Raw genomic sequence first — 237,484 nt, forward strand, 5'->3', positions numbered from 1 at the left:
CAGACAACACAAACATTGGGGGAGTGGTAACTAGGGAAGAGAACAACTCACTGCTACAGAGCGATCTGGGTCACTTTTTAAGCTGGGTGCAAGGAAACACTGTGTTTGAATATAGCTAAATGTAAGTGCACACATCTAGAACATAAGAACGGCCCGACTGGGTCAGACCAAAGGTCCACCCAGCCCAGTATCCTGTCGGCCGACAGTGGCCAATGCCAGGTGCCCCAGAGGGAATGAACAGAGCAGGTAATCCTCAAGTGATCCATCCCCTGTCACCCATTCCCAGCTTCTGACAAACAGAGGCTAGGGATACCCTCCCTGCCCATCCTGGCTAACAGCAATTGATGGACCTACCCTCCATGGACTTACCTAGTTCTTTTTTTGAATCCTGTTATAGTCTTGGCCTTCACAACATCTCCTGGCAAGGAGTTCCACAGGTTGACTGTGTGTTGTGTATGTGCCCCGGGTGTGACTGTTGCTGGGATCCTGGGTCTGGTTCTGGTGTCCACAAGGCCAGAAGGATGCTGATAAATTGCAGAGGGCTCAGAGCAGAGGCCAGAGATGATCCTCTTAGGATCCAGGGCCCGCCCACTGCTAAAGGATCCCCCCTCCCAGCCTAAGGGGGGATCCACAGGACCTGGAAGCCAAGTGATTTCGGGGGACAACTAATAATATAACAGGAACAGGAGTGTGGCCAAAGGGTCAAGGAAAGGGTCGGAAACCTGCCTTGTCCTGACAGAGGCAAGGAGCGCAGTCTGGCTAACTCCCGCGCCAGCCGGGCCAGGGTGAGGGACCCCAGCCTGTCCCTGCAGCCCTGGGAACAAATCATGGGCGAGGGGCGGCGCCGGGTACCCGACCCTGGGGCTGGAGGCTGATGCTCGACGCCTCCAGCAGGATACGAGGCCCACGCTGTGGCCGGGGAGGGGAAGTAAGGGTGGGGCAGTGGCCAGAGGTGGCGGTGGGGTCTCCAGGCCGGGCTGGGGCTGCGGGCTGCGGGGAGGGCTCGGCGCTGCGCTGGGGCTGGCTGCGGGGTGGGCTCGGCGCTGCGCTGGGGCTGGCTGCGGGGAGGGCTCGGCGCTGCGCTGCGCTGGGGCAGACCGGGGAGCGCGCTGGGCCCGGCTGGGGATGCCGATACCCGGCCCCACCGAGCCGTGCGCGTCTCTGACGGCGATGGCGGCCGCCGCGACCCAGGCCCGGCGCGGTAACGATGAACCGGGAGCGGGGGAGCGAGCGAGCGGGGCTCGCAGGCGGGCCGGGCCGGGCCGGGCCGGGGGAGCCGCGGCAGGTCACCGCGGGGCCGGGCAGCGCCGGGAGCTGGGCTCGCAGCCGAGCTCCGGGAGGACGCTGCGGGGCTTCAACCCGCCACCCCCCGCGAGCCTGGCGGGCTCGGCTCGGCTCGGCTCGGCTCGCCCCCTGCCCGGCTCGCCGTGCAAACACGGGCCCCGCTTAAGGTGGGCTGGGCTGGGCTGGGCGCGGCCTGACCCCCGGCCGGGGCCCGGGCCCGGGCCCGCCGCCCGCGCTGGCCGCCGCCGGCGGGTTTGGGCCGCGGGCGCTGGAGGGGGGCAGCTTCCCGGGGGGGCGGCGGCAGCGGCCCCCGCGAGCCCCACGGGCCACCTTAAGGGGCTGTGTTGGCCCTGCCGGGTGGGAGGCTTCGGCGAGCCCACGGGGCTGTTCAAGTAGCCGGCCGGGCTAACAAGCGGCCCGGCTTGGCCCGGCCCGGCCCGGCCCCCGCCGGCAGCCGCAGCCAGCGCCCCTGCGTGGGCCGGGGTCCGGCTCCTGGCAGGCTGGGCCCGCAGCCCAGAGGGAGCAACTGCCTCCCTTCCCGTGGCGGGGAGGGACCCGGGGGAAGAGCAAAGGGAACAGGCCTGCCAGGCGCTGCTCTGGAGAAGTAGGGTGGCCCAGTGGCCGGGCACTCGGCTGGGATTGACCTTTCAGTTCAATTCCCTGCTCTACCCAAGGCCTTGCCTGGCTGGGGAAGTGGCCTGGGCCCAGACCCTGGAGGCAGGGAGATATTTTTGGAAACCAATGGAAGGCTCTGGGCCTCAGTTCCCATCTGTCAGTGTGGGGATGATGCCCAGCCTGACCTCCCCCGGGGGCATGAGGATCAGTGCGTTGGAGTCAGGAGGTGCCCAGGTATCCCGGCGATGAGGGCCATGGATTGTCCTTCAGTAGCATCTGTACAGGTCCAGAGTGGGACAAGCTCCAAGGCTGCTGTGAGCACCTCACGGCCACGACATAGCAAACATCTTCCTGACCCTGGGCGAATGCGCCTGACGGAACCTGCAGGCGACTCCATGGGCTCTCACGACCCAGAACTATCTCTGGGGCCCAGCTGCTTACAATTAGCCCTCGGGGCTCCCGACTGGGACTGTGTGGGAGTGAAAGTGAGCGCACAGGGGCTACACAGGGTGGGGAGGGGAGGCTTATTCTCCCCTGGTAGCCTGAGGGTCCTGGGAACTTTCACAAGTTCTGTACTTAGTAACTGACTGCTCGAAGATCCTCGCATGTGGACAGGGTAGATGCCATAGGCAGGGCCTGCTGTTCCATTTCCTTTTGCCAGCTAAAAGTCTGTCCCCTGACTTTCAGGTAAGCTGTGGCAATTACCTGGGGGAGGGGGGTAAATTATGTGCTCTGCCTTGGCAGGGGGACTGGTTGTACAGCCAAAACCAGGGCTGCTGTGTGTGTGCACAACTCCCATGCTGACATTGGGGCCAAAATAGCTCTGCTGGCCTCCAGCTCTTCTTTAAGGAGCTTTAATCGCTGTGGGCTGCCTCTGAGAATCCCTTAGGGCGTCTGCTCCTTGATAAGGAGATTCTGGATTTGCACAGTGCCCTGTACAACTCAGTTCTCCAACCCAAGACAGAAGTACCCACAGCCAAATTCACTTTTCCTGGCCTGCTTTAGGCCACAACAGCTGTGGTGAGCTCCCTGAAGCCTAGCTGCAGTAAGGTGTTAGCAGGTCACCGCCAATGGAAACTGCTAAACAGTGGGCCAGTGTAATCTCTGGTGTAACTCCATTAAGTTAAAGGAGTTACTCAAGGGCTGAATTAGCCCTGTGTTTTTCTTAATCTCTGGGTTACCTAGTCTCACTTGGTATTCTTTAAATTCACTGTGTGTGGGATGTTGCCAGGTGTTTTAATGAAGCAATTAACCATTTGCTTTCCAACTCACCCAGCCTGGCTGCCTTGTAGCAGGGAGGGGAGTTAAGATACTTGGACCAATCAAATCCCTCTTTGTGATTGTCCTTCCACATTCGGTCCACACAAACCTTATCTAACTCATTGCAGTGTGAATGGTAAGGCATTGTGGAGGGACCCTGCTGCTGTGCAGAGCCCAGGATACTGCTCCTAAAGCCAGGAAGCAAAAGGAGAGCATGCTAGCTGCAGGGCTCCAACAGGTGATGCATGGGAGGCGAGGGACAGTTTTCAGACAGCTGCATGTCATCTTCACAACTCTGGGCCCAGTAAGGATAATACCTGCTATGTGAAAAGAAAAGGAGTACTTGTGGCACCTTAGAGACTAACCAATTTATTTGAGCATGAGCTTTCGTGAGCTGTAGCTCACGAAAGCTCATGCTCAAATAAATTGGTTAGTCTCTAAGGTGCCACAAGTACTCCTTTTCTTTTTGCGAATACAGACTAACACAGCTGTTCCTCTGAAACCTGCTATGTGGCGCACCTTCTGGCTTAGGTGGTGTAGGGACAAGCCCTTCCCAAGCCCACTGCAGTGATTGGGGGATGTGCTAGAAGTTGCTCCTGTTCTGTAACACTAGAAGAAAAGGAGTACTTGTGGCATCTTAGTACTCCTTTTCTTTTTGTGAATACAGACTAACACGGCTGTTACTCTGAAACCTGTAACACTAGAGTTTGTCCTGAGGGGGAGAGCAAGACAAAGTCGCTTCCCAACCACACAACGCTCTCCTCTAAAGCAGCATTCCAAAATGCTGTGAAGCAATGTTTGCTTTGGGAAGGCCTGTAAGTTTCTCTGATGCATTCTCCTGCCCCAGGCTATTTGATTTGACCTGTCAGTGTTTTGTTTCCGTTATTGACAGTGATTGTGAAATCCATGTCTCCTTCCACTGCTCAGCTGTGAATATTCTAGACAAAGCAGGTGTGGATGTTATCTCTAAGCCTTACTAAGATCATGGCTGCTTCAACTGGAAATAGAACTGTGGCTTCCAAAAAACCCATTCCTCTTGTATATCTACAGCTCCTGATCTTATTCTCTTTGCCTAAGTGCAGCCAGAACTGCTCTTTCTCTCCTACCAATGGGACCCAGTATCTCCTGCCTCTGTTCTCTTCCATGGAGTTGTTTAGCCTGCTCCATCCATAGTGGTCAGCACTCTTCCTTCTTCCTCTCTGAATTCCAGTCACAGTTACTCTCCTAATTGTCAAAACTCTCACCGGGCATTTTCTTTTACGGACATAAAAAGCTGCTGCCAGAGGATCTCCATATTGCCCTGACTTGAGAGCTCGTTCCTGGACTGCGTCACATCGGGCCCTGCTCCTGTTGCACAGTGACTGCCCCTTCCGTATTCTCTACCTTCTTTCCTCTTTGTAAAGATAGCAGGGAATATCAGAGCAGCCAGACTGGGTCAGACCAAAGGTCCATCCCAGTGTCCTATCTGCCGACAGAGGCCAATGCCAGGTGCCCCAGAGGGAGTGAACAGAACAGGGAATCATCAAGTGATCCATCCCATCGCCCATTGCCAGGCTCTCTCTCTCCTGGTTATAGAAAGGTCTAGCCTATCAACTAGCAGGAAACTCCCCACCCCTAGTGCTGACAACTGTATATTGTAATTGTTTTATATGAAACCAGTGTTGGTGATATATGTAGGATGGAATAGGCCCTTTAGCTAGGTTTTCTACCTCCCCAACCAACTCTTTCTTCCCTAGATACATAATGTTTCTGTCTTATGCTGAAATTCTATCACAAGAAATAGATACTGTTGTCAGATCAGTGAGGGCACAGGGGTTGGGGGCCTATTACTTGTTTTTAATTCTTATTTCATCCTCCTACAGGCTTGACTTAGTCTTTAAAGGACAGGATGTTGCTTGACTTTATGGGGAAAAAGTCAACTTTCAGCCTTTATTTCTCACGTATCTGCCTTTTCTACCATGAAGGGTGTGGGGAGAAGGTGTTAAATCAGACATGTAGGGCTGGAAGGGGCCTCAGAAGGTCGTCTATACCATTCTGCCACCCCCGGGGCTGGCATGCAAAACTAAACATTAAATTACTACTGAGCAACCCATGGACGTTGGGACCAATGTGTAAAGTAGAGGCTAGTCTCAAAGGCACCTAGGCAGTGATATCAATAGCAAGAAACTAAACCACAGGCTGGCTCTCTTTTGTGTAAGGAATGACAGTCTCTTCCTGCGCCTGGCTTTCTCCGGTCCAGCCGGACGTTCGGGTTTTCCCATTGCAAAGCGCTATGTAACCGTTGGGTTAAAAGTGTTCCCGGGAAGCGGAGCCTGGGGCTGGCATGGGACGGGCTGAGGCTGTTGGCCTTGGCTCGGGGCCCGGCCTTCCCCCTGGCAGGGGCCAGCGCTTTCTCCAGGGCAGGGTGGTTGATGACCTGGCTGTGAGGGGCTGGGACAGGGTGCTGTGCAGCGCCATGCACCTGGCCAGGCCTGGCCCAAGGCTTGCAAGGGCCCGCCAGCCCCAGTGCGGTGCGGGGGGGGGTCTGGAATCTGCCCCACACTGGGCCGGGCCAAGGTGCCCCCGGGCGCTAGCAGCAGGCAGGGCGGAGCCTAGGGCCCCCGGCGCACGGCCCCTTTAAGGCGCAGGGCGGCTCCGGGCGCGGAGCTCTCGCGGGGCTTGGGGGCCGCGCTCTCGCGAGGCCGGGGCTGAGCGCTGATTGGCTGCGGGGGGTTGAATGTAAGATGGCGCCCAGGGAGCTGTGAGGGGGAAAGAGTCGGGCCGAGGCGGTGGCGGAGCGAGGCGGCGGCGGGGCCAGGGTGAGGCGGGGCCGGGCTGGGCCGAGCGGCGGCGGAGCGGGGTTTGCCGGGCCGGGGGACGTGGGCTGCGGCGGCTGGGCCGAGCGCGGCCTCCCCTCACGCGGGGGGAGGCGGCGGCGGCGGTGGTTCCGGGGGCGGCGCGGCCCCGACGGGGAGGCGCGGCCCCGACGAGTCCGGCGCGGGCCCGTTTGTTGTGTGGCGCTGCCGGGAGCGCGCGGCGACCCGAGACACCCTGTGCCCGCGCGAGGCCCGTTGGCCTCCCGTGAGAGGAGGGGCGCGCCCACGCGCGCCCACCCCTCCCCCAGCCGCGGGGCGGCCCCTTCCCGCGCCGCTGTTGCTGTCGGACACGCGCACGGGGCCGCTCGCTCCCGGCGGCGGGGGCGCGCTCGTCTCCTTGGGGCCTGGCTCGCCCGGCCCGGGCATGCTGGGGGGGCGGGGGCGGGACTGTCCCGTCCCGGGGGGCAGGGTGTTGCTCTGCCGGGCTGCGCCGAGCACGGCGCCGGCGGGGCTGGGGGCGAGAGCGGCGGGGGGCTGCGCGGGGGGCCTGCTGCCGCCGCCGCCGCGGCTTGCGCCGGGCCCCGCTGCGCAGGGACCCGCCCGCCCGGCCCGCGGCCCCGGAAAGAAGCCTGGCGAGCTGCAGCCGGGCCCGCCCGCGGGGTCTGGGGCCGGGGGTCAGCGGCGGGTCAGAGCGCCTGTCATTTCTCACTCCGCATCCCCGTTGTCAGCCGGTCTGGTCTGGAGACTACTTTGGCCTGCAAGTGGTGTATCGCCACCACGACCCGCTGCAGTGCGACCGGGTCAACTCTTGCTTTTAAGAAACTTCAAGATAAGAGATACAGTAGATCTTCAGATCAGGCCTGGTATAGTCAGAGCCTTGTAAAGATCCAAGTGCTAAGGCTCCTGAGTCCAGAAATCTCTACTTTAGAGACAAAGCAAGGGGCATAGTTGCTTATATGCAGTGAAAACTGTTCAAGATCAACCTTACTAAGCAATCTCCTGTCCTAGGGGACCCCTGCAAATTAATTGAGTACAATCTTGCTGCTCATTTATTGGAAAACCTCTCCAGTAAGCATCTGATGTGTCAGTCTCTTGAGTGGTCTCTTAAGAAAGTTTTGCTGTATTGCACAAAACCTTAGTATATTTTGTAAAGTGGATGAGTGGTTTAGTAAAGTACTAATTAAGTCTGTTTACAGTTGTGTTTATTAGCTCCAGCAAGAGGAGAAGATATTTTATATAACTAAATTAAGAAGGTTTAAAAAATCTTGAGGTGTAACCCACCATTTAACAGATATGTATGGAGTTTAGCCTTCTCTTCATTTAACAAAGTGACTTTTTTTTAAAAAAGTTTTTATCTCCTCAGAGAGCCTTAATTGGACTACTGGTCCCCAGCTCTGCCTAGTTACTCTGTTCTACCTTGAACACTTGTGAGGAGAAAGGAGCAAGAAAAGGCATCTGGACCTTATGGCAATGTTTTTTTTCCCCACTGCCTTGTTCTAAGTTTCAATAACTCCAGTGTCCATTAAAAGTTATGTAAGTTCCAGCACAGTTCTCTGTCTTAGAGAAGAACATTCTGTACTATGCAAAAGATGTACATGGAGAGCTTAATATGTGTTCTTAAGATCTGGAAGTAAAACGAACTGGTTAGGAATTGGGCATGTCTTGTAGTAATTAGTTAGGAATTCTCTATTAAGGGTGTAGCATTATTATGATAATATTCATTTTGTGTTTATTTCATTGTCTTTTAAAAATACAATTTAACTAAAAATAACCAAAAAACTGGGGATAGAAAGGGCTTCTTTGTTCTGTCTTCTCCAGAATGTTACAAGTCTAAGAGCTCAGGACAAGTGCAGCAGAAATACCTGCAACATGGTGACTGGTGAGTCCAGATAGTCCACCTGCTGCAAATCTGTGTGTACATTTTCAGTATCTTTAGTCTCTAAGTTTAATGAACTAACCACTTATGCTCATGAACTTGGACTATTTTTCAAATCCTATTTAGTGGAAAATGCAATTAAGCTGAAAAGGGAGGAATTATATCCATGTATCCAAGCAGTAACCTTTGCTGAACAGTTTAAAAATGCATTCTGCCAAGTTTTAGTAGTGATGAGTATTCACTTCATTTTGAAATGGACTGTACATAATGGATAAACTGAGTGCATAAACTGATCTATCCTGATATTTTAATAGCTAATGGTAAAGGTGTTGTCTGCCTGCCAGTACAAATTTGCGTACGTTCTAGTATAAATGTTTTTTTGCTGTTGAACGCAATACTAACTTTGCATAAAGAGAATTATATTGTGTGTGTGCTTGGAAACCTGTAGAAGTTTTTATTTTAAAAAATAAAAATATATTTGTTAATGCTGAGTAGTAAACATGCCTGTGGGGAGGTGGTATGTTAGGTAGTCAAAGGGAGAGGCTTAGTTCTTTTTGTGATTTTTTTTAAAATTTCAATGGAAAAAGAAGGCTTCAAAACATGTTACCTTCCTGAATCTATGGTCAGCACTAATAACTCTGCTGTTGCTCATACTTTTGCCAAGGGGCAGAAGAGTGAAACTAACAAGATCCTGATCAGTTTTACTGCAGTTCCATATTTCTGTAGATTGCCTTGAAATTGACAAGAATTTGGTAAGGTCAGTTTAGCTCAGCTGCTGATTAGAAAAACTGAGACTTGTTTTTAAATTCGCGATATAAATAAAAAGGGAGACTATAGGAATGGAGCACTAGAGATTCCAGTCTGCCTCTTTCCCAATCTCTCAGAACGTTGGGAGAGGTAGAATAGCAGAGACTCCCCAACACTTTGGTGCAAGGACCATCTTTGTTCTGCTTGTACAGTATCTAAGGTAAGGGGGTCCTGGTCCATGACTAATGCTCCTATGCACTCTGGATATATGTATATTAGATAATACTCTGAAGGTGCTTAGATACCACAGTGATAAATGCAATGTAAGAACTTAGTAGAACAGCTGTTAGGCTCTGGGATTGGGAGGGAGAGAAAAAGGAAAGCTTCCTTCCAGCAGACTGTAGGGGAAGTAAGAGTGGGCTTCTGATTTTAGGTGACTGCTAGTCTGAATCTAATTGAGAGATTGAACACCTGATTGAGGTCAAGAGACAGTAAGTAAGAATCCCAGCACTTGTTCTACTTCCCAGCTATTGGAAGTAGTGGATGGAAGCTTAGTTCTCAAGCCCCTAGACCTCAGTGGTGGTGGGTCTCTCCTACTAGTTACAGGCAGATTAAAAACTAAGATCTAGATTTCTGGGTTTTGCGTTTGTTTTTTTTTAAGCTCTGCCCCAGAGCAGTCAGCTGTATATGTGAAAACAGCTTCCAGCACAAGGATCAAGATTTTTCACAAGTAACTAGAAATTTTTTTGTGAGGGTCAGTTTTTGGGTGCCAACCTTGAGACATTTTAGAGGAGTCTTTCTCAAAAATGCTGAGCACCTGCCTTCTGAAAGTCAGGCCCATTGAATGCATTTCAAATTGGGCACCCAAAGTCACTATTCACATCTGAAAGTCTTAGTCAAAGTACTCGGGCCAAATCTCTGCAAACTTCAGTAGGCTTAAATTCCAGCCAAACACACACACACACTGGAAACTTAACAATTCTCTACTTCAAAGTATCATACTGGGTTTCTGTTTTCTTTCAGTAAGGTTTAATGCTCATTTTGGAATTTGTTGATGAAGGCTTGGTGGTCTACTGCAGCACTGAAAACATTAGCAAGACCAGGGTTTCTGTTGGTTTCAGCATAGGTGTAGATAGTGTCAAACTTTTTCTTCCTGAGAGAAGGTAAACCGTTGAAGATGTTTGGACTGTGTTCTTGGTGGCTTCTGGGGAAACTTGTCACTGAGTCAGCAGTGACATGAATAGCTTCATTAGTTGCATGTCACATGTAGAGCTGGTTAGAAATCTTGTCAAAGTGTAACTTCAGTGAAAGACAGTATTTTTTTCTGACTATCAGATAGTTGTATGGAAGCTTCTGTATGCTGTGTTATAAAACATTGTGGCCAAGGTACGGTGGCAAATGCAGCTATTCTGTATTAACACCCTTCTCTTAAATAAGTGAACAATGTAAGTTTGTACTTTTTATTTGTGTAAGCACAACCATATAGTTGTGTGTTCACTATAAATGCTTGGATTTTTCTACAGGAACCCATTGCAGAAACTTGTCACTTATTTTTAAGGTCCCATAAATTATGTTCTGCAAGAATTGCCTCGCACACATTCTCTGCCTTTGGGATCCATACCTCTTTGACCCATGTGCTAGTAGTGACTTGTATCTATGACCCTTCCTGCATGAAGTGTCATGGGTGTGGTGCTGCCTGACCAGGTCGGAGTGGGTTTCAGACCAACAATGGAAGTGATTTAGGGTCTGATCCAGCTCACATTGCTAGAACTCTGTTGCACTTAATGTTGACAGCCTATTACTAAACCTCCTTTTGATTGCACACTGCTTTAGAAATAACACTTTGGGCCACCTTGTTGAACGAATGTAGTCAGTCTCCTGTGACCAAATCAGTGCTGATATGTCGTACAGCTTTTTTTCTCATCTATTTTTTCTGTAGTCCCAATCACCATAATGTGTGTGTGTATATATAGTGTGATCTGTATGTGTCCCTTTCTCTTCTGTATACATAATTGGGCCCAGTCACCCAAAGTTCCCTATCCTGGTAATTGTGGCTGCAACCCCATATCTCCACACAGCATTGCATGACCGCATCAGTAGTGGTAAGGTTACCATCTAAATGTGTTTACCCTTTACCATGAGTTATTACTGCTCTGGAAACAAGAATACACTCACAGAAAAGGTGATAGTGAAATAGAAATACTTCTTGTATTTAAACAAGATGGATCAGCAATTCAAACAGTACCTGTGAGATAATACCCCAGATGTTAATCTTGTTCTTGGGTGATTCCTCATTTGTTTTTTTTCTCTTTGCTCTTACTTTCTCCCTGGTCTTGTTGGTTTCTTTTGCTCTGTTTCCCTTTCTTCACCTTACATGTATGTCCCTCCTACTATACTGTGCTTCATGCTGATTTCTTCCTCCTCCTATTTGGTAATAGGAGTGTGAGGCCTGCTGTTGCCCACTTTTTCAAGACCTCACAGCTTCTTTCCAGGTGCACCAGTCCCACTTAATAGAATCTTTGGATTCCAGTGTTCTGTCCTCTGTCCTTTTAAAGAAGTCTGAAAATTCTGCTTAGCAAAGTGAGAGAATAATCCCAGTCCTAATCCCAGTGTAAATGTAGAGATACAATCACTTCCTACTTCCTTTTCTCCTCCTTCCTGTTAGTTACCACAGAGTGTTGTTTTGCCTAATGGGTTATGATACTTGGTTCTGTCACCTCTGTAGCTATAGACCAATCCCATAGGCAATGGCATCTCAAATGTTCTTGATACTATATATAGTATTCCATGTTGTAAATGAACACATAAAATTCAATAAGGGTTAATTTAGCCTATTCAGGACTGCTCTGGCCTGAGACTGAGTGCATTACTATAAGTCATCAGCAGGAGACAACACTCTGGAGAGAGCTCTTTATACAAGGCAAGTAAGCCTGAAGGGTAGCAGTGTGCAGTTGTGACTCTTAACAAGGGATTAATTAAAGAAATGCTTGCTGCATAAAATGGCATGTAAAACTACAGCATTTGTCTCTTAAAGGCTTCCGGGTGTCCATGTTTGTCATGCAGAAATCCAGCGTGTGTAAGATATTAGCCACTGGCTTCATGTGTACCCTTGTACAATATAACTATGAAAGTTGTGAAACAACTATGAAAGTTGTGAAACTAGAGTCTTAACTTTCTCCTTTAAGGAATCCTAAGGACCTTGCAATATGAATAATTCTCTGGAGAACACCATTTCCTTTGAAGAATACATCCGTGTGAAAGCACGAACAATCCCTCAGCACAGGATGAAGGAGTTTCTTGACTCTCTTGCTTCCAAGGGACCTGAAGCTCTCCAGGAGTTCCAGCAGACAGCCACCACCACCATGGTATATCAACAAGGTGGAAACTGCATTTACACGGACAGCACAGAGGTGGCCGGATCTTTGCTTGAGCTTGCCTGTCCCGTTACAACCAGTGTCCAGCAACAAACGCAACAAGAGCAACAGATACAGGTTCAGCAGCCACAACAGGTCCAGGTAAACATCTGAATGATCATTTTGAATTTATGCATTAACTTGTAAATCAGTTACAATCAGGTGTCTATATTTGGGATGTGCAACATGCAGGTCAGAATGTAAAAAGTAGGAAAACTTTATAAACACTAGTCTGTGGACACCTAGCTCTCCATGTATCAGAAATTATTTAGTTTTCATATGAGAAGTTTGGTAGATAATGTCTCATGGCATTACTTCTGCAGAGCCCCACTATTGGAGGAGTTCCATTCCTAGCAATGAGGTGATGCCAACTTCCTGAGAAATAGTTAGCAGTTTTGGTGTGTGCGCATCTTCCTCAAACCCTAATTTCATAGGAAGTGGCTGTAAATACCCCATCCCCTCTAGTGGCCTGTTAATTTCTCTTTGCTTGCTGGAATAGTTATGGAAACAACCTCTCATTTTTCTGTTCTTTTCATAGAATAGTTCAGATAGGTGTAGGATACACCTGATAATTTTGGCTTAATTGTTGTTTTTGAGCTGTTTTGAAGTTTTGCTTTTGCGGTTTTGGGTTACCTTGTGCCTTGCCCAAGCTGCTAAGATCCATCTAAGAAAAGTGAGAGGCATTCTCCTTGCCCTGATATTTTCTTTTTCTTATGGACCTGAAAAGTGATTTTTGTGCCTTGGGTAGGACCACTCAAACCCAGGTTGAGATGTCTGTAAGGACTTCTCTGAAAGCCTGAGGAGAACTCTGACGCTTTCCTGGGGTATCCAGGATTGTGAGGGACCTCGCTAGCCCCTGCCCTTAGCATGAGGAAGCCTTGTCTGTGCCTGCCAAGGGTCAGCTCCCCAACAAGCACTCCACTCCAGACCTACTCAGCCTCTACTCCCTCTCCTAGGTTAGCAATAGGCACACTCCAACCCTTGAGTCTTCCAAGCCTCCCTCTGGAGTGACAAATCCCTGATGCATCAGTCACTCACTGAATTCACAGACCCACTGCTCCCAAAGAAACAATAGACACCAGCTTACCAGTTTCATTGTTCTGTTCAACACACAGCACTCGGATCTCTTTATAGTGCAAAGAAGTGAAAGTTTGTTTAATGAAGTATAGAGATTCAAGAAGTAGTAAGTCAGAGTATTGTAAACAAATGGTTATATATTCAATAAAATCATGATATGCCTTCTCAAGCCTAGATTTAGGTAACAAGATATACTGTCTTGTCTAATGAATTAGCTTACCTGGTCTTTGCAGAGTTTTCCAGCCAGGTTGGTTTTGACCCTCCTTGCATAGAATAGAACATGCTGACAGTTCATCTCTCCTCAGTGAAGGACGAAGGTTGCCTTTTTGCATCCAAAGGTATACCCCCAACAATCCATTGTCTTTACTTGTAAACAGGACCCCCCCCCCCCCGCTGGTATTTTTTTTCCTGCGTGCTGCTTTCTAGTTGATTTTACAATATCGATTAGTATTCGGCTCAGACTATAGATAGACCACCAGACAATAGGCATATGACCAGCCAGAGAGAGATGCGCATCTCCTCTTCCCTCCTACCTGACAGGAGAAAATTTATCACCATTTGGTGACTTGCCTTAACTTGAGTATCTTAAGAACATAATTTTCAGCACAGAAACATAACTTCTTGAATATTACCTGGAGATACATTTCACAATGACTGTTGATTCTCGGTAGAGTCCTTACATCCCACCCTCTGGTGAATTATTATGCCTATAAGTGACCCAGAGGATCCCTGTAAAACCCAATGAATCCCCTGGGTTCCCTCTGTCAGTTGGCATCAAGAGATCCCTGGGTCACAAGGACTATGCTGTGGACTCTGTCCCTGCAAACGGCTGATAGCCTGTGAGTTTAGGAGACCTTTCCTAAAATGGACCCCCTGGACACAAGTGGCATGGCCCCTGTGCCTCCCTTAGTGCAAAACCTCAATGCAAATCCCAGGCTAAAGGGGGCCATTCTCTTGTAAAGATATCCTGTAGGGAACCTTTGAACTGTTTACAGGATGTTTCCAGGGCCTGAAGCTGGGGTCAAGGAAAACCCCTCTTGTGTCTTTCGGAAACCACTGATACAGTGTGGAAGGAAGGAGGGACTCCAGCAAGGATCCTGTTGTTGACTCTAACCAGACACCATGGAAATGGCTTTCCAAGATCTTGATGGTCACAAGAAGGGTAGGATTGTCTTATGAATGGTCCTACTGACCCAGATACATACGGAAGGGCGACCACTGGTTCACCATGGCCAAAGCACCAATAGTCAATGCTCTTTGAAGGCTCTGGTGGAGGGAATGTCAACATTCGAAACCATCAGTGCTAAGCCTACTAATTCTATGTGGAGTCACTCTTGGCTCCTTTGTACCGCCTCCTCCTCAGATGTTGTCTGAACCCCTTTCTTCTGTGCTCTGAGTGACACCAGGGCCTTTCAGAACACAGTGGGCCAAACAGCATAGCTCTGGGGATTCCTTTGGCAGCTTTACCTAGAAAGTCAGACGCTGACATCTTGGAACTCCAGGAGAAAGTAGCCCTCCTATCAACAAAGATCTTCTGGAACCATAACCTTTCTACTTCCTTGATTTCTAGGGAGCTGCATTCTTTCTACTGGGTCCTAACAGAAGGGTTTGAATTATCCTTCCAGCATCCTCCCTCAGGATCACTTCTGGTTTTGGCTACAAGTGGAGTAGTGGTATTTACTTCTGGGGAAAGGACTATATGTCAGAACAGCTTATTCCTCTACAACAGTGACATTGAGTCTCTAACTGCTATCTTAACTGTTATGGCTCAGTATAGCTTTTTATAGTCTAGGATAACTATATATGGGCCCAGCTCATACCAAGGGCAAAAATCAGGAGGGCACTGAAATTCTTAAGACAATTCTGAGACATTTAAGCATTTTCTGAGGTGGTCTTACACATCCCAACACCGTTGCCAGGTCACCTACCGTGGTTGTGATTCTCATCCTCTTGGCAGCAAAGTTCAGCTCTTTCCATAGTTTGAACCTAAAATAATAGATTTTTCCCTCTTAAATAAACTGATCTCAAAATCTAAGAGAGATGCCATTTTGAGAAATAACGGCCACAAGATTCATGGCCAGATTGCTTGTATTGGGTCAAGTATCTCCCCACAGTCATCTTTAAACTGCTTTGGTTTGCTTATCAGAGTGTTTTGTCCCCATCAGAGCAAACAAAGGTCTTCATCCTATGCTGTCTCAGCAGCAGGTGGGCTGTGTCGAAGCAGCAGATTTGAGAGAGAGAGTGGGTGGGTGGGGAGGGAACCAGAATCCATGGTAAGATTCAGTTCCTTATCGTTACTCTTCTATCCCTCCCTTTAAGAACCATTAGTGCCAGACTCTTCATGGATGATGAGCTACTGCTCTTCATCCTGCTGGGGCCTGGGGATCCTGGAATGCTCTTTGGTTACAAGTTTCTTCAAAGCTCAAATCCCCTTCCCTTTCAGAAGAAACTGCTCCTGACCCTGTTGAAAATGAGTCATAGAAACTGACAGTCTCCCCAGAGGAAAGGCTTTGTTCCTCATGTTTCCTGATCCCCAAAATAAAGGGTGGCAGGTGCCCTGTATAAGACTTCAGCAAGTTGATCAGGGATCTAATGAAGATCAAATTCTGCATGATTTCTTTAAGGAACATAGTTCCTACACACATCCGTTGGTCTGGGGCCCTTTTACTTCGAAATATCTGCCTCCACTTCTTGAAAAGGCACAGGCAGTATCTCTGGTTCATGGTGGACAGTATAAGATGCTTCCCTTTGGACTGGTAGCATCCCCTAGTATGTTCATCTAGTGCTTGATGGTGGCTGCAGCTTATGTGCAGCATCAGGGTCTGCAGGCTTACTCATACTTGGACAACAGGCTCATAAGAGCACAGTCTTGTAGCAGGGGTAGTTCAGGCCCTGGGAGACTTGCACCCTTTTTTGTCTCTTGGGGTGAGAATAAACAGAGGAAGTCTACATTGGTCCCATCTCAGCAGCTAACCTTCATAGAGGCCATCTTAGTTTCTATAAGGGCTTTAGTGTTCCTGCCTCAGGGCAGGTTCCAAATTCTCCTCTTGGCAGTGGAACTATTCCGGTTCAGAACAGAAGGCCTAGTGAGATTGTCTGTAAGTGTTAGAACTGATGGCACTTGCTCCTTTTGTTCCGTCCTGTTCAAGGCTAATGGAGGTGACCCTTGCAAGGGTAGCTGAATTAGTTGTGCAAACCAAGTTTGCACAACTTAGGCACAATAGTAGTTCTCGAGGAAGGAGCTGATTTGTCAGCCTGCTGCTCAGAAAATGATAGCTCGAGTCCTTGGTCTGGGTCCAGGAGTATATCTAGGATCTGACTGTTGATGGTGTCTGAAGACCTAGAGAGTTGAGGCTCTACATAAATAGAGCTCTAAGCAGATATAATTTTGTTTCCATGCAAGGCTCTACGCACAAATTTGATGGAGCCAAGAATTCTGTGGCTAGTTCTGACTTTCTCCTACGCTTCTGGAGGCAACCAGTGCATAATGTCATACAACATGGTCACAGTGTACTATGTGAACAGATTCCAGGGAGCTTTGTTGCCTTTGTGTCAAGAGGTGATCCATCTGTGGAAAAGGTGCACTAGGACCAAAGGGACACCTCCCCTCTCCATTCATATGTGCCAGGTGCAGTCAGACAAAACTTTAGCCAATAACCTGAGTTGTCTGGCTGTCGCTCACCACATGTAAACTTGTTTGATAGCAGGTAGAGATCCATAATGTCTGTTAGTGTCTTCCATTGATGCTTAGGGAAAAGGGGTCCTTTATGCTTTCCTCAGTTTCCTTTCTTACCCAGATAGTGAGGAGGATCTGACCGAACAGAACCAAGGTGATTTTCATGGCAGTGGCTTGGGCATCAGCAGGCTTGGGTCTGACAGTCCGGGCCAGAGATCATCCATTTTTCTTGTCCTCTCCTGTCCCAGCGGAACAGAAAGTAGTTCATCCAGACCTTGCATCGGACCTGCTGAATTTCTAGATCGGGCTATGTTGTGCTTGCCTGTGGGGCATTCAAAGCAATTCTGTTAAAGTGCAGAAAGTATTAGGCTCTCAAATAAAACTGTTAACATTTGCTTAAGGCAGATGTTTTGATCCTGTTTCTTGTCGTGTTCCAGTTATTTTGCACGGTCTTTGTTGGTCATCAGGGCTCTCTGGGTACACTTAGGTCTACCAAGCTGCTAGTTCTGCTCTAACATGTGCCTATGAAAGAGGTCAACGTTATTGCTCCACCCCGAATTATTTTTTTTAAAGGGTCTTATCAGACTTCTACTCTCCCACCTGGAAGCCTACTAGTTCCCATCACTTGAATTTGTAACCAGCCTCATGGAAGGCCCCTTCAAATAATTGTTCTCTTGTGCCTCTCATTGTGTGGTCACCCTTTGCTTAAGGGAATTTTAATGGCCAATAGTATCAATCAGGAGGGTCTTGTGCATCAAGAACTGGCTTTGGGAAGGCAGTGCTTCTGTCCTGCTCATCTAGAAGGATTCCTCAGCCCGTTTTGCCCTGGAAGTCACTGGTAGCTGGTCTATCATAGTGGGAGTCTGTAGAGGTGATGTCATGCAGGAGAAAGGGGCTAATTAACAGTGACTTGTTTACAAATCTTGGCCACAGAGCTCTGCTCTAGAGACTAGTTCTAAATAGGGCTTCTGGAGGTAGAACAACTGAAAACATTAAAACACTCTAGAATAGTGAGCTTGAGGGAGAAACTACAGCTCAAAAACCTACGTCCGCATCGCCTTCCTTTGCAATGTGTGGGTGAGATTGTGGGTCATTTGCCAGGATTATCTGGGTATATCTCACTTAATCATTTCCCTGACATTTCCCGGGCCTTGTGCACTGGTGCGTCTCAGTCCTTCCTACTCTCTGCTTGTGGCATGTCGGAGTAGGCTCCTGTGGGGTGTAATACTTTTTTGTTGGATTTAGTGTGCAGGTGCTGAGTGGCGGTGGGGGCTTGTGCTACACAGGAGGTCAGACTAGATGATCTGATGGTTCCTTCTGGCCATAAACTCTTAATGACTTTGGCTAGGCATTCCACATCTTGTACACTGGGGGATCTGGAGGCTTCATGTTTTGGAGAGAAAGTTACTGTGGATAAGTAACTGTTTTTCCCCCTGCAGTGTAATTCCTTTTTTCTCCTTTCCCCACACCATCCCTCCTGAACACACAATAATAGTGGGAGAAGTTTTAGTTGTTGCTCTTGTTTACAGCCCATTTTAGTGTCAGAATGTCATTGTGAAATTGAGATCTTCCAGGTTTGTAAGATTCTTGACGCTCCTATGGCTTCAAAAACTGGGCTATTCAGTTACTGACCTCTAAAGTTCTGAAGCCTGAGGGTTATTTGCTCATGTTACTGCTGCAAAGGGACTGCTTTGATACAGTTGTATAGAAAAGGGTGAGGTAACTGCATCAACTGAGAAGCAGTGTGTGCTGCTCTGATGGCACATCTCCTTGTGGTTTTACTTTTGTCTACTCTTCTTCAGTCTTTTTCTCCTTTAGCTGCAGACACATCTTGTTCCACAATTTCAGACCCATTATAGAGACACGGTAAGTATACACAAAAAGAAAAGGAGTACTTTTCTTTTTGTGAGCTACACAAAAGCTTATGCTCAAATTTGTTAGTCTCTAAGGAGCCACAAGTACTCCTTTTCTTTTTGCGAATACAGACTAACACGGCTACTACTCTGAAACCAGTAAGTATACAGGGGATGGGAGGTGGAGAAAGAGGCAATTGAGAAGAAGCTGGAAAGACCTTAATCTTGTTGCTACAGAAGTGCATGATTCTAGAAAAGAATCGGCAAGGAATGCATTCCTCTTTTCACTAATTAGGTTTTGTGACTTGCTTCTTCCTACCTGAATATCTGCAGAGTAGTTCAGTCTGCTTTTTGAGATGTTCCTAATTTAAACCCCTATGGCTTTGAATCATTCCCAAAGCTTTGAAACCGTGATTTTGGTTAAAGAGTACTATGTAAATGGCGTCTCCTTACTCAGCAGATCTGTTCCCTGCAAATATTTGGAATCAGATCTATTGACTTCAGTGGCAAAAATAACCAAAGCAGCTCTGGGAGAGGGATCTGGGTTTTTATCTCATTTATGCATCAACAGAATGATTACATTCTAAATACAGGACCAAATTCTATCATTAGGCTCACCTGTGGAACTTGGAGGCAGTGATTTGGGATAGTCAAAATGGAAGACAATCTTTTGTGGCGGGATTTTCCTTGTTCATCAGCTTGACTTTCAGAACTCGGCTTGAGATTGCAGGGCTGTCAGTTAAACTTTGAGAGGCTGACTTATAGACTCCCCACTTGCTATAGGACTTGTTCACCCAGAGCTTGCTTTATTTTGTGATAGGTAATAAAATATTTCCTTTAAAGCAGTTGTATATCATCCTGTATATTTCCTGCTATTCAAGCACTGCTTAGAATAGAGCTTTAGTCTAACTGTCTGCTTCCAAGATCTTTTTAGACTTACACACACACACACACACTAAAAAGAGCATCTTTCCATATGTCCTAGGTGCCCATGACGCAATTTAAAAATATTATAGTATTTGACTCAGTGACTTAGGACTGTTTTTGAAGAACCATGTCTTATGTTGTTTTTATGTCCTGTTGTCTGAATGTTACTTTTACCCCCACACAGTGTGATAGGGAGCTTAGTGTGAAGGGATCTTGACAGTGGTGAAGATTCTCTGGAAGTCTGCAGAAACCACCATTTCTGCTTACTAGAACACTAGTCTTGCTATGTTGCTCTTGTCCTAGTGAAAGCCTGACTTGGCTTGTGGAGTCATCGGCCAGCTATTACATGCTAGAACTTATCTGTAGATAATTTTGGTCACTTTAGTTGGTCTCTTGATGCCAGTGGGCTTGGGATGCCCTGGCCTATAATGGCTCTATGCTGGGAACTCCTAGCATGGAAACTGCTGTTCCTATGCTACCTCCTGAGTACTAAAGCAGACAGTATTTCTCTGCAGGGCTTAGCCTGCAGGCTGACAGAGGCTTGAATGTATCTTTTTCTAAAGTCAGCCACAGAATTTGTTTGTCCTGTACAAAAAACACCACTTCATCCTTTTTTCCCCTAATATGTTGGCTTTTTCACAGCTCATAGCTGTTTCAAAGTTAAAGGCAGTGAGAGCCCAGCCTAGCAAGTTTGGATCTTGGGCAGGGAGGGGTACTCCTGGGGGAATTTGTCACTGTGCATGTGCAGAAATTGTCCCCCACAGATTTCTTTGCTTCCCCGCAGAAAAATTACTTTGATGGGGAAGCCACAAGAGCAGTCTTGCGACCCTCCCCAGCAGTATGTTTCTTGTGCCCATGGCAGCTGTCAGAGGTAAATCGCTGTGGGGCAGGACTGGGGAAGACCCGGCTGGTGGCTCCTACCCTGCATTGGGTTCAGCTGCTAGTCCTTGCTGGGCTGGATGGGACTTCCTCTTCTCCTGCACAGCATCCAGGGCTGTGTCAGACCCACCCCCAAATTTCTTCCCTCGGCTGTAGGAAGCTCTGCAAACTCTTCCCCCCAACCACTTCCTGCACCTATTGTGCCTCAGCTGCGGGGGGGGGGGGGGAATCACTGTAAACGGAGCTGCTCTCCATCTGCCCAGACCCTCCCGCCAAGCCGCCCCGTTCCCCCTGTACCTGGAGCACCCCAACGAGCCACCCAGATCCCCACCCTACCAAGGCCCAACCAGCTGCACTTGGATCCTCACCCCACTGAACCCCACTCCCCCAGCATCTGGATGCCCCCACTGAGCCCTCAATACTCAGACCCCCCTTCCGAGATCTCTCTGTGATCTCCCACCTCTGTGCAGCCAGTGGCCTGTGCTCCCAATGCCATGCTAGAGCCTCCATGTTTGTTTGACAAATAAAATTTGCAGAATTTTAAAATATTGTGCGCAGAATTTTTTAATTGGCACATAATTCCCTCAGGAGTAGAGAGTTTTGGGAATGCTTTGAAGTATGTGCCTTGCATTGCTCTCTAGCAACCCCTTCTAGATGACTTAAGGAATGGTGTTGGTTACACTAGCAGGGAGTGGGTTGCTACAATGTAGGGCTGTTGGAAGGAGAAAATATTGAAGATTTATTATGGGAGGGGGGGGAATGGTGATGGGAAATCAAAGTAGGAATAGCTTCAGTATCCCATTACTTAGTTCCTCACTCAGTATCTCAGTTCAGACTTTGTCACCAAAATGACAGATGTTGTTGACAGAAGTTGTGAAGAATTAGCAGCTCACTAAGTGTGATCCTTTACCTGTGTCATCCTACCTTCTTCCTGGATCTGCCTCTTGCATCTCTGGATATCTGGAATAATGGCTACACAAACATAGGAACGTGCTAGTATATTAGTAGTTAGGATTTAGCTCTTGAGGAGTAGCAGATTAGTGAGTGCAGGATCAAGGCCCGAGACAAAGCTAATGAAGCGCCTCCCTCCCCGCGCCCCTCCCCCAATGTCAGTAGGTATATAATCAGGCTCTAAAACAAGGGTTAAAATAGGAAAATGCAGGTGGCACTGCCCTGGCTGTTTCTAGGAATGGAGATGGCTTCTGCTTTGAAATAAACCAGTCTTGCCACATTTCTAGCTGCACTTTCCTACAGTTGGAGACTGCCTCTTGGTATGTAATAGGAAGCCTACTCCCCTCCAATGAAATAAGAAACAAAAGTAGTGCCTTCTCTTGGGGACTAGTAAGAGGTGCAGAGCATTGTGTACATTAAGGCAATGGAACAGACTTTATGATCTGAAAAAGCGAATATAAGGAAAGCAGTGGATACCCTGAGAACATGAAGCACAGAGCAAAATATCTTTTTAAATGCAAGGGACTTGTCAACCTGATCAGGCCCCGCTATGTGCATTGATATCTATCCAGCATTCTGGGAGTTTTTTCTAATGTCGTGCTGCCCTCTGCATACACCACTTCATTGTGTGGCGGTCTCTGAGAAACTGGAAGATTCTTGTCCTATCAGGTTTTCATTCACATTCTTGTTTTGTGTGAAGGTGTGAAAATAACATTGCTTTTTTGTTTGTTTTTTTATTCTATCTCTGCATCATTGATATCTGGACCGCTCTAAAAGGAGGGCTTATGTATAGTTAGTGTATTTTTAAGTAGCTGTGCAAAAATTAGTGCTGGGTGGTGGGGTTTTTTTGTCTAAGTATCTCTCACTTTGTGTTTTGAAAATCCCAGGCTAAAGAGCACCTGAATGACTTAGGAGCATAAGTCCCATTGAAAGTGCTTCTAAGACACTTAGATACTACCCAAATTTTTATCTCTGCCTCCTTTATATATGGACAATAAAGCTGAATATTGTACATGAGCTGAATATTGGTGAGTAAAGGAAAAGCAATCACAAGCTGTGAAACAATAGCTCATGTAAGACTTAATCTATTTCAGTTAACTGCCTGGTCAGATCATTCATTGACGTAGCTTTAACTTGTGGTGTTGGCAAGAGGCCAAATGATTCTTGTTACCTTGTAGGAAATTTTATATCAAATCCATATCTGCATTAGTGTGTTTCACACTGCTCTAGCCCTGCAGTAGGAACGCTTAAAGTTCGTTCTACTTCCTATGAGTAGAATCGGCTCTTCTCAACAGGGGGTGACTTGAAAAAATGGTTCTGTGAATGATGCCTCCTTGTCTACCTGCGTTTTCCATGGCATCTCTTAAGTTATTGCAAATGAATCCTTGAAACATTTTAATAAGACCTTTTGGAATTCTGAGCTTTTGGGGGAATGGGCTTTTTGGGTGAGGATCACTGTTTGGGTGCTACTGCAACACAACACAAAAGTGAGAAACAAAGTCCCAAGTCAGTGCTAGATCCCCATTTTGCAAATGACAGTCCATGCCCCAAAGAGCTTACAGGATAATTTTGAATCTGGTAGGTGAGGCAAATAAGAGGGAAGGATAAGGAAAATAAGAGCATGCAGTTACATAGCTTAGCTCTCAGTTCCAGATGGCTCCAGATTATCAAAGCTTTAAAATAAATTCGCTACCCCTGACTAATGTGTTCCATGGCCATCATTGGTTCCCTGATTTCTTCTAAACATCATAGAAGTGGGATTTGGGGGAGGAGAGAGTGGTGGCCTTGTAGATTAACTCACATGAGGAGTTCCATGCAGCCCCTTATGCCGGGAAAGAATCATGTGGATGTTTGTGGAACAAGCAGAGAAATGGCCATTCAAGGCTAGTATAATTGGTAGAGCAATGGGGAGGGTGCAGCATGGTAACAGGAGCAGATGCGTACGGAGGGGCGAAGTTGTAAAGAGCCTTGAAGATGAGGACAGGTTTTAATTTGGCGCAGTGCGGAGCCAGTAGAGGATTGGAAGTCAGGATGACATACTTTCATAAAAGTGTAGGGTTGGAAGGGACCTCGAGGTTGTCTAGTCCATCTGCCTCAGCAAGATGGGGACCAAGTAAACCTAGACCATCCTGGACACACGTTTGTCTAACCTTTTTGTTAAAAATCTCCAACAAGAGAGATTCCACAACCTTCCTTGGTAACCTGTTCCTGTACTTAAATGTCCTTATAGTTAGAAAATTTTTCCTACTATCTAATGAGTATCTATCGTGGCCAACGACAGGCCTGGAAGAGTATTTACAGCTGTTAAAATCAGAATAATTGAATCTTACATTCCTGTCAGTCGTGATACTGGCAAAAGAGGAGTTAGCATGTACTCTTTTGGGCTTCTTCCAGATACTATAGTAAATGTAATGTCATCAGTGTGTCTGTGTGAAGTTGCTTCTCCTCAACAAGGGATAGGTGTCTTAGTGCATAGGTGAACCTTGCAGTGATACCTTGGGGTAGTTTTGGCTCCATAACTTTAGGAGAAAGAGGAGGGTAGGATTCTTTTTTCCTAAACTAAAAATCAAGATTGTTCTTCGGGTGTAAATCTTCCTTTGCATTATTTCAGGGGTTGGCAGCCTTTCAGAAGTGGTGTGCCGAGTCTTCATTTATTCACTCTAATTTAAGGTTTCACATGCCAGTCATACATTTTAACGTTTTTAGAAGGTTTTCTATAAGTCTATAATATATAACTAAACTATTGTCATATGTAAAGTAAATAAGGTTTTAAAAATGTTTAAGAAGCTTCATTTAAATTTAAATTAAAATGCAGAGTCCCCTGGACTGGTGGCCAGGATCCGGGCAGTGTGAGTGCCACTGAAAATCAGCTCGCGTGCCGCAGGTTGCCTACCCCTACTTTGTTTCTAACCAAGACTATGCAATGTATTGTGTAAATGCCTGAGAACCTGAAAGTGAAATTGAGCATGTTCTTATTGTCTAAGCAGAGTTAAATGGAAATGACAAAAAGGTAACTAGACTCTCAAAATTCCTCCAGTTCTGAAAATCTGTGGCAAAGATTACTTAGTTAAGAAAACATCAAAAAGCCATTTTTACCCTATTAGCGTCCCTTTCATTTAAACCGCAATGTGTCCGAAGTCTGCAGTTCCTTCCAATGTGATACCCATTCATTAGTGCTACTCTTAGTCCCAAGGTTAGGTAAGTAGACCTCAGTTTTTATGTATAAACACTATACCATTCCTTTAAGAGAGTTATCCTAATTTACTTTAGTTAGTGCCCATTGTGTGTGTGAAGTGACATGATGGTTTTGGGGTACTGAGCGCGGCACAAAACCTATTGGACCTGTAGGTCCTCGTTCTTGAAGGACGAAGGACCTCGTTCTTGAAGCATCCTACAGATGGAGAGAGTTGTTAGTCAAATGTTTGTATTTTGTAGCAAGGTGAATATTAAAGAATGTTAACACAAGCATTATGATTAAGGCTATGTTTTAGTCATGGGTATTTTTAGTAAAAATCATGGACAGTAAACAAAAATTCACGGCCTGTGACTAAAACTTGGGGACCTGGGATTCCTGCTGGGGTGGCGCGTGGCCCAGGACCTCTGCTGGCTCTCTACCTGGCTCTGTGCCTCCCTTCTCTCCTCCTCTTCCTCCTCTCCCCACTCCCCCCGCACACAGCAGCAGTTGTGGGGTGGGGTGGGGCGGGGAACTTCGGCCAGTGGGAGCTGCAAAGCCAGTGCTCTGGGTGGAGGCATCGCACAGAGCTGTCTGGCCATGCCTCTGCCTAGCAGCTGAGCAAGGGGGATGTCGCCACTTCCAGGGAGCCCCCAGGTAAACACCACCCAGCGCCCTCTCATCCTATCCTGTGCCCCTTCCCCCTCTCACACCCAAATTCTACTGCGGGGGCACAGTGGCCCAAGACTGCCCCAGCAGTGGCCAGTGCCCCTGGTGTAGGGGCTGCCTGCCGCTATGGAGGTCACAGAAAATCACGGAATCCGTGACCTCTCTGATGTGTTTGCATCAGGCGTGACTTTATGTTGATTTGCTATGAGGTAGGCTGGATTTCTGATGGTGCACATTCTATCAATGCTGACAGTTCTGAAGGGTATTCTTCAGCTTCCTGGGATGCCTGATGTCTGTTTTCCCAAACAACTCCAGTCTATAAGTGGTATGTGATACAGTTTGTGAACTTCTTCCATTGAAAAGTGCAATGAATTGTGCTGAGGAAATCCAGCATTCACTCTGCCTTCCCTTTGTCAGATACCTTTGAGATCTCCTTGGGCAAGATGCTTCTCTATCTTTTCCTATACTTCCTCTAGGATCTTGTTGACCAGGATTATATAATAAATTAATACAAAACTGAGCACATCAGAGAGCTCTGGAATATAGAGCGTATTGTCTGTTCATGGTGTCACCATTGAACTAAAGTTCTTGTGTATGAGCATTAACTATTGAATCTTTGCTGTTACAGGTACAAGTCCAGGTCCAGCAGTCCCCGCAACAGGTCTCTGCCCAGCAGCTCTCTCCCCAGCTCACTGTCCACCAAGCCTCAGAGCAGCCAATACAGGTCCAAGTTCAGATCCAAGGCCAGGCACAGCAGCAGGCATCCCAGACAATACAGAGTCAGTCTCTTCAGAGCCCTAGCCCATCTCAGCTGCAAGCAGCTCAAATCCAGGTGCAGCATGTACAGACTGCCCAGCAGATCCAGGCCACTGAGATCCAGGAGGAGCACATACAGCACCAGCAGATCCAGGCCCAGCTTGTCTCTGGACAGGCCATTGCTGGTAGCCAGCAGATCCAGATCCAGACAGTTGGGGCACTGTCCCCTCCACCTTCTCAGCAAGGCTCACCACGGGAAGGCGAACGGCGGATCAGCACTGCTAGTGTCCTTCAGCCAGTGAAGAAGCGTAAAGTAGATATGCCTATTACTGTGTCATATGCTATTTCAGGGCAGCCAGTTGCCACAGTGTTGGCCATTCCTCAAGGCCAGCAGCAGAGTTATGTATCTTTAAGGCCGGACTTATTAACAGTGGACAGTGCTCACCTATACAGTGCCACTGGGACCATTACTAGCCCCACTGGAGAGACTTGGACCATCCCTGTTTACTCAGCTCAGCCACGTGGTGACCTTCAGCAGCAAAATATAACCCACATCGCCATCCCCCAGGAGGCCTACAATGCTGTCCACGTCAGTGGCTCGCCAACAACACTGGCTGCTGTGAAGCTGGAGGATGACAAGGATAAGATGGTGGGAGGTGCATCTGTAGTGAAAAACTCACAGGAGGAAGTGGTGCAAACTATCGCTAACTCACTCTTTCCAGCACAGTTCATGAATGGCAACATCCACATTCCAGTGGCAGTGCAGGCCGTGGCAGGGACATACCAGAATACAGCTCAGACGGTGCACATATGGGACCCGCAGCAGCAACAGCAGCCCACACCCCAAGAGCAGGGGCAGCAGCAGCAGCTCCAAGTGACTTGTTCTGTGAGTAAAACTGCTTCCGTTATGCCTGCCCTTGATTTTAATGACATGTTGATGGTGTGGGAAGAGAGATGCTGTCTGTCAGGTATCCTGTGCTTCATAGGATCCTTCTAAATATTACATGTGTGACACTGAGCATTTGACCAGTCCCCAGCTGTGCATTTGTGTCACGTCAGTCACTTTGGACAGGGGCATGATTATGGCAAGAATCAGAAGGTGAAACTGCTGTTCTGGCCTCTAGTGTAAATGAGGCAGTATACTTGTAGCAGGTATTCTTAATAGTTCAGTATTCTCCTGTGCTGAGTTAATGTTCTGAGCTGTTCTAGTTACTCTATTGGAATAGTTAGAGCCCCACCGCAGTGGAACTAATGTGATACACCAGACGCTAGCCACTTCACCAGTCACTTTGAATCACTCCGCTCAGAGTAGCGCAAGACACTTGACAGAGAGCTGAGGGTTTGATGGCTGGTCAGCTGATGAAACACATCTCACTGATGATCAGATGTACCAGTCTGTCTCTGCGCCATGCCCTGTTTCTAGTCAATGCCTGGTGTGCAGGAATACAGACGCCATATGAATGAGAACTGGAAACTAATTTAATTTAAACAGTGTCTTTTTTTAGAGTGCTTGGTGTACACAGTGGCCAAAAATATTGCTGTCTTTACAGGGAAATAGGGGAGCCTCAGAGCCGAACCTCTTGAAAAACATTTTTATGTTTTAGCTTTTTTAAATTTCATAAATCCTTTTGTATGTAAATGTCTGTTACTACACGCATACAGACAATGCCCGCTCTGAACATTGTGGTAGTCCACGAGAACAAGAAAGTGACTAGTATGTCACTAACTGAATTGCAAAACCCATGCCCAAAAATCCACCAGCATAAATGTTTTTAGAGAAGATTTTTAAAACTTAAGATGCTAGTAACAAAAGCAAGAAAGCAGCATTTAAAAAATAATTTAAACTTGACTGCAACCTTAATTCCATAATGCACGTGGTGGTGGGAATATCCCTTCCTTCTTGCTAGGTATCAGACTAATAGCCGTATGCCTCTGTGGTTTTCATAGGATGAAATCCAGGCTCTATTGAAGTAAATAGGAGTTTTTCCACTCACTGCAGTGAAGCTAGGATTTCACCCATAGGTTTTAAGGTCAGAAGGGATCATTTTAATTAATCTTTATCTGACATCCTGCATAACACAGGCCATAGAATTTCACCAAGTGATTCCTACATCAGTCCTATAACTTCTGGTTGAGGTAGAGTATCTTTTTAAAAGGATATCCAGTCTTGATTTAAAAGAACCCACCACATCTCTCAGTAAGTTCTAGTGGTTAATTACCCTCATTAAAACCTGCCTTATTTCTGGTCTAAATTTGTTTAGCTTCAGCTTCTAGCCATTGGATGTTCTGCCTTCATCTGCTAGATTACAGAGCCTCTGATATCCAGTCTCCCCCAGCCTCCCATGTAGTTACTTTAGACCGTGATCAAGTCACCTCTTAACCTTCTGTTGGAGAAACTAATAGGTTGAGCTGCTTTAGCCTCTCCCTGTAAGGTAGATTTTTCCAGATCTCTAGTCAGTCTTGTAGCTCTCTTCTGAACTCTGTCCTATTTGTTGACATCTTTTGGAAGTGTGAACCCAAGAACTGGAAGCAGTGTTTCAGTAATGGTCTGACTAACCCCTCCTACAGGAGTAATAACACCTCCCTACTTCTACTTTGCATTCCTCTGCATAGCGGTATAGCACACCTAATAGCAATGTTGGCTGTTTACTACTAATTGTACCTTCTTGGTCTGCTGGGGAGTAGTGTGTCCCCTCTAGTGCCAGGAATTTCTAGGCAAGTCAGAATTCAGTCTTCCATTTTAGAGGAAGGGTGATAAAGCTGCCAGGATGACTAAATCTCTGTCCTTTTGGGCCTGTCCTGAGGCCCACCTGTAGAGTTATCCGATTAGATTATTACTGGGAAGGAAAGGGTGGGTCCTTCTGAATGCCCTTTGCTGCTGTAGGAGTATCATGAGGAGTTTAACTTGCTACTGCTGTGGAATGAACTCCTCAGAACCCAGAGCTTTTCCCAGTACTTTGTACTCCCCATTCACCTGCTTCTGCAGCATTGATATGCCGCCCCCCGAACCGTCTAGCTGCTGGCTGGGCTGGTATGTTGTTCATGAGTAAGGAAAAATAGAAGCATGTCAATCAGTTCACTGCACTGGAAATTGCTTTTTACCCCAGCCTGATTGCCAGCCCTCAGACTGAGAGTGATTGTGAGGTACTCGCAGGAAGATAGCCAGTGCTCTTCTTCTGCTAGACTAAGTGGCAGTGAAAACTTTATCATTTCATGGGGAGCAAGGAGACAGCATTCAAGAAGTCGGTCTGCAAATGTGGAGGCCGTGCCTCGCCCCTGAGCTCTCTTTCCCCAAGACCGTTGTTTGTTTGTCAAGTTAAGCTTCATCCCTGTCTGCCCTGATGGTAAAAGCAGAGCCCCTTCAATTAAAGGACTTGGTCTCAGATTCTGCCCTAGCTCCACTTTCTGTAATATAGGTGCTGTTGTGTAAACAGCAGGTGATGCAGGAGAGCTGACACGGGGATGCACTCAGTCTGTCTAAAAACTCATATCTGAGATTATTACAGGGTTTGTGCCTTTAGCAGACTTGCTTTTCATTGATGGGTAATGCTGTGGATTTCTCCCTTGTAAACCTTGCATTGTATTCACCATAGTTCTGTGGAGCTTCACAAGAACGAGACTTCCAAAGGAAAGCACGTCCGCAAACATACTTTGAGTGATTTTTTTTTTTAATTTTTTTTTTTTTGGTGATACCAAATCAAGGAATTTATTATCTTAATTGTAGCAACTCTTCCAGTGCATGTGGCTCCCCTTTTAACTTGCCTTTTCCCTTCTCTGATGGGAGTGGATGTGAAAAGGGGGCCCTGTATTGGCTAAGAATCCCTCACTTGTAAATTTTCAAGGTAAATGAGATGAGAATACAGCCCTTAATCAAATGAACAATTAAAGCTTTGTCTGAATCCTATTAGCTTTCAGTTCAAGTAAATACAAAAGCTCTGTATGAGGAGGAGGAAGTGTAGAAGGGGATTAAGTGTATCCCTTCCTGTACTGCTTGTAAACAAGGGTCAACTTGCATAGGTGGTGCTGGATGAACAGGTTGGAGTGACTGACTGCACATAGGGCACCATGTTGTGAAATAATGTCTGCCGCTTGTGGTGACAAAGCTTTGACTCTGGGGCCCTATTGTCAAGGGAAGACTCCTCTTGCCGTGTTTTTGTTAAACTTCCCAATAGATGCTGTGATGTTTTCCAGAATACATGCATAGATTAGCAGCTAGTTTTTCTGTAGGTTGGAAGCAGTATCCTGAATTGTTAGTGAAATTGCCTGGCATTTTAGTATCAGTGATTTGAGTGTCACTAAATATGAAAAAACCTATTCATAAGGTAACAATATGCAATTCTGAGACACTTGGCAATTGACAGATGAAATGGAGATTTTCACATTATCTGCCTTTTTAAAGAGGGACCATATTAAAGGTGGTAGATATCCCTATGTAGATTGCATGGTGTCTCTGTTCTCTAGCTGCTCCTTCATGTAAATAGGTGAAACTGACACAAGCATCCTATTCTTTCAGGATAAGGATGGAGTAGGCTGTCAACAGGACACCACAATGTACCTGTATGTTCTAAGGTAGCTAGAGCCTGGCTTTTCTAGTGGTCTGTTGTGCACCTGGGATTATAACAGTGTTGCAACTGTTTTTGTGTGTTAATTGCTTCAGAATAAAGACAGGTTTCAGAGTAGCAGCCGTGTTAGTCTGTATCCGCAAAAAGAAGAGGACTACTGGCAACTGTAGAACATAGCTGGTAAAGTGGAGAGAAGATGCCCTTCTGATAGAATAGAACTGAAAAGTTTATTTTTTTTTTTTAAAAAAAGTGTTGCCACCTTGCTACTGTTTCCCACTAGAGGGCAGCCTTTCTCTCTCAAAGCTCCAAATACCTGGCTTCTGAGACCAATCCTCAGCATGCGCTGTTCTGCTGTTAACTCTACATCTAATACAATGGTTTTTGAAACACTGTTTATGCTAACTGTCCCCTGTCAACCAGGGAAAAAGTGATGAAGCTAAAAGGACCTGATAAATCAATAGATTCACCCATTCTGTTCATGAATAGAGGAAAAAATTACTCTGAGAGGATCTGTGTCCTGTAAAGTTCTTTACCTTTGGTGAAAATTATTTGCCTCTGTGTGCATGCGTAAGTAAAATATAAATGATCTTTATGATCTGGATGAATGGCTGGGAACACTTCTTCTGGAAAATTTTGCAATACTGGTTTAAACTACCCACATGGAATGGACTGGAGGCTTTTCAAAATACCTGCCTGAAGTGAAAATGAGCTGGTCTTGGGGATCAGAGAATATTTTGGGTTGTTCACGCATGATCACTGATATGACACTAAAGTCCTCCTTTTAGGTTTATATACCATGCCTGTCACTGAGATATGAGTGAGTTGCTAGTCATCATGGCAACATTCACTACTGGGAGTGAGGAGATGGTGCTCCAAGACAAGAAAAATGAGGCAAAGAAGAAATGTCCTGTTTTGGTTTCCTTGTTGCATCTCGAAGGAAACCTGACTAGAAGTGGTTTTCTTTCACAGGCTCAAACTGTTCAGGTAGCTGAAGTGGAGCCACAGCCACAGCCTCAGCCTTCACCTGAACTCTTGCTTCCGAACTCCCTGAAGCCAGAAGAAGGGCTCGACGTGTGGAAAAGCTGGGCACAGACCAAGAATGCAGAGCTGGAAAAGGAGTCTCAGAACAGGCTAGCCCCTATTGGCAGTAAGTGTCAGGGGAGGGGGTTATCTGGCATGGTATGTTTTACTCCAGGTTTTCACCACTAGAAGTTGGTTTCAAGTAGGGATCAGGTAGCAAATGAAACAAGACTACACTTGGTTCAGACTAGAGCTACCTATCTAGTTTTCCTAAGGTCCAAATCTCTCTCAACCCTTCCTTCTACCCTGATTTCAAGGATCATTTTCCTGTTCAGCAGAACCACTGCAATGTTCCATCTCTTTTGTTAGGAAAACTCTTCTGGTTTGAGTGGTGATTGTAGTTTGGGATCTCAAGTTCAATTTGTCACAGTGTAATGGTTAGGCTTGGCAGAATTGAACTTCTGTATCTATAAAACTTTAAAGGATAATATTGATTATTGTAAAGTGTTTTTCCCTAATTTTTATTTATTTTATTTATTTTAATATTTTTTTTAACTTTCACAGTTGTAAGAAATCCTGGGGGGCACAGCACAGTAATTATTTAATAACAGTAGTCATTGAGATTCAAAAAAATAACTTTTCAACCATTAAACACAAATTGTCAACATCATGTTAAAGCATACACAAATAATATCCTTAAATCAAACTCAAAGTATGAAATGCTGCTTACCTGTAAATTTCAATGATTATCAATGGAAATATTTTTCATTAGTTTGTCTGTGTACAGTGAAACCGACATTTACCAAATAAAAATCTAATCCTTCCAAGCCTAAGAATGGTTTCTTTGCCAGCTGCATCATGAAACGTTCCAAGAAGTATTTGTGTTCCATATTGAGCTACTAGCTCAGGAACGTAGTTTGGTGGCCGCAGATGGATGAGTTACAGGAACAAAATAGCCCCATACACCAGCTACTTAATGAATCAGCAAATGCTGTTATATTTTTTTTTCTGGCTTTCCCATTGCTGTAGGAAAAATGTTTCATTGTGGATAATATAGGAGATGATCTTCATGTAGAATGAGTGGTGCTGGTGTCAGTTTTCTCTAAATGTCTTTCTCTGCTTCCGAGTTGATTTATGGATGCTTAAGGTCTCCATTGCTCCCACTGTTGATCTTATGGTGGGGCATATGATGTGCTATGGGAGCTGTTCAGAAGTGGGGAGAGCATATTGGGAGGGAGGGGTGGACAGTAGTGAAATGGAAGATTATGCTTGAAAAATGGAGTCTGCTTTTTTTAAGCAAATTCATCATGACATTTTTGCTTTGCAGGACGCCAGCTGCTGAGATTCCAGGAAGATCTCATCTCCTCTGCTGTGGCTGAGTTGAATTATGGGCTATGCTTGATGACACGAGAAGCTCGCAATGGTGAAGGCGAACCATACGATCCAGATGTACTCTACTATATCTTCCTGTGTATTCAGAAGGTAGGATCTCTTATTTCTTTCTTCTTATTTTATGTAGGGTGCACGCAACAAAACTGCATATGCTGTGATCAGACAGTGTTTGTAGGTAGCTTTCTCTTTGTAAGACCTAGAATGATGGTGGCAGTTGCTATTAATTTCAAGCTCTCCAGCTTTGTTTTATATATGGAATAGTGAATGAATTTGGGAAACCTCTTCTGTGTTTGATGGAACATGCAACTTTAAGAGTGGACAGTTGGAGGGAGGATTTTTTAAAGGGATACCAGCATGCAATTAAAAACAAAATAGTTGCTATTAATGGAATGAAATAATGTGGTGAGAATTTAATGGGAAAGTTTTTCCAAGCAGAGTGTAATGCTCTAGACCTAGTCTGTCCTGCTTAAAATCAGTGTTTCAGCTTTGACTTGCCTGAACTGTGAATGGAGGCTTATTGCTTGGTATAGAGAAGAAAGAATCTGGGTTTGCAACAGTATTTTTCTTTTATTCAATAAAGTGAAAGGATATTTGTACCCTAAAGAAACAATCCCAGTGCATGCAGGGCAATAATTTAAATGTAAAATTTCAAATAAACTCATCCTTTTGTAAATAGCTGAGGGCCAGCCACCTTTGCTTTTAAGACTCTTCCTCTTTTTTGTTATCCACTCATGCAGCCGTAATTGATTGATTTTTGATTTTTTTCTGGTGCACTGTCATCAGTACAGGGGTATTTGTACTCTCCAAGGTGCACTCTGTGGAACCTCCCCAGCAAACGACGACTACAATAACACAGGAAATACATAAGCCTGACTAGTGCCTGGGCCTTGAGCCTGGGAGGGGGCTCATTCCATCCCAAAGAGAGAGGTCCTCTGCCGGAGTTTGCTTGATGCCATTATATCAGACTGTGTTGTGAATGTCTTTTTCAGTATCTCTTTGAAAACGGACGAGTAGATGACATTTTCTCAGATCTCTATTATATACGGTTTACCGAGTGGTTACATGAAGTTCTCAAGGATGTACAGCCCCGGGTCACCCCTCTTGGTAAGCACCTTTTCTCTGCTTTAGGAAGGGGCCTCTCACATGCTGGGGTAGGGGTGGGATTTGAGAGAGCTTTAAGCTTGCTGGTGTCGTCGTGTTTCTGAAAGCTGTGATTAGAACAGAGATGGGCAAACTACGGCCTGGGGGCCACATCCGGCCTTCCAGATGTTTTTAATCTGGCCCTTGAGCTCCCACTGGGAAGTGGAGTCTGGGGCTTGCCCCACTCCACATGGCTCCCGGAAGCAGCAGCATGTCTCCACTCTGGCTCCTACACGTAGGGGCAGCCAAGGGGCTTTGCATGCTGCCCCCACCCCAAGCGCCACCCCCAGAGCTCCCATTGGCCAGAAACCACAGCCAATGGGAGCTGCAGGGGCGGAGCCTGCATGCAGGGCAGCATGCAGAGCCACCTGGCTGTGCCTCTGCATAGAAGCTGGAGTAGGGACATGCTGCTGTTTCTGGGAGCAGCTTGAGGTAAGCGCCGCCCAGAGCCTGCCCCTGACCCCCTCCCATGCCCCAAACCCCTTGGTCCCAGCCTGGAGCGCCCTCCAAACCCCTTGGTCCCAGCCTGGAGCGCCCTCCAAACCCCTTGGTCCCAGCCTGGAGCGCCCTCCAAACCCCCAACTCCTCAGCCTTCCCCCCCCCGAACCCTAATCCCCAATTTTGGGAGCATTCATGGCCCACCATACAATTTCTATACACAGATATGGCCCTCAGTCCAAAAAGTTTGCCCACTCCTGAACTAGAAACTGATCTGAAGAAACACTTGAGCAGAGGAACATTCCTTAAGTTTCACTGAGCGGGGAGGGAAGTTCTCCAAAGCCTGCAATAAGTACAAATATTTTAGAGGGTTTTGTGCACCAGACTCCCATCCTGACTTCTTTTTTAAGGGTTTAGTTAGGCTTGACTCTGTGTACCATTTAACTTACTCTTTAAGGGGTTCTGAGAACTGGTTAATCTTTCGGATGTTGGGAGTGTGGGGTTGATGCCCCTTCTAAGGAATGCATGAGTTGTTGAGCAGAGATGGATTCATAAATGGCAGATGAAATTCGACGTTGATAAATACAAAATATTCACATTGGAAAACAGAATCCCAACTATACATATAAAATGATGGGGTCTAAATTGTTACCACTCGAGAGAGAGCTTGGAGTCATTGTGAATAGTTCTCTGAAAACATCCACTCAGTGTGCAGCGGCAGTCAAAAGCGAACAGAATGTTAGGAATCATTTAAGAAAGGGAGAGACAAGACAGAAAATACCATATTGCTGATATATAAATTCTTGATACGCCTGTGTCTTGAATACTGCATGCAGACGTGGTTGCCCCATCTCAAAAAATATATTGGAATTGGAAAATGTTCAGAAAAGGGTGACAGAAGTTATTAGAGGTAAGGAACAGCTTCCATATGAGGAGAGATTAATAAGATTCAGACTTTTCAGCTTGGAAAAGGAACAATTAAGGGGGGGATATGGTAGAGGTCTGTAAAATCATGACTGGTGTGGAGAAGGTAAATAAGGAAGTGTTATTTACTCCTTCTCATAACACAAGAACTAGGGGTCACCAAAGGAAATTAATAGGCGGCAGGTTTAAAACAAACACAAGAAAGTATTTCTTCATACAATGCACAGTCAACCTGTGGAACTCCTTGCCAGAGGATGTTGTGAAGGCCAAGACTATAACAGGGTTCAAAAAAGAACTAGGTAAGTTCATGGAAGATAAGTCCATCAATGGCTATTAGCCAGGATGGGCAGGGATGGTGTCCCTAAGCCTCTGTTTGTCAGAAGCTGGGAATGGGCAACGGGATGGATCACTTGATGATTACCTGTTCTGTTCATTCCCTCTGGGGCGCCTGGCATTGGCCATTGTCGGAAGACAGGATACTGAACTAGATGGACCTTTGGTTTGACCTAGTCTGGCCATTATTATGTTCTTATACTACCTCCTAGTGGCTTACCTCTGGTATTCATGAGGCAGGCGATCTGATCTGAATTGGCAATGCATTTTGCTTTGAGTGCCACTGATGAGAAACTAGAGCAGCTTCAAGTGATAAAACCAGAGATTTGCCCTAAGGCTTGGCTTGTTCTGAAGCTTAGTGGATTTTGGAATCTATTTGTGGGTGCTTTTAGGCAGAGCCTTGGAGATGTTGCAGCCAAAAACTTCTGAATATTATACCCTTCATTCAGAGTAGGGTTGGGGGGGGTGTGGGCTTCACTGTGTACATGGGAGTGTCAACTTGTTCATGCAAGGTCTGTTCCTTTATGCCGTTGCTGCAGTAGGGAAGATTACACCTATTCACATGAGAACTAAAGGATCACATTTTCAGGGAACAAATCTGTTTTTTCAGATTTTTATTCCTCTTGCTCTTAGTTTGGTCTGATCATCTGTCAATCCGTTTTACATTTGTGTTCAGATACGTCTGCTTAAGTAGTGTGGTGGATTTCAGATCCTCTTTTTCCCTCTGCCTGTTTGATTTATTCTTTATTCTCTGTGCCATTGCATGAGCTCTGGGGTTCATACTGTTTGTGGTGGTGCTGTGTATCTAAGTGTTTGGAGTGAAGAATTACTCTTCTGTACAAGGGAAAATCAAAAGAGTGGACACCTCCAAATAGTGTGTTTTGACTCTGTACGTTGACTGAGGATGCACATAAGGCCAACAGCTCAATTTGTTCCATTCCATCAGCTTGCTCACTCTTGCTGATTAAAGGTTGATATAAAAATGAGCAACTCTGAAATGGGAGAATTAATCTGTTTTCCCTTCCCCAAGGAATCTCTTTTTATAGTATGTATCCCTGAAAGTGCCTCTTGTGTTCATATTGTAACTTGGTCGGTGATGCTGACTTCTGATTGTTGCAGGTTATGTCCTCCCCAGCCATGTAACAGAAGAGATGCTGTGGGAGTGCAAGCAACTGGGAGCTCACTCCCCTTCCACCTTGCTCACTACGCTGATGTTTTTTAACACAAAGTAAGTATTTGGGGCAGTTGATTTAAAAGCCAAGGAACTTCCAGCATCCTTGAGAGGACTGACAGGAAACTGTATTGGACTAAGATGTGGCCATTGCTTTTTAATGGTTAGGGACATGGGAGCAAAAAGAAAAGGAGTACTTGTGGCACCTTAGAGACTAACCAATTTGAGCATAAGCTTTCGTGAGCTACAGCTCACTTCATCCGATGAAGTGAGCTGTAGCTCACGAAAGCTTATGCTCAAATAAATTGGTTAGTCTCTAAGGTGCCACAAGTACTCCTTTTCTTTTTGTGAATACAGACTAACACAGCTGTTACTCTGAAACCGGACATGGGAGCAAATCCCAGAGCAGTCCCTTTATACAAGAAATTACATGCAGTGAAACAAGGAAGTGAACTAACAAAGAGAAACCTGGACTTGCATCTGCCTTTTCTTGTGTTCTACTGCTCAGAATACCACCTGACTTTCAAATGCTGGTTTGAACCCTGGCTGGCTCATAGACAGTAAAGATCACCACTTCACTGTCAGATGAAAGGCTAAGTAAGGCTTTGTTTGCCCCATAAATGTCCTGTGTCCTCTTCTCGCTGCTCAGGTACTTCCTGTTGAAAACGGTAGACCAGCACATGAAGTTGGCCTTCTCCAAGGTCTTGAGGCAGACCAAGAAGAACCCTTCCAATCCCAAGGATAAGAGCACGAGTATCCGGTATCTGAAGGCACTTGGTATACACCAGACAGGCCAGAAAGGTAAAGTGTACATGAGAGGAGAAGCAAGCCTTCTTGAGAATGTCTGGGATTGACTGACCTGGTCTGTTTGTACTAGTTTTATGAAGAGCCTTGCAGGTGCCTTCAGGTGGGGTGCAAGAAATCAATGTTTTTGACAATAAGATCCTCCCCCAGTAGCTCAGTGATCAGAGATAAAGCGCATCTGTGTGTTCTGTGAGCACATGATGTCTTCTGACCTAGGCTTGAGTGGCTGTGAGGCACACAAGCCTCCCAGCAGACAGGTTGGGGATTGGTTTCCAGTCCAACTCTCCCAGGCAGAGGCACTGTTGCGATGCAGGGGTCTCTGAGCAAAGAGAGTACTAAGAGTGGAGCCTTGTTCTCTTCTCTCCATGAAAGCCCTTGACTCCTGGGAACGTTCATGGAGTTTAGAGGTAGAATATGGCCTGTTGACCCAGGCTTCCACTGGCTCAGGTACTGGCATTTCATTTAACCAGACTTCCTGCCTTTCAAAGGTTATAGCTAGATGGTGGGTTAATGAGTGGGTCTTGCTGATAAAGCAGATAGCCAAAAGCAATACCTGGAGGTTTCTGGCTGCTAACAAGTGAGCTGTGCTTTGGGGCAGCGATCTGAATCCTTTTACCTTTCCTGCAGCTGGTAACTCATGAGATATTGTAGGATGACATAGGATTTGAAAACATTGAGGCTGCTTGACATTGCTTATTTTATTATCTACTATTCTACTACAAACAGTTTCCTGTACTCAGTTTGACACACTGTGGTTTTCGGGGGGGGGTTGGTTTGCAGTTACAGATGACATGTATGCAGAGCAGACTGAGAATCCAGAGAACCCCCTGCGGTGCCCCATAAAGCTCTATGACTTCTACCTCTTCAAATGGTGAGATCTTCTGTCACATAGGGTTGCTCATCTTCCATAAATGTGGACCTAGACTGCATTTTATAGCTGCAGAAAGATAGCTAACTTTGTCTTCGGGACAGTATTTCTCTCTCCTTAATATCGGTACAGTTTGTGTGTATGTTAAATACATTAACTATATAAGGGACTCCTTCAATAGGGGGTGCGTGCCCATAATAGAGGGCAAACTTTGGTCCAAAGCTGCATTAAAAAAAAAATCACTAAAATCCTGTTCTGCTCAATATTTGAAGGGGCTAAATCATGAAGTGTGAATTGTCGTAAGTGTTGATCCCAGGGTTCACTTCTGACATTAGACATCAGAGCAGTTGAGCTTGTGCAGTGGCCCCTTAGCCCCCAGGTGCACTGATGGCACATGTGGTGGAAGTGCCCTCTGCTTTGGATGAGATATTGGCGAGGCCCAGGTGGCGGCAGCCGCAAAAATGGAAGTTTGTTCTGAATATTAGAGATGAGAGAGAGAGGTCTCTTAGTAGCTGCATTTGTATAGGCTTCCCTCCTTCATGGACGGCACCATAACTAGCTTACTGGGGTGAAAATGGAGTTTGAGAAGAAAACTGACTCTTAAAAGGCTAAATGGTAACCTTTGGTACCAAGTGAAAGGAGTTTAATCTTTCCTAGTGAATATAGGTCCACGTGATAGCTGGGGGGCCCCTTTATTGTTAACCTTGGCTTAGTCCAGTGGGTGAATGAGTCATTGAGACAGAGCTCCCCTCTTTCCCCAAGAGGAGGACTGTCTAGGGCTGGGTGGGACCCATTGGTAGGAGAAGCTTATCCTACCATTGCCCATAATTGTATCTGTCCTGCAAGTAAACTTCCATAGCTCTCCTAGTCTTGCACCTTTCATCAGCCCAGCATTCACTGTAAGGATTCTTAAAGCCCCAGAATGAATAGGATGATGTTACTTGTTCCAGGACATGTTACTAACCTGCCTGTTTCTGATTTTGTCCCCCCACCCCACCCCTTTCAGCCCCCAGAGTGTGAAAGGCCGGAATGATACATTTTACTTAACTCCGGAGCCGGTGGTAGCCCCTAACAGCCCGATCTGGTATTCCATCCAGCCAATCAGCAGAGAGCAGATGGAGCAGATGCTCACTCGGATCCTGGTGATACGAGAGATTCAGGAAGCTATTGCTGTAGCTAATGCCAGCACCATGCACTAAGGCATCCTTCCCAGCTCAGAAAGGGGTGGGGTGGGGCAGTGCGGTGGGGGGGATGACGAGCAACGATAAATTGTACAGACTTTTACACTAAAGGAGATGCCTACGTTTTGTTTTTTATTGGTGTAGTTATGAAGCCCTTTTAGGCTTCTTCTGTTTAAAAGAATCTAAAAGGAAAACCTACCCAATGTGTATCCTACCAAACACACTGAGCTGTTAGACCCATTGGAGGCTGCATTTCTCTGCCAGCTCAGAGCTGTTGAAACTGCTGGTTGACTTTGGTTTTTTATGATGTAGAAAACAGAACATGAGCTATGGGATTGGCCTGGATGGCTGGGGCCTCTGATGCCTCCTCAGAGCATGTGCAGCCTGGAGAGCGCAGAATGATGGATGGACCTGCTCAGCCAGCCAAGGAGAGGCAGGTGTCTCTCCTTTGTGCTCAGACATTAATTTGCTGTTGTCCTGGAAGGAGGAGGAGAGAGTGAACTGCAATTATGATTTCTAAAAAACAATTTCTATTCAGACCTTTAAGTGACATTTTTAGATGTTAAAAGTAAAAAAAAAAAACAAAACAAAAAACAAAAAAAAACTTTACCACACTCTTCTTTTTTTTGGCCTGACATTGAGGCCTTAAACCTTGAGGCTCCTGTGCCTGATGGAGTTCTTGTACCATACACTTGTGTATCATATAAAGATACCACCCTGTTTCTCTTATGTATTCTTACTCTAGTTGTTTATTAAGAATGACGAGCACGTCTTTTCAACATGCCATTGAACAGTGTGTCTTTATTTGGGGAAGAGCGCAAGAGCTGCAAGAGGGAGCATTTTAAAAAGATCAGTGTAATTGGGTTGTTCTCATCTCCCCCACATATGCTTTTCAGTGTGATTTCCCCTTGGACCCTTTTTCTCTTTCCCACACCTCCAAACTTTGAAGGTCTGAAGGAATTCACTCCTTTTAGGGTGTCCACGTCCTCCTTTAGTTTTGCACATTGTGTCAGCCTTTTTCTTCAGTGTAATAACTCACTGAGAGAAACCAGTTTGCTGATAGAACTTCAAGTGTCCAGCTAGGAATGTGGGATTTGCTATTGCACCAGATCAGCTTATTGGTCCATCCAGACGAGTGTCCTGTCTGCAGCAGAGGCCAGTATGTGGGGCTTCAGGCACAGGCAACCTCTCCCCCAGTCCCAAAGCACCTGACCGGTGGCTAGAGGGTTAGGGGAGAAAATGCTTTTCAGGCTGTATGGATGGCTGGCTCGCATATCGGTATTGTGGTTGTATAGTTTCAAGAGTTGTCACGGGTCATAATTCTTTTTTAAATCGGACCCATGGTGCCTGCCTCACTGCATCTTCAATGGCTGCTGTATTTTGACATCATAACGTTTCTGGTGGCTTCCAAAGAGAATAGATTGTCCGCTGTGCTCGAAATCAGAGCTCACTCTCTAGTGAGGCTTGAGGTTATTGAGCTACCAGCTTCTTGGACATGAGGAGGTGACGCTTCTTGAATCTGCCTTCCCCTCTTCTCCCTATATTGCAGTCCTGTAAATGGAAGCTCCTCCATTACTGTCCAAGAGTCTTAAGGCTTCCATTTGTTGCCCCCCTGTTTTACATTTGCAAGTAGGGTGTGTCATCCCTCTGATCTGTACATGTGCACCAGGGATAGAATATACACCTAAATCAGGACTGTCCATAATGTTACCTGCCCGTGTGCCCTCCTGTTTGATGTGCAGGTATGCCTGGTGAAGACTTCCGGTCCTAGCATGTGATACTTGAGCTTGATGGAAGTCTCCTTGCATCAAACAGTCAAAATACAGATATGCCTGAGAATATGAAAATGAGGAGAGATTTGCTCCTGAAGAGAACTTTTTAAAAGCATAATTTGGTAAGAAATGTTTGGGTAACTGCTGCAGGAAGACGTGCATCCCCTGTGCAGTGGGTTTGATGCTCCCTCTGTTCTTTACTGACATTAACACCCGGAGAGGTGATTTAAGCAAAGTCCACTGAGTTAGCTCAAGTCTCACCTCAACGACTGCCTGGTTGGTGGTAGTATCTGGCTGAAACACTAGTTCCCGTAGGGCAGAAAAAGAGACTGGGGACAGGTGGAGTGTAAAGCTGCCATCATACCCTCAGCTCAGTGCAGCAGTTGGGAGTATCCGCAGCACTTTTCCTCTGGCAGGGAGGTGTTGGTGTTGGTAACACTTCTTGGTTTGGCTACTATCAGGTGCTATAACCCTGTCACTGTGTTCCAATGCCTGCAGTATTCTCCAGGCTCCAGTTGATTATTTAAGGACATAGTTATGCGCTAGGTCGCTGTTGCTCTGTTCAAGGGAGTGGAGACATGCATGTTGTGCTAAGGGTGTCTGGGCCTGCATGGAGCTAATCTCTAGATCACTTGGGTAAACAGCTGTCCTGAATGTTGGATTTGAGAGGGGAGCATCCTGCCTTCTGCACAGAAAGCAAGTGACCTTGAGGAATAAGCATGTGCAGGCTAAACACCCATACTCAAGTCACTGTGCCCTGGAATGCCGCATAGGAAACAATCCAGCCTTCCCAGAGGTCGGAGTGTGCCCATCCACTGTTAGTTAAATCTGAGAGCAATATGAAAATGGAAGCTGACTGGCTATTCTTTCCTCTGCCAAGTACTAAGTGGATGGAATAGTTTGATATATGGCTTCACATAACATCTTTGTGTAAGTATAAACTTGCCAGAGCTTGAAACAATTTGGCAGACAGACGAGACCCAGCAATGGAGTAACAAGGGATGTTGCAGGTTAGGACTGAGTTGAGGTACACTGGCAGAGCTATGTGGTCAAGCTGTATGCCATGTTGCTTAAAAATATACCTGATTCTAATGTATTTGTTGCTGTTCACTTGCTACTGTAAAGAGCAAATGAATCAAAAAATGTACCTGGTGGAGAGTCAAGTAATTCTTTAGGATCTCCACTCAGCCTGGAGAAGCACAACTCACTGTAACAGTATCGGGAGTTTAGCAGGCACAGAGGGCCACATAAACCCCTAAATCTTTATTGGGTTTGCCCGAGCAAACAGACTGAGGATTTTCCATCCCTGTCCTCTCTTTGATTTCTCCTGTGTATGGAAGATGAAGGTGTTGACTTGAAAATGTACAGTGTTCTCTACTGTCTGGTATCAAAATGTCTTGTACCAGTTTCATTTCTTAGGAGACTATCCAATATACTGTGCTTTCAGATGACTCCACAGAAGTTGTTTTTCTTCTGCATAGCTGTATGAAACCATGTCTGCAGTATTTCTGGAGTTTAAACTCTGTACCCTCTGATAGTGAAGAGTGATCCAAACTTTCCTTTCTAGAAAGGTCACCCTAAGTCCTTATTTTTAAGGACTCCTGGAAGGAACTCTACCCAGACTAGGCAACAGTGCTCTGTTGGCCTAGGATCTTACCCAGGTCATTGGCAAATCTGCTCCTGGTTAAATGATGTAAAATAGCTCTTTTTAGCATGGTTTTCTGTATCCAGTTTGTTTCCACTCTCTGCTTGAGTTTCAGTGATGGACATTCCATTTAACACCTCTTGAGTACCAAACAACTTGCTGTTGTACATATTTAACCCAGAATTCACTCCCTTCCTTTGCCTTGTATGTGCAACTGATACAGGGTTAGCCTTGTCTGTTATATCTCAGCTTGGTTAGTTATTTAGTCTGAGGCACCCCTGCATTGTTTGTTTGTTTTTTTAATTGTTCTGTGCCCATCTTGTCTCCACAGAAAGTGTAGCAAGATTGAACGTGGCTGCTTTGTGAAGCTTCTTGTGTTCTAACCTCTGACCTCCATGTATTGTCCTCTCTCATGAAATTGCAATATAACTGCTCTCCTACAGGAAACTTAGTCTGTTACACAGACTTGGTGTCCACTGTGCCATCGTGTCCTTATTTCCTTTTTTGGAGGTGATGGTCACTACTGTAAAATTGGAATGACCAAAGTAGCGGAGGACAGCCTGTGGCAAACTATCATCCCCCGGCCCCTTGCTGCAGGGGGAGGGAAGATGATGACAATCTAAGTGTAACTTAATATAGTTCCTTCATATTTTTTTTTTTTTTTTTTTTTAATTTCTTGATTCCTAGACTCTTGTGTTTCTGGGAGGAGGTAGGCTCCTGTATGTCTGAAGCTGTTTCCCAAGCATGCTGCCTTGGCCTGATTCGTTGTGTGAGCTAAAACATCCATTTTAGGATCCAGAACCTGAAAGTGACCCTAAACAGGAGTCCTCCTTTGCACCAACCCTCACAGGGTGGAAATGAAAGGGATTGCTCTGACCTAGGAGAGAACAAGTCCATTTGCCCTGGTCAACGTGGAACTGCACAAAAGCTGTGTTCACCATCCCAAGTTCTCTATCTGTCGCTAAATAAAAGAAAGGTGACAGTGCCTGAGAAGAGCCCTTTCCTGTCTGTGTGGGCTGGAGGGTTTTCCTGTGAACGTTCTCACTACCCTTCTGTTTGCTGGACTGTCTTAGGGGTTGCATGATGGCTGCACACTAGGTGTAACCTGTTGAATAATGAAATGGTTAATCTTAATGTTCTGACTCTTACTTCACTGTTAAAATGGGATAGAAACTGCTACAGCCTGTGATGTGGCTGGGAGAAGGGCCCCACACATCCTGAGCTGCTAGGTTCCAACAGCAGCCTACAGAGAGATTGTTTTCCTTCCCCGGATATTTTGAGGAATGCTCCTTGCCCTGTCATTTCAGCCTGTTCCATTTCATTGGAGCCAATGCATAGAAAACATCCAAGCTACTGCTAGCCACACTAACAAGCATCTTCCTACCATAAGGAGCATCTCAAACCCTGTTCCAGGAAGGAATGATTATCGTACTGGGGGTGGGGGATATTAAGCTGCCAAAAGACATGTGATGCAATGGGTGTGGCACTCTGCCCACCGCTCCCTTCCTCCAGTGTGGCTCTGGCACAGCTCAGCACTGCAGTAGACATTTTGCACAGCAGCCACGTTTCCAGTTGCCTGCTTCCATCTGTTCTTGCTACTGAGTTAATCAGGAGGGGTACGGCAGGACTGAGCCCAGCATAAAGAGGGAATAAATTGGGTCTTGGCCTCTAATGAGGGAATGTAAGGAAATAACACATCCCCTACCGACCCTGTATCTCAGTAAGGCTGGTTCTAGTTGCAGCCCAGATCCTCTCTTGGTAATGGTGCAGCCTGCATGCCAGAAATGTCTTGTCCATCCTCCCCTGTTGAATCCTAGTCTGAACAGCATATGTCATTGCCATCCCGCAAAGTGACCTTCCAGCTCGCCAGTAGCTTTTGCCCCGTGAGTTACTCACACTGCAAATCATTTTAAAGAGATGAACTCAAATATTTTTTTAATTTAACTTTACTCTTATACCCTCTGATCTTTGTAATCCCCTTGGAAATGAAATGTCTTTCCCTGCAGCCTTTGTAGTCTGTTTGACAACCATTAAACCTTGCCTTGTGTTTCTAATGGAACAGAAGCTAACTTGCCTGTTTGTTTACTACTTTGTATTCTAGTATCACTGCTGAGGTTAACGTAAATGTGCCTTGCATTGGAATAGGGCAGCTGTACCACCATCGTCCTTTCCTTTAAAACAAAAAAAGACATTCTCACTTCTGCCACTCTTACAGTAGGCAACATTTACTGTTGGTAGAATGTGTCACGCTTTAAAAACAAAAAAAATACATGTCTGAATGCTCTTCTGCCTAAGTGCTCAGTAAGACCAGCTGGAACAACTGCCTTGATGTCACTACTCCAAGCCACTTTTGGTTTGTCAGTCAGGACATCAGTGAATTCCGTAAGTCTACATAGAACAGCTTTAGGTGAGAAATGACCAAGAAACTACACACAGATGTGTAAAATCACAACCAGGAATGTTATGAAACCCAAGGGCCATATTTCTCTTAACAGTTGCCACCCTACAACAAAAACTGAAAACTTCACATTGCATAACCAGAAACAATATTAACTCCATGGCTGAAGAAAAGGAGTTTAATTTTCCTTCTGTCTTGACTTAAATGATACCGTTCTTAGTACTACGTACAGCTAGCACAGAGTGTGCGGCCCCTGTTCAGGAAAATTGGGAATCGCTGAAGGAAAACTGCAGTGATCAACTTCTGCAGTGACTACAGCCTTCAGTTATAAGAGCAGCTTAACAAACCAGTCACTGAGACACCATGCAATACGCAGTATAACAGATGTGCTGCTGCCCTTAAGTGTCAGGTTATTGGAATAAAGTAAACTCCGCCACCCCCATGACAGGCTATTGGCTGTGAGAGCCCTGCTGCCAGAACTGCAGAATCCCACCCTGCTGTGCTGTCATCAAAAGAATCCTATCCAGTCCTAACTAGTTTGATGTGGTAGCAGAAGGAGTGGGACTTTTAAAATCCCCCAATGTCTTGAGCTTTCTTGAAAATCTGGCCCCAAGCGTGGCATCCCCTGTTTGATTTAAACTGAATAATATGAAACTTTTTTGTGATTGCATTATTTTTCATAAAGAAACAGTCCAAAAAGGTGCATGACTTAGTTGTATGTTTTCAAATACCCCGTCCTTCACAGGATCTCCAACAGAACTCTGCAATTTTACAAATCAGCACTGCAACATATGTTTGGGCGAGGGGCAACCATAACGAAATCGATAACCAACCTGAATGGGAGGCGAAGCAGTGAGGTGGAATGGAAGTCTGGTGGTGATTGAGCCATCTCAATGGATTTTATTTTTTTAAATCCAAATGTATCTAGAAATGGGGTCAAAATTTCTTCAGATTCATATAATTGCTATGTCAATAAGCTATTCTTTCTTCAGCTGCTAACTCATGCGGGTCTGAATACCACTTCAGAGGAGGGTGTACAATGGGATAATCTGCCCCCTACATTGGCTCTCATTCTTTTAAATCCTAGAGTATGAAGTTTAATATTCCTTCTAAAACCTATCCTAAGTAGACCTTATTTATATAAACGTCAGTCCCTTTTGGCATCTTCAGCTCTTGACCTCAACAGCTGTCTGTGGCAATAAGTTCGACAGCTTTTCAAACATTGTGTAACTGACACTGTTCCTTTTACCCAGTTTTTTCCCCACCTTTTTAATTGCATGTGCTCTTTTAAGGAATTCATGAGAGAATTTTCCTAGGCCCTTGATCATCCTGGTGACCAATCCTGCACACACAATCCAGCTGAGGCTGTGCTGTTGATTACATAATGGTGTATTCTCCACCTCATGCCTTAGGCATCCTAAAATCTTTGGGTTTTTCTAGCACAGATGCACAATGAGCTGTGTACTGTGATGTCCAGGTTCTTTTACTGTGTTGATACAGCTTACAGAGGTCTAAGTTAACTGTATGAGTAGTTTGTTTCCCACCTTCACTGTGCATTGCTTTGTAGTTATCTGCATTGACTTTCATTTGCCATCATGTTGCCCATTCACCAAGCTTGTTTAGGACTCACTGTAGTTCCTCACTCTTCTGTCCTAACCTAAATTACTTTGTCATCTGTAAATATTGCTACTTCATTAACCACCCCTTTCCAGATCATTAAGAACAAATGTTGAACAACATGGAACCTTGAGGCCCTGTGCTGTTAACCTTTTGCCAGGATGAATATTGACCATCTAAACTGTTTTCTGTTTCCTAGCCAGTTTTTGATCCATGACAATAGTTTGCCTCTCACTCCATGACTACTTCATAGTCTCTTGGGTGCAACTTCAGCAAAGGCGTTTTGGAAATCCTAATAAATTATGTAAACTGGTTCTCCCTTAGCCACTACAACATTGCATTCTGAGAGATTACTGAAACATCATTTTCCTTTGCAGAAATGTTGGTTAAATGCTCTCATGATGTTTTGTTCTTCTTTTAATTACATTGCAACGGATTTTTCCAGGCACACATGTAAAGTTCACTAGTCTCTTTCCCAGGATCACTGCTTAAGACTTTTAAAACAAAATAGTGGTACATTTGCTACTCTGTAACCCTCTGGAATAGTTGCCGGTTTTAATGACAGGTTTCAGAGGAGCAGCCGTGTTTAGTCTGTATCCGCAAAAAGAACAGGAGGACTTGTGGCACCTTAGAGACTAACCAATTTATTTGAGCATAAGCTTTTGTGAGCTACAGCTCACTTCATCGGATGCATACTGGGGAAAGTGTGGAAGATCTTTTTATACACACAAAGCATGAAAAAATATCTCCTCCCACCCCACTCTCCTGCTGGTAATAGCTTATCTAAAGTGACCACTCTCTAAGTCATTATGCAAGGTAACCTATTTCCCCTTGTTTTTTCCTACCCCCCCACCCCCCAGCCGTTTTTGTTAAACCCTGGATTTGTGCTGGAAATAGCCCACCTTGATTATCATACACATTGTAAGGAGAGTGGTCGCTTTAGATAAGCTATTACCAGCAGGAGAGTGGGGTGGGGGGAGGTATTTTTTCATGCTTTGTGTGTATAAAAAGATCTACACTTTCCACAGTATGCAGCCGATGAAGTGAGCTGTAGCTCACAAAAGCTTATGCTCAAATAAATTGGTTAGTCTCTAAGGGGCCAGAAGTACTCCTTTGGTTTTAATGACACTGCATATATTTTGTTAGCAGTTCAGCTATTTCATACCTAAGTTCCTTCCTAACTCTTGGATATACTGTCTGGGCCTGGTTACCTACTGCATTATCAATTTGCTTCAGCACCTCACCAGAGTCTCTGAGGGCACCTCTTTTCTATTACCAGAGAAGAGCTGGGCCCAGGCAGGGATTTCCCCAACATTTTCCAGCAGTGAAGAGGAAGGTAAGATAATTAAATTCTCAGTGGTTCCTACTGTCCTTCTCTGTCTACTTGCTCCCATTTTATCTCCAGTGCTTCAATGGACTTAACTATTCTTGGGCACTCTTCCTGTTCTGTTATAGTTACAAAAACAATGAGGAGTCCAGTGGCACCTTAAAGACTAACAGATTTATTTGGGCATAAGCTTTTGTGTGGGCATGAAAGCTTATGCCCCAATAAATCTGTTAAAGGTGCCCCTGGACAACTTGTTGGTTTTTGTGAATACAGACTAGCCTAGCTCCTCTTTCTTTCTAGTTAAAGAATCTCTCATTGGTTGTTGGGTTTTAAACCCTTAGCTGTTTGAGTTTTAAAATCTGTTTTGGCCCTTGTACTTTCCCCTTGATTGCCTGCTGTAATTTAACCCAGCGTTTCTCAAACGTGGCCACCAGGGGCTTCTCCTTGGGCCGCAGCCTCCGGGGCTGTGATGGCGGGGCACCCTGTTGCTCCTGGATGCCTCACCTGGGTGCTGGGTTCAGCTGCTGCTCCCAGGCCCAGCCATCTTCTCCCCTGTGGGGGAGCAGCCAGCCTGTGCATTCTCCACCTTCCCATGGGGCTCGGGCTTGGGGCGGGTGGTGGCAGGCTCTGCCTGTGGGACTTTAGGCTCTGGCCTCCCACTGCCCCCATTGCCATGGGCCAGGGCCGGCTCTACGGTTTTTGCCACCCCAAGCAGTGAAAAAAACCTGCTGCCACGGATGGCAAAAAGGAGGAGCTGCCCCCGACTTACCACCACGGGAACCCTGCTGCCCCTTCCTGGCGGCTGCCCCGAGCACCTGCTTCTGCCCCCCCCGGGCTCCGGGCACCACGGGTCTGCGCCGGCCCCTGTTCCCAGCAGCCTGACCAGCAAGAGACATGTCTCCGCTGGGGAGGGGCTGGGCTGGGTTTGGGGGTGACTAGGGGACTGGCTGGGGCCATGTCTGGAGAAGGGTCTGAGGCCAGTGACTAGGGCTGCTGGCTGGGGCTTGGCAGTGACAGGGTCGGGTTTGGGGCTAGTGACTAGGGCTGGTGACTGGGGCTGGGTTTGGGGAGTGACTGGGTCGGGTCTGGGGCTGGGTTTGGGGAGTGACTAGGGGAGTGGCTGGGGCCATGTCTGGGGAAGGGTCTGGGGCCAGTGCCTAGGGCTGGTGGCTGGGGCCGGGTTTGGGGAGTGAGTGGGTCGGGTCTGGGGCTGGGTTTGGGGAGTGACTAGGGGAGTGGCTGGGGCCATGTCTGGGGAAGGGTCTGGGGCCAGTGACTAGGGCTGGTGACTGGGGCCAGGTTTGGGGAGTGACTGGGTCGGGTCTGGGGCTGGGTTTGGGGAGTGACTAGGGGAGTGGCTGGGGCCAGTGACTAGGGCTGGTGGCTGGGGCTGGATTTGGGGAGTGACTGGGTCGGGTTTGGGGAGTGACTGGGTCGGGTCTGGGGCTGGGTTTGGGGAGTGACTAGGGGAGTGGCTGGGGCCATGTCTGGGGAAGGGTCTGGGGCCAGTGACTAGGGCTGGTGGCTGGGGCCGGGTTTGGGGAGTGAGTGGGTCGGGTCTGGGGCTGGGTTTGGGGAGTGACTAGGGGAGTGGCTGGGGCCATGTCTGGGGAAGGGTCTGGGGCCAGTGACTAGGGCTGGTGACTGGGGCCAGGTTTGGGGAGTGACTGGGTCGGGTTTGGGGAGTGACTAGGGGAGTGGCTGGGGCCAGTGACTAGGGCTGGTGGCTGGGGCTGGATTTGGGGAGTGACTGGGTCGGGTTTGGGGAGTGACTGGGTCGGGTCTGGGGCTGGGTTTGGGGAGTGACTAGGGGAGTGGCTGGGGCCATGTCTGGGGAAGGGTCTGGGGCCAGTGACTAGGGCTGGTGGCTGGGGCCGGGTTTGGGGAGTGACTGGGTCGGGTCTGGGGCTGGGTTGGGGGGTGACTAGGGGCCTGGCTGAGGCCAGTGACTGGGGCCGGGTTTGGGGGTGACTAGGGGCCAGTGACTGGGTCGGGTTTGGGGAGTGACTGGGTCGGGGCTGGGTTTGGGGAGTGACTAGGGGAGTGGCTGGGGCCATGTCTGGGGAAGGGTCTGGGGCCAGTGACTAGGGCTGGTGGCTGGGGCCGGATTTGGGGAGTGACTGGGTCGGGTCTGGGGCTGGGTTTGGGGAGTGACTAGGGGAGTGGCTGGGGCGGGGTTTGGGGAGTGACTGGGCCGGGTCTGGGGAGTGACTGGGTCGGGTCTGGGGCTGGGTTTGGGGAGTGACTAGGGGAGTGGCTGGGGCCATGTCTGGGGAAGGGTCTGGGGCCAGTGACTAGGGCTGGTGGCTGGGGCCGGGTTTGGGGAGTGACTGGGTCGGGTCTGGGGCTGGGTTTGGGGAGTGACTAGGGGAGTGGCTGGGGCCAGTGACTAGGGCTGGTGGCTGGGGCCGGGTTTGGGGAGTGACTGGGCCGGGTTTGGGGAGTGACTGGGCCGGGTTTGGGGAGTGACTGGGTCGGGTCTGGGGCTGGGTTTGGGGAGTGACTAGGGGAGTGGCTGGGGCCATGTCTGGGGAAGGGTCTGGGGCCAGTGACTAGGGCTGGTGGCTGGGGCCGGGTTTGGGGAGTGACTGGGTCGGGTCTGGGGCTGGGTTTGGGGAGTGACTAGGGGAGTGGCTGGGGCTGGATTTGGGGAGTGACTGGGTCGGGTTTGGGGAGTGACTGGGTCGGGTCTGGGGCTGGGTTTGGGGAGTGACTAGGGGAGTGGCTGGGGCCATGTCTGGGGAAGGGTCTGGGGCCAGTGACTAGGGCTGGTGGCTGGGGCCGGGTTTGGGGAGTGAGTGGGTCGGGTCTGGGGCTGGGTTTGGGGAGTGACTAGGGGAGTGGCTGGGGCCATGTCTGGGGAAGGGTCTGGGGCCAGTGACTAGGGCTGGTGACTGGGGCCAGGTTTGGGGAGTGACTGGGTCGGGTTTGGGGAGTGACTAGGGGAGTGGCTGGGGCCAGTGACTAGGGCTGGTGGCTGGGGCTGGATTTGGGGAGTGACTGGGTCGGGTTTGGGGAGTGACTGGGTCGGGTCTGGGGCTGGGTTGGGGGGTGACTAGGGGCCTGGCTGAGGCCAGTGACTGGGGCCGGGTTTGGGGGTGACTAGGGGCCAGTGACTGGGTCGGGTTTGGGGAGTGACTGGGTCGGGTCTGGGGCTGGGTTGGGGGGTGACTAGGGGCCTGGCTGGGGCCAGTGACTGGGGCCGGGGCCGGGTTTGGGGCCAGTGACTGGGGCCTGGCCTGCGGGAGTGTCTGGGGCAGTGGCTGGAGCTGGGGCTGGGGAGTGACTGGGTCGGGTCGGGTCTGGGGCTGGCGCGGGGGCTGAGGGCTGGGGCCCAGTGTGGGGCCGGGTGTGGGGAGTGACTGGGTCGGGTCGGGTCTGGGTCTGGGTTGGGGGGTGACTAGGGGCCGGGCTGAGGCCAGTGACTGGGGCCGGGCTGAGGCCAGTGACTGGGGCCGGGTTTGGGGAGTGACTAGGGCTGGTGGCTGGGGCCAGTGACTAGGGCTGGTGGCTGGGGCTGGATTTGGGGAGTGACTGGGGCCGGGTTTGGGGAGTGACTGGTCGGGTCGGGTCTGGGGCTGGGTTGGGGGGTGACTAGGGGCCTGGCTGAGGCCAGTGACTGGGGCCGGGTTTGGGGGTGACTAGGGGCCAGTGACTGGGTCGGGTTTGGGGAGTGACTGGGTCGGGTCGGGTCTGGGGCTGGGTTGGGGGGTGACTAGGGGCCGGGTTTGGGGCCAGTGACTGGGGCCGGGTTTGGGGCCAGTGACTGGGGCCGGGTTTGGGGCCAGTGACTGGGGCCTGGCCTGCGGGAGTGTCTGGGGCAGTGGCTGGAGCTGGGGCTGGGGAGTGACTGGGTTGGGTCGGGTCTGGGGCTGGCGCGGGGGCTGAGGGCTGGGGCCCAGTGTGGGGCCGGGTGTGGGGAGTGACTGGTCGGGTCGGGTCTGGGGCTGGGTTGGGGGGTGACTAGGGGCCTGGCTGAGGCCAGTGACTGGGGCCGGGTTTGGGGAGTGACTGGGGCCGGGTTTGGGGAGTGACTAGGGGAGTGGCTGGGGCCAGTGACTAAGGCTGGTGGCTGGGGCTGGATTTGGGGAGTGACTGGGCCGGGTTTGGGGAGTGACTGGGTCGGGGCTGGGTTTGGGGAGTGACTAGGGGAGTGGCTGGGGCCATGTCTGGGGAAGGGTCTGGGGCCAGTGACTAGGGCTGGTGGCTGGGGCCGGATTTGGGGAGTGACTGGGTCGGGTCTGGGGCTGGGTTTGGGGAGTGACTAGGGGAGTGGCTGGGGCCAGTGACTAGGGCTGGTGGCTGGGGCCAGTGACTAGGGCTGGTGGCTGGGGCCGGGTTTGGGGAGTGACTGGGCCGGGTCTGGGGCTGGGTTTGGGGAGTGACTAGGGGAGTGGCTGGGGCCATGTCTGGGGAAGGGTCTGGGGCCAGTGACTAGGGCTGGTGGCTGGGGCCGGGTTTGGGGAGTGACTGGGTCGGGTCTGGGGCTGGGTTTGGGGAGTGACTAGGGGAGTGGCTGGGGCCAGTGACTAGGGCTGGTGGCTGGGGCCGGGTTTGGGGAGTGACTGGGCCGGGTTTGGGGAGTGACTGGGTCGGGTCTGGGGCTGGGTTTGGGGAGTGACTAGGGGAGTGGCTGGGGCCATGTCTGGGGAAGGGTCTGGGGCCAGTGACTAGGGCTGGTGGCTGGGGCCGGGTTTGGGGAGTGACTGGGTCGGGTCTGGGGCTGGGTTTGGGGAGTGACTAGGGGAGTGGCTGGGGCCAGTGACTAAGGCTGGTGGCTGGGGCTGGATTTGGGGAGTGACTGGGTCGGGTTTGGGGAGTGACTGGGTCGGGTCTGGGGCTGGGTTTGGGGAGTGACTAGGGGAGTGGCTGGGGCCATGTCTGGGGAAGGGTCTGGGGCCAGTGACTAGGGCTGGTGGCTGGGGCCGGGTTTGGGGAGTGACTGGGTCGGGTCTGGGGCTGGGTTTGGGGAGTGACTAGGGGAGTGGCTGGGGCCAGTGACTAGGGCTGGTGGCTGGGGCTGGATTTGGGGAGTGACTGGGGCCGGGTTTGGGGGTGACTAGGGGCCAGTGACTGGGGCCGAGTTTGGGGAGTGACTGGGTCGGGTCTGGGGCTGGGTTTGGGGAGTGACTAGGGGAGTGGCTGGGGCCAGTGCCTAGGGCTGGTGGCTGGGGCCGGGTTTGGGGGTGACTAGGGGCCAGTGACTGGGGCCGGGTTTGGGGAGTGACTAGGGGCCAGTGACTGGGTCGGGTTTGGGGAGTGACTGGGTCGGGTCGGGTCTGGGTTTGGGGAGTGACTAGGGGAGTGGCTGGGGCCAGTGACTAAGGCTGGTGGCTGGGGCTGGATTTGGGGAGTGACTGGGCCGGGTTTGGGGAGTGACTGGGTCGGGGCTGGGTTTGGGGAGTGACTAGGGGAGTGGCTGGGGCCATGTCTGGGGAAGGGTCTGGGGCCAGTGACTAGGGCTGGTGGCTGGGGTCGGGTCTGGGGAGTGACTGGGTCGGGTCTGGGGAGTGACTGGGTCGGGTCTGGGGAGTGACTAGGGCTGGTGGCTGGGGCCGGGTTTGGGGAGTGACTGGGGCCGGGTTTGGGGGTGACTAGGGGCCAGTGACTGGGGTCGGGTTTGGGGAGTGACTGGGTCGGGTCGGGTCTGGGGCTGGGTTGGGGGGTGACTAGGGGCCTGGCTGGGGCCAGTGACTGGGGCCGGGGCCGGGTTTGGGGGTGACTAGGGGCCAGTGGCTGGGGCCGAGTTTGGGGAGTGACTGGGTCGGGTCTGGGGCTGGGTTTGGGGAGTGACTAGGGGAGTGGCTGGGGCCAGTGACTAGGGCTGGTGGCTGGGGCCGGGTTTGGGGAGTGACTGGGCCGGGTTTGGGGAGTGACTGGGTCGGGTCTGGGGCTGGGTTTGGGGAGTGACTGGGTCGGGTTTGGGGAGTGACTGGGCCGGGTTTGGGGAGTGACTGGGTCGGGTCTGGGGCTGGGTTTGGGGAGTGACTAGGGGAGTGGCTGGGGCCATGTCTGGGGAAGGGTCTGGGGCCAGTGACTGGGGCCGGGGCCGGGTTTGGGGGTGACTAGGGGCCAGTGGCTGGGGCCGGGTTTGGGGGTGACTAGGGGCCAGTGACTGGGTCGGGTTTGGGGAGTGACTAGGGGCCAGTGACTAGGGCTGGTGGCTGGGGCCGGGTTTGGGGGTGACTAGGGGCCAGTGGCTGGGGCCGGGTTTGGGGGTGACTAGGGGCCAGTGACTGGGTCGGGTCTGGGGCTGGCGCGGGGGCTGAGGGCTGTGGCCAGTGACTGGGGCCGGGTTTGGGGAGTGACTGGGTCGGGTCTGGGGCTGGGTTGTGGGGTGACTAGGGGCCTGGCTGGGGCCAGTGACTGGGGCCGGGGCCTGGCTGGGGCCAGTGACTGGGGCCCGGCCTGCGGGAGTGTCTGGGGCAGTGGCTGGAGCTGGGGCTGGGGAGTGACTGGGTCGGGTCGGGTCGGGGCTGGGGCTGGCGCGGGGGCTGAGGGCTGGGGCCCAGTGTGGGGCCGGGTGTGGGGCGGGGCCCACTGTGGGGCGTGGGGCGGAGTCTGGGGCCGGGCGTGGGGCGGGGCCTGGCAGCGGGGTTTCCTGACGCGCATTCAGGGGTCGGGGAAAGGGAGCGCGCCGGGGGGGGGCCGGGGCTGCTGTCCGCGCTCGGCTCCCGTAGGGGGCGTGGCTGGGGGCGGGGCCCGGGCCGCGCGCGGGTTTATCTCCGGGGCGCGCGGGGGGGGGCGGCTCTTTCTGGGCCACGCGGCGCAGCCGTTCGCCGAGCCGCCATGGCCGATTACCTCATCAGCGGCGGCACCGGCTACGTGCCCGACGACGGGCTGACGGCGCAGCAGCTCCTCAACTGCGGGGACGGGCTGACCTACAAGTGAGCCGGGGGGGGTGCCCGTGCCCGTGCCCGGGGGGGGGGTGCCCGTGCCCGTGCCCGGGGGGGGGTGCCCGTGCCCGTGCCCGGGGGGCTGGGGTCCCTGGGAGGTGCGGCCCGGGTGTGCCCCGCCTGTCGGGCGGTGGTTGCAGCGCCCCCCGGCGGACGCAGGCTGCGTTGTCCCGCTCGCGCGGCGCCGAGGGCCGGCGGGCGGCCCAGACTGTCCCCGTGCTGGGCCTGTGCCCGGGGCGACCTACGTGAGACTAGCCCCAGCCAGTGACCCTGCCCCTGTGTCGCATCCTCCTTTGCACCGCGGGCACCGCGCCCAGAGCTTCCGCAGGCTCCGCGCCCGCGGGCTTTGGCTTTTGGCGGGTCTCGAGAAGCCCCTCGGTGAGCGGAGCTGCCTAGTGTCCGAGCGCTTCTGAGCCTCCAGCCCCGGACGCCGGGGCAGGAACCCCCGAGTGCAGCGGGTGGTTTGTGTGACTCGGGGCATGGCCCCACGGGCGCTTCACGGCGCTGCATCTTTCTCGCTCAGGGTGTGAAACCCCCCCCCGAGCGCAGCAATTTGAGCGCTGTAAAGCGCCCCTGCGCTGGGAGCTGCACCCCTCCTGGAGGTGGGTTTCTAGAGCGCTGGGGGAGCTCGCTCCCAGCGCTGTGCCGACAACGCAAGCCATGTTAAAGCCCTGCCAGTGTAGTGTCTGGGGGCAGTTTCACTGAAATGCAGTTGATTTCGGTTTTTCTCTTTCCTTTCCCTCTTCTAGTGACTTCCTTATTCTTCCTGGCTATATTGACTTCACTGCAGACCAAGTGGTGAGTATAAAGGTGAAGTTTGCATTATCTGGAATTAATGACTACAAGCTGGCACTCCCTGACCCCAATTCTTTGCTAACAGGCTCTTCTTGTGTCTGCTTAAGGGGCCATTGTAGAAGGAGAAAACTCTTTTTATTTTTAATATCTTGGCTGCCCTTGGAGCTAAACTCTTGGAGATATTGGTGCCCCTTTGAAGATCATGGGAACCAAGAAAAGCACTTGTTGTAAAGCAGCGGTGTGTGGTATATGAAGCAAAAATCCATGCTGGTTTCCCTGGTTTACAGGCCCAGGTAGAATTGCTTTGGGATGAACTTGCATATCACCACAACAAACCTTTCCTTCTTTTAGGACCTGACTTCAGCTTTGACCAAAAAGATAACCTTAAAGACTCCCTTGGTTTCCTCTCCTATGGACACTGTGACAGAGGCCAGCATGGCCATTGCAATGGCGGTGAGTGCCCATGGACAAGAGCATTAGAAGGTGGAAGAAGTGAATCTTGTGAACTGAAGAATAACTTTTTAATACAGATTCCCAAGAGTGATGACATCATTGGTGTTAAACTTGGTTTAAAATGGACAGTTTAAAATAATGTGCTTCAGTGTTAAACAAGCTGTCCTGAACTAGGCTCACTATTGCCAGCTGCTGTTTTTTCAGATCTCCTTAAGCTGGTCTTGCTGTTAGTGGGTTGGATCTTATTTCTCTGTATTCTATTGGAGCTTTATCACGGTGTTCCCTTAACAGTCTAGCCTCTCAGTTGCTGTATTCCTATTCCGAACTCTGTAAGGAAAAACAAACAGTTTGATGTTAAATCATCTTAAAAGGAAATTGGAGCATGTTTCTGGCCTGAATATACTCGTTACATTGGTATCCCATAAGTAGCCAGGGGGGTGGCAGGCAAGTCATGTCTTTTGGATAAGGAAATCCTGGCATTTATACTATTCAGATTCTGTCTCTGAGCTCCCCATTAGCAGTGCAGTTTGCTCTGCTACAGTAGTAGTCTGCCGTCTGTACTTGGTTGTTGAATTCACCAAATAAAGTTGAGGGACCCTATTGTTGCAGTGACTTACTGCTGCCTCTGTGTGTTCTCAGCTCACAGGTGGGATTGGATTCATCCATCATAACTGCACACCGGAATTCCAGGCCAATGAAGTACGGAAAGTTAAGGTAAAGAACAACTGAAGCAGGAAACGGGGAGCTGCAGCAACTGGGCAAGTCACTAAATGTCCAAAGGGGTCTGGCTCCAGTTTGAGAACCATGAAGTAGGCTTCAGCAAAGGAGAACTGACAAGTAGTATTTCCCCTTGTACTCTAGTCTCTTAGAGCAGTGGCACTGGTCAGTGCAGGTGGACACATCAGCTCTTCTGTCTTGCCATATCCCACAACAGCTAGGGACACAAGAACCTGCTTACTGAGTGTGGGGGAATGTTGGCCAGGATGCTGGGGTTAAACTCCACCTGCCTATTTTGAAAAGTGTCAATGAATTTATCCCCACAGATGGGCAGAAAGGAGCTTGACTTGTTTGATGCAGCATCCTTGCTATTGCAGTCACTAACTCCAAATGCATATGTGCCACGGACTCCAGTGATATGCTCTGCCAGCTTGGGGAGGGTGACAGACCTTCACAGCTCTCTTATCATGAGGAATGCTAAATGCCCATCACATTACAGCTCAGTCTATCCATGTTGTTTACTTTGCTCTCTGAATGTGCTTGTTTCAGAAATATGAACAGGGATTTATCACCGATCCAGTGGTGCTGAGCCCCAAGGACAAAGTGAGAGATGTGTTTGAAGCAAAAGCCCGTCATGGATTCTGTGGCATTCCTATCACAGACAATGGAAAGATGGGGACTAAGCTGGTGGGGATCATCTCATCCCGAGACATTGACTTCCTGAAAGAGGAGGAGCACGACTTGCCCCTCAGTGAGGTTTGTTTGTTGAGGTCTTGCACTCCTGGTGGGACAGGGAGGGTTATGTTAGGAAGTGCTACTGCGTGTGGTGATGACGAAGACTCAGTGCTTGAATGAGGTTTGTGAACCAGCCCAGCAGGGACAGGGACCTGGCTCTTTGTTTTATTCCAGGTTTAAATTAGTCTTTCTGTTGCTTATTGCTCTGTGCCTATTACTAGCGTGTTCCAATGACTGCTGGCTCGGGTTTACCATTTGGCACAATCTGGCCATGATCCTTTTTGCTTCCTACAGCAGACATCAGGGTTGCAGGAATGTGGGGGGCCATGGGGCCTTGCATGGCCTTCTCACTGTTTGCCACAGGCCCGGCCCCTTCTATTCCCCCATGAGACCCCGTCACCGGGCCGGAAGCTGGAGCCAGGACCAGGTGAGAGTGGCCCAGACAGCTGTGGGGAGCTGCGGACCCTTCACTAGCCTGGGATAGGGGGGCCTGAGAGCCTCTGGGGAAGGGGCAGGACCTCATCCATCTGTCCCCCATACTTCTAGGAAGAATCCGTTGCCCCGGCAGACATTCACTATTGGCTGTAGCCATCATGTCTCTTCTGGTTCTGTATTGGCTACTGCTGCTCTCCTGTAGTGACCTGGCCGTTGGAAAGGTGACATCATTGTTTGAATGCACAGGCCAAAGCCTCCAAGCTCCTATTCACTGAATAGTGCTTTCAGGCTCCTGGTATAATCCCTTTGGCTGGGACTTGCACCATGCAGAATAACTCCTGGGCTCAGTAAAGTCATGCTTAGCATTTACACAGTGCTTCACAGAATCCTAGAATATCAGGGTTGGAAGGGACCTCAGGAGGTCATCTAGTCCAACCCCCTGCTCAAAGCAGGACCAATCCCCAACTAAATCATCCCAGCCAGGGCTTTGTCAAGCCTGACCTTAAAAATATCTAAGGAAGGAGATTCCACCACCTCCCTAGGTAACGCATTCCAGTGTTTCACCACCCTCCTAGTGAACAAGTTTTTCCTAATATCCAACCTAAATCTCCCCCACTGCAACTTTAGACTATTACTCCTTGTTCTGTCATCCGCTACCACTGAGAATAGTCTAGATCCATCCTCTTTGGAACCCCCTTTCAGGTAGTTGAAAGCAGCTATCAAATCCCCCCTCATTCTTCTCTTCCATAGACGGAACATCCCCAGTTTCCTCAGCCTCTCCTCATAAGTCATGTGTTCCAGTCCCCTAATCATTTTTGTTGCCCTCCACTGGACTCTTTCCAATTTTTCCACATCCTTCTTGTAGTGTGGGGCCCAAAACTGGACACAGTACTCCAGATGAGGCCTCACCAGTGTCAAATAGTGGGGAACGATCATGTCCCTCGATCTGCTGGCAATGCCCCTACGTATACATCCCAAAATATCATTGGCCTTCTTGGCAACAAGGGCACACTGTTGACTCATATCCAGCTTCTTGTCCACTGTCACCCCTAGGTCCTTTTCTACAGAACTGCTACCGAGCCATTCGGTCCCTAGTCTGTAGCGGTGCATTGGATTCTTCTGTCCTAAGTGCAGGACTTTGCACTTGTCCTTGTTGAACCTCATCAGATTTCTTTTGGCCCAATCCTCCAATTTGTCTAAATCCCTCTGTATCCTATCCCTACCCTCCAGCATATCTACCTGTCCTCCCAGTTTAGTGTCATCTGCAAACTTGCTGAGGGTGCAATCCACCCCATCCTCCAGATCATTTATGAAGATATTGAACAAAACCGGCCCGAGGACTGACCCTTGGGGCACTCCACTTGGCTGCCAACTAGACATGGAGCCATTGATCACTACCCGTTGAGCCCAACAATCTAGCCAGCTTTCTATCCACCTTACAGTCCATTCATCCAGCCCATACTTCTTTAACTTGCTGGCAAGAATACTGTGGGAGACCGTGTCCAAAGCTTTGCTAAAGTCAAGGAACAACACGTCCACTGCTTTCCCTTGATCCACAGAACCAGTTATCTCGTCATAGAAGGCAATTAGATTAGTCAGGCATGACTTGCCTTTGGTGAATCCATGCTGTCTGTTCCTGATCATTTTCCTCTCCTCTAAGTGCTTCAGAATTGATTCCTTGAGGACCTGCTCCATGATTTTTCCAGGGACGGAGGTGAGGCTGACTGGCCTGTAGTTCTCAGGATCCTCCTTCTTCCCTTTTTTAAAGATGGGCACTACATTAGCCTTTTTCCAGTCGTCCAGGACTTCCCCCCGATCGCCATGAGTTTTCAAAGATAATGGCCAATGGCTCTGCAATCACATCCACCAACTCCTTTAGCAGTCTCGGATGCATCGCATCCAGCCCCATGGACTTGTGCTCATCCAGCTTTTCTAAATAGTCCCGAACCACTTCTTTCTCCACAGATGGCTGGTCACCTCCTCCCCATGCTGTGCTGCCCAGTGCAGTAGTCTGGGAGCTGACCTTGTTTGTGAAGACAGAGTCAAAAAAAGCATTGAGTACATTAGCTTTTTCCACATCCTCTGTCACTAGGTTGCCTCCCTCATTCAGTAAGGGGCCCACACTTTCCTTGACTTTCTTCTTGTTGCTAACATACCTGAAGAAACCCTTCTTGTTACTCTTGACATCTCTTGCTAGCTGCAGCTCCAGGTGTGATTTGGCCTTCCTGATTTCACTCCTGCATGCCTGAGCAATATTTTTATACTCTTTCCTGGTCATTTGTCCAATCTTCCACTTCTTGTAAGCTTCTTTTTTGTGTTTAAGATCCGCAAGGATTTCACTGTGAAGCCAAGCTGGTCGCCTGCCATATTTACTGTTCTTTCTACATATCAGGATGGTTTGTCCCTGTAACCTCAATAAGGATTCTTTAAAATACAGCCAGCTCTCCTGGACTCCTTTCCCCCTCATGTTATTCTCCCAGGGGATCCTGCCCATCAGTTCCCTGAGGGAGTCAAAGTCTGCTTTTCTGAAGTCCAGGGTCCGTATTCTGCTGCTCTCCTTTCTTCCCTGTGTCAGGATCCTGAACTTGACCATCTCATGGTCACTGCCTCCCAGGTTCCCATCCACTTTAGCTTCCCCTAGTAATTCTTCCCGGTTTGTGAGCAGCAGATCAAGAAGAGCTCTGCCCCTAGTTGGTTCCTCTAGCACTTGCACCAGGAAATTGTCCCCTACACTTTCCAAAAACTTCCTGGATTGTCTGAGCACTGCTGTATTGCTCTCCCAGCAGATATCAGGGTGATTGAAGTCTCCCATGAGAACCAGGGCCTGCAATCTAGTAACTTCCGTGAGTTGCCGGAAGAAAGCCTCGTCCACCTCATGCCCCTGGTCCGGTGGTCTATAGCATACTCCCACCACGACATCACCCTTGTTGCTCACACTTCTAAACTTAATCCAGAGACACTCAGGTTTTTCTGCAGTTTCATACCGGAGCTCTGAGCAGTCGTACTGCTCTCTTACATACAGTGCTACTCCCCCACCTTTTCTGCCCTGCCTGTCCTTCCTGAACAGTTTATAACCATCCATGACAGTACTCCAGCCATGTGAGTTATCCCACCAAGTCTCTGTTATTTGCTTCATTAACAAACTTTCCTTTTCACAGTAACCTTTTCTCCCTCTTGCTCCCTCACATCAGCCTGCAGTGTGCACTCAGCTGTGTAAGCCTTCTGGTGCTAATTCTGTTGTTACTGGTACTGCAGTAGCTCTGTAATTGTAGCTCTTCGGTGTCATCAGATATAAGCATAGTTTTTAGTGCTTCTCGGCCAGTGCTTCCCTCCTGACTTAGGTCAGCATGAGCTAAAGATAGACCCAGCTTGACATTACACTCCTGTCCCAACTCCATTTTCAGTCTCCTGTTACTAGCCAAAGAGACGCTGACAGTGTCACTTCAGGACTGGTACCAAAGAGGCTTGTGTTTCTTCAGAGATGCTGAACTATTCAGAATATCAAACGGTTGTAATGGGTCAGACCAATGGTCCCTCTAGAACAGCACTCTGTCTCTGACATTGGCCAGTCGAGATTGTCGCCATATCTCCTGCTTAGGCCTTTTAGGCCTGGGCCACACTAGGTGGGGGGATTCAAACTAAGATATGCAACTTCCACTACGCTATTCGTGTAGCTGAAGTCTAAGTATCTTAGTTCGAGTTACCTAGCCGTCCTCATAGTGGCGAGTCGACCGCGGCGGCTCCCCCGTTGACTCCACCTTGGCAGGAGGAGTAAGCGGAGTACCGGTGTCGATTCGGGGATCCATCGATCACTACAAGCTGGCGGGTAGTGAAGACGTACCTTTAGCATCTACACTGCAGAACTGAAAGCCCCTTTCCTATTCTTGTTTGAAACATTGAATCCTATGTATGCAAGAGAGTTTATTTCCCTAGTGTTTTGGCCTCTCTGTAACAGCACTGGTTCTCATCCCACTTATGATTCAGCTCTAACGTCCTGCTCATTGCTCTCATAGGCTCTCTTCAAGTAATCAGTGTTGGGTGCTATTCCTCCTTCTCCTCCCCTTTCTGGAATTCCTTTCTGTGCAATCTGAGACCGAACAAACCAGCCCCCTGCACCCCAGTTTTGGGTGAGATGTTACTCCCCTGAACTCGGTGAGAAGAGAGCTGTCTGTCTTCAATATGTACCTTATGAGCCCTGTACAGATGCACACTGGTGCTGGTTTGTCAGAGTGGACACAGGCAGGCATGTTCATTTAGATTATGGCTGTCAAGCGATTAAAAAATTAATTGCGATTAATCGCGCTGTTAAATGGTATTCTGTTGTTTGTTTTAAATATTTTTGGATGTTTACCACATTTTCAGATATATTGATTTCAATTACAACACAGAATACAAAGTGCACAGTGCTCACTTTCTATTTATTTTCTATTACAAATATTTGCACTATAAACAAAAGAAATAGTATTTTTCAATTCACCTAGTACAAGTACTGTAGTGCAATCTCTTTATCGTGAAAGTTGAACATACAAATGTAGAATTATGTACAAAAATCCTGCCTTCAAAAATAAAACAGTGTAAAACTTTAGCGCCTACAAGTCCACTCAGTCCTACTTTTTAGTCAGCCAATCGCGCAGACAAACAAGGTTGGTTACAATTTGCAGGAGATAATGCTGCCTGCTTCTTGTTTACAATGTCACCTGAAAGTGAGAACAGGCGTTCGCATGGCACTTTTGTAGCCGGCATTGCAAGGTATTTACATGCCAGATATGCTAAACATTCGTATGCCCCTTCATGCTTTGGCCACCATTCCAGAGGACATGTGTCCATGCTGATGATGGGTTCTACTTGATAACGATCCAAAGCAGTGCGGACCAACACATGTTCATTTTCATCATCTGAGTCAGATGCCACCAGCAGAAGGTTGGTCTTCTTTTTTGGTGGTTTGAGTTCTGTAGCTTCCGCATCAGAGCGTTGCTCTTTTAAGACTTTAAAAGCATGCTCTACACCTCATCCCTCTTAGATTTTGGAAGGCACTTCAGTTTCTTAAACCTTGGATCAAGTGCTGTAGCTATTTTTAGAAATCTCACATCGGTACCTTCTTTGTGTTTTGTCAAATCTGCTGTGAAAGTGTTCTAAAAACGAACAGGTGCTGGGTCATCATCCAAGACTGCTATAACATGAAATATATGCAGAATACGAGTAAAACAGAACAGGAGACATACAATTCCCCTCCAAGGAGTACAGTTACAAATTTAATTGATGCATTATATTTTTAACAAGCATCATCAGCATGGAAGCATGAAGGGGCATACGAATGTTTAGCATATCTGGCATGTAAATACATTGCAATGCTGGCTACAAAAGTGCCATGCGAACGCCTGTTCTCACTTTCAGGTGACACTGTAAATAAAAAGCGGGCAGAATTATCTTCCATCAATGTAAACAAACTTGTTTGTCTTAGCGATTGGCAGAATAAGAAGTGGGACTGAGTGGACTTGTAGGCTCTAAAGTTTTACACTGTTTTGTTTTTTGAGTGCAGTTAAGTAACCCCCAAAAAATCTGCATTTGTAAATTACACTTTCACGATAAAGAGGTTGCACTACAGTACTTGTATGAGGTGAATTGAAAAATACTATTTCTTTCATTTATCATTTTTATGGTGCATGTATTTGTAATCAAAAATAATATCATGTGAGCACTGCACACTTTGTATTGTGTGTTATAATTGAAATCAATATTGAAAATGTAGAAAAACATCCAAAAATTTGCGATTAATCACGATTAAGTTTTTGGAGTTAGTTGCGTGAGTTAACTGTGATTAATTGACAGCCCTAATTTAGATGTGAACTCTTCCTCCCATCCCCTGCTCTTTTATTCTGCAGCATCAGGCACTCCCAAGCAGAGTCCTCCTAAAGCCAATGTGCTAGGGAGCACTGTCTGAAAACAAGCCCAGTGACTGGTGGAGTTTCTGCCAGGAACAGTAAGAGGCTGTGATTATATCAGGCAAATGAGTGCTGAAGTTAGGTTCCCTAACCTATTAAAAGTACTTTGGTCTGGACTGTGTAGCTATTGATGTGAGGGGAGTCTGTGCTGGTGAAATCCCAAGCAGAGGGTGAGAGGTTCTTCCTTCTCTCAGGGTGATCTCACTGGGTCGCCCGGCAGTATGGAGAGACAGCTGTGTGCTGGGCTTCATGTGGATTTGAGTGGACTGTTTGAGTGGGTATAGAGCGCTGCAGGCTGAGGATTTATTTCCATGGGCTGCTCCACGCTATTGTGTGCTCCCTCATCCCCCATTCCATATGTCACGTTTAGTTGGGACCCTCTGGCACCTAGCAAGTGGCCACTGAAGCATCTTTGCTTGGCAGCTTGTTTCTCCTGTCCTGGATCAGGTGGGAAGGAGCTCTCACTTGTGTGTGACTTTAAATTCTTTGCCCCCTTTTCTATCAGATTATGACAAAGCGGGATGATCTCGTTGTCGCCCCTGCAGGGGTAACATTAAAGGAAGCAAATGAAATTCTGCAGAGAAGCAAAAAAGGTACCGTGACTAGCTGTGTGTTGTGTGGGAGAGCTGTGTATGGCAGAGAGCAGGGGTAGGATGGGAGCACACACTCGTACGTGTATGTGGAAATGCTCTCATGCTCATCTCTCCACACATTCCATTCGTTTCTCAGTGCAAATGTTTTTCCCTACAATAAAAGATTATGATGCCAGGTGTCCCCATGAGGTGTTCCTTCCAAATCTCCTTGGGGAGAAGGGGATGGTAAGGACAGGACCGTCCTGGAGCCCCAAATGAGAGTGACAACCTGCCAAAAGATTAAAACCTTCACCTTCATCTGAGTCTGTTTAGAACTTCAGGGATTCCTGCCAGTCAAGGTGCTGAAAAGTTGTAAATGCCAAGAGCGCACTTGGCTGCAGGCTTTTAATTTTGTATCCAGTTTCTAGCGTCTGGTTTCAGAGGCTTATGAACAGCTCAGTTCCTTTGGGGGGGTCTGGAGTGACTCGAGTACAAGAGCCCTTTTTGAATTAAAGGCTACGTAGCACGATCAGGATCATAATACTGAACCCTTTCCCAGTCCTACTGACTTCTCATTCTGCCAGCTGGGATGAGAACCAGAGTCTGCTGGGTTTCAAAAGCAAACCCTGTTCTGGCTGCCAGTCATTCTTTGCATCTCTGGCATACAGTGTGAGCTGGGTTCCTTTAAGTAGGAACTCCTCCCCTGAGGGCCAGTCTGGTGTGACACCTATCTTGTGAGAGGCTCTGCAATGACGGTGTATTTATATTTATTTCAAGGTAAGCTGCCAATTGTTAATGAGGAGGATGAGCTGGTGGCTATAATCGCTCGCACAGATCTGAAGAAGAACCGTGATTACCCGCTGGCATCCAAAGATGCTAAGAAGCAACTGCTCTGTGGCGCTGCCATTGGGACCCACGAAGATGACAAATACCGTCTGGATCTCCTAGTGCAGTCTGGGGTGGATGTCGTTGTGTTGGTGAGCTCTAGGGCTTGGCTTCTGTTTTAGTCGAGTGGATTCAACACACCCTGAAAAGTTTTTGACTAGCATCCCTCTTCATAGCATAGCTTCATCATGGACTTTGTGATAGGCACATTGGCACAAGGTGGCCAAGCTTGGACCTGCGGGGCAGGAGGTAGACTCTAGTCTAAATGGCCGGTCTGTTCATGGTGGGGCATTATGATGGCATGTGTGTTGATCTAGATACTGGTCTGCTAGCATGTGGTGATTTGTGCAGCTAGCTATATTGAGTTCAGGCTAGATGGCTGTAATTACAAAGGTGCTCTGTTCGCTTGATGTCTGTCACTGACCATTGGACTAATGTACAGGCATGTGTTGGACTCCTGGTGTGAAATAACAGTGTTGTGTCCTTTAATTACCTGATAATTAAAAGAAATAACACAGAGGGACCAACATAGTACTCCTCAGCAGTCTGTCCTGTCAGCCCCATGTGTCTGATCATTTGGGCACAGGAGTTTGCACGTGCCCTTGCTGTTGATAGGTTAGTCTGAGAGCCCATCTATAAAGGAAATGGGAGATATTCATAGAGCATGGTTATACAGTGTTCTACCAGAGAACACTTGTTTAGCAGGCCGTGTTAGTTAGCTGGATTAGTCAGAATCACCTTCCCCCTCCCATTCTAATGAGGGGGGCCAGTGCACTTAATGTGGAGCCTCCATAAGCAGGGACTGCTCCTGCCACTGCCCTGGGAAAAAGGTGACTAACTTTCCCTGCCTCTTAAGGTGTGTCTTCACGACACAGGTAACTTGAGTTATAACCCATTTTACCCCTAACTTGACTCCTGTCCACATACAGAAATCTCTAGCTGGAATTAAGCAGTGCTTTAAGCTCAAGCTTGCTGTCTCATGAGGTGGATGGGGGAGGTGGCGCTCCAGGGATGCTGACTCTGGAGATAGTAATGCAGTGGGGATGTAACGGCTCCATTTATATCCCCTCGAGAGCTAATCCAATCGCTCTGTGCTACTAACGAGCTCTCTGTGTAACACTAGTGGTGTTTGTGGTGTGGCTGCTGTCAGGCCTGGCCTTAAAACCTAGCTTATCAGAGCTATGGTGTTCAGAGGGGTGAAAAATCTCACGCCTGAGTGCTGTAGCTTTGCTAACTTCCGTTAGTTCCAGGGAAGAATGTTGCCATTGCCCAGGGAGGTGGAGTTCCTATGGTGACAGAAAAACCCCTTCCATGGCTGTGGTCTGGTCTGGTCTACAGTAGACATGTAGGTCGGTTTAACTACGTGGCTCAGGGGTATGAAAAAATCCACACCCCTGAGTGGTGGTGGTGACCTGAGTCCCAACATAGACTGTGCTAGGTTGATGACAAAATTCTTCTGTCGACCGAGCTACTGCTCCTCAGGGAGGGAGAGAACCCCGCCTGTGAGCACCGGCTGTGTCTACGCTGACGTGCTGCAGCGTTTCAGGTGTCGCCGAGCCCTGTGTCTGCACGAACAGGGTTACGGCGGTACAGCGACGGCGCATGTAGGGTAGACGTGGCCTCGCCCAAGGCAGGCTAGTTCCGGCACAGTAACCAGAGCGCTCACCTGTCGTAACTGGAGAGGACTGTGCTGTGAAGGCACACCCAGAGTAAACTGAATGACAAAAACCAAACTGCATGCATGGGAGTTGGAAATAGTCTTCCTTGAGCATCTCAAGAGTCTCTTTGAATTCAGCATTCGATACTTTGGGGGGCCCGTCACCTGACAGTCGTCATCAAGTCTTTATCTTCACGACGCCTCTGAGGCCAGGCAGTGCTGCCATCCCAGTTCTGGGGCTGGGAGACAGGTATAGTGATGTTAAGTGACAATTTGTGGCAGAGCAGGAATTGAACCCTGGTCTCCTAGCCAAGGCCAGTGCTCTAACCATGGGACCATCCTTCCTCACTTGTGTAGACTGTAACATGGACATGTGCGTTTTTTGTGGGGGTGGGACAGGACCATTTGGAAGATGAGGAATAGACAGGTGGCTAGCTGCCATTCCAGTGCTAAGGGCTTGGACTGACCTCCCCACACCCTTTCTTTCAGGGAAATATTAGTGACCTCACTCAGGATGAGATTGGCAGCCCTCCTCTTGTCATGGGGTTCACAAGTTGAGGCCTCAAAATGCAAATAATTCTCTAAAGAATGCAGCTCTTAGATTTGAGAGGACTGGAATCTAGCCCTCAGTGTGAGCTGTTCTAGTCTCTGGGAGTGTTTGTGTCTGTCTGTCTTGTGAGATCTGCGTTCATTAGGCTGAAATGTCCTGTAAGATGGAAGTTTGTGGTGGTTTTTTCTTGTGGCTCATGTCTTCTGGGCCTTCTGAGCCTGGGCAGTGGGGTCTTTCAGTACTGAAGTGAATTAATCACCTGTTTGCAATGTGCTGAAGTCTCTGTGACTCTCTTAGGGCTGGATTTAAAATCCTTTATAGCTATTTTGGTTGATTTTTGTTTTTCTTTCTCTTCTAGGATTCCTCTCAGGGCAATTCCATTTTCCAGATCAACATGATCAAGTATATCAAGGAGAAATACCATAACCTACAGGTCATTGGAGGCAATGGTAATCTGCTAAATGGGATTTTAGCTTCTAGACTTTGACTGTTTTCAGTTGCAGTGAAAGATGTGTTGACCTGCTTTATATAAGCATCCCTGTCAGCTGTCCAGTTGGACTTTTGACCGATATCTCAGATGTATAGAATATGCTTCAGCACCTGAGGGACACTTCTTTTCCATTCTATATAAAAACTTTTCACTCAGGGTTAATGCCGTGTGTGCAATTCCCTGCAGTTAATTCTTTTGTTTCCAGCCTTGATCCTTTTCTCTCTGGGCTCTGTAACATTGGTTAGAAAGCTTTCTAGAATTTCAGGTGTCTGGTTCTTGGAGGACTCCTACTTTGTGTGGAAAATAAATGGAAACATCCATGTGAATCTGGCTGAGCAGAGTTTAACTCTTTTCCTCTTGTCTTTATCTGCGTTACCAAATGTGTTGCTAACGCACCATAGTGTCTGCTCCAGCCTTTTGTCCCCTGCATGGCCGTAAGCATGTCTCATGCTTCCTCTGCCATTGTACAATGCATTATAATGGCCTTACTAGTCTAGCTGCAACACTGAGTCCCATGCACCATTGGGATAGGTGGGAAGCACTTTAACATCCAGAACTTTGTGGATTCAGCAGCCAGTACAATGCCAGTGAAAAGGGCAGTAGAGAAGCATGGCCCTGGGAAATCGGCCAGACACGAACCATGTTGGGAGGGACCATGTTAGGCTAACCCCACCCCTACCCAGGCTCTGACATCCGGCTGATCCTCCCATCCCCATTGAGGGGGTGGCTGTGTAAGTGTGAAGCTGACCCCTGGTCCCTGCACACCAAGATGGTAGGGTTTGTTCCTAGAACAGTTGGACATCAAGGCCTGATTGTCACCCAGGTTCAGTGTGCACATGCCATGGCTGTGGTGACTGGTGCATGCACACACTTGTTGGTTGGTTGAGAACCAGCCCTTTGGTGCCGGATTGCTGTTGAGATTTTAAACTGACTTTGTGCGTGACCTGTTGTGTTACCATGCACACCGACACCATGGGCCTGCCTCCAAAAGGGAGCACTCTCCAACCCTAGATCACTGCGGGGCTGCGAAGCTGACTCGGGTGCTGTTTGTGGAAGCCATTTTGAGATGCCCGAGTGGAAGGTGCTGTGCAAGTGCAGAGGTCCCTTTCCCCGCCAACCCATCTCAGGGAGGAAGCACCTTTGCAGGAAGCTAGGGCAACTGGTTAGCTCCTAGCGGTGAAAGGAGACAATGTTCTCATTTTAAAACCTTCGTCTGTTTGCTTCAGTGGTGACAGCTGCTCAGGCAAAGAATCTGATCGATGCAGGGGTCGATGCTCTACGGGTCGGGATGGGCAGCGGCTCCATCTGCATCACACAAGAAGGTAAAGAAAATGTTTAATATCTTCTCAATAGCTAGAAGAACAAATATCTGCTAAACATCCACCTCATATCCAGAACCCACAATAAGTCCGTGGAGCCAGAGTCCTTGAGTTCTGGTGCTGTTGTGGTGGTGACTGTCTGCCGCAGGGCCTGTGTAACTGCGATAGGATTTTATAGCTGTGTAATGCCAAAGACATGCCATGGCTGGGTGTGGGAGCGTAAAAGTGCCACTCATCTGATCTCCACCTAAGTGAGCAGGGCAAAGGAGAGGGCATCAGGTACAGACATCGGGGGGCGTGGGTAGGGGTTTCCATTTGCCCAGCATAGCTAGGAGGGCAGCAGAGAGGATGGTGATAAAACTCCCAGGGTTGTTTTCGTGGCCCTGCCTGTGGCAGCTGCAGCTGACAGTAAGATCCTTGTGCGTTTAATGGAGAGTTGGTCTGCTGGATTGGTGCCAGTTCACAATTGCCCACCGAAGCTGAGGTTTTTGAATGCAGCTATTGCAGTTAGCAGGATCCCAGGGGAGCCTGTGCCAGGCAGGCCGTGTTTCTAGGGCATAGCTCTCTGGCTAGCTACTAGACTGAGTGGCTGGGCGTGTCCTGGAATGAAGACTAGTTTTAAAGCTGCAACTGGACATCACAGTTCCAAGTGCATCAAGTGAAACAAACAGAAGCAAGGGTGTGGATGCCATGTGAAGGGCCATCGCTGCTGCAGTCTGGCTGCAGAGCCCCTCTTGTGCTTCATCAGTTGCCTTTGCGGTAATGGACCTGAAACAAGCCGCTGACTAGTAAAAGCAGCCCTTTGCCGTACGCATGCAGGGTCTTCCTGCAGATTCCAGCAGCAGTACTTGGGGCCCTATGAGGACAGTCCCCTGTACAGAGGATCTGTGGTTTTGCTCTGCCTGTTAAGGGAGCACCTGCTGCTTGGAGACTGTCTCAGGTGTTGCACTGGAGAAACTGTCGTGTCTCTTTCGTGTAAGAATGTTTTATTCAAGAGCCGCCCTTACGCTACCCAATCCCCGGCTGCACCAGCAATTCCTGGTCTGGGCCAGGCCAGGCTCTGCTGGGAGCACAAACAGCACTTTCCTGCTTCTTTTCATTCTCCCTTTGGTGCTCTCACCCATGGAGAACTGGAGAAAATGATGGCAGATTCCAATGCTACAACGTGTTTAATACAGCCTGACTCTGGGAGCTCTGTCCCTATCTTGGCAGCAGTGGGATAGAGGGGGCTGCAGAGACAAAACATCTGTTCTTCACAGTGGGTGTTATGTGGCTGGTGTTTCAGGACCAGAGGTCTATCCAGCCTTAGCTTCCCAAACCTGTTAACCCTCTCAGTGCCAGGAAGGCCAGGAGGCAGGTTGAGGATCCAGTGTTTCAGCATCAGATGGATTACTCCCTGAAATGTCCTTGGAGTAGGGAGAGCACATGCCAAGTGCCATGATGTGCTCCCTGGACATGGCCTTCAGCTTAGCATCCTTCTCTGTGGATTGGACTAAGAGGGACCCTCGATGTCCGAGCTGTGGCTCAGTTATCCCAGGCTCGGCCTGGTAAAGTCACTCGTGGGGGCCTTTATTCTGCTGCTGCTGTTCGTTTCTAAATTGTATTTGTTTGTTTTGTTTAGCTGCTCCACAGATCCCTCCAGAACTAAAGTCCCACAGCCCCAAGTGCCCGTCTTCTGTCATGGGCACCTATAGTAAGTCACTTGCCCTATTGTCAACCTTAATTCTGTCTTGAAGCAAGACCCTGATTGGCTGCACATGGCCCCTCTGCTTGTTTGAGAATAAGTGGGTTGTAGATGCACTTGGGGTTTTGTGGCTTTGGGTACTGGTAGTTGACCCAAAAACTGATGCTGAGAAGTCTTTTGGATTTCTAAAGCAGGGTTCTGAATTGTCCTAATCAAGGCCACCTGGGCTCATCAGTGTCTTTAATCCAAACCCAATTTAAAAACCTGATTGAGCTTCCTCAGTGGTACTGCTGAGCCTCTAACTGGAAGGTGCGGCAGGTGGGAGGATGGTGCCTATGCAGAGCCTGCAAATCTGCTCTGGTCTCTTAATGATGGGAGAGGTTTCACCTTAGCTCAATTTTGCCTTGTGTGAACTAGCCATGCTGTGTGAATGTAACTTCAACAGGGACTTTCACCCTGTGGCAAACTTGGAAGGCACATCCCAGAACCATGCCCTTTGCCAATGATTCTGATCTGCGTGTGTGAGGAAGGGCTCTTCTCCCTCTCACCTTGCGAGCGCTACTTTTTGATGTTGTTACAGGATCAAGTAGGCGACCAAGATTAATCTTGGCATTTGCCCTGTTTGCTATTTGTGAAGCACTTCAAAGGGAAAGAAGTTTCTGTTTTGGATCCTGGGTTGTACCCACTAGCATGACCGTCCTCTCTTAGTGCCACCCCTTACAAGCCTTTGCTCCGAGTACAGGGGAAGTGTGTGTACATTTTGAACCCTGCTTTGGAAGCCTGCACCTCCTGTTTAAGTCTTGGCACTGGGAGCTGGGACAGCCAAATACAGTCCTGTGATGGTCCCATGTGCCCCGTGCCAAGAGGTGAATTATAAAGGGCTGGTCTCAGTGGTTACTTCTATAATATAGCTGCAGATTTCTGTTCTTGGGTAGAGAATAATGGGATCCAGAGGCTTGGGGCCCTGGGTTTCTTTGAAATCAGAGGCTTTTGCACAGAAGAGATGGTGCTGTCACAGGCTGCTGTAAAGGCACCCTCAGTCTCTTCTTCAGCAATGCAGTACCAAATGAGACCATCTCTTTAACACTAACAGCATTCACATTATTGCTAGCAGACGCTTCTTCCCGGCTGGCTGGGTCCAATTAATATTGACTCTTTCACGATCGTCACCTTGAATTCTCCTCTCAACCTGAGCTGCTGGTGCTGAGCACAGGGAGAAATACGTGTGAGCCAGTGCAAAAATTAGTTTGTAAAGACTCCCTCTTCTGGCAAAGCACCAGTCTACTAGGAGTTGTCACGCTTGATGCTGCTCCAAAGTGGCAGCCTGAAACCCTGCATCAAACATGATGTTTGCATCCTGAATTACTAATCTTGCATGTTCATAATCCCATCTGAACCATTGTGCTAACTGTGATTGGAGGAAAGGCCTCCTGGTGATTGTGTTGCTGGGGGAATCTGAGGGATGGGAAGGTTATTGTGGCATATTTGCATGCACTTGGCTGTTAAATGTACCCGAATACATGTCATTCAGTGGTTTCCCTTCTGGTGTTTCTTTGTACAGTCAAAAGCCTGAAGTTGCTAAAGCACTGGTAAATCTGAGACCAATCTGTATTTGTCCCCACTGATGGCTAAACGTTAGAGGCCCTGCTATGCTGTGGAAACTTACATTTCCAGCACCACATCAATCCGCCCTGTGTCTTTCCTTTTCTGTTGCATATAAACAAACTCTCTCCTTTTGGTCAGATGCCTCTTCCTGCCAGAGTCAGTCTGTCAGGAGGCTGACATCCCATCATTGTGATGATCAGCAGTGCTGGGAACACAGCAATCATATGGGGACTCACTGGGCTTGGGTTTCTTGGGTCTGGCTTCTTTCTGTGTCTTACTAGACCTCTGGCTGAACACTAGGTGGTGAGTGAATCAGCACCCTTAAGGACTGACCAGCTGGTGTCCATGATTTCACCAGGTCTCTTAGCTCATTCTGTAACCACTGCAAAAGCTTCTCTATGGCATTGGGGCAGCAGTTACTTCATAGCCCCCGTTCACCTGCCTTCAGAGACTTGGGGCCAGGGCTGCTTGATTTCGTGTGGTTTATTCCACGGGGAGAAGCAGACTGGGAGGTCTGTGTGTGACTGAAAGCTGAAGGGCCTTTAACCAAGGGGGACTGCTGCAGCACCTGGTACTTGACCGTTTACCCTTTCTCTTCCTTGATCTAGTCTTGGCCTGTGGCAGGCCCCAGGCCACAGCGGTGTACAAAGTGTCTGAATATGCCAGAAGATTTGGGGTCCCAGTGATTGCAGATGGAGGGATCCAAACCGTGGGACACATTGCCAAGGCCCTGGCACTAGGTGCTTCCACAGGTGAGGGGGAGTGAGGGGGAATGAGGGTTGGGTGGAGGCCGGGGGGAGCTTAGGGCATTCAGAGGGGTATCTCCTTTGTGGGTGATTTGCTTTTGCCGTTGGAATATCAACCCAATGAGTGAACTTCTTACTGACTGCAGACTACTTTGCAGTGCTCGCTTGGCAGTGTTACGGGAGCTTTGCAAGGGCAGTAGCATTGAAAAGCCCTGACCTTGTCAGCATCAGTGCCAACACCATCAGAGCAGGGCCAGGAGTGAGAGATTGCTGGTGTATTTACAGTTTGCATAGGGCACTGATCACACTACTCTAGTGCTCTGGGCAGGGAGAGACTGCCAGGACAGTGCAGCATTCTCCTAACAGGTGTGCTGGTGCCCCATAATCCTGAATTGCCAGATGCCCCATGCACTAGGCTTCTTCTAAGCAGAGTGCCAAACAAACCTGGCTGTGTCTTGGCTCCTTCGTGATCTAGGCCATTTTGCCCAGCGGTAGGAAAGACGGGCTAGGAAAGAGACTGAAATCTAGGACCTCTATGGTGGCATTCTCAGAAATGCTTCCAGTTCGATGTGCAGGGCCAGGTAGGCAGGCAGAGCTTCAGAGTCTCAATGCGTGGATGAGATGATGGTGTAGAGAGGAGGGGTTTAGATTTATTAGGAACTGGGGGAACTTTTGGGATGGGGGAGCCTGTACAGGAAGTATGGGCTCCACCTAAACCAAACTGGATCCAGCTGGCCAGCATTTCACATTAAAAAGGCTGCAGAGCAGTTTTTAAACTAAGAGATGGGGGGGGAAGCTGATAGCTGCAGAGGCGCACGTGGATCAGCCAGAGACTTCTCTTAGAAGAGAGTCTATTGAGAGAGATTCTCTAGGTTTTAGTTATGAGGAGGGGATGGAAGAGGATAAAGTATGGGCCAGATCAGATGAGAAACGTTCACATAAAGAATCTGACACATCAGAAAAACAGACAAACAGTGACAAGTTTTTAAAGTGCTTGTATACAAATGCTAGAAGTCTAAATAATAAGATGGGTGAACTGGAGTGCCTCGTGTTAAAGGAGGCTATTGATACAATAGGCATCACAGAAACCTGGCGGAGTGAGGACAATCAGTGGGACACAATCATTCCGGGGTACAAAATATATTGGAGGGACAGAAGAGGTTGTGCTGGGTGAGGGGGAGGGAAGAGTGGCACTATATGTGAAAGAAAATGTACAATCAAATGAAATAATCTTAAATGAATCCACAAGCTCCATAGAATCTCTGGATAGTAATCCCAGGCTCTGATAAGAATATAACAGTAGGGATCTGTTATCGACCACCTGACCAGGACAGTGATAGTGACGATGAAATGCTAAGGGAGATTAGAGAGGCTATCAAAATAAAGAACTCAATAATAGTGGGGGATTTCAATTCTCCCCATATGGACTGGGCACAGGGCACCTCAGGATGAAATGCAGAGACAACCTTTCTCGATCCTTTAAATGTCTGCTTCTTGGAGCAGCCGGTACAGGAACCCCCCAGGGGAGAGGCAACTCTCGATCTCGTCCTGAGTGGAGCACGGGATCTGGTCCAAGAGGGAACTATAACAGGACCGCTTGGAAATAGTGACCATAATATAACAACATTTAACATTCCTGTGGTGGGGCGATCACCTCAACAGCCCGACACTGTGACATTTCAGAAAGCAGAACTATGCAAAAATGAGCAGGCTAGTTAAACAGAAATTAAAAGGTACAGTGACTAGAGTGAAATCCCTGCACGCTGCATGGACACTTTTCAAAGACACCATAATAGAGACTCAACTTAAATGTATACCTCAAATTAAAAAACACAGTAAAAGAATTAAAAAAGAGCCACCAGGGCTTAACAACCATGTAAAAGAAGCAGTGAGAGATGAAAAAGGCATCTTTTAAAAAGTGGAAGTCAGATCCTAGTGAGGTAAATAGAAAGGAGCATAAACACTGCCAAATTAAATGTAAAAATATAAAAAGAAAAGCCAAAAAGGAGTTTGAAGAACAGCTAGCCAAAAACTCAAAAGGTAATAACACAATGTTTAAGTACACCAGAAGCAGGAAGCCTGCTAAACCACCAGTGGGGCCCCTGGATGATCGAGATACAAAAGGAACACTTAAAGACAATAAAGTCATTGCGGAGAAACTAAATGAATTCTTTGCTTCATGGCTGAGGATGTTAGGGAGATTCCCAAACCTGAGCCATCTTTTGTAGGTGACAAATCTAATAGTCACTGATTGAAGTGTCATTAGAGGAGGTTTTGGAATTAATTGAGAAACTTAACAGTAACAAGTCACCAGGTCCAGATGGCATTCACCCAAGAGTTCTGAAAGAACTCAAATGTGAAATTGTGGAACTATTAATTATGGTTTGTAACCTGTCCTTTAAATCAGCTACTGTACACAATGACTGGAAGATAGCTAATGTAATGCCAATATGTAAGAAGGGCTCTAGAGGTGATCCCAGCACTTACAGACCGGTAAGTCTAACATCAGTACCAGGCAAATTAATTGAAACAACAGTAAAGAATAAAATTGTCGGACACATAGAAGAACATAAATTGATGAGCAAAAGTCAGCATGGTTTCTGTAAAGGGAGATCGTGTCTTACTAATCTATTAGAGTTCTTTGAGGGGGTCAACAAACACGTGGACAAAGGGGATCCCTTCATTTCTATTTATTAATATCTTCATAAATGATCTGGAGGATGGTGTGGATTGCACTCTCAGCAAATTTGCGGATGATACTAAACTGGGAGGAGTGGTAGATACGCTGGAGGGCAGGGATAGGATACAGAGGGACCTAGACAAATTGAAGGATTGGGCCAAAAGAAATCTGATGAGGTTCAATAAGGATAAGTGCAGGGTCCTGCACTTAGGACGGAAGAACCCAATGCACAGCTACAGACTAGGGACCGAATGGCTAGGCAGCAGTTCTGCGGAAAAGGACCTAGGGGTGACAGTGGACGAGAAGCTGGATATGAGTCAGCAGTGTGCCCTTGTTGCCAAGAAGGCCAATGGCATTTTGGGATGTATAAGTAGGGGCATAGCGAGCAGATGGAGGGACGTGATCGTCCCCCTCTATTTGACACTGGTGAGGGCTCATCTGGAGTACTGTGTCCAGTTTTGGGCCCCACGCTACAAGAAGGATGTGGATAAATTGGAAAGAGTCCAGCGGAGGGCAACAAAAATGATTCAGGGGCTGGAACACATGACTTATGAGGAGAGGCTGAGGGAACTGGGATTGTTTAGTCTACGGAAGAGAAGAATGAGGGGGGATTTGATAGCTTTCAACTACCTGAGAGGTGGTTCCAGAGAGGATGGTTCTAGACTATTCTCAGTGATAGCAGATGACAGGACAAGGAATAATGGTCTCAAGTTGCAGTGGGGGAGGTTTAGGTTGGATATTAGGAAAAACTTTTTCACTAGGAGGGTGGTGAAACACTGGAATGCGTTGCCTAGGGAGGTGGTGGAATCTCCTTCCTTAGAAGTTTTTAAAGTCAGGCTTGACAAAGCCCTGGCTGGGATGATTTAATTGGGGATTGGTCCTGCTTTTGAGCAGGGAGTTGGACTAGATGACCTGAGGTCCCTTCCAACCCTGATATTCTATGATCCAGTGGACATAGTGTACTTAGATTTCACTGTTTGTTCAGATCACAGGGTCAGGCTGCCCCCCTCCTAAGATGCAGGCTCTGCCCCTCCCCTTCCCCCCAGTGGCTGAACAAAAGCCTTGCTCCAATGTAAGCTCACCTGCTGCATCTCCACAATGAGCATTGCACGTCCCGCTCCTGCTCCCTGAGCTGTCACTAATCTTCTCACTGACTTTAGTGATGATGGGCTCTCTCCTGGCTGCAACCACGGAAGCCCCTGGAGAGTACTTCTTCTCGGACGGAATTAGGTTGAAGAAATACCGGGGAATGGGATCATTGGATGCTATGGACAAGAACTTGGGCAGCCAGACTCGATACTTCAGGTAGGAGAGACCTGGCATGAGAGGCAATAGGTCCCTGAGTCTGAGAGATCACTGCCTTAGCCTGCCAGGTCTGGTTTGTTCCACGGGCCTTTTGTTTTCAACCATCCACAGTGAGACAGATAAAATTAAAGTGGCCCAGGGGGTCTCTGGTGCAGTGCAAGACAAAGGTTCTATCCACAAGTTCATCCCGTACCTGATCGCTGGGATCCAGCACTCCTGTCAGGATATCGGTGCCAAGAGTCTGACCCAAGTCAGGTAAGACACCTCCCCGTGTGTGCGCTCAACTAATCCTCAGTGCCTCCATGGAGCTCATCTTGTCATCCCTAAGCTAGTGTCTGGTATCTGGCTTCTTGCAGCTTGTAGTCAAGGCCCACCATGTCTCATAGACCCTGATCTCTGTGGCGCAACTGAGCTGGAGCCCCTTCTCTCCTCTCAGTCCCCAGTGGGCACACCCTGGAGGAGTTGTGCTGGGAGGGAGAGCACTGCCCTTTGCAGACTGCCCAGGCAGTCTTACTGAGGGAGGTGCTGGAGCTGGCTGCCTGGCTCTGCTCCTGCCAGAAATGGAGGGGAAAGGAGGCAAAGCCTTGCTCTTCCTGTGCTGCAGTTGGTGTGAAATCTCCTTGCCCCACTGCACAATACAGTCTCTCCCCAGTCCTGCAGCTCCTCATGGCACACTGAGGGCCAGAGGCCTTCTAGCTGCAGCCTGGGGGAGCCTGACCCCAATCTGCTTTCCCTTGGCAGAGCCATGATGTACTCAGGAGAACTGAAGTTTGAAAAGAGGACAACATCTGCCCAAGTGGAAGGAGGAGTTCACGGCCTCCATTCGTAAGTCCTGCCAGTGCAGCCCTTCACTGGGCTCTTGGTGGCTCCAAACACTGTTGGATGTGGCCCAGCACACGTCTAATGCTGTTGGCCTTGCCCTTGCTGTCCCTGTATGCAGTGGTACATGCTGCATCCCATTGGCTTGCAGTGAGCTGGGCTGTTTTTGGGGGGGATGGTTACTGGCTTCCCTGTTTGTAGCAGCCAGAGCTGTTCCATGATTGCACTGGCCTTGGATTCTCCTAACAGAGCAGATCTAATGCAATTGACTGTCCCAGCACAGAGGACCTCTGGTGTACTACTCCTGGGGCCACCAGGCCCAGCTCTGTATGTGTCCCCCCTCTGCTAGCAGGGGTCTGTGTGCTGGGCAGGGCAGGCCTAGAGTTAGAGGGGCCAGTGCCCATGGCTAACTATTTCCTGTCCGTTTAGATATGAGAAGCGCCTCTTCTGAAGGAGGGTCTGTGCCTGTACTCAGCACCTTGCTGCTCTGCAGCACTCAGCTGCCATGCACCTGAGCTGCTCCTTTCACAGAAGTGCCATTATCCTGCAAGCACCTGCTGCTTCCTGGGTTCAGCAGCTGTTCTCCTTCCCTGTGAAGACATCCGTCCAGGGCTCCCAATGCCATGGGGGCAGCAGGACTCAGGCCCTGGCCTGTGTTGGACATATGTTACAATAAAAGAAAAGAGGTGGGACTTGTCTGCCTGTCTCAGTTTCACCACCTCAGGCCTCCTTTCCCCAGGTTGCAGTCCCCGACTCCTGTCCCATGTGCTGTTTGAGGAGTGATGCTGTCACTCTCTCCCCTTAAGCTGGTTTTGTTGCTGGTCTCTGGATTTGCTCTTTTTTGTGAGAGCAACCATTGCCCCCATGTACTCCAGTCACAATTCCAGGCCCTGTCTGTCCTGTAAATCCCTGCTGCTCTCAGCCTGACCACCACAGCTTGCTCGAGTACCTCATGAGAGTTTTCTACTGCCAAGTGGAGGAACTTCTGTGGCAGATGCCCCTTCAAAACCCAGCTGAGCCACGATCCAGCTGCAGCCTGCTCAGAACCTCTCATGCTAGGCTGCCCAAAAGCAGAGTGGAAGGGGCAGGTCCTAATAAGGCAGCGGGTGGCAAGAGGAGTTTCAGCCCAGTTCAGGGCAGGTCCTGCCACTAGCATTCCTGGGCCCAGGGACAGAGAGGCTTTGAGTCAGGGCTACAGCCTGTTCCAGGAACAGTTCTGCACCAACATGGGGGTAGCTGCCCCTGCAGCCCTTATCTTCTTTTGCATAGTCCCTAGCAGCAAGCCCCCACCTGAGTGAGGGGCCAGGCCCAGCAGTTCAGACAGACACCCATGGCCCTGCACAGCTGGTCACAGTTTATTCTGAACCATTTTCTCCAGTAACAGTTCATGTTCTGTTTCCAGGCCCTGTCCCACCCCAGGTGTGGGTGGCGTTCCCAAGGGCCAGTATCATGTCCTGCCACAGGGGCTCAGCTGCTTCTACCTCAGGGCTCCAACAGCATGGGGGGGGATGAGGGCAGCTGCAGTTACCCGACCCTCACTTGTCAGGAAGTTGAACGTTGCACAAGCGTTAGGCTGTGAAAGAGAAGGCAAAGGCCCAGAAACCATCAATGACTAATGCACAGCCCTTGGCCATGTGGAACATTTACCCAAGCCCCTGTCTTCATGGAAGCAGGGGAGAAGAAGCCCACATACCCTGCCCTTAAGCCATGTTCTCATCTCTGCCCACCTACTCCCAGGCCTGCCTTTCACCACTAGACACGTGATCATTAGCCCAGGGTCTATGGTGCAGGGAACAGAGTTCCATGCCTGTCACTGCACCTGAGGGTTCAGCTCATGTTGGCAGGACTGCATCTCAAGCAAACAGCCACCAAGGCACAGATGCCCTGTCCCAGCATGTGCCCAGGCCCACAACCATTGCAGAGCTGTGCGCATGATCACAGGGATGCTGCCATTGCACAGTCCGGTGAAATGATGTGGTAGGGGGCCCAGTAACTGGGTCATGCTTCACACTCCCTGGCCCTGCAGGGTCACTGGTGGCCTCCACCCATCTAAGCAAGGGGCCAATGCATAGGGCAGGGCCTGGGGGAGGAGTGGTTACCTTCGCCTCGGAACATGCCCCTTGTTCTGGGCTTCCTGAACAGATATTCTGAGCTGCTGCAGACATCCCTGAGGTAGGGGCCTGGCAAGTCTGCTCAGCTTCACTCGTGTTCCCAGCATGTCCCCCCTACCGTGTCCTGCACCTCCACAGCGATTCCACATTCCCTCATGAACTTCAGGACGTCGGGCTCCAGCCGCTCCACCTTGTCCCCCATGCCCAGCACCAGGATTTCTAGTAGCAAGAGACAAGCCCAGGTGAGAGAGGCTGTGTTAGCCCCATGGCGAAACCCAGCCCTGCCCCTCGCCCGCCCCACATTGTGGTGGGTGCTCAGCACCTGCAGCTTCAGCCACAGCACACAACCAGTACAGCCATCCTGGCGCTGGCCAGTCCCTCCCCCAGCCACAGCCCCATCCGTCCATTCAGACTACAGTGGCCACAGCCTTGTAAGACACGGAGTAACCCCAGCCTGGCTGCCCCACTCCCGATGCTCATTGCTGGGCAGTGTCTGGGGAAGGGGAAGTTCTGCTTTGGCTCAGACAAGGGCAGGGTAGCAGGACATGTGCCAGCACATGCCATGGGCAGGTCAGAAGTGTGGCTTGGCCAGTGCAGCCCCTGCTCCTGGCTCACTCTGGGGACCAGCACACCCACCCAGTGCCCGGCTCGTCTCTGCGCCTCCAACCTACCTATTCTCGGCTCCAGCAGCCGGAACAGTACCAGGCTCTCCTCGGTGATGTCCTGGTAAGAGCCAACCTGAAGGAAAGAAAGGACACTCACAGACAAGACACCTCCCTGTGCACCTCTCCTGCTCACAATGCCACCTGGCTTGGAATGCAATCTGTGCCCTGCATGGGGGAGATGCCCCACTGAACCATCACGCCCACACTAGTCCAATAGCAACCTGCCCCTAGAGCTTGCTGCTGCCTTGACTGGGCAGGTTTCAACACACAGCCAGGGAGGTCCAGGTCAAATCACCTGCACACCCCCTTGGGGGCAGGGAAGAGTCAAAGTGACGGACATGTTCCCAACCAGGCCTAGCTCCCTGGGTCTCCCACACACCCACCCCCAGGACTGGACTGGCCACCTGGGCATGGGGAACTCCACTGCCCCAGGCCTAGGAGCTCAACACAGTGGGGAGTTGAAGGCCCAGGCCCTGTGGGGAGGGGGAGGACCCCTGGGGCACTCACATTCCACTGCAGGATGGCACGTGGGATGATGGCGCAGGGCCCCACCACCTTGTCCCCATTGATGGTGAAGCCCCGGCTGCTGTAGCTGTCTATGAACATCATGCTGGAGGATTCCCGCTCCAGCGCCTTCAGCGTTGTCTTCTGGTAAAGCTCGTCATCTGCAGGGGTGAGGCGGTGACCCCGGCGAGGCTGCCTGTCACAGGAAGGCTTGACTGAGACCCACCAGCCAAAAGCCCCAAGACTTCGCTTCCTCACCCGCAGTCCCCCTTGGGCAGAGACCTCCCCCCACTGTGCATGGTGGCTGGCTCCCCTACTGCCGTGAAGGGCCTCATAACCGCAGGGCTGACGAAGGCTCCCAGACAGCCTCTGAGTGGCCAGCTCAAGCCCCACCACGCAGGGGGGGAGGGACAGCTCAGTGGTTTGAGCATTGGCCTGCTAAACCCAGGCTTGTGAGTTCAATCCTCCATTTAGGGATCTGGGGCAAAAATTGGGGATTGGTCCTGCTTCCAGCAGGGGGTTGGACTAGATGACCTCCTGAGGTCCCTTCCAACCCTGATATTCTATGATTCTATGACTGAGTGCAGGAGCAGCAGCTGGGCCTGGGTAAGAGGGGCCATGGGCATTGCTGGCCAGCTCTGTCTTGCAGCTAGAGCACCGGCCAGCCTGGACCTGGCCTCATTCACCACAGTGGCCAGGCTCTGCTAGCTGCTGAGGACGGCCTCTCCCAGGCAGAGGGAGGTCAGGCCCGCGCTGGACCAAGGGAAATCCAGGGAGACGTGGTGCTGGGCCCCACGGGGCGCTCCCGACCTTACCAGTCCGGGGCTCTCCTGGCAGCTGCCAGCCTCCAGCTAGGAGCTAAGCCCCTGCGGCAGAGCATCCTCACAGAGGCCAGAGCCATCCTGCTGCAATGAGACGGAGAGAGGGGTCAGGGCAGAGCCGCGGGGCCGCAGCTGGCAACCCCAGCGCACCGAGAAACCACCAGCGCCAGCTGTGGGGAGAGCCCTGGGCTGAACCACGGAGCACTGTGGGGGTGGATGGAGGGGCACCGGCGGGAAGAGCCCAGGGCTGGGGTAGCAGGGGCTGTCGGTCGGGAGTGAGGGGCACCGGCGGGGGGAGCGGAGGGGGGGCTGCGGGTCGGGAGTGAGGGGCACCGGCGGGGGGAGCGGGGGGGGTCTGCGGGTCGGGAGTGAGGGGCACCGGCGGGGGGAGCGGGGGGGGGTCTGCGGGTCGGGAGTGAGGGGCACCGGCGGGGGGAGCGGGGGGGGGGTCTGCGGGTCGGGAGTGAGGGGCACCGGCGGGGGGAGCGGGGGGGGGTCTGCGGGTCGGGAGTGAGGGGCACCGGCGGGGGGAGCGGGGGGGGGGGCTGCGGGTCGGGAGTGAGGGGCACCGGCGGGGGAGGGACCCGGCTGCACGAGCCCCGCTTACGCGGCCTGCAGACGCTGCCGAGGAGCAGCGCGGCGGGAAGAGCGGCCGGCCGGGCCCTGCCGCCGCTCCCGCTGCTGCCCCCTGCTGCCCGGCGCTGGGAGCTCCCCGCAGGGCTCGGGAGCGCTTGGTGCTGCCCAGGGTCTGCCGGCCCCTGCGCCCCACTGCTCCGCGCCGGCCCCCAGCCCCACTGCTCCGCGCCGGCCCCACCTGCCCCCAGCCCCACTGCTCCGCACCAGCCCCACTGCTCCGCGCCGGCCCCCCGCCCCCAGCCCCACTGCTCCGCGCCGGCCCCCAGCCCCACTGCTCCGCACCTGCCCCCAGCCCCACTGCTCCGCGCCGGCCCCACCCGCCCCCAGCCCCACTGCTCCGCGCCGGCCCCACCTGCCCCCAGCCCCACTGCTCCGCACCAGCCCCACTGCTCCGCGCCGGCCCCCCGCCCCCAGCCCCACTGCTCCGCGCCGGCCCCCAGCCCCACTGCTCCGCACCTGCCCCCAGCCCCACTGCTCCGCGCCGGCCCCACCCGCCCCCAGCCCCACTGCTCCGCGCCGGCCCCACCTGCCCCCAGCCCCACTGCTCCGCACCAGCCCCACTGCTCCGCGCCGGCCCCCCGCCCCCAGCCCCACTGCTCCGCGCCGGCCCCCAGCCCCACTGCTCCGCACCTGCCCCCAGCCCCACTGCTCCGCGCCGGCCCCACCCGCCCCCAGCCCCACTGCTCCGCGCCGGCCCCCCGCCCCCAGCCCCACTGCTCCGCGCCGGCCCCACCTGCCCCCAGCCCCACTGCTCCGCGCCGGCCCCCAGCCCCACTGCTCCGCGCTGGCCCCACCTGCCCCCAGCCCCACTGCTCCGCGCCGGCCCCCAGCCCCACTGCTCCGCGCCGGCCCCACCTGCCCCCAGCCCCACTGCTCCGCACCAGCCCCACTGCTCCGCGCCGGCCCCCAGCCCCACTGCTCCGCGCCGGCCCCACCTGCCCCCAGCCCCACTGCTCCGCGCCGGCCCCACCTGCCCCCAGCCCCACTGCTCCGCACCAGCCCCACTGCTCCGCGCCGGCCCCACCTGCCCCCAGCCCCACTGCTCCGCGCCGGCCCCACCTGCCCCCAGCCCCACTGCTCCGCACCAGCCCCACTGCTCCGCGCCGGCCCCACCTGCCCCCAGCCCCACTGCTCCGCGCCGGCCCCCCGCCCCCAGCCCCACTGCTCCGCGCCGGCCCCACCTGCCCCCAGCCCCACTGCTCCGCGCCGGCCCCACCCGCCCCCAGCCCCACTGCTCCGCGCCGGCCCCACCTGCCCCCAGCCCCACTGCTCCGCGCCGGCCCCCAGCCCCACTGCTCCGCGCCGGCCCCACCTGCCCCCAGCCCCACTGCTCCGCGCCGGCCCCACCCGCCCCCAGCCCCACTGCTCCCCGCCTGCCCCCCGCCCCCAGCCTCACTGCTCCGCACCAGCCCCACTGCTCCGCGCCGGCCCCACCTGCCCCTAGCCCCACTGCTCCGCACCAGCCCCCAGCCCCACTGCTCCGCGCCGGCCCCACCTGCCCCCCGCCCCACTGCTCCGCGCCGGCCCCCCGCCCCCCGCCCCACTGCTCCGCACCAGCCCCCAGCCCCACTGCTCCGCGCCAGCCCCACCTGCCCCCAGCCCCACTGCTCCGCGCCGGCCCCCAGCCCCACTGCTCCGCGCCGGCCCCACCTGCCCCCAGCCCCACTGCTCCGCGCCGGCCCCCAGCCCCACTGCTCCGCGCCGGCCCCACCTGCCCCCAGCCCCACTGCTCCGCACCAGCCCCCAGCCCCACTGCTCCGCGCCGGCCCCACCTGCCCCCAGCCCCACTGCTCCGCGCCGGCCCCACCTGCCCCCGGCCCCACTGCTCCGCACCTGCCCCCAGCCCCACTGCTCCGCACCAGCCCCCAGCCCCACTGCTCCGCGCCGGCCCCCCGCCCCACTGCTCCGCACTAGCCCCCAGCCCCACTGCTCCGCGCCGGCCCCCCGCCCCCAGCCCCACTGCTCCGCACCAGCCCCCAGCCCCCAGCCCCACTGCTCCGCGCCGGCCCCACCTGCCCCCAGCCCCACTGCTCCGCACCAGCCCCCAGCCCCACTGCTCCGCGCCGGCCCCCCGCCCCACTGCTCCGCACTAGCCCCCAGCCCCACTGCTCCGCGCCGGCCCCCCGCCCCCAGCCCCACTGCTCCGCACCAGCCCCCAGCCCCCAGCCCCACTGCTCCGCGCCGGCCCCCCGCCCCACTGCTCCGCACTAGCCCCCAGCCCCACTGCTCCGCGCCGGCCCCCCGCCCCCAGCCCCACTGCTCCGCGCCGGCCCCACCTGCCCCCAGCCCCACTGCTCCGCACCAGCCCCCAGCCCCACTGCTCCGCGCCGGCCCCACCTGCTCCCAGCCCCACTGCTCCGCGCCTGCCCCCAGCCCCACTGCTCCGCACCAGCCCCCAGCCCCACTGCTCCGCGCCGCCCCCACCTGCCCCCAGCCCCACTGCTCCGCGCCGGCCCCCAGCCCCACTGCTCCGCGCCGGCCCCCCACCCCCAGCCCCACTGCTCCGCGCCGGCCCCACCTGCCCCCAGCCCCACTGCTCCGCACCAGCCCCCAGCCCCACTGCTCCGCGCTGGCCCCACCTGCCCCCAGCCCCACTGCTCCGCGCCGGCCCCCAGCCCCACTGCTCCGCGCCGGCCCCACCTGCCCCCAGCCCCACTGCTCCGCGCCGGCCCCCAGCCCCACTGCTCCGTGCCGGCCCCACCTGCCCCCAGCCCCACTGCTCCGCGCCGGCCCCCCGCCCCCAGCCCCACTGCTCCGCGCCGGCCCCCAGCCCCACTGCTCCGCGCCGGCCCCACCTGCCCCCAGCCCCACTGCTCCGCGCCTGCCCCAGCCCCACTGCTCCGCACCAGCCCCCAGCCCCACTGCTCCGCGCCGGCCCCACCTGCCCCCAGCCCCACTGCTCCGCGCCGGCCCCCAGCCCCACTGCTCCGCGCCGGCCCCACCTGCCCCCAGCCTCACTGCTCCGCGCCTGCCCCCCGCCCCCAGCCCCACTGCTCCGCACCAGCTCCCAGCCCCACTGCTCCGCGCCGGCCCCACCTGCCCCCAGCCCCACTGCTCCACGCCTGCCCCCCGCTCACAGCCCCACTGCTCTGCACCAGCCCCCAACCCCACTGCTCCGCGCCGGCCCCACCTGCCCCCAGCCCCACTGCTCCGCACCAGCCCCCAGCCCCACTGCTCCACGCCGGCCCCCCGCCCCCAGCCCCACTGCTCCGCGCCGCCCCCACCTGCCCCCAGCCCCACTGCTCCGCACAAGCCCCCAGCCCCACTACCCCACGGCTCCGCACCAGCCCCCAGCCCCACGGCTCCGCACCGGCCCCCAGCCCCACTGCTCCGCGCCGGCCCCCAGCCCCACTGCTCCGCGCCGGCCCCACCTGCCCCCAGCCCCAGTGCTCCGCGCCGGCCCCACCTGCCCCCAGCCCCACTGCTCCGCGCCGGCCCCCAGCCCCACTGCACCGCGCCGGCCCCACCTGCCCCCAGCCCCACTGCTCCGCACCAGCCCCCAGCCCCACTGCTCCACGCCGGCCCCACCTGCCCCCAGCCCCACTGCTCCGCGCCGGCCCCACCTGCCCCCAGCCCCACTGCTCTGCGCCGGCCCCCAGCCCCACTGCTCCGCGCCGGCCCCACCTGCCCCCAGCCCCACTGCTCCGCACCAGCCCCCAGCCCCACTGCTCCACGCCGGCCCCACCTGCCCCCAGCCCCACTGCTCCGCGCCGGCCCCACCTGCCCCCAGCCCCACTGCTCCGCGCCGGCCCCCCGCCCCCAGCCCCACTGCTCCGCGCCGGCCCCACCTGCCCCTAGCCCCACTGCTCCGCACCAGCCCCCAGCCCCACTGCTCCGCGCCGGCCCCACCTGCCCCCAGCCCCACCGCTCCGTGCCGGCCCCACCTGCCCCCAGCTCCACCGCTCCGCGCCGGCCCCACCTGCCCCCAGCCCCACTGCTCCGCGCCGGCCCCCCGCCCCCAGCCCCACTGCTCTGCACCGGCCCCCCAGCCCCACTGCTCCGCGCCGGCCCCACCCGCCCCCAGCCCCACTGCTCCGCGCTGGCCCCCCAGCCCCACTGCTCCGCGCCGGCCCCACCTGCCCCCAGCCCCACTGCTCCGTGCCGGCCCCCCGCCCCCAGCCCCACTGCTCCGTGCCGGCCCCCAGCCCCACTGCTCCGCGCCGGCCCCACCTGCCCCCAGCCCCACTGCTCCGCGCCGGCCCCCAGCCCCACTGCTCCGCGCCGGCCCCCCGCCCCCAGCCCCACTGCTCCGCACCAGCCCCCAGCCCCACTGCTCCACGCCGGCCCCACCTGCCCCCAGCCCCACTGCTCCGCGCCGGCCCCACCTGCCCCCAGCCCCACTGCTCCGCGCCGGCCCCCCGCCCCCAGCCCCACTGCTCCGCGCCGGCCCCACCTGCCCCTAGCCCCACTGCTCCGCACCAGCCCCCAGCCCCACTGCTCCGCGCCGGCCCCACCTGCCCCCAGCCCCACCGCTCCGTGCCGGCCCCACCTGCCCCCAGCTCCACCGCTCCGCGCCGGCCCCACCTGCCCCCAGCCCCACTGCTCCGCGCCGGCCCCCCGCCCCCAGCCCCACTGCTCTGCACCGGCCCCCCAGCCCCACTGCTCCGCGCCGGCCCCACCCGCCCCCAGCCCCACTGCTCCGCGCTGGCCCCCCAGCCCCACTGCTCCGCGCCGGCCCCACCTGCCCCCAGCCCCACTGCTCCGTGCCGGCCCCCCGCCCCCAGCCCCACTGCTCCGTGCCGGCCCCCAGCCCCACTGCTCCGCGCCGGCCCCACCTGCCCCCAGCCCCACTGCTCCGCGCCGGCCCCCAGCCCCACTGCTTCGCGCCGGCCCCCCGCCCCCAGCCCCACTGCTCTGCGCCAGCCCCACCTGCCCCCAGCCCCACTGCTCCGCGCCTGACCCCAGCCCCACTGCTCCGCGCCGGCCCCACCCGCCCCCAGCCCCACTGCTCCGCACCAGCCCCCAGCCCCCAGCCCCACTGCTCCGCGCCGGCTCCCCGCCCCCAGCCCCACTGCTCCGCGCCGGCCCCACCTGCCCCCAGCCCCACTGCTCCGCGCCGGCCCCCCGCCCCCAGACCCACTGCTCTGTTCCAGGCATCCCACTACCACTCTGCACATTCTCCCAGTCCCTTCATGGTGTGCTGGGGCGGGGGACCCCTATGCACTGGGGGGCTGTGGTGCTCCCCAAGCCCAGGCCAGGGTTGCTGTGGCATGGTCAGTCCCCTGCAGCCAAACGGCAGCATCAGGGCTGCTCAGACATGGGGCCTGCAGCCTTCCCTGCAAGCCCCCCAGGTGTCTGCTTGGCCAGAGTAGAGGAGGAGCCTGGAGTGGATTTCACTAGTCCTCCTACCCCGGGACCTGGCACTGCTTCCCCCACACCTGAGCCCTCACTAGGGTGGGGCTGAGCCAAGTGCCAGGGCTGCTGGAAAGCACCTGCCCCTGGGGACCAGGGGGCTTTTCCCAGGTGTCAATTAATGGACAATGAGTCTCTCAGCCTCAGCAGAGCAGTGCCGGCTTGTCCCCTCCCAGGGCGGTGCTGGCAGATGGTTGCACAGATCACTTACAAGCTAGCCTCGCAGTTGCCTGAGGGGAGATGGGCTGGGGGCTCAACGTTGGCCCCTGGCTAGTGCCCACCTGAGGGATGGTCAACTGAGGAGAGCCCTGGCACAGAGCATCACGGGTAAAGACAGCCAAAGCAGCTTTGGAGGAGGGCTGAGTGCTAGCCGGGACCTCTTGCACTGGAGAGGTGGGCTTTGCTGGCCCAGCTCCTGACCTCAGAGCCACTGCATGGGTGGGGCAGGCCCAGGACTTCTGCAGATTGGGTCATGGCTCCAGGAGCCGAGCTCCGAAAGGCAGGGGCCTTGCAGACAGTGCGGCCAGGCGCTGCTCACTGGGATGGCGACAGAACTCCAGGACATTCCAAACCAAAACTGGTTCCAAAGCCAGGCCAGGTTGCTCAATGACACCAATGCTGCCTTAGCACAGGGGCAGAGTTCGCCCTGATCACAGGCTGAACACGCTCCTTACTGAGGACAAAGAAAGGCTAATGGGGCCTGGCTGCAAACTGTTCTCTGGAAAGCCAACCTCCTCTCCTTACTGCACTACACACCTGCAAGCCTGTACAAATCCCCGCGGCTTCTCGCAAACAGGCCTGCACTGCCTGACTGCAGCATGGGCGCCCGTTAGCACTCTGCTGGAGGAGGGCATCACATTGGCTGAAACACGGTGTCCAGAAGGAGACCCCTGGGGTGTGGGTTTTGCGGGTGCTCAGCACAAGGCCCTGTGGGCTGTGGCTAGGCAGGCAGGATGTCCTTGTGGCTAAAACGCTCTGGGTTCAATGCTGTGCTCTGGCCCAGATTCTCTGTGCCTCACAGACACCCCCACCCCTCCAGAAGCAGCAAAGATATTTTCCCCTGCCTCCTGGGGACTGAGGGGCATCACCTGGGCTCTGTGGGGACAAAGAGGGGATTACAATTACCTCCATTACTCCCCTCCTCCCCCCAAGATGTCTGCAAGGGGCTTGCACTGGATCCAAGTAGCCTAGGGCTGCTTTGGGAAAGCAGGAAAGTGGCTGTGGGTGAAGCTGGGGGCAGACCCCCTCCCCACCAAACACCTGCAAGCTGGACCTGAGCCACTGCAGAAACCCAAGCCAGCTAATCCGCTTGGATTTCGGGCTCAGGTTTCCCTGCTTGTCCCTGTAAAACAGCAGCAGGGCTGGGCTGGGTCAGGTCCCATATGCCAGTTTCCGTCCCTCTCTGCCTGTCAGTGTTATTCAAGACGCCTCCCCTGACTTGTGCGGCTACACCCTGCCAGGGCGGAACCGCCTCTCCCAATGCCACAAGTTGCAATTAGCCAGCCCTGAAAGCTCAGCACAACTGGGGGCTCCGCACACCAGCTGCTTTCCCTGGCACCGTACACAAGCGGGCTCGGGGTATAGTTATTTCTAGGACTTTCCATGGCCTCATTGCTGGGGTAGCCTCCCAAAGGACATTTCTGCAAGTTCCCTGTGAGGCATGCAGTTCTCCCCCCATGTTACACAGAGGAGACCTGAGGGGCTGCACTATGAAGGGACCAGCACAAGGTTGCACAGGAAGCCTGGGGCAGAACTGGGGACTGAACGCAGACTTTGGGGGTCCCAGGCCAGTGCCCTAAATACAAGGATGCCCTCCTCTGACTCAGGCTTTGGCAGTGGTGCTGTCCCATTCTCCCCCTTCCCCTCGTTCCTCAGTGTTACACAGGGATGGATCCCCTGCATGGTGCAGGCCACCGAGCCTCACCCACCCCCTCCAGGGATCAACCCCAGCCTCTGGCTGAGTCACTGACATCCTCAAATCCAGATTTAAAACCTTTCAGTGAGACTCCACCACTGACATGAACTCAAAACAGCCAGTGCCCTGTGCCCCATGCTGCTGGGGAAGACGTAACTCCCCCAGGGTGTCTGCCAAGCTCACCCAGGGGAAAGTTCCTTCCTGACCCCAGACCTGGCGATTGGTTAGACCCTGAGCACATGGGCAAGACCCAGCAGCCAGCCACCTGGGAGAGAACTGTCTGCAGTAACCCAGAGCCCTCCCCAGCTCGTGTCCCATCTCCGGGCGTTGGGATATTTCCTGCTAGCAGTCGCAGAGCGGCTCCCTGCCATCATAGGCAGCCCCATCACACCATGCCCCTCCAGACACTTCTCAAGCTCAGGCTCGAAGCCAGTTAGGTTTTCTGCCCCCACTGCACCCCTCGGGGGCTGCTCCAGAACGTCACTCCTCTGATAGCTAGAAACCCTCTCCTAATTTCCAGTAGAGACTTTCGCTCAACTGCAATAACTCCTCTCCCTGCCTGGTGTTATCCCTCGCATGGATTGCTGGACAGCGAGCAGCTCTCCCCTCACCTGCGTTTGGTCAGGCTAAACAAGCCGAGATTCCCCTCTCATAAGGCAGGTTTTCCATTCCTCAGTTCATCCTAGTGGTCCTTCTCTGCACCCATTCCAGCTAGAAATCATCTTTTGTAAACATGGGAGACCAGAACTGCACCTAGCATTCCAGATGAGGTCTCCCCTGTGCCTTGTACAAGGTATTAACACTTCCCTGTCTCTGCTGGAAATACCTCACCTAGGACTGCATTAGCCTTTTTCATGGGTGCATCCCACTGGTGGCTCCTAGTTGTGGACAAGAATGGGAGCGAAGCCAGCCACAGAACATTCAGACAGCAGGAGTGGAGTGGACCACTGTGTCAGGTTCAGTGTAGAAGTCCCCCTAGATCCGTGTTCCCTGCTGACTCACCCTCCTGCCATCTCCACGTCTCCAGCCCAGCCTATGGCTCACTTTGCCTCTTGGGAACAAAGGCTCCTGATGGCCACATACACAGTACATGCACACTTCAGCTTCCCGACTGGCTAGGTAAGTGGGGCCCTGGCAGCTGCAAGAATGACCCAACCTCAAACCCTGAAGGCCCAGCGACTTGGTGACAGTGACCCTGGCCCACCGGACCCGGCAGCACGGGGGGGGGGAGGGCGGGGGGAGCTCTTGGGAAGGCACTTGGCGAGAGCATGGTGTACAATGGTTGTAGGTTCCCATGCGACCCTTGGTCATGGATCTCAGCAGTCCCATGGCAGAGTCTATCCCCCCAGGGGGTGGGGAGGCCGACATGGGAAGAGGCTTTCAGCTATGTGCAGAATCGTGGCAGCACAAATACTTGGCAATGACCATGGTGGGGTTAAAGGAACATAGAATCTCAGGGCTGGAAGGGACCTCAGGAGGTATCTAGTCCAAGCCCCTGCTCAAAGCAGGACCGATCCCAACTAAATCATCCCAGCCAGGGCTTTGTCAAGCCTGACCTTAAAAACCTCTAAGGAAGGAGATTCTACCACCTCCCTAGGCAACGCATTCCAGTGTTTCACCACCCTCCTAGTGAAAAAGTTTTTCCTAATATCCAACCTAAACCTCCCCCACTGCAACTTGAGACCATTCCTCTTCGTTCTGTCATCAGCTACCACTGAGAACAGTCTAGATCCATCCTCTTTGGAGCCCCCTTTCAGGTAGTTGAAAGCAGTTATCAAATCCCCCCTCATTCTTCTCTTCCACAGACTAAACAATCCCAGTTCCCTCAGCCTCTCCTCATAAGTCATGTGTTCCAGCCCCCAAATAATTTTTGTTGCCCTCCGCTGGATGCTTTCCCATTTTTCCACATCCTTCTTGTCTCAGCCCAGCTCCATTCCCAGACTGAACATAGGTTTTAGACTGGGTGTAACCCAGCTTGGCTCTGTTATCACCCAAGCTGAATGGTGCTGAGGCCAGCTGAAGGGCTGGGGAGACAGGCCCATGTGCTCCCTGGCCCACCCCAGCTGAGCTCCCAGCAAGGGGGCAGTGGGATCACACAACCTTCAGTTCATTTGGTTTGTAAACATCTGCGGCAGATGGAAATCCCCAGCCCTGGTCCTGGCTCAGGACCCAAAGCCTGGCACCTGACACAACTGTGCCAAAGCCACGGAAAGAGACACTGCCGCCAACAGCCCCTGCATGTGCCCTGAGGCAATGGCCAGGCACTGCAGAAAGGGTTGGGCTCTGTGCGAGGGGCAGGCACAGCCAGGGATGACCAGCCCCCAGCACAGACAGCAGGAGGGAGGCAGAGCGAGGGGCTGCCCTTCCCTGCCCTTGGGGGAGCCCGAGCCTGCACCCGGCCTCGCCAGGCAGCACAGGGCGAACAGGGCAGAGTAATAGCAAAAGTGAAACTGCTGCTGCTTGAAAAGGGGAAGTGAGTGTGTGTGTGGGAGGGGGGCTAGTCCATGATTGGCTGCCCTGGGCTTCCCGAGAGGGACTCGCCTTGGGCGTCTCTGCATAAAGCAGCCAGAGCTGGAGGGGCAGCCTGGCAAGCAGGGATGGGCACCGGCTGGAGAGGGAGGGAAGGAGCCCGCCTCCCCCCCCAGCCCTGCCTCTGCCTCTGGGCAGCCTGGGGCCACCCAAGCGGACTCCACGCTCAGCTGGCAGCCCTGGCTGCAGGCCTGCCCTGCCCTGCCCTGCCCTGCCAGGCTGCCTCCTGCCCCGCTGGGCTGCCTCCTGCCCCATGCAGCATTCTGTGGGGGGCTGGGGCGCAGCAGGGGAGCCTGGTGCCCAGAGGACCCCGCGCAGCCTCCAGTCCTACCCGGGGGGCTGGGGAAAGCTCCCGAACCTGGCACAGGCTGAGGACGGCTGCACAGGACAACACTCCCGCCCTCAGGACTGGCAGGTGAGAGGAGGGAGCTGGTGCCCTGGCTGGGAGAGCTGCACTTGACTGGCACAGCCGGGGGCTGGCATTTGACCCCTGACCCTGTCCAGCCACTTGCTGCGGTGCAGGTTTGAATCCCGCCCTGAGGATTTCCTATTTGCTCCCTGTGCCCCGGGGGTGTTCAGGGCTCCTGACTGAGCAACCGAGTGAGGGGTGGAGGAGCCGGACGCATCCCAAGTGCCCCTGGGCTGGCCCTGCCATGTGTCTGGGGGCAGGAGGAAGCTGTCAGCACCACAGCTGGGGTGTGGCCCATGGCGGGGAGCCCGGGCAAAATGGCGGAAATGAATCGGAGCGAGGAGCACGCAGGCTGCCCACCTACCTGTGCCCAGGTTGGGAAGCCAGTGCCCCCGGGCAAGGGGACGGGGGGCTTTGATTAACCTGCTACCCTGGCTCCCTGCACTGTGACCTGGTGCTCGGGGTCACAGTGCTGCACAGGGTTTGGCCTGGCCACGAGTCCGACCCTGGGGCCTCCCCTCCAACAGAAGCGTGTTTGCCTAGGCCAGGGCCCGGTGACAGGTTAATCCAGCCCCGGACACGGCAACCCCTCTAAAACCTTCTGGTGACCCACCGCTTGGGATACACGGAGCTAGGGGAGACACCACTAGCTTAGTCACTCCTCCCTTGGGCTGGAATTCCCCTGGGGAAGGTTCCCAGCCTAGCCCCACTTCTGACCCTTGGAACGGAGAGAGGGACCTGCTGAACACTTTACCAACGCAGGCACTTGCAGGGCTTAATTTGTGCCAGCTCAGAGCCCCGGCACCTCCAGGCTGGGCAGCTCAGAGCCCCGGCACCTCTGTGCCTGGCGTGTCCGTTACGAAAGTAAAAAAACGGCTTGAGCCCCAGCACCCCGCTAAGCGCTGGACACTTGTCTTTGTTGGGCATGCCCTGCTGAGACAGGCCAGAACTGGAGTAACCAGCAGCTCCCCACAGTTCCCCCCATTGGGAGAGGGTTCCCGCATGGCTGGCACTCCTGCCCCCCCCCCAGTGCCCCCTGCTGGGGGAGTCTGGGATCAGAGTAGCCAGGCTCTCCCCCCAGCTCTCCTGCCCCCATCCCGCCCACACCGTGAGCACCCTTGCAGCTAGTGCTGTGAACTTGTGCATGCTGCCGCGCCGTGCGCTTTCCTCTGTCGCTGCAAGCTGCAGCTAGCTCACATGAAAAGTGTGTCAAAGCTACTGTTGCTGGTCTGGATTCCCCTCTGCCCCACACACCACTGACTCTCCAGTTCCTGTTTCCCATCTCCTCAGCTCCCCACAAGCATTTCCTCCTTGCAGTTGCTCTGCCTGCCAAGAGCGCTCAGCCCCACCGTGGGGAAAGGCCCAGCCAGCAGAGAGCAGGGAGGGGGCTTCGAAGGCAGGTGACAGAGAGAGAACGCACAGCGGAGGGGACTGGCTCGAGGGGGCAAGGTTGCCTGGCCCTGTTGCACTGGGGCAGGCAGAGATGGGGCCCAGGTTACAGTGATGGTGTCTTAGTTATACAGCACTCCAGAGTTGCAAATAGGTGGCAGAGCCCCTGCTCCAAAGAGCCTGCAGCCGGACTGATGCCATTGGGGGATTAGATAGGGAGCGGTGTATGTGTGTTTAGCTGCCTCCCCATGTCCCACCTGTCCCACACACCCACCGTCCCTGGCCCAGTGTTCCTGGGGGCGGTGGGGGGGGGGGTTACAGGGAAGGGTCCTGGGAGGATCCAGTGACAGATGAATAACAATTAGGTATTTGCAATTTGACCCTCTGCGCTTTTCAGCCTGGCTGCACTGGGCTGGGGACGGGTGGCCCAAGCTGTAGGTACTTCAGCAGTGGGCCAGGGCACAACGCAGACTAAGGAGACAGGCTGCCTCGCTTCACCTAGCCGGGCAGGCCCTCCCCAGACCTTAGGGGCCAGGCAGCGCCAGCTTGTCAGGGGAGGGGGGTTTGCAGAGAAGCTCCACTAAGGAGGCAGCTTCTCTGTCTGGTGAGTGCCACCTAAGCAGGACTGGGAGTGGTGCCCTCTCCTGGCAGGGCTGAGGGAGTCCTGGGACACAGCAGGAAGCCAGGCAAGGACTGGTCTGTGCCGGAAGAGAAGCAGGACTGGGGGGATGCAATCTGGGCAGATGTGGCTCCTCAGTGCCTGTCTGCCCCGCCCCACTGAGCTTGCTAACATTTACACTAGAGCCTGCCGTCCCAGTGCGGTGAGGGGGAAGGGGGGTGGGCAGCACCAGGGGGCCTGGAGAGAGCTGAGGGGGAGGAGGGTGCAGAGAAGCGGGGGCATGGTGGCAGTGGTGCTGGCAGAGAGAATCTTGGGGTGTCTCTCCCTAGGTATTTGCACCATGCCTACATCTCCAGCCAACACCGTCACCCAAGTAATAACCCATGATTAGCATGGCCCCCAGCCACTCCGGGCAGAACCTACTGTCCTCCCCTGCATCCTTCACCCCAGCCACAGCGCCCAAGGACTGCGGGAGGGGATCCTGCTGGAACTGGCTCCATGGCACTCCGGGCTCCTGCTGACAGTGCGGCTGGTCGTGTACGTCCCAGGGCAGTTCTCACCCCCGACGCACTGGGATTGGCACTAGCATTGCCCATTGAAACCACGCTCCTGTCACTAAACCCAAGGGACTCGCCACTGACATCGAGCCGCATGGAGGCCAGCCAGAGTTCACAGGCCCGACTGTTCACAGGCCCCGAGGCTCGGACTCAGGCCCCTGGCATTCCACAGCCCCTGTCAGCGCCAACCCAGGCCTCCCACGACTATCAGAGGCAGCGCCGGAGCCTTCGGGGTGGCACAGACGGTCCAGGGCAGAGACGACTCCAAGCGCCATCTTTCCCAGAGCCAAGCCCTACCTTGTGCCAGCTTGTGGCTGACTCACTGCTGAGGAGTCCGGGCACTGGTCGCAGCTGACTTTGTGCCCCTTTTCAGAGCCTGCCCTGGAATTACCCTGGGCACGCGGGGGAGGGGGAGCAACTTCACTTCCTGCGCCTCCCTCCATGTGCAGCAGGGGACTCCCCCAGAGACCCGACTGAGGGCACAACGAGCTGGCTCCCCTTACTGAGTGGAGGGCCAGTGGCCTGCAGGCCAGAGCAGCGTGGGGCCATTGGGGCTGGTCACACCTTGCTAGCGACGGACTGTGAAACGTTCAGAGAGGCGCAGAAGAGAAGAGATGCCAGGTCAGGAATTCCTCTGGGCTCGTCACCCCCCTTTCCCTTTAACCCCCCTCACAGACCCTCCTTCTACCAGCGCTGGTGCTGCTCCCTGGGGCTGGCTGTGTGCTCAGCAACCGGCAGCTGAACCCTGACTCCCACTGCCCAGCTCAAACTGGCAGCCCTGGCTGCGTCTCCCCGCCCTGTGTGAGCCAGCCAGCCTGTGTGAGGTGCTGAGCACCCCTGGGCCCCCTCCCTCGCCATCAGCAGGAGCCACAGGTGCCTAAGCGAGGATGAAAGGACTGGGGGTGGGGATGGGGGGGCTGTCTCGGGTTTCCAGGCATTAAACAAGCCTCTCCTACAATGCCAGATGCTCCTTCCTTAGGAAAGGGCTGGACTACCCAACCAACCTCCAGGTGAGCTCTTTGTTCTCTGCTGTCTAGCTTTGCAGCTTCAGCCATCCTGTTCAGAGCCCCTCCTGTTGGGAGCAGGGCCAGGCCAGCAGCGCCGGTACCAGCCTCTTCTTGCCACCAACACACTGACTCCCCCACCAGAACCTCTTCCAGCACTGCACTGGCTGGCCTCTGCCCCATAGCCAGTGATTCTGCCCTGTTCTTTGTGGAGCCTCCTGCAGGGAGTGGAGCTGCTGCAAGATCCCTCTCCCCCCATTACAATTGTATCCCTACAGCTCCTTCCCTACGCCAGTCCCTTACAAACCATGCATGTGCTCACAGAGATTACTATACCCACCATCAGAATGCAGCCCCCTCTGGGGTGGAGCACAGAAACTCTCTAACAGCACCCAGCACCAGCTTAGCAGGGGGGAGTGAAGAAGAATCCCTTATCGAACAGAAAGGGCAAAAGGAATTTAGCAGAACATAATTACCCACATGCTGCTTTGGCCAGAACACACGCCAGGCGATCTTTAATAACCCTGCGTGGCCAGGCCCTTGGGCAGGTTTTACTGGAAAGAGGACACCTCCAGCAGCCCATGCCCCATAGGATCATGGTCACACACTGGGCTCACTAATGACTCCAAGGGATGAGCACCACTTTACATCACCACTTATTGCCACTCCCTGGATTTCTAAAACCCAGCGACTGACCCTGCGCAGAGAAGCTTAGCTTCTGAAGTCGTAGCAGATCACAGCTCCAGCAGTGAGTAGGGCGGCTCCGTTCCTCGGCCCCTCGGCTGGGATCAGAGGCTTCTCTGCTCCATGTACACAGTTTCTATGGCTAGTTTGCATGACGGTGATAGGTCTGCAGCATTAACTAACCATGCTCATGAGGCCTTGATTCTGGAGGAGTTCCTCTTCCTACAGTGATCTGCTGCGGGCTTGTAGACCCTGGGAAGAGGCTGCTTGGTGAGTTCAAGACAGTCTCAACGCTCCCTCATGTGGGTCCCGCTGTTGGCAGCTGTGGTAAGTGATTGTCCGCTCCTTGGTGTATCCCACGGACGGTTTGACTGTTTGCAGTGCTGTCGTAGCCGTGCTATTTTACATGGTGTTAGTCTGTTGCTCTACACCCACCCCAGGAATCTGAAGATGGACTTTTCTGCTGGGCCTGGTTCCTGGGGATTGTTGCACCAGATACCCACCTGCCCACTCGATAGCGTGACAGCGGGCAACGGAATCCCAAAAGCAGCTGTCTTCCTCTGAGCATCCCAGCTGCGGTTGGATTTCGTTACCTGCTCTCCTGCCCGGGCATCTGTCAGCCCATCCTGCACTGGGGCAACCTCACACCAAGGGCTCATAGCATCATATGCATTTTCAAGCTCTCTGCCAAGCCCCCGAGACACTGCTCCAAGGAACATTACTGACAGGTAGGTACTGACAGATAGCAAGTGTGAAAAATTGGGATGGGGATGGGGGGGTAATAGGAGCCTATATAAGAAAAAGCCCCAAATATCAGGACTGTCCCTATAAAATCGGGACATCTGGTCATGCTACTGGTAGGCACTGGGTCTTCCTGGGTTACAGAATGCAAGTCTCTTCCTTGTAATAATGGTTTGTTCTAATGGACTAGAAGTAACTCCTTCCCTTCACAGCCTCTGCAGGACTTTCTCGGAGCAAAGGGACCTTGGATGGTTTGCTGCTCTCTGTGTACTCCACAAGAGTCAGGCGAGTCTCAGGTAGTTACACAGACAGCTATTTGGCTGCTTTAAACAACGGGCCAAGAGTTGGTGGGATAGAGGCATAGGGGTGACAGGAACACAGACCACACAAGTTCCTGTAGTGAGTTAGGGTGAGAGCAACGGAACGCACCAAGACAGGGAGTGAGGCCTATGGCTTTACACAGTAACCTCTTGGATTGAGGGGAATTTGGTTCTTTCCGTCTTGCAACAAAAATCTCTGCACAGACAACTGGGGCCAACTGTTCAGGAGTGGGAGAGCTGGAATAGCAGGGGCTGCAGACCAGGGCTACGAGGCGGCGGCCCTGCTGGTCTGTGGGCTGGTATTGCTTCACAGCAGTAGAATGAGGGAGACTGGAATACCCCAGGTGGTGGGAGTCAGGAGTTTTAAACCCTGCTCTTTAACATGCCCAGGCTCCTTCTTGCTGTGGGGCCCCTGCGGCTCTGGGCAGCCACTCCCATGAATGAGCACAGCAAGGGCTGCCACTGTGGCTGCATGCCTTGTGCTGGGGAAGCAGAGACTCTCTGCAGGCGGGAGAAACAGGAAGTGAAGGCAGGGCCTGAACAAGCGAAAGAGAAACCTCCAGTCCCACCCAACGGTTACTGTAACAGGTGCTTGGCTGCAGACTGGTCTTCCAGCCAGGGAGCATCAAACAAAGCCAAGAGACCCCACTCCTGGGGAGGAGGGGACGGACAGACAGGCTGGCACTCAGCACTTTGCTGGGTAAAGTGGCCGGTTCCCCACCCTGAACTGGGACCTGCAGAGGACTCCACACAGGGCACACGCCCACCCAGGCACTGTGTTGCCTTGCCACTGTACTCAAAAGCCCCACCTCAAAGGACATGTGGTTTTGGGACCTACTGCAGCAGCCGTGCTGGGTGGGGCAAAGTGGGCACCCCACAAACTGAACCTAGTTGCAGTTCAAAGGCAGGTCCCAGAGTGCATCTGGGCATGCATGTGCAGGGGAGAGGCACAATACATCTCCCCACCCAGCAGGGCTCCCTTTGACATGAGTGAGGTCTGGTTCAATCAGGGAGGAGCTGGCCCCCAAACTCTGGCCCTGCTTCCTCACTGCAGGCACTGAACCAGCTGAGCAGCAGGAGGCTGAGTCCACAGGGCTCTCCTGCAGTCTCGTGCTCTAGCTATCTAAAGATAGCTGTGCATTTCCTGGGGGAAAACCACCAGAAGAGTCTCTGCAGAAGCGGCAGCCACTGGCTGCCGGCCACAATGTGGATGTGGCCACCTGCAGCAGGCCAGAGAGGACCCCAGCAGGAGGCTGAAGTCACAAGACACATGCACGTGCTTCCTGCTGCTGTGAGTGTAACTCAGGCTGGATGGAGGAGGGCTCTTCCCCAGCTCTGCGCCACAGGCTGGGCCTTGCACGCACTAGTGCTCAGAAAAGTGACGCAGCAGGAGGGATCCACCCAGCCCAGCACTGGGAGATAGAGAACTCCTGGCAGAGCCACAGGGGGATGTGGATGGGAAAAGCCCAGGGTCGTGTCTACAAGGACCTTCCCATTATCTACTGGAGAACGGACTGGCCTTGCCTGCTAGTGGGTGACTGCACTGTCTGTAGCAGCTCCTCTGTGCAGGTGGTGCACAGGTGCAAGTAACGTGGCACACCCCGAGGTCCCAAATCATGGGATGCCACAGGGCACAACTGGGCACAGGTGAGTCCAGACTCTGGAGAGCAAGCCCACAGTGCCTCTCCCCTGAGACATGGCATCAGCCTTGGGCAGGAGGGACACACCCAGAGCCAATTCCTCTTCCCCTAGCAGGAGGCTCCCTCCAGCCCGGGATGAAGAGTTTGGGCAGCACTTCACGATCCTGCTGCCCTTTCGGTTTCAAAGCTGCCTGAGCTCAGTCCCCAGATGCCCAAGGAAAGAGCTGAGGGCAGACGAAATGTTCCTAGACAGCCACTGAAGGGAAGGAGGTGCTCACAGGCACCCAGCGGGCTGGATCCAGGTTTGGGCTGGAAGCAGCAGTAGTCAAGAGGAATGGGAAACTAAGGCAAGGGAAGACCAGTGAGGACCTGAAGCTCCAACCAGAACCTCTAAGCTAGTGCCATGAGCAGGGCAGCAGTGAGATACAAGCAGGCAAGCCCACGGCAGCAATCTGGCATGCAGGGAGCAGCACAGCTGAGGGGCAAGCACAGAACACGTTTGCCTGAGATTCCTCGTCCCTTCTAAACGGGGCTGGTGGGGGGCGCTCACACGTTTGCCTGAGATTCCCCGTCCCTTCTAAACGGGGCTGGTGGGGGGCGCTCACACGTTTGCCTGAGATTCCCCGTCCCTTCTAAACAGGGCTGGTGGGGGGCGCTCACACGTTTGCCTGAGATTCCCCGTCCCTTCTAAACGGGGCTGGTGGGGGGCGCTCACACGTTTGCCTGAGATTCCTCGTCCCTTCTAAACGGGGCTGGTGGGGGGCGCTCTCTGCTCTCCACGCTCCAGGCGTAGGAACCAGGGTGACACTGGAGCCAGCCAGGACAGTGGGGGGCAGCATGGTCTTCCATGGAGAAGCAGCCACGTGGGTGATCTGAGCTGGAACATGACAGACTCTAGCGACCCTGCCACCATCCAGCCGCTGGAGAGAAACTGCTTTGGAATGACACGATCACTCCCGCTGAGCGAGCAGCCAGAGAGCCATCGGGAATGTCGTGTCCGTCCAAAGCTCTTTCGGCACCTCCTGGAGGAAGACTGAGTGCCGTTAGCCCAGCATGCGATCCAGAGGATCCCACCCTGCCTGAATGTAGCTCTGTGACTGAAGGCAGACTGCTCTCCCACTGACTCCCTCTCCTGGTCTGTGGCCTTCAGTCCACGTGTGCCTGCATCTGGAAGAGCTCTCAATACAATGTGCAAAATGACTTGATACGTGGCTCATCATTTTCCCCAGCCAACGTTACCTAGCGGGCAGAGGAGGCTGGGCGTAAGGACTCCTAGATTTGGTCTAGCAGTTGAACAGGGGATGTGGGCTCTATTCCAGCCCTTCCACTACTTTGTCTGGGCCTTCGTTTTGCTGCCTGTCCCATGGAGATGATACACCCCTCCCAGCCTCCCACAGGGCCATCAGTCTTCACTACTGACCCCCCGAAAGGGCCTGGATCCAGGCTGTGTTGGCCTGTTTTCCTAGTGCCCCCTCGCTTTGCTGTCTCAGCTGGAAGTGCCAAGTCTGGTTCCGAGTCAGTTCCCAAGTCCATGACAGCTCGCATGCCCTCACCACATACTGCATCATGGGAAAGTCAGCAGATCCGTGCACTGGGGGAGACCCTCAGGAGGTCCTGATCACCACATCCCAACAGCTCCAAGCCTCCTGCTGAGCCATGTGCCGCCAGCACCCTGACTCCCAATAATGCCTCGTCTCCTTTGTCTGCCCTACTGAGTCCCCTGAAGCTGGGCTGCTTGCTGGGGCTGGAGTGGTTCCTCCCTGCCTGCACTGCAGCCACTATGCCTTGGTACCCACAGAGTCAGGACAGAGCCAGCCCTCCTGAGGCAACCCCTGCCTGGCCTCCCAGCTGGCCAGGGGACAGCTGCTCCTGCGCACTCCCCAGGGCAGGGGAGCAGCCAAAGCAGGGTACTTTTGCTGGTGGACTTTGCTCCCTCCGCACTGAGCTCGCAGCACTGTGCACCCACCAGCACATCTCACCCAGGGGAAGCAACGATGGAAGCCCCAGTGCAGATGTCGTGCTGGAGTTTTCACCGCTGAGATGTTTAACCCTGCTCAGAGCAAGCCCAGACCACACAGCGGTTAGCACAGCGCCTCATCTGTACTAGAGCCTGAGCGTTGCCACTGCAAGGGTGGAAAATGTGCAGATCCAGCCTCTTGCCTTGTGACCGCTCTCTTCTGCCTCTCCTCTCTTCTCAGGTTGGACACGGCTGGGCCCGCAGGCTGGAGCTAGGCAGGAGCAGGGGAACACCCTGAGGCACACAGGTCTCTTCCTGTCACTGCAGACAGTCAGTAGTTGGTCTGGCGTGAGCAGGAATTCTCAGATCACCTCTTGGCTGTGAGTGGTGGTGCAGAGAGCAGTGCACCTTTGCTGCATGTCAAGCAAGGGAAGACGACATGGAGGGGACAGAGAGGTCTCTCCCATCTCTAACCGGTCTGTGGCTACAGGGGGATCCAGCATGGCCCAACCCCCAGGGCTGGCTACTGGCCAGACATGCTGTCTGACTGCAGAGCCCTCTTGGTGCTAGCCCTCCAGTGAACACCCCTTCATTCACATTTCTTGTTACTCACAAACCCAATGCGATCAGCTCTCCCTCATACTGCCCATGGGAAGCTGCGCTCCAAGGTGGGATCTTCCCTCCTTTTGCCCCACGTGCCCTCCATGGCTTACTGACCTTTGAGCATGGGTTTGGCCTAGCGTTAGCTTAGATGCCCTTTGAGGCAGGGAGCTCATCCTTCCACCCACCTGGTAGCACCAGGCCCACTGAGAGCACTATACACCTAACAACAGTATCTCCAGAGCAAACATGGAGCCCCAAAAGCGGACTGTCCAACATATCAAGGGGAGCCAGACTGCCAGCTCTCATAACAAGCAGCACTCACCAGGGCTGGGAAAGCAGGGCAGACCCCAGGCCTCAGCACACACTCTGTAGCTACCATCTGAGGGGATATGATAGAGGTCTGTAACATCATGAATGGTTTGGAGACAGTGAATAGGGAAGAGTTATTTACCCCTTCATATAACACAAGAACCAGGGGTCACCGATGAAATTGACAGGCAGCAGATTTAAACCAAACACAAGGCAGTACTTCTTCACACAACACACAGTCATCCTGTGGAACTCATTGCCAGGAGATGCTGTGAAGGCCAAAGTATAACTGGGTTCAAAAACTAATTAAATAAGTTCAGGGTAGATAGGTCAAGCCATGGCTATTAGCCAAGATACAACCCCACACTCTGGATGTGCCTAAGCCTCTGATTGCCAGATGTTGGGACTAGAAAACAGGGGATGGCTCACTTGATGATTGCCTGTTCTCTTGATTCTCATTGAAGCACCTGGCACTGGCTGCTGGCAGCAGACAGGATACTGGGCTAGATGGACCTTTGTTCTGACCCAGCATGGCCATTCATATGTTCTGTGGCCCAACGAATCTCCCCAAGTTTCTGCTGGGAAATATCCTGTTTGTGCATCAGCTACATGTCACCTAAGGAAAGAGAGCTCAATGGCACTTTGGGCACCCATATCAATGCCAACCACCAGTGCCATAGTGGCAGGGGAGACCAGGATGCAGGGAGAATGTGACAAAGAAGGCTAAGCTGACAGGCTTCAAATCCCCTTGGCCTGCCTCTAGATCCTGCTGCTGGAGGTCCTTGATTTGCTTTGGGCCTCTAGGCACTACTGTACCGCACAGCAGTCAGTCTGCTGTGGAGAAGAGTCGGACTAAGTGCAGCAGCTGTGGTCAATTCCAGCTTGGGTCGTGAAATCCCCCCTTCCTAAATTCCCATCTCATCTCCTCTGGGTTCTGCTGGTTTTCTGCAGTTTGCAAAAATACCAAGCTACTGCACAAACAGCATAGGGCCTAATAACGGTGACCCACCTTGGTGAAAAGAAAAGGAGTACTTGTGGCACCTTAGAGACTAACCAATTTATTTGAGCATGAGCTTTCGTGAGCGAAGTGAGCTGTAGCTCACAAAAGCTCATGCTCAAATAAACCACCTTGGTGAAGCACTTTGAGATCTATAGATTAAACAGCTACCAAAGTGCTAGGCATATTAACAATTGTTACAGGCAGCAGAGGACTAAGAGTTTTATTCCCTCTAGGACAGGGCAATATATGTCTTTCTTTGTCTAAAGATCCTCCACTGGGAAGCAATGGATAAAGTTCCTAGATAGTGACCCTTCTGCCCCCACGGGGCCTGCTCTGCCCACAGACTGTTAGCCCACAGGGAAGAGACATGGGGAGGAGGAGAATGAGGTAGGGGAAGGAAGTGGAAGAGGGGTAGAGGTTTTTTACCCACAAAAGCTTATGCCCAAATAAATCTGTTAGTCTTTAAGGTGCCACTGGATTCCCTGTTGTTTTTTTGGGGTAGGTGAGTGGCTCTAGTGGTTCCAATTTCTTTGGAAGCCACCTGTTGAGCAAATTCAGCCACTGACCATGGCCTTCAGTTGTGGGCTTCAACTGGCCTGAATTTTGGGCTGCCCAAGTTCCATCCCAGGACTGAATGAGTTCTGCTGAACAGGAATTGGGAGGTCAGACTAGCTGCTCACAATGCTCTAAGGCCTTCGGTTCTGTGACTATAAACAGGCCTTTGAAATGATGCCAGGAGGAACGTAGCGGTGAAGATCTAATGGAGAGTCTGACACACATTCTGATAGTTGTCTATCTCCTTTCCTGTCCTGCCTGATTAACGAGATGTGCTGGCTCTCCCCTGAGCAGCCTCCCTCTCCTCACCAGTACTCTCTGTGAGTTATTGCCCCCACCCATGAGAACAGGCCAGTGTAGAATATTAGTGATCTCAGAGAAGGGAACAGGCTTGTGAGTGTGTGGAAGGAGCTGGAGCAAGTTTCTCTTTGCAGACAAACTCCTTTATGGCTGAGAAAGAAATAGACCTAATGGAGTTTCAGTAATGGGTTTACTTGGCCAGCACATGGTCATGTCCTTCAGTGGGTCAAAGGCCCAAGCTGCAGAAGCCCACACTCAGATTTGTCAGGGTCACAACAGCTGTGTCTGTCCCCATAGCAGATGCTAGCAGGTTCCTCTTAGGTCAGCAACTTCAGCACCTGTTCAGTCACATTCAAGCCACCTACCTTCGCCCAAAAGTTAGACACACTATCAAGTTCCAGATTTCAACAAGCAGCATATTTCCTACCTATATTGCCACTAACCTCCGAGAGCCTGCTCCTGCGAGGTGCCAAATGTCCCGAACTCCCAACGACTTCAGGGCAGTTATTTGGTCTGTAAAAATGCTCAGCATCCTTTTGGGCGCCATAAATAATACATTAACCAGAAAAAAGCCCATTTCCTGGCCCCTGTGTTGCACAGGCTGATTGCATTCCTCTCAGCTGGACAAGGAAGCTGATTAGCCCCTTTCACTTTTGTTTCTGATCAGTTTCAAATTGTTTAATTTTCTGAGTTGTGAACACCACAAAATCCAAACAAATAACTGTCTGTTCTAGAGTCTACGAAATCTGTGACGAAAACATTTCAGCTGGTCTTTGGTGTCCTGGCATCTTCCTTTAACAAAACCTGCATGTGAGGCTTTTAAGGACTGATGACAATGAATGGATAGGATCCGACCAAATCAGACAGGGTAGACTTCAAGTGTGGCTGCTGCACCTTAGAACCCAACTATTGATAGTCCATTCGGTCAAGAGCAAGAAATGAAACAGACCTAACCCTGAACAACTGAGGTCTGTACAGGACAGTGTCTCCACATTCAGCAATCTGAGCTCAGTAACATTACAGCTCTGTCAAGGCGGGGAGGGGACACCAACATTCATGACATATCTGAAGGGAGCAGCACAGTCCCTCTCAGTAAGAGCCTGGCCTTCATGTCTTAATCCGTCAGCTCCTCAGAGAGACACACTGCCTGCCTGATGCTAATTCCAAGCGTTGTGTGTGTCCCCTAGGTGGAAAGAACACCGGGGCTATGAAAGGAGCCCCAACCCTCGGGGGACTGTGCTCCACAATCTCAGGCAGTACAAGCCCCGGCCTATTGTGGAAGAGCTGGCATCTTTTCAGTATTCCCATCCCCACATGTTCAAACAGCAGAAGCAGATTCCAACACATCACAAGATGGTTTTGAAAATCATATGGTTTTAACAAATGGGGCTTTTAATCTGCACCCTGGATTCTGAGCCTTTAGGGGCAAATTGCCTGCACTCAAATTGTGGGCAGGGCCGGATTAACCTTTTGTGGGCCCGGCACCAAAGTTATTTGTGGGCCCCTATGGGGGCAATGGAGCCTGGTGCAGGGAGGTTGGTCCCTGGAGCTAGGGGGTAGCTAGGGGAAATGTGGTATGGCATGGTGGGGGTGACCCCCTTCACCCAGCCCAGTGCGAGGGCACTGTTTTACAAACCGGCAGAAGCTGGCCTGCTCAGCCCTGTGCTGCCAGCATGCTCCTTCCCCTCGGGGGCAGGCCCACGCCATGCCACACAGCCCCGCTGCCCAACACCCTCCCGACTCTCTATACCCAGCGCCCCCCAGACCCACTATGCCCAGTGCCACTCCCTACCGACCTTCCCACCACAAATGCACAATGCCCTGTGCACCACTATCCCTGCCCAGCGCTTCCCCACCCACAGCCCCACCCTCCACACAGAACCCCCACTCCCTAGCACCTCAAACACAGATCTCCCCCACCCGCCACTGCCCAGTGTCCTTCTCCACAGCCCCACCACAAGTACACAGTGACCTATACAGACCCCCCCGCACTGCTCAGTGCCCCCCCAACAGACCCTCCCACTGCCTAGAACTCCAAAACACACAAACCTCCCACCTGCCCAGCACCACCCTACAGCTCCCCCCAGACACACTCCTCCACGCCCTGCCCCCCAAGCGCACTCATTGGCCCTGTGGAGCCAGTGCAGAGCAGGGATTCCCCCCTCCCAGCACAATGCTAGGGAGCAGGATAGCTGAAGCTTGGGAGTACAGAGCAGCCCCGTCCCACAGGACCTCACCCAGCCCTGCCCACCTGGCGCTGGTGCCCAGGTGAAGGTGACTTCCCCAGCCCGTGGGTTCTGCAGTGTGGCAGGGAGAGGTAGGTCCCGCCCCCAGGAGCCCGAAGCGGACAGTCAACCATCCCAGAGCGGCAGAGCCTAAGGGCTCCTCTCTATGGGGGGGAGGGGGGGAGAGACCCAGCCTGTGAGAGGGGGCCCGGGGCGGGGGGAGAGGAGCCAACAGCGCAGGGCGCAGTGCAAGTGGAATGGGCCAGGCTGGGTCCCCTTTTGAGCATGGGCTTGGCACCATGGTAAACCTGGTAGTGATTGCGTGAGAGCATTTCACATTCAAAATTCACACACACACACAAATACAGGCTTCCTATTGGCTGCTTGGAGGGGTTTCCATGTGCACTCTTCTGAGCCTGGGGAGAGGGACCAGCTAGGCTATTCTGCCCCCCTCCATCCCCCTCTCTTATCACTAGCCTGTCTCCTCTTCCCCAGTACGCTGGCCCTACGTTTTCCCCCTTTCCTTCGCAGTACCCTGCCTCTACATCTTCCCTCTACCCCTCATTCTCTGGCTTCTCCCCACATTTCACTGCAATCCCTCAGCCTCCCTCCTGCACCCCACATCTGATCCACCTGCCCCTCAATCTCCTTCCATGAACCATGGCTCCCCAAAAACACATTTCAGTCTTTCCCGTGCATCCCTATTCCTCTCTCTCCTACTCCCCACATGCCCCTGCACACTTCAATCTCTCTCAACCCCTGCACCTTCCTGCAGTCTACACTCCCAACTCCTCGGTTTCCTTAGGAGGCCCCTCGCCATGGCGTGGTAGCCGCCCAGCTAAAGACATTCTGTCTCCGGTTTAACTGGAAGCAATGAGATGGTGGCCGTGGCCATCTTCCCTTGGGGCAGCCTCACCTCTACATGCAAAGACTATAGGGAAATTGTGGTCATTTCAACTCAGGCCAACTTGGCTTCAACCCTCTTGAAAATTACAGATGGCAGCCATTTTGATTGGGGAAAATTCAGGAGTTTGACACTAGCACTCCTAAGATCATGGGCAGCTTAAAAACCCCATCAACTCATGATATTTGGTGACTGTGTTTGAAACAACTCACTGCATGAGTCTCTCTCATGTACACAACGGTGCCCTCCTCTCCAGCCTTCTCCAGCTCAGTCTGTTCAGCAGCCAGCAGCTGAAATTACTACTGTTTCCCACAGCTCGGCTGCTGTGCCCTTGAGTCCCACTGCTGGCTCCCTGCCTGTGCATGAAGATCAAGTTCACAGTCCTCATCTGAGGCTCTGCTTTGCCCTCAGCCCGTGCCCTCCCATAGCACTGAGGTTGTCTCACCGAGACCTTCCCCACACCATGTGCCCTCCCTCTCCCCCTGCAGACCCATGTCCTTGGGGGTCCTTCCCCTCGCTCAGCCCCCTCCCCAGGCTGTCTGACACTCCACCCTTGGCACAGGAGCAGGCCGGCTCTGTTGGGCACCGCTCACCCTGCGCCCCAGCCAGTTTGGGAGGTGGGTATCGGGCGACCAGGACACTGGGAGGGCTGGGAGCCAGCACTGAGGGGTGGGGTGGGGTGGGCACCAGGCCAGTGCTGGTGGGGGGATGGGCACAAAGCCAGTGCTGGGGTTGGGAAGGGCACCAGGCCAGCGCTGGTGGGGGTTGGGAGATCGGCATTAGGCCAGTGCTGGGGGTGGGAAGGGTGCCAGGCCAGCGCTCGTGGGGGTGGGAGGATGGGCACTAAGCCAGTGCTGGGGGTGGGAAGAGCGCCAGGCTAGCGTGGGTGGGGGTGGGAGGATGGGCACTAGGCCAGTGCTGGAGGATGGGAAGGGCACTAAGCCAGTGCTGGGGGTGGGAAGGACGCCAGGCCAGCGCTCGTGGGGGTGGGGGGATGGGCACTAGGCCAGGGCTGGGGGTGGGAAGGGCGCCAGGCCAGGGCTGGGAGCGGTGGGGGGATGGGAGCCAGGCCATGGCTGGGGGGCGGTGAGGGGATGGGAGCCAGGCCAGGGCTGGGGGTGGGAAGGGCGCCAGGCCAGGGCTGGGGGGGTAGGAGGGATGGGCACTAGGCCAGAGCTGGGGGATGGGGGGATGGGTGGCAGGCCAGGGCTTAGGGGAAGTGGGGGGATGGGCACTAGGCCAGAGCTGGGGGTTGGGAAGGGAGCCAGGGCAGGGCTGGGGGGCAGTGGAGGGATGGGCGCCAGGCCAGCGCGGGGGGGATGGGCGCCAGGCCAGGGCTGGGGGTGGGTGGGGAGATGGGCACTAGGCCAGGGCTGGGGGGGTGGGTGGGGAGATGGGCACTAGGCCAGGGCTGGGAGCGGTGGGGGGATGGGAGCCAGGCCATGGCTGGGGGGCGGTGGGGGGATGGGAGCCAGGCCAGGGCTGGGGGTGGGAAGGGCGCCAGGCCAGGGCTGGGGGGGTAGGGGGGATGGGCACTAGGCCAGAGCTGGGGGATGGGGGGATGGGCATTAGGCCAGAGCTGGGGGATGGGGGGATGGGTGGCAGGCCAGGGCTTAGGGGAAGTGGGGGGATGGGCACTAGGCCAGAGCTGGGGGTTGGGAAGGGAGCCAGGGCAGGGCTGGGGGGCAGTGGAGGGATGGGCGCCAGGCCAGCGCGGGGGGGATGGGCGCCAGGCCAGCGCGGGGGGGATGGGCGCCAGGCCAGCGCGGGGGGGATGGGCGCCAGGCCAGGGCTGGGGGTGGGTGGGGAGATGGGCACCAGGCCAGGGCTGGGGGTGGGTGGGGAGATGGGCACCAGGCCAGCGCTGGGGGTGGGTGGGGAGATGGGCACTAGGCCAGGGCTGGGGGTGGGTGGGGAGATGGGCACTAGGCCAGGGCTGGGGGGGTGGCTGGGGGGGAAGGGCACTAGGCCAGCGCTGGGGGGGTGGGTGGGCGGCAAGCCAGGGCTTGGGGGCGATGGGGGGATGGGCACTAGGCCAGAGCTGGGGGTCGCGAAAGGAGCCAGGCCAGGGCTGGGGAGCAGGGGGGGATGGGCGCCAGGCCAGTGGTGGGGGGGGGCATGGCGCCAGGAAGAGGGGGCGAGGCCCATGCCAGACGGTCCGGGAGGGGGCGGGGCCTCACAGCCGGGTCGGCTACCCCCAGACCTAACCTGGCCGCCGCCACAGGCTACGGGGAAGATGGCAACCGCCCTCTTCCGGCTACACCCAAGATGGCGTCCGCGGAACTTCCCGCCACACCTAAAATGGCCGCCGTCAACTGCCTCCACATCCAAGAAGGCCGCTCGACTGTGTGACGCAACTTCCGGTTAGACAAACAGGAAGTTGCTCAGTATCCGTTGCCCCCGAATCCCTGGCGGCGGGTTCCGGTTTCGGCAGCTGCCTCGGTCCCCATGGAGACGGGCGGGGGCCGGTTCGGGGTGTCGGAGACCCTGGGGGCCCTGAACGCGGCGCTGAAGAAGGAACTCGGCCCTCCCGCCTCCGTCTGGTTCAAGGAGAGCAGCGCCCGGAACCTGCGGACCCGCGACTTCCTGGCCCCCCAGGCCGCGCTGCGGGCTCTGTTCGCGGGGGGGCCGGTAGGCGGGGAGAGTGAAGGGGGAGGGGCTCAGGGCTGGCGGGGCCGGGAGAGGGAGGGGCCTGTGGGCGCGGGGCGGGGCCTAAGGCCACGCGGGGCGGGGCGGGGCGGGGCGGGGGAGGGGCAAGAGGTGCAGCCCCAGCAGCTGGGGGGATTCCTTGGGGCGAGGCCCCCTGCCCCTGTTGCAGGGCAGGGGGGCGGGCAGGGGGCACCTTGGCTGTGGTGTCTCATTCCCAGGCACCGCCCATGGGACGGAGCCGCTTTTACTCCTGGGAGCAGGCTGCGCCCAGCCCCTGAAAAACGTGCACTAAAAATTGAAACTTCTGCGCACAATATTTTAAAACTCTGGAAATTTTGTCTGTCAAAATCGCACGACATAATCATGCCAGTTTCAGTTATTTTGGTAATTTATTTCAAAATACTGGTCAGCAAGTATGTCTGTAACAATATAAGTTTCAGAGTAGCAGCCCTGTCAGTCTGTATTCGCAAAAAGAAAAGGAGGATTTGTGGCACCTTAGAGACTAACCAATTTATCTGAGCATGAGCTTTCGTGCATCCGATGAAGTGAGCTGCAGCTCACGAAAGCTCATGCTCAAATAAATTGGTTAGTCTCTAAGGTGCCACAAGTACTCCTTTTCTTTTTGTAACAATATAAGCACACACAAAAATTCACCACCCCCCCCGGAGAGTTAAAGAATCCCCTATGACTACCCAGTTCCAGTTCCTCTGCCCCCTTGCCACCCTGGAGCCCAGCTGTGGGGGCTAGATACCCAAAGCCCCTACCCCCAGATTGCACAGCTTCCTACATTCCCTCAGGACGTGCTGGGAACTGCAGCTGCCAGGAACCCTCGAGCTCCCTTTTTCTCTCCCCAGCAGCATCGACTATGTGCACGCTGGGCTTAGGGAGTCCAGTAGCGGCTCGCAGCACTGCAGCCCATTTCTGTGGGGGAAAAGGAAAGTCTGCATGCACAATGTTAATTTCTGAAAAATTCTACATTGCGCAGTGGTGCAGAATTCCCCCAGGCGTCCCCCTTGCACCACACTAGGGTCCTAGGCTCACAACTAGCCCCTACCACCATGGGCTGCAGTAACTGCCTGAAAGTTTATGAATCTAACCTAGACTGGTGAGATTCCAGCTAATTTCTGTCAGTAAGAGTGAGGAATTTGCAAGATGGCACACTGGTGTTAAAGAAAGTGTCTGTGAGAGGAGCTTTTCATGTGTCTGTCTTGTCTTCTTGCAGGTTCCCAAAGGTATCATAGAGGATGTGATTTCACTAAAATGCCCTGGAGTACCACCTCTCCAGAGCTGTCAGCAGACCCCACTGGGGCTGACTGTTCAGTTACAGAGACCTGCTGCCTTCCAGCAGGTCCTGAATTCTATTGGTGAGTTCACAAAGCCTTCCCAGGCAGCAAGTGGGCAGAGTATCATCCTGAACTGCACACCCCTCCGGGGCCGGAGAAGCCTGGACATGCTTAGCCTGAGCAATCTGAGAGCCATTCTAGTAACTGACCACTTGGCTGAAGTACTCAGAATACAGGGGTCAGTGGATTGAATTCTCCAGCTCTTTAAATGCTCTTCCTTGGATGTTGCACCGGCTCATGCATGGTGAATGGTGTTTGTATCTGATTCTAGGATGAATGTCCACCTGGTTCCTGCTGTGCCCGATGAAGGAATCCAGAAGTTTCTGCACCAGCTGAGAGTTGACTGGCCCTCAGAGCTGGAAACAGCATTCATTCCTGAGGATGTTTTGGCCTTGAAGCAAGTCCTCAGCCAGTGCCCTTATGCTACAGTCCCAGGGCTGGAGCCACGGCAGATGAGGCTGGCTGATGATGTAATATATAAAGTGCATTTGAAAAACTTCCTGGCGCAGCAGAGCTTGGAGGGCTATGACCCCAACCTAGATGTCTGTCTTGGTAAGCGTCACACGTTTAACATTTGCTATCTGACTGGGTGGGCACAAGGCTGCAGTTGGCTCTATTGTCATACAGAAAATATGGGGTGTTTGGGCTCAAATCCCCCCTTTCCACTCCCATTGCTCTTTCCTGGTTCCGGCGCACCAGCCTTTAGCAAGTCACAGCCCCACAGGACACTGACTGAGGCAGCAATGGCTGGGGTGGAGAAAGGGTGCAAAGAGCCTGTACCTCCCTTTCTGAGTCCTCTCCTCCTCCTTGGCAGTGACTGAGGAGAAGCTGCGGGTCCTGGCAGAGCTGCGGCAGATGGCCCTGCGCTGTGCGGTGAGTAACCCTGCTGCCTGTGGGTTTGTGCTGCTCTGGTAAACAGGGAACCCAGAGCGCCTGCCCTGCTCAATTCTGTGCTTGGTGGGAGTACATCTAACCAGGCTGCTGCTTTGCTGCAGGGCACGGGACCGGCAGGCTGCTGCAGGGTGGTGCATGTGGTGAGCTGTAAGGGCGAGTTCCAGCAGCAGCAGGTGGATTTGCTCTGGAGGATGTTGGACCTGGGACCTCACACAGCCTTGCAGGTGAGGCACGTCTCTGACTCCCCCATTGCTGCCTCCCATGGCAGCACCCAGCAGAGGGCAACGATGGGAAAGTGTTTTCTGCTGCTGTGTGAAGTTGTCTGGGTTGGGGGTAGGGGTGTCTGAGCATGGCTCCCTCTGATTTCCCCCAGGAAGAACTCATGGTGAAAGGAGACCGTATCTCCTTGAAAACCTTCCTTTTCCTCCTCTGTAGCCTCCCCCTGCCCTTCTGGCTGAGCACTACAGATAAGAAAGGTTTCAGAGTAACAGCCGTGTTAGTCTGTCTTCGCAAAAAGAAAAGGAGTAATTGTGGCACCTTAGAGACTAACCAATTTATTTGAGCATGAGCTGTAGCTCACGAAAGCTTATGCTCAAATAAATTGGTTCGTCTCTAAGGTGCCACAAGTCCTCCTTTTCTTTTTACAGATAAGAAAGGCAGTGTCCCTGCCCCTGAAGACCTTGATGCTAAGGTGATAGGGCATCGGGGGGAGGAGGGTAGACAAAACTGGAATCACTCACAGCATGGCTGGTTTCTTTTGACTGAATAAGCTGTGACATTACAACGGTCTGGGCGCATCCATTAAGAGCCGGGGCTCAGGTTGGTCTGTGGTGCCTATCACCCTGGGATCTAAGCACAGCTGAACGGCTGTGCTGTCTGGCATACTCCATATTTCACGCATCCCAGTACTGCCTGAACGGGCAAAGCCCTTGGTGAAGTGCAGAAGGTCAGGGAGCTGTTTGCCCCTCCTTTGTCCCAGGATTCACTCTCTCCTCCTCTCTCTCAGAAACACCTCGTCTGTGGGCCAGTGAAGGTCGCTAACTCCCCCTCTCCTGTGGGGGCACCCCAGTACTTCCAGTAAGTTGGCACTTAGCAAGGACTCTGCTGCAGCCGTTCAACCGAGCGCGTTTCCCTGCGTTCTGCTGAGGTGGCTGATAATCAGGGTGTTTTTTCCGTCTGTAAAAGTGCTGCCCAAGCTGCTGGCTCTGTAGAATATTCTGTGTTCTTCAGCCCAACTCCTCTGAGTGGCACGCAGCACCGTACAAAGGTGGCTAGGATGGACAAGGAGGAGGCTTAATCCAAGTTGCATAGCAAGCACTGGGAAGAGAACGCTGGTGTCCTGACTTCCAGTCTCCTCTTCAAGCCATTAGCCGTGCTTCCGGCAACCCTGATCTGCATAGCCCTGCAGGGCTACAGCTCATGTCCTGAGGAGCAGGCCCTGACTCTGCACTGTGGAGGGCTAGTGCTCTGCGGTGGGGTCACTGGTTAATGCTGTGGGAAATGGAAAGAGAGGGTAAGCCCTTCTTACAATGTCTGTCCTGCAAAGACACGGTGGGGAGGTGAGGACAGAAGCAGGCAGGCCTGATAGAACTAGGCTGGGATGTTGGTGCTGGATGGACAGCTCACTGCAGCATCTTTGAGGGGCAGGTCTGGGCATGGACAGTTGTGTGTCCAACCTGCTGTCTGCCCCCGTTTCTGCTCTGGCCAGAGATTCTGCCCATCCCTGCATCAGTGCCATCAGCCAGGGACCTGGGCAGGAAAGAAGTCTGCATCCTTAAGATTCTGATCAATGGCTTTCTGATTTCCTCAGCCATTGAAAGGCAAGAGAGGCCACTTGGAACTCCTCTCTTCTGCTTCCTGTGAGGGGCCCAGCTTGATGTGGTGCTCTAAAGGTCCAGCTGCCCTCACATCATGAATCAGCGTCCCATGTTACTGGTTCAGTAGCAGAGGGGTCCAGTCTCTGGTCAGGAACACAACAATTTCAGGGAGCTGGTTTCAGTTTGACGCTGTCCTTGCTGCATGGAGTTCTGCCCCAGGTTGTTGGGTTGCCACTCTGCCGCCCAAGAGAAACGAGACCTGGTCTCTTAGCCCAGCCTCTCTGGGCTGGCAGAGCTGGAGCCAAAACCCTGGCAGCCAGTGGGAGTGGGCAGAGATGTGACCAAGGGGGGATGCATTGCTACAAGTCAATAAGAGTGCCTCTTTCTGCTGGGTGGCTCTTTTGGACACTGTCTGATCCCCAGCTTTGTTGGGTGGGCATTGCCATTGTACTCAGATGGGCCAGGGCAGTGCCAAGTGCAGCTGAGAGCTGGCAAGGGGATGATAGCCCTGGGCTGTCTTGCATCACTGCATTTATTCCTCCCAGGCTCCGCAGGTGCCAGATGTACGAAGCCTCGGTCATGAAGTATGGAGACCTTGTTCAGGGTAAGGCTTCAAGCCTTTGCTTGGCCAGGGGATGCTTCCTCCTGCTCTTGTGCCTTCATTGACCCAAGGAGACCAGGCAGCCCCTGGAGCCTCCTCACCCGCAGGTTGCATTTGTGCAGGCAGCCTCTCACCAGGGCTAGCGTCACCTGCGGCTCCTCTTGCTGCACGTTAGCTGCTGTGTGTGTGAAGTCACAGGTGTGAGAGCCCAGCCTCTGGGAATTAGCTGCTGGAGGCTAGCATTGGTGGCTCTTCTCTCCCCAGCAGCACCTACACCATGCTGCCGCAGGCCTGCTTTTCCCAGAGGAGTTCAGAGCCCTTTGGTAGCACCCCCGCATCCAAGCCGCAAACATGGTCTGTGGATTTCAAGCAGATTTGCAGGGCCCTGACTTTCGGTTCTCCCAGTCCAGATCAGCAGGGACTGAAAGTCATTCCCACGATGGGTGTTCATCCGGTGAGGAGGCATCCAAACCACCATCACCAGGCTAATAGCTGGGGCCTCAGCAGAGACCAATCACTTCACAAGCAATGGCCAGCAAACTCCCTCTTGCCCCCGGGGCAGCCTCCTGGGCAGGGCTGAGGCATGCTGATGGGGAGCATGCCCAACCAGTGCCAGCATGGCGTGTGGAGAGAGGGGGAGCTGGCCCCCACAGCTGTACCCCAGCCTCCTGCACCTGCACAAAACTCACAAAGCCCACATTTCCCAGGTGGCGGCTGGGCTGCCCCCCAACATGCCCTCCTCTTCTGGCAAGAAGTGGACTGGGGCTGAGAGATATGTCCCAGCTATGACCATGTGCAGGCTTAGCGGGTGGCATGGCTGGTGGGCTCAGCCAGGCCCTTCCAGTTGTATGTTCTTTGCCACGTTTTCTGCGCAGATGACTCTTGGACTGAGATCATCAGCGTCTTGACATCAGCTGCCATCAGGTTTGAAATGCTGAGTACAGCCCATCAAAGTCAGGTAAGCGCACGAAGGAACCACGTTGCTTTTCCTTCCTGGTCATTAAGAGGCAATCCCTGTGTATTCTGGCCCCTGGGCCTTACAGGGACAGGGAGTGAGCAACATCCCACCGTATACAGCCTGCCAGCCAGCAAATGTGGGAAAAGACAGTCACTACGTTTCAGGGAAAGGACTCTGAGACATACAAGAACCTGGGAAGCCATGACCCTGAGAGACCTAGGAGATAGCACACAGCAAATTAGATAGGAGCTTCTAATGCGATATTGCAGTGGAACAAGCCATTCTGAGCTATAAACCCAGAGCAAGAAGTCGACAGCAAGTCTCTTGACAGTCAAGTGCAGCATCGGTTTTGGGTGTGGCTCTTGGCACCAGGAGGAGGGGAACAAATTAGAGGGAACTCGGAGACAGGTAACAGAAATGGGGCAGGAGAGGGTTCTGAGAAAAGGTTAGAGCTCGACAGTTCTCCCTTGGGCTCCCAAATGGCTAAGGAGCAGGCATTCGAAGGAGGTTGATGTGGGGAGGAAAAGGAATTGGTCAGGGTGTGACTACAAACAAAGGGATGAAATGAAGCAAAGGCAAATGGAGGTTGATGATCAGGAATCCTTTGCTAGCAGTGAGCTGTTAGACCATGCATTGGTCTCCCAAAAGCAGGGACAGGAGCCCTGTTACTTGGAACGTGTGAATGGACTGGGGAAATCTGAGGCAAATTTGCCCTGAGGAAGCATTTCCTAATGGTCTCCAGGCTGGGGCCTAGATACAACCTGGTACTTGCCCAACTCTCCTTCTTCCAAGAGAAGGCCAGGGTCAGATGCCACCAGGGGGAAGTGGTGCAAGGGCTCATGAGAATGGGGAGGAAGTAGGTATTGCTGGGCGGACCACTGAGGAAAAAGTGAGAGAGGAACGGAGCTGGTTTCCGCCTTCAGATTATCCTTGACCTGGAGGACAGCAGCATCTCCACAAAGGGAACGAAAAGTGGAGCCTTTGTGATGTACAACTGCGCTCGGCTTGCTACGCTCTTCAAAACTTACCAGCAAGCTGTGGAGCAAGGTGAGTGCCAGGACTGCCTGTCTGATCAGCTGCAGGCAGGACATTCCGCTCAGCTCGGGCCACTGCTGAGCAAGATTAGCCCCAGACTGATTCAGTGAGTGACCCCCTGGAAGCGACGGCAGCAATTGGCCAGGCTGGGCCTTACTGCTAGTCAGAGCCCTCCAGAGGTTCCAGGGGCTCAGGCTTTATGGACTCGTAGCCCTTGGTCTGACTGATCCAGAAGGCAGGGAAAATCCTTTGTGGATGGTCTTTGTGGACCTGCGACAAACTGTCTGACAAAGCCGCTCCAAGGGGTTGGGGTCCAGCAGCTCAGGCAAGCCCAGCCCACTCACCAAGCACAGCATTCAGGCCAACGGCCCCAGCATCACGGCAGGAAGGTGCAGGGGAGGTCTTCCCCCTGCAGCGGGCTGGAAACTGTGACAAAAGCAATGGATGATGTGACTGAGCCAGCTTCGATTGCTTGGAACGATCTTTTATGCTAGGTGTCTCCAGGTATCAAACCCCTGCCCATCTCTGAGCTGCTGCCAATCTCGGCTCTTCCCCAGATCTCTGCTGCCACAGGTGCGTAACCGGGCTCTGAACTTTTATTCCAGGTGCATACCCGGCCTTCCCCCCAGCATCAGAACTGAACTTCTCCCTGCTCAGAGAAGAGGTGAGTGGGCAAGGGCTGGGACCCATGGCTGGAGGGGCTGCCAATCAAGCTTATCCTTACTCTGCCCCACAGTCATTTCCTCCTGCACGCCCCCCTCGGAAAGGGCCCAGGCAGTTTAGCAGGAGCATGTGGGAGGGTCTGATCCATTGGGCCACTGGAATCTCAGACAGCCCAGAGTTCAGACTGGCTCCCAGGAGAACCATCACTGGGCCTGACAGCTGTCCTCCCCCGCCCTGGCTTCCAGTCCAGTGGGACTACCTGAGCTGGCCAAGGGGTGAGGGGAGAGAGCTCCGGAGGCTGCTGGGAGGTGACTGACATTTGTGTTCCTTCCATAGGGTGAATGGCTTTTGCTGTTCAACTACATCCTTCCCTTCCCAGAGACCCTGAGCCAGTCAGCACAACTGCCCCTCTCCAGCAAAGGGATTCGAATCACAGCCAGCACTGAGGCGGTGAGAGCAGTGAGGCTGGGTGCTGGGAGGATCTGCAGGCTCTTACCCCCCAATGAGGGCTCTGGCAAGCTGGCTTACTGGGGACAGAGCCCCAGGCGGGTGCGAGGGCTGCTCCTGGCTGGCACTAGCCTGGAGGTTTGCAGGTTGTCTGTGGAGCACTAGAGAGGGCTGCTTTGGTGCTATAGCCACCGTTCTTGAAGAGATTTGTTAGACAGCCAAGGCCTAGACGTCCCAGTTAGAACGGGGCCTGCTGAGCCCTGTAGAGTTACGTCTGATTTAACACAAGCTGCAAATTAGTTTGGCAAACAGGAGGTGCAGGGAGGAGTAAGCAAGTGAGCTTGGCTGCTGCTAAATAACCCTCTTCCAAACAGCTGCAGCCCTTGCTGCCGGCACAGCTGTGTGTTCGGCAGGAGGGGGGTTTGCGGGAGGAGAGCATGCTGTCCTTACACGTTAATTCGGGGCAGGAGGGGGGAAGAGGGACAGCGACTGCGATTACAGGGCAGCAGTGAGAGGGACAAATGGGTGTCCCAGGCTGACAGGCCTAGCAGTGTGGAGGGGCAGGGCCCTGCCGGTAAGGACAACGGTGGAGAACAGGGAGCTAGTTCCTCGTGTCTGCCTCCAGGGCATTGCCCCAGAGGGACTGTTCGAGAGGAGATAACCCCAGCAGTCTGACCAGCTGCCTCAACAGCATGGAGAGTGAATGATCCCAGGCAGAGGCAGGCTGGCCACAGGTTCAATGGAGGCAGCAGCATAAGCTGCCTTGCTGGGAGCAAGAGGAGCTCATGCTCTGTGGCCCACTCAGTCCGTGGCTTCTCTGCTGAGCTGGCCAGGCCCGGGGTGCTGTGCAGGTGTGGGTGACTGTGGGGCCCTGGCCACTGCTGTTACAGGCAGGGGGGGCTTGCTGCCTGTTCTGCAGGGCTTCTCCCAGATGTTTATACCACTGGCACTTCAAAGCAGTTGTGCAAGCCAGCCTCTAATTGTGGTTCTCTGCTGGGACTGAGCCCAGGCTGCTCCCTACAGCACCTCCTCTGGGGGCCGCTGCTGCTTTCCCATCCCTGGGCACCCAGCAGGTGTCAGCAGGAGCCCCGCGCGGGAGGAAACAAGCGTGGAGCTGCTAGCTGCAGCCCTGGCCGTAGGGGCAGAAGGCCTGGAAAGAGGTGCCCAGGACCGTGATGGGGTGATCGACTAGGCAGAGTGGGATGGGTGTCACTGTGCGACCACCTAGCAGGGAGTGTGCACATGGTCTCTGACTGCCCCCTGCGGGAAGGAAGGTCTCTAGCTGCTCTGCTTTGTGTGGCAGGTGTGCAAATTCCTGATTCACCTGAGCATGGACTTCAGCTCCTACTACAACCGCGTTCACATCTTGGGGGTAAGCAGGGACCCTCCTGGGAAACAGCCTGCCCTCCCTCCCACAGTAGCTGCTCTCTCCAGGGAGCCAGAGCAGCACCCTCCCCCTGCAGGCTTCAGGGCCCAACTGGCCATGCCCCTCTGTGGGAAGCTAATGGGATGGCAGTGTACCAACAGGGGTGCCCAGCTAGGAAAGCCTGGCTTGCTGGCTAGGGCACGCTTCCCCTGCCCAGCTCTCAGTGGCCTCAGCACCATGTGGCGAAGGGCACCCCATCCAGCAGGGGGGCTGAGAGCATGGAGAGGAAAGGAGGAAGGACTCTAGGAAGCCCTCCCTACACTGAGCAGGAGCTGCGGGGAGCCCTGCCCCTGGAGCGCAGGGAAGCAGCAGCCTCTGCTCTCACTTGCTGCCACCTCTCTTCCAGGAGCCGCTGCCTCATTTGTTCAGCCAGATGTTTGCTCGGCTACAGCTGATGAGAGGAGTGAGAGACGTGATCCACAGGGCCCTGGCTACCCTCCACCTACCTCCTCTCAGCCAGATCTGAGTCCTGCGGGCACCACACATTGGTGCCGAAAGGGTAGCACAGGGGGAGGGCAGAGTCTGGTCTGAAGCTGTTGTTCGGAGTTAAAGGGTTAACCCTGTTTTAGAGGGTGGGGGAGGGGTCCCCCCAGGTTTAGTTGCTATCTGGAGGGGCTGGTTCTTGTGGAACAGAAGGGGTTAAATGCCCTTCCCACCGCTAGTGCTGGGGAGGAGGCAGTGGCTCTGCTGGCACCTGGCCATGGGCTCTGCCTCCTAGCCACTGAAGCCAAACTTGCTGGCCTCCTGCCACAAACTGCCCAGGAGCAGGAGAGGCCGTGTCCCAGCCCGTCAGCCCCTCAGAATCTCCCTGCCTTGCCGTGAGCCCCCCGCCCCCAGGGGTGGAGTGGGGCACCCCAGCAGGCCAGGCCTCAGCCTTAGTTGTGTTGTAACAAGTGGTTTTTTGGCTGTTTTGCTCTGAACTCGCTGAGGTCCCCACTGGCCCCAGGGTCGCTTGCCCCTACCCCGAGGGGGCCAGCAGCCTTGGTGTTGGATCCAAATACAGATTGTTATGGAGCAAGTGCTGTTTTCTTGTTTAACTCCCCGCCATTCCAGTCCTGGGCCCCCAGCTCCACCTCGCCCCGCTCCAGACCCCCCGCCATTCCGCTCCTGGGCCCCCAGCTCCACCTCGCCCCGCTCCAGACCCCCCGCCATTCCGCTCCTGGGCCCCCAGCTCCACCTCGCCCCGCTCCAGACCCCCCGCCATTCCAGTCCTGGGCCCCCAGCTCCACCTCGCCCCGCTCCAGACCCCCCGCCATTCCAGTCCTGGGCCCCCAGCTCCACCTCGCCCCGCTCCAGACCCCCCGCCATTCCGCTCCTGGGCCCCCAGCTCCACCTGGCCCCGCTCCAGACCCCCCGCCATTCCGCTCCTGGGCCCCTAGCTCCACCTGGCCCCGCTCCAGACCCCCCGCCATTCCGCTCCTGGGCCCCTAGCTCCACCTCGCCCCGCTCCAGACCCCCCGCCATTCCGCTCCTGGGGCCCCAGCTCCACCTCGCCCCGCTCCAGACCCCCCGCCATTCCGCTCCTGGGGCCCCAGCTCCACCTCGCCCCGCTCCAGACCCCCCGCCATTCCGCTCCTGGGCCCCAGCTCCACCTCGCCCCGCTCCAGACCCCCCGCCATTCCGCTCCTGGGCCCCAGCTCCACCTCGCCCCGCTCCAGACCCCCCGCCATTCCGCTCCTGGGCCCCAGCTCCACCTCGCCCCGCTCCAGACCCCCCGCCATTCCAGTCCTGGGCCCCCAGCTCCACCTCGCCCCGCTCCAGACCCGGGCCCCCAGCTCCACCTCGCCCCGCTCCAGACCCCCCGCCATTCCAGTCCTGGGCCCGCAGCTCCACCTCGACCAGCTCCAGACCCCCCGCCATTCCAGTCCTGGGCCCCCAGCTCCACCTCGCCCTGCTCCAGACCCCCCGCCATTCCAGTCCTGGGCCCGCAGCTCCACCTCGACCAGCTCCAGACCCCCCGCCATTCCAGTCCTGGGCCCCCAGCTCCACCTCGACCAGCTCCAGACCCCCCGCCATTCCAGTCCTGGGCCCCCAGCTCCACCTCGCCCCGCTCCAGACCCCCCGCCATTCCAGTCCTGGGCCCGCAGCTCCACCTCGACCAGCTCCAGACCCCCCGCCATTCCAGTCCTGGGCCCCCAGCTCCACCTCGCCCCGCTCCAGACCCCCCGCCATTCCAGTCCTGGGCCCCCAGCTCCACCTCGCCCCGCTCCAGACCCCCCGCCATTCCAGTCCTGGGCCCCCAGCTCCACCTCGCCCCGCTCCAGACCCCCCGCCATTCCAGTCCTGGGCCCGCAGCTCCACCTCGACCAGCTCCAGACCCCCCGCCATTCCAGTCCTGGGCCCCCAGCTCCACCTCGCCCCGCTCCAGACCCCCCGCCATTCCAGTCCTGGGCCCGCAGCTCCACCTCGACCAGCTCCAGACCCCCCGCCATTCCAGCCCTGGGCCCCCAGCTCCACCTCGCCCCGCTCCAGACCCCCCGCCATTCCACGCCTGGGCCCCCAGCTCCACCTCGCCCCGCTCCAGACCCCCCGCCATTCCAGTCCTGGGCTCCCAGCTCCACCTCGGCCCAATCCAGACCCCCCGCCATTCCAGTCCTGGGCTCCCAGCTCCACCTCGGCCCAATCCAGACCCCCCGCCATTCCAGTCCTGGGCCCCCGGCTCCACCTCACCCCGCTCCAGACCCCCAGCCATTCCACTCCTGGGCCCCCGGCTCCACCTCGCCCCGCTCCAGACCCCCCGCCATTCCACTCCTGGGCCCCCAACTCCACCTGGCCCCGCTCCAGACCCCCAGCCATTCCAGCCCTGGGCCCCCAGCTCCACCTCGCCCCGCTCCAGACCCCCCGCCATTCCACGCCTGGGCCCCCAGCTCCACCTCGCCCCGCTCCAGACCCCCCGCCATTCCAGTCCTGGGCCCCCAGCTCCACCTCGCCCCGCTCCAGACCCCCCGCCATTCCACGCCTGGGACCCCAGCTCCACGTTGCCCCGCTCCAGACCCCCCGCCATTCCACTCCTGGCCCCCCAGCTCCACCTCGCCCCGCTCCAGACCCCCCACCATTCCAGTCCTGGGCTCCCAGCTCCACCTCGGCCCAATCCAGACCCCCCGCCATTCCAGTCCTGGGCCCCCGGCTCCACCTCACCCCGCTCCAGACCCCCAGCCATTCCACTCCTGGGCCCCCAGCTCCACCTCGCCCCGCTCCAGACCCCCCGCCATTCCACTCCTGGGCCCCCAACTCCACCTGGCCCCGCTCCAGACCCCCAGCCATTCCACTCCTGGGCCCCCAGCTCCACCTCGCCCCGCTCCAGACCCCCTGCCATTCCAGTTCTAAGCCTCCACCCACAGCTCTGCCTCAGGCCCATCCCCCATTGCCATGCCTGCACAGCTCTGCCCATGCTCCATAATCCCGCTAGTCCAGACCTGTCAGCCCAGCGCAGCCTGGCGGGCTCAGCAGCAACTGAGGCACGCTGTGGACCCAGCAGCGAGCGGAGACCCTGGGCTCTACATGCATCAGCTTGGCACTGGCTGGGCTGCCTCTACCGTGCCCCGACAGTACCAGCGTGAGAGAAAGAGAAGCTGCAGCTTTCCTGCCCCAAGGAACACAAGACTCCCCCAGTCAAACACTAGCCTGTGTAGCTCCCAGGGAGGTGCCCTGGCACTGAGACAACGCTGTACCTGGCCTGCCCAGCTGGTCCCCTGGCACCATCTTCCCTGTTTCTACCAGGCCCCTGGCTCCTCCCCAAGGATAGGGTCACGTCCATCTTCGGGGTGCAGCCTGGCCAGCTGGTGACTCCTGCTGTGGGCAGTGCTGACCCTCAGCCAACTGCACTGGTCACAGAGGACAGTGTGCCTGTTGCCTGCAGCCTCCGTGCCTGCCTAGGCTCCTCCAGGGGCTGTCCTTTGTTTTGCTCTCCTGAAGAGCCACCTCTGGAAGGTCACTCGGGCTCTGCCCTGTCTCCCTGGATGGTCAATGTCAGGCTAGTGTGCTGCGAGGGCACAGAGCAGCGCATGGGCCACCTCCCCCTGAGGTGCAGTGTCCCTCGTTCTGTGCTGCTCACTTCCCCTCAACTCACCCCACTTCACAGCCAGACCAGCAGCTCACCAGAGTGGACTGGCCCAAGGGCCACAGAGCTGTCCGTGCACAACAGCTGGGCTCCACCAAGGGGCCTGGCACAGCCTCTCCAAACTGCAATCCAGAGCTATGCAATATGCCTGGGGCACTCGGGGAGCAGGTAACCGCAGCCAGCCCAGGGTGCAGGGCCTGGAACTACTGAGCCCAAGCCGGAGAGGAGACAGCAGCACAAAGCATCTCCTTCAGCAAGTCCCAGCGCAAGCACGTTGGCCCCAAACCTCCCGGGCACGGGGAAACGTGCAGGCACCAGCCACCGGAGGAGCCTGGGGATGGGGAACAGAACTGCTCAGTGCAGTGGCGCTCAGGGGGTCTGCTGGGCCCTGCGCCCTGTTCGTGGGTTCCCCAGCAGCTGCCCATCTCAGCCTGGGGCTAGGATGTCTCCTTCATCCAGGCGGTGCTGTCAGGCGCTGACATGCCCTGACGCCCAGCAGTGGGACCCCTCCAAGGGCTCTGCAGTCAGGACATGCTGCCGGGCACAGGCAAGCCAGGCAGCCCCTGAACATCCACGGTCACCCCACATCCTGGAGCTGAGCAGCCAGCCAGCACACAACATGCCGAGTCTACGCAGGCAGGGGAAGAAGTGCAGCGGTGGGTACAGCAGGTCAGTGGGTGTCACAAAGCCTGGGTTCTGTTCTCAGCTCCGTGGGTCCCTGCTCATCACTCCCACACCATGTCTCAGTTTCCTATGTGGGACACCGGGATTGAGCTGACTTGCTCCAGCTCCCAAGCAGCGTGGGGCTTCATCAGCATGTCAAGGGCTTGGAGACCCCTGGGCTACGGGGCTCCAGAACAGCCAAGTGTTATTAGGGTCACTGGGGGGGGCCTGGGCAAGGCCCTGTTGGGTTCCCAGGCTGCTCTGCCCACAAGGAACTGCCAGCGTTTGAGATGCATCCTCGGCTGACATGCCAGCTCCCCTGGGACTAGGGCCAGGGTGAAGTGGCAGGATGGGGTGCCAGCTGGAGAGAGGGTTTAGAGGCCTGGTCCCCCTCTCCCAGCTGGGGACAATGGAAGCAGAGGGCTATGGAGGCTCTGCGGTTCCTGTGGCAAGCAGGCACCCCACCCCCCACCAAATAAGGCAGCTGTGGCCTTGCCATGTGCTCCCCTTTATTCCAAAGCCCTGGAGGAAGGGAGCTGCTGGGGACTCGCTCGGGCCATGCACCAGACAATCTCTAGGCCCTGCCCGCAGAGCACACAGCCATAGCCCCGCTCCTCGCTTCCCCAGCAATCCAACTCAGCCACATCTGCCACGTGGCAGAACCTGCTGCCTAGGAAGACGAGGCTGTCCTTGCGTAGATGCCAAAGCGTCAGGCGCTGGTCCACGGAGGCGGAGACCAGCAGGTCTGGCCGCAAGACCCTGAGTCCTGTCACATGGGCCGCATGGGCACATGGCCTTGAGAACGCCTCCAGCAGGAGAATGCGAGCCCCGGCACTGGCTCCAAGGGGCACTATGTGCCAAGGAAGGGAGGGGGACGGCTCAGTCAGGGCTGTATCCACAGCAATGAGACAGATGTGGATGGAGCCATCATCACTGCCACTGGCCACAAGGTATCGTCCTGCCGCTGTCTGCCGAACATGGAGGCTGTTCACGCCACAGCTGTGAGCCTGGACAGCCAGGGACGGGGCCCCCAGAGCTGAGAAAAGAAGAGCTCAATGACAACCAAGGGCACGCAGCAACAGACACCTCCGCTGCAAAGGAAAGTGGCTGCTGCCATGACTGCCTGGAGGTGTCCCTGGGAGGCAGTCCCAGGCACTAGCTGCAGAGAGCCCCAGGGGACACTTCCAGCAATCAGTGCAGTCAGGAAAGCTGGGGAAACACCTACCGAGGGGCCGCAGCTCTCCACTCGCCAACTCCAGGGCGGCTGCAGCATGCTCAATGGTGGCAGTTATGTCCCAGAATGCAATACTCCCATCAGTGGCAGCGCTGCACATGAAGTGTCTCCTGGGAAACCAAATACATTGGGGCAGGTTCCTGGCTGAACTAAGTCTAGATTCCTGGGCCCTGAGGTTCAGTGCACAAACCAGCTGCCCTGGGTGGCACGCAGTGGGGGAGTCTGCAGCGAGTCCAGTCCCTGCAGTGAGCAAACCCTTGGATCTAGGCTGCTCCGGTCTCCAGTGTTTAATCTGACCACAGAGCCATAGCACCCTGAGCAGTCACAGTGCGGCTGAGGCCTGCAGCTGTCCTAGCCCTGGATTGCTGGTGAGGGTAGGTTTGCCAGGCCAGCGCAATCTGCACACAAAGCATCCCTAGATCCCTGCAGGACGGAGTATATGGGACCACGTTGGCTCCTACCCGTGCAAGCTCTGCTAGGATTAATTCCCCAGTTCAGATGGGAGGTTTGGAGGCCAAGACCCGGGGCAAAACTATCCTGTGGGTGAGGGGTGCTGGTCAGAGGGGGCATGAGCCTCCCTGTACCCCTCCTCTTCGTCTGCTCTCCTCCAATCACAGCTGAAACCATCTCTCCCCATCTAACTGCAGGGATGTCCGATGCGGCACAGTGCAAACAGTGCTCACCTCCTGTCTCCCGCTACCCTGTGCGTAAACGTCTCCACTTTCAGGACGCAGCGCTGGTGGTGAAAAGACTCGGCCACAAGCAGCAGCTTCTGAGCAGGCTCCAGCATCAGGAAGATCCTGCAGTAGCAGCAAGGGGAAGGCAGTCAGGGCAAGGGAGCGGGGGTGCACAGATTTCACTGCAGCTCTGCCCGGGCGCCCATTCTCCTGCCCCTCTGTCTAGATTCAGGGTATGTTCTCCCAACTCAGAGAGGAGGGGAGCAGTTGGGGAAGGAGGAGCGCTTTCCAGCCCCTGCCTCCACACAGGAGGAGTTAGGAAGACCAGGGGATCAGCTGTTTTTGCATCTCTTCCTCCAGGGCTTTGCTCCCTCTCTGGATCACACTGCGTCTCCTTCCCCTGGCAAGCTGGAACAGCCCATTGGGGGAAAGCAGGTCTCTGGGATCAGAGCTGAGACTCCTCCTTACCGGACAGATCCATCACTGCAAGCGGCAGCCAAGAATAGGCAGGACTCATCAGTACCAGCCACAACTGCAATGGACATGTACCTGGAGCAAACACAGCAACCAGTCAGCCCATTGGCTAGTCTCCACAGGACAGGCAGATGGCCAATCCTGTGCCGGGGCACCACAGGGCAGCCCCACAGCTTGACTACAACCCCCAGCACAACACACTGCATAGCTCTCGCCTCTCAGAGGAGACAACAGTAGGGACTGATCCACACCCTAGTCCCTGCCTCCACACTGGGAGCAGCAGAGCCCTGCCCTGATCTGCAGACTGCGAGGCAGATCCCACCAGCCTGGCAATCTCCAGGTCGACCGGAGGTATGAGGGACATGGGGTGAGCTCTCTAGGACAGGAGGGCAAAGTCCCTTTTCAGCTGGGCCCTCAGCTATGTGACTGGGGTGGGGGAGAGAGGGGAGTAGGGCTCAGCTGTCCTGAAGCCTCAGCATCAGCAGAGCTCCTGCCTGGACTGAAGGGCTGAGGACTGCAGGGGTCTCAGGCTCTCTCTCCAGTGCCCTGGCAGGAACTAGCTCCCCATGTGGCCCCAGCCCACATCCCTGTTTCCTTGGGGAATGCCGGGGTGTTACCTGGTTTCCGGGTCCATCTTGATGACTCGGTGCTTGTTCCTCATGCGATCCCAGTGCTCGTCCAGCTGGTGGGAGGCCACGTGGACGACCTGGCAGGCCACGCCACTCCTGGCATCGTGGTCACAGCTGAGCAGGAGCCTGTAGCACTCTATCTCAGCCCTGCCCCCTGCAGAGAACAGGAGAGCAGACCAGGTGGCTGTCTCCTCCTGCCAACTGCCACTGGCCACGGCCAGAGCTCTCACGCTCGAGATGTGGTCGCTGATGGCTGCGAGTGGAGCCAATGAATAGGATGATTCGCTGATGGCAATCACATTGGCAGTCATGTCCTCACTGCTGGTCACAAGGATATCCACCGGGCAGCACCCGCGGGTCCTTATTGTGCCCACATGCCGCACGCATGTCAACTCCCGCCCATGCAGAGGCTCCCTCAGCAGGTGCTGCCTGCTGGGCCCGCCCCGGCTCTGGTAGACGAAGACGTCCCCAGACTTGATGTAAGCAAAGACCTCGGAAGCAAGCCAGCGGCCGTAACTCCACGAGCGGTGACCCCCGCCACATGGCACACAGTGCAGCTTCTCGTTGGTCCGGGAGCTCCACAGCACAAAGTGGCTTGCATGGAAGCCCAGCACCAGCAGGTTCCCACCAGGGGTGAAGTGCAGCTGTTCGATCCACTCCAGCCCTTTGCATGGCTTCAGCTTCCTGAGCACCTGCAGCTGCCGGTCCTGCACTCGCAGCTGGCGGTAGCAGCCGTCCCTGCCCGTGCTATAAACAAAGCCATCATGGCAGGTCACTGAGGTCACACCCAGCTTCCCATGAAGCCCAAAGAGCAGGGAAATGGGACCTTGAACGGGGCGGTTTCCTTCCCCCTGGGAAGAAACCAAACCTGGCTTGTCACCGGAGTCTTTACAGACCAAACCATGACCCACAGGGTCATCAGCAGCATCCCCTTGTCCTGGCACAGAACAGATGCTAAAGGCAGATCCCAGAGCAGTGCTGCAGGGAAACAGCAGCAGCGAGCCCCTGCGGTCACCACAGACCAAAAGCCCCTCCTCGGGCAAGAAGGCCACACTTGTATGCCACCTGTGCCTGCAGACTGGCAAGAGATAGCAACATTTCTCCACCACGGAAGCCACTCGTCCGGAGGAGCAGCATGAGACCTCCAGCCAGAGCAGAACACCCCCTAGGCCAGAGGCAAAGAGCACATGTTGGCTGGGATCCCCACGTGGGCATGCGGCCCAGCTCAGGCTGTGGACCTTCCCCTCATACAGCCTCTTCTCCTCACTTTCTGTGGGGCAGCAGAGGGGAAAGACTTTGACATGCCCCGTCAGATTGCCCATGGCACATAGCACGATGCCATTGGCTAGTTGCACAACTTCCAGGAGACAGTAGGACTGATAGTTTGCATCCTCCATGACCAAAGCCCAGCGTTTAGAGGCCAAGTTGTAGCTGTAGATGGCCCCCGCATCAGTCATCACGAGGAGCTGGCTTGCGTCTACCAGCTTTACGGCCTTGGGGGATCCATTCCTATGGGGCGGGCTGAAGTTTAGTTGCACAAGGCCATTCCCATTGGGTTCAGGTCCTCTAATGTGCCAGAGTCTAACCCCAGTGTCAGCCCCACCTGTGGCCACCCAGCCTCGTGCCTCATGGACAGCTACTGCCCTGATACTGCGCCCTTTGTGCCCTCTGAAGCTCTGAACAACCTCTCCATTGTAGTTCCACACAATGCAGGCAGCGTCCTCCCCGATGCTGATGAGATAGTCACTCAGCAGCCTGACAGACCACACCCTTGACTGGTGGCCATAACACACCAGGAGACAGCGCACTGGATCACGAGGTGCTTGCAGGTCCCCAACATCCCACACCCTAATGCTCCGGTCATCCGAGGCTGAGGCCAATATGCCTTTGCTCTTCAAGTAGCAGATGCTAAAGATGACTCCGTCGTGTCCACTGACCCTCCTCTGGGGTTTTATCCTTGCTTCTTCATTGCTCCCGTCAGCCACGCGCCAGACCACAAGCTGGTTAAAGACTGTGCCAGCCACTACCACCAGCTCATTCCAGCTGTCTCCAACCAGATAAGCAGAGTAGAGGATGCACTTCTCCTCGCAGTGCACCTCCCGCAGGGTCCTGTGACTGGCATAGTCATAGAGTGCCACAGAGTTATGGCCAAGGGCTAACCCAACGTGAGTGAGGGTCCCTGTGCTGCCTGCCAACCACTGCAGATCCCATATCCAGTCGTGCAGCTCACAGAGCTGGCAGAGTTCAGTTAGACTCACTTCCTTCCCTCGTGCACACAGCTCCAGGACAATGAGACCTTTGCCCCCAAAGACAGCCAGAGTCCTCTGCTCAGCTTCTGAGGAGGGACTCCTCCGCTCCTTGATCCCGTGGATACGATGGTTCCGAAGCACCCTCTGCCAATGGCTCCCCGCAGCTCCGCCGCCAGCATCCAGGCTGTACACAACCACGTTGGGTCCTTCACCTAACAGGCAGCAAGTGATCAGAGTTATCCCCCTTCCCAGCAGTGCCCTCCCTGGGCCGGCGCAGCACCCGCCACTGCACCGGGCGCCCCGTCCCTCCACAGCAGCAGTTGGTGCCGCAGCGAAGGCTGCACCGGAATGTCCCCTGGTTTGCCAGAGGCCTTTCTGTCTGTCGGCAGTCATGCGACAGAGGGGTCCCGCAGGCAGCAGCCGGCAGGAGACGCCTGGCATGGCGGAGGAGATGCAGGGCTGAACGTTCCCAGGAAGGGCCAGTGGATGAGCTGCACCCAGGGCGGGCGAGCACCAGACACGTGCTGACCAGCCCAACAGTGCAGCCCCGGGCTGACAGGCACCATGTGTGTGGCTCTGTGGTCGCCCCATTGGGATACCCAGGCCTGTCTCGCCCCGTCCAGCCCTCCACAGAGTACCCAGGCCCTCCCCCCTCGGGGTACACAGCCCCCCTCTCCCAGCTTATCCCCCCAAGGTATCCGCCCCCTTCGGCTTGCTCACTCCGCCCCCCTCCCAGGGTGGTACCCGACCCCCCTCCCCCGGCTCGCTCTCTCCTCTCTCCCCCCCGGGGTACCCGGCCCCCCCTCCCCCGGCTCGCTCTCTCCTCTCCCCCCCCCGGGGTACCCGGCCCCCCCCCCCGGGTACCCGGCCCCTCCCCGGGGTCGCTCTCTCCTCTCCCCCCCGCCGGGGTACCCGGCCCCCCCTCCCCCGGCTCGCTCTCTCCTCTCCCCCCCCCCGGGTACCCGGCCCCTCCCCGGGGTCGCTCTCTCCTCTCCCCCCCGCCGGGGTACCCGGTCCCCCCTCCCCCGGCTCGCTCTCTCCTCTCCCCCCCCGCCGGGGTACCCGGTCCCCCCTCCCCCGGCTCGCTCTCTCCTCTCCCCCCCCGCCGGGGTACCCGGTCCCCCCTCCCCCGGCTCGCTCTCTCCTCTCCCCCCCCGCCGGGGTACCCGGCCCCCTCTCCCCCGGCTCGCTCTCTCCTCTCCCCCCCCGCCGGGGTACCCGGCCCCCTCTCCCCCGGCTCGCTCTCTCCTCTCCCCCCCCGCCGGGGTACCCGGCCCCCTCTCCCCCGGCTCGCTCTCTCCTCTCCCCCCCCGCCGGGGTACCCGGCCCCCTCTCCCCCGGCTCGCTCTCTCCTCTCCCCCCCCGCCGGGGTACCCGGCCCCCTCTCCCCCGGCTCGCTCTCTCCTCTCCCCCCCCGCCGGGGTACCCGGCCCCCTCTCCCCCGGCTCGCTCTCTCCTCTCCCCCCCCGGGGTACCCGGCCCGCTCTCTCCTCTCCCCCCCCCGGGGTACCCGGCCCCCCTCCCCCGGCTCGCTCTCTCCTCTCCCCCCCCCGGGGTACCCGGCCCCCCCTCCCCCGGGGTCGCTCTCTCCTCTCCCCCCCCCGGGGTACCCGGCCCCCCCTCCCCCGGGGTCGCTCTCTCCTCTCCCCCCCCCGGGGTACCCGGCCCCCCCTCCCCCGGCTCGCTCTCTCCTCTCCCCCCCCCCGGGGTACCCGCCCCCCCCTCCCCCGGCTCGCTCTCTCCTCTCCCCCCCCCGGGGTACCCGGCCCCCCCTCCCCCGGGGTCGCTCTCTCCTCTCCCCCCCCCCGGGGTACCCGGCCCCCCCTCCCCCGGGGTCGCTCTCTCCTCTCCCCCCCCCGGGGTACCCGGCCCCCCCTCCCCCGGGGTCGCTCTCTCCTCTCCCCCCCCCCGGGGTACCCGCCCCCCCCCCCCCGGCTCGCTCTCTCCTCTCCCCCCCCCCGGGGTACCCGCCCCCCCCTCCCCGGGGTCGCTCTCTCCTCTCCCCCCCCCCGGGGTACCCGGCCCCCTCTCCCCCGGCTCGCTCTCTCCTCCCCCCCCCCGGGGTACCCGGCCCCCTCTCCCCCGGCTCGCTCTCTCCTCTCCCCCCCCCCGGGGTACCCGGCCCCCCCTCCCCCGGCTCGCTCTCTCCTCTCCCCCCCCCCGGGGTACCCGGCCCCCCCTCCCCCGGCCCCCCCCGGGGTACCCGGCCCCCCGGCTCGCTCTCTCCTCTCCCCCCCCCCGGGGTACCCGGCCCCCCCTCCCCCGGCCCCACCTGCCACGAGCCGGGCTCCCCCCACGAACCGCAGGGCCGTGACAGGCGCCCGCAGCAGGCGCGGCTCCATGGCGGGGGCTGCCCGGGGAGGCGCCCTGGCCCCGCGCGGCCCCTGGCGCGAGCCCCCAGGGCGGCCGGGCTCGGGGACCGGAAGATCAAGGCCCCGCCCACATGCCCACCCACCAATGGAGAGGCTCCTTACTGGCCCGCGAGGCGCTCCGCGTCCCGGTTCTCTAACGCTGCCCCCCATTGGCCGGCGGTCGCGAGGGCTGTTGCGTGCCCTAGTCCCAGCGTTCGCGGCGCCAAATCCGTGCACCTGGGCCCGCTGCCCACGTGGCCGGCCCCCCAGACCCCCCCCGGAACTGCCCAAGCTCCCGCTTCTCTCGTGCCGCCAGCCCCTGCGGGTCAGCTCGGGGCACGGGGCTGTGCAGCGCCGAGCACCCCGGGCCCAGGCACTCCTGCGGTAACAGCATTGATAGGTACATGTCATAGCCACCTGGGGCACTTCCAGTGGCCAGCGCTCTGTGAGCAGCCCAGTCCTGCCCCTGCAGCGTTTACCCAGTCAGGTGTGTCACACCGCAGTGCAGCATCGCCCCATGGCACCCCCTTGCGATGGGATGACACAAACAGGTGGCGGGGGTTCGGAAACCTCACGCGGCTGGGAAGGGTGGAGGTTTGCAGAAACCGGCAGCACCGAGAAACACATCCTCGGACTCTGGCATTAGTAGTTTTCAAAACTTTATCTTCAGGACAGGCAGCTTCTTTGCACATGAATACAATACAATAAATTAAATAAATATTAAATAAGGGATGAACAACTTATCAGGTGCACACGAGGACATGGAAAACAGAAAACCAAGTACAGACAATGGTCAGGCACTTGCACATGCAACTGACAGTGCCAAGTCACTCAAATGAGCTAAGAGTAGCAAAAAGATTGAATGCAGGCTTGAACTTGGCAGATCCAATAAAAAGTCATGCCCTCTGAAGAATACATAAAACGACAACATCACATCACCCTGTGAAGAAGGCATCTGAGCTACATCATCTTAAAAAAATAACATACAAAATCCTCCATTCTTAGATTAGTCTCTGCTGATAAAGTGGAAAGAACACAGGAAGGGGCAGCAACACCCCCAAAGTACACACCAAACCCCAGAATCCCTGTCAAGAACATACAGTTAGAAAGGGTCATTGAACATGACAGGTCATTGGAGTCTTGTTTCTATTCCCGCTATGGTTACTCTCTTCCAGAAGACCCTTTACAATACACTCCTGCTATCCAGCTACCTGCTCACTAAGTGGCAGCAGGTTTCAAGTGTGCACCTGGAAGAGAGCAGTAATGCAACACACTGTTAACCCTTTGCAGTGCCCCTGGTAGGAGATCCCCTACTGCAGGCTTGTTTCTGGATGCACCTTCTTATGAGACACAGAATGCTGATAGGGTCCCTCTTGGTCTCCTTGTCTGGGAGGGTTGCATGGTGACAACATGCATCACTAGCCTAGTGCATCTCATATTTCTACTTGAGTAACAGTATAATAACACAATAATAAGTATTAGCAACATACCCAGTTTCCTAGTGCTGGGGCTATAGGACAACCCCCATTCTTTGGGGCTAATGTTCTGCTGAACATTTCAAACTGCTCCCAAAACCCAGAGAGCAATAAAAGGGAATTAGATTTCATACCAACACTTCCTCCCTCCCCCGCCTTCTGTCATGGCTAATCTCCTTGCTAGGCAGGGTAACTTGCAGCAGGACTGTCCGCAGATTTCCCTGATGCAATAAGTTGTCTCTCACGAGCATGGCATGTAACCTAATACTATCACACTGAGACAGAGCTGTGATCATCAGTGCATCCACCTGGCCTTAGGCCTGAACACCAGGCACTGAAGTAGCACACTGAGCCCTCTCCTCAGTTCAGCAACCTTAAAATAAATAAATAAGCAAGCCAACCAACCAACCCACCCATCTCTCTCCTCGGCCACAACTCCAGCCACATCCTCAGCAGGTGGCTGCACATCCAACAGGCTCACTCAGCCCTAAGGGCTGCATGGACCTTCACTTGTTGACTTTCTGGATGTACTAGCAGTGAAGAAATCCCATCTCCAGAGCTTGCAGTCATGCATTCAGCACGTGCCCTATGCTGTGGCAAGACAGGGATCTGTTTCACTCCTCACTACATTTCAAATTGTTTCCCTCCCACAAAAAAACCACTGACTGAAATGTACAGCAGTTAGGGAAGAAAACGCTTCAAGCTGAGGCAAGCTGGGAGTGACCAACTCCTCAGCACGTGAGGATCAGATGATGATACACAGAGACGTCTATTGTTCAGTTGTCCGGAGAGAGGCACTGGTACTCATTCCCCCATGTGCTTCCAATTTGCTACAGACACATTGGCATATATACGTAGCTCCATGACTGGGGGGCAAATGAATCACTTGGCAGAAGGAACCTTCATGAAACAGCCAAAAACCTAGCAAGGCAACCACACAAATCACAGGGTTAGAGTGAAACTCTCCCCCCCTCCCCCAATTACCCCAGCCCTGCTGCTATTGCACATAAAAGCTTCCCTTCTCCCTGATAATCAGCACAACTTAAAAGCATTTCAGAACCACATCAACCCCCGAGAAGGATTCACCATTAGCATTATGCTGTAAGATCTCCATAGTCACACAGCTGCAACACTTCCCTTCCTCCTAATACAGAAGGAGTGACACCCTCTGCCCCCTAATCAGTCTCACATCATGGGACTGGAATTTAGGGAAGTGGCTTAATGCAGAAGCTCAGTGAACCCACTTCCCATGTTCCCTCCTGGATTATACAGCCTCCATACCAGAGGGCTCAGGCTTGGCTGACAGTGCTGCCAATTACTGGTCAGGAGAGCCGAGCTGATGCTCTCATGCTCTGGAGGGAGAAGGGACTAGCAGCAGGATGCTCTAGGGACAGAAACTGGCAGGTGCCAAGGAAACCCCTGTGGAGGCAGCTAAAGAGAGACTGAATCAATTTCAATGGGAAAAAAACAGAGACCTAGGATTAAGAGGGGTTGAAACCCTGCAGACCCACTGACAGCACCTTTCCCCTGCAGAAGGCCCTGCCTGGAGAGGCAAGAAGCCTCAGCAAGGCAGAGCTCACTGATACTTGGACCTCCCCCACAAAAAAAAACCCCCTGAAATAAAAATACATGTGTTATCAAAATCTTCCTCAACCTCTGTCTCATTAGCATGAGGCCTGCTTCCCAACATGCTTGTTACTGGATTGCTTTTCCCAGTCTGACCAACAGAGATGCAGGTTACAGCTGAGCCTGAGACTTCTGCAGGGATGTGTGTGGGGAGAGGGGGAACAGTAGAATACCAAATATAAATCAATATAAACTAAACTGGCAAGTGCAAAAAGGGTCCCACAGTGTTACTGAAGAGGCACCTCCAAGCCCAGCTGTGCTGGGACACTACAATTCCACATGCATGTTGCTGTAGGATTTATCTACAGTCCATTCATTCTGGGCCTCATCCCCCTCTTTGGCATAGTGAGCCATCTCCTGCTGGAATTGGAGCTGGCGCCTCTTATTGGGATCAACATTGATCCAGTTGTTGGCAATCCATTTGGTTCCTTGAGTGACGAGGCAGCCTCCGTGCAGGGAATATTCATCCAGGTCGCCAACCCAGCCTGCAGAAGGAAAATAAACCATAACTGTCAAGTTGGGAAGCATTGCACTCTACTGTACCTCACAACCCTGCAGTGTCTCTCTAGGGCAGTGGAGTGCAGACAAACATGTGGCCGAGGACTAACTTCTGGCCTGCACATATTGTTCTCCTGTTGACAAGTACAACTATCCAGCCCAAAAGGAGATGCCAGACCACGTCAGCTACTATGATTTTAGGACAGTGACTTGGTTTAAGGGAGAAATCCAGGGATTAGCTTTGCCATAGCTAGCTAACTAATCACTACCTATGGACTTAACATTGGTGGATGTGAAGAACAGTTTTCAAAGCAGGACAGAAATGACAGATGTTGCCAGTAGAAGGCAAAATCCCATGGCTGCTGGAAGGTAAAATCTGTATTTTAAATTAATTAATTCTATCATGTAAAAGAAACAACTGACTTTACAGCAGCTATGGCCAATCCCCAGCACTTTCCAACAGCACTGCTGATTCTCTCTGACCTACTCCGCATCAAACTCACATCAGCAGCTTTTCTTTGTATTCTGTTTGTTTGCTATTGAACAGAGCCACTGGGATCTCAATTACAGCACACTGAGGCTCTCTATAGTCTTGTGCAGTGGCTGGAGCCCAGACCTGTCCTTCAGTCTCCCCATGGCAATGGTGCCTCATTACCTTCTGCTGGGATTTCCTGTAGGTGAAATCACAGGCTGCTCACAAGGCAGCTGTAATCCCCTTTCCCTTCTCCACCACGATCTCAAAATCTAGTGTAGTGTGTGTCTCATGCGGCCACCAGGGGCTTTTCTTGGGGCCACAGCCTCCTGGGCTGTGATTGGGGGGGGAGAGGGGGACAAAGTAGCAGTCCCCCCCTATTGTTCCTGGATGCACTGCCTTGGCGTTGGTTGCTGGGACCCTGTGGAGAATCTGGGGAACAATGCTGGAGGATCAGGCAGCCAGTGAGTTCCCCACCTTTCCAGGGGCAGTGGGGTTCAGGCTTTAGGCTTCAGCCCTGGGGTGGTGAGGCAGAGGGGGGGCAGGCTCTGGCCACTGAGCTTGGGGCTCCAGCCCCCACCCCCCATTGCCTCTGGCCCCCAACACCTCCCCCAACACCCCCCCACCAATCCAGGGCTTAATTTGTCCCCAGGCTTGACAGGGCTGAGTAAGTCTGCTGTGAAAAGCGATACTTGTATGCTCGTTAATACCACTTTTCACAACAGACTTATTAGCTAGCAATAAATAAATGACAATGATTTGGATGTGTGCATGTGCATATTTATTTGTTTTTCCTAAAGCTAATTAAGTATTTTAGGAAAAAAAGTGAGAGCACGACCACCAGCAAGAGCAAAAAATGTGCCCTGAGAACTCCTGATCTAGTGTCCCAATACCCTGGGTTACATGCACCTGCAATTAGGAAGATTCAAGCATATCCCAACCCTCTGTTTAGTCTGACTAACAGACAATAGAAGACTAGTATAAAAAGGAGCAGGCATTTACCATATATGTTTTTGAAGTGTTAAGAAATTTTCATGCAGTGGATTCTAATAGGAATCAAGAGGTGCACAGGAAATCCACACACGCCACTCTAGTCCCAGTATTATGGACTAGATTTTTCAGACAGACGTGGTGCGCAGCACAAGCATACATTCAAGTGTCTGATTAGCTAATGCACTGACCACTATGTGTGTGCCATCATGGTAACGGCAGACACACTGACACAGAGCTAGACTCTCTGAAAACAATATCCTGTGACATAAGAACAGTGGTCCCCAGGATTAATGCCTCTGCACCAGTGTCAGCACCTCTGGCTCTTGGGACTGGTTTCCTTTGACTGGGCCAGCTCTGACTCATCATGGAGCTTTGGCTTTGACATAAGTGTAACACTAAGCTACGACATCAATGACTATAAACTTGAAGGAGGAGAATGCAAAAAGAGGAGTGACTGTCTCTCAGCAGTGCAAATAGCTACACCCCATACTTCATCCAATGGTCAACATGCAGGGGGCAAAGAGGTACTCTGGTTATCAGGAATGAGGAAACCTGTGCTGACCACAGGGAGTAGGGACACAACTGCAGGTATGATGATATGTCATGGGGAAACCTGATGTTGGAGCAGGAATGGATGGAGGGAGATTAACCTCACAGCAAAGTCCTGTGTAGGCTGTATTTTTCTCCCCACATCCAAGATCTGATGGCTCTCTCCCTTTCTATCACACTTGGGCAATCTGTATAACGCATCATGCCAAAAGGACACTCTTAGAACTGAAGCCCAGGTTCCAGGATGGGTTAGAGCTCACACAGCTGAAAGGAAAGCAGCTAGCAATGGCTGGTACAGCCAAGGTCTTAGTCTGCTAATTGGGGAAGTTTTCTAAAGAAGTTAGGAACCATTCTGGCTGTAAACACAGGAAGATTCAGCCCAGCTACTACCAAGGAGAATTCAGCAGTGCTCATCAGTTCCTGGCTGCTGTTCCTTGGCCATCCTTTCAGAATTCATGTGAAGAAATGCCCTGACCCACAACACAAACAGCGAGGCCCAAAGAAACAGGCTGCTGTCCTCCCAAATCCTCTCTCTTCCCCTCCCAACAGGCATAGTGCTGAGGGGGGACAGTACCTTCCCCATCTGACAGGTAGTTGTACCAGAAGACAGCAGTACCCTGCTGTGGCTTCACTTGCAGGTTGCCCTTATCACAATTTTTCCGCGTGTCTCGTAGATCAACATCATTCTGAATCAGAGACTGAGAAAAAGACACGAGAATAAACACTACCCCGCAAATAGGACTGGGATGAGGAGCCTCTGCCCCCCTCCATCATATCCCCCTTTATCAGACCCTCCATTAAAACAGCTCTGTTGCATTAGGCAGAACAGGAGGCTCCCCTCACATTTGCAGCAGCCAATTTAGGCAGTACAGAAGTCAGTGAGCTGCCCGCCCTCCCCACCCTGCCCCAGGTGCTCTGCCATCCTTCTGGCCACGTGAATAGTCTCCCGTTCCCTTTGTGCACCAGCTAGAGTGACAGCGAAGTGCATGCAATGAGGAGAGCTTTCATCCTCCTGTGAGGAAATCTGCCAAGATGCAAGAAGCAAAGCAGAACCGGTGCTAGGGCACTGGCTCACTCTCCCTGGGAGGCTCTCCAATGTCCCCCTGTTAGACACAGCCCTGTACTAGTCTCTTCCTTTTCGGCTTTGCCACATGCATTATCAGTTGGTTTAAAATGTTCTCTTTTCCCCTAATTAGAGAGTATAGCATGTGTAAACCCAAGCCGCAAATCCGCCTTTCCCCAACCACAAACAAACAAACTCGGGCCAGCAAAAACACAGACGGGGGCAGGTGGGGGAGAGGCTCCTTTACCATCTCTTCATAGGTTCTGTTATCAGCTATAGGGAAGATGGTCTCTCCTCCCCCCGTCACATTGTTCAGGTAGAACAGCACTGTCACATAGCTGTAAAACAGAGAGCACAGCTGCTTACAGGGTGCAACTGGAATAGTGAAGATACCCACAGGCTGTTGCACAAGCCCTTCCCTAAACTCCCTATCCCCACAACCAATGGGCTAGATTTGCTGGCATGTGCATAGGGGCTCAAGGATGTATTGCCTGGCCCAGAACCTGAATAGACTGTTCTCCAAGGAGAAGGCTAACAGGGACCATCTCATCTGCTCCTAATGGTGTGGCTAAAATGGAGGATTATCCCCACTATGGAGCACTGTTCTAGCCTCCAGTGGGGATGGGCCAACAGCTTCCTGGAGCCAGTCAGTGCCTCTCTTGTACTGGCCAGAGGGATAAAAAGGGTTAACCCCCTCAGTCTCATTTCAGTTGAGCAAGGTAGCAAGCAAACCCACAATCTATGTGCAGTAAAGTGAGCTGCCTTCAGCCCCACATCTCACACCCAGATCATTTTAGATAGGTCTCTTTTTAAATCTGATCCCAGACTGAGCCCGGTCACCAAGCTGGCTTGGTGTGAAGCTAACAGCTAAGTGCACAACTCACCGACAGGAGGTCTCAAAGGGAGCGCTCTCATTGGCGATCAGTTTGGTGTGGCTACAAGCTGTCTCTGGGAACACCGGCCCGCTGTCCACGTGAGCATGGTAGTGCCCTCCCTGGTCATATCGCACAACCTGCAGGGGCTCGCTGTGCTCCACAATCTCAGGAGGCAGACGGGTCAAGCGCATCACCCTGGGGAAGCAGAAATGCAGGTCAGGGAGAAGCAGAACAAACCAACCTCCATCCATAGAGGTGACAAAGCCCTGGCTGGGATGTTTAGTTGGGGTTGGTCTTGCTTTGAGCAGGGGGTTAGACTAGATGACCTGCTGAGGTCTCTTCCAACCCTAATCTTCTATGAATCCCACTATGCTCACCAGGAACGTGCACAGTGCTCTACAGATAGGGAGATGCTTCCTGCCTCAAAGAACCTATCTAAGAGGAGGAGCAAAGGAGAAGAGCTGCAGCAAGTGGGCCCAGTGATAACTAGTCAAGGCCTTGATAAGACAAATCGATGATTCTCAAGTGTATAAACTATCCCACGGCCTCTCTCCCTGATCTTATGAGTTGGGGACTTCACACAGGTGTTAGGGTAGAAGAGTCTCCAGGATGGATCTAAGTGCAGGGAAGCTGGTTCCTCCCTTTTGAATCCCTTCTGTAGGATCCAGCCTGCCTCACAGCCTGTCAGCTCCAGCACCCGGTTTCCCCATGGGATGTCATTCTCAGCTGAGATGCAGAGAGCATTTTAAATGGTTTAAAACGTTCTCCTTTCCCCTAGTTAGAGAGAATAGTGTGTGTAAACCCAACCCCCTCAACCCTGAGCAGAAGCCAGGAGCCTGAGGTAAAGGGAACGTGCCAATGCACGTTCAAAAGGTACCCTAGAGGGGGCTCTGCCTGAATGAATCAAACTGCATTAGAACAACACACAATGTGGCAATCAGCCAGGGGCAGAAGGTGACATTTGTCATTTAAGTCAATTGATAGGTCACCTCGTTGCAGTAGCAAAGGGCCTCATGCCAAGAAGAAAGGTCACCAGATACCCAAACCTGCTTATAAGACGACTGGAATGCATGTTTCTGCGAACAATTCAACGATGTTTACTCACTGCACAGTCAACATCAGCACAATACAGTTGGTGAAACGGACCAGTGACCAGCACCTCCCTGCTCTAAGGAACTCGGGAGTCCAGAGGACCAGCAGGTACCAGGTGTACTTTTATACCTGAGTTTCTTTGGAAACACTGTGCACAGCACCACACCTAGTGCATACAGAATAAGGGGACCCATTGCAGAACTGGACAGCCAGAACAATGGAGCAGAAAAGCCTAGTCAGTGTTAATCAGAAACTTCCTGGCTAAGCTGCTCTCACTCAGCAGGGCTGCCACTTGCTGGGAAAGATTCCTTTCTGTACATGTCCCTGGAGATCTCCAGGTGCCATGTCCTCCCCTTCCCAAGGGTCCTGCAAATGACCCTATAGAGTTCAGAGATCCTTAGCAAAGCAGAGGGACCACGATAGGACTGCATGGAAGGGCAGAAAGACTTAGTTATCAATAGCCTTATCACATTTCTCATCCATCCCTCTGCTTCCTGTTCTGCATCATCCCCAACAGGATTGAGGTGCATGGGAAGCGAGCAATGAGACCAGACCTTCGTGCTCTAGGATTTCTGTCCCCCTCAAGAACTTCCTACATCTCCAATCATCCCCAAAGCGAGCAGGAACCTCTCAGATACACTGTCTGTAAGAACCCAGAGTAGTTACCCCTTTGGGATAGGGGGAAGAGGACTCCAATGGTAGGCCAGGATCACAACATCTGTACAAGGATTATGTGGGCTCTGGCTTCTGAGAATCTCCAAATCCTACGAAAGATTTTAATAGCAGCCTTTGGAATAGTAAGCTTCCGCTTCAGCAGGGACACCCCAACACTGCCCAAATAAGGGCCACGCTGGCATTAAACCAGGAGCCCATGGGCTCCAGCTAACAGGCACAAAGCAAACAGCAGCTGCTGCCCCACTCTGGTCAAAGTGGCATATAACACACTGGGACCAGTTCTCTTTTTGGGACACACTGAAGAGGAAAAAAGAAAAGGAGTACTAGTGGCACCTTAGAGGCTAACCAATTTATTTGAGCATAAGCTTTCGTGAGCAAAGAGCCACTTTTAGGCCTCGAACCACACTTTAGCCACCCACTTGCTAGGCCAGGACTAATTCTCTCAAGCCCACTGAGGCCAAATGATCTGCCGGGAGATGGAAGTGACTTTCAGCTGCATCTGTAGTGAATGAGTGTCTCAGATTAGGGCTTGTCAGGAGGGCTGGGTTTGAGGTCTGTGCAGGGCTGAATCCAACCTCAATGGATGGACAAATGGGGCCAAACCTTCACAGCAAGGCATATCACTGGATGTATGCTCAATGGATTAAACTGGTTTAGCTAAACTGGAATAAAACTACATTTGTTAGCAGTCAGTTCTACTTGGGAGAGATCCAGGGAGATGTACAAGTAGTTAAAGTAAATGCACAGTAATTACTGGCAAATTAGCCAACCCTTGGAATAGGCAACAATTTCACCCGGTGAATGTTTCCATTAGTTATCCCATGTAACACTGAGTCTTTGTGATTCTATGAGGCTGCTCCCAGAAGCAAAGAGTTGCTGAAGGCTTCATTTCTGTCCACAGAACAATGCATTTGTAGATGAATTTCAAACCTTAATGGGAATCTCCCTCTTCGGTGTCAGCATTCAGTGATCCCTTCTTCCAAAGGCTCTTACCCCATGATGACTGAACAGACCACCACCACTTTGTGTTGTCCCGGGACCCCGGGCACAGCTGCTTTGCCTTATGTGTATACCGCCCCCACCATGAGTGCCCATTCAACCTTTCCCCGACACAATGGCAGTGCCTACACAGCATCCTTCCCCTGCCAGTGCCTTTACCTTTGTCGTATGGACCTCATGACCTGATGTGCCCCCTCACCCTGGTACAGCCACGTGTGTTGGCTGTTCCGCACCAGATCACTCATCTTCACTTTCTGCCTCCCCATGTACTTGTGGAAGTCACGAATGTTTAGCTGTTTAAACTCCTCCAAACTCAACACACCTATGAAAGAGAAGGAAAGCAGGCTGTCTTTTCAGCTTTCTGGTCCAGGTGCATATTTCCCTGGTAGTGTCCTGCCTTCAGGGACAGTTACCTACCGAAAGGCACCATAGGGTTTTACCCTTTGAAAGCACACCATTCCAAGGGCCTGCAACTGTGTCTGAGGGCTGCACTGGCAACTCACTGGTAGCCAGAGAGCCACATCTGAGAGGTGTTAAATAGGGAAGACTGCACTTGCTCTTGTCTTCACAGGTGCATCGCCGTATTAGAGACAACAGGTCCCAGCATGCAATATTCCGTCTTTATCTGGGCAGAGGCCATGCTGGGACCTCTAGGAATGCAACAGCCATGAGATGTAGAACTCTGGGGCTACATTTTGGTTACCCATATTTTCACTGTGAAGAGCTCTTAAAGAACACAAAGTAATCTACCAAAAAGAAATAAACAGCCCCTCCAGATTTGCCCTTTGAAATGCCTTAGCTAAAAGGCTGCACTGCCACTTGTTACTGGATGAATAAATGGACTCTGACTTGAAAACTCTGCAGAAGGACTCTGCCCACGTTTCAAACAAGAACGTATCTGCCAATTTTAAACAGTGAATGCAAAACAGTTTATAAACTGATTGTGAAGCTTTTCTGCATTTATGTAATTCAAAGACAAAGAGAAACATGAAAGGCAAATGCAACAGAGTATGTTATAGTTACTGTGAGAATGACAATAATCAAGAAATGAGATGTAAAAGGTGGCTTCCATTAAAACACAGACATTTTCTTCCACGGGTGTCCTGATATGCATGCCTGGACTCTCCACTGTAATGGTGATGTGTGAGCAGCAGAGGGCAGGATTATCTTTTTGTCTTTCCCAATTTATGGAAGATCCTGACATTTTCTATTTTAAGAAGAATCAGGTTTGGGGGTCTAGCCCCGTGTGTCATATGCTGGCAGTGTGGCAACCTCATAGACCAGCACAGCAATCAGCATGTAACCAGACAGTTCTGCACATCTAACTGTGGACTAGAAATGTTAGCCTCCAAAAGGAGGACCAAACACCCAAACCAGCTGCCCCTGAACATAAGAGAACTCCCTGTGCTGACAAGAAATTATGGTTCATAGCCACAGGTGGACATAGAACCCCACTGTCCCCTTTCCCAAGAGGGAAGAAGGGGGCTTGTCAGAGGGAAGGTTAGGACAGTTTCCCCAGATGCTGAACTATTAGCTGTCACCATTTCCAGCTGTCTGCACACACCCTTCTGTCCCAACCTCCCAGTCCTGCCCCTCCGCCCCGCCTTTAAGGACATAGTGCCACTTCCAGGTTGTGAACTGGCCTGCCCATTGTGCTGGTAGCAATGGAGGGGAGCAGGACTCTGGAAGTGAGGCCCTGCCAATGGCACAGAGCACGGCCCCGGGAATGGAACTGAAGCTTCTCATTTATTAAAGTTCAGACCGTTAGATAATCCTCCCTTTACCCAGCCAAGGACCTCATGAGCCAAGAGCACTGAGGCAAGCATGCTGACCGGATATTTAGCCAAATTTCCCATTCACCAAATGCTGCTCCCCAGCTCCAAAGCAGTTCCTCTGGGGCTGCTCAGAGAGCCAGGCGACTGGAAGTGAGTGTGCACAGACTGCATGTTTACTTAATTTGATTAGGAAATGGAGAGTCACTCAATTGACGGCACTCTAATTAGAGCAAGAGAGGTTAAACTGCATGCCTGGGACAGCGGGAGCTCTTGGGAGGCCAGGGGAAGGACGGGCGGAACTGGCTCTTGGAACATATTAAAACTCTGATGGCAAGAGAGAGGGAGAGAAGCACCAAGAGTTGACTGAGGAAACTGCCTTCATGTCCACTGACCCCGACACCCTTTCATCAGGAAGGGGAGCTAGTAGGGCAGCTCTCCAAATTTGTGAGCGGCAGGAAGGAGACATGACTCACCCCTGAACAGGTGGGAGTGTGGCAGCAGCATCTTACAGCTCTGGTAATTAAAGGGGCTGCAGGTCCCCAAGAACTAACTAAAGGGAAACAAAGCAGAGCTGCACCCAAAGGATTCTCCATTATGCAGTGGCACAAATTAAGGCATAGCTTACAGGCAGAGGCATGGGTTCTGTTTCCAGCTCTACAGGCAGCCTTTTGTGTGGGCTCAGGCAAATCACTTCTCCATTTGAAAGTAGGGTGTGTGTGTGAGAATAAAATCTACCTACTTCACAGGGGGGCTCTTAGGGTTGGTGGTGACTGGCAAAGAGAGAAAGTGGACTTTGTGCCTGGATTCTCCATTTTGGTATATATAAAGCAGGCTTTTTCCACAGATGAGGCTCTGGATCCAGCCTCACATTACAGCACTGGATCTGGTCTCCAATACGCTAGAGATAAAAGAGATTCTCAGAGGCTGTATTTCAAAGCCCCTCTCACCATTGCCATCAGGATCTGCCTTGACTGCCGTGTACATCTCCCGGATGCTCTGCGGGGTCATCCACCTGCCATTCCCTAAGCGGGTGTGGGTCAGCACCTGAAATTATGAATAAGATAGTCACATCCTGGGCAATGATTTGCTCCTCTGTAATGCTAATGAAACCCTATGGGCTGGTAGCTCTGAATCCTGAGAGAGCTTCTTTGAAGGACATCAGGTAGCAGGGCTCCAGTGCAACACCTGAGAAAGGGATTCAAATGGAAGCTATTTTGCAACCTTAGCTATAACAGTGTGACCAGCACCTGCTCTAACATTTCAATTTATGCCATCATAAAGCACAGCTGGGAGTAAGCCAGCCAACAGCCAAGCAAAGGCAGCACGTGTCTTCCTTTCCCTTGGAGGGACAGTCAGCTGAACAGCTACAGAGTTAATGTAGTTCACTTGTGCCATTTAAAGACTTTCATAGGGAATGGTTTAGAAAGAAATGTTTGCTCTGAGGAGGATCCAGGAATGAAACGCCTCAAAGAGCTAGAGACAGACTGACTCCAGGCTTTGGAGGAAGAAGGCCTGTTCTGCAGTCACACTATGATCAAGAGCAATACTCAGCAACTACATAGGAGCTTTTCAGCTACATACCTGAAGTTACTTCACAAAGGAGGGTAAGGGTCATTAGCCCCATTCTACACCTGGGGAAATGTGAAGCACATCCAGGGGAAATGACTTGCTTAGGGTCACACACTGAGTCAGAGGCACGACTGGGATCCAGGTTGTGACTCCCAATCCTGTGCTGTAACACAATGGCCATATTTATTCGGAGGCCTTCTCTGCACTTGCTTACCCTAGCGGACTCAGTAGCTTACACACAGATCTAGAATTCTAACCAGCGACTCTGCAGTGCCCTGCCCACCATGGGAAGGCACAGCTAGCTCAGCAGGCTTCACCAAGCAAAGCCCTGCCGGTGCCAGCTACAGCCCTGAAGATATGAAATAACACAAAACTGCACATTTTCTCTTATCTCTGCATAGTTCAGCCCATAGGAGCCCTTTACCCAGCTGATCAGAGCAGACATTTCCTAGCAACCCCCCAGCAGGATCACTGCTACTGAACGTTTCTCAGATTTATAAGACGTCTCCCTTCCATGCTGCAGTCCTGTAGAGACCTGACCTCCTCCAATGAAATAATGAAACGTTCTGTGCTGGGCTCCAGCCATGCCTTGGTACAATTAGCTATACAAGGATGAGCAACTTCACAACAGCCTCTCTTCTTAAGTCCCCATATCAAACCTCTCTAGGTTTCTCCCCACCTCTCTGAGCTGCAGCTGCCCATCCTGGTTGTGATCCAGCAGGTTGAAGATGTCCATTTGGCTGATTTCTATCATTTCCATGGCCTCCTCATAGTCTTCAGTAGGCAGGATCTGGCTTTTCTGCAGCCCTTTCAACTGAGCTAGGTGGATAATCAGCTTACACTCTTCTTCAGTCAGGAAATCTGGAATTTCTGCAGGAAAAAAAAAAAAAGGAAGTGGGAATGAAAGACCAAGGAAACTGTTGCAGTGAAATCCCTAACCTATAGCAGACAACAAAGAAAGGGGGAGAAAATTAGAAGCTTCCCAACAGATTTGGGGGAGGAGAAAGTTTAATATCCTTTCCTTCAATGCACCCCACTCATCCCCATGGAGCTTGATCCCAATGGGGCAGCACAGAGCACTAACCATTGGGCCGCTAGGGACTCTACTAAATACCTAGTTACAGGAAATTACTCTAGAGGAAGAGAACCCAGAGCCTTTGAGTTGGGCATGTTTGCAGTGCTGTCAGGCTTTCTTTGCCCCCATTTGGAGGGGAATCTGGCAGAGAACCAGGTGCTCTTCAGTGGAGCCTGGCTTGGAGAATCCACTGATGTGAAAGGCCTCTAACCTCACTCCCACACTCTCAGTGAGGTGGTCTCGGTTCCAAATTAAGATGCTTGATCTCTGAGCACAGAGTTATACCACAGGGGAAGAAGAGAGATTCCACTGACAGTCACAAAAATAAAGGGTAGGTGTATTACAGACTTTACAGAACCAAGACACTATATCTAACACATGTCCATTTTTAGCAACACAAAGCTAGCAGCTTATAGAGCCAATACCAAGATTATATACAATTTTCGAAGGAGAAAAGATCCATCTGTGATTATGTAGGCAGAAGAATTCCAGTCAAATGGAGTTTGGGGTTAACAATCTTGGTCAGTGAGATACTGGAGAGATCCCATAGGACACATCAGCTACACTCAAACCTCATTAGTACTGAAGATATTGTAGGAAGGGGGAAAAGCACATCTAGTCCAGTTTTGAAAGCTCAAATACCACTCTCCTGCTTTCTGAACTACCTCCCCATGAATTTTGGCAACTCTCTTGGCTAAGAACAGACCACAGTCCAATCAAGAAACACACTGAAAAGAAAAAAAATTAAGGTAATTGCTTCTGTTTAGAATGGAGGCTATCTGCTAAAATCCAGAGTGAGCAGGCGGCTTCTAATTCAGTACAGCTAGGTGTTAAGTCTGCAGAAAACAACACTGCTGCTCGCTTCCCAGGAAGCCCCCCCAAAAAACCACAATGTGTGTCCAGAACTCCCCTGGTAGGGAACATTTCCTGTGACAGGAGCACACAATCCTCTTCATAGAAATACTGCAGAGCTGCAACATCCACTTGCCACTTTCTAGTTAGTGGCGTAACACAAGTTAAGAACTGAGCAAACTGACAAGCAATACCCCCAATACTTTAAGTTCCCTAAACTGGACTGAAATAACATGACAATAAAGGTTTTGGAATTTAATTACCAGCTAGAGAAGGAACAACCTCTCCTAAATTACAGCAGCTGGATTTCATACCAAAATACAATTTATATTCACTAGAATGAGCTTTCTATGGCACAGACTGCTAGATGAAGTTTGTCAATCAAATGCTGGTAATCCTGTGTGTAAACAGTTTCCCAACTGGGGAGAAACCTCCCTGAAATGGTTAACTTCCGAACACAGGGCCATCCCACCCCACTGCCTGTTTAACAATGGATCAAGCTAAACAAATGGCTCCTAATTGACTTGGGGCAACACTTGATTGCTTTTCCACAAAAACAAAAGGGAGGAAAACACTGGCATTTTTAAAATAATGACTAATCCGGAGAAGAGAATGGGCCAGCATAATGGTGTTGAACAGAGAGCTCCAAGCCAGGGGGGGCCCAAGCTGTTCCACAGTGTGTGCCCCCATCAACACCTGCTGATCTCAGCCAAGCCCCCTACAAAAATCCAAACAATCAAGGCAAACACAAACTGTGGTATCAGAGCTCAGAGAGGGTTGCATTTAATGAGACTGGATTAGCAGAGAGGTGGCTTCATGCTATAAAAACCATCTCCCAGTCAGGAGCAAGTCCGTTCTCAGTGCACTGCACAAGGCAGAGAGGCTCACCTGCTCTCTGAACATTTTACAGCTACTGGTCCGAAGAAAGAATGAATGCAGCAAACTGCAGATTTCCTGCACTGAGCATGCAGTGGCTGTTGGCTGTCTTCATATGTCTGTTAAACTGGGGCTTCTCAGGAGTTTACGGGTACTTCTTGAGGAGCTCCTCCAGGTGTATGCTCATTCCAAGAAGCATGGCCTTATGCTACGACATTGGATATTCAGATATGCGCATCCCCAACCTGCTGGAACATGAGACTATGGCAGAGGTGATCCAGCAGTCTTCTAGTTGGCTTCCCTTGCTAGCCAGAGAGTGCCACCCAGATGCCAGGATCTTCCTCTGCTCACTCTTTGCACCTATCTGCTTGGACAGGTAAGGCATTTCAAATATGTTATTTCAACATGGTCTGTTGGATAAAGCTTCCTAATAGGAGAACAGTCTCCTGAGATGGGCTGGGAAACTCAATTGCTAAAGTCATTTAGAACTAGAATGGACAAAGCAGCAAAGTATTGTAAGGAAGAGTGTGGCATGGGCAGGGGGATGAATGAGATGACTCACTAGGGGTTTCCCCCCCTCTACCTGGGGGCATTTCTGAGGGGAAATAAAAATCCTGCCAGACAACTGAAATGTGTCCTTGGTTTTGAATTTAATTTGAAGATCAGTTGCCTTATAACTCACACACTTTTCTAACTGTAATTACTTCAGAAAACCCACTGGTGGTTTTCTACCTGCAGACCATGCTGGTCTTCACCCAATGCTCCAGCTTCTGTATAGTGTGCAAAAAACCCCCATCTTCTCTTCACTTCCACACAGAGGCTGGCCATCCCTGAAATATCAACACAGTAATTCGCTCCTCTCCTTGCCTCCCACCACCAGCAACCCTTGTATTCCTGCTTCTAAATTCTTTGCTCTCCTGTTCTAGGTGTTGGCCCCCTTTGTGTTTCTCCCCCTCCACTTGTCTCTCAGACATGGCACATGGGCTCATCTGGAGTCCAGTTTCTTGCACAGTTGCACACAGTGAATTTCCCCTGTGCTGCACACAGTAACTCCTCTCTCCTACTTCAGGTTTCCAGTAACTTTACCTATAAAGATCCTTGTCTCCCACTCCTCTTGTGCAGAACCAAATAATCCTGCTCCTGCGTCACTACCAGTAACCTCTCCTTACACAATACCCCCCCACACACACACACTCCAGCACCTAGGGGTTCTTACAAAGGACAAATCCTGGTTTTTGTGGTGGCTTGGCAACAAACTGCAGAGCAATTTAGGAGCTCCAGGGACCTGGTTAGAACAGAAACACAAGCAGCAGCTGCATCACTAGAGCAAGCACTTTCACCTTGGGAAGATGGGTGGCCGTGGCAACACCCTTCACAAGGAGAAGGGAACGGCTCTCGGCCCATAATTTCATCCTATTCTATTCTCTCCCATTTGTGTCAAACACTCAAACGTTTATTGTTTGGTTTCAAAATGTGCATATTCACAGCGTATGTCAAAACTGCTACAGCACTATTAACATGCAAACCTGTGGAGGCAAGGCCAATCCCAATTTAAAACACCGGTACAGACACTTTACTAATAGTTTCTGGAAAATCAGTACCAATTTTTGAGACAAAGAACTCCAATATTTCCTTCCTAGAGAAAACCTCTGGGACCGTAATTGTTGTATTCTGCCTCCTGCAAACTAAAGCTACTGTAGGGAATATGTATGTCATTCCAAGGTACAACATACTGCTGTTAATTTAGGAAGGCTGGTGGTTTGAGCTTGCTCTGGAACAGTTAACCCTTCACTTGTGCTTGCAGGGAAAAGCTCGAGACTCAGCACAGTCCCGTTTCTCTCACTAGGTTCATCTACCCCTGCCGCAGCCTCTGTGAAGCTGTTAGGAACAGCTGTGCTCCAATCATGGCTTGCTATGGCTACCCATGGCCTGAAATCCTGAACTGCAACAAGTTCCCTGCAGATCACAACTTATGCATTTCAACAATCACTGATGAAACCACTTCGAGCAGGAGAAGTAAGGCATTTTTCTAACCCACTTTGCCATAGATAACATTTAAAGGTGAACTGCAAAGCAAAAACAGGGGCCTGTGCCATGTTTGGGCTTTTCTTTTTAAAATGACCTCTTAATTCTGCTAGGCTTTTGTACAACAGAAATGCTGGTTTTGTGCACCAAGGAGAATTCTGTGGTGACTGGAGAACTGAGGAAATGAGACAAAACAGAGCAGCAGCTAGGAGGGGGAAGAATTTTTAGTCAGACTATTTAGAAGTCTGCGGTTTTATTTCTGTTAAAACCTGTTCAATTTCAATCACTATTTAACATTTTGGAGAAGGAGGACTTTGTTATAGATTTAATATGCCTGCCCCTCCAAGCAAGGCATGAGAGTTAATGCTACACACGCTCAGATAGCCTCAAGATCGTCCAGCAAAGCCAATGATGTTCAGCTCAATATTCCCAAAATTAAAGAAAAACCATTCAGGCCGCCTTTGTACATCAGAAAACAGCTAAAAAGGGCACAAGCTCCTCTCTTGGCCAGTGGGTGTGAAGCAACATTCAAACAGCTTTGAAGTAAAAATTTAAGGAGAAATCCTCCCCAGCACCACCCTTCCCATGTTGTGCTCCTTTAGCTGGGCTGCTGGTGTTACCAGCATTTCCAGAACAAGTGCATAACAAGACAGTTCTACCACACATCTGAAGAACCAATCTCACTCACTAAGGGTTGGCCCCTACTGTAGCTGCTGTTAGGTGACCACGAGTGTAAAGACTCATCTAGACATTCCACACACATTTGTTCCAGGCCACAGGGTTCATGGAGCGTCTACATTAGTACCGACAGTGGTGTCTGCGAACGTGACTTACGAGAAGACGTGAAGCTCTAGGCTAGACAAACTCCGCCTGCACGTTTAGCAGCGCTATACCCTGCTCTCCCTTCTGAATGACCCTCAGGCAGTTGAATTATTCGCTGGTGCTGGGCACCTGGGGCTGAAAACAGACTCTGGAAGACCCTGAGCAGAGCACAGAAGTGATGTGCTTTAATTTCAGAAGGGGGGAAAACAGCTAGATATGTCTGCCAAATAGACATCCATCCTTCCCAGCCCATGCAACAAACAGCATTTACATTGCCTTCAAAAGCAGCTGCCCACTGACTGACCCAGCCTAGCTTCCAGCTGGAAGCTAGGGTAAGTCTTCAGTACGCCCCCCCCCCCCCAAAAAAAAGTGTCCTTAACTCAGGTTAGCTACCTTGGACATGGCTTTTACCTCGGGTTAGCAGCTTGAGTTAAAGCCTCCAGGGGAGCCTGGGATTGAACTTGAGCACTAACCCCCTAACCCAGTTGGAAGCAGAGCTGCTGGGTCTTCATTGCTGTTTTAAGCCAAGTTAGCTAATGAGTTAAGAACGAACCTTTGCTTGTTTGTGGTGAACACATACCCTGAGATGCCATGAGCCGTGACAGAAGGGAATGGCAAAGCTGAGCATAAGCAAAGCACAGAGGAAAATAATGGATGAGTGGAGAAAACACCAAGGCAAACGCAGACAATGGTGGACACTGTCCGAACAAGTGGGGAGATGATTTTTCCTTCAGTAATTTCTCACTGCTGCTGCCACTGGTGTTAGGAGTGAGTGTTCCAACCACAGCACCCACCTACTCCAGCTCTGGGCAAGTGGCAGTAACACAGGGACGCGTGTAGGCAAAGATCCTATCATTTCCCTCCTTGACAGTCTACACACAAAGCCCAAGACGCGAATGAGTCAGAGGCTGCACTTCATCTCAACCCTCCAGTGAGCTGCTCCAGTTCAGAGGGGCAGCACACTGATGGTGGAAGCTGGCAGTGTCACTGTTGTTGCTGGGCCTGTTAGAGCACTTGAATCTCCCAGGCTCTCAATGGCACATCAAGGAGCTTTTGGAAAAGTTCAAGAAGAATGCTATAACTCGGTCTCTGTTGCAGCAGTGCCCCGAGCCAGCTGTAGGGACTGTGAGCTTGAGGAAGCCAGAACCACCAAGGAGATACTGGAAAACTTCTGTGCCAACGATTTCAGTGAGTACACATACCTTTTCTTCCCACCTCAGACGCTGCTTCCCCTCTGATAGCCAACCAAACAGCAGCATCCCCTGGAAGCCTCTTCTATTTGCTATAAGAAAGACTTGGAAAAGGTATGGCTCCAGCTTTACAGTTTTCATTCCTCACCTATGTGCTGAATGTCAAGTGTCCAAACTGCTCAGGGCTGCTCTGGCAACTTGCCCACAATTCACGGCTTGCACCAAGGCCAACATCTTGCATTATGCATTTTTGATTGGTTTTGGTTCTATTCCCCCATACGCTGCGAGAGCCAATCATGTGGTTCACTTTGGAGGCCAGAGTTCAAATCAGATTCCTATCAAGGCAGATACACTTGGTCATCTCCAGCCTACACACATCAAACCCCAACACAGTTATCCCAGCAATTCACTGTTTCTGCTCTGAGGCCAGAGACTGGAGCAGGTAGTGGGGTTGGGCCAAACAGCTTGCTTAACTTTTAATTTCCACAAAGTTCTACAGCATTCAGTCACATAATCTTCATGGCTAAATCCTGGACAACTTTGACAAGGATATTAGTGCTTGCAGCCCCTGCGCTGAGAGAAAGGCTAAGACTGGAACACCTAAGGGAGTGCAGAGCAGGATTGAGGTGCACTGGACAGATGCACAAGGCCATCTGCACAACCACTTTCTGCCCTGTGCCTCTGTCTATTCAGTGGCATTAACCTCCTTCATGAGCACTCATCCTTCCCCCTACTCAAAGGGGAGCGGAAGTGAAGAGAATAGTTACTGGCACTAGAAAGGCTGTAATCACAGATTTGGAGGATTACAAGTTGAGCACAACCTCCTCCGATTTGGCTGGGACATCACTGAGTCAGGGAAACATCTATGACACTTATTACATTCAAAATGGAAAAGTTCTGTATGTTGCCAGCAGAAGTGGGAGTGAGGTAGTTAACCACCAGCAGTAAAGAAATCCCAAAGGGAATGAACATAAATCAGGTGGGTAATAACAATAGGTAACTGTTTCATATTTGCTTCTTCCAGCTGTGAAAATTAGAATCTCCAGGAAGAACATGACCTCCACCATCTCTGCTTTTGACATGGATTCCAAGCTGGAGGTTTTGAAGCATGGCCCCCTCCTCCGGGCGGAAATCCACCCAAGACTGCAGCACTGGCTAGACCTAGATGCCACCTGTGTTCGCAATATCATGAGAGGTACACACACAGGAGTCTATGTCATCAGTGGAGAGGTGCAGAATGACAAGGTGGTCGTAAACAAGGCCTATGCATGGCACAAGAAGAACAGGAACCTGCAGCAGGCTGTGCGGCGATGGAAACACCACCGGTGCCGAGCATAGTCTGGCAGGAGATTTCAGAAATCTCTGCTCCACTCATAGGAAATTGCTCCCCTCCCTGTACCTAGAAAACGATCCATGACAACCAGGGCTTTGGGGATGTGGGTCGGTACAATGGCTATCTTTAAGTGGGATTCAGTGTAGTCAATAGCCAAGGTCTAGAGGCCATACTACAGAGCATTTCACTAAGGGATTGCTGTACAACATGTTAATTAATTAAGAGCTTAGGGAGTCACCTGTTGCTCCAAGAAATGGAAAGACACAAACATGCTGTGTTCTTCTTTATCTCCTACTGCACTGGAAACCCAGTTTCTAATAGATGTGGCAAGCTTGTGTAGTAGCAGGAATAAGTGAATTGAAGTCCTCAGCTTAGACTGGACAGGAGGAGATACCTAGTAGCTATTCTTGTCTGTTCCCTTCACACTGAAACGTGGTAGTAATTTCAGTCCTGTGGTTTGTCCCTGAAACACAGACTTTGCATAAGTGCAAGCTTGCTGTGGGCCCAGAGATATTACAAAGACATTTCCACACACAGATCACCTTGCTTGGTGAGACATGTGGCCAGCAGCTGTATTCACCACTTGCAACTACGCCACAGGGCTGCCTATGTAATGGATAAAGTTTTAAAGGAGACCTGCAAAGGAAAATGTTGGAATTCTGCCCTTTTTACTTTCTGCTAGGAAAAGGTCGCCCAAAAGGGTTAATTCACTAAGGGAATTAAAAAAAAAAAAAAATCAGTCTACCTAGGAAGACCCTGGTGACTGAAGAACTAGTGAAGTGAGGATTTCCCAAGAGTCAGGACAGAAAGCTGAACAACTGGGAGACTAAGGGATTTTTAGTCAGACTGTTTAAAAGTCTTTTTGGTAGCACCCACTTAATTCCAGTGACTAGCATGCATTTTGGAGAAAGGGTGTCTCTGTTCAAGATTCAATACACACCCCTTCAGTGATGTACAGTCTGAGACCATTTGAGAAGTCCCCTGTCAAAACCTGGGAAGATCAGACTCAATGATAAACAAAGCAGGGGGAAAAAAAACTTTAAATATATCCCTCCATGCCTTCTTTCTTTATCTAAAAGAGTCAAAAATAGCAACAGGAGCATTTTTCTAAAATCCTTTGCAGATCCCCTATATCAAAAGAAGCACTTACAGCAGTCATCTTCAAGGACAGGTATGGTTCTCCTGCTTTCCAGACAGGTGTTGCTTTTCCAGAATTCCTGGTGAAAGTAAATATGTATGGAGGTATTCCTAGACTAGAGCAAATACAGTAAACACAGGATTGAAATAGGGAAGCAAAGAAAAGCTTTGGGGGTAAATGGGTCTTCCTTGTACAGTGACAATTGACATGTTTACCTATAATGTGAGGTTTGTTTTGTTTCTTGATCATCAGTCATTTACTTTAACGATCATCCAGCATGCGGAGGGGAGATACATGGAACATTTGTTTGGAGAGAGGTGCATTACAGATACCATTGTCGGTCTAAGTGCTCTGAAAGTGTTTCATTAATTGGCAATCAGATTTTCTCTTTATCTCTGGCAGTACCTGAGGAGAGGCTTGCGGCCCCCCGCAGGACTTTCCTTGTTCAAATTCAGTTGGGGAAATTGGCCACATCCCGATATTTGTGCAAATTTAACTTCTGGACTACTGAGGCACAGAGTATTTTTATAGATTCATAGAGTCTAAGGACAGAAAGAAGGAACCACTGTGATCACCTAGTCTGACCTCCTGTATGACAAAGGCCACAGAATGTCACCAAAATAATTCCTAGAGCAGATCTCTTTGAAAAATATCCAACCTTAATTCAAAATTGCCAGTGATCCACCACACCCTTTGGTAAACTGTTCCAATGTTTAATGACCCTGACTACTGAAAATTTACACCATATTTTTAGTTTGAATTTGTCTAGCTTCATCTTCCATCCATTACACTGTGTTAGCTCTCTCTGCTGGACTGAAGAGCCCATTATTAAATATTCATTCCCTATAAGGCAGATTGTCTAATCCTTTAATTATTTTCACTGCTCTGCTATAAACCCTCTCCGATTTATCAGCATCCTTCTTGAATTGTGGACATCAGAACTAGACACAGCATTCAAGCAGCGGTCACATCAGTGTCAAATTCAGAGGTAAAATAACCTCTCTACTCCTACTTGAGATACCCCTCTTTACACATTAGCCCTTCTGACCACAGCATTGCACTGGGAACTCATGTTCAGCTGATTATCCACCATAACCCCCAAATCTTTTTTCAGCCTCCCATCCTGTAAACATGCCCTGCATTCTATGTTTCTCGATGTACACATTTACATTTTGTTATATTAAAACACACAGTTTGCTTGCACCCAGCTTACCAAGTGACCCAGATTGCTCTGTACTAGTGACCTGTCCTCTTCATTATTTACCACTCCCACAATTTTTGTGTCATCTGTAAATTTTATCAGTGATGATTTTATGTTTTCCTCCAGGACATTGATATAAATGTTAAATACTATAGGGCCAAGAACTGATGCCTCTGGGGCCCCACTAGAAAAACATCCACTCCACGATTCCCTGCTTACAATTACATGTTGAGAACTATCAGTTAAGCCAGTTTTTAATCCATTTAATGGGTGCCATATTAATTTTACATCATTCCAGTTCTTTAATCTAAATGTTGTGCAGTACCAAGTTGAACATCTAAAAAACACAGTGAGACCGCAAGCTTTTATTTCCCTGCCTCGGCTTACAAATTGGAGCCCAAACCATAGGGATCCTTGCAAGGTGGTCTCTTAAATGACAATTGCCTCAAAGCAGATTGCACTTTAAATTATCACAGAATCTATAAAGCTATAAAGACTGAAAAAGCCCTGTCTGGTGCTTGTTTGATACCAACAGGATTATTTCATTATTAGCGTTTCTCATAAAGAGGAAAACAAACACGGCAAGAACCTTTCCTAGTTCTATGAAATAATAAGCTTGGTTTCAATGGCAGATGAGATTCTATGTCATTTTTAAATGTTTAAGTATTAAAAAAACAAAAACAAAAAAAACCATTTCCCAGTAGTGCCCTTGCCACACTCCCAAACACAAAGCCGATGAAAAGTCTTTAACATGGCCTCCTTTGCCTGAAATCAATGTTGCACTGCACTTTCCCAAATGCATTCAGAAAATGTGGACTAGTCACTTCTATACTTGTCCTCAAACTCTGCAAAACATTTTGATAAATATAAAAGCCTTTGAATTAATTAACTTGAAAAGTCCTTTAGAGCTAGAGCCTCTCTGTTTTGTCTACACACAATGCTGATTTCTTATTGATGAAAGAGATGCTCATCATCAGATTGAAGTGTATCAACACAGTGGAGCTGTTCCAACTTCACTACATCAATTTTTAAACCAGTTTTGTTAACTTGAAACAACTTGTGGATAGAGAATACCTTAGTGGTCTTTTAAAGTCAACAAGGGGTCCTGGGAGGCTCAGTGGGGTGATAAGAGCTGTCTGTGAGCTGAAGTTCCTAAATAAGAACTCCTTATCAGAGGACAAAGCAGTACAAGCTGTATAAGGCCGTAAAGTGCTAGACATCAAGCACTGTTCCAGGAGCGATGCATTTCCGGATAACAGGATCAGAAAACAAGGCCTACCTCCAGAATCCAGAAGAGAGGTATTAAGCTGGATTAATAAAGTTGTGAGTCTACTATGCCATAAGTCTGTTTTTTTGTCAACTACAGCAACTTTCTTGAAGGCCAGGATCAGCTCTGTTAGGCAAATTAAATCAATAAGGGTAAGTAAGTTAGAACTGAGGCCCCAAGGGAAACTTAATTAGTAAAATCAAACTGACCCCTCATACCGCGTTTCCTGTGATTATATTGAGGCTTTTTGTGTGTGTTGACTTTTATAAGACACCAGTTCCAAACTTCAGTCTTTACACACTGCCAGAAGGAAAACTATTGTGGAATTTACAAGTTATGAATACTGTGTATTTAGGAATCAATGACAGAGCCGTGTGTGTTTCTTAAATATGCTCGTTGCATTAAAAGGATTTAAATAAGAAGCGTGTCTGGGTTTTTTCTGAGCTTTCACTTTGAATCAGGCAACATGAACCACAAGGATCCTTTTCTTCTTATTCATATCACACAACAATGGTGAAAGTGCCATAAAGAATTTAGTGTCCCTGTTTTGTTCATACCTATGCTGGAAACAGTTTCTCTCCACCTGGACAAACAAGAACTTGTACACAATTGTGCCAGTAAGAGTCATTCACACCTTTGCAATATACTAAACCAGGGATTGGCAATCTTTGGCATGCGGCCTGTCAGGGACAGTTTGTTTACCTGCAGCATCTGCAAGTTCAGCCGATGGCAGCTCCCGCTGGCCATGGTTCACTGTTCCAGGGCAATGGGGACTGCGGGAAGCAGCATGAGCTGGTTTGTACATTGATTCTCCAGAGATTAGGAGGTAAGAAGGCAAGTTGAGATAGTTGCCTTTTTTCTTAAATCAGTTTCCTACATTTTATGGAAATCAGATCAATTCACTTATTCTTCAAATTATACTAAAAAATAAAAACAAAAGAACTGGTAAGCAGCTCAAAAATTTGAACTGATTCTCTCTGCCTTAATAAGTAAATCTTAATAAAGATCTGAAAAATATGTCTGAATAATCCATTTCCTAAAGGCAGGAGAGAAGAGCTATACATTTTATAATGTCATTATCACTCACTTCCATATGCCCTGTGGGAGTAACCAGAAGAGCTACAATCAAAGCAGGATGGCAGAAATCCAGTTGCCAGTTTGCCTTTGGCAGCCTTCGGAATTCACACAGGCCTGTTTTTATTGCATTGGGCTGCTAACAATGTTAAAAGGGGATACATAAGCTATCACATTTATATACCATCTAAGAAAAAGCACATAAAAGGGAACAGTCATGCTCTGTCTCCTGGGGAACATCAACTAAGTAACAGATCTCAATTTTCTCTAACTCACGTGAGCAGAGACCCTTAATCTACTAGTCAGGTAGTAGTTACCAACCCCTTGATGCTTCAGAGATTTTGTCCTCACCGCAAAATTAACTCAAGTTATAACTCGAGTGTTGTGCCTAACTTGAGTCCTGTCCACACACACACACCCCAGCCTTTAACTTGCGTGCACTGGTGCTTTTAAGTCGCATTGGCTAGCCTGAGAGAAGATATAAGCTAAGCTTGTGTTAGTCCAATTCAGCAACTTGCTAAATGACCACCTTGCTTCTAATGCCGTCCCACAATTCCCCCAGCATGCCCAGAAAGGAATGAAAAGTTCTCACACAATTCACTGGGAAAGCATTTACACAGCATTTCATCTTACAGAAGTGCAAAGAACCATGGGCTGGGCACACAGAAGGGACACACACAGCAAGTGCAGTGGCAGTGTGCAAACAGCAACTCAAGTGTTATTTCACAGTATGATTGCTCTCACTGGAGCTAGGCTAACTAGAGAGCAGTAACTGGAGGGTAGATTACTGCAGAGTTAATTTGAGTTAAGACATACGCAATGAAAGGCACAAAACCTTCTACCATGGACAGTGGTTCTCACCCATAAGCCACCTCACTATTCCTTCTGAAGCTACCACTTAACATAAAGAATTCAGACATCATTTCACACCACATGAACAGCATCTACGAGGACACAAATATCAATGGGATTTCAGCCACCCTGTTAGCAGGTCTTGTGCGGGGCTGTGCGTCTTACCAAAGAGAAGCGGTTTCAAGCTGAGAGTTCTCATGAAATGGACTTTGTTAGGGACCAGCTCCACCTTTTGCTTATGGCCAACCTGGGGGACAAAACAGCAGGAATTAACAGCTTACATTCCAGGCACAAATTTTCAGTATTTTTCCCCCCCACTGTGCATCCAACAATCACTATGCCAAAAAAGCCTGCCTGCAATTTTGGACTGCATCTATACAGACACAGCAGGCAGCCAGGAGTCCCTTTCTATACAGTTCGTGTGCTACTGCATCTGGATGTCCGAATTCAATTCTGGGCCCCTCATCCCTGGGTCTGGGCAGGTTAGTTCTTGGTTTAAACTCAGCTGAAAGGAGTTAAAAATTCAGCTAAGGTGCAACTGAGATCAGTGGAGTGCCACCCATTTATAGCGAGACCCAATTTACCCCGAACTTGGTAAGAAATAAAGAGCAGTAATAAGAACACATCAGAGGAATGACCTGTACCCCTGAAAGGAGACTGAAAAGAGAATGGCACCAAGCTGGCAAAACTCCGAGCCCGCTACACTGTTTCTCGCTAAATCACCTCAGGCCAAACTTCAGCGAGCCGAGCCGATCTGTACCACGCCAGCGCAGCCGGAGGCGGGCCAGCCCGGGCCGCATTGTGTGTTGCCAAGTCCTCCCGCCCCGCACGCGGCTGAGCGGAGACCGGCTGCGAATCCCGGCGCCCAGGCTGTGCCGAGCTGGGCCAGCCCCCGGCACGGAGCGCCAGGCCGAGCGATGTCCCCCCTCACCGGGCCGGGCCGGGCCGGGCCGGCCCCCGGCAATACGGCCACGGCCAGCCCGCGCCAGCTCCTTGCCTTGATGCCCTCGCGGCGGGGCAGGGCGGCCCCGCGGGGGCCGGGCGCGGCGGGCGGCTCGCTGGGCGGCGGGGGCCCGGGGCCCGGGCCGTCCCCCGCGCTGAGGTGCACGAAGAGCAGCAGCCCCAGCACGTTGAGCACGTAGAGGTGCGCGAACACCATGAGCACCACGAAGTAGGGGCGGGAGCAGACTTGCCGGGGCCGCCCCGCTGGGGGCCCGGGCAGCTGGGGCCCCTCCGCCCGCGCCGCCGCCGCCGCCATCGCCCGGCCCCGCGAGCGCCCACCCAGTCACCCCGGCAACCGCCCGCAGCGGCTGGGACGGCAGCGTGATGTCGTCACCACGCACCGGGGATGCGAGGAGGGAGAACGTGCGTCGCAGCACAGGGGAGTCACGCTGAAGAGACTGGCCAATGGCCATCGCGACCGCACAGGGGCGGGGCTGGACGAACTGCGTGACGTCAGCGCGTCCCGGACACCTGGTCGAAAGGGAGGGCGGAGCCGCGCAGCAGGAGAGACGGCTCGGGCCCGAGAGCGGCCATCTTTGCTGAGGGTAGCCTGGCCTCAGGCCCACTGCGAACAGGGGAAGGCGGCGGCCATCTTTGCTGAGGGTAGCCTGGCCTCAGGCCCACTGCAAACAGGGGAAGGCGGCGGCCATCTTTGCTGAGGGTAGCCTGGCCTCAGGCCCACTGCGAACAGGGGAAGGCGGCGGCCATCTTTGCTGAGGGTAGCTTGGCCTCAGGCCCACTGCAAACAGGGGAAGGCGGCGGCCATCTTTGCTGAGGGTAGCCTGGCCTCAGGCCCACTGCGAACAGGGGAAGGCGGCGGCCATCTTTGCTGAGGGTAGCTTGGCCTCAGGCCCACTGCGAACAGGGGAAGGCGGCGGCCATCTTTGCTGAGGGTAGCCTGGCCTCAGGCCCACTGCAAACAGGGGAAGGGGACGGCCATCTTTGCTGAGGGTAGCTTGGCCTCAGGCCCACTGCAAACAGGGGAAGGCGGCGGCCATCTTTGCTGAGGGTAGCCTGGCCTCAGGCCCACTGCGAACAGGGGAAGGCGGTGGCCATCTTTGCTGAGGGTAGCTTGGCCTCAGGCCCACTGCGAACAGGGGAAGGGGACGGCCATCTGCCTTAGGGGGCCAGTTGACTGAGGGCACGGTGCCCCTTCAGCCCCATTGAGCATAGGGGGCAGGGCGGCTCTTTGCCCCGGCTCCCCGGGCGGGCGGTGCTCGGGGCAGGCCCGGCGCCGCGCGGTTGGTGGCCGGCCGGCCGTTGCCACCTTAGCAACGTTGTCGTTAGAGGTAGTGGCCGACACATCGCGCGGCTGTCACGGCGCAGCGGCTGTGGGGAGAGTCGTCCCGCTCCGCCCCGCTCCTCAGGCCCAGCCCGTGTGCCCCACACAGCGCCTGGGGGGCGCGCTGCCCCCGCTCGCGGCACCGAGACCGCGCCCGGAGCGGGGTTCGCGAGCCTGGGCTCGGGGCCGGCCGGCTGTTACCTCATGCGGCAGCGGCCCCAGGTCCGACCCCGCCTGCTGGCGGCCGGGCTCTGGTGGCCTCGCACCCGCTGGGAATGTAGGGCGGCCAGACGGCAAACGTGGAAAGTCAGGCCGGGGGGTGGGGGATAACAGGAGCCTCTATAAGAACAAAACCCCCAAATCGGGACTGTCCCTATAAAATCGGGACATCTGGCCACCCTGGCTCCCTGCTGCATTCTGTTAGGCAGCGGGCCAGTGTCATTACCCGCCAGCTGGGCATGTCCTCCGAAGGAATCGCATTCCAGGGCTTCTTGGGCCGAGGTCGCTATACGCTGCAGGCAAGGAAAAGGAGTGGTGGAGGCTAATGAAATACTGTGCTCAAGCCAGGCCCAGGCGGGAGAGCGCAGCGCGTTAGCCAGGGCTTGTTTTTACCCAAACCTCCTTTCTCGCTGCCTCGTAGCAGGTAGCGCACCCTGTCATGCAGAGAAAGACGGATGATGAAGTGGGTAGGGTGGGGGAGGCAGGTCAGCCGGCAAGGAGAGCTGCATGGATGGGAGGTAGGGTGGGATAAGACAGGACCATGTGCCCCAATGCCCCCTGCCTCTAGGGATGAAGCCCTCACGACAGGATCAAAGGTGGAATTAGCTGGATTTCAGTTCCCCTTTACTCCTTCCCCTGGCTTGGTCTGGGGTTAGCTGCCTAGCTGGTCAGAAATGAAACAGTGGAAGCAGAGAGAAGGGGTCTGGCTAACGGGTTTTTGTTTTTACATCTATTTTCTTTGCTCCCTGCAGCGCCGAGCTCAAGTCAGATGAATGCCCTCTCCCCCCAGCTCTGGGCTCTGCCTTTCACTAACCTGTTGGCTCAAATCTAGGCTGGCACGAAAGGGAGGCTCAGCTGAAGTGAACTAACCCCAGCCAACCTGGGCTGGCACCTACAGAGTGCCCTGCTCAAGGAGCAGAGGGCACCCTCCTGATGACAGCATACTGCTGTAGTTGTTTCTGCTGTGTAAGAGAATGTAGTAAGAAGAGCATGGAATGGATTTTATTAACACTATTGAGCTGCTTGTGAATGATTTTGTGGCTATAGGCGTGTGTGTGTGTGTGTATATATATATATAAAAAAAATTCTTAGTTGAATTCTGTGGAAATTTTGTTCAGTGACATTTTTGACTCCTTTTGAGTGCTTAAACAGTTACATCTAGCGACTTTTCAGGGTTTGTCTGGTGACTTCCTGCTTTGTGGAATTGAAAGCACTGTTGGTGAGCACTTGACAGCAGATGCAGGCCGCCCGGGCAGGGAGCGGGAAGACACAGGAGTTGCTCCTCAACAGGGAGTGAGCAGCTGGGTTGGTGTGGGGGGCACATTGACAACGCACGTTAACAGCTGTAAAGGGGTAACCCTCGGCCTTAGACTGCTGTCATTAAATGGCGGTCGGACTCCCCCTCACACTGCCACTCCTCGGTGATTTTAAATTAAAAAAATTTACACACACACATCCCAGTTCCATTGAACTGGGCATTCAAATAAGTAAAAATCTAAAAAACGCTCCCCCTCTTTCCCCTCCCATTTACAAACAAGGGCACTCAAATTCTGCCCAGTCGGCAAAGTGCTCAACAGCTCCAGCTGGCACAGCACAGAGCTGCAGCGTGAAAATTACCGACAAGTTATAGCCTGACCTGACTAGATTTCTGTCCAGAGCATGAAGGCCACCTGAACTGAGCATTTCCCAGAGGAGCTACAGGTTGGGTTCTTGGGCAGTTAAGCCTTTTGTCTCCCAAAACATGAACTATTTAAAACTAGACAAGCCTTCACTTCTATGTGCTTCATGTTGAATAGATATTTTAGAAATGCTTATTAGCGGCATCGACATCAAGCTTAGCAAGCTTGTATTTTTTTAAAAGTGACCTGGGATTTTCAGTTGTATTATAAGATTTTTTTTTTTTTTTAATTTCAACTTCAAGGAGTTTGATAGTTTTAGTGATCTGAATGAAGTCTGTTGTCTACTATATGACATAAGTTACCTGCAATAATAGTTCAATATAGCAAAACCTTTGGTAATGCTGAGTGTTAATAGTGTATGTTTGATTTTCAGAATATCTACTAATGAGACAAAAGATATTGGATATTCTTCATTTAGAGAAAGTCAGCAAAAAGGGGAATAAGATTACTGCATATTCTGAATACCCTTTTTTGACTTCTCCAATATGCAACAGTCCCATGCTTGTTACTTACAAGAGTTTGTCTAGAAGGTGACACTATCTTACCTAAATTGGACAGAAAATTCAGCATCGTATGTGTTTTCAGAAAACAGGAATTACATATACTAGGTGGCATGATTCTTTAGCAAATCTGTGCCTATTCTCTTCCTTCTTTATGCTAATATTTTAATACATCAAACCCAAAGCTGTGCTTTGACTTTTCACATTGCTTTATATGGTTTTTATGGCACTCTTCATCATCGCAGTCAAGAGCCTTAAAGTCCAGACTTTGTTTCTAAAATATCCTTTGCAGTAGGGTAGTATTTTCTCATTTTACAGATGGGAAATGGAGGCAGAGAGATGAAGTGATTTTGCCAAAGCGTCACAAAATCAATGGCACAGCCAGGAACAGAATCTCCCAAGTCCCTTAATCCCCAAACCTTCCTCCCTACCAACATTTTAGTACAACTGTAGCACTCAAATTATGATTTGTGCTGTTGGCTGCTTCATGTGATTCTAACAGTCCATGTCGCACTGCTCGAAACATTTAATTAAAAAAACATTGAAGTAGAGGGTTTTCACCTAAAAGCTGATGGAATAAAGACACTGCACACACACCTTTAAAATGATAAATTCACAATTTATTTCAAATAAACCACTCCACCGCTGGGAAGTATTTCAAGGGCATTTTCCTTTGCCCCTTCCCCTCCAATACCTATAAAGAAAGCTAAGAGGGGTGTCAGTTTCTTGGAGAAGACCTCGCCAACAGAACAAGGCAGCCAAGAAACAGCAACACTCTCCATAATACTAAAGCTCCCACAGCAGCAGCTACCTGAAATCCTGGAGAACAATCCAACTGAGCAGATGCAGGTGAGAAAAGGAGTCCCTAGAACAAGTCTCATTTAAAAATAAAGGTCTATTTATCACCTGCTTAAAAAGTCTAAAAGTTTGAATGTGAAATTATAGTACAGAAACCTCCTGCTGTTCCTGTCCCACATTGGTACAGTGAGCAATTCATGTGCGGAGCAGCAGTCATGCAGTTTATATTGTCAGTAGAAAACTTTGAATTGTCCGGGAAGCCTGATGACTGTTAGAGATCTGAGTCAGCCAGTGCATTAGCGTGAGCAAAGCTGAAATAAAGAGTATCAGATGCAAGGATGGAGAGAGAGAGGTCAGGCTGACCTAGGGATAGCAAGCAGCTGCAAAAAGAGGAAGGGACAAACACTGCAAAATTGCGATGTTATTGGTGCGGGGGAAAATTTGTATCTCTTTAGAGTTAATAACCTGATCCAACTTCTATTCTCAGGCCACCACAATGACTTGAAAGGGGCTGTGTTCACATAACGGAATTTGCCCCTTTATCTTTGATCTCAAGAACACTAATTTCTTTCCTATCAGTCACCCACCTCTCAAACAGCAGCAGCTTATCCTCTTCAGATGCCAGAATGAGCAGGAAATGGGGATCACTCCACAGTTTTAACTGTTCCTATACTACAGCACACAGATATTGCCCTGTTTGGGCTCACACTGCAAAGACACAATCCCGCCTTGTTTTCCCCACAGAGGGTGGAAGCAGGATCTGTTCATGGGAACCAGGAAATTCACAGCCTACTTCCTGGAAGAGTTTTGGAGAAACAAAATAAAGCTGTTGATGAAGCTTGAGTTTTGTGTAATTCCAAAGAGAGAGGTGGCTTTCAAAGCAGTCTGTATTTGTACAGATTTCTAAAGTGCTCATCACCAAGGTGTCTGAGCAGTCTGGACTGCGAGTCGGCTCTCAGGGCCATTTGGCAATTGGTTCTTGCCATCTGATCTACACTGCTCCAGGAATGAGGATGTTAAAACACTTTGTGTTTAAGCAAAATATGCTTATCCTGGTTCAGAGCTGAATGCTTATGTGATGTAAGTGAGCAGGGAGAAGAGGGCACCATCTGGCAGCAAAGCTGAGTATTTAGGGTTCGAAAAGATACTGCCCTATACCTCTCTGACAAACAGACCAAATTTCACCTGAATGCAGCTAGCTTAACTAGAACACCAGTTCATATCGTACATTAGTACGTTCCGCTTTACATCTTTAAAGCACTATATACACATTAACTCTGCACAGTGGGGTACACTATACAAACTCTGGCCACATGATTAGTTCATATAATAGTAACCCTCTCAAACTGATAGCCCTCTCTTTTCGCCCACCTTCACGTGGTTAAAACCTAGCACCCAGAAGTGGGTGCTAGAGTCATATGGTGCATGTCTCTCTTGGAACCAAGAGAGTAGCTCCATAGCATTGTGAGTTTATTTTGTCAAGCAGGAATTAGGAAGACTCCCAGTCAGTCTTTCATCCTGTCAAGTCAAAAAGGGTGAAAATAAGAGTATCCTAGTAAGGAATGTGTCAGGGCAGCATTCCTCATGAAAATGGCATGGAAGGGATTTCACTACTTTCACCCTAGAATTGGGGATTTGCTCGGATCAGGACACTCAACTACTCCATTTTTGCCTATGTATAGCAGATGCATGCACAAGTCCATGTGTTACACAGGCACCTGTACCTGGTACATCCACCATAGTAAAGTGTTTGCATTTAAGCCACTGGTTTGAAGGGACTCCCTTGTTAAGATGAATTGGGGAGGTCACTTAAAAAAACTGTTTCTATTTTGCATTAAACACACCCAGACAAAAGCTCTGAGAGTCCCGGACAATAATCAGACTGATGATAACCGTCCAGCAGCTTTAATATCAATATACACACACACACACACTACCTCCACCGGTCAGCTTTCTGTCTGGCTTGGTGCAGGCTCTGAGAGAGCAGTACAAGGTTAACTCTAGCACTTCTCTCTGAGTGCCCGTCTACATTGCCAAGACGCGTGTCAGGGATCACATTATGCATTACTGTTCCCCCTTGACTTGCAATGGGGTTTAGTCTTGCCTGGGTAAATGAGACCAAAGTAGTTCGATCATGTTATTACACGCCTTGGATGACTGGTCTTTACAAAGCTGTATGCATTGAAGTAACATGGCTTGTTCCGCTCTACCTAACAAGACCAAGCCTATTTAACACCGTTAGAACAACTGTTCTCACAGTCTCCCAAACACCATAGTTTTGGCAGCACAGAAAACCCCTAAAAACAAACTAAAGCAAAAATCCACATGGAAGACCTTAAATTCACTGAATGCAAAGATCTGAATTACTTCTAGGCATATCTCCTATATTAACCTGATCTCTGCCCTGTAACACCTCCATTTGCTTTGGTTCATGCAGCACAAACTACTGCTGAGAGAAGAGATGCCACACATAATTGTGCTGATATGCAGCCACCATTGATGCTGTAAGGTGCCAACACCGCAGCAGCGACCCTCTAACCTCCAGCCACTTTCCTCGTGCAGCCACAGGCCAGTGCTACAAAGCGCATGTTAGAGGAAAGGGAACTCTAGCTGGGTTATTTCATAACCCTCAGTGCATAAAAGAATTATGGGGCAGAAGCCCATTAAATTTACAAGCAGATTATTAAGGAAGAACACTCCACTGCCAATTTATTTTTAAAAAGGGTTGTGTGTTATTCTAGGGTTTGTTTGTATAATTGTACAACCGTTGAAAATTACATAAATTGTAATGATCTAATACTATTAACAGCCATTCAGAAAAATTCCCTCTCTCAAAAGCCATCTGGGGTAGGAGGAAACATCCCATGAAAGATGTCAATCTGAACTCCAGCCTCTAGCCTGGCAGAAACGAAAAGCAGAAAAATAAAAAACAGAACGGGACTAAGATGGGGCGTTTGCACATGTCTGTTTTGCAAGGGGAGGGGATGGTTTTGTCCTTGGCCGGGTTCTCCCACAGGCAGTGCTCATTTGTCACGATGCAGACACCGTCACCTTGCTTGCTGCTCTCACCCCTGCACCCCATCACCTCCTTCCGCCTTATGTGTCATGGAAGTCTTTAAGCAAGGTCCTCCTCCTCTGTTCTGCTATATGCATCTGATTCTCTAAATCCTGGAACAAAGAACAGCAAGGCAGAACCCCATTAATCTGAACTCCCCAGAGGAAAAGAAAAGGCACTTGTACGGTAGAGCGTGAGGACCATTCATGGCTTCTCAAGCAAATTCAGGACTGCAGGGACCCTTCCGATTTGACGGTGTGTAAAAGGACTGTCCCTCTGAACCCAATTCTCCTTACATTTCCCTTCTTAGAGGGTTTCTGATGCTCCCTCCCACCTCCGAAAAGCAAAAAAACCCCATACACCAGGGTAACTTCCCCTCCAGCAAAGGGCTGAATGCATCTTCCTTCAGAGCCTGTCAGCCCTGGTTCAGTCAGCCAGGAGTAAAGTTCTTCCCCACCCCCACCCCGCCACCCCCAACTAGGAAGCAAGCATCTGCAGGCCAAGGGAACAAAAGGTCAGACTCAAAGCTAATCTGATTGCCCTCATCTGCCTGCCAAGCTTGCCTGGGCCATTTTGTGTAGGTACTAAGCCACCTGTAAGTAAAGGGCTGCCCAGCAGACACAGGGGAACAGATAACTTACCCCTCTGTCATAGCTGTCTGCTCGCTCCACCTTCCAGGAAAGGTTTTCTATTTCAGCTTCCAACTGAGCCTGCTGGTATTCAAACTGATCAACAGTACAGACAATTAGAGAAACCAATCTACCCTGAGCAGCTTTATGCCACCAAACTGGTGTGGTGAAAGGAAGCACACACACCTAGGGTCCTTCCTCTCCGCAACAGGTTTGGTGGAGCAAATCTCTGGAACACTTGGGAAAACAATGAGCACTAGAATGTGGCATGTCCAGTGACTTCAAAGTCCTAAGGAAGATGGATTTTTGTACATTCAACTTTTAATTATTCAAGCATTAGGATACAAGGAGGAAACTGACACCACCAACTGGTGTTTGCAGTCTGGTGAATCTCCATCCCACTTAGGGGCTGGAAACGCAGTTTCTGCCCTGTACACACCTTCATGTAAAACAAGGGCTGAGTACTATGGTGTTACCAAAAGGGAAACTTTACCCCAGAAACCCCATCTCAAAACCACTTAGTTTAAGTCACGTGTTGGGCCTACCAAAGCGGCCCCCTTGATAGTAAAGCGATGTAAGCAACTGAGCAGCTGGGTTGGTTTATAATTAACGGGGGCTTCAGTCAGACGTGGAAAGAGTAAGGTTCATTTATTTGTCTTGCCCTGACTACAAACTTGGGAAAGAAGGACCAAAACAGAAGTCAGCAAACGTCTAGCTGAAGGTTATGTCTACACTGTGATCAAAGGTGTGTCTGCTGCACAGGTAGACAAACCCCAAGCTAGATTTGATCTCACTATCTCAAATACTAGCAGCAAAGCAAAACTCAAGTCAAACAATAGCGTGTAGAGCCTCAGATGTTGGCTTGCCAGCCAGCCCGCCCTAGGGCAGCGTGCCCTGGCTAGCGCTCTACCACTTGCACTGAGGTTTACTTCCTCCTTTTTGATACAGTTTCCTGAAAGGTTAACCTGTTGATGTGACTCTCCCATCTCCCAGGACATAGGAGCCAGTAGTAACCAACTCAGATTCCAGATACATGTGCTTGCTTATGATGTGAATTCTTATGGAGAAAAATTGCTTGACAACTAGTTTGTCATTCACACTGCAGTATTATTCTATAGTAAAGTCTGTAAAAACAGGGACGTCTCTGGAATGACACCCAGCAAGAACTTTGCTATTAAATCTGAGGGGGAGCAGAAGGAGGAGGGTTTTGAGCTGATTATGAAGTTTGAGGATACGTGAGGTTCAACGTCACATATATGTAATTACACGGATTTATTATAAACACACAAACTCTGGGACTGAGGAGACAAATCTAGGTGTCTGCTTAGCTCACTATGCTCCCTAGCTAGATGCCAAGAAGTCTCAGCAAACACCTTACCAATTTCTTCCTGGGGCCAGACTCCATGTAGTAGGCGTATGGATATGTGTACTGCAGGGTGTAACGACACTACAACAGAAGAGGAAAAGAGTTTTAGATCTGGATGTTGTTAGCACAGATTATTTCTATGACTAATATAGGGACACAGGAGTTGCTAGACCAGTCCAGTATAGCAGAGGCCATTACCAGATGCTTCTGAGGAAGGTGCAGGAAACACGTGTTAGGACTAATTATGGAATAACCTGCTCAAAAAGGCATCCTCCTGCTAACCTCAGGCAGTTAGTGTCTGATTCAGGGCATAACATCCCTTACAGATCTAATCTCTGAATTGCCTCCCTCTTCAGTGTGCTACTCAGATGGAAGTGTTTTGGTGTGTAGGCTCTCTCCTGTGGACTGAAAGAGCCAAAAATGCCCACCTTTGCAAGCAGCTTTGCAGCATTCTGCAGGTACTGCCAGTCTATCCATGTTCCCAGGTTGTTCATCACCCTTTCCTGGATCTTCTCCTGAATTCGCTGGTATGTCTGTGCCTCTAACTGCAAGCTTTTATTGTGGTTCTCCCACTGCAAAAGTAGAAGAAAAAGGGCATGAGATCAAAGTGCTGCTACCTACAGATAGACGCTCCAGCAAACAGGAAGTAAGATGGGGCTGGAGTCCAGCAGGATAGCATATGCTGTGGGCAGGACCACAGCAAGGCAGCACCCACTAGTTGCAAGCCCATGGAGGTTACACTGTAAGAGGCAGGTGAGAGCAGGGAGCAAACCCAGCCCCTCTGTAGAAATGCCCTATGGTCACATCAGCATCTTGTGAGCAACTAGAAGGAGTAAAATAATGGGTATTTCCCCACTTAAGAGGTCTCTGCCAAGAGAGTTAGATTAACTTTTAACATGGGCTTACTGAAAACTGACACATCTGCGCTATGAAACATCATTGTAAAACTTGGCCATTTCCCAGAGTCCCTTGATCTGGAAAGCCAAGATTATTAATTTATTATTATTTTAAGACTAGATTAATGCTATGATAAGCAGCTGTTGATATCTGAATGAGGAAACGAGTGCATGCTGACCTCACAGAAAAGTGGCAACCTTGGATCTACAGTGTTTTCTTCTAGAGAAGCTGCATTAGACCTGTGCAGTTTGACCAGTCCTATTCATGCCTGCTGCAGGGAAAGAGGAGCTGTGACGGTTAGTGACAGATTCCAAAAGCCTTTCTTTAAACATGTCTTGACATGAAATCCCCTTAAAATTTCATTAAACCCCATGATGGAGTTTTAATTGAAACACCCGAGATTAGTTTCTTCTTGGTCCCTACAAATTCATGCCATAAGGAGCTTTGGAACTTCCCTGGTCCTGCGAGGAAATGGTTGCAGCGATATTGCATGAGTGCAGGGACTGGACGAGATGATCTCTCGAGGTCCCTTCGAGTCCTATGATTCTAGGATACCTATCTGCCATAGCATAGCAGCTTCTTGTAGAGGGACACTATTTTGTATTGTTTGTATCATTGTAGCACCTAGGAGCCCTACTCGTTGATGAGAATCCCATTGTACTAGCTGCTGTGAAAGAACAGAAGAATGCAGGCAATACTGATTTTCTGCAGCATCAGGAAACTTAAGCAATCTCACATGGTTTGCTTCAATGGAGAAGCAAAGTTAACAGCTTGGCTGGGATTTGTTGGGCAGAATTTTGAGTCTGAAGGAACAAAGCCAGGACCTAAACTGGGACTCCAGAAGCTACTTCATCTGTACAGAATCCTCTGTGCAGTTTCTTACACCAACATTGCTGGCAATGACCTTTGCACCCGGCAGGGACATTAAAAGGCTACAGCAGCTCTGGCCAAAGAGATGTGTCCTACCCGCTCAAAATAGAACAAGTACTTCTTAAGGGCCTCCCTGGCCTGTGCTTGCTGACTCTGGTTTACAATATCAGGATTCTCTTTGTACCGACTGCATTCGTAGTACTCGCTACCGTGGGTCTTCCAGTCCCCCAGACACATCCAGCAGAAGTCTGCAGAGAACAAGGCACAATCACTGTGATGCATAGAAAAAATGAGTTTCCAGAAACCAAGTTACAGAGAAACAGCCCCTCTGTCTCAGGGGTTTCCTTTAGCCAAGCAGCATGTAAAGTTTATTTGTGCCATTTTGCCCAGGGGGAAAACAGAATACAGCTTGTGGGCCAAATATAACCCCGTCTTGGGGGTCTGTATCTAAATATGGAGATGCAGCTTGTGAGGTATCACTTCCAGCGTGTTAGAGACACTGCTTGGATCCACACGGAGTGTTGGAAACTGGGACATGCAATCTGCGCAGGCTGCACCTCAGTTACAGAAGAGGGCAGCTGCAGCTCTCTGATTATTGGCAAGTTGCCAGCATGGGTCTCTGATGGATTAGATTTGAAGGATCCTAATCTGATCAAGCAGTGAACAAATCCACACAGACAATCCACTTCCAATTCTCACGGGTGCGCAGTGGGTGGTGTTGGTGGCCTGTGATACACAGGTCAGACTCGATGATCTGAGGGTCCCTTCTCGCCTTAAATTGTGTGACTCTAAGACACCTATCCATATCCAGTGGTTTAGGAAATGGCGTCAGATGAGAAGTCACTGAGGGCAAGCCTACACTTGAAACGCTGGATTAGCACTACTGTGCTGCTGTAGCACGCAAGTGAAAACACTCCTACGTTGAAGGGAGAGAGCTCTCCCGTTGACCTAGTTAATCCACCTCTGCAAGAGGCGGTAGCTATCACTGGGAGAAGCCCTCCCGCTGACACAGCGCTGTCTACACAAAGGGTTAGGCTGGTATAACTATGTTGCGCGGGGTGTGGATTTCTCACATCCGAGCCCCGTACCTATACGGATACAAGTTGGCAGCGTAGTCCCGGCTTGAGGGAGAGGACGTAGGTAAAAGAGCCAAGGAGAAAAAGTAGAGCAACAACTAAACCCACAAAACAGACCTGCCTGGTTTTAGAGGTGGGATACTTGTAGTGTTCTGTCAGGAAGGAGAAAAGATGGGGGTTAAACAGTTGCTGTACAAATTGCTTCTGAAAGGCTTACCTTTCCCATTCAGTTTGGTTGAAATCTGCTAATTTCACCGAAGGGGTAGCCTGCTCTCTTTCCAGTTTCAATCACTGTGGTATCTAGGAACTTGTTGCTCACCTACTCCTGATACCACAGCATCCCACCGAGTCACTACCATTCCTGCTGATCTTCTAGCAGCAAAGGAAGTGAACTGGGATGGGCAGATTTTAAATGTTTTCTGAGGGGGGTTATCTTCCTTAGCCTCCCTACTGGCTGATAGCTGCAACATGGGAGCCCCAGCAGCAGGTAGTCTCACCCACTTCTTTGGGATAAGAGAAATTTACCATCCCACAAAAACCATTTGCTCTGCATTCCTGATATTTTACAGGGCTTTGATAAGGGTTGAAGACAACCAGGCTGCTTCTTGCTTGGGAATGGACTGAGGAGCAGTCTAGCGGATAAGGTTATAGAGATCAGCAACAGACCTACACTTGCTTTTTTGGTTTGGTCTATGTAGGGGCTAATTCTGTCCATCAGTGAACATAAAGTAAGGCTAATTTGACATAAAGGCTCAGAGTTCCATTACAATGCAAGTGGTTTCACCTGGTGGTACAGAAATCCATGTACAAAACAAGAACTACATCAGGAAACCTTTTAAACACCAGAGCACATTTCTGAGGAGCATCAATCTTATGACAGAAAGGGAGCTGAAGACCTTTTTACAGCGTTAAATCTAAATGCCACCGAAGCATCAGAAACCAGTTAAAAACATAGAAAGTGAAACAACAACCCTCTATCACCAAGTCAGATGTGTAATTAGAATCCTCTTCATATTTGTACTGGGAGAAATGGTTAACTGGCTATTTAGGACAACAAAATTGACTACCGGGGTAATAAAGGAATATTCCGCTTCCCCAACAGATTTCAGATACTGCTACTTACCGTGCTTGCATTTAGAGCATTGCTGAAAAAGAAGGAAAGATGAGACATTAGCAATCTGCAAAAGGACAGAAAGGTTTCAGCTAAAGACAAGGAAGATCTGAAGTATTCAGGGGATTGCTCACCATGTGATTGCAGCCTCCATTCTTTTCAATACAGATATTGCACTTGGGACACTGGGAAAAACAAAAGCATTAATTAGATCCAGCTGGTCTGTAATATTCCTTAAGAACATAATGCCAGCTCCATTATTCCACATATGCTATTCCTGTCAAACCCATTTTAAAATGGGATGAAGGGGGGATGGATGGATGGCTCAGGGCATCAACAACAGATCAGTGGTTTGAGATAACAGTTCCAAGGAATAAGGTCATTATTCTTAGCGTTACCACTTGTGAACCAAAGTTCAGTCTCAATAGTTACCATTAACAGGCTGGTCAGGTTTAGCAATTCAACCAGTTTACATAGAAAGACAGTACTGGCCATAGTGACTCAGACCACAGGACCATCTAGCTTTGTATGCTGCCTTCAGTAGTAGCCGATTGGTAACTGCTTCAGAGGAAGTACAAAGCCATCATACACCTGCCTGACTACACAGTGCTTTACCTAGGTTTCTTTGTTCCACAGGTAATCAGTTGATATTCTGCACAATTTGACTGCTATTATATTTTCGTGGTTTGCATAGCTATAGGAAGTAATCCAGCTTTGCCAATTTGAATCTGAAGACACCAAATCATATCACAGTCAAGAATTGCCATGACCAGTCTGGATATATTGGGGTCTCTGACCTAGAAACTAAGGACACTGAATTCATAACCATTTCCCTGAACCATAAAGTTCTAAATTAAATCCAGCTACAATGAATTCCAAAGGTTCACCTCACGCTGCATAAATAGCTCCTTTTCTTGAGTCTAAATCTGTTGCCTTTAAATTAATCACGTGCTCAGAAAACCTAAGTTATGGACAAAGACCTTTAAGTCATGGAGTCCCTTTGGCTCCCCCAGCCAGAACAGTACTAGGCCTTACAATAGGCATATTCCTTTTCACACTGCCCTGCATAGCTATGCAGACTTAAACTGCATCCCCCACTTCAGGCTAGATAACCCTACGACTTTTGCTTATAACGCCTCATCCTACAAATGGAAACTGACGCTCTAGAGCTTTTCATTCTCCGAAATCCATGGTTAGAACCAAAGCTATACACTGTTACAAATGGGGATGGGCTATATTATCTACCCTTCGTGTATCCAAGCATTCTCCTTTAAAAAAAAAAATTTAACTGCAGCTGTACACCAGACAAGTGCTTGAGCCAACCACCGTGCTGCTTCTCTGCCATTAGAGGGCAACATACCCAGCTGCAGATTAATGCTTGCAATGAATTTAGCAGAATGAAGACTAGGGTATAGAGGGAGCACTTCGGTAACCAGCTCTACACACAGGTGGGTTTCCCAGTTTAAAGTGTATTTGCAGTAATAGAGTCAGCCATAGAATCACAGAAATGTAGGACTGGAAGGGACCTCAACAGGTCGTCGAGTCCAGTCCTCTGTGCTGAGGCAGGACTAAGTATTATCCAGAATCTAGAGCATCCCTGGCAGGTGTTTATCTAACCTGTTCTTAAAAACCTCCATGACAGACATTTCACAACCTCTCTTGGTATTTTTTTCCAGTGCTTAACCACCCTGACAGTTAGGAAGTTTTTCCTAATGTCTAACCTAAATCTCCCTTGCTGCAATTTAAGCCTACTGCTTCTTGTCCTGCCCTCAGTGGAAAAGGAGAACAATTTATCACCCATCTCTTTACAAGGTTTTACAAACTTGAAGAGTTATCCAGTCCCCTCTCAGTCTTCTCCAGACTAAACAAACCCAATTTTTTTCAATCTTCCCTCATAGGTCATGTTTTCTAGACCTTTAATAATTTTTATTGCTCTTCTCTGGACTTTCTCCAGTTTGTTCACATCTTTCCCGAAGTGTGGTGCCCAGAACTGGACACAATACTCCAATTGAAGCCTTATCAGTACCGTGTAGAGTGGAATAATTACTTCTTGTGTCTTACTCACAACACTCCTGCTAATACATCCCAGAATGATGTGATCCATTGAAACCCCACAAATCCTTTTCCGCAGTACTTGTTCCTAGGCAGTCATTTCCCGTTTTATATTTCTGCAATTGATTATTCCTTCCTAAGTCCAGTACTTTGCATTTGTCCTTATTGAATTTCATCTTCTTTATTTCAATCCATTTCTTCAGTTTGTCAAGAACATTTTGAATTCTAATTCTGTCATCCAAAGTGCTTGCAACCTACCAGCTTGGCATCATCCGCAAGCTTTATAAGTGTACTCTCTATGCCAGTCTCCAAATCATTGATGAAGATATTGAATAGAACCGGACCCAGGACAGATCCCTTTAGGGCCCCACTTGATATGCCCTTCATGCTTGACTGTGTGAACCACTGATAACTACGCTTTGAGTACAGCTTTCTAACCAGTTGTGAACCCACCTTACAGGAGGTTCATCTCGGGTATATTTCCCTAGTGTACTTAAGCGAACGTCATGTGAGATAGTATCAAAAGCCTTATTAAAGTCAAGATATATCACCTCTACTGCTTCCCCCTCAGCCCTCCACCAGGCTTATTATCCTATCAAAGAAGGATTTTAGGTTGGTTTGACATATGTTGTGACAAATCCATTCTGACTGTTACTTATCAGCTTATCTTCTAGCTACTTATAAAATGATTGTTCCAGTATTTGCTCCATTCCGTTTCTTGGTACCAAAGTTAAGCTGACTGGTCTACAATTTCCTGGGTTGTCCTTATTCCCCCTTTTATGGATAGGTACTATATTTGCCTATTTCCAGTCCTCTGGGATCTCTCCCACTCTCTCCATGAGTTCTCAAAGATAAGTGCTAATGGCTCAGAGATCTCTTCAGCCAGTTCCCAAAGTATTCTAGAATGTATTTTGTCAGGCCCTGCCAACTTGAAGACATCCAACTTGTCTAAGCTGTGTGTCCACTAGCACTTTTGTCGGGATAAGTTTCACTGACAAAAGAGCTCTCTCCCACCGGCATGGAGTGGCTACAAAGGAGACCTTACAGCGACGCCGCTGCAGTGGTACAGCTGTGCCACTGTAAGATCTGTACTGTAGACATAGCCTAAGTAATTTTTAACTTGTTCTTTCCCAAATCAGCCTCAGATCCTACCTCATTTACACCGATGTTCACTAGCTTAGTCATCCTATCACTGCTAACCTTTCTGGTGAAAACTGAAACAAAATAGGCAATTAACACTTCAGCCATTGCTGCATTTTCTGTTATGGTCTTTCCTTCCTCATTGAGTAATGGGACCTACCTTGTCTTTGGTCTTGCTTCTAACGTGTTTGTAAAATGTTTTCTTGTTACCCTTCATGTCCCTAGCTATTTTAATTTCACTTTGTGCCTTGGCCTTTCTAATTTTGTCCCTACACACTTGTGTTTTTTTTTTATACTCATTCTTCGTAATTTGACCTAGTTTCTACTTTCTGTAGAACTCTTTTTTTGAATTTCACGTCATTGAAGATCTCCTGGCTAAGACAGGGTGGGGCCTCTTACCAGACTTCCTTTCTTTCCTACCCATTAGGGTAGTTTGCTCTTGTGCCCTTAATAGGGTCTCTCTAAAATAACTGCCAACTCTCCTGAACCCTGGTTTTGCTTACACTTGCTTCCCACAGGATATTACCTACCTATTTGCTGAGTTTGCTAAAGTTCGCCTCCTTGAAGTTCATTGTCTTTATTCTGCTGTTTTTCCTCTTACCATTCCCTTAGACTCATGATCGCTATCATTTCATGATCACTTTTATCCAAGCTGCCTTCCACCTTCAAATTCTCAACCAGTTCCTCCCTGTTTGTTAGAATCAGATCTCCCCTAGTCACTTCCTCTACCTTCTGTAATAATTTGTCTGCAATATATTTCAAGAATTTGTTGGATAATTTGTCCCCCGTATTATTTTCATCAACAGATGTGTAGGTACTTGAAATCCCCCATCACTACTGAGTCCTGAGCTACAGATGATTTTGTTAAGTTGTTTAAAAAAAAGCCTCACCCACCTCTTCTTCCAAGTTAGGCAGTCCATAGTAGATCCCTACCATGACATCACCCTTGGGTTTTTATTCCTTTTATCCTCAAATATTTCAACCTCAGTTCAATTGTATATATCTGATAGACACAGCAACACCTCTTCCCTTTTTTCCTTGCCTGTCCTTCCTGAACAAGCAGTATCCTTCTATATCAGTATTCCAGTCATGTGAATTATCCCACCAAATCTCCGTGATGCCAATGATGTTGTAATTGTGATTATTCAGTAATATTTCTACTTCTTCCTGTTTATTCCCCATACTTCTTGCATTAGTGTATAGATATTTGTTCATTAGATTTCAAGGTATTCAAGCTCTTTGCACCAAAACCCCAAGTGGGAATTTACTAACATAAAAAAAGCAGCATAAAATGCTAAACATGCACAGAATTGCTCCCCTCTTCTCATCAGGGACTAGAAGCTTGAAAGGAATGTTGAGGCACTCTCCCTTACATCTTTAGTGTGAGCACTGATGTAGTTGGCTGTTTCAGAGTCATCTGCACACTTGGTGAGCCATTTCCGGATGGTGGCACAGTCTGTGGGAGCGTGGTACATCTGCCGACACTTGAAACTTAACAGGAAGAGAAAGAAATTCCAGTGTTCAGGAGAGTTAATACATTGTGTTAATAACCAAGAAGTCAATCTTTCCTTACAACCAGGATCTGGATGGGAAACAGGTGCAAGGAAAAAAGCAGTTCATTCCTAAATACCACAATGAGAGGGCCTGTGTTCAACCTTTAGAACTCCTGCCAGGTCCTTCTGGGAAGGATCATTTCCTTCTCCTGAAACTCTAACATATCATAGAATATCAGGGTTGGAAGAGACCTCAGGAGGTCATCTACTCAAAGCAGGACCAATCCCCAATTTTTGCCCCAGATCCCTAAATGGCCCGTCAAGGACTGAACTCACAACCCTGGGTTTAGCAGGCCAATGCTCAAACCACTGAGCTATCCCTCCCCCCTCAGTACCTCTCTTCTGAATGGCAGTGACTACAGGGCTCCCTCTCAGACAAGTGAGCATCTGGCTGCCTGATGAGCCACCATCATCTTTTCCCTGGAGCCCCAGCATCACTTTTAAGAGAACGGGAGCAAGCCTATGTCATCCCAGATAAATTCCAAATAGGCTTCTGTTCAGGGTTAATTGCATGAAACTACTGGGAGGCTTGGTTACTAACCCATGTATATTACTGTCCCTGGGACACTCAAGATGCAGCTAGACCTTTTGAGTAGGGGGTGTCAGAAGATACTCCAGCAGCAACCCTTTCAATGTTACTCCCACTTCTGTTACTCCTCTCGTGGACATTGCAAGCCAGGAAAGCACCATTAGCTTTCCTATCCTGTGGAAGTTTATTCTTATGCTGGAGAGGACCTCACACACATAGAGGTTTAAAGATACAGTATTCTAGACTTCACATACAGAAATCAACTGACATCTTATCTGAATGGTACGCTCTGTTTCTATGCAAATTTAGGAGCACTCACACCATGGAAGCCTGTGTGTGTAGTTAGGATATCGGAGTCCCTTGGCTTTGTGGTTCTCTGGATACTGGGAATGCACTAGAGACTCCGGGAACAGGAACGCTCAGAAATAAATATACAAACACAGGAAGCAGACAGGCCCCAGCAGTAGCAGTCATTAAGGCTTTGTACCCAAAATCACTCACCAATGCTTGTACCATAATTGGTAGATAATCCAAGCTACAGACGAAACTAGACGAGACTTGTTTTCCTTGATTACTAAGGGCCCAATTTTCAGAGGCGCTCAGAACCCACAGCTTCCATTGAGTTCAGCAAGAACTGACCACCACTGAAAGGCAGGCCCCAGCCTACACCCTTATTACACAGATGGCTCAAGTTACAAACAACCCTAGTAATGCAGTTGTAATGCTTCGACACACTAGACCTGTTCTCAAATGAAGTGACCTTAAGGAGAGCATATGCCTGTGCCACATGCTTTCCTCATAGCCTTTAAGCCTTTGACTTCCTTACCAGAAAACTTCGTTGCATCGATTGCACTGCACTCGCCGAGCTTTGGGCTCCTGTACCTGTATGACCATGGGGCAGTCTGCACCGGGACACAGCTGCAGCTGGTAATGGCTCTGCAAATACACCGAGTGGCAAGGTTAGCAATAGGCATGGGAGAATATTGATCTCCATTCTTAGTGAGTAAAAGTCCCGCCTTTTGTTAATGTGAATCCATAGTTCTTAGATCTGGAGAAGTCAATGGAAAGAGCCACCAGAAGATGTCCAACAGTGGGCAATCAATTTCTTCTACATGCAGAGGAGGTTAATTAGTTAAGTGCTTGTCCCAACAAAAGATTTGGAGGCTTTATATTTTGCATTTGTTCAAAGTTGAGGTTGCACTGGTTAGTCATGAAATGAGGAAATTCAAGATCCCATCCATAACGTCAGGAGACCATGATGAGAAACTCCAGACAGATCTTGAATCTCACTCTACTTGAACTCCTTCCCCCACACCTCATATTCCACCCCCTTGCTGCCCCAGGGCACAGACTCCGCTACTCAATTATGGCTAGTCTGTCCCCTCCCTGTGACTCCCTACAGTTGCTGGGGAGAGGGTGTCATTTGCCCACACGGCACCAGGCATCTAGAGTACTTCTTTCTCCGTCCAAGTCACTGAGTTACTTCCTCGAAATCTTGCCTTAAACATTCTTGTTCTCTCTAGCTTAGATGTGACTCATGAAGCTTTGCAGAGCGAAGGCACGTACAAAGAATGCTGTATAATAGTGACCTCAGCTGCATCAGGATGAGGGGCAAGTCTGTAGCTACCTAAAAATATTTCTTGGTCTTGCACCAATATTTACCATTCAGCTTAAGTTCTCCACTCTAACACTAGAGCACTTGGCTTCAAGATATGGGCCAAGCACCAGCTGGAGTCACTGGGATGACATTAGAGCAAGATTTACTCTGGCAAATCATGTGAGAACTCGGACAGTGAGCCCTGCACCACAACACAAGCCACAGACAACATGCCTGGCAGCTACAATCCTGCAGCTGCTACTGCATCTCTAGCCCCTGAACTCTCTAGAGAGGCATCATCAAGAAGCCCAGACATCAAGATCAATATTTTACAAGTCACTAGTGATTTTGGGTGCCCAGCTAGGGTGGGACACTTTACACCAACATTTCTCAAATGTGGCCACCAGGGGCTTTTCTTGGAGCCACAGCCTCCTGTGCTGTGATTGGGGGTGGGGAGGAGCAAAGCAGAGGCCCCTCCCACTCCCTGGTGCTCCTGGATGCACCATCTTTGTGATGGTTCCTGGGGCTGCAAGCAGGAGTTGGGTACTGCCCCCCTCTGGAAACACCATGGGCACAATGCGGGAGGACCAGGCAGCCAGTGAATTCCCCATCTTCCGAGAGGCAGCGGGGCTCAGGCTTTGGACTTCGGCCCTGGGGTGGCAGGGCTTCAGGCTCCAGTCCTGGGCTCCGGCTACGCGGTGGTGGGTCCCAGGTTCCAGCTGCATGGCTTCGGGCTCTGTCCTCTAGCCACAGATCCCCACTGCCTCCCCGGCCACCCACCTCTCTACTCCCATCACCCTGGCCCCTTCTGCCTCCCCTGACCTCCCATCCCGGGCTTAATTTGTCCCCAGACTTGCCAGGGCTGAGTAATTCTGCTGTGAAAAACAATACTTGTATGTTTGTGTCATAAATATAAAGGGAAGGGTAACCACCTTTCTGTATACAGAACTATAAAATCCCTCCTGGCCAGAGACAAAACCCTTTCACCTGTAAAGGGTTAAGAAGCTAAGATAACCTTGCTGGCACCTGACCAAAATGACCAATGAGGAGACAAGTTACTTTCAAAGCTGGGGGGGGACGACAAAGGTTCTGTCTGTGTGTGTGAGATGCTTTTGCTGGGACCAGAGTAGGAATGCAGGCCAGAACTCCTGTAAAAAGTCAGTAAGCAATCTAGCTAGAAATGCGTTAGATTCTGTTTTGTTTAAATGGCTGATAAAATAAGCTGTGCTGAATGGATTGTATATTCCTGTTTTTGTGTCTTTTTGTAACTTAAAGTTTTGCCTAGAGAGATTCTCTATGTTTTGAATCTGATTACCCTGTAAGGTATTTCCCTTCCTGATTTTACAGAGGTTTTTCTTTTACTTTTTCTTTAATTAAAATTCTCTTTTAAGAACCTGATTGCCTTTCATTGTTCTTAAGATCCAAGGGTTTGGGTCTGTGTTCACCTGTACAAATTGGTGAGGATTTTTATCAAGCCTTCCCCAGGAAAGGGGGTGTAGGGCTTGGGGGGATATTTTTGGGGGGAAGATGTCTCCAAGTGGGCTCTTTCCCGGTTCTTTGTTTAACATGCTTGGTGGTGGCAGCATAAGGTCCAAGGACAAAAAGGTAAAAAAGTTTGTACCTTGAGGAAGTTTTAACCTAAGCTGGTAAGAATAAGCTTAGGAGGTCTTTCATGCAGGTCCCCACATCTGTACCCTAGAGTTCAGAGTGGGGAAGGAACCTTGACAGTTTGTTAATATCACTTTTCACAACAGACTTAGTAGCTAGCAATAAATACATTACAGTGATTTGGATATGTGTATGTGCATATTTATTTCTTTTTCTTAAATCTACTTAAATATTTTAGGAAAAAGTGCAAGAGTGGCCACAAGCAAGAGTTGGTGGCCACACTCTGAGGCCACCAAATAATTTGTCTTGAGAACCCCTGCATTACAGGGTCCTATTTTGCAAGGGGAGGGTGCTCAGCACTTTGGGAAAAACACAAGCCCTTTTAAGAGGTCTCAAGTTGGGCCCTAAAAAATGAAGCTCCCAAACGGGTCACATTTGAAAATCTTGGCCCAAATATCTGACTACTGGGAATGGTCATGGCAAAGACCTACAGGAACATGAAGCAGAAAATACCTCCACGTAATCCCTGAAGAGGTAGCGCCGATATTTGTCTTTCAGCTCCTCGCTAGGCAGCAGTGGAAACACAAAGTCTTCTGGTGTCCGAAGTGGACAGTCCTGAGCCATGCAGGAGACCCCTATTAAAACAAGAGGCCAGTTGCTGCACAGTGCAATATGAACTGAGGAACTAATGCACGCAGATCAGAGACATGCTGTTCCCAACACAGCTTCTCAGGTGCAATTAATTGTTCTGATACAAGTGATACAACAGTTACATTTATCAGGGCTGCTGAAAAGCTGGAGTCCAGCTGCTTTCAGTGGAAGATGATGGAGGCAAGAGCATCTGGGGCAGTCCCAGTTTCACCGGTCAAAACACCTATAAGTGTGAAGTTACTGCTGTGCAACTGAAGGTCAGGTGAGAAGTCAGTCAACCTGCAGTAGCAATGGCTACTGATGGCTTCCACCAACACACAGGGGGCCTGTGGAAATACACTCAAAGATACCTAGACACTCAACTGCCAATGGACATCGAGGCCAAAGTGCTCATGGAGAACTGCAACCTTTAAACACAGTCTTGCAGCTTCAAACACCTCAGTGATGATGTCATAACCAGGCCTACAAGTTTCCCCTACTTGTGAGTTCAGCTGTAAGGAGTGAGTGAAAGTTCATAAAATGTCATAGTAACCTATAAAAATAAATGTTGGTGGAAAAAGGTGCAAAAAGTAGACAGAAAAACGGAATTAGTACAAACAAAAAGTTCTCCTAACATAATTCCAGGACTGTGTTAAGGTCACGCCTAGAAAAACGAGAACAATGTGAGTCTGGGAGTCAATGAACCAAAATTGGTGGGACAGTAATTATGCCTAAGTGATGGACAACTTAACGAGAGGATGGGCTATTCCACTCATCAGTCCCTTTTGGAGCCCTCAAAAAGAGACCCTGGGGGAAGCAAGCTGGCTACCACAATGCTGGCTGGCTGAAAGACAAGAGAAAGGGAAGGAGCAAGCTTCACTATCCTGGTTGCCACCTGCACCTTGAGCCTTCTTCATCCTAATCCTGAAAGATGTCCTGGCCAGGCCAGACCACATTAGGGGGAGCCAAATGACATTCACCACCTCTACCAGCTCAAGCTAAATCCATACCACCACCTGGGATGTGAAACTGTGCCACATTCCCACCCCCCTTTGTGTGTTTTTCCTTCCCCACTTTATTTCTTGTCCTTCCTATCCCTCTAATTTTTTCCTTCTGTTTACAAGAGTCTGGCTTAGTTGGCCAAGACTATGTATTTTGCTATACTGCTGTAAGCCACTGTCCAGAAAGAGACAGCTAAATGTAATATCTTAAAACAGCCCAACGCTGATACAAGTTTGCCAGGTCTCAGGCTTGCTGATAAGATCACACGTATGCCTACGTTCTTCCAGCAGTGAGACTGCAAGTGAGTCCATATCAGAGGCAGAAGTTGCATTTTCTACCTTTGCTGTTCTTTTCTCTTCCCCTTTCATGTGTGTTCATCTTATTTCATCTTCTAGAAAACGGGAGCAGATTTTAACAACTGCTCCAGCCCATCTTAACTAACTTTTCTCTTTTCCCCCAAAAGGATAGTTATTACCATTCAAGAGAGATTCAAATGTGGGTTTTTCCCCCTCTAAAGACGGTCCAACTAAGGGGAAAGGGTAAGATGTTAAGATGAAAGCCTTACTTAATATTTTACATTTCAAATGCTTTAACTGTTTTGTCCCTCTCACCCGTATTTTTAATAAAGGGCTAAAGAGATTTTTAATGATGTCTGTGCCATGGTACTAAGTAGGCAGGTTGAGGTCTCTGTATTCTAAATCCCGAACCTTGTTTAAAACTGTTTAATGTTAGACATTTACAAGGTCATGATAACGCCTTTACCTCTTTGGGACCATATATTCCACCTAAATTAATACAACAGTGACCTGTGATCACAGCCTGGCAGGATCAGAAAGATGAAGCAAGAGAGAAAGAGAATATAGACCAAAAGCTGTGTCCAATTTATAGCAGTGTTGCCAAAAGTACTGATATTTAAGTCCTTTTTATAAGTGCTAAATACACCATTTCAGAAGTACTTTTAAGTACACATATGCTGTGGAAATAGTACTTATAAATACATAAGTAAAAGAACAAGAACTTCCAACTCCTGAATTCCCTGCAATTGTTAAGTCAATTTATGGACAACTACTTAAATGATGTAAGCACTGAGTGGAAGAGAAAAAACAGCAACAATGAAGTTGTATTCATATATATAAATAGCCAAGGAATAACCATGAAAAAATATCCCCAATTTCCCAACAACCCTGCAGTGTTGGAGCATGCCCAGGGGGGTGGTAAGCATTTTCTATACCACCCTGCAGGGGATGCAGGTATTGGTCCTGTTCTGTCTGTGCAGGACATTGAGAGGTATGTGTCTCCCCGCCCCTGCTGGGCTGGGCCAGGCAGTGAGTCTCCCTGATGCCAGCTGCAGTGACCTATCAGAAGTGAAGTGGTGGGGCCACTACACTCCTTGGCTGCTGCGCCAGCCAGGCCAACAGAACAAAGCCTGGGCAGTCAGAACTCAGAGCCTGAAGGTCCCGAGTCAGGGCAACGGGTCCTGGGCCTGTCAGAATCCAGGACAGTTGGGAGAGATGTGATTTTTTTTAAAAACAAACACTGTTTTGAAGAAGTAGTTGCAGATTAGGAAAAAGTTATGTATGCTTGAAGTACCTTTAAAATGTACTTAAATCCAAGTGCTAAGTACAGACTCTTTAAAGTACTTAATTAGAAGTATATAGAGCACTTCAAAATACATCAGTATATACAAATGTACTTAAGTACACAGGAGCGGTGATTTATAGTTACTTGTTGGGAGGCAACGGCATCCTCTAGGGACCAGGCTAAGATTACAGAGATCCTGGCAATTATGGATTCAGTCCAAACCAGCAGCCAGTTTAAATATTTAACGCACTGATTTTCCATACAGACCAATTGCATGCTTCATTTTCTCAATATTAAGACATTAAAGTGACTGGTCCAGCCGCCTTGAGGAATGGGGGAGGAGGTGAGGAGGTCAATGCATCAAATAAAAACCCAAAGCATCTGCCTTGAACTCACCAACTCCGACACCATCCTTGACGAGTACTGTACAATGCTGCTCCCAGCAGCTACGGCAAAACTGGTGCTGACAAGCCAGAGAGAGTAAGTTCTCCTTTCGGACAAACTGCATACACACTGCACAGTGATGGGAGGAATGTACCATTGTCTGAAAGAGAGGTGCAAATCAGAGTTGGGCTGAAATGGTTCCTGGCACCACTTAGCTCTTCTGGCCCTGTAAGCCCAAAATGACCCTCACCAGCCCTTACATGGCACTGTTGTGGAAGGAGCCCAGTGTTGTCTCTAAAACTTTACCCCAGGACAGACTCACCTTCACCTAATTCAGACTGCCCTTGGCTTCAGCTCATCAGAGGCTGGGAGAAGGAGCCATCTAGGAAAGGCGCATGCTGCTTCACCAATTAGTTCTTTTTAGGAGCCTTTTAAGTGTCAGAGGACAACAGACAAGTCTTTCACTTTCCTCATCCCAGTCACTGGACTGCCTCAGAGTTGGATCTGGTGTATTACCCACAAGGAGATTTGTTTTTCTGGTCTCTATCCTTGTCCCGCTACCAAATGCAGATTAACCATCCCTTTGAAATACACCATTGCATTATTTCTTTCTTCGGTTAGTTTTTCCATCTACCTTGTTAGCAAAGGTCAATTCAAAAGGGACTCGTTCATTCACTGTCTGGCTAGATCCCAGGAAGCAGTCGTTCTGGGAACTCACCTATCAGTGTCTGTGCAGCTGGACAGCAATTTCAGATGACAAATGATGCAAGCGAATGTAGCACCTTTATGCACATCAGTGTTTGTGGGGAGGGAAAGCAGATCCCAGACCACTGTGAAGTTCAAGGAACCTCTCCTATCTCTTCACCTTCACTTGTGCCACATATTGCACAGCAGACACCATCCTTCTGGCTGAGGAGGAATGGGCAGTATTCATTGCAAAGTTATTGTTACTCCCAGGCCCTGCTGGCCCAGGAAGCAAGTCATTAGGAAACAATCTGGATCTCCCATGTGGTCGTGAAGAACAAGCCACTAAACAACAGATGCAGCCCTTAGCCACTCCTGTTCTGTTTCATCTCACCCATACAAGCTGAAGGGGAAGTAGGTTAACAGAGGACCACCTACAGCTAGATTCTGCCTCCACATCCGGAAGCAAAAGTTTATATACCCATTTGTCCCTTTCAGACTGAAGCCATAATGCAAATCCCTTTCTGGAAGGTACTAAAGCTTTAAGGTGTTAGAGAAACCTGCATGGGATAACTCATCTCCCAGGCCTGCCTATGCACTCTTAGAACACAGCCACTGCTGAACGACAGTGCAAGGGCCTGTCCACACTAGGAGTATAACTCTGTTGTAGCATCATCGTCTGCCACGGTAGGAGCATCTTTGTTCTAAGAGACCTATTCCTATTGTTGCTGAAAAGAGTTCTCTAACAGCGTTAGGGATCACTTATTGCCTAGATCAAGAAAACATTTATTTGGGCAGCAGGCAGTTTCCCCAGTTCTAGCTAACTGTCTCTCTAGAAAAGTTTCAACTATAATTCTCCTGTAGAGGGAACTGAAGCAGAGTGACTTGCCCCAACAAAGCACGTAGCAGAGCTAGGAACTAGACCCAGATTTTTCAAGTCCTAATCCAATGCCTTAACGACCTCACCCTTCCTCCCAAAGGTACAGAACACCATTTCAGAGGAGGGCACCTAGATGAAAGCAAATACAAGAAAACTAGATAAAGTTCATAAGTGCTCAGGGCCCATTTCATAACATGTGGAGTAATAAAGATTAAGTTAATCTGGAACCCAAATATGCTAGAGAGTTTATTTTAAATCCATGCAGCCTTCCACATTTAGCGTTTTTCTTTTTCTTCTTCATCAACTAGCTGCAAGTTGACTCAGATGCAACAGCAACTACCCATTGTAAAAAATCAGCCTCCTCTAGATCCAATATTCTATAATCCAGCTTCTGACAAGTCACAATCCATTCCCAGAACAACTATTTGTAACATAACCCATTGGATTGCAACACCCACAGCAAATGAATCCTGTAAACATGCAGTAGGAAGCTTCTAACTGAGAGGCAAGTTTCCAAAGACTCTTCACTGCTGCAAAACCTAAACTGTGGGTTCAAAGGTCATTATGAAACTGGTTGGGAAGAAGCATCCTTTGTAGATTGGCCTCAACATCCTCAAGCACAGCAATGCAGCCACCTCAGGACAACACCCAATTTCAGTAACAAATAGGCCTTATTTTCTCTATCAACCCCTAGTTCTCCTAAGACCTCTTTTAGAAACAAACAAACAGAGAGCAAGACCCAAAGAGCCATCTTGGGCCGTGTGAATTCTGCAGAACTACTCACTCCCATGTTTTATCTAACTTGCTCTTGAAGAGCTATAGTGATTTACTCATCTGTAGAGGTTATTCATGTACATTAACTGCCACGCCATATGAAGGCTTATATGTAAGTGCCAGAGACATCTTGGCTCACTGTAAAACAGCAGCAGGAGTTATCGGGTTACGGTTTAAAACACTAAGTCTGCACAAAATGTTAGTGTGAGGCTGGCCAGGCAATGAGTAAGGTGACCCTAGAATGGGGTGGTGCAGACTGAAGTAGCCAGTTACTTACATGTCTGGATGAGGTGGGTTGAACTCGTGCTTCCACTAGCAACTGGGCAGAATTAGACTTGTGCCTGGAAGGGTGAATTTAAGAATTAAACGCGTGCACCAAAATGCATTTTGATTTTACAAGAACCATTTTGCCACTAATGAAGAGTAGCTTCTGGTTGAACTGGAGTGGAGTTGCAGAAGATACTTGATCAAGGAAAGTCTAAGTCCATTCTTCATGGAGGCCCTTGATGCAGCAAAGTGAACTCTTGCTAATAAAACCCTCCTTTTCTGGACATAACTAGCATAAGTTGCCAACTTTCTACTAGCACAAAACCAGAGGCCCTGCCCCCACTCACTCCATTGCCCCTCCCTCTGTCCTTCGCTCTCCCCACCCTCACTCACTCGCTCATTTTCACCAGGCTGGTTCAGGGGGTTGGGGTGCAGGAAGGGGTGAGGGCTCTGGAGTGGGGTCAGAAATGAGGAGTACAGGAGGTGGGAGGGGGTTCTGGGCTGAGGCAATGGGTTGGGATGCGAGAGGGCATGAGGGGTCTGGCTGGGGGTGCGGGCTCTGGGGTGGGGCCAGGGATGAGGGGTTTGGGTTGCAGGAGGGGGCTCCGGGCTGGGGGGGTGGAGCTGAGGTGTCCAGAGTATAGAAGGGGGCTCAAGGCTGAGGCAGGGGGTTAAGGTGCAGGAGGGAGTACGGGCTCTGTGGCTGGGACCAGAAATTAGGGGGTCAGGGTGCGGGAAGGGGGTTCTGGGCTGGGGGTTGGTGTGCAGGGGGGGTCGGGTGGGTGAGGGCTCCGGCTGGGGGTGCAGGCTCTGGGATGGGACTGGGGATGAGAGGTTTGGCGTGCAGGAGGGTGCTCTGGGCTGGTACCGAGGGGTTTGGAGGGCGGGAGGGGGAACAGGGCTGGGGCAGGGGGGTTGGGGCGCGGGAAGGGGTGAAGGGTGCAGGCTCCAGGTGGCGCTTACCTCAAGCGGTTCCTGGAAGCAACGGCACGTCCCCCCTTCGGCTCCTATGCAGAGGCGTGGCTGGGCAGCTCTGTGCATTGCCCCATTTACAGGCGCTGTCCCTGCAGCTCCCATTGGCCGCGGTTCTCAGCCAATGGGATCTGTGGAACCGGGGCTTGGGGTGGGGGCAGCACATGGAGCCCCTGGCTGCCCCTACGTGTAGGGGCTGGAGGGGGGACATGCCAATGCTTCCGGGAGCCATGCAGAGCCACTGCCTTAGCCCAGACTTTTAACGGCCCGGTCAGCAATGGTGACCGGAGCTGCCAAGGTCCCTTTTTGACAGGTATTCCGGTCAAAAACCGGGCAACCCTAAACTAGCACTGTTCAAAAAATAGTGACTATGGTTAACAGGGTGGATAAAAATTGTTTTTAATAAAAAACTGGACCTATCTGTGAGTTTTTTAAGGTTATATTAAATACAGTTTTATTTAAAAAAAAACCTATTTAAAATTAAATTTGAAATTAAATAGGCCTTTACTTAATAAAAAGAAAATAATTTAAATTTTAAAAATATTAAGCGTGACATGTTTGCTACAGAAATTTTAAAGAAAGTCAAACTATTGAACTGGTGGAAGTCACCGCTTAAGCACCTTGGAACCACAGTTTAAGCACTAACCCAACTTTTAACAGCAGTTCCTTCTGTTGGTGTAGAGAGAATATTTTCTTCATTTCAGTTTATTCAACTAGTTCAGTTCAGTGACTAGTTGATTCAAAGCTAAGAAACTAATGGCAAGCTGAAAAGAAGGAAAGCTTGTTTTCCTGTTCAAATCGCTGAATAAAAAAAACAGGTATAAGGTGGTGAGGTTTACTAATTCTAAAATCCTGAAGGAAATGGTGCCCAGAAACAATCAGTTCAATTCACTAACTATAGATATTATTTCCTTTAATAAATCAGTCGTAAATGAAAAACCTGTTTTGATAAACTTTTTTCTTATGTATGCAGCACATTTTAGGTAATTTTATTTAACTATTTTTTTTAAAATGCTGGTATGGTGCATTTGTAATTGAATTCCCATCCAAAAAGCTTGACAAAAATCAAAAGTAAAAAATTAGTTTAAATAAGAAATGCATCATTTACCATAATAAAAATGCAAAAATTAAGAATCTCACTAAGAAAGAAGCTAAATTGCTTAAATAAATCTCAGATTCAAAGATCAAAAGGGACCACTGTGGTTAGCCAGCGTGACCTCCTGCATAGCACAGGTTATAGAACTTCCCAGAAATAATTCCTAGAGCAGATATTTTAGAAAAATATCCAATCTGGATTTAAAAATTGCCAGTGTATCCTCCTGATTAGCAAAAAGCAGCACAAATTAGTGTAAAGGTTGTATTTAGTTGCAAATCATCACATTTTAATGGTTAACAACTAGTGAGAACCAACTTTTTAGGAAAATAACAGAAGTACACATGCAAAATGAGCTTAAAATCCATTATTTAAATGACCATTTCCCGCTTTCTGATTTAAATCACTTTGACTTAAATCAGCCCAGCGTGATGTTTAATCCAAATGTGAACTAGATTTCCCGTATATTCTTAGGATAGACCAACAGGATTTTCCTAATCTAAATCCCCTTTCAGCAAAGGCTGCTGACATTTCACACTTCAGTTTGGACAGTTTGGTCTCGCTTTGATTCCAATACATTATCTAGCTAAGTATTTATGCAATTGTATCAGAGCCCCCCACCCCCTAAGAACACCAAATAAGAAATAAGCAGCATTAGAAGTAGCCACATGTTGCTGTTTGGGGTTTCCAACACTGCAGAGGAAGGTTTTCACCATGGATGTACGCATCACTGAATTAAATCTAAGTCATTTCTATTCACTGTGGGATAGGTAAACCCCCTCTTCTTCTCACTCCACAACTTTTAGAGATTTAAATTAGGAGCCACCACTGAATTTATAACAAGTGCAGCTCAGGAAGGAAAATGGAAGTTTGACATTAGCTTGAGCACCAGATGCACTAACAAACAATCTGTAATGTTGCAATTTTAAAAATAAAGCCCCTCCCCAATGTACTCCTGTTCCAGATCTGACCACTTACATTGCAGAAGAGCAGTGGCTCCCATGCAGAAATCCCACCTTCTGGAGCTAGTTTCTACCAGGGGTCGGCAACCCGTGGCACACGGCTGCCAGCCGGGGTTCCGGCTGCCGCCCCCGCTCAGCCGACTGCCGGCCTGGGTGAACAGAACCCCGGGCCGGCAGTGGGCTGAGTGGGGCCGGCGGCCGGGACCCTGGCTGGCAGGAGCTGGCGGACAGAACCCCAGACTGGCAGCAGGCTGAGCTGCTCAGCCTGCCTCCAGTCTGGGATTCTGTCCACCGGTGTAGTGTATTAAATTTTTCCCCGTAGGAACGTGCTGCTTGCAGAGCACCACGACTGGCAGCCGTAAGTAGTACACTGTAAGTAACACATTCCTACGGGGAGAAATTTAATACACTACACCGGGGTAGGGAAGGCTGTGCCTCCCCAAACAGCCGGCCCACTTCCCGCCCCCTGACTGCCCCCCTTATAACCCCTGACCTATCTAAACCCCCCCGCTCCTTGTCCCCTGACCACCCCCTCCCAGGACCCCCACCCCCTGACTGCCCCCCTCAGAACCCTCCACCCCATCCAACCCCCTCTGCTCCTTGTCTCCTGACTGCCCCCTCCTGGGACCCCCCACCCCATCTGCCCCCCAGACCTCCCCCCATCCAAGCCCCCCTTCTCCCTGTCCCCTGACTGCCCCAACCCGTATCCACACCACTGACAGGCCCCCTGGGACTCCCACATCTACCCAACCACCCCTGTTCCCCGTCCCCTTACCATGCCACTCAGAGCACCAGGACTGGCAGCCATAAGTAGTACACCGTAAGTAGCACATTCCTATGGGGAGCAATTTAATACACTACACCCATCACCGCTCAGCCGGCTGATGTTCTGGAGTTCTCAAAATATGTTCTCTCACCCCTTTTCAAAAATTACACTACAATTAGCTTAAAAAGTTGAAAACTTAAAAACTTTATACATTTTTTAACGATTACTGTAATATACAAATAATGTTAATAAATACATAGGTTTGATGAAACAAAGTAGTTGTACTTATGTGCCTGTTCTTAATTTGGGTTTCTGATGATTTACCTTCTAAAAAAAAAATCTTGCCTGTCTCGCAGCCCCAGAAAGGGCATCTCGCACCCCAAGGGGGAGCGTGCAGCCCAGGTTAAGAACCACTGCACTAAACTGATAAGATCTGCATTTTAATTGAATTTTAAATGAAGCTTCTTAAACATTTTAAAAACCTTGTTTACTTTACATACAACAGTTTAGTTACGTAATGTAGACTTATAGAGTGAGACCTTTTAAAAATGTTAAAATGTATTAGCCCGGCACGCAAAACCTTAAATTAGAGTGAATAAATGAAGACTCGGCACACCGCTTCTGAAACGTTGCTGACCCCTGTTCTAGACTCTTTGGGGACCAGCTATGTGCCATGGGAAGCTTGCTTGCTTGCTCAGTCAATGTGCACTACACATCAGATAAAGAGTCATGACCCATGGCCATTCAGGAAACTGCATTTCCCCCACCCTCTCTGGAAGGGGTTGATTGCTAACAGGGACTTGTGGGGCAGAGTCACTCTTACTATTTCTGGACCAGCCAGAAGGAGATGCAAAGAGGCACTGGCCGCTGGCATGTGCTTCTCAGATGGGTTTGGACAGAATTTACACTCTGCCTTTGCAGCTTGTTGATCTGCTATAAGAATTGTTCAGTACTATGTGAGTGGCTACTGAGTCAGGATCCCACTTCCCAATATCCTGACTCAACATCCTTTCAGTGCTCTCCAGAAAAATCACCAATTGTATCCAGAAAGAGCAAAAAGCTTTAATTCGAAAGCATGACTGCCTTGTAAGCCGTCACTAGTTCAGTACCTGTTTATGGCCAGGGATCAGATTCTTCTTTCAGTGGAAAAACTTACTAGAAACAGGGTTAAGAAAACTGAGGAGATTCTAAAGGAAATTTTCCCTTTATTATAATCAACTACTGCTGCAGCTTTCTCAATATTCAAATTTAAAGCAAAATGCATTTGCAGTGCTTAATCCCTTAAAGAGATGGGAGCCCTCCAGGACAAACAAACATCATCTCTCCCCCTTTATTCCACCTACATTAGCTGGTCAGCTACGGGAATCCACTTATCAAAATGCAGCCTTCCTCTTCACTCCCGGGGTACAGTATGCAGCCTCCCTGATGGCCCAACCATTCTCTTGTGTAGATATCAGTGGGAAACATCCTGGTACGTTCATATTTGCAAAACAGTGAGAGTGAAAAGTGACTAGCATGGGATACATACAAGTTAGTCACACTTACCTTTCCAAAATCTCTGAGACTTGCCAGTGGAAACTAACTAATACAAGCTTAGCAACTGCATGAGACACCTGAAAAAGAGGAAAAAAGAATCAAGAGGCATATTTCCAGAGCCCCCCTTGTACACCTAGGAGTACGCACGCACTCACACACACACCACCCCATAATGCAGGTCACAGTTCAGACTTTTCTGTGCTAGTGGTCTGGGCTGGAAATGAATCCTATGAAATTTGTTTCTCAAACCATTTCACATAGTTCATATTTTCACCCACGGTCAGGGCCAAAAGAAACCTACAGTAAAACATGCCAATGCCTGCCACTATTTGCACCCAGAACCTGCAGGCCATTAATTTTCTAGCTCAAGCTTTAAAGAAGGGTCCCAGTTGAAACATATCCCCTCAATAAAAGGATAAACAATGCCCTGGGTGGGGAACGGAGCTACACATACAGCTGTACCTAAAGTAACCACTGTTCCAACGGATGCAATTTCATGCAGCCAAGTGAGAGAAACTCAAAACCTGACTGTTGCTTCCCCTGACTAGGCCTAAAAAGGGTGGGACTCAAGAGAGAAGAGGCAGGGGCCAGGTCATAATTAAGGTTAAGATTTTGTCACGGTTATTTTTAGTAAAAGTCACGGACAGGTCGCGGGCAATAAACAAAAATTCACAGGAGCCCATGACCTGTCTGTGACTTTTACTAAAAATAAGTGGTAGTGCGGGGGAGGAATGACAGCTGGAGCCCCATGGGGCGGGGACTGACAGCCCGAGTCCTGCCACAGGGGGCAAGAGAACTGACAGCCTGAACCCCACCACCACGGTGGGGGCAGGGGCACACAGCTGCAGTCCAGGCTCCAGCCGTGGGCACTGGCAACTGAAATCGAAGACGTCACAGAGGCCTGGTAAAGTCAGGGAACCAGTGACCTCCATGACTAAAGCGTATCTTTAGTCATAACAGAGCACACAAAGCCATGTGACTTGTGCATGAGCAAACAGACACCCCTTAATAAGCAGGGCGGAGAAGAGGTGCCCAGCTGCACATGGGGGCAGGGGATGTGGTAAGAAAGAAAAGGAAACATTTAGCTTTCCTGCCACAGGACTAGAGACTGTACAACTTCCAGTGATGGGTTGATGCACTGCAAGGGGTCTGGGGCAGAGGCTGGAATTAAATAATTTTTAACTGGTCTGAGCAAGGTAGCCCTGTGTAATTTTACAGAAAGGCTAAATGAAAAATATTTCCAGGTAACACCAAGAAGAGGAAGCAAGTTAGAGGTTTCAAATCTCACATTGTTTATCTTGGTTCAGTATTAATAGGAGCATAAAAGTGTGATGGGGCTGTAGGGTAAAGCTGGGGTCTGAACCACATAACAATACAGGTACTGAACACTTGCTTTTAAAATGCAAGGCTGTGAATTAGAGAGTCACATATGGAGATTCAGATATATTAAGGGCCAACACCTTGGAGGCAGCTCAGGAGAATGGGCATGGTTAGAAGGATCAGCCTTTAGGACAAGGCTGACAGCCCCTAATGCTATGTTTGTCCTCAAAACACATTGCAGCAGGGGTAGCTAAAGTGCAAGCACCACATGCTGAAGGAGTGGGGGCACAGTGCCTCAGCCCAACAGGCAGGAAGCTACTCTTGATGAGCAGCAGTTTCCATGGCAGAGTTACAGAACAATTTGCAAGACACTATAAATTGCTGGGCAAAGTTAAGTTTCTCAGGTATTGAAAAGAGGTAATGCAATAAACATGATCAATTTCTGCATACAGACATGGAGACCTTTGTTTCACCCCCCTGGAGTAGCATATGATATAGAGTTCTGCAGATGTTGTGGTTTGTTGATCTCCAATATGTAAAGCCCAATTATCAAAAATCTTCACATATTCTGATGTCCAGATTAATCAAGTTGGGTGGTATGATTTACAGTCCTCTGGTTCTTGTCTTTTTTCAGGGTAAGAATCACTCATCATATTGACGTGTCCTGAAAAGTTTATCTTGCCGAAGAGAACGCTCCGACATCTGAAGGCTCGGATAAAGGAATCCTCTGGGCGCTCTATTCCTTCTTAACAGCTGCAGAGCATAGAGTTAATTGGCTGTGTCCTCAGCTCATTTTGCTAGACAGGTCACCTTATTTTCCAGCAGTTGCAGCCTGGCCCCCACCTACGTAATCTTGTTCAATATCTTCATCAGTGATTTAGATAATGGCACAGAGAGTATGCTTATAAAAAGTGTGTGGACAATACCACACTGGGAGAGGTTGCAAGTGCTTTGGAGGAGGATGGGATTAAATGCAAAATGGTCTGGACAAACTGGAAAAATGATCTGAAGCAAACACGATGACAGTCAATAAGGACAAATGCAAAGTTCTCCATTTAGCAAGGAACAGTCAGTGGCACACATCCAAAATGGGAAATGACTGCCTAGGAAGGAGTACTGCGGAAAGGGATCTGGGGGTCATAGTGGATCACAAGCTAAATATGAGTGATCCATGTAACGCTGTTGCAAAAAAAGCAAATATCATTCTGGGATGTATTAGCAGGAGTGTTGTAAGCAGGGCACAAGAAGTAATTCTTCCGCTCTACTCTGCGCTGATTAGGCCTTAACTGGAGTACTGTGTCCAGTTCTGGGCACCACATTCCAGGAAAGATGTGGACAAATTGGAGAAAGTCCAGAAAAGAGAAACAAAAATGATTAAAGGTCTAGAAAACGTGACCTACGAGGGAAGATTGAAAAAATTGGGTTTGTTTAGTCTGGAGAAAAGACGACAGAGGGGACATTATAACATAGAAGGTCATTACAAGGAGCAGGGAGAAAAATTGTTATCATCTTTAACCTCTGAGGAAAGGACAAGAAGCAATGGGCTTAAATTGCAGCAAGGGAGGTTTAGGTTGGACATTAGGAAAAACTTCCTGGCAGGTTAAGCACTGGAATACATTGCCTAGGGAGCTTGTGGAATCTCCATCACTGGAGATTTTTAAGAGCAGGTTAGACAAAACGTCTGTCCAGGATGATCTAGATAATACTTAGTCCAGCCTTGAGTTCTGGGGCCTGGACTAGAAGACTTCTCAAGGTCCCTTCCAATCCTACGATTCTATGTGAGAGACATCTGTGTCTGAAATTTTTCAACCATTGCTACCTGGCCTTGAGAGTGGTCCACCCAGGTAGAAATTTGATCCTAAAGCTTAAAGAATGTTTCATGTTTGAGAACTTAGAATCCTTAACGGTGATTAGTTTGGTGGTGTAGCTGTGCAGCACCCTCATCCTGAATGTCTCTTCCAGGACTGACTTGCTTTTCTGGAGCTCTGTTTTCATTGTAGATTTTGCAGAGACCTGATAGAGTTTTAAATAGAATTCCTAGGGACATTTTTAGACTAAGCTCGAACTGGTCCGCAGAAAAATCCATTTTTTCCAACACACAGATTTTGAGACGTGCTGGCTGGGAGCCTGTAAGGGTGCAGCTTGACCCCATGCTCATTACATGACCACTTAAGGAGAGAGTACATTAGGGAAGAGTCGGAATAACACATCCTGTGATTTTAAGTCAAGTTGACAACGTCCTGCAAAATCAGGGTTGCGTTTGGAAGTGCCTGGCCAGAGAAGAGAACTAACCTAGTAGGAAGGAGAAAGGAGAAAGAAACATTTAAACTGTCTGAGCTCACTACTGCTGCGGCTGGGAATCTCTCCAGGGAGAGCCCAGGAAGGAAGTCCTCTCTCCCCCAGTAGAGCCAACACTTGGTTTTAACTAATAAAAGTTTTTTTCTAAGACACAAAGGTAAGAAAATAATTCTGAGAAATGTTCCTTTTAATCCTAGAACATGACTTTCCAGTGGCTGCGATTTTGGATTGTCTCATCAAGAGAAGGTAATTGGTGATCAAGATAAATTACTGCTAGATCAAACCCTTACAGACTTACAGCAATACCCCGGCATGGTCAAAGCAACCCACAAAGAGCAAGAGCCTCTGCAACCACCATGGCTGATGAACAATGAAGGCAGAGTAGATGAGGTCAATTTAGACAACTCCAGCCTTCCAAACCGTACCACCACAGGAAATACAGCAACTCCCAAGATTAGATCCCAGTTAGGCAACACTGTACTTTGCTGAAAACTTCTAAACATGCATGACCTTCATATACTAACTAGAATGAAACATATCTAAGTAAAAATTTAACCTGAAAAGGGAAAAATAAGTCTTTTGTGCTTCTTTATCATTCATAAAGAAGACCCAGGATATTTTTTATTAGAGACTGAAACCTGGGCAAATGAAAGGCATTTTTCATCATACTGTTTAAAAAAATGTAAACACCTACTTAACTCAGACTTCTGACATACTGGGTAGAAAATTTTGAAAGTTCTAAGCATTCAGAGTATTGCTTAGAATTAGACTTACATTTCAGCCTCTCCCTCCGCTACAGATTGTTAGCTATAGAAGAAGTAGGAGAAATGCAGTTCAGACTCATGAGCTGTAGCCTTGGTATCATGGAACAGTCTTGACAGCCAGCATGGCACAACTATGTCTAAATGACAGGGTTTTAATCTCCAACCATCACCTCACCATAGGCGTGCAGACACCCAATGTCAGCCCACAAGATTAGAAACCTATTTACAAGGAAGGCAGAGTGCAGTTAAGGACTGATAAATACTACAAGTGCTGCTAAGCAGGACTTGCAGGTGCTTTCAGTCCACAACATAGTTTGCTGCGCACTGAATAAAGAGGATCTCATGTTAAGTCTTAACTCCTTGTTCTCTGTACTTCATCATTTTACATTAGCCTTAATCTACCTGCTCTCACGTGTACAAAGCACAGACATTTCAGCTGCCAAGTGGGAGCACCAGAGCTTTTGTTAGGGAAACGCAAAGTGCAGTATTTCTCAGACCGCAAGTTATTTTTCCAGGGGAGACAATGCAAGCCCAATGAAAATAAGTTCTAACCAAGACATTATACAGAAGGGTTGTGTTAGCTGTTACTGAGTTGTGCTCATTCAAGCCGTACCCTGTGCCCCAGCAGGACAGCCGACTCCAGTTAAAAGCACCATCACACTCGAGTTAAGGATGTGCTTGGTCACGACTTGAGTTCTCTGCAGTAAAGACAAACCCATCTTCTGCCCCATTTCACCATTTCTCTCTGCTAGAGGATCCCAGGTGTGTTTTTAAGAGACACAACTGAAGGAAAGAGAAGAAATTGCTCATATGAAGGCCATCACTTCAGGGTACAGAGAATAGCAATCTCAGCTGAATTATTGAATTTGACAGCCATAGCATGTGAATTTGGCAATGTATTTTAACTGCCTCACACAGCTTCTGTGCTCTTCTGGTCCAGCTATAAGATGGCAATGTGAAACTCAGATTTGCGGAAAGACTGTTTAGACATTTCCATAGTGCTGTCTCTTCCCTCCACCGTCCACCAAATCAGACTCAGCAACAGCTGTGAGCTGCCATGTTCGCTCAGGCAGATCCAGCCAGGCTGCAAGTTTTAGGTGATGCATGAATCAGAGAAAAGAAAAGGAGTGGGATTTAATCAACCCACACATCTGTAGTTAGTTTTTCCATCAAATTGGAAATAGCAACAAGCTGCAGGCTTGGGCAGCGAGGAATAAAACTGATTTTCTTCAAATAATCCTGTGAAACTACTAAATTTGCAAGTCCTGGGCTTTCCTGCCAGCTCTATGATCTTTCCAGCCAAAGATCCACTACAGACATTCTGGTACATTGCATTTTGAGGTAATTGTTTAAGGAGTTTTGTTTTATTTTGGCTCAAAATTTTTTTTGAGCAGATACTGCACATTGAATACCACAAATTTACAAGCCTTATATGAAAGGAATAATCCTTATCCCATTGAAGTTGAGTATATTATTGGTACTATCCGGATTTTACACATTTGCTAGATAATAGTACAGTTTCAGTGTAACATACAGAACTTCCCTCTGTTGCATGGAAGCAGTAACAGCAACAGCTAAGGGAACAAAGTTTCAGAAGATATTATTTGTACTACAGTAGAACTTAAGGACCCCAATCAGGGACTGATGTCCCCTTGTGCTAGGTACTAAAGATTAAACAACAAGCAGGGTCTATCTAGGTTAATGGAGTATACATGCTTATCAAAATATGATGAGTGCATTCATATACTTGGTCAGACATGTACCATGTGATAAGGAGTCTCTTCAGTTGGGTAGCTAACTTCAGTAAGAGTTAGGCCAAGCCAAACTCCACATAGAAAGTGCCATGTGACTTGTAAGGAACTGAGGGCTCTAAGTGGGAGGAAACAGCCCAAGAGGTTTCTAAGTATGGGTCCACTATACCTTACACTGCAAAGAGAAAACAGACATTCAAGACTGGAAGCTAACCTGGACAAGCAAGAATGCTGTCCAAAGAAATAGGTGACCAGAGCAGTCAATTCACAACTGAATCAAATTCCCATTAAGAAATATCAGTGTGAGGACAAGAGTAGAATACGTGCTTTAGTGGCCATGGTCACAGTCCAGTCCAGTCACCATCAAAAAATTGTTCTAGAAGGCATCAGAGAGGGAATCCAAAAGAATAAGACAAACGGAAGTGCAAGGCTCACTGCACTACTGGGCCCTCATGCAATGCTATCCTGGGAAATGAATGAACCACAGAATCTAGTTCTCTGAAGCAAAGAACACAGATGGATGTGAGCCAGGTCAACAGCACTAACAGCAGATCTGTTCAAAAGGCCGTAGCAAAACTGCTTCCCCAGGCTAATGAAGAACAGAGGTGGCACAGAAAACAGTCTCCCAGGAGTGAGAGCCAGGTGCACAGCTTCCGAACCTTGGACTATCTCCAACATTGTATTTCCTCAAAAGGGTCTTTAATTTACCCTTCAAACTTTCCTCTTAGGGGGCAAACACTGCCTAAGTACTAAACCACTTTAGTCCTTGAAGAGAAAGGTGGCACTGAGTCTAGGAAGGGTTCCTGACCCACAGCACAGATCTTACAACAACTGCTCTATAGGCAGTCTTGGAATAAAAGAGCTGGGGAATCACTAGTCTCCCTAAGGAAAAAGGGGGATCATCATAAAAATCCTAGAGTGATAGCAAGAAGTGTGAAAAACCCTCACACAAAGGAATGGGCTGTTACCCATAAGTATAATACAACTTATGAAGAAATCATGTTAAAGGGAAACTGCTATAGATTTGTTAAGACTTTTGAGATCAAGGACATTATTACATAAGCAGTCTAAACGAGAATTTCTAACAGTTCTCAGAAACATCAGCTACTGTTTCAGTATCTCAAAACCATGACTAGTAGTGGATCTCTCAGTGGGGGCGGGGGAAGATCAACATTTAATGATACTATGTTGTTTTCTTAACGGCAGCTATCCAATGTCCCCCATCTTCATGCTTGCTAATGGGACATGAATTTTCTTCAACCTAATATGCCTCATAAAGATGACAAATAAGGGGACAGGAGAGTCTGCATGTTAGATACACATGAAAGATGAGATCCTAAGAATCCTAAGAAATGGACAACTCTTGTTCTACAGGGTACCAGTGACAAAACATGAAGGCAGCAGAGTTAAAGTTTAAAATGTCACATGGAGTGGACATTTAGAGAACAGCAAGGAAAGCGCAGCTTCCTGTTCGATAGTTGTTATATTTCTGACACTCAGCTAAACATTTTTAGTGACTTTTGTGACTAGATGAAGCTGTTAGAAATCTTAAACATTACAATGGTATCCTTTAAATACTCCCTGAAATAAGCTATACCAAGCCAATGAATGCCAGGAACTGTACTGACAGGTACCCAAATACAAATCAGGTACAGCCTCTAGAGCAGTTTGGTCAATATCTCATACTGCACAATATAGGTGCAGATTTCTTAAGGCATAACACAAAACCCCATATATTCTCAGCTTGCCGAAAACAGTGCAATGTTAAGTGATGCTAGCAACTAATTAATGTCAGATGTGTCTAACAAGAGTGGGCCCATTCAGATTTAGAGGGTGCTAAATTAGACATGCTCAGCAAAGCTAGGATTCTGTTACCACTCAGATTGTTGTTCATATCCGGCATGTCCAAAAGATCGGAAGTCACATCCTGAGTACGAACAGGTACAGCAACTCAAATGCTGAAGGAAAAACTGATTCTCATTGACTAAAGCAAGAAGGACCCTTCATCTCATGAGCAACAAATTTCCGAGTCTTTGGGATGCATCCAAGAAGACTGCTCTTAACACACAAGCAAAGGAAGAGAATAGGAACTATTGAACTGTCTCAGATCTGTGAAATGTCTCCCAGTAGATACATCACAAATGAGTTTGTGTATATGGTAGATCAAGTTGGGAAGAGGTAGCTGGGCTGTTCATGCAGGGAAAGGTGGTTAAATTAATGTCTTGCTACAGCTGCATCAGCAAAGCAATCTATTTGATTAAGAGCATAAGACCCCAAGTTTCAAAATGAATGTCTTTACTGCCCCACCCCAATGCCATTCCCACTTGGTGGGTGACAGGTAACTAAAAGCTTTACTAGATTAAAACAAATGTATCACGTGAGCTCACTCAGCTTTAACATGGGAGATGTAGCCTGCGCACGGGGTTGACTACTCCATTCCAGCCCAAGCAGAGGTTGCTCAAAGCACAAGGGAGTATTGCCCACTGGGACCTGTAGCCTTCTTGTGTCACACCACTTTATTAAATGGGCACAAGTTAATGAAAAGAAATCCTTCTCTGTTACGAGATTATTAAAACAATTTTAAAATAGTATTTGCCCTTCAAGTGATTTGTTTGCTCTTTGCAGTTCAATCAGCTTGGAAGAAACAGACTATTTGGCTTCACTTTGTCTACACTGAGTTTCTACAATTTTCATGCAGTAGCCAAAAGCTGCAATGTTTGGTCTTTGAGCATATAGCCCATCAAGAATATATACTTGTCCTGAGGTCCAGAAGGAGGTGAGGGCAGACCAGCTGAAAGTCTCTGGGTGAAGACAAAAGGAGGACAAACCAGGAGTGACCAGGTAGGGGTCTACTATAGACCAGGTGGGGGTCTACTATAGAGCACCAAATCAGGAGGAGGAGGAGCATTTTTAGCACAGCAGAAATACCCAAAACCCAAGATCTATTAGTAATGGGGGCTGTGGTGGGGCAGCTGCCCCACATAGGTAGATAGAGGATTAAAGCAACCCTCAGGGAGGCCGCACAAAACCCAACCAATGGAAAGAGGGCTTGCAGAGAGCCAATCAGAAGAAGGTTGGTTGGAGCAGCCAATCAGGGCTGGTGGGGCCATATAAGAAGAGCTGCTCAATAGAGCAAAGTCAATCTCTCCCTGGAGTGCAAGGGAAAAGGACTTAGAGGAGTACCTTAGATAGAGCAGTGTTGGGTGGAAGAGCAATAGGGTGCTCCAGCCTGAGGATCCTGATTCAAAGCCTTCTCCCCCACTTGCCACAGAGGGGGTGGCCAGTGTTCGGACTGCAGTTTACCCCTTGACATGAGGGGCTACACTGACAGCTACAGTAGGCCACAGTGGCAAGTGGATGAACTAGAGACAGCTGGTTCCCCTGGAAGGGGGGAGAAAGTGCAGGGGAGCACAGCCGGAGGTCCATGCCTAGAAAAGGATGCCGTGGGTCCGGGGAGTGACATGGGTTTTACAGGTGGAGCAGAAGTGATGGTGGCGAGACACCACTAGAGAAAGGCTTACTGGCAGCCAAGAGCTAATTCCCAGCATGGCCATCAGGAGGTGGTGAGTCACACCCCATCACATGGACTTTCCCTACCCAGATATCTGTTGGAAAAGTAACACAGCAAAATAAAAAATGTCCAATAACAATTTGTTTCAGAAAGTGGAGGATGTAACTAAGGGGATGGCAATTTTAGACTTGATTCTGACTAACAGGAAGGAACTGGTTGCAAATCTGAAGGCAACTTCGGTGAAAGTGATCAGGAAATGATACAGGCAACAGAATAATGGATTTTAAAAAAGACTTAACTCAGAACTGCTATGTAAGGTCCCATGGGAAGAAAATCTAAGGGAAAAAGGAATTAAGGGGATTTGTGGGCTTCTCAAAAAGATAATATTAAAGGCACAAGAGCAAACTATTCTGAGGCGAAGGAAAGATAGGAAGAATAGTAAGAGGTCAATATAGCTCCATCAGCTCTGTATTTACCTGACAAAGAGAGAGGACAAATAAATTGCAAAGCAAAAGTACAAAACAGCACAAGCATGTAGGGACAATATCAAAGTTACACCTCATAACAGCCATAAAAGACAATAACAAGAGGTTCTTTAAATATATTAGGACAAGTGAAAGATTAAAAGAAGTGAAGGGCCACTATTTAGAGGTGAAGGAGAGCTAATAACTGATTACAGCAAGAAGGCTGAGATGTTTAATGCCTATTTTGGCATCAGTCTATTTTGTATCAGTCTTCATTAAAAAGGTTAATAGTGACCAGATACTGAAAACAATTATTAACAAGGGGAAAGGTATGCAAGCCAAAATAGGAGAAGAACTGGTTAAAGAATATCTAGATAAGTAGATGTATTCAAGTCAGTAGTGCCTGATGATATTCATCTGTGGTCTTGTCTACACTACTGCTTAAGTTGATGTAAATTGTGTCACTTGGGGGTGCAAAAAAGTCACTTACAAAAGTCCCGAGTGACGTCACTTACATCAACTTAGCGTGGTGTAGACACCGCAGTATGTCAGCAGGAGACACTCTCCCATCAACAGCTTCCGCCTCTCATTGAGGTGGAATAATTACATCAACATCAGAGTGCTCTCCCATTGACTTGAGTCTTCACCAGATCTGCTCAACAGATGTCACTACATCAATTGCACCAGTGCTGATTTTGTTCCATAGCAAAGACGAGGCACTCCTTTGCTTGTGTGCTAAGAGCAGTCTTCTTGGATGCATCCCAAAGACTCGGAAATTTGTTGCTCATGAGATGAAGGGTCCTTCTTGCTTTAGTCAATGAGAATCAATTTTTCCTTCAGCATTTGAGTTGCTGTACCTGTTCGTACTCAGGATGTGACTTCCGATCTTTTGGACATGCCGGATATGAACAACAATCTGAGTGGTAACAGAATCCTAGCTTTGCTGAGCATGTCTAATTTAGCACCCTCTAAATCTGAATGGACCCACTCTTTTGTTAGACACATCTGACATTAATTAGTTGCTAGCATCACTTAACATTGCACTGTTTTTGGCAAGCTGAGAATATATGGGGTTTTGTGTTATGCCTTAAGAAATTTGCACCTATATTGTGCAGTATGAGATATTGACCAAACTGCTCTAGAGGCTGTACCTGATTTGTATTTGGGTACCTGTTAGTACAGTTCTTGGCATCCATTGGCTTGGTATAGGGAACTTCGGGAACTAGCTGAAGCAATGCTGGAACCATTAGTGTACATCTTTGAGAACTCATGGAAGAGAGGTGAGGTTCCGGAGGACTGGAGAAGGCAAACATAGTACTTATCTTCAAAAAGGGAAACAAACAAAGAGGACCTAGGCCATTATGGACCAGTCAACTTAACTTCAGTACCTGGAAAGATAACCGAACAAATTATTAATGAATTTGTAAGCTCCTGGAGGATAATAGGGTTATAAGGAATAGCCAGTATGGATTTGTCAGGAATAAATAATGCCAAGCCAACGTAATTTCCTTCTCAGACAAGGTTACTGGCCTAAGGGATAGGAGACAAGCTGCACGTGACATATCTTGATTTTAGTACGGCTTTTGCTATAGCTCATGTCACATGGGACAAACTATGGAAATGTGGTTAGTAAAATGTGAGAGCATAACTGTTTGAAAGATTGTACTCAAAGAGTAGCTAACCAATGGCTCATTGATAGACTAGAAGGACACATCTACCGAGGCCCGGCAAGGGTCCGTCCTGGGTCCAGTAATATTAAGTATTTTCAGTAGGGACTTGGATAATGGAGTGGAGAATATGCTTATAAAATCTGCGAATGACACCAAGCTGGGAGGGGCTGCTAGGTCTTTGGGGGGCAGGATTAGAATTCAAAATGACCTTGACAAATTGAAGAGAATTGGCCTGAGACCCTGCGTTTTTTTGCCTTCCTCTACAGTGTATGGCATTGATCAATTGATGGTTTGAACTAAAGTAAATGATGGATTACCTGTAATTTAAAAATCTTTAGATCAAGATTTGAGGACTTCAGTAACTCATATTATAGCATATACAGGAGGGAGTGGTTGAGGTTCTGTAGCCTGTGATGTGCAGGAGTTCAGACAACTATGATTATCCCTTCTGGCCTTAAAGTCTATGATTTTAAAGATGAGGGCAACTGTAGTCTTCACGGTTTTAATACAAACTTGATGCTGTCCTCAGGTCTTTGTAAAAACAACCCTTGGTGTGTTGTGGCAAAGTAAGGATCCACTCAGATTTTAAACCTGAAGGTCTAGTGTTTTCATTCATATGATTCAATGGACACGTCACTTACCCCTTTTAAGGGGGTACATTATGAGTCACCCAGGCATGAAGCAAAACAGCCTTTTCTAAATGTTTACTGTGTCACTTAAAAATGACAGTGACTGGAAGCCAGATCCAAGTGCAGGTCAATTCCTCCCATTTGCCCCCTCCTTCTGTCCACTTTATTCTTTCTAGAACATTTACATTCTAGCTCAGTTTTCCCTGTCCTTTACAGATTCTAGATAATGTGACCAAGAGCCAGCTAGCTATGGTAGGGGAGAATGGAATATTAAATAGCTTGAAGCTATAGATGGTTAGTGGGCATCAAGATCCGATAAAGGTGTGGGTGGCAGGTTAGTGACTACGCTGTATTGCTATCACAACATTAGACAACTTTTGTGAAGTGTGATTGTTTCTCTCCAGCTTCCCATGGCCAAGGGTCCACATCACAATATGACACCATTACATCTGACACTACATGGCAGACCTGTTGATGGCTTTAGCTGAGGTGTCAAGGTCTGAAAGCATTATATAGAGGTAAGATGAGAATTCAGTCTCTAAGTTGCCACTCCACGATGGGAAGGAAGCACATTGGTAGTGCAGTACAAGAACATTTGCATTGCTACTGGCCTGTAACATACTACCAGCTACACAAAAGGGATAATATAGTCTCTCTTGAACACTACTTAATGTCAACGGGCTGACTTATGGAAGTGGAAATCTTCTCCAATGAGGAATTAGTCATTAGTATAACAGCAGACAAGCTCACCATCCTTAATCAAATTGCTTGTCAATGCAATGATAGGGCTGGTGCAGGAGATCTGAGCTATCTTTAAGTCTGATTACTGTCTCTCAAACTTGCAGAGTATTTGTTTTGGACTTTATGCTCTTAGCATCGTTTGCTTCTTGCCAGTCATTTTCTGAACGAACATAAGTACAGCTATTTATATTGTGTCTGTGATGTCTTTTCATACTTGTTTCTCTTCCCTTTGCCTCGTTTGTTGTTTTAGAACTCTCCAATATTAATGAAAGAAGTTTAGCTCTGAAAATTCACACAAAATAAAGGTTCTGTAAATAGCTTTTATGATCAACCCCCAGACCCAGTATGCAGTAGTCTGTAAAGCCCTGAGTCAGCTCAGAACTACTAATCTTAAACACCACACTCATCAAGTAGTGATCCTACTCCAATTTTTGATCAATATTTGCCTTTTCAGTCATACAGCCTTAAGTGCACACCTGATGAATGCAGAAACATTTGCTCACCTTTAATGTGGAGGCCAAGCTGACCATGTGCTCGTTCAAGGTGCTCTCTGACTCCTTGTAAGTCAGGCAGGTAAACTGATATTCTTCTGGATCAAAAGCATCTGCTCCCTGCTGCTCCACATCGTTAGCTACCCCAATATAATAATCCTCAATATCCCCAGGATCCTCATCCTCTTCCTCCTCCTCGCAGTTAGGGTCATAATCCTCTTCATTGCTGTCAGAGCCCTGGCTGTTCATGTCCACAGACATCTTAGTGCCCTGCCAAACTGCAGACCAGGAAAGCAACCACAGCTTCTCCTCTGCCACACTTTATCACTCCTTTGAATTCATCTGACTTCTGTCTCCTAAGCGGGGAAGGAAAAAAAATTTTTTTCTTGTGCCTAAGAAATTGTAACAGAATATTTCAATACCACACAGATGATAAAACAGTAAGAAAAGCACTGACCTGATGCTGAGCTAGAGAGCAACAGTCTATCATGAAGGTCCCTGACTAAAGATCAGCTTTGACTTCTGCACCTGCAAAACCTGGGCATGTCTCCCTAGTGTAGTTCTCAACCAGGGCTTACTGAACTGTTTCCTAGTTCTCCTCCCAGGTCTTAAAGATGTTTTGTCTTCCCCGCTCTCTCTCTCTGCACTAAGCACAGGGCTGGGGGTGAAGGAGCAGGCTGGGGGTTGGGGTGTAGAGTCTGGCCAGGTGCTAGAATGAGGGAGGGGGCTCAGGGTTGGGGCAGGAGGTTTAGGTGTGAAGTGCTTACCTGGGCAGCTCCCATTTGGTGCGAGGGGTGCAGGTGGGAATGTGGGGTGGAGGTGCAGGAGCTCCCGTTTGGTGCTCAGGGTGGGGGTGGGAATGTGGGGGGTGCAAGAGTCAGGGCATGGGGTGTGGGGGGCTGGGTATGTGTGGTGGGTGCAGAGGTTACGGCAGAGGGCTGGGTGTGGGTGGGTAGGGATCAGGGCAGAGGGCTGGGAGTGTGGGCTAGGGTCGTGTGGGTGCTCCCAGCCCCCTGCCCAGAGCAGCTCAGGGCAGGGGGCTGGAGGGGATATGCCCTGATTCCACCCCCCTTCCCCAAGGCCCCATTCCCACCTCTTCCCAGGAGCAGCGAGGGGTCTGCAGCTCCGCTTCTCTCTCCCCCTCCCTCACAAAGGCTATCAGCTGATCGGGGTCAAGACGGGAGAGGAGGAGGGGCAGGAACCCAGCACGCTGGGGGAAGAGGTGGGGGAGGGGGAACTTGCCTGCCCTGCAGCAGCAGCGGGCAAAACCAAGCTTCTTCACCTTGCCCCAGCAGGCGGGGGGGGGGGGGGGGAGACGGGCCAGGGCGGGCAGGATTTTTAATGGCACGCTGCTGCCTGCCGGGGTCCCAGCCGCCGGCCCCACTCAGCCCGGTGCCGGCCTGGGTTCAACAGCAGGCTGAGCTGGGCTGGTGCCTGGGACCTGGAGGCAGCAGCATGCCATTAAAAATCAGCTCACATGCCATCTTTGGCACACGTGCAATAGATTGCCGACCCCTGCTCTAGAGCATAGAATTTAACTGGCAGCTCAGAATGAGGGTGGGGAGAGAATCCCAGAGCTCTGAGCTGCACCCAAAGCAGTGGCTCAGAAAGGCATGAGCTCCTCAGTATGTTCTCATAATTGGAATCTGGCACATGCCTTGGTTTACACTTGGCTGGGGTCCTATATCCAAAGAGGAGAAAACTACAGAAATTAGTCCATTTTCTTGACATTCTCAGTAAAAATTAATGTTTAGCTCCTAAAATTACACAAGGATCAACATAGCTAAATTATGCTTAACGTTTTCATTGCTGTTGGTAAAGTAGTCAATTTGATCTTAGTTACCTGTCTTGCACAACTTCTACTCAAGTCACCAATATAATGACCACAACGTATTAGTTATAAAGGGGTCATCAGACAGCAGAAGCTGATACTCATAACTGAAGGATGCATCTCTGTAATAAAATCACAAGCTAGGATCTAACCAAGTTAATTTGGTCTCAAGAGGGTCTATATTAAATACAAATGAAAAAAAGAGCTGGACTACACTGATGTGACTGAGTTTTACATGCAAAAGATAAAAAAATGTTGAAGTTACACTTCCCAAGGGAAGCATAAATTGGTCCCCTTGCATATGTGGTATTTTGAATTGCTGTTTATGTTGTTAACTTTAATCTTTTAATATATATGTGGCAAGTTACTGTTGCCGCGAGAACCAGAACTTTGAATTTCCTGACTTTAGTGCATGGACAATCTCAACCAAAGCACTTCATTATTTTCCCCCACTCTATTTGTTTCCTGATTTAAACACATTTGTTCGGTACTCTAAGTCATTCAGGAGTAGACTTAATGTATAATTAATCTGAGGCACTGCCATAATTTCAGCAGATTTAAACCTCCTCCAATAGGAGAGGATGAGGGTTAGAATCTAATCACATTAGCCTGCTGAATTCCGTTCTCCATACCCATAACGTACCTCATGATTTCTTGACTTATCTTCAATGTGTGTCACATCCACATATTTTTTAATATCCTTCAGTTTCCTCTACAACCAAAGGATTAGAGGGTTGGGACTATGGAGAGAACATTTAAGTTGTGGTACAAGTTTATTTTGCCAAATTATGTAGAACTCTGAGTAATAGCCTTCAGTGAGTGATATTCCCATACCATAACATTGATACTAAAGCAATGAACACTATAGAAATGTCAATAAAACACATGAGTTAGTCAAGCTGCCACAGACAAATATTCACCTTTTCTGCCAGATGCAAAAGACACCAAATCCAAGTAACTAAGTTACATCATTGAGAAATCATCCATATAACAGATTCTAAAAGCAGGTTCTTCCAATGTCATATGAAACCTCTTAGATACAAAAGAGTTCTCAGGCTTCCCCAAATGGAAACTTTCAGAAATGAAGGGAGGGAAACAAATTGGCTTCTAAGGAAAATATTTGGAAAAGCTGATCTATTTGGTAAGCGTGTTTTACGTGCAGCTAATGTCTCTCTTGTTGGGTTTCCACTGTGGGCTCTCCAAAGATTCCTCAATATTATATTTCATAGTCAGTGCTGAGTTCTGCTTTTGCCAAGTCCAAAGCAAATATACACACACACACACGTGTGTGTGTATATATATATATATACACACACATATATATATACACACACACACTCGTTTGCTTTGAGCCTCTCTGAGAAAAGGTTAATCACAGATTAATGCCAGAAGGGACCATTATGATAATCTGATCCCCTGCAACAACACAAGCCATAGAACCTCACCCAGTAATTCTTGCATAGAGCCCGTATCTTTGGTTTGAGCAATGCACATCTGTCTAAAAGATATGCTAGAACCACCCAAGGGTAGTCCTCAATAATCTAATGATTATGCCAGTTTTATCTAGCAAATCTCATAGATCACTCAGGACAGACAGATATTACTAGTTAGGAAAGCCTTCAGTCCTACCCAAGGCATCATGCTCATCCTGTGGAGAAAGACAAGCTACATTTACGTTATGGTCCATTTAGTCCTTCAGCGTACAGGGGGGTTTACACTGATGCAGTGGAATGTTTTGGGAGTAGACTAAGGGCCTTATGTAATAACTAAACAGTTGTGTTCCACTCAGAGGAGAATGCAAGGCTTTTAGGAGCGGTGACATTTCTGCCCTTGTGGGACATTTGCCTATGCAACTTCCCTGATTTGCATTCACAACTGCAGCAGCTGCATGTGCAAATCAAGAACATAATAATATGTCTGAGTGATTTGACACTGGACCCGATATAGATTCGGGAATTCACACCACTTAAAGCCATTTCAAACTAAGACAATCATACATCAGTTCACTTCCATTAAATTTTCTACTTAAGGACTTCAAACTTTAAAAAAAAAAAAAAAAAGAGGCCTTGCATTTTGCAGATTCTGAACCTGTCATGGACCAAAACGCTTACATCAAGCAGATAGCATCCAGCCAGTAGGCCAAGAATATGCCACTCCTGTCACAAAACCATGAGAAAGGATTCCCCTCCAGCATGCCTGCTGAAGTTAGAGTGCCACATGTGGAGGACAGAAATTATTATCAAATTAAACAGAATCCTTTCAGACCTAATTTCATTTAGCAGCATGCACGAAAAGCCTACAGCAAGTTGCACTTGAAGTTTGCCCATTTTCAAGTTACTCTATATAATGGTACACAGCAGCCAATTTTATCTGAGAATCCCATTAAAGCTTTTCTTAAGAATCAGTGTATACTGTGCTCCTCACTATGTCCCTTGGACTATCACTACCATCTAGCACACAGGTGGGGAAAGGCTATATTCCCATAGTCCCACCACCAGGACCCCTACACTAAGAGCCACGTACCAAACGCCCCTTGAAGTAGAAGGGCAAGAAAGGTTTTTGGTGCTCTGAAGGCTCCTGGTTGATATTAATAGGTCCCAACCACAGCATATGCAGGTTGGGATGATACAGGGTAGGTACCTACTCCCAAAGGCTAGAATGACTCAGTCAACTGGGAGCCCATCCCCTCACCGAGGCTAACACTCAGGGAGAATGAAGTCTCCCCATGAGGGCCAGGTAAAGACAGATCCATTGTATATGAGGGGGTGGAGATGCCCTGCGACCAATAGTAGCCTTGCCCACCACAATTTGGCTCTAGTGGTGGGGACCTAGCTCCCAAGAAGGGGGACACCGCACAGCCCGCCCCCACCCTGGGCACAGGTTCGGGGGGGAAGCAGTCCCCAGGGAGGGGGGCACTGCACAATTCCCTCCCCCCAGAGTTGCACAGCCAGGCTCAGGAAGGTAAAAGCAGCCCCCAAAGACGGGGGCACCACAAAAGTCCGCCTTGTACCACAGCTGAGCTGGGGGGGGGAGAAGCAGCCCTCAGGAAGGGGGCACCACACAGCCCCCTCCTCCCCGTGGTACAGCTGAGCTGGGGGGGGAGAAGGAGCCCTCAGGAAGGGGGCACCACACAGCCCCCTCCTCCCCGTGGTACAGCTGAGCTGGGGGGGGGAGAAGCAGCCCTCAGGAAGGGGGCACCACACAGCTCCCTCCTCCCCGTGGTACAGCTGAGCTGGGGGGGGAGAAGCAGCCCTCAGGAAGGGGGCACCACACAGCCCCCTCCTCCCCGTGGTACAGCTGGGCTGGGGGGGGAGAAGGAGCCCTCAGGAAGGGGGCACCACACAGCCCCCTCCTCCCCGTGGTACAGCTGGGCTGGGGGGGGAGAAGGAGCCCTCAGGAAGGTGGGCACCACACAGCCCCCTCCTCCCCGTGGTACAGCTGGGCTGGAGGAGAAGGAGCCCTCAGGGAGGTGGGCACCACACAGCCCCCTCCTCCCCGTGGTACAGCTGGGCTGGAGGAGAAGGAGCCCTCAGGGAGGTGGGCACCACACAGCCCCCTCCTCCCCGTGGTACAGCTGGGCTGGGGGGGGAGAAGGAGCCCTCAGGGAGGGGGCACCACACAGCCCCCTCCTCCCCGTGGTACAGCTGGGCTGGGGGGGGAGAAGGAGCCCTCAGGGAGGGGGCACCACACAGCCCCCTCCTCCCCGTGGTACAGCTGGGCTGGGGGGGGAGAAGGAGCCCTCAGGGAGGGGGCACCACACAGCCCCCTCCTCCCCGTGGTACAGCTGGGCTGGGGGAGGAGAAGGAGCCCTCAGGAAGGGGGCACCACACAGCCCCCTCCTCCCCGTGGTACAGCTGAGCTGGGGGGGGAGAAGGAGCCCTCAGGGAGGGGGCACCACACAGCCCCCTCCTCCCCGTGGTACAGCTGGGCTGGGGGAGGAGAAGGAGCCCTCAGGAAGGGGGCACCACACAACTCCCCCCATTCCACAGCCAGGCCGGGGGAGAGCCGCCCCCCGCTCCGTGCCGGGCTCCAGGGGAGCGCGGGGACAGGGCCCAGGCCCTACCCGCTCCAGCCACGTCCCGCTTGCGCCCGCGGGAGGGAGCAGCCCGGCGCCCTGCCCGTCTCCTCAGCGCTGTCCCGGCGTAAACAAGGCCCGGCTTCCCTCCGACCTACCGGGGCTGCGGGGCGAAGGCCGCGGCAGGCTCGGGCCCAGGTACGGGGCAGGCCGCGGGGTGCCGGGACCACCGGGAAGAGGGGGGCCGCTTCCCCCCGGGCTCCTCCTGCCGGGCCGCTACTGCCTGCGCACCGGAAGTTCTGGCGTCCAGCCAGACGTCATTTCCGCCGGCGCGTGGGACGCGGGGAAGCCCGCGCTTCGGAGGAGGTGACGCGACCAGGGCATGGTCCGAACCATTCGGGCGGCGGCGGCGGGGGGAGGTTCCGCTCGCCTCCCCGCCGGCCATGCGGGACCCCCCGTAGCACGCGTCGATGGCGGGGGCCGCCCCCTGCGGCTGGGGCGCGGGGCGGGGCCGGGGGGGAGTCTCGGCCCCGCCCCAGGCGTGCCCGGGTCGCGCTGCCCTCGGCCCCGGGGGCCCGGCCACACCTTGGCTCTCCTCCCCTTGGCTGCCCCGGCCCGCGGGTCTGACGCGGGCGGGGTCCGCAGGGCTGCCCCGGCCCCGGCCCCGCTGCCATCGCCCCTGGGCCACTCAGCGCTGCGGAACGGCGGGGTACCCGGCCCGGCCGCCCCGGGGTCGCGCAGGCCTCGGGCGCCGCCCCGCCGCCCCTCCCCTCCCGCTGGCCCTAGAGCGCGCCCTTCGGGACAGACAGCCGGTCCCGCTGTGAAAGCGGCCGCGGAGGCCGCATCCGCCCTGGTCCCGGGGAAGTTGTTTGGAGCCTGCTTCTGAAATTGGGCAGGGCCAGCTTCCAGGCACTGGCTCGCCGTGTACCTTCGCCTGCTTGATCGGAGAGCCCCTTGTCCAAATATGTGCTCACAGAGCGAGTCTTCTAGGAGAAGGCCTGTTTTCCAAGCCTTTAATCAGTCTCAGGGCTCTTCTCCGAACTCCTTCCAATTTATCAACATCCTTCTTGAATTGTGGGCATCGGCAGTGGGCACAGTCTTCTAGTCCGAGTCACACCTGTGCCGAATACAGGGGTGATAGAACCCCCCTACTCCTACCCAAGATTCCCGTTTATGCCCCCAAGGATTGCATGAGCTGTTTTGGCAACGGCATGCCATTGGGAGTTCCCTTTCACATGATTATCCATCATGATCCCCAGACGTTTTTCAGAGACACTGCTTCCCAGGATGGAGTCCCCAGTCCGTAAGTATGGCCAACATTCTGTGTTTTTAGATATGTTTGGTCAAAATAACACTATTATTATTTGCTTACGCCCAGCTTACCAAGCAATGCCGATTGCTGTTTAACAGTGACCTGTCCTCTTCATTATTTATCAGTTTTTGTGTAATCTGCAAACTTTACAGTGATGATTTTATATTTCCCTCCAAGTCATTAATAAAAATGTTTAATAGCATAGGAGCAAAAACTTGTTCCTTGTGGGACCCCATTAGAAACTCACCTACTCAGTGATGGTTCCTCATTTACCATTACATTTTGACACCTATTAGTTAGCCAGTTTTTAATCTAATTAAAGTGTGCCATGTCAATTTTATGTCATTTTACTTTTTAATCAAAATGTCTTGCAGCACCATGTCAAATGCCTTCCAGAAGTGAAAGTATATTACATCAACGCTATTATCTTTATCAACCAAACCTGTAACCATATTTTAAAAAATGTTATCAAGTTAGTTTGACAGGATCTGTTTTCCATAAACCCATGTTGATTGGGATTAATTCTATTACCTACCCTTCTTTAATTCTTTATTAATCCAGTCCTGTATCAGCTGTTTCATTATTCTTCCTGTGAGCAATATCAGGCTGACAGGTCTATAATTACCCTGGTCATCCCATTTACCCTTTTTATAAATTGGCACAGCAGTAGCATTCTTCCAGTCCTCTGGAACTTTCATATTTTTCCAAGACATTGAAAATGAACATTAATGGTCCAACAGGCTCATCAGCCAGCTCTTTCAAAACTTTTGGATGTAAGGTATCTAAACCTGCAGATTTAAAAATGTCTAATTTTAACATCCTCCTGAGTTGCTATTGCAGTAGCGTTTCATTGCCACTATATGATTACTTAATCTGTTTTTTCCTAAATACAAAACAAATAGTAATTTAACATTTTTGCTTTTTCTGCATTATTACTGACAATTCTACCATTTCCATTTAGTAATGGACCAGTACCATTGTTAGGATTCTTTGTGTTCCTAATACACTTTAAAAATGCCTTCTTATTGTCTTTAACTTTGCTGGCTATATGTTTCTTCTTAGTGTGTCCTTTTGCTTCCCTTATCACTTTTCTACAATTACTATTTTCTGATTTTTATTTATTGCTATCAACTTCCCCTCTCTTCCATTTCATTGATGTGGCTTTCTCTCCTTACAATAGATTCCATAAGATTATAATTAATCTTCCTTTTCACTAATGACTTTCACTTCCTTCGTCCTTCAGTGCTCAGTCTTAAGATACTAGAAGATCAAGAGAGAGACTACAGTGCCCTCATGTTTTCCAGCTTTGTCCCTGATGAGACTTATTCATGCTCATGGACAATCAAACTGCAGCACTGATCAGAAATGCTTTTTCCCAGCTTTTAACTTTGCCCTTTCTTCTCAGGTACAGACTTGACCACAGAGAGCTATGCTTTTGATATATAACATAGATAACATTCGTAAGCAGGAATCAAACCTGGGACATTCAGCACTGAACAGGAGTGCTTGAATGAGCTTACCACTTGAATCAGAGGAGCGTTTGCTATCAGTAAGTGCAGGGCCGGCTCCAGGCACCAGCTTTCCAAGCAGGTGCTTGGGGTGGCATTGAGAATGGGGCAGCAGTCTGTGTCCCGTGGCAGCAATTCAGCAGCAGCTCCGCCGCTCTTCCCACCATGGCAGCTTTTGGGCAGCAGCTCCGCCACTCTTCCAGGCTCGGCGGTGACTGCTTGGGGCGGCAAAATTGGTAGAGCTGCCCCTGAGTAAGTGGCAGGGTCTCATTCTTGCAAGATCACACACTAGGCCAGTGAATCACACTTTAATCACTCCTTTGGGGTAATCCTGAAGGCAATTTGGAAATGACAATAAGCAACTGCCTTCCAGCTAGGTAGGACAGACTAGCATAAGCACATCACACCCATCCGCTATGCTCTATCTTGTCATCATATCCAATAGCGGGATATCCTCACAGAAAGAACAGCTTTTGTTTTGCACTCCATCACAGCAGTTGCATTCTATAAAGATACTCAAGCTAATGGAGTCCAGATTTGTACATGTAAGTACTGGGAGCAGGCTGCTCCCACTGGAGGGACTTTAGCTGGGAATCCACAATTGCTGGAGACCAGACTGAGTCCAAGACTTGCCATATTTAAAGTGTAATGCAAGATTCACCTCTTTCAGTAAGCCTCCTCCTACAGTTGCTTTTGCTGCAGTCCCTTGTGGGCTTTCCGATGACATTAACAAACCACCCACCATTACCTGAGAATAACGTAAAAGAATTGCAGCTAAATATTGCACAGCTCTTGGGTCATTATTCCTTATACCTGTTACTAAAATATTAAATTGGCTGGGGAGCAAAGGGACTCTGGGACACCTCCTGGCATTGCCATGCGAGAATTATGGGCTCAGTGTGACCTTCTGCTTACCTCCATGGGATGAGGGAGACTAGGCAGCATGGACAGGCCAGGGAGTGACTAAACATCTATATCATGGCCTTTTGGATTGATTAGAGACTAACAGTCTCTGAAGAATTTCACTTTTTCACCTGGCCTTGTCTACATTTGGAAAATTATTACAGTAGAACCTCAAAAATATGAACGCCAGAATTACAGACTGACTGGTCAACAGGACACCATGTGAAACCAGAAGTAATCAATCAGGCAGCAATGGAGACTGCAAAAAAAGCAAGTACTGTACTGTGCCTGTATTGCATCTTAAAGGTAGGCACATCTGGGCTGCCTGTCCCCACTCGGCACCCACTTACCGCTAGGAGTTGAAGATGCTGAGATTCTCAGGCAAAGCTGAGTCCTGCCTGCGCAGAAAAAGCATTGGTGTCTGCACTGCTTTCCACAACCCTCTCCCGGGAAGGGGGGGGCTGTTTTCACACACACACATGTGCCCATGGGTGGGAGGGGGGCACTATTTTCACCACCCACCCCTCGGTGGGGAGGGGGGAAAAGCTTGTCCAGAAAGAAGGTGCCTCTAGAACCTGGCTCAGAGTGTGAACTGCTGGAGCCGGAGCTTTGTTTTGTTCAGAGTTATGGACAACCTCTATTCCCATGGTGTCTGTAACTCTGAGGTTCTACTGTACTGAGTTTCCAGCAATGATTCAGCTATACTTTACTTCCAGTGGTGTACATGATGGTATAGACAGGGCCCAGCTGCTTTAATTACAGTGTTAGGAAAAGCCACTGGTAAAAACACTTCAGCCTTGGCTATGGGAGTGGCTGCATCGCCTCTCAAAACCAGAAACGAATTTTCCTCTGAGGGCAAGAGCCACAATGGTGTGAGCTCTCTGAGGAAGAGGGGTTTCCTAAACCTGTATCAGGAAAATTGAAGAGCAGCTGGGCTTGACCCCTTCTCAGACACCCCTCCCACAGATATGGAGTAATGGATGGCACAGGGACCCCTCAGCGGGTAGTTCTGTCAAAGCACGGCTACTTTTCCTTCACCTATCCTCATGACAAGTGACGCTCCCCAGAATTAAAGGGAGACAGGGGCTAAACTATCCCCCCACCGCTCTGCGGGGGAAATGACAGACGGTTGGGTTGGCGCGGAGGCGAGACCCGGCAGCGGAGGGGCAGCTGCGGAACGCCACCTTGGGCCCAAGGAGAGCGGCCCAACGAGACGTTGGTCTGCCTCGGGGCTGGCCTACAAGCGCCAACTCGGAAGCGGGGCCCGTCCGAGGACACGCGGGGCCTCCTGGGAAGCGAATCTGGTGGGGCCCAGGACTCCCGAGGGCGCTTCCCCCGGGCCGCGCCGCGGCCGAGCACCGGGAAATGGTTCCGTGTGAAGCCGGGAGGGGGGCTCCGGGCCGGCCTGCACCCCGCTCTCTGGAGCGGCCTTCACCGCGGCTCCTTGTGCCTCAGTTCCCCGCCTGGGACAGGGCGCGGCCTAGCGCCCGCCACCGGCCCAGCTCCGGGCACTGCGGCGCCCAGACAGCACGGGGAGGGGCCGGCCCGGCAGCGCGGGCAGGGGGGCCCGCTCCTGGCACGGGGGCCCGGCGGCAAGCGGGCGTAGAGCGCATGCGCATCGCGCCTCGGTCAGGGCGACCCCGCTGCGCCGCCGGCCCGAGGGAGCCGGAACTCCGTGTCGGGCGCGGCTCCGGCAGGCCAGTCCTCCAGTGTCCCAGCGTGCCCCGCGTCCCGCCGCGTCCCGCCATGCTTTGCGGCTCGGGACTGGGGTAAAGGTCAGCGCCAGGGCTCCGCTGTCGGGCGCGCTGCGCAGAGCTCCGCTCCCGCCGCGGCCATGGCCGAGCAGCCGCAGCCCATCAGCCCCGTGAGGAACTTCTTCGCCGGCGGCTTCGGCGGCGTCTGCCTGGTGTTCGTGGGGCACCCGCTGGACACCATCAAGGTGAGGGAGCTAGCTCCCGGCCTGCCCCGCGCGGGGGGGGAGGAGGAGAGGGGGGAGAAATACTACAGTTCCCGGCCTGCCCCGCGCGCGGGGGGGGGAGAAATACTACAGTTCCCGGCCTGCCCCGCGCTGGGGGGGGGGAGAAATACTACAGTTCCCGGCCTGCCCCGCGCCCGGGGGGGGGGAATACTACAGCTCCCGGCCTGCCCCGCGCCCGGGGGGGGGAATACTACAGCTCCCGGCCTGCCCCGCGCGGGGGGGGAGAAATACTACAGTTCCCGGCCTGCCCCGCGCTGGGGGGAGAAATACTACAGCTCCCGGCCTGCCCCGCGCGGGGGGAGAAATACTACAGTTCCCGGCCTGCCCCGCGCTGGGGGGGGAGAAATACTACAGTTCCCGGCCTGCCCCGCGCCCGGGAGGGGAGAGGGGGGAGAAATACTACAGCTCCCGGCCTGCCCCGCGCCCGGGGGGGGGGGGAGAAATACTACAGTTCCCGGCCTGCCCCGCGCCCGGGGTGGGGGGAGAAATACTACAGTTCCCGGCCTGCCCCGCGCGGGGGGGGAGGAGGAGGAGAGGGGGGAGAAATACTACAGTTCCCGGCCTGCCCCGCGCCCGGGGGGGGGGGAGAAATACTACAGTTCCCGGCCTGCCCCGCGCCCGGGGGGGGGGAGAAATACTACAGTTCCCGGCCTGCCCCGCGCCCGGGGGGGGGGGAGAAATACTACAGTTCCCGGCCTGCCCCGCGCCCGGGGGGGGGGAGAAATACTACAGTTCCCGGCCTGCCCCGCGCCCGGGGGGGGGGGAGAAATACTACAGTTCCCGGCCTGCCCCGCGCCCGGGGGGGGGGGGAGAAATACTACAGTTCCCGGCCTGCCCCGCGCCCGGGGGGGGGGGAGAAATACTACAGTTCCCGGCCTGCCCCGCGCCCGGGGGGTGGGGAGAAATACTACAGTTCCCGGCCTGCCCCGCGCCCGGGGGCGGGGGGGAGAAATACTACAGTTCCCGGCCTGCCCCGCGCCCGGGGGCGGGGGGGAGAAATACTACAGTTCCCGGCCTGCCCCGCTCCCGGGGGGGGGGAAGAAATACTACAGCTCCCGGCCTGCCCCGCGCGCACTCCTAGGCGTTTGTTGCCGGCGAGAGGAAAAACAACTGTGTGTTTTACTTAATAATTATAAGGGGGGGGGAGAAGCAGAAAAGTTTATTTGCAGCTGCAAACGAGGAACAGGGAGAATAGAATCTCAAATCCTGCACACCAGAGCAGGTCATTAGATACACTTTTATATTTTTTAATGCTACTGCATTACATATTGGCCAATTAAAACTTTGCACAAATATTTTGCCTTTTTTATATGGGTTACAACAATGTTTATTTTTTGCACCCTTTAACAAGCATTTCTAGCAACTTAAACAACCAGCACATCCTGCCTGGCCTTGTAACTATCTCCTATTATTTTTATCTTGGCGTTAGCAAATCTTACATTATAAAGCATTACTTGCGGCTGCAACATTGTCTTAAGAGCAAAAAAGCTTACTCAAACCAGCCAGGCCTGAATTCTGTTAAGGGGGGTTCAGAAGAAGCCCTTAGGCCTTCAGCAGGGAGACTTCTTCAAACCTTATGGCCTTTTATCCTCTTGGCTTAACTAGTGGCCATGCCCTGGGGTCTCCAACACTTGTCTCTATTGGACCAACTTCTGTTGATGAAAAAGTGTGTTATCTCGCCCACCTTGTCTGTTCAGGGCATCGGGGTAGTTTCTAGTTTTGGCATAAAGCCTTCTGACTAGGCTGAAGCGTCCTCCTCTGGGCTGTGGATTCTAGGAGCAGCTGAGAGAGGGCTGGCAAAGATGCCAACAGTCACTGTGCATTGGGTAAAACTGACACTATAGGATTCACAAGACCAGGCAACCAGTTTTGAGAACATCTAGCCGTGAGGTGTGTGCAGAGACTCTGGCAGAATTGTATGGGGACATGGATGCTGAGTATTGCCCCCCCCTTTCCCACCCCCCATTCTTATTATATGAAAATGGGGCTGACCCTGAAAGCTCTGTGTTGGCTGACCTGTGATATATCCCACACACAGTATTATCACAGGGCGTGTCCTCTTATCTTGGCAGCAATATTTGCATCTAGCTTCTGGCAACTGTGGCAGTGTTTATAACGCCTGTGCCCTCTAGAATGATAAGTAATCTGTTCAAACATGTGAGGTCCGGCTGTTTTTCAGAAGCCCTTGGTTTCACCAGCTAACTCAGTCAATTTAAGGTGTATATTTCCTACCACACAGAGGCAGCATTGACGTGCCACTCATCATTAGCTTATGATATCAATGATCCTGTTTTGTTAATGAGAATTTCACAGGCTGATATTACTTTATTTTAAAGGAGAGACATGAATGGGATGTCTGATACTCTGTTTTGTCACTTGGATCGTATATACAAATGACTCTTTTTTAAAGAGAAATTACTACACTAGCATATATGAAGGCAACTTCACTTCAGTCTAAAATCATACTATACTGATCATTCTCTTTGGAGCATTTCCACTCTCAGCCTGTGGTAGCTGGAACTCCCTGCCATTAGTTTAAATGAAAATGTTGCTAAGCTCACTTGTATCTGTGTGTGAACAGTTTCATTTTGTCAGCCTATGTGGGGTGGGGAGTGTGTAGGAGTGTTCTTTGTACCACTCTGTTTCTAAGAATCTGTCTATTTCAGGTACTTACATGGCTCCCATTACTGTAGTATGTGAGCATCTTACAAATGTTAATGTATTTATCCTCATGACACGCCTGTGAGGTAGTGAAGTGCAATTATTCCTGTTTTACACTTGGAGAACTGAGGTACAGATAACCATTGGCTCACGAGTCCTCTCAAAATGTTAGCACCTATTTGTTGTAACTATGTATTTGTTCCAATCTGTGTTTTGCTTGTCTTCATTAAGCCAGCATGTTTATCCTTTTAAGACACTCAGAAAAGTCCAGTTAGCAGCTAGAAAAATCAGTGATGAATGGAAAATGAATGGAAAGGAAAACTCTTGTTCCAAAAAGCATCAGAAATTAAGGGAAATTTGTGACCTTGAGCCCCAGTAACTAATTGTTACATGGGTTTAAACTCTGTTATGGCAAAGGAGCCTAGCGATTGAGAGGGTGGGGAAAGGTAGATAAAGTAGTAACTGAAGACCAGGAAACCGCAAAGCAGAAGTGTCCAAACTCTGCCCAACAGAAGGCTGCCTTGATGACCTGCCATAAGCTAAAGGGATATACCTGATTGCATAGGGTCTCCTCTTTAATATAGACATCAGACCTGTGGAGAGTACAACTTCCAGAGCATGATGGCCCATCGTGGTATGAGTGGGAAGCTTTTTGGAATGTAACAAGTATTTGTTCTGCATTATTGATCTACGGATTGATGATACTGGAGATGAGATGTTTTAAACAATAACATTATTTTTCCTTTTAATTATATTCTTTAATTTGAAGATAAATAAAACCAAGTTTCGTTGGTGACAGTACCTGCATACTGAGTTGAGCAGATGGGGAAAGGGAGCAATAGAAATGGCACTGGATCGCAAAAGTGCTTAAAGCAACCACATTACTGTTTAGAGAGTATTAACTTGAATTTAAAGTAAGTGTAATATTTATAACGATATTGAAATAACTTAAGGTATTTGTGTTCTTATTTAGATATTTGTACAAGCTAAAATACTGAGTTTTAACCCTTGTACCAATATTACAATGCCTGGATATAAAACCTATGACTTTAATATAGCTCTCTGGAACTAATCCTAAAAAAGTCATGTACCTTAAAACAAAAAAAAACTGTTTTTTTTCCCTTCTTGTTTTACAGGTCCGACTACAGACCCAACCAAAACCCCTGGCTGGGCAGTCTCCACTCTATTCTGGGACCTTCGACTGTTTCAGACAGACTCTCATTCGAGAGGTACTGTAGACTGGCACTTGCTATGCCTGCCAAAAATGTCAGTTGCTCATGTACGTCATTGGAGTGGAATTTTGTGGGAATCTGGCCCCCCTTGAGACTATAAAGTTCTCAGGTTATCAATTCAAATGGTTCTAATTCAAATTTTTCATCGGATTGTGAAGTCTGAAAAGAACTGGTAGAGGGAGAACATAATAATCTTTGGAATGTGTAATTTGATCTTGCTTTTTTTTTCTTTTTTAAAGTCAGAAATGCAGTGGTGTTAATACCTAAAGTTAAAGGCTGTAATGAACATTGGCAGTTGTTTGCTGGCTGTATTGTTGTAGGTGGTGGAATTTTGATGCCTGTGCTATGGCGAGCTCTCTGGAACTCCTAAAATAGAGACTGACTGTTGTTGACCCAAGCAATGTCTCTAATTTCTTCTAGAACCCATAATCCCCTCTGTGACAAGACAAAAGAGAGGAAGTGCTAGTTCAAATTTGTAGGTTTTAGGGGTTTTTGTTTTTGTTTTGTTTTTTTAAGGCCAGAAGGCACCATTGTGGAATCACAGACATGTAGGACTGGAAGAGACCTCAATAGGTCACCCTAGTCCAGCCCCCTACACTGTATCAGGACCAAGTAAACCTCGATGGTCCCTGACAGATGTTTGTCCAGTCTGTTCTAAAAGCCTCCAATGACAGGGATTCCACAACCTCCCTTGGAAGTCTATTCCACAGTTTAACTACCCTTATAGTTAGGAAGCTTTTCCTAACATCTCCCTTGCTGCAGATTAAGCCCATTACTTCTTGTTCTGTCTTCAGTAGACATGGAGAACAATTGACCACTATCCTCTTTATAACAGTCTTAAATGTTAATGACTGTTATCAGGTCCATCCTCAGTCAAGGCTAAGCATGCCCATTGTTCCCCATCTTTCCTCATAAATCAGGTTTCCTAAACCCTTTAACATGTTTGTTTACTCTCCTCTGGACTCTCCAATTTGTTTATATTTTTCTTAAACTGTGGTGCCCAGAACTGGATACACTACTCCAGCTGGGGTCTCAATGATGCTGAGCAGTTACCTCCTGCATCTTGTATACGACACTCCTGTTAACGCACTGGGGTGTATTAGGTATGAGTTGGGGAAGGGACACCTGAACTGCCAGGCCCTTGATAGCCTGCTGGGTGGCTACCGCAGAGGGAACTTAGGGGAGCTGATGTGGGGGCTGCCGGCCCACCCTGGTTCCAAGCCCCCACCAGCTCGCTCCAACGGGCTGCTCTTCCTGCAAGCAGTGGACAAAGCAGGCAGCTGCCAAACAGTGTTATGAGGGAGTACTGCGCAACTTTAAACGAGCATGTTCTCTAATTGATCAGCAGTGTAACAATGAAACAACGTTAACTGGGATGACGTTAAGTGAGGAGTTACTGTATTGTCATGATAAAGATATTGCACTAAAGTTGAATTTACAAATGTAGAATTACATACCAAAAAATAACTACACTCGGAAATAAAACAATGCAAAACTTTAGATCCTACAAGTCCACTCGGTCCTAGTTCTTGTTCAGCCAATTGCTCAAACAAGTTGGTTTACGTTTGCAGGAGATAATGCTGCCAGCTTCTTGTTTACAATGTCACCTGAAAGTAAGAGCAGGCATTCGCATGGCATTGTTATAGCCGGTGTTGCAAGATTTTTACGTGCCAACTGCACTAAAGATTCATATGTCCCTTCATGCTTCAACCACCCTTCCAGATGACATACATCCTTCCCAATGATGGGTTCTGCTTGATAACGATCCAAAGTGGTGCAGACCCATGCATGTTCATTTTAATCATCTGAGTCAGATGCCACCAGGAGAAGGTTGATTTTCATTTTTGGTGGTTCAGTTCTGTAGTTTACGCATCAGAGTGTTGCTCTTTTAACTCTTCTGAAAGCATGTTCCACACCTCCTTCCTCTCAGATTTTGGAAGGCACTTCAGATTCATAAACCTTGGGTCGAGTGTTGTCACTATCTTTAGAAATCTCACATTGGTGTACCTTCTTTGTGTTTTGTCAGATCTGCAGTGAAAGTCCTGACAAGTTGCTCCTCATGGTCTGCTTCCTGAAATATATCAAATGGAGCTGAGAATGCTTAGTGTGTGTGTGGGGGAATGAAAGGGTTAAATAGAGTGGGCCAAATCCATCCTCGCTGCAAGTCCATTGAAATCAGTTGCCTAACACCAGGGAGGAGTCTGGCCCACTGTATACATGTTGAGTGTCAGGGTTATACTGAAATGTTGCCTTTTGAAGACTCTCTAATACAGTACGTCCGTCTCTCTCTCTCTCTCTCTGTGTATATGTAAATATATATATATATAAAAGTTTGAGACGTACTGAGCCGTGCATGTTTCTAACAGGACTGTATTTAAGGTGGGCACTAGCTAGCTATATTGTATTTGTATTGTATTGTATACTGTATTTAAGGTGGGCACTAGCTAGCATATTTGGAGTGGCAGAGAGCAGAACTAGTGCTGGTGAGAAATGGGAATAATCCATGGAGGCAGGATGGCAGTTATCTGGAGAGTAAGAATCTAGGGCTTAGCCTAGTGCCGTCGTGATAGGTATGTTTTGGAAGTGCTAGCCCTGGGGAGGACAAGAAGTCCTGGCACGACTTTCCCACAACTCCTCTGGGCTGTGTTCAGAACTGTATCATGGCAAATCCCTTTCATTCATGCAGCTGGCTGCCTTTGCTGTGATCATCTTGTATAGTAACGTTATTTGCTTCTTGATGTGGTGAAATATTTATCACCCTGAAGAATGCTGCATGAAACCTAAATAACTTGCGGTCTCTTGCAGGGAGTCCGAGGCTTGTATAAAGGAATGGCAGCTCCGATTATTGGAGTGACTCCCATGTTTGCTGTGTGCTTCTTTGGATTTGGTTTGGGGAAAAAACTCCAGCAGAGGAATCCTGATGACATTCTAACGTAAGTTCTGAGTTGTTCAGACACTTGGGGTACCTTTTCTACGGCTCCTAGCCTGCTGTGTCGAATTACACAATCGGTTGTGGTGTAAGTGTCTCCTCTCTGGATTATAAATATAATTTAAAAAAAAACCAAAATCCTCAAACCACTGGTGGCGGTAATGCTCCTAAAAGCGTGGTACCGATAGCACAGGCTAAAAACAGACAGCAGGTAGGCAAATACTGTGCGGTTCCCTCCCTGTGCAGAAAGACAGTCATTAAAGAACAGCTCAGTTGTAACTGAATACCGTATGTGTTACATAATGATAATGACTTAGAACAGCCTTGCTATTAAGGGAAACTGAATGGAAAGATTACATGTATATTGCAGCATAGCCATCTGACAGACCTGGTGGTCACAAGACATGATCTTTCCTTCCTGCTAGTGGTAAGTGGGAGTCTCACTGCATCCACTCTGTAGGTTAGGTTATTAATTGCAGGAGTGTTTCTCTTAGCTATGGCTGAAAAGGTATTTATTTTCTACGGTCAGCCTCTGTTTTCAGGCACACTTACCCTTCTGGAAAAATGACTTTTTGGAACAAAATTTCTCCTGCTCCTTTTTTGGCTCCAAGTTGGAATTCTGTGGAAGGCTGATAAAATTCTATGTAGCTGTGACAGGTTATTCATGAATGAGAAGATTTTTAATTTAAAAAAAAAATTAGGTTTATTTTTGAAATGTTCAACTTGCCATAGACTTAGTCTCTAGTAAGGACCAGTGTCTGACCCATCTGAAGAAATCTGGCTTAGGAAGAACAAAGGGTGTTTGAAAATCCTGTAACCACTCATCCATACTACTCCTCCACTTGCTGCATTTTCTAACAGAAGTGGCGCTCCAGATGCACATATAATATACTTGTGTGTACATTTGTTCAAGAGCTTTGCTCACTCAAATGTTCCAAATCCATCATGGTTCTCTCAAGCTTGCTTATAAATCAAGAAATTTAAAGCTTGTTTCATGTACTCGATTCCCATTGAACTCCATTGTTCAGTGCTTTACTGAATTGGACCTTAAGACTTCTAGTTCTAGAGCAGTGCTTCTCAAACTTATTTGATCTTCTTTGTGTCTGTAATTCCTTCGGGGCCTCCTGCTTCCCCCCTCCCCCCCCCAATACATACACCACCACCCAGTTCGGAAGGCAGAGAAGAGAGCAGCGGCTGCTGGCCAGGTACCCAGCTCTGAGGGCAGCGCCATGCCAGCAGCAGCACAGAAGTAAGGATGGCAATGTGAGAAGTGATATAAGCGACTCAGCGCTCCATTGCCACCCTACTGCAGCCACCCCGAAGCTGACAACTAGAGCCCCGCCACTGCCTCCTGGTGAGGAATGGGGGGAGCCCAGGCGGCAGGGCTCTGACTGTCAGCCCCTGGGCGATGCGGCTCCACCTGTCACCTTTATCCCATCCCCACACATCCCAGGTGTGCATGGCCCTCCTGTATGAGCCCCAGCCATCCAGGGCTGACAGCCAGAGCTCTTTTCTCCCGCCCCCCACCCCAAAAGGGGGGGCACGCCACTCAGGCCTCCCTAGGGAGGCCCGCCCCATAGTTGGGTCAAATGACTTAGTCGCACTCTGTATATTGTAGCATAAAACATAAGCACATTGAGTAATACAAAATACTATCAATGCACAACAGCAGAGGTATACTTGCTGAGGGAACCATACCTTTTGGATTTCCAAACTCTTATACATTTTACTCTAATGTTGCGTGAGTCAAGTCTTTTCACGCTGACTATATTAAATGTCATGCTTATTGGATTATGTATCTTGGGATCTTTATTTTCCCGTGTTCTATGCGCAGATATCCCCAGTTGTTTGCTGCTGGCATGTTATCTGGAGTGTTCACAACAGCAATCATGGCTCCAGGAGAGAGGATCAAGTGCCTTTTACAGGTAAGACTGTGTGTGTGGATGGGGAGAAATTCCCACCCTTAATTTAAGGAGTGTTGTCTGATTTAAAAAGACCTTGCTAGGAAGACATAACTCCTCTAATTAGCAAATTTACTCTGTACTGAATTTAGAAAGCACCCCTTTCAGCAGGGCTGAGGCATAACTTGATGCGACTCTGTCATGAAGAAGCACTATACAGCTTCCCTTTGAAAATCTGGTAAATACAACATGCCCTCCTATAGACACCATTCAGCATATCAGCAGCATCACCCTGGGATGCCAGCTGACCTCTTGGGCACTTCTGAAATGTAGAGTGTATCTTATCTTCTCATGTAAAACAAAGCCTTTGTAGTAACATTCAGGTCCGTGAATCTCTTGCATGATAAAGATTTTGCCCATAGTTCCCTGGAATCCTTGTATGTAACAGAAGGACCCATTTCAAAAATATATAATACAAGCTATTATAAAACTAGTGACCATAAACTTTTCTAGTGACCATAAACTTTAAACCCATCATAGCTCTTGGTTTTTGAAACCCTAGTGGGAAATGCCAATTTGAACAAATGAAAAAACTGTCTGTGCAAGACCTTCTGATCTCTACCCTCTCTCACGCTGACTGCTGTACTTCTTAGTGTTTTAATGGATGTTAGACATTGATTCCAACATGCAAAGCATTATCACAGGGCATCTTTTACTCATAAAAATTGTCTTGAGTTCTATGAAATTTTTTTGGAGTCATATTCTAATCTGTGTAAATCTGGAGTAACTTGACTGATTTCAGCTGAGTTATTTCAAACTTAAACTGGTGGAAATTAGGTAAGTATCTGATTCTTAATTTGACACAATCCAGCCAGTGCATGGTTCAGTAAACACCTGTGGACGCAAATCCTTTTCAATCTGGGGAGGAGAGAAATTTTAGTAAGTGTGTATTAGATCAGCAGTTCTCAAACTGAGCGTCAGGACCCCAAAGTGAGTCGCGACCCCCTTTGAATGGGGTCGCCAGGGCTGACTTAGACTTCCTGGGGCTGAAGCCCGAGCTCCGTTGCCCAAAGCCAGAGGGCTTCAGTCCTGTGCAGCAGGACTCAGGTTGCAGGCTCCCTGCCTGGGGCTGATACCCTTGAGCTTCAGCTTTGACCCCCCCCTGCCCGGAGCGATAGGGCTCGGTCTTTGACCCCTGCACCCAGGGCAGTGGGGGTTGGGTGGACTCAGGCTTTGGTCTTCCCTCCTGGGGTCATTAAGTAATTTTTCTTGTCAGAAGGGGGTCACGGTGCAATGAAGTTTGAGAACCCCTGCATTAGAGGGATTTTTGGATTCTCACCTCTGACAGCTGGGGGCTTATTCTGAGACTACACGTACCTATTTCTGATCAGAGACTAGTGTTACTTATCACTGGTTATTGCTGGGCCTCTTTGGAGTTACGCTGGCCCATCAGCGTTTCTCAAATGCAGCCATCGGGTTTTTCTTGTGGCCACACCCTCCTGGGTAGTGATTTATGGGGGGGGAGAGAGCAGCGGAGCCACAAACACCAGAGGAGCAGGCAGTCAGTGTGAGTTCCCCACCTTCCCAGTGAGATTCAGGCTTCCAGCTTCAGCTCTGGGGTGGTGGGCTCTGTCCTCTGGCCACACGGCAGCAGGCTCCATCCTATAGCTGTGGGGCTTCGGACTCTGGCCCTAGCCCTGGGCTCACCACCCCATTGCCCCTGGCCCCTGCTGCCACCCCACCCCCTGGCTGCCTCCCTACTCACCGCTCCAGGTTTAATTTGTCCTCGGCTTACCAGGGCTGAGTAAGTCTGTTGTAAAAAGTGGTATTTGTATGTTTTTTAATATCACTTTTCACTATCTTCTAGCTACCAAGTCTGCTCCTGTGAGAAGTAATATTAACAAACATACAAATATAGACTTACTAGATAGCAAGTCATTAAAAAAGCAACCAAAAAAGTGCCCCTCCTCCCCGCCCCAAAAAACCCAACCAAGGACAAAAGACGAGAACATGCACATCACGTTATTTGTGTTTCTATTCTCTTTAGCACCAGTAAGGAATACATACAACTATGCATTATTATTTTTATTAGGTCTGCAAAAAAACCCTACATAAATAAATTACACTGATTGGACCTGTGTATGTGCATATTTAATTGTTTTTTCTAAAGTTAATTAATTGTGAGAGTGGCCACCAGCAAGAGTTTGTGGCTACACTTTGAGGTCACCAACATTTTTGTTGTGAGAACCCCAGGCCGAGATCACAGAGGTGTCTGCCGATTTGAGGAAAGACTACAGGGATAAAAGGGAGGGAAAGAGGGCTGGGAATATGGTGACTTCACATGCATTGTACCAGTTTGTCTATATATCAGCAGGAGTCTGGTGGCATACATTCCTTGGGTGGCTTCTGTTTACATGAAAAGAGCTGAGCTGCTAACTTCCACTTGACAGTTTAGCTTTAGAAAGCACAAGGCTTCCAAATTACTATTTGGGTTATGCCTGGTAAACAATCATTTTAATTCTCCAGATCCAGGCTGCTTCAGGTGAAATTAAATACGGTGGCCCAATGGACTGTGCGAAACAGCTGTACCGTGAGGCTGGGATTCGAGGCATATACAAAGGAACCGTGCTCACCCTCATGAGAGGTACCTGGAGTAAATGTATTCTAATAGTACCCCTGCAGGAAGAGAAGCATCAGAACAAAACTGACCCAACATCGTAAATCTCACTGTGGGCCAGAGATATGTTGTGCATCAGTTTCATGCGCTGCAGTTTTCACAGCTGCCCCTGCATCTCCTGGGGATTGAGAATGAAGACGAGGATATGTCCCAGTCCTGGTGTGGGTGGTGGGAGAAGAGGACTAGAGAAGTACAAAAGGGAATGAGGGGAGGAGAGCAAGAAATGGACACAAAGACTTGAGAGGTAAAGACCAATAAAATCCAAGCCGCAGAAGGCTACAATAGACTTCCAGGATGGGCGAGAGATGATGGGTCTGGGGAAAGAAGCCGAAAGACAGATAAGAAAAAATAGGAAGCTAGCTTTTTCTTCGCTTTGGGATGGGGTTTGTACATGAGACTCCCAGTTCGTGATGGTCAGTTGGATTGGTTATTGAAAGATACAGTTACAATGAATTACTCTTTCTCCCAGCTAGAAAGAGTGAGTTTCTTTACTCATTTTTGATGTGGAGGAAAAATATCTTGTGTGTCCACAGTGTTCCTTTCCCTCTCCTATTATATATTTTTTAAAAAGGCACCTATAATGAACAAATTAAAGCCTTATGGGTCAGGTCAGAAATATGTTTGGATGCTTCTCCCCTAAAATACACCCCATCTGGGGCAGTGATTTCACCTGAGCCTCCTCAAATAGAGAAACTTTAAGCATTTTGCATCTTCATCAGCCCAGGAAATTATCTTTCCCATGACTCTCATATGACTGTAAAAGCTAGCAGCAAGGACAACATGCCTGACAGAACTGTTTGTCTGATTCTAGCCATGGGCTTGAGCATTTTCATGTATACGTGAGAATATAAAAAAGCAGAAAGTTTGGTTGGAACAAACTGGCTGTGCACACGTCACAAAGCCGCTGAGACTGGCTTGATCTGCCCAGTCTCCAGTTTAGGGAGCTTAGACCTGTCTCGTAGTCAAGGTAACAGTGTGACTGGAAGGGCTGGTGACACAGAGGTTCAGGAATAGGTGTTTCTGCAGCCATGTCCCTGCTCTTTCTGAAAATGTTCTTGCTGTTCCATCTAGACAGACAGTTTGCACTGGAAGGCTCAGAAAGGGAACTTAGTGGTACTTGTTGGCATTGCTGAGGCTGGTGCAGAATGATCCCTAACATTGGCAGCTGATGCAAGCCCAGAGCTTCCCCTTAGGGATGAATACTTCCTTTCCGCTCTTTTTTTCCCTGCATACAGAGGTGGTCAGGTGTCGTTTTCCTACTTCTCTTTGTCTGTCTGTTTGTTCTCCCAACTAGATGTTCCAGCCAGTGGAATGTACTTCATGACGTATGAATGGCTGAAAAACATTCTGACCCCTGAGGGGAAGAGGTTAGTTAAATCCTAAGTCAGGGCAATGCTGACTTTACCCAGATACTTCCAGTCAATTTCTCCTGCTAAGCAAATGGCTAGAGAGCAAAATCACCGGAGTAACAGTGTCTTTTGTGATTGCTGAGGAGTTTGCTGTCATTGGCTTTCCCATCGAGATGACTCATCTCACTGTGGGATTGGATTGATTGTTGAATGGTATTTGAAGCACTCCTCTTAATGGCACAATTAGAAAAGCATTCAGGGTGAGATGCACCCCTGTTCCGCTTCCCTGCTGTGTGCTAAAAGCTGGTCTTTCAGGCATCCTTGTCATGCTGCAAGTATGAGAGAGCAATAAGAGTTGAGCCTTTCTCATGGAGAGACAGCATATTACGGCCACAAGTTTCTCACTCTGAATTCCTACAGTGGCTGCTCTCACGCTGGGTCTGTACCATTGTAATGTCTTCTCTCTTAGCCAAACTGCCTTTCTGGTCTTTATGTATTAGTTTAAAGATGGACACCTTTTCAATTCAATATTTCTGCAGTGTCAGTGACCTCAGTGTGCCTAGGATTCTCTTTGCCGGGGGTATGGCAGGGATCTTCAACTGGGCTGTTGCCATCCCTCCTGATGTGCTGAAATCCCGCTTCCAGACCGGTGAGTCAGATGTCAGCCGTGTAAGAGCACCACAAGATGTAGCATTTCCATGGGCTGGGTGGACAATCCAATAGAGAAGCTTATGGCTGGGCAGAATTTTAGAAAGGAGGTAGTGTGGCCTAGCTCCTACAGCACTAGACTGGGACTCAGGAGACCTGGGTTCTATTTCCAGCTTTGCCACAAGTTTACTGGGTGACCTTGAGCAAGTTACTTCATCTGTGCCCCCATCTGTAAAATACCTCCTTTCAAAGAACTTTGCAGATCTGTGTTGAAAGGTGCTGTAGAAGAGCTAGGTAGTAGTTATTCCAAATATACTCCCATTTAAAGTGCTTAATCATTTCAGATAAGACCGGGCACAGTTGCATCGGTTCAGGCAGGTGATATCTAAAATAAAATCACAGTGGAGCAGGGACAACCATAGTTATGCATGTCTCTCACAATCCATTGCTTTGTGACTGGCAAATCTGCAGATGACATGGAAATATCTACAGTCAGCACTCCATAGAATTGTAGTAGGGACAGCCCAGTCCCTGGGGCGAACACAGACATTTGGGGTTGCTGGGCTCCAGCAGAGGGTGCCATTAAGGTTCTGGTTGATTTCTTCGGCATTCCTCCCAGAGGAACATTTCTATACAACAGAGCTCTGCAGCAGTCTCTAGCAGGACTATCCTCTGGAGCTTGCATTGACAAGATCCCTGCATCTTCTCTGTCACACATCAAGGACATAGGCAGAGCTTCTGCCCCAGTCCATCCAACAGTGGTTGCTGATGCAGGAAAATCCTTTTGTTTGTGGTGTGTGTGTTTTGTTTGCTTTGTAATTTAGCTTCTGTGATGCTCCAGACCAAGGGAGCAAAAGCCTGAATGGGATATAGTAGAATATTGCAGCCCCTGCTCCACTGAGTCACTTTCCAAAAGTTGTTTGTGACTCTGGTGAAGGGTTACTCTGGAGTAGCTGGTCAAGGGCCTCGTAAAGGTAATACTTTCCAGTGGCATGTCACATGATCAGCTAATTTGTTCCTATAAAATCACTTTCCTCAAACACCTGGTCAGATCTGTGTAACATCAGCATTAAAATGGAGCCTGTAGTTTTCACTGGAAAGCCACTGCCATTCCTGGCTCTAGTGCGTGGGAGGATATTCTTTTTGAGAACAGACCAGCGTTGTTCCTTGCAAATCAGCTTTATTGATTGATACACCACTGACTTTCCACCCTGCTGATGCTGTTAGCGTGACCAGCAGTAACAACGCTAGATTGAAGCTTCCAGCCTTCTAACCCTTAGCTTAAGTTCCTCTTTTCTTCCAGATGACCCGATTATTATTTAAAACCTTTATAGTGCTGGTGAGCATGTGGCTCCTGCTCACTCGGTCTTTGTTCTAGTTGTCAGTGATGTACTATACTAAAAGCTGTCTAGTCTTTGAAATCGTTTGTTACTCGGAAAATAATCCATATGAATTACAGTGGAAGGCCACAGTGTAACCATTAAAGTCTCAGCTGGCTGCATTCACAAATCATAGATGGCATGTTCTGCTTCTGTCAACAGCTGCTCCAGGGAAGTATCCCAATGGCTTTAGGGATGTGCTAAGGGAGCTTATCAGAGAGGAAGGCGTCTCATCCCTGTACAAAGGGTTCACAGCCGTTATGATAAGGGCCTTTCCCGCTAACGCAGTAAGTAAACCATGATATCTAGTGAGCTGCAGGGAGCTGGCTACTTGCACCCTAAATACCTAGTGGTTGCAAAGGAGGAGGATGAATCTCTCATTGGGCAATGTGGCATTAGCGAGTTTACCACCGTGGAGGTGGCTACTCGCATGCTGGGTGGTAAGGTCCATGGCTCCCTGGCTCGTGCTGGGAAGGTGAGAGGCCAGACTCCCAAGGTTGCCAAGCAAGAGAAGAAGACGACTGGCTGTGCCAAGAGACGCATGCAGTACAACCGGCGCTTTGTCAATATTGTGCCAGGTTTTGGCACGAAGAAGGGCCCCAATGCTAACTCCTAAATGGCATACCTCACCCAATAAAGCAGATGTCACCCGGGGAGGGGGAAATGATTCCAGACTGTTGTATTATCTCACCAGTGCTGCTTACGTTAGAGTGAACACCCCTGGGTGTATGGTCTGGGGGATCTATTTCCAAGCTTTTTAAAATACTGGCTCAAATCTCTGTAGCTGGGAAACTAAAGTAGGCTGTAGGGATAGCACTAACAGAAATAGGATGACAGGTTTTGCACTAAACCCCTCTTGGTGTTAGAACAAACTAACAGTTCTACACATCTGCTAACACAATTGCCAGCATTTTGAATGGCTAGATTGAATCAGCACCTATTTTAAATGGAAGGACCCTAACAAATGACACTGAAAATCAGAAATTCTGCCTCTGCTATAGAGGGACACAGTCATGTCATTTCTTCCAGTTCAAGATAACTCATGTCAAGGAGGGGAGAGGGGGGAAACAAAACCATGTCTGGGGTTTATAATGCTGCTGTACCCCTCAGCTTTGAGAAGACCTTTTCCAAACACTCCAGCTCTGTGTGCCTAAGACTCATCTAATCCTTGTGTTCTGTCTCTCTGTTCCAGGCCTGTTTCCTTGGTTTTGAAGTTGCTATGAAGTTCCTTAACTGGATTGCACCAAGTCTGTGAAGACTAGGAAATGTCCTCCTGGGAGAGGAAAAAAGACCATGATGCTGGATTAAAGGGATGACTTCAGAAACCCTAGGAATTATTAATTTTCTAATCCCCATTGCCTTACTCACATCCTCTGGATGGTGTAATAGATGCCATTCTGAACCTTGAGCCATAACTCTGATGTAGAGTTTTCGTGAGGAGTAGGAATTATGAGTACATTTACCTTCTGAACCAAATGCACCATAGCAGTGATGCTGCTAATAGACACCTATCGCTATTACAGTGAGAGTCCCTAAGTACTTCCTCTGGAAGAAGAGGAGACTCTTAATTTCTTTCTTTATTTACTGAAGAAGCAGTTAGTGCTGAAAATCTTTCAAAATAGTAATTACCAGCCAGTGTGCACTTAATTCTCAGGATGTGGCTTAACACTTTATTGCAAATGTTGAGGTGAGAGACTATTTTCCATCGGTTATAGATAGTCTCATCAGCTGTTAGCATGTTGATGGTGCCTTTATTTTATGTGCATGTAATGAGGGGCAATATGGAACAGAACAGATTATAGCTTTAAAAAAAAATCCTAATTCTGGGGAGAGGGGATGGGTACGGAGGTTTTTTAAAGCATTATGGAGGCCTTGTATGGTGACCACCTTGAACAGATGAAAGGTGCACTGTGGAACTAAGAGTTAAAGTGAATTATGCCCAACTTCCTTGACTAAGTACTGCTAACCCAGCTGGCGAGGGCATTCAGCGGAGAAACAAGTTCTAACTGATCTCATCTCTCTTCAAAATCCTTTCTTTCCCCTCTGAAATCCCTTTGGTACTTCCTGATTCACTGACTGTATCCAGAACACAACTTTACAAATACCATATGACTCATTGCAATCGATGCTATATCTGATGTCCCTGAATGATGCATTCTGGGAGATAGTCAGTGGAAGTACAGAGAGGATTTCAAAGTGGGAGAATACTTAAACTTATTTTGGTGCTGAATTTCCCCCATGGCTTACTTAATGGGGACAGTCAGCCCTGAAGTCAGTGTCTGGCTCCTCAGCTCAGCATTAAGAGATTTTGATAAACCTAACAAATTTTGAGTTGACATGATGGATGCAAGGGACAGGCAAGACAATCTGTAACCTGTTCCAGTTGTGATTAAATGATCCTATTTTATCAGGATTCAAAGTTTGCAGCTGCTCAGCTAGAATGTTTCCTTGTGGTTTCGTGCACTTTGCATTTTGGCGCATGATTAGCATATGCAAAGGGCATACAAATATTCCCTTACACTTTGTTCTGAGATCTGCCTACCTTAAAGTCCTGCAGACAATTTATGTACGGATGGGTAGCCTGTCTTTCATGGTGTTAATTCTATGCCTCTCAACCTTTAGATCTGCCCCATCTGATGCAAGCCATTGAAATGTGACACAAATGGCTGAAATGGGCAACACCTGAGTTTTTTGTTTGTGGTGCCACCACGGCTAGGTTAAAATGGTTTTTAGGGCTGTTTTCTCATGGTGGGAGGCAAACAAACCAGCTGTTACAGGTGTGGTGGGGGGATTGGGTTAGGGAGAAGATCCGTGCCTAGACTCCTCAAGAGGTACCAAGGGAAGGTAGGGCTGGGGAATGAGGGGTTGTCCCTAACCAGGCCCCCCAAGGCATATAATTAATTTAGCATGCTTTCC

At 50.7% G+C, this 237,484-nt stretch overlaps 9 protein-coding genes and 1 long non-coding RNA gene across 39 annotated transcripts; 6 read left to right on the forward strand and 4 right to left on the reverse strand.

The window, feature by feature from the left end:
• Positions 1 to 1,103: 1,103 nt before the first annotated feature.
• QRICH1 (glutamine rich 1) lies at positions 1,104 to 45,269 on the forward strand. Of its 11 annotated transcripts, none has more exons than XM_073350851.1 (11): positions 5,842 to 5,877; positions 7,773 to 7,833; positions 11,763 to 12,092; positions 25,823 to 26,836; positions 31,482 to 31,659; positions 32,860 to 33,014; positions 33,914 to 34,028; positions 36,879 to 36,987; positions 37,580 to 37,731; positions 38,461 to 38,605; positions 39,609 to 45,269. In XM_073350851.1, the coding sequence occupies exons 3-11, from the start codon at positions 11,784 to 11,786 to the stop codon at positions 39,799 to 39,801; spliced, it is 2,370 nt and encodes a 789-aa protein (XP_073206952.1). In that variant the 5' UTR covers positions 5,842 to 5,877; positions 7,773 to 7,833; positions 11,763 to 11,783; the 3' UTR covers positions 39,802 to 45,269. The 11 variants fall into 11 exon arrangements, with proteins under 11 accessions (XP_073206958.1, XP_073206960.1, XP_073206956.1 ...); XM_073350850.1 differs by having other exon boundaries at positions 5,871 to 5,957; XM_073350852.1 differs by lacking the exon at positions 5,842 to 5,877 and adding an exon at positions 6,535 to 7,022.
• Positions 45,270 to 55,267: 9,998 nt separating this feature from the next.
• On the forward strand, positions 55,268 to 79,519 carry IMPDH2 (inosine monophosphate dehydrogenase 2). Of its 4 annotated transcripts, none has more exons than XM_073350869.1 (15): positions 55,268 to 55,429; positions 56,188 to 56,248; positions 56,585 to 56,686; positions 57,326 to 57,400; positions 57,953 to 58,159; positions 65,021 to 65,108; positions 65,865 to 66,064; positions 68,538 to 68,628; positions 69,896 to 69,991; positions 71,610 to 71,681; positions 73,886 to 74,029; positions 77,864 to 78,008; positions 78,120 to 78,263; positions 78,750 to 78,833; positions 79,257 to 79,519. In XM_073350869.1, the coding sequence occupies exons 1-15, from the start codon at positions 55,332 to 55,334 to the stop codon at positions 79,276 to 79,278; spliced, it is 1,629 nt and encodes a 542-aa protein (XP_073206970.1). In that variant the 5' UTR covers positions 55,268 to 55,331; the 3' UTR covers positions 79,279 to 79,519. The 4 variants fall into 4 exon arrangements, with proteins under 4 accessions (XP_073206970.1, XP_073206971.1, XP_073206973.1 ...); XM_073350870.1 differs by having other exon boundaries at positions 55,269 to 55,429; positions 56,188 to 56,236; XM_073350872.2 differs by lacking the exon at positions 71,610 to 71,681 and having other exon boundaries at positions 55,270 to 55,429.
• Positions 56,733 to 110,803, reverse strand: NDUFAF3 (NADH:ubiquinone oxidoreductase complex assembly factor 3). Of its 6 annotated transcripts, XM_073350875.2 has the most exons (7): positions 110,785 to 110,803; positions 108,789 to 108,932; positions 82,923 to 83,012; positions 82,111 to 82,303; positions 81,610 to 81,676; positions 81,057 to 81,157; positions 80,161 to 80,400 (listed from the first exon to the last, which is right to left on the reverse strand). In XM_073350875.2, the coding sequence occupies exons 2-7, from the start codon at positions 108,791 to 108,793 to the stop codon at positions 80,305 to 80,307; spliced, it is 552 nt and encodes a 183-aa protein (XP_073206976.1). In that variant the 5' UTR covers positions 108,794 to 108,932; positions 110,785 to 110,803; the 3' UTR covers positions 80,161 to 80,304. The 6 variants fall into 6 exon arrangements, 5 of the variants coding, with proteins under 5 accessions (XP_073206979.1, XP_073206976.1, XP_073206975.1 ...); XM_073350878.2 differs by lacking the exons at positions 80,161 to 80,400; positions 110,785 to 110,803 and adding an exon at positions 56,733 to 57,013 and having other exon boundaries at positions 108,789 to 109,224; XM_073350874.2 differs by lacking the exon at positions 110,785 to 110,803 and having other exon boundaries at positions 108,789 to 109,209.
• Positions 110,591 to 121,423, forward strand: DALRD3 (DALR anticodon binding domain containing 3). Of its 2 annotated transcripts, XM_073350868.2 has the most exons (13): positions 110,923 to 111,207; positions 112,448 to 112,746; positions 112,840 to 113,120; positions 113,383 to 113,441; positions 113,564 to 113,686; positions 114,469 to 114,539; positions 115,825 to 115,883; positions 116,756 to 116,838; positions 117,762 to 117,885; positions 118,479 to 118,537; positions 118,873 to 118,986; positions 120,287 to 120,355; positions 120,756 to 121,423. In XM_073350868.2, the coding sequence occupies exons 1-13, from the start codon at positions 111,025 to 111,027 to the stop codon at positions 120,873 to 120,875; spliced, it is 1,644 nt and encodes a 547-aa protein (XP_073206969.1). In that variant the 5' UTR covers positions 110,923 to 111,024; the 3' UTR covers positions 120,876 to 121,423. The 2 variants fall into 2 exon arrangements, with proteins under 2 accessions (XP_073206968.1, XP_073206969.1); XM_073350867.2 differs by lacking the exons at positions 118,873 to 118,986; positions 120,287 to 120,355; positions 120,756 to 121,423 and having other exon boundaries at positions 110,591 to 111,207; positions 118,479 to 118,854.
• On the reverse strand, positions 111,473 to 132,825 carry WDR6 (WD repeat domain 6). 5 transcript variants are annotated; one of them, XR_012159734.2, is made up of 7 exons: positions 132,668 to 132,825; positions 128,135 to 130,607; positions 127,512 to 127,592; positions 127,050 to 127,166; positions 126,358 to 126,476; positions 124,508 to 126,168; positions 111,473 to 118,299 (listed from the first exon to the last, which is right to left on the reverse strand). XR_012159734.2 is itself a non-coding variant. In XM_073350864.1 (6 exons), exons 1-6 carry the CDS (start codon positions 132,735 to 132,737, stop codon positions 125,642 to 125,644), a joined length of 3,387 nt encoding a protein of 1,128 aa, XP_073206965.1. In that variant the 5' UTR covers positions 132,738 to 132,825; the 3' UTR covers positions 123,727 to 125,641. The 5 variants fall into 5 exon arrangements, 3 of the variants coding, with proteins under 3 accessions (XP_073206965.1, XP_073206966.1, XP_073206967.1); XR_012159733.2 differs by having other exon boundaries at positions 124,081 to 126,168; XM_073350864.1 differs by lacking the exon at positions 111,473 to 118,299 and having other exon boundaries at positions 123,727 to 126,168.
• Positions 132,826 to 133,388: 563 nt separating this feature from the next.
• On the reverse strand, positions 133,389 to 161,428 carry P4HTM (prolyl 4-hydroxylase, transmembrane). 2 transcript variants are annotated; one of them, XM_073350886.2, is made up of 10 exons: positions 161,110 to 161,428; positions 160,278 to 160,359; positions 147,087 to 147,277; positions 145,786 to 145,882; positions 143,223 to 143,385; positions 140,307 to 140,492; positions 139,670 to 139,760; positions 138,934 to 139,057; positions 136,090 to 136,332; positions 133,389 to 135,142 (listed from the first exon to the last, which is right to left on the reverse strand). In XM_073350886.2, the coding sequence occupies exons 1-9, from the start codon at positions 161,368 to 161,370 to the stop codon at positions 136,115 to 136,117; spliced, it is 1,413 nt and encodes a 470-aa protein (XP_073206987.2). In that variant the 5' UTR covers positions 161,371 to 161,428; the 3' UTR covers positions 133,389 to 135,142; positions 136,090 to 136,114. The 2 variants fall into 2 exon arrangements, with proteins under 2 accessions (XP_073206987.2, XP_073206986.2); XM_073350885.2 differs by having other exon boundaries at positions 133,389 to 136,332; positions 161,110 to 161,427.
• On the forward strand, positions 149,381 to 154,585 carry LOC140915403 (secreted frizzled-related protein 5). Its single transcript, XM_073354993.1, has 4 exons — positions 149,381 to 149,586; positions 151,057 to 151,226; positions 153,156 to 153,245; positions 154,272 to 154,585. Exons 1-4 carry the CDS (start codon positions 149,390 to 149,392, stop codon positions 154,583 to 154,585), a joined length of 771 nt encoding a protein of 256 aa, XP_073211094.1. The 5' UTR covers positions 149,381 to 149,389.
• Positions 161,429 to 162,414: 986 nt separating the features above from the next.
• LOC140914033 (uncharacterized) lies at positions 162,415 to 163,712 on the forward strand. Its single transcript, XR_012159738.2, has 2 exons — positions 162,415 to 162,673; positions 163,368 to 163,712. It is a non-coding gene; the product is annotated as an uncharacterized LOC140914033 (long non-coding RNA).
• A 1,680-nt stretch (positions 163,713 to 165,392) lies between these two features.
• ARIH2 (ariadne RBR E3 ubiquitin protein ligase 2) lies at positions 165,393 to 219,374 on the reverse strand. 6 transcript variants are annotated; one of them, XM_073350882.2, is made up of 15 exons: positions 215,020 to 219,374; positions 208,258 to 208,601; positions 194,616 to 194,683; positions 189,288 to 189,351; positions 186,685 to 186,832; positions 183,589 to 183,710; positions 180,697 to 180,806; positions 179,162 to 179,279; positions 174,731 to 174,781; positions 174,609 to 174,630; positions 172,506 to 172,657; positions 171,071 to 171,214; positions 170,655 to 170,723; positions 169,289 to 169,372; positions 165,393 to 168,760 (listed from the first exon to the last, which is right to left on the reverse strand). In XM_073350882.2, the coding sequence occupies exons 2-15, from the start codon at positions 208,504 to 208,506 to the stop codon at positions 168,689 to 168,691; spliced, it is 1,473 nt and encodes a 490-aa protein (XP_073206983.1). In that variant the 5' UTR covers positions 208,507 to 208,601; positions 215,020 to 219,374; the 3' UTR covers positions 165,393 to 168,688. The 6 variants fall into 6 exon arrangements, 5 of the variants coding, with proteins under 5 accessions (XP_073206983.1, XP_073206980.1, XP_073206981.1 ...); XM_073350879.2 differs by lacking the exon at positions 215,020 to 219,374 and adding an exon at positions 214,250 to 214,434; XM_073350880.2 differs by lacking the exon at positions 215,020 to 219,374 and adding an exon at positions 210,997 to 211,384.
• Positions 219,375 to 219,548: 174 nt separating this feature from the next.
• Positions 219,549 to 236,991, forward strand: SLC25A20 (solute carrier family 25 member 20). Its single transcript, XM_073350888.2, has 9 exons — positions 219,549 to 219,753; positions 223,590 to 223,682; positions 226,491 to 226,618; positions 228,449 to 228,539; positions 231,042 to 231,159; positions 232,487 to 232,559; positions 233,081 to 233,190; positions 234,731 to 234,855; positions 235,761 to 236,991. Exons 1-9 carry the CDS (start codon positions 219,649 to 219,651, stop codon positions 235,821 to 235,823), a joined length of 906 nt encoding a protein of 301 aa, XP_073206989.1. The 5' UTR covers positions 219,549 to 219,648; the 3' UTR covers positions 235,824 to 236,991.
• Positions 236,992 to 237,484: the final 493 nt, after the last annotated feature.

The sequence above is a fragment of the Lepidochelys kempii genome, chromosome 7 (genome assembly GCF_965140285.1).
Source record: "Lepidochelys kempii isolate rLepKem1 chromosome 7, rLepKem1.hap1, whole genome shotgun sequence".
Lineage (NCBI taxonomy): Eukaryota > Metazoa > Chordata > Testudines > Cheloniidae > Lepidochelys > Lepidochelys kempii.

Bases quoted from the DNA above. Each gene is read 5' to 3' on its own strand.
- QRICH1 (XM_073350857.1), top strand. From the start codon at position 11,784: ATGAATAATTCTCTGGAGAACACCATTTCCTTTGAAGAATACATCCGT. The intron at 31,660-32,859 runs GTAAGTGTCAGG...TTTGCTTTGCAG, and splicing joins CAGGCTAGCCCCTATTGGCA to GACGCCAGCTGCTGAGATTC. The intron at 33,015-33,913 runs GTAGGATCTCTT...TGTCTTTTTCAG, and splicing joins TCTTCCTGTGTATTCAGAAG to TATCTCTTTGAAAACGGACG.
- IMPDH2 (XM_073350869.1), top strand. From the start codon at position 55,332: ATGGCCGATTACCTCATCAGCGGCGGCACCGGCTACGTGCCCGACGAC. The intron at 56,249-56,584 runs GTGAAGTTTGCA...TCCTTCTTTTAG, and splicing joins ACCAAGTGGTGAGTATAAAG to GACCTGACTTCAGCTTTGAC. The intron at 57,401-57,952 runs GTAAAGAACAAC...TGCTTGTTTCAG, and splicing joins ATGAAGTACGGAAAGTTAAG to AAATATGAACAGGGATTTAT.
- NDUFAF3 (XM_073350875.2), bottom strand. The intron at 81,158-81,609 runs GTAGGTTGGAGG...TCTTGCTACTAG, and splicing joins GCTGCTGGAGCCGAGAATAG to AAATCCTGGTGCTGGGCATG. The intron at 80,401-81,056 runs GTAGGGGGGACA...TCTCTTTCACAG, and splicing joins CTGTGGAGGTGCAGGACACG to CCTAACGCTTGTGCAACGTT.
- DALRD3 (XM_073350867.2), top strand. From the start codon at position 111,025: ATGGAGACGGGCGGGGGCCGGTTCGGGGTGTCGGAGACCCTGGGGGCC. The intron at 116,839-117,761 runs GTAAGCGCACGA...TTCCGCCTTCAG, and splicing joins GTACAGCCCATCAAAGTCAG to ATTATCCTTGACCTGGAGGA. The intron at 117,886-118,478 runs GTGAGTGCCAGG...CTTTTATTCCAG, and splicing joins CCAGCAAGCTGTGGAGCAAG to GTGCATACCCGGCCTTCCCC.
- WDR6 (XM_073350864.1), bottom strand. From the start codon at position 132,737: ATGGAGCCGCGCCTGCTGCGGGCGCCTGTCACGGCCCTGCGGTTCGTG. The intron at 127,593-128,134 runs GTAACACCCCGG...TGTTTGCTCCAG, and splicing joins AAGATGGACCCGGAAACCAG to GTACATGTCCATTGCAGTTG. The intron at 126,477-127,049 runs GTGAGCACTGTT...TTGGTTTCCCAG, and splicing joins AGGGTAGCGGGAGACAGGAG to GAGACACTTCATGTGCAGCG.
- LOC140915403 (XM_073354993.1), top strand. From the start codon at position 149,390: ATGCTCATTCCAAGAAGCATGGCCTTATGCTACGACATTGGATATTCA. The intron at 149,587-151,056 runs GTAAGGCATTTC...TTCTCTCACTAG, and splicing joins GCACCTATCTGCTTGGACAG to GTTCATCTACCCCTGCCGCA. The intron at 153,246-154,271 runs GTGAGTACACAT...TGCTTCTTCCAG, and splicing joins CTTCTGTGCCAACGATTTCA to CTGTGAAAATTAGAATCTCC.
- P4HTM (XM_073350886.2), bottom strand. From the start codon at position 161,370: ATGGCGGCGGCGGCGGCGCGGGCGGAGGGGCCCCAGCTGCCCGGGCCC. The intron at 139,058-139,669 runs GTAAAGGAGCCT...TCTTTTTCTCAG, and splicing joins ACAGAACCTATGAAGAGATG to TCTCTGATTCAGAATGATGT. The intron at 136,333-138,933 runs GTACTGTCCCCC...TTCCTTCTGCAG, and splicing joins CTACCTGTCAGATGGGGAAG to GCTGGGTTGGCGACCTGGAT.
- ARIH2 (XM_073350882.2), bottom strand. From the start codon at position 208,506: ATGTCTGTGGACATGAACAGCCAGGGCTCTGACAGCAATGAAGAGGAT. The intron at 189,352-194,615 runs GTAAGTGTGACT...TCACCCTTCCAG, and splicing joins GTCTCAGAGATTTTGGAAAG to GCACAAGTCTAATTCTGCCC. The intron at 168,761-169,288 runs GTAAGTTATCTG...TCTTTGTTCCAG, and splicing joins CAGACAGCTATGACAGAGGG to GATTTAGAGAATCAGATGCA.
- SLC25A20 (XM_073350888.2), top strand. From the start codon at position 219,649: ATGGCCGAGCAGCCGCAGCCCATCAGCCCCGTGAGGAACTTCTTCGCC. The intron at 219,754-223,589 runs GTGAGGGAGCTA...CTTGTTTTACAG, and splicing joins ACCCGCTGGACACCATCAAG to GTCCGACTACAGACCCAACC. The intron at 232,560-233,080 runs GTTAGTTAAATC...ATATTTCTGCAG, and splicing joins CTGACCCCTGAGGGGAAGAG to TGTCAGTGACCTCAGTGTGC.